Raw genomic sequence first — 281,707 nt, 5'->3', positions numbered from 1 at the left:
CAGCACAACACAAAGGACTTTTTGATTTCCTTATCGTCATGGTACTCTCTTCTCCAAAGCTGTTCTTTGAAATCTGCTTTAAGCTGTGGCGTCAATACTGAACTCGGAGGCCGGGAACTGAAATAACCGTTTGCTCTGGTTCAAAGGTGAAGGTTTTTTGGTATTTGGTGTTTGAGAACCATCAGATGAGAGAAACAGGGGTTGAACATTACCTGAAGTGCTTCAACACAACAAACTGGTGAAGTGCAGAATGATTTGCCTCTTTGTCAAACATACTTGTGGAAAATATTTTTTTTGGTATGTAAATATGAATATCAAAATATTTTCAGCCAAATTGCTTTTAGGTTTTTTTCTAACACAAAAGTGATTATGCAGAACTTACTTTTCCACAAAGATCTAGATCCTTAAACATTTACCTGAACTTTCTGAAGTCTTTCCTTAGACTAATTTATTTAATTCACCTTCATCTCAGTTACACATAGACATGGTGACATCTGTCCTAGGTCGGGCTGCAGTTCTGTTTGACTGTGCATCAGTGCACAACCCAAACGCACGTGAGGAGTTGGTAGAAACATTGGTATGGCTGTGGGCTGCTTAGTTCTTGTGACGAGTCTCAAATATCTTTGTTTTCTTTTAAGGTTTGTATTTAAATATTCTTCTTTGCTCTTATTTAAAAACACTAGACCGTCTTTTAAATGTCACCTGCAGCTAGATATGAATGTCTGTTCTCAATGAAAAACTGAATGCCTCAAAGTGACATATGTTGCTTTTGATCAAATGGGATATGTTTGTTTTAGCATGTGTAGTTTGCAGCCAGGAGTTAGAATTCAACACCTACCCTCAGCTTTCACTGCCTCTAAGATGTCCCTGCCAGTGCATTGAAATGGCCAGAGTATACCCCGCATCTCTGAGGAAGACAGTACAGCCTGTGCGAGTGTCCTTGAGGTAAAGACTGACCTTCAGAACTCTCATTACTTATCAGATGAGTACGTGGGTCCAACAGGTTAATTTTGAAAATGACCACATTTAATGTTCCATCCCACTGGTCCCATAAATGCATTCTTCCTGAGCACCATCAATGCATTTATATCCAAGATGAGCCTTCTGCTGTGCTGAACCCTAAGCAGGATTTAAAGGCTACATCTACTGTGTTCTTGAAAATCAAACAAAATAAAACCCTCTGGCAGAGTCCAAATATTCTTAAGAGCCTGAATCAACAGAGACCAAGAACCCCATTCTTGTTTCCTCTAGCACCTCAACTCCAGGCCCTGGTCACCCTGACTGTACCCCTGCACACCCACCTTTCCAACCCATGCTCCTTACTTCTCTCTTTTCTCACATCCCACATTTCCAGCCCAGCTCCCAAACTTCCTTGCAGCCACCCTGCCTTTCCATATATTTGGCAGTAACAGCCCCCAAGCAGGCAAGTGCTGCTGAGCACCTGGAGTGGGTTCATGTTGTGGGTGGAACCAGTTTGGAAGACCATGCTGGGATGCACCAGAAGCAGAGAGGACTTCACCCAGGGCTTGGATTTCTTTGCTGCTTGTGGCTATCACCTTATTGGGATCACAGCAGCACTTCCCATGATACCTTTGAACATGGAAATGTGGAAAAAGCCATCGTGCCCGAAGCTGCCGTGAGCCTTATTTCCAAACCTCTGCTAAGTCACGGTCCTGCTGTACAGCTTGCAGCAACAGAGCCCCCATGCAAACAGGTAGCGAAAGCTTGCAATGGCCTTAGTGTTCCCTGATGAGTTTCACTGATAGAGCAACACTACAGGGAGGGGCTATACCTCCATCTTTTTTGATTTTCAAAGTGAGGGAAAAAAACAACACTGAGCTCTGTGTTTGAAAATATTTTAGTGGGATTACAGTAGAAGGCTGAAGATACCAAAATGACCCACATTCGCAAGCTGAGCTGTGTCCTGAGGTACACAGGCTGTAAGGCCCTTTCGTTTCTGATTTTTATTTGCATTCAAAGTGAGGAGCAGCCATAGACAAGCTTGACTGGTAAAAGTTGTAAACTTGTGAGGGTGAAGCCTGGGAAGAAGCTCATGCTGCCTGGGTCAAACTGGGTGGGGCTGGGAGGGGGAGCTTTTAACCATTCTTGCCTCCTCAATACATTGCTTGCCAGAGGAACCTGGACATCACTCCCCATCACCAGTGCTCCAGGAGTCAGCTTGTCCCCCTGGTTCAAAGGCTGCTTTAACAAGTTGCTCAGGTGTATGGAGGTTTTAAAGACTCACCTTACCAAGTGATGTTGCTCAGGTGGTTGGAGTTAGGCATGTGCTAAATACCTTGCCCAAGCAGTGTCTCTCATCCTCTGTCTCTGGGTAGTTTGAGATGCTGATACTCTTTTTCTGGAGAGGAAGCTGAGAGGTTTCTAAGATGGATGTCTCAGCTGGGAGTCTTGTTTAGATGCAAGGACAGGTCTGGACTAGGCTGTTCCATGACTGTGAACTGGCTGGCTAATGTAAAGGACACAGGTGTGTTTTGATCTGCTCAACATGGTGCTGCCTTTTACGGAAGATAACAGGTCTACCTGCTGTGCTCACCTTTGAAAGCCAGCTCGAATGACTGTGCTAGCTTGAACTGAAACCAGTTTAACTTTAGCTTGGGGATGTGAAATTGGGAGTGGAGTGCTGGTGGAGAAAAAAAATCCTGTTAGAACACCTACAAATGTGTCTTTTTCAGGCTCTATGACTTTAAAAAAAAATCTTCTCCATGGTTTCTCCTGTACCTTCCAGAAACTTTATAAGCCTGCTCCTAAACTGCTGCCTGCTGAGGAGATGTTCAATAGTTACTGAAGAGCTCTGTAAGTGCTTTATGTCACTTGAATATCTGTCTATGTACCTTGAAATGAATGCTCCATTGGTAGTTTGATGTGAAATGTGAATACTCTCTAACGTCGTTGGTTTTAATTCTCTGCTTCTCGGTGCCTCAGCAGTATTCCACTCTTCTTCTAGCCTATGTATTTGCCTCTGAGCTGCTACTGATCTCTTTTATGCTTCCTATGTTCTTTCATATTAATCTAGTGAGAGCAGGATCATAAAACACATCAGTGTCAGGAAAGCCCTGGAACTGGGAGGGAGACAGGAATGATACAATATTCTGTGATCAGGTAATCCAGTTAAAGAGAGTCTGTCTTCTTCCCTGCAGCTTTTGCTACCTCCCTGCATGCTTTCAGATGGTAGCTGGCTCCCATCCCTGTCCTGGTGGGTTACAAGTCGGTCAACTGTAAGCTTATCAACCTTTCCTTCTCCATCTGGACCCAGGGAAATACGTGGCAAGCCCAAGTGTTTGCCCAGCACAGCTCTGCAAACATCAAGTGTGGTGTATTTCTTCCTGGCTTTTCTTAATATATTCCTTTCTTGTGCACAGAATTAAAAACTTCTCCATCAGTGAACTCGCACCCGAGCTTTCTGGGAAGCTGGGAATCAGTGGAGTGAGGCTGCTGGCATGAAGGAGCCTGGTAAGACTGGCTGGCATGTGCAGCCACTGCGGGACATATGGTGTTCGGATAAGGGTGAGACGTGTCCACTGATGAAAGAGTCAATAGCTGCAGCACCTGAAAACAGAAGGAGGAATGGGCTCTGTTCACTTCTGCCAGGCTTCCTTGCTGCTCAGCACCTTTACAGGACAGCAACAAAACCCTGCTCTCTGCTGCAGCAGGGCAGGGACACTGAGAGTGGATGATTCTTCTCCACAGGGGCGCATGGAAATGAGAGGTAGGCTGTAAGTCGGTGCACAGGCTTGACCTGCTGCTCTCCCTTACCTGACCTACTTGTTTCCCGGTCTTTGGTGTCTGCTTGTAAGTGAACAGCCAGCTCACCATCTCTTGGTGCTCTCCTCCAGTCAGCATCTAATCCAAGTAACTGCCTGTGACTTGCCACTTCTACAGCTCCACTTTCTTCTTTGTAGGAGTTGCTGTTATTGGGGGAGGATGAGCTCTGTAGAACCAGAAAGGGCACCTGAGCCCCCCGAACCTGCTGCAAGCCCAGCTATCTTCACCACCTCTGCAGCTCCCCTAGAGAGAGTGCTAAACCTGCACGTATGCCAGATACGTAGCATGGGGGACATCACCATGTGTGTGCAAGGCCAGGTCTGGCAAGCCCCCATTGACTGGGATGTGCCCATCTCCACATTGCCCGTGTTCCCAACTTCCCTCTCGCTCCTGCTCTGCTGCAGCCAGCTTGCTGGGAGATGCTGAAGGGTCCAGGATCAAAATAAGAGTATGGGATAGAGCCTGCAGAATGAGTCTGTCTAGGAAAACCAAACCACAAAGTAGCCCTATGCTGGCATGCTTTCATTGCTTTTCCCTCCTGTCTGCCCCTTAACTAGCGCCTCAGACTCATTTCTCATCTTCACTGAATATCAGAGTGATTCAGCCTCAAGGCTGCAATTTATGCCTCCCCATGACTGTTTCTGAGTTGAAAAAATAATTCAATCCAGTGAAGCTAATCATCATTCATGACAGTAAGGCCCCTCTGCATATATTTTCCTTTATGAGGGAGCTATAAAGAGAGTATTCGTTACATTTCTACTTCTTCTGTATAGTCCTTTAATGTATCTAAAGTGATGTAAAGTAGCCCAGACCAGTCCAAACATGTCTATAATATTTTATAGATGTGATTTTTGGGGGGGGGGGGGGGGGGAGTAACTTCCCGGCAGTGGAGTGACTTGAATAGCAGATGTCTTTACACAAAATATTCTTTGTTTGCCAAGTTAGACATGAGGCCTGGTTTCATTTCTCCTAATTCCACAGATGCTTGCTTGGAGAAAGCACCATCCACACGACTGTTAGCCTGTTATACTGAGTGAGAAAGTATCACCTTCGGCACAGGCTAAACATGATTACTGAATGGGTACCAGCAGAACATCAGCTTAACTTGTCAGTTCTCAGTAAATTTGTAGCACTTAATTAGTCTTAGAACTCATTTGAGGAATCACCACCTCTTGTATTCCTTCTAGTCGGAAATTCTGATGTCCTGGAAACCTTCCCTACCTCTTTCCCCTGTCCAAAACTAGACAATTTACAACTTTTTCAGCTGAAATACAGAGCTGAGATAAACTTCAGGAAGCAAAACTATCAAAAAGCATACTCAGTTTTCACACGTCAGCTTAAAAAAAAAAAAAAAAAAAAGGAGCATAAAATCCTGATACTACTAGCTTGCTTTTGAACATCAGACTTTCAGAAATAAGCTTGAATTTTAATTCTGACATCAGGAGATAACGAAGAATCTCTCTTAGTTTCAAGTATTTTATCTCGCCCACTTCCCCAACAGCAATCACAAGTCTATGACTCACATACTATACCAATAGTGCAAATTAAAAGAAAACCTTGTTCCTACTGCCATGTGGCCAAATAAACTCCTACAGCTTTCCAGTCACAAGAGACCTGAGTAAATCTTCCTTCTGGAGTGAAATGCTGTGGACTGTGTTATGCAGTTTGAACTACAGTATCATAACTTAAGTTTTGCAAAAGAAATTGGGCAGCGAAGCTGCTATAGAATCATGTACCTGGAGTCTGTGACATGGTGCCATGAGAGAAATGATGAGTCAACCAGATAAAACAGCAATTAATAGAAGATTTTTAAGAAGATCTTCAGGAGCAGATGGTAATCGGTAGTGTTAAAAGGAGAGGTCAGTAGTGAAGTTTCCCAAATATCAGCCATATTTCAGCTTTTCATGCATGAAATGAAAATTAGAAAAAAATACGCAAGATGCAGAGGATGCTAATCCGCTTTGCTAAAGATACAAAGTGGTGAAGTATCGGAGGAGACCATTGGGATGCCATATAGAAGGAACTGGATCGTCTTGAAGGCCATGAGCAATAAAAATCGGATAATATTTTGTATCACAAATGCCAAGTTGTGTCCTGGATTGGTAACAGAAAGGTCTCTTGTTGGCTCAAAGGTAGCTGGGTAGAAACAGATGAGAAAAGCCTAGTCGAACACAGTGTGAAAGTGCTCAGTGGGGCAGAGAATTGCTATTAGGGGTACCCAGGGGAATGTAGGGGCCATTACAGGAATCAAGTTCTGAAGAGTTTGGCTTCATTACACTAGCAAAATGAAGGCTGGGAAGCGGGGATATAGTTGCTCTTTACACGTACACTGAGGGTAAACACCAGGAAGGATGAAAGCTGTTTAAGCTGATGCTTAATTAAAGTGCTTAATAATGACATGGGAAAAAAATTACATTCCATGGTTTTGGTTTGGAAATTAAAATTTACTACTGGTCAGGAAAATTGATAGTAGCTCCCACTAAGAGTTAGAAACCAGCACTATGAACCTTGGAGTCATTCAAGGTGGGAAATAGATAACGTACAATGCCAATTGCCTTGTTGACAGAATAAGCAGATGGCGATTCCCCATGTGGCTCATTTTTGTGCTCAGAGTAGGTTTACAAGAGATGATTGAAGGGAATCACACATTTTTTCCCCCCAGCAATTATTGCACTAGTGCACTTACCACTAGAGAGTCTCTGTGTTTATTCAGCAAAAAAGAAAATACTACAGATGCTTATCTGATACGGACAAGTAGATCTGCTGAAGGCAGAGCAGCTCTCTCCAGATCATGCGAACTCAAAATTTGGCCCATTCTCTTTGGGAAGAGAAGATTGCCCTTGTCATTTATTATTAACTACTAATCTTTGCGATCCTAAGAAAGATGTTCCCGGCTCAGCACAGGCATCCAGATACCACTGAGGCCATCATTAGGCTTGTGACAAAATTTTAAAGACTTGTCGATTCTTACAAAAGCAGATGTGGCTTCATGCCTCCTCTTGTTTGCTGGGAGTTAGGAAGATGCTGTAAGACAGACCAGTCCATGTCTCGCTCTATGAATCTGGTTTGCTGTGACAGAATTTTGCATGCAGAGAAAAGGGTAACCAGATTAGGTTCGGGTTGTGATGGATAGATAGAAATGAGTGCAAAAAACCCAGAAGTTTCTTCCGCCATAACTACATAGAGGGGAAAAAAATCCACTGGAATTAATTTCTTAGTTTTTACTCTAATAAACTTGTCAGGAAGCAGATAATTTATGAGAGATGTAACTTGTCATTCACATTGAACATGCATTTGCTTTATCCATGTTCAGACTGTGAGTTGTAGTAAAAGGAAAGAGGGAGCAGATGGTCATAGACAGCACTACCTCTGCTTGCTCCGACCTGATATCCTGGTAGCTCTCGTAAGCTGATGCCATGCTGCCCAGCTACTCTCACCATGGGGCTGGGCAGGGATTTGACTTTCCTCATGTGGAGATCAATGCAGTAGAGAAATTTATTATTTCAGACACAGGGCAGCAATAAATTCCTAGAAGTCTGGAGCTAGAAGTCAAAGTATTTCTTATCTTAAATGTCCTGCAGAAGTTGTAAAACCATCCTAGTTTATGACCTATCCTTTGCTCATGTGTGCACTTTATGTGTCTGTACCATATTTACCACCCTCATCTTTGACAGGGGTTTGAAAGCAACATCTGCAGGTAAGGTCTTACCGGACTTGCACAGGCAGCATGATGGCAATTGAAAAGGCATGTCTCTAGGGGGGAAGATAGCCCTGCAGACCTTTTGTGTCAGAGCCACTAGAAATTTTCTGTTAAGTGTTAAAGAGCTTGAAGTCCTTTGCAACTCTGCAGAAGTGTTTTAAGTTCTGGTGAAGCCCTGTCTTGAAATATCTGCTGGGGAAAAGAGTTACTATTTCACATCAGAAGTCCTGATTTTGAGGCTGTTTTTGCAGAAAATATGGTTATATTTCATAAGGAAAAAGGAAAATTACTATCAATTTTCCATTAAATTCTGTAATTCTACTGATGCATTTTTACAAAGCTATCTGTACCACCCCAGCAGTGGGACCATAATATTTCAAAAAAACCCAGGATGAAAGGGTAAATTTTCTACCTAGAAATCCTTAATTGCTTGAAAAGGAAACAACCTATAGTTTTTTCTCAAGTATAATTTCCAGCTGAGGGGCTAAATTCACCAAGAGAATTGAGAAATTGCCACCAGTACTTTGGTGTTATAGAAATTTGTTTACTTGGCCCAGAGGTGCCTGCGTTTCACTCGGGTACAAAACTGTCTGCGCTCCGTAACCACTGAGTTCATTGAGGCATGACTCCTGCTTAAGAGTTAAAAAGATTATCAGAAAAAGAGTGCCCATCTCTTCTTCCTAGCAAAGCTTTACCTTGCAGTTACCAAATTGGCTGTCCTGCAACAAACAGATGACCTTTTTTTTTTAAAGCCAGATACGATAGGTCTTCTACTAGTCCAGGGATTACTATGTCCACCCCGACAACAGTATTCTGTCTGCAGTGGAACAAAGACATGGATCTGTCTATTTTGGGGCTTAACTGGAGATACTTCACGTATTCGAACTGCAGAAGAGCGTTACCAAAGTCTACTAGGCAGTGGACACTGATTGCCCCCATCTCCTGCAAACATCAGGAGGAGAGGAGGATGCTCTTCTCACTTGGGATGGGGTCCTGTGCGTGTACCCAATGCACAGGATTAGCAGCGGATCGTTTAACACATGGCTGTTCTTGGCACAGTTCAATTTCCAAAGCAATTTCTCGGAGTGCAGGAGGTGAAGGATGGCACCACCTTTGCTGATTGTCCCTTGCTGAGCCGTAAATTGATACTGATTGTGAACAAAAAAGGTCTCCAGTAACAGCTTGGCAAAGTGGCAGCAGCCATAAATACATAGGAAAGAAAGGAGCCATCTCCTAACAAGCTGGTTGTCTCCAGAGGAAAGTTGCAGCGCTTTTTATTAGACATTTTTAGATAATTAAAAAGAGGTGATATTATTCCGCTGGTTATTTGTGTCTATGAGCTTAGTTCACACGGAAAGAATCAGCAGTGTCACCCAATATTCCCTCATACAATCACTATTTTATCTTAAATTTTGAATAGAGGATATTTTTTCTTAGAGCCTCTGTTTTTATGGTGATAACTGCAGAACACAGATGACTGCATTTAAAAAGATCCATGGGAAAGCTTCAGAATGGAACTCAGCTGCAGCCTGCAGGCTTGGAAAAGCAAATGAAGAGTCTAACCTATAGTACCAAGATTTTTATATCTTGCATGTTTCGAAAGGTTGGGATGCCAGGAGCAGGGGAACACCCAAACCTGGTGTTGTACCTGTATTTTCTGCTGTGGTGATCTATGGAGCCAGGGATTAATAGTGAAAACGGGTACAATTTTGCCTTTCCATTTTTTGCCGTTTCAAATATCTGCCAAAGAAAATATGGCTAACGTTCTCCCAATGGCTGCAGGGGCCATGGGCTGTTTTTTCCTGCTTACCTGCAGCCTGGTTTGCTGGAGTGAATGTAGAAGACACAAAATCCGAAGGGAAGAGTCAGTGCGAGTGTTTGGTGGGGAAGGGCCACGTGTAGGTCACGTGTTTCTAAACGCGGTGGCTGCCACGGCTGTTAATGCATTTCCTCCTTGTCTTTTTGGTTTTACTATCACATATGGGGCCATCTGGTTCCTCTGTGGGACTCCCAAGGCTTTTTGGCGAGCACGCATGTGAAGATGTCTGGGGTTTTTCCTCTTCGAGCCTTTCCACTACATCTTATTTCTAGAAACCCTGCTTAAACAGGAGTTTTCACAGACAGCTGCAGTCTCTACCCGTAACACAAACCTCCTCGCTGTCACCAGCACTGACGCAGTAGGGCAGCGTTGAGAAAAAAATTCCTCCTTCAGCTACAAGGCTGGTGGCACCTGAAGAAAGCGAATGCCCTTTGCACGGCGGTTCAGGCGCTGTGGCAGGGGGTGCAAGGCAGATGCTTGTGGTCCCCTCAGCCTCTGAAGTGAGCATGTGGCACGGTGGCTGAAGGAAGAAGGAAATTTTAAATATGCCAAAAGCACAGATTCATTCCTTTCAGGTCTTGAGGGGTTAGAAGCCCTTGAATTGTCTTGAATGCTATTTTTTTTTTTTCCTGAGTTGTATCAGATCAGAACCTGCTTATGGAGCTGCTGGGCCTTCTGGGAAGATGAATGTGACCTATAGAATCACATTTATCACGGTGTCTCTTGTAAGAAGCACAGCCTGCTTTCAGGGTAGCTGGGTGGCTTATGGAGATGCAGAACTGGAACAGTTCAGCAATCAGCAGCTTGGTGCAAAGGCCTTCGTGAAGGAGATGAAGCAATGACTAAAACCAGAATAAATTTACTTTACAAGGAAAGATTAATCATTGTACAAGAGGAGGATTGCTTCAAGTGTAAGCAAGGAGATTGTGCTACAAGTAATAAAGTTAGCCAGAGAATAAGCACCAAAAGAACTAAGTACTAGCGGATACATTTCAAACAAGTTTTATCTGGCTTTAAAATACTCCTTTTTGAGAGGTAGGGCCAGACGTGTATGAAGGCTGAGCAGTCTCAAGGGATGGATTCCACGCTGGGGGACACTGCCTCTGGTTATCATTTCAAATTTTCCAATTTCAGAACATTGAAAACTTTCCATCGCTGTCAAATCTGTTTAACTGTAACGGAAATTTATTCTTGTCGAACAAAACTGCTTTCTTATAAATAGCGAGGATTGGGCACAGCTTGTGGTTATAGATGTATATCACAAAAATATTCATGTCTGGAAGCCTCAGCTGTCAGATGAAGGACTGTATGGGACTAGGGCCTGAGCTTCCCCCTTGCCTTTGACATTGGTTGCAGGGCATTATCTCAGAGGCTTGGTTTCAAAGGCTGTACAGTGATAATGTCCCTCAAAGAGCTTATAACCTAGAGGTCAGAAAAAGGCATCCACAGATGAGACAAATGGCTTGGGGTGACATAAGCTGTAGCATGAAATCTAAGATGATGTGGAAACACTTCACCAGTAAATGTCCAGGGTCTTGCTGCTCTGCCCTCCTGGCCACTGTCAGGCTGCAGTTCATCCCATGCTCGCAGGAGCCGGGGGGGTTGAGAAGGGATTTCAGGTGGCGCAAAGCAGTGACCGTGATTTTTGAGACTGTGGTATGCCAGCAACGCCCTGCTGCACAGGGAGGATGAACTGGTGCTGTTATGAAGCCAGAAGTTTCTGCTTGTGGCACAGAATGAGAGAGGCCAGGAGGGATGGAAAACGGATAGCTGACATTTTTTGCATATCACCTTAATTTCTATGCCACTTAAAAGGCTTAAAGGTTTAATTATGAATATTGGCAGTGAAGAGGGTGGGATAAAAGGCTGACTGAATTTTGGAGCAGCATGTAGGAAAAAAGGGCAAGACTTTTCAGAGGGACCTTTTTTTAAATAAAAACTCTGTACTTGAGAAACCTATACTTCACTAACATTAGTTTATATCTGGCATTTAGTTTTGGTTTAATAACAGGCATAGAAGGAAACTGAAAATATCTGAATGTTTTATCGGAGCTTTTTTCTAAAGGAGATGTTTCATCTAGGAAATATAGATTTTTAAGAGAGCAAGTATAAGTACAAAAGAGGAGAGAAAATCAAATTGATAAAAACAAATCAAGAGGGGGTCTGGAAGAGAGAAGACCTAAAGTAACGGGAAAGAAGTCTTCACAAGCAGAACTTAAATTAGATTTTAACATGGATTTTCATTTATGCACAATATGCCTTAAATTTTGTTACATTTCTGAGGAAAATAGCTCATAGTTCTGTTGATTTTAAGGTGATACACAGACTGTGATTTCAGACTGCTAGCATTAGTAAGAATTGTCTAGAATGACTACTAATTGGTGAAGCTGGGGCAAATTCTGCTCTCAGGCCAGCCTCTCTGCTGTTTGCTGCATGGGTAGGCTTCTTTTCCGACATCTCTCCTGCTGCGAGTTCACAGGAGATGCCCTACTGGTAGGTGGGCATCCCCAGGCCTGAAGACGGGCAGGCAGGCCAGCGGCAGCGGCTGCTCCTGGCCTTTGCTCCCACCAACTCCGGATAAAGATCCTAGGGAAATGGGACAGTTGCTAGTTTTCAATCAAGTTAGTAGGTCAAATTAAAAAGAGAGCTCTCATCGCAGCTGGCTGAGTGCCTCGTCTTCACTACAAATTCACTTATGCCTGGATTACAAATTTTCTTTTCCCCCCTCCTATGAGGATTTAGTCTCTGTTACAAAATCAGGGTATAAAAAAATTTCATGTCACCATAACAGGTACAATAATATTTTGGATGAATTCAAATCCTTGCAATTATTATTCCAACTCAAGCTAAATTAAATTTAATTATGAAACAGCAGCTTCTGGAGTAACGTAAATGTCACTTCAGGCTTTGATGAATCCGGATTAGTGGTTTTGGTTAGAAAGAGACATAATGAAGCCATGGCTGCTTGGAAAAATTCTAAATATTTGCTACACCCTGCTTAAAGGGAAATTATTCTGATCCACAGCTTTTACTATGTTTTAATAACCTCTGTAAACCTCTCTGATTTACTCTTTTAAAAGATTCATTCTTCAGCATTTAAGTTGAAAGCATTTTATGACGGAATATTTTACCAGGTCCTATGGACTTCATATGCCACTTGTGCATCTGCCTTTTCTGTGCACCAGGAGGAGGAATGTGAAAGATACTGACCTACTTTAGAACAAACAAAAACAGATTTAGTAAATAATTAAAAAATAAATCCTTCTCTTTCAGAATAATCCTTGCAGAACAATAGAGCAATATTTCAAGCTTTAAAACTATACATTTTAATTTCACTGTATTTTTCATTCAGAAAAATTCTGGAAAAATGAAGACTTTGCATTCAGTGGAGAAATTGTGCAGTGTCTTGAAGATACTATTAACGCTATTAAGAAATTGGTAAGTAAAAGCTAATATTTAGCTTCAAATACATGGGAGTTTGTCGGCAACCATGAAAGTAATCTTTTACGCTTGTGCTATTAGAAGTGTTCTCTTGGGTGAATTCTATTCTACCTTGAGAGAGAGCTAGGCAGTTTGGAGCACAGCTGTGGGTGCTTGCATGCACTTTGCTGCCTGCAGAATTTTGGCTGCCACAGAACAAAGCAACCCGGCCAGGCTGGATCACACGGCTGATCCAAGCCTGAGCTCACCTGCTGATGGTTTAAGGGGGGAGCAGTAGATGCCATCTGTACTAGAGACTGGTGAAACCTGGGGCATGCACAGACTTCCATTGAAGTAAAAAGAGGAAGGGTCTTAGGCTCAGCAGAGTAAATTGGGACTCAGGGTTGAAGTTTTGTTCGCAACTCTGTTGTGTCTTCATAGTTTGCTTTTGTGCATGAGGTGTAAGCTCTGAACCTACAGTGACTTAGTAGGAGCATCAGAAAAATCACCTGAAGGCAAAGGTCTACTTGTGTAGAGTTTTTTGCGTGATAAGGGCTTTAACACTGTCAGTGCAAGTGAGAAAAATAATGCTTCCCTCCCAGGGCTGCTGTGAGGATACACCCACTAATGTCAGTGTGTTCTGCAGGTGATACAGAGTTCAGTAGGTAGGTGGTTTGCCCTACGATTAGGTGCAAAGGGATTTTTTCTAAGTTTGTCTTTCCTTGAAACAACTGCATTGTGTGTGATAATAAGAGACCTTACAGCAATCATGAGCTGAGGATGGCCGTGCATAGGTAGCTGACTTTGCTGTAAGACCTCTGAAGCCGTTAAAGCCAGAATGGCTTCAAACAGAAAGTATTTTAAAAGTAGCTCCATAAAGTATTTGTCTAGGTAGGTGTAAATCTTGTAAAACTGCCTCCTTCAGTAGGCCTCTAAATCATCCATTTCAGACTAGGTCTGCATTAGTCCATCAGAGGAGTGTTTTATGTAATGTGCTGAAACCATAAAGCTGTTTTCTTTTGCACTGCTTCAGCTAATTGAGGATGTAACTCATACGAAATTAAAACCTTCTACACATTTATTTTACACCTATAATATTTCATCTTCCCAAGGAAATGAGAGTAATTTATATGTGTGCATATAGAATTGCTCTGTAGACAGTAAAAAATCAACAGTATCTTTTCTTCCCACAGTGTCTCAGCTGGTGATTGTAACCACTAGCAAAACTGAAGGAGAAAGATAGGATTGGTTTGATGCATAAGCTGTGATGCCAAAGTCAACATCCATTTAAGAACAGATTTCCTTTCCCAGACATTCGGGGCTTCATCAACACATCAACGATACTCAGTCATACAGATTTAGGGATTCAGTTCTTTGAGGGCTTCTCCCACATCAGCTCAGTCTGTTTTCTCTTGCTCCACCATCACTCTCCAAGTGACCCTTCCCGTACCATTAACCAGGAACCAGAAGATGACTTTCTAGTGTGTCCCAAGGCCGGCTAGAGTCCCCCTTCTTCAGTATAGCTTTAGGCCATGGGGAATTAGGCTCTTCTGTTGCTTAAATAATACCCTACATGCACAACGGCTGGCAGCTAAGACCTTCCCTGCTAGCACAGCATTTGTAGCAGAGATGAGGGTAATGGCTTCCTGAAGGTTGTTAATTCAGAAGCCAACAGTTCCTGGAGGTAACATAGGTTTGGTCAGCTACCTGTAAAACAAATTGCTTGTTATTTTGAAGAGTGAAAGAAAGGGTGAAAAACAGAAAGTATGAGCAAGGGAAATGATGTATCTAGGCATGGAAAATATCCAGTATCAACTAAATAAAAAAGTATGAAATAATGATTTTGTAAGGAAGAAGTGCTTTTTCGTCTGTTGTTGTATACATTTGGTTCTCACATGTGGATTTTTTAATTGTTAGGAAGAAAAGCAAAGGCATACTCTTGAATGCCTAGAAGAGGAGACTATAAAAACCAGCAATCTACGCTTCAGAGTGCAGAATTTTCCAGGAGAGATTATTGCAGAGATGACAGGTAGTACTGACTTTTCTGAGAAAAGAAGATAATTTTATTTTCTATGCATTTAAATTATTTGAAGTATTCTATAAAACAAATCTTACTGCTTTCAATAACAACTTTCTAATGAAAGAAGATTAGTGTTTGCTGATGTGAGATGTTGTGAGAGACTGTTCTTGCACATAAGACTGTAAATGAGAGAGATCTTCACCGAAGACCATGCACAAGTGCTAGAAGAATGTCTGAAGAGCGGCAGCGTTCAGTTTTGATCCCAGCCCTGCCACAGCCTTAATCTGGTACTTGAGATGGAGCACTTGAGTGCTCTATGCTGTAAGTTGCCTCTTAGTGAAGCAGGGGTAATAATGCTTATCTGAGGTGACATTACTTTCAGGTGGGTTCATCTGACCAAATGCTTATCAACTGTCTCTTTTAGACAGTGAAGAGAAAGAGGTGCTTCTGGGCATGATTCATCTCACCTTAGAATTAGATGTTTAAAGCAAATCAGAAGAATCATGAACTTAAAGTGCCTCTTTCTCTCCACTGGCTATGAAGAGAGCCTAAAGCCTTAGTTCAAATGTGGGTATCTAGATGAAAATAAAGTTTAAGCTCTATATCTTTTTTTTTCTCAGGTATGGCTTCAAGATGACCAACCCATATTCTGCTACTGCCCTTCTATTTGCAGTGTAGTCACAAAGCATGGTGGTCAGGGAGCTGAGCTAGGTGAATGTTAGGATTTCTTCTTTTGGGAGAAGGAAGGGAGTTGGAGATCTTTAACCAGCTAACCATGAGGCTGCATGATTGCTAGTGCTGGCACAGGGGCAAGGATGGCAACGTGGCAGGGTGGCCAGGGAGAGAAGAACTGCTCCTTTTGGAGTACTACGGAGCTAGAGCAACTTTAGGTTCGTCATGAAGCAGCAGCCAGAGATTTTTGTTGTTGTTGTTGCTGTTTGTTTTTCCCCAGCTGCATTCACTGTTTGTTGATTACTTGCTTATAGCAAGTTTCCTCCCTCACCTTCTCTCTGCCTATAGCACGTGGTTGCTGTGCAGTTTGTCGGTTGTTTATACTAGCTGCTCCCATTCCTCACTGCCGAAGTGTTCTGTGCGTGGGTGGATGTACACTGACGTGCCTGTTATCTCAGAAGCTAGCAAGATGCGGTAGTACAACGCCCCTGCTCAGAGGAGCTTTATCCACAGTGCCTCTTCCTGCAGACTCTTTGCTTTCACACAGCAGTGGCTCTTCTGGGAGAAATGCTATTGAATTTCAAGCAAGGTGATCCTGCTCCTTGTCCGTGGCTGCCAGAGCTGGTTGTGCAGAAGATTTTTGGGGGGGAAGGAAGTAATTTTTATCAGTTCATTATATGTCTAGGGAATTTCTTATACATGTAGTATGAAAAAGAGCAGTTGTTCTGTGCGAGCACAGCAGGCTTTGTCTCATTGATAAATGCAGATGACTCAGGGAAAACATGATAAGACTAAATTACTGAAATAAAGTACGTGATTTTAGGGACGTTGGTGTCAGAATCACAGCTGTTCCTGAGGGTACTTACAGTAGTGAATTAAAGATTATGGATCAATTCCTTAATGCATTATCTCATATATATATATATATATTTGTAGCTAAGACATTTCTGCATGTTTTATATTAATTTTTTAGCTCTTGTTACTGCTGCACGTGAATCTAGTGCTGCTAAAATAAATCAGCTGCAGTCTGCACTGAAAAGCACTGCTGCTGAGATTGAATTACTGGAAGAGAAGCAAACCCTTTGTGAAAGACTGTGGTATGTATTCATTTGAACAAGGAAAACCATACTGGAGAGATGATTAAGGAGAACTGAAATGTTATCAAAACACAGTGAGTAGTGCTTGGCCCTCTCCCCTGCAGCTAGCCGCAAACGTTCCTAGGCAACTCTCTGCTGCAGCAGCAAGCCTGATTTTCAAGATCTTGTTTCTTGAACAGCAGAGCCTGCCTGCTGCTGCCTGCCCTCTGTAGCCCTGAGGAGCTCGCTGAGGGAGAACTGTCTGCAGCTTTGCTTCTCACACTGGCGGGGAGAGTTTTCTCTTTCGCCAATTAATGTTAAGGATGTATTACCGATGAAAACCGTATTTTTCGGTTAAAACAAGAACTGTGGAAGGAACTCTGAATCAGTAACTGTGCTAGACATCCATCTTCCTTTTCAAGAGTTACCCCAAGAGGATACAGAGACTTGAGAGATACTTGTTTTCTCCCTGATAGATTTCAGGTTACTGTCACCTTCTGCCATGCCTCTAAAGCTGTTCAAAAATAAATCACAATGCATTTTCTTAGGGGAAGCCTGCTTTCTTTGTTCTTTCAGTGCTTGCAAGCAGCCCTTCCATTTTTAATGAAACTTGTGGAAAATAATCACATCAGTAAAGCAAAACTTTTAAGAAGTTATAATACAAATAACTGAAAGCTGTTTCATTGGAATGTAAGGTCTTAGATGGTCTTCATCACAGGTACCGCTGCCTGTCAGCCTGTCACGCTTCATAATATGTATAGTGCTATAGTAGTCTGCGTTGCTAACATATGGATAGGCAAGTATTCATTTCAATGAACGTCTGAACCAAGTCTTTGATCTGAATGAATGGGAGGAAATATCATTTTCATCTATTATTTATTTTTTTCCAGTGAGGAGCAAGAATACTTGCGGGCACAGTATCAAGAAAGAGTAGACTTGCTGAATGAAAGGATGGCAACGAAAGCTAACACAAATGTTCTCTTAATTGAAACTTGTGATAAAACAAGAGATATAGAAAGAGAAATAATTAGGTTGAAGGCAGCTTTAGCAGAACTGAACTAAAAAATAGGTGAAAAAAATGAGTAAACTTGAGAAAGAGAAAGAAGAATGTGATAAAAAGGTAAAGGCTGTGAAATGTATTTCACAGTTTTACAGGTCATTACATAGTGCCAAAACTGAAATAACCTGAGAAATTATTCCAGATGTTGTATTTTGCTCCCTCCTGTGGAGCTAACATTCGTCTGCGCAGAGCACAAACAGCAAAGTGACGCTCTTGACATTGGGTGCACTCCTGCTGTTTTGACTTCTGTATACACGTGCTTATGTGTGTGTGGTGTGTATACACAGATATATACATATACACACACACACAAACATGTGCACATCAAAATTGCATGGTACAGGGAATTTGTTGTCTAGCAGCACGTCTCAGAATGCCGTGTCTGTATTGGTGCTGCTTACTGACTGTGGGACAAATAATCATGTACTGGGAATTCAACCCCTCCAGGCAAACTGCTTAAAATGAAGGTACCTATGTTTTCCAATAAGCTCTGAGACAAGGTTTTGCTTTATTTTTTATATTCTGCCCTACTTTCAGTTGTGTGTATTTGATATCCTTTCTGAACGATACCATAAAAACAGATGAGATGTATAATCAGGTTCCCACACTGGAATAAAATCAAATGAAATTTTGACAGATCAGGTCCTAATTTGCATGTTATATTAAATAATTATTGTTTATTTTTCGTATAGAATTTGGTCACTTGGTACATAGCTGTGGCTTTTGCAGAAAATTATTTTCTTCCAGTGTAGATTTTGTGCTCATTTAATTTTGGAAGGCTTCAGGTGTTTTAATGCAAATTATTAAACCATGCACAGTACATTGCTTAATTAATTGTATTACTTTAAATGTAGAAGAGAGAAATGAAAAAAACTCTTGATACTCAGGAGGCAAAAACTTCCAAGAAAAAGCATGAATTTGAAAACTTGACTACAAAATTTTTCAACATACAGCATCTGATAAATCTGAATTCAACAGTAAGTTCTATACAAAATGGTTTTGGTTCACTAGTACAGAGGTCAATATTCTATTCCATAATTCAATTCCAAAATTCAATTTCATAATTGGTCAAAGTGAGGGGAATTCATAGAGAAGTGTAGTCCCTACCTTTTAAGAAGAATAATAAGCTTGCATAATATCAGATGGACTGACATTATTAACTGTTAGTTACTCAGTCATAAAACCACTTTCAAAAATAGAAGGTCCATATAGACTATTTTTACCAGTTTAATAAAACAGTTGGCTGCTCTGTGCTGGTCAGTCTATTTGTCAGCACATTTTTACAGAGAAAATTAAAATAAGTCAGTGAGAGGATGCCTTGGATCCCAGTCCCGCACAGGCCTCTGCTGGAGCTACTTGGGGGACTAGCTGAAAAAGCGAAATGATAATCAACAGACATTTGGTGGATGCAAACTATGATATAGGGTGAAGAAATAGCAGGAAATTTAGAAAAGAAGACTCTGTTCAGATACTGTGAAAGAGTTTGTACTGGAAAAGCGTTGTAGGAACTAAAATAAGCACAGGGACTCTTATGCTGAGCTGCCTGGGAATGCATGCAGCAGTGTAAGTCACTCCACACTGGTAGATGCGACAGTTTTAGGGAGGCTCAGGATCTGGAAAGTCAAAGCTAATAAGGCTAAAAGACAACTGGGCTTTCTCTGTCTGTCGACTGTCTAATACTGGCTTCCAGTTCAACCCTGCCTTATCTAGAACTACTTTTCTCTTTTTGCAGGGCTAACTTATCAAAGAAAAGGAAGGAAAGATCAGTGTCTTTATCTTTGCTTTTATGATTTTTTGCAGTCTTAACACAAACTATGCGCGTTCAGTTGAACATCTGCCGAGTTACCTCAGCGCTACTGAAAACAACCGTACTGCAGAACTAATACTTGTGTAATGAGCTGAGCCAAACTGAGATGTAAAACATAGTTTTCTGCCTTGGTCTTGCCAATTTCTGCTAGAAGCACTGCTGCCTTCCCAGTAAAAGTCCATTTTGTCTGAAGAAGTACCACGTTAGCAAAATTTCCAGAATTGTACCCGAGTTTGCTCTGCACTGAGGTTCCCGTAAGTGACAGATTTCGTAGGTTAGTTTTTTAAAGTTTCTTTTCATTACCAACCTGCATTGATTATTTTGTTTTAACTGTTTCAGTGATTAAATACAATAAATGCAGCCTTAACTACTGCTTCCCCAGTATTCTTTCTTTGCAGGCTGTAGTAATTTTGACTGTGAAATCTCAGAGTGGCTAGAAAATAGTAGAGTCTCATGCAGATATTATGAAATCCTAAAAAAAAAGACCAGTGGTGGTAAAAGGATTCATTATCTGCTGTTCTGGAAATTTCGTATGTTTTTTTATAGGCTGCATTTAATGAGCAAATTCTCATAGCAAAACTGAAAGAAAAAAGCAAGCAACTGGAAAAGACCCTGGAATTTAAAAATACAGATATGCTGGCACTCTCAGAAAAGAAGTAAGAATTATTAGACCGTTTGATGTGATCTTTTTCCTAAACCTGTATCAGTATTTTCTGAGGGAATTTTACCCAATATTTAAGAAGAACAAGCCAAATTCTATAAAGTATGTGAATTATGCAATGAGAATCTTTCTGTTGGCTTCAGTGGGCATACAGTAAAGACTTGGAGAGCAGCTGCAGTTAATATAAATTAGCTGTCAGGGAACAAATATACACAAACAGTGCCCTTTGGACTAGAGTTATACTTTTCTTCTAACAGTATGCATGGGAGGAAAGCCAGTCGTTACTCTCTGCATATGCTAGCATTGTCCTGTCAGCTGGAATACTTATATTTGTTATGGCACAGAGATTTCTTCTTCTGTACGTTACCTGAGATGCAAAGCATCACAAATTGTGTGAATAAGCAAAATAATCCAAATATCATTCTATGGGCTTGTCTGTGTTACACCCATGGAACTCGATGTGGAGATCCTCAATTTAACATTATCCAGGCTAGCTCCATGGCTGCTGCTCTTCTGACTCTGCCATAGGCCCTTCTGAAGGGTTGTATGACCAAAGTGATGGGGAAAAATAGCTGAGACTCTTCCTGGTGATTCAAACTTCTTGTCTGAACCCATTTCCCTCTACCAGCTGAGCTAAGAATACTCACAAAGATATGAGTTCTTGGAAACTTCGGTAAAATTATTGCTCTGAACTCTACTATTTTTCTTGATGGCAGAACTAATTCATTAACGTCTTCGTGAAATGAATGTTGCCATTAATTAACAATGTAATTACTGTAAAAAATGAGCTGCAGTCAGCATCCGGCCGTGGCCCTTGATCCTGTAGGCAGTTATAAATTACTTACCTTTACTTTACTGAATATTAACTTCAGTAGGAATATTCATGCTAGGGAAGTTGACCACACTTACATTTCGAGGGTCCAAGTAGTTATGATCTGGTGATGGCCACAGACCTGTGGGATATGGGGAATTTCGTAGCCTTAGTGTAACAGAAGCATTGTCTTTCTGTTCTTTTTGTGCTGTATTTTTATAGCTGCTCAGTGTTGTGAATGTCTTTATTTCAGAGGGTTTAACTTTCATAACTCATTCTACTGTTCATTGTAACAGATGAGTTAGGCAGTTGATTTAAAGCAAGGATCTGGTCAATGTATTTTTTCCTTCATAATGTTTGGCACATGCTCTCATAGTCATTATGGATTTCTGCTTCCATATTTGCTTGCTATAAAACTACTACGATGCTGGGGCTTTCTCTTCCTCTTTTTTCTTTTTGATGTCTTCTCCTTTGTATCAGATTTCATTCTTCAAACACTTCTTTAGGTAGGTTCATGATTGTTGATGACTCCTGGTTTGTATAGAAGACAGAAAAAGGAAGTGAGTATCCCTTGTTATGACTGTGTCCTGTAAAACATACAAACACACAATGTCCATCAGAAGCAAGAAGGATAAATCTAGGCTCAAATTTTCTCATTTTAACCTGTAGACTTGTTGCTGGTAGGACTTACCTACCTGAAAGCCTGTCTGTTTTCTCCTTGTGTACTATTTCTATCAGTTTGTCTATAGAAATATTGCCTCTCCCCACCAGCCTTCCTTGGCTTGTATTTTAAGATCTTGCAGTAGAAAGCCTACTAGTTCTGTATGTCCTTCTTTACGTGTTTTATTCTCATCAGATATATTACAGGGAAGTAACAAATAAGAATATCTGCATGGAACAGAGCTCAAATGCATGCAGCCATTCACATAGTTTATGTTTACATGAAGGGCCTGAGAATAAGAATATATAATTTCTAATAGTTGTTAAAATAATTTTTTGTTAATATGCTCCTAAATATGTCTACATTGGCTTTCTTTAACAGAATTCAGCTTGATTCTGAGTTATTGCTTTTACAATCAAGAATTGCCCAAGAAAATGAGGATTTCGATAAGGAATTTGAAAAGGTAGGAGAGGTATTTTTATTCTGGCTCAGAGTATTTACTATGCCTTGTCTGGTTGAAACACTCAATGAGAACAGGCTTGCACGAAGTGTGACGTGAGGTGCTTTAGGTGCTTTGATTTGCCTGTGCCTCTGTGCTTGATGAGCATGAGCAGGGAAAACGTCCACAAACATCTGCATGACGTGTGGTCTCTACAGTCAACTCTACTTGGGCTTTGAAGGTCGTGCTGGAAGTAGGGGCAAGATCTGCTCTTCAGCTGAGGCCATGGGCTGATGTTCAAAGACTTAAGTGGCACTGAGAGATGGGGTGGGATTCAGGATGTGGCCTTGTGAGCTGGGATGCAAGGGAACAGAGGGTCATGAGGCTAGGATGTCGACCTGGGAGGGGGTGTATGTGCAGTAAGAGAATGGGGCAGGCAGGTGTATGTAGGGGGAATGTGGGAAGATTAGTTAACAAGGATGAGGTCGGGCTCCTAGTCTGGAAAGCTGAGTGTTGAGTTTTCATAGTCGTTCTTGCTGTCTTGCTCCATGCTTTTTTACACTATTATTAACTTTTTATTTCATGTGGAGAAAAGATAACTAGTGGTAGCAGTCTGTTTGCTGAACCTGTGAAGGAACACCTAATGCCTGAGATTATTGTTATTATGTAGACTACACACATCTAGCAGGGGGTGGTTTCCTAGTTATATATACCTCTTCACCAGAGGCGTACATACCAAAGAAGATGTTGGTCTATTATAAATTCTGCCACACTGATTTTAGGCAGCACGAGGTGGGAGCCACATTCTCCCCATCTCCTACTTCTCTCCTCCTTGATATTGCATGCCCACCATCCCAGTGTTCCTTCATCATCAAGCCTTCCCCATTCCCACTCTATCACTCTTTGTAATCCATACAGTGGAAGTCACTACCTCCAGCTGGAGCAAGGTGCCATGTGTGAGGGAGCAGCACACAGCTTGCAGGCTGTTTCAGAGTGGTTGGTTGGAATGAGGCCATGGAAATGAAGATCCAGAACCATGACTCTGATGTGATATCCATATATGTTAATTACATACATGCTGTGAATCTGGATTAATTATAAAGTTTCTTCTCTGAGATTTTTTGATGAAAGGCACTAGTGCAGTATAGAATGTTCTTGTAAGGTAAAACAGAGACAGAAATATTAACTTAACATCTGTGGTCCTTATTTCTAGACTAAAGAAGATCTACGCAATGCTAAATGCCTGAACAAAAAACTTCAATTAGAAATTAAAGCTGTGCGCCAAAAGTATGAACGAGCACTGGAAGAAGAACAGCACTGGGCTATAAAAAGAGATGAGATGGTGGCAAAGTAGGTTTTACCTGTCAGCTTTTAAATACAGATTTTTTTGAGTTTGTGATTTTATGACTAAGGGCTTTATTTGCTACATAGTGAGATTATGTTTCTGACAAAGTATCTCAAGTTTCCTTTTTCTTCTGCTAGACTGGGGAAATTATCTGTTTTGTTGGATGAAAAGCTTGAATTTCTGGCAAATCATATAAAGGAAAACAAAAGCCTAGAGAAGGAAATTGAAAATCTTGTAGACACCCTACAGTATGTAATTTTTCAGTATTGGGAATAATGGTCTCGGTACCGTTCACTCAGGAGTTCAGTTGGTTTAAGAGATTCTGAAATGTAATTTTCAATAGGGAAGTTAAACGGGTTTGTAAGCTATACCACTAGGCTGGTATGAAACTCCATACAATGAAGAGATTAGCTGCCAGTTACCCTAATTTAATATGCTGTTTCTTATCACCAAGAAATTAACATACAGATAATGAAGGATACTGAAACAGTGCAGAATGTAAAACTTCACAAACTGTTCTGACTGTGAACTCCAGATTGTGATACCAGGTCTTGGACCAAGTCACTACGTCTTTACAGAGGTATCTGAGAAAATCTCTTTTTACTCGGCTAAGTCTATCTAAGCAGAGGTTTGCCCTGTATACAGAAGTTCTCTGAAAAACAAATCTTTGGGTTGTGTAGTCTAAGCAGAACAGACGACCTGTGCCCTGTGCAGTGGGGTACGGCTGGAGGAGCGTGGCCAGAGCACTGCAGCTCCCTGTTAGCCTGCAGTTGGTGGGAGAGGTTTGGGATTTTGCTGCCGTAGGAGAAGCAGGCCCGTGTGTACTGACCCCAGATATCCTGGTTTGGACCCAGTTCACTTATTTGCTGGAGAATCAGGAGAGCAAGGCCTCGTGTTGTACACTAATAATGAAATTCTGTCATGTAAGAAGGGTAATCCTGACAAAAGGGAGAGCTTTCATTTTTATCTCTGCTGGAGTGTCATCCTTTGCAAGAGAAAGTAAAAATGTTCACCCAGTTAATCTTACATCCCCCAAACCTAGCAGAGCCAAATATTTGCCCACACTCTGTGTTTTGAGGGAGACCCATTGTCCTGGTTCTGTGCAACGTTTTCACAGCGTGGCACCGAAGGGACTGTGCTCCCAGAGTCTTCCTGTTCTCTAAATCCTCCCGAGGAATGTTTGCTTGTTATGGAGTTGCCCTACTTCTGGATATAATTACAACTAAAAAGTAAGAAAATAGTTGCTCACCTCTCTTTGAATATGGAATAAGAAAACACACAGTACATTTATTCTGCTTTGTGGGAAAAGAAGTAGATTTCTATCTTGATAGGATCAGTGTCTGCGTTTTTCCTGACAAAGGAGACATTGTCGTCATGTACACGTGGGATGCAAAAATTAAGGCCAAGAGGTAGCCACACACTGCTAAAAAGGAGGTAGCTACGCTCTGCTAAAGGTAGGAGAACTTGTAATGAAGTGCAATGGAGTCTACAGTATAAAACTAAGTTAACAAGATAATGAGGTGAAATAATCATCACACAGTATCCTGACGCTAATTGGATATCTGCACTAACAATAGTAAAGGAAAGGGTTGTGAGAGCTTTCTCACAGAGTCAATCAGCTCTTAATTTCAGATTTTTAAAGCAGACTACATGGAAATGTACAAAATGCATCGCAGCTCTGACCTCTTAGAAAACCTGATTAAAAAATCGCCTTTCCCCAGTCCTTGTCCCTGAACTTTCCCTAGGTATTTATTCATCTTATTCTGTGAATTTTCACTGACTTCACAACATCCCTCTGCATCAAACTCAAAATAGTTTAATTTCAGTGTACATCACACAGACCTCCCAGACACTTAAACAAGGCCACGAAACTGGAAATCAGAATTAAGCTCCCTTGTTAATTTTCATTTTATCTAAAAGTAATATGCAATGTATTCAGAATCTCACCATTCATCTTACAAGATTGACTGACCTTTTTTTTTTTTTTTAATAAGCAACTTCAAACAAAGTCTGTCAGGTTTCATTCAAACAGGGCAATCTTCAATTGATTAAACCCTCTGAACTGGGAAACCCACCAGCTTGACAACAGTGGACATAGTTTGGAAAGCATGGAATAGAAGTAGTATGATTTTTTGGGGGGTATCTAAGAATGATTTGGGACACATTCCACTACTATTAAAATGTCTTACAGTACTGGCTTGATACATTTAGCTTTACATTTGGAACAAGAAAACCTTTGGAAAAAAGCCTCATACTACCTCTTTGTAAATTCCCATGGGGTTTGGATTGGGTGCTTCCTACCACCTTTGTGACCTGAAGGAGTGAGAATCACTGGTTTCATACTACCAACCTTTTTTTATTGTATTGAACTCTCTTAGCATGTGTTGAATACATACAAAGTTTGTGTATTTTAATATTTACCCCACATGATACACTAGAAAATACATAATAAGAAATTCAAATAACTTGATTTGGCCATCTGGGCGAGTAAGTTCTACTTTGGAAAACACTCTTTCATAGTAGTTGCTACTAATACATTGGAGTAATTTTTCATTTTGGAACATCTGTTCTTGTGGTTTGCATTTGTTTATTGTTTCTGGCTTGAAAAAAAGAACTCCTGGATTTGCCTTGGTTCCTAACAAGAGCCTCTTAATTTTAAACTGACTTTTCCAACCTGAGAAACAACAACGTGTTGACACACAGCTATGGCTGAATACTGTAATATGTGTAGGTTTTTGAGACGTGACCCGCAGGCACCATACTCTTTGTCTCCAGCTACCATAAGTGCTTCGCATGTTGGTTTGTGGGAAGGAGATTTTGAAAAACTGTACCCAAAATTTTGACATAGAGCAAGCATTCTCCAAATCTTCAGCGTTATTTCTGAAAGTTTGTCTTTCCCCCCCCACCAGAAATATCAAGCAGAGGAATGCTGAAGAGCTGGCATCTCTGAAGCAACATTTGAAGACAGAAAATAAGACGAGGTAAGATAAACTAAACTAGATAGCATGCATTGTATCTTTAAAACAAAGCAGCAAATTAATGAATTACTGCATCTTGTTGCTGCTATTACGTCAGAGATATAAAACCAAAGCCTTACTAGAAATGTAAATATTTAGTGATATAATGGTGAATAAAAAGGCATCTCCTCAAGTATATCCGTGGTTTCATTTGAGTACCGTGGCCAAGAGGTGAGAACCACTGAACTTGTCGTATGAGTGGCTTTTAATCATGATGACACTAAATGTTCTACTTTATTTTATGAGCTATTTGAGATTTTCCCAGGATATGGATACATAAGTAAACTGTAAAACTGTTGGAGGATAAATTTATTTATTTTAATTAATTTCAATTATCGTTCATTGGTAGCTGATCCTGCATCTTTGAGGCCAATAATAGCTTTGCCATTGAATTCAGTGAGGAAAAAGTGTCTCAGTTCCCTGTAGTATCAAGCACCTACAGCTCAAGATAGGAAGTATGGGAGCTTTGTGTGCTGAGCACTTTTCAAAATCAGGTCCTCAGGATGGTGGAATCTGGAGTTCCAGCTGTCATATAGACAAATCCTTTGGCAGAGTCAGTAAGAATCATATATCCTTGCATTTTCAGGTATTTCATCTTTCTTTCTTGGACTTACATATTCTTCATTAGTTAACCGGTGTCTTCTGCTGAATCTGTCTTTTCAGGAAACTTTACAGAGAGCTGTTAGGAGGATGTTACACAAAGGTCACAGAAAGATTAAGGGTTATTTTATTTATATTCAGAACATCTGCCATGAAGTAGTTTGCATCACTCTTTACATACACATGCATGTCTACCCACAGTGGTGTGAGGTACCTACAGAAAAACTTTGAGTTGGGTAAATCAAAGTGAATGATTGTAGCTGGAGTTAGAGTGACATAAAGCTTTCCTGCTACTTTTGAGTTTCTCAGCAACGGCCAGGCTTTAACTGAAGCTCTTGGATGTCTGTTCATACTGTTTGTCTAAACTCAGTTATGTGGGTCTGGTGCTTGAGCTGCTATCATTCCACACCAATATGGAGGTACCTACTTGTCAAAGCAGTCAGACCAATGTATTTGGTCGGCTTTTGTTTTTGTTGTTCCATGAATGCCTCCTTGTATGCGAGATCTCTGATGGGGTTTTTACCTCCTCCTTATTAGTGGCAAGAAAAAAATGTGGTTTCAGGGAAGTGCCAAGCACCATACAGTTAGTAGTATACTCCCCAGAATAAACCCATTGTCTGCTCAGCTACTTCACACTAGCTCTGCAGCTCTGACTTCTCATTTCATTATTCTGTCATGTGAGGTGCAAAGAGATCTGAAGATTTCTTTGTCGTCTAGTCCAGTCTGGTTCTCTCCTGAATATTACATCATAATTTTGTCTTCAAAAAATAATCACGCTCAATCCAAAAAGCCATTGTTGCTTACCCCCTCCTTACTCTCATTGAGATGTCATTCTAAAATCTTGTTCTTCTGATGACTGAGAATAGTTTTCTCTGACTTCCAGCCTGCATTTTCACATTGACAGCTAGTACCTTTTTGGTTTTGTACCAGTGTTGTCTTTTATCCTTTTGATAGTTTACAAACCCTAGAGTTTTATGAATATGAAAGCTTGTCTATTCCAACTTTTCCAATTTGCTAAGCCAAATTAATCATATTATTTGGTCCAGACAAATTCTAATTTTAGGCATGCAGCAGAGGCAATTAAGTGAGACCTTAAGACTCCTTCTCCAGGTTCAGTACAAACAGAGAGGCACTCTAAAAGGTTTATATGTCTTTCATCAATCTCTCCTACATTTTGTCAAGATCCTAGCCTTCTGTCTGAACCACTTTGACTGTAGTCCCAAAGTTGCAGGGTACATGTCTGAGTCTTCTGGTCACTTAAATAAGGCTTGCAATGCCTCTGATAATGTTGTCTTCCTTCTCTGTTTTTCTCCCAGTCCCAATTTATTTCTGCTTATGTGTCTGTCACTAGAGTAATGCTTCAGTGGAAGCTACTGTACTTAGCAAAGCAGAGAAAACTCTTTTTCTCAGAGGAGGAGAATATAAATGGAAAAGTTAATGTAAGAATAGAAACTGGCAAAAAAAGTCATGCTGAACTACTTGCGGAGGTGTGTGAAACATCAGGTATTATAACCCATGACATCCAGCATTACAATATGTTCGTGCTGTACGTAATCAGAGTAAACTGATACCTAAGTAAGTAACCTCCAAGGGCCAATGCTTCATAAGCTATTAAACATGATATCAGGTCTAAAGATCTAAATATCTCCCTTCTTGGAGACATTGAAAAGCCATTTGGACATGGTCCTGAGCAACTTGCCCTAAGTGGCTCTGCTTGAGCAGGGGGTGGGACAAGATGACCTCCAGAGGTCCCTTCCAACCGCAGCCATTCTGTGGTCTGACTTTAACTCCTATTAATAACAGTTTTAAAGCAATTCTTTATCTTACCAGTTGTGTTTTAAATGCAGATTTCTCTCATTTTACTCTAATTGCTTATTTCCGAGTGGTCCAGTTAGACAGTAAATATTTCAGAAATCACTGACCTTCATTTTGCTTTCTGTTATGAGATTGAAGACCTTGAGAAAGAGCTTTTTCAGTCTGAAAACCAAGTCAAAGCCCTGAGTGAAGAAGCAAGTAAGAGGGAAAATGATTACAGGAATTATAATGAGGATTTTACTAGCAAAATAAAATGTCTGGAGGTAAGTTTTATTGTTCTTTTTCTTAACTTTGGGAAGATTTCTGATGAATGAATTGGCAATGGTTATTGCACCTCATTGCAGCTACGCTCACTGGAGATATGCTCAAATGTGACCTATCTGTCAGTAATTTTTTCAAGAAAGTTCTCTACTTTTCAGGTTGGTGCTTTTGGGTTTTTTTTGTGCTCAAAAGCACTTAAGACCCTCAGATTAAGACACTGGAATCGGTACACAACCATATATGTATAGGTACATATATATATTCATGTACATGTGGGCATCTATGTCAAAAGAATGCAGTAAAGGTGTTTTGCAGAAGGGATGCCTCCCATTTTAAAGTAAAAAGAGGTACAGGACCAGATTCAGTCCTGAAAGGCGTCCAGTTTAGCTTTGTAGTGAGGATCTCAATGTGTAATCTGTTAACGTAGAATCTGTTTCATCATTTTTGGGTAAACAGGCCAACATTTGTGGAAATATGACAGCTTGATTTTAGACACTGGACAAATTCTCCTCTGAATTATTGTTGTTGTAAATGAATCGGAGTGACTGATGGTGTAGAAGACATAACCCAAGGCTACTTAGTATCAGTGTTCTTTAAAACACTGATGAGTTTTCTTTCCCAAAGAAAATAGGACATTGAAATGCAGAATATGAACTACGCAAAGCTTTAAAAGGTTTCAAGCAGTTCTTCGATCTTTGGTATATACTTTATCCTCAGGGAAACTGTCTGACTCTTGATCAACAGTCTGATTTGAGATAGGATAAATCAGGTGCCAGGAGCGCAGGAAATATCCTCTTTGTATGTCTGACCTTAGAAAGGCAGATTTACAGAAGGCCTTGAGGATCTTCCTCATTTTTCTGGTGGAGAGATTATGCTCCCATATCAGGCGAGACAGTTGCAGTCATGTAACTGCTCAAGCTACCCTAAAAATCAGGGCTGAGACTGTCACTGATAAGTAAACAGCTGTGCTGGATTCATTCTCATACTCTTTCTCGCAGTTGAGATATGCAGAACATACAAAAGAGATGCTAAATATACCTTGACTCTCTCTCTGTCTTTTCTTTAATATGATTATTTCTAAAAGACTTTTCCCTAATCTAATATAGTGCTGATGAAACTGTTGTCAGAGGGTTCCCCTTCCTTTGTGGCCTGGACAGAGCCAGGTTGAAAAAGTAATTGTGACTGTTTATTTTCATTCAGTGACACACTCTAACATTTTCTCCTTTTTTAACTGTTTTCCTGCTTTCCTTTCATTTCCTTCCATTTTGATGAAACAATTGATGTTGCTTATTTTTCTTCCCAATTTTGCTTTTGGAGCTTTCAGCATTTTCTTGCACTTGCTCTCCACTATTTTCATCTGCAAAATGATTCTGTCTGAAAGCTCTCATGGAGGTGGTCTGTGTTAGGGGAACAAATTCCTTTGTAAGAGTCATGTCAGGTCAGGTTCATTCTGCTCTGCCTGGAGCATCACAGTGACGCGTGATATACAAGTAGTCCATAGAAATGAGACTTGGATCATCTTTCTTTCTCTGCCTTCTTCACATACCTGTTTCTGCCAAGGGAGCCATTTTGTCTGTTCTGCTCCTTATTTTCCAGTTTTTTCATTCTTTTTTACCCATTTTTCTGCTAAAGTCCTTAAAAAAAAAAAAAAAACAAACAACCACTCATGGGCATGTCCAAACATCTGTACTTTGAGGTTTTCTGATATTTCTCGTCTTCAGTCACAGGTGTGGAGATGACTTACCTGACTTCAGAGTCTCAGAGGGACAAAAACATGTAGTGCAGCATTTGGTATTAATGCCCTGTTAAGAAGTGAAATCAGAGTCCTGGTGTTACTCCACATCCAGAGTCCCATTTCATTTCTTTATATGACTTGATTTCCTGGGTATCATCTTGTCTCTCTCTTAATATTGTTCTTCAAGCCTCCCGGTCTATACAGGCTGTTCCTGCTCTCCCATTCTTTGTTTTTACCTGTTGCAGCAAAAGAGGAGACGTATTTTTCCACTGAGAAGTCATTTAACTCATGGCTTGTGTTTCTTTGGCCCTAACCAAGACGAGATTCCACTATGCTGACAGATGCACATACATAGAATTAGATTTTTTTTTTCTTTTAAAACAAAGGTCAGATTTTTTTTTAAAGCTAAGGAATGAGACAGGGAAATATTAAAATGTACAGATTTGTGATAGTATTTAGGTGATGATCTTCTTGTGTTTAACAGTTCTTTTTCCCCACAGATGTAACAGAGTACAAAGATTCCCAGGTTGGTAAGTCTCTGCAGCTCTGTTATACGGGGTTGTAGAGCTCACATTGAGAAGCATTGTAGTTACATTTGTATCAAACAAATATTAGTATGATTGAAAAAATATGCTTAGGGCTGGGCATGGAGCAACAACATGAGACAGGTCAAGCCACAGAATGACACACTGATAGGAAAGGACATGGAATAACATGAAAGCACTCCGTATTTGTGATAAGATGAAGGAATATTTAAGTTTGTTTTGCTTCACTGATGGGCCAGCAGAATCAAATGCCCAGTGTACTAATGCCAGCATCAGAAAAGGAACATCTCAGGCAAGGATAGGGAAGAAACCAGTTAGCAAGCATACCTAGAGAACTCAGATGCCTTCACATCATCTGAGTCTAATGAAACTCACCTTTGGGTAGTTAAGTGGCTGAAGCCATTTCAGAGCTATTCCTGATTATATTTAGGTGCATGTCAAGAATAGGTGAGTGAAGCTCAAATCAACTTCAGTTCCCAAAATAGCTGTATTGGGTTAGACACAATGTTGTTCCTCCCAGGATTCTGTCTTCTGCAGTGATCAATAGTCCTGCTTGGAGATGTAATGTAAGAACAGTCAAATATAGAATGAACCTTCCATGACAAATGAAATGTCAGGAACTTCTTTGGATGGAGATAGTATCTGCATTTAATAGGTTTGATGGAATTTTGTGCTATACTGGATCTTCAGTGCAATATTCTCCTAACACTGATGTATTCTTTTAGCTCACATATACATTTATCCTCCATAACAACCTCTAACATGTAATTTACATAATAAGGACATTAATTTTTTTTATTTAAACCTGCTGTCTCAAAAGTTTATTTGCATCTTGCAGTTCTTGTGTTTCTTATGAGAAACGGTGAATGACTGTTGTCTTGTCATCTTCTCCAGCAAAGGTGTGCAATTTTTACACACCTTTATCATATGTACTTTCAGTTGTCTCTTTTCTAGGCTGAAGAATCCCAGGTATAAAAACGGTTGGAAAAATCATCCTAGGTAATAGTTACCCATGCTTTACTAACAAAATAGAATAACGGTCTCCACTAGTTTGTGGGAGGTCTGCTCTCAGACTGGAATTAATCTCTTTTTTCCTTAATGACTCGGGGGATAGGACAGAGCGAATGCTTATGGTATCTGCAGACAACAAACACGATAATAGCGGGAGTGCACCCTCTGCAGGGCAGAACTAGATTTCAGAATTCTTTTAGCAAGTTGGAGAAATAATTTCGGGGGAAAAAAGGTGCATAATAATAATAATAATAATAATAATAACAACAATAAAAGATATTTTTGTGTTTGGGTAGAAGCAGTTGTCTGTACAAATCCATCATGACAGAGATATTTAGGCAGTGGTAAACAGAACTAAAGCTGAAAAGTCGAACATAATTCAAAAAAGATTTATAGTGATGAAACAGGCAACTGTCAAACCAGTCTGTATAAAAAGGGAGATAGCCTGGCAAGGCTGACCATATGTGTTCTCTAGCTCATTTTGGTAGGACACAGCCGGAGTATGGTGCCTGTTATTGATCACCTCATTTAAAGGAGGATGTGGCTTATTTTGTGATCCACAGAATCACAGAATCACAGAATGGTAGCGGTTGGAAGGGACCTCTGTGGGTCATCTAGTCTAACCCTCCTGCCGAAGCAGGGTCACCTACAGCAGGCTGCACAGGACCTTGTCCAGGCGGGTCTTCAATATCTCCAGAGAAGGAGACTCCACAACCTCCCTGGGCAGCCTGTTCCAGTGCTCCGTCACCCTCAGAGGGAAGAAGTTCTTCCTCATGTTCAGACGGAACTTCCTATGCTTCATTTTGTGCCCATTGCCCCTTGCCCTGTCACTGGGCACCACTGAAAAGAGTTTGGCCCCATCCTCCTGACACCCACCCTTCAGATATTTATAAACATTTATAAGGTCCCCTCTCAGCCTTCTCTTCTTCAGGCTGAACAAGCCCAGCTCCCTCAGCCTCTCCTCGTAGGAGAGATGCTCCAGTCCCCTCATCATCCTCGTAGCCGTCCACTGTACTCTCTCCAGTAGCTCTGGAAAGATGATCAAAAAAAGGTTGAAGAAATATGCAGTTTTTCCATTTAAAATAGGTAAATCTAAGAGAGGACATAGTAGCAACTACCAAATAAATAAAAGTCCATAGCAACATGATTAGCTTTTCTCCTTGTCCACTTGTTGAGACAAATAACAGGAAACAGAATAGATTTAACTCAAGAAAAAGTTGGGCCCTAAGAAAGCATTGACAGCACGAGTAGTAAAACCCTAGGATCAGTTGTCTGAGACATGGTGTCTCTACTACTAGGGTTTTTAAGGGCAAATCAAACATCTGTCATGGATACTTAGGTCTAATTGATTCTGCTGTAGAGCAGAGAGATGGACTAAGATGACCTCTTGGGATCACTTCCAATATTCTTTTTTCTGTTTGTCTGTTTTTTTTCCTCTGGATATGCTGAATTGTTAATGGATTAAATGCTGCTTAGATAAACTATTGATTAATATTTAGTTTTATTAAAGAATGACATCAAAACTTCAACTGAAAATCTACTTAAAAAAGAAGAAGAATTAAACACAAGCAGAATTACCTTGGAAGAAGCCCAGAGAGAAGCAGAAGAGAAGTACAACAAATATGAAGAACTGAGGAAATCATTTTCAGGTGAGTATGAAGTAGCCCCTCTACGTAGCGGGGCTTTCTCTTGCTGTTTCCAAAAACAGTGTGCCATAGCCCTTTGTCTGCCAATGCCTCAAGTGAACGATGAAACACGTATAAATTGCGCTCATTGCGCAATTGGAATCTACAGACAGGGCCATAACACAAATATAAAGCATTTTTTAAAAAATGCCAGAACAGTTAAACAAGCTACTTGCTGACAAAAACCTAGTTTTATTTATAACAGCCTAACTCTAACGTTCAGTCACTACACTGTCTAAAAACCCGTTCTCTGCTTTGTAGAAAAGAAAGATGAAGAGGTACGAGTCAAAAGAGCTATTCAGCAGTCAATCGAAACTACTGGGAAGCTCAAGGAGGACACGGTAATATCTTAAAACTTTGCTGTGCTACTTCTGCAAAGCTTCCACCAGCAGCTTTGTTTCCTCCCAGCAATAACCAGGCACCCGTGGAGACTGGGACTGGGGGAGGCAGGCTGGGGCTGAGGACGTGCCTTCCTCTCTGTGGCTGTGCTCCCAGCTGGGGGATGCCTCAGACCTCAGCTCAGCCTGTAACCCACAATTTACATCAAGCTGCCCTTGTGCTTGGTTTTGCGTTCCTTAGGCGCGTGAGCAAACCAAAAAGAAGCTGGTGAACTAAGGACGTCTGTGAACCTGCTTCTGTTCAGATGATTGCTACTGCTTGACCAAGAATTTCTACCACTCATATTTGAAAAATCTTTTTGTATCCTCACCCCTTTACCTGTATTTCTCATTTCTGACTTCAGGCATTCCATCAGCACCAGTGTTAGGAGAGAGAAACTTGTATAGCTGGGGGGGGGGCAGTTGCAGTGGCTCAAAATGGCTGAGATATGGGGCACCTTCTGCTCCCAGCCCATGTCCCCACAGAGCTCGCACAGTGACTCTGCCTGTCTGTCACCCTGCAGCTGGTGAGCCTGAGCACGGCAGCCGCAGTGCGTGTCAGCCCTGCTGTGCCTGCACTGGCCGTTCCTACAGTGCATGTACAACCAGTCCCAGTATGTACTGGGGCCATATTCTCTGGTTTGCTGGGCATTAAGCAGCCAGCCAGAGCTTGCTTCAGCTGGGCTGTACATCCCAGGCAAGCAGTCAGATTGCTTTTGCTTTCTGTTTCTATGCCAGAACAAAACATTTAGGGGGAAGAGGAACACAGTCACACCTTCTGCTGTTAACAGGAAGAATTAAGGTGTCTTTAGTTACTGAGAAGCGTAAGACGAGCTCCATAAACTACATAAAGGGCTGCTACGAGGCTGGTCAGATAACTGCAGGATTCACGCCCGAGTGGTCTGGTAATGGGCAAATCTCTCTGATGAGCTCCACAGAAATTGTCCCTGTTCGGAGACGGGAGAACTGTTTCTCTACCTGTGTCAGAACAGGAATAGCACAGCACAACGGCTGTGGACACTTGAGCCTCCAGTGACAGAGAAGCGATGCCCCTGTCACTGGGCGAGCCTGCAGCAGGAAGGTCGCTTCGCGTCAGAGCTGGTGCCTTTCTTGCAGTCAATGAGCAATCGCTTCTCCGCTCTGTATCTCTTCCTCCTCGTTGGTAAGAGGTCACAGATACTCCTCTCTGATGGTACTTTGACATTTTTAAATGAAAGGTGCCATGTAACAAGAACTCGTTATTCAATTACACAAATCCTTTATATGTATCAGTTAGCAGCAAAAATTTTATTCTTATTAACAGCTGGAGCTGAGGAACAAATTGCAGATTAAGCGTGATGCTGCAATCGACCAGTTGAAAAATCATACGGAGAGTATGAAGCTGCTAGAACGAGACATCTACGAGATCAACAGGAAACCTGACATTGTGAACACCCAGAACTGCAGATTCAAATTAGTGAGTATATTGAAGCTCGACCGTATGCCTTTTCAGCATGAAGTGCTCTGTTCATCCTTCATTTCAGAGAACCAGCTGTGGAAGATGATGGAACATAAACAGGACAGGGTGAACCTGGCCTTTTAAATTAACCTGTGGGGCTGTGTTTACGTTGGAAGGAAACAAGGAGAAATATCCAAGGGCAAGGCACCTCCCTGAGGCATAATCAATATTTTGTGTAACAACTGCTGTGTTCAGTCAGGGGATTGTAGGGAAAGGCCTTGAGGGTTGGACTAGATGACCCACAGAGATCCCTTCCAACCCCTACCATTCTGTGATTCTGCCTTCCTGCCACATGAAGAGGGCTGACGTGAATGTGAGACGTGCAACAGGCCTGCGCGATTTGGAATATGTGGTTCTGAAAATATTCCTTACACCTTTCAGTCCCTGGGCTATCAGTGTGGTAGAACCTCCTTCCCTGTAAAACACACAAAGGATCCTAAAAGGGGTCTTCTTGCCAGCTGTGACCAGGCTGCCGGCCCGACCCACCTTCGTGGGCTGAACTTCTGAGCCGATCTGAACCCTGTGCGCTGCTGGCTGCCTGCAAGCGCAGAGCTCTGCTGCGGCAAGGGCGGCTGCCTGAGCCGGCGTCTGCTAGCACTGCGGGTGCTGAGTGCCAGCTACTCCGCAGCTCTGTCTGATGACACCCGTGTGGAAACAAAGGCTTCCCTCGGGAGGAAAGCTCTTGGTTACACTGCAGACATCCCTCTCCTTAGGTTCAGCTCGCTAACAGAAGCTGAGCTTTGGTTTTCCCGCTGCGTGTATCGCACCAGGGAAAGCTGTTCATTGTGCCCAGCCTGGGCTGCCTGACACGTTCCAGCCAGAGCTGGGACAGCACGAGCGCGGTACTGGTGGAGCTGGTCCAGCCCGAATGAGCCCGTCCTATTTTGGGGGAGCAAGTGAGGAAGAGTTCCCCTGTTTGTGCACGACCTGCGCTGCTCCAGCTGTTCCCGGTGTCCTCGTGCGTTTTATTTGGTAGCACGGACATCGCTGGCTTGTGTTGATTTTGGCAACTATTAACGATTTGTTCTATGAGATGAAATGGATACTGTTGTTGAAAGAAAGTATGTCCAGAGGAATACATTCACCTTTGTGTTTCCATGAGCTAAAACAGCTTATTCTTCCTCGTCTCTCTAGAAACAGTGAACCTGTTTGGAAGTTGTTTAGGAAATTGTGGCAAGTATTCAGTTGTAATTATTCTTCTCACAGTGCAATGTGTGGATAAAAGAAGATATTTTTGCAATGGATTCTGAAGCAGAAAACCACAAGTCAGCAACAGGCAAAATCCTGAACGACCTAACAGCGCTTCATGGTAACGTGTCAAGAACTATTGCAAAACAAAAAAGGCAACATTTTTTAAGAATATCTTTCAGTCTTTACGCCTTTTTTTTGGCACAGCAATCTACCACATTTTAACTGTGAACTCTGTTGTAGATCTTCTTCTGAAGGGATGGTCAGAGGAGAGCTTTATTCAAAAGGTGAATTTCAGTTTTCTGTTGTACTGGTTTGCATAAATTTGTTTCACTTACCATGTCAAAAATAAATTTGCATTTTGCAAATAAGGCACTATAATCTTTGAAGTCATACAGGGGCAAAGTATTAAACCTGCATTTTCCAGCATTGTATAAAAGTCCTGGCTATAAAAATAATTTTTCCTGATATTGTGCTTTTTCCTGTCTTACATTCAAGACTTTCTTAAACCTGTACCTGATAACATTCTTGCTGTTCTACATTCAGCTCATCGGCCTTGTAATATTTTTCCAGTTGGAGATGGCCTTCATTTCGAACAGGAATTAAAACAATCTATGATGTAAGAAAGTTTTGCACCAGTTGTTTCATCAGAAAGGCAAACTTTGCTTTTTATATGCAAGGATTGGGTAGTTAAGAAAAAACTTCCAGCAGAGCCACAGGCCTGGTGGCCGGTCAAGCTTTGGGAAAACAAGATAAACAAAAGAAGTTTCTGAACATTTCGTGAGGGTTGAGTTGTTTTTCGTTTTAAGAAAAAATAAATTCTACTCTGTGTCATTACAGGAATTTCTGGAGAAGGAGCAGGAAGTCCTGAACGCAGTGACAGCTCTAACAACAAAAATTCAACGACGAGAGGAAAAGATTGGCGTTATTAACAGCAGGCTACAAAACAAGCTGGAAGGACTGACTTCTCTGTTTGACAAGAAGTTTAGAATAGATCACCACTGTAAGACACACTAAACTTTCTTTTCCACCCTTTTAGATTTTTTTTTTTATAAAACATGTAAATTTGTAGCTGTTTGTAGTGCAGCCATGTTCTGTCTGATCACTCTGCTGCAGACTGAGACCTGGTGGTACATTTATTTGAAGAACTTGGCATGCTTTATAACACAGCCTGGATATTATAAATTTCCACTTTCTGTAGGCTTGTGATAATAATGGTGAGGGGGCTGTAAAATAGCTTGAGCATCACTGATCTTTCCAGAACTGTATGTTTGCTTTTCCACAAAGGATAAATAAAACTAACAGACCCCCAGCTCCCGCAGCTTGTGGGTGTGGTGTTGTCACCGTAGGACTATGTGGTTAAGTAATGTTTATGTTCTCTAGAATTTTATGTGTGGGGAATTTGTGCTGCTGTTTCCATTTAAATGAACAATATTCTGTACTCTTGTCTTGGGGAGGGGGTGATGTCACACAGCGGCCCTAGGTGCATAGGAGCCAGATCACTTGCTTCAGGTCCTCTTTTTAACTCTAATCCTGTAGCTTTCGGCTTTATCTGTTGGTTCATAGAGGTCTTATTTGTAACGAGTCACAGGTCACCGTGTGACTATTGGCTTGTTACAGAACATAGTTCTCAGTCAAACTAAAGCGGAAAGGCTCTGGCATTCAGGCTGCTTCCAAATTTTTGGGTCTGGGTAACGTGACAGAAAGCCAGGGAGAGGAATGACGACTTTACAGAGGAAGGGGATGTCCCTGGAGGGCAGGCAGGCAGAGAGGGGCAGGCTGGTGACTGTGCAGCAGAGAAGAATCTCACGCCAGTGTTATTTTCTGTGTGAAATGTGTGGGACAGGTTTCTGCACAAGGAGCTTTCACAAAAACATTGTTTGGTTGTTCCAAACTGCACATATTTATCCAGCTGTGTCTGCCTAACTCTTTGGCTGGCACTACTTTTTTTTTTTTTTTTTTTAATGCTAGTGAGAAAAAGTGATAAAAAGAGTTTATTATTTTGTAGTTTCCATTCCAGGTTTTGCTGAGGGTTGAAGCCCTGGACCCCAGCAGGCAGGTCGGTGTTAGACTACGCCATGCAAGGCACACTGCCATCCTGTAAGCTCTGCTTGTAACCACGTCCCTCTTTCTCCAGCCTTGAAAATTAACATGATTCTCTAGACCTATCGACAGATGTACTCATTACTGCAGCTAATGTTACCTGGGAGTTGTTCCTTTTCTTTTTAAAAACAATATTTAGGCCAACTTTTAAACCCCGTACATGTCCACACATTGCAATGCAAATGGCTGCACTGGCTGCCCACACGCCTCCTGGGCCTGTGCTGATGCAACAGCTGCGCAAACGTAGACACAAAACTGTGTTTAGGACATTTTAAAGAAAAATACGCCTATCACTCTGTCAGCCATGGAAATGGTATTTTCACAATTGAGTTTTAAAACCATACTTTTAGAACTGTCCTCTAAATTCGTGTGCATGCAAATTGCTTTTTATACGTAGCAGTTTAGACGGAATTTGTTGGATTTCCCCAAGGAGATCAAATGCTTCCTCGATCCCTAAATAAAGCCTTACTTCTGTATGCAAGACCGAGTTTGTATGCACGCTGTTTTTAGAAGCAGTAAACCTGTCAAACGGCATTTCACAGAAAAAAGCTGTCAGGAAAGGCGTGTCAGATGTCACAAAATCAAACCTTCTACAGAGAAAGAGGAGAGCGACATCACGAGGCAGCCTGGCTGAGGCGATGCCCCTCAACACCCCTGAGCTGCTGGCAGGCTCTGTCCTTACCGACATTGATGGGTAATAGGATAAAAAAAGTATTACCGTCACACTTAAATATTGAAATATCCACTGTTATTAGCACTGCTACCGCCAAAGATCCATACAGTGGGAAGAGTTGAAGTTGAGATCTTCCCCTTACTCTTCTCTTTTCATTTAGACCTTCAGCACCCCCTGCACCTTCTTCCAGACCCTCTGCAGCGCAAAGTTCCAGGTGGCAAACACAGAGGATGATACACGCTTTGGGTACCTTCCCGTACAGCCCAGAGAGCAGACTCCAGCCTGTCAGCGGGTCTTGGGCCTCACAAGTTTTAGCAGTTGTTATCAAGCTGCTCGCATAAAAATTTTCAGGATGTGGAGCAGAGATAACGTTACCTCTTTATGGAGATAAGGAATCTCCAGTTCTTTTATTAAATCTGTGCTGGTTTTGTACTTCAGTCATTGCAGCTGTTTCTGTCATCACAGTGGTGATCCTGCAGAGACCTTTCCCTCCTCAGCTGCCCGCTGCTGCGGTGCGGGTGCAGCCACGGCCCTGCAGCAGGGGACGTGAGCTGCGGGCACCACCGGCACACGGCACTCCCACAGCACGAAGCTAAGGGCTCTGTGAGGAAAGACGCTTCGCTGGCTTACCTGCAGCCAGGGGTTTTCTGACCAGTACCAGGAAGAGAAAATTTTTAATCTGATTGTAGACGGAAATTGATAGTCAAGGTGTAAGAAAATGGATTTAGTGGGAAGGATACGACTGTTTAATCACCTCCGGAAAAAGGTCTCCATCCATGAAGTACTCAGAGCATAAACTGTATGGAGAACACTTCCTCTCCTACCTAGCAGTCAGACTAAAGCATCATATGGAAGCATGCTCAAAATTTTATTTTTTGATGGAAAGAAGACAAAAGTCTGTTTCCAGTGGCAGGGGATAGAAGCTAGAGAATGTGACGAGAAAACCCAACTCTAGGGTATATTTGAGCTCTATGTGTTTTATTGAAAGTCTACTGAAACGCAGGCTCTATTGTTTTATTCAAACAACACCTAAAATATTGTATTAGGAAATAAACATATACAAGCAAACCGCTGTACTGGAATCTGGCACAAGCTTTTTATGCAGATTCACAGTGATCAATCAACACAAAGACGTTCCCTTTGACCTATACCAGATGATACTTCACAAAGAATACAAAGTGCAGCTTTTTAATACTGTACAGTCTCACTCAGTACATAACTAACTTCTTTTAAAACAGAAGTTTCCAAAGCGTAACAAGCACTAGAATTGCTCGGCCCAGGCTCCTTTCAGTGTCCATTGCCACCTTCTGAGAGTATGCGCGACGGCTCGGTGTACTTCGCTGTCAGCAGGTAGAAGAGGGCAGGTGCCGGTACCAAGGCAAGCAGTGGCAGGTCCTGCTCAAGCTTATCCAGTTTGGAAATGGAGATGATTCCATAGGCATGAAGCAACCAGTGGCTGAACAGGACAACAAGTCTTTTCTTCCTGACGAGAAGATCCTTGAAAGTCTTGCAAAACAAACACAACACCCTGTTAGCACCCAGCCCGTTACCTAGCACCCGATGTTTGAGATGTCACAGGTCGGGCACAGAGACTGCACGAGGCCTCCAGGGCTGGAGCCCTCCCTGCACGTAACGCGCTTTCTCAGCGCACTGCAAGAGGAAAGTCTCACAGGAGCTTTCTCCAGTCAGGAGGAGAAGTCATAAAGGACCAGGCTTAAACGCAGAACACGCGGCTGAGAAAAGGCAAGAGACAAAGTGGTCTCTGCTCATTCAAGTATTTTATATTACGAGTTTTAACACAGAGAACACGTTTACATACCTCCACTTCAGAAGCAGACATGTACACAGCCAGTGTCACCAAAGACAGTACCAGTATGATGTAAGGGAAGGCATAGTCTGGAGGCAAACATTGAACGTGTTAGCAGGAAAAAGAACGCATGATACACACGGAGATTGTTGTTGCACACACATCCACGGGTGTGAAGTAAACTACTACAGCCTGCCTCTCATCCTCACACCAAACACATACAGCTGCGAGGGTCAGCTACGCACAACTACTCAACACTTCAGTCTCAGGTTTTCTGATATTTCTAGGTGGAGTTACTTAAATCACTACCCGACAAAGGCAGATAACAAGAAAAGCAGCCAGGTTGAGCGGGGATTTGGTGGCACCATATGACAAGTACGTCCCCACCATATGACAAGTACGCTGGGAGCTAAACAAAAATAGCTGATCTCCCCAAACTTAAACGTCAACCCAGCTCTGAAATCAGACAAAATCAGCCTTAGCAGAAAGTGGAATCAGCTCCCTCTGAAGCAGTTTCCTCTCATACCCCCTCCATTCACTTTCTGGGCACAGGACAGCCTCAGGCAGCACAGACAGAGGTGAAGCCGTGTTGGTTAGGACAGGGCTACTAACGAGGAACCTTTTCAGATAAGGCTACTCACAATAACCTTAAACGATATCCTTATTCTCAAAGCAAACGAAGCGTCATGCCCCTTCCTTCCCTCCCTCCCTCCCAGAAGCCACTTCTTAGCACGTGTTTGTAGATATGTTTATTAGTTAATGATATGTTTATTAGTTTATTTTATGTTATTTATATCAGGAGACAACTCACAGAGCAGGCCTCCTCCAACGGCCTGAAGCACGGTGAGGACAGGGAAGAAGTACAGTGCTGCGTAAATGCTTTTAAACCGGTCAGACTTTCCTAAACCACAGGCAATCTTCTTGACCAGCAGAGGCCGAAGTAGCATCATTAACACAAGACAGAAGGCATAATATATAAACACAATGGTGTACCTGGAAAAAAAAAAAAGAAAAATTCCTTAAAACTTGCAGTTCTTTTTCTCCTGCAGACTCAACTCAGAACCAGGGAACGTGAGGCTAGAGTCAGCCAAGTCTAAAGAATTGACAGTCAAAGGACCTAAACACAGAACGATGGGCTCGCTTTTCCTAGGGGAAACAGTCAAAATGTAGCAAAGGGGGAAAGGAAAAAAAAGTCTTACACTTCATAGCTAAATAGCCTGGACTATGCCACCTTCTTTGCTGACTCCGAAAGCCATCAGGTGTTGCAAAGCATTTCCTGCATAAAGCAGCTCAGTGCCTGAGACTTCAGTGGATTGACACTCACTGCTCCGTGTCGTATCTGAACGCTTTTTGAGAAAAGGCATGGACAGAAACAGGCTTGTGTAAGAGGGAGGGACAGACAGGAGCACAAAAGCCCTCGCACTCACAGGGGATAGACTGCTTCATGAGTGCAGTGCACTGTGGTGACGTAGTCGGGGCTCGGGTTGTAGAGCATCGTGTACCAGTCCGAGAGCTTCTTCACCTTGCAGGAGCGGATGTACAGAGAGCCGACAGGGTCACTGACGAGCAGCGTAACAACGGCCGCGACGCTGCACTCCAACGAGGCAGTGATGTGCTGCAGCAATGCGCTGGAACTGTGGAAGGAGAAAGAAATTTACTACTATTTTGCCAACTCTATAGGAAACCCAACCACCGACTGAGAAGTGGAGGTCCACGCACTGCAGAACCTTCTGCAGAGTTAATATTCACCGTGACCCAAGGTTAGGACAGCTCCGCTTGACTGAAAAGTATTTGGAGGTGAATGTGAAAACTCATTTACAATCTCAGATCATTTAGTGTGCAAAATGTGACTGAATGACATTCCAGGGGAGGGCGGGGGTTAACAGAGAGCATCTGCCACTCAGCTTATTGCCGCCCTGCTCTAACAGCGACACGTCTTAAAGGAAAGCTTGCTGTAGCAGCGGCACCCTGTCAGGTGAGGGACAACAACACTCAATGCTGCAGCTTCACAGAAAGGAGCAGCGAGGAGCAGACACCGCACGTCTCAGAAGGGATAACATTGTTACATTTAAGCAAAATTTTCACAGCTGCAAGTTCTTGTTAAAGATGGTATATATTCATACGTTAAACTCTGTTTGTCCTCTATGTTTTCAGTGTTTGGTGCACTCCAGAGTCATCACTTCTTAAAAGTTCCAGCCCAGCACCTAACAGCTACACACAGCTGTGGTTTTAAACCTCTTTTTTACAGGTTGACGCTCCCTGCTGACGTAAAGGTTACACCAGGTGTGCTGCCTGGACCAAAACCCAGCATACACATTCCTACAGAGAAAACTCAAACCCATCCTCCCGCTGCAAGCACACAGCAGCACTGATCTGCGGGTGGTAGGTTTGGCCCAGGAGAGGGGGGATGGCACGTTCTCACCCACTACGGGGAAACCCAGCCCAGCCCCAACTGCCAGACGGACTGGGCACCGCCACATTAAAGAGACACAGACCACGCCCTGAGGGCAGGGACTGGCAAGAAGGACCTGCAGGGCTCGTACCTTTGTAAATAAACCCCCCTCAAGCTGCCCAAAGCTCACGTGCTACCGTATCAGCTCAACCAACAGCACAGACCACTGCACAGCTCAGTTCAGCATCTTACACTGATCACTCGTGGACACGAGATCCCCATTTTTAAATAACTTATCTGAAGAAGGGGCACACAAACCTCTTTTTTCCTGAATACCATTCAATAAAGAACCAGTGTAAAACCAGGGGCAGCATGGCCATGAAGCCGAGGTACAGCCAGTCATAGCGGTCCGGAGATCCCACGCATTCCCGGCAGATTTTGTTGTCATCGGTTCTTTGGCCTCTAGGGCACACCTACGAAGAGCAGAGACTGTATTGACAAAGCAGCCAAGTACAAACAACAAATCCTCGTGGTTCTGGACAAACAGTTTGAAGTAGTACTGGGGCAAGAAATCTATCAGATTTTTAAAGAGACAAAACATTAGCCGCAGCGATTTCTCAGCTCACACTGGCCTTGCTCTCTCTGGCTCTTGTTTCTTAATACAAAAAAGGTGAAGCACGTTTAAAAGGCTTCATGCAAGACTCCCTTCTCCTCTCCCGCTGTCACACCACCTCCCTTCCAGCGCTAAGCTCTCCCGCCAGGCTGCTCACCACCGCTGCCCCAGAGCTGCTCGCTCATCATTAGTCCACCCTCCCCGGACCTTCGGTAACATCAGTGGGCAGAGAGATTTCAGCCCAGCTCTCCGCATCATCCCGTTCTCTTCCCGCTTCCGCAGCCCCTCGGCTTGGCTCCGGTTCAGCACCGGGCCTTCAGCACCTCCTTCAGTGAACGTGCCACCGAGCAGCTCCCGCTTTCGGTAAGGGAGCTCCGCCCGCCCCTCGCGGCCCCGCCTCCACCCGCTCCCGGGGCGCCTCGGGCCGGGCCGCCGTGCCGCCGGCACCGGGACCCGCATCGGCCCCCGGCGTGCTGCGGCAGGCCCGGCCCGGGAGGGAGCGGGGTCGTGCCCCTCCCCTCCCCGCCCCGCGCTCACCCCGCAGTCTCCATAGGTCTCCACGGAGCCGTTGACGGCCAGGACGGTCCTGCCGCAGTACAGGCCGAGGCAGGCGGGCTGGATGTCCACAGCTGCGGGGGGGGGGGGAGAGCGTAGACCGCGTTACCGCGCCGCCTGGCAACCCCCCAGCCCGGTACCGCCGGGCCCGGCGCCCCTCGCCCGGCCAGGCCAGACCCGGCGCGCCCCGGCCCGGCCCGGCCCGTCCTACCAGAGCGGAACATCCCTGTAACCCGTCAACGAACTCTCCTCCTCCACCCAGCTACTTCCGGAGACGCCACTTCCGCTTCCGACGCGAGGCCAAGCTCCACCCCACGGAGGAATGCTCTCGCGTAAGGGGCGGGGTTTCCCTGCCCGTGGGCGCGGCCACACGCGGGGGCGGGATTTCTCCGCCTCGGGGGCGTGGCCTCGGGCGGGGGGGGCTTGTACCGCGGGGTCCGCAATGGCGGCGGCGGAGGGTGGCGGCGGGGTGGGGGAGCGGCGGTTGCCGCCTCACTCGCCGTCGGGCCTGGTGTTGCGGACAGTGGAGATGCACACGGGCGGCGAGCCGCTGCGCATCGTCCCGCGGCTGGAGGCGGTGGAGGAGGCGGCGGCGGCGGGGCTGTCGCTGCTGTCGCTGCGGAGGGAGGTGTCGGCGGCGCAGGACCACGTGCGGCGGGCGCTGGTGCACGAGCCGCGGGGCCACGCCGGGATGTACGGGGCGGTGGTAGTGCGGGGCGGGCCCGCCGCCGCCGGAGCCCACCTGGCCGCCATCTTCCTGCACGGCACCGGCTGCAGCGCCATGTGCGGCCATGCCGTCCTGGCCCTCGGCCGCTTCGCCCTCGACTACGGGCTGGTGGCGGCACCCAGCCCGCCCGAGGCCGCCGTCCGCCTGCGCTGCCCCTGCGGCCCCGTCACCGCCTTCGTCCCCTGGGACGGCCGCCGCAGTGGCAACCCTGTCCGCTTCCACAGCGTGCCCGCCTTCGCCGCCGCCACCGGTGGGGATCGGGCCCGCCGCCAGGAGGGGAGGGCTTGGTGGTGGTCGGGGGATAGAAACCCACTGAGGGGCGTCTGGAAAACCCCCCCCAACTCCAGTGTCCCCCTGGGGTGGGGCGAGGCCGTCGGGAACGGTGTAAGGTGCCATGCACCACCGTGCCGTGGGGGCATGTGAGTTGTCATCACTGACCCCCCCTTGCCTGTGGCCAGGTTCCCTCGCTCCGCGTGCGAGCCCACCACTCAGCAGGGCTTCCCCCCCCTCACTACCCCCGCCGTTTCTCTGCCCAGACTTGGCCATCGACGTCCCTGGTCATGGGAAGATGGTGGTCGACATCGGCTACGGTGGCACTTACTACGCCTTCCTGAGCGCCGAGCAGCTGGGCCTCGACGTGTGCTGTTCGAAGACCAGAGACCTCGTCAGCGCGGCGAGCGCGGTGACGGAAGCGGTGAAGAAACAGGTACGGCGGAGCACTGCGGTCCCCAGCGTGTCCCCTTCGGGGTGACTGCACCACCCTGAGCCCCTTTATTCCCCCGAGGCGCTCGAGATGGGAGCGAGCCCCGTCCTTCCAGCCCCGTGTTGAACTTCAGAGTCCTCCTCCAGCCTCACAAGGGCGTGAGGAGGAGCTCACCGTCCTGCTGCGACCGTCTCTGTTAGTGGAGCAGCCACGGTGGGAACACGGCGGTGTGGCCTCGTCCCCTCCCTCTGGTCCCTCGAGGAAGCTGCGCTGAGCGTGCGGCCGCCTGCCGTGGTGAATCTCTTTCTGCTGTTCCCAGTTCACGCTTCATCACCCTGAAAGTGAAGACCTGGCTTTCCTCTACGGCACCATACTGACGGATGGGAAAGACGCCTTTAGCGAGGAGCCCACCACCAACATCTGCGTGTTTGCAGACGAACAGGTACGGAAAAGGGCTCTTCTCAAGCGCGCAAGGCAGCGCCTTTTTCCCTTCTGCACAGACGAGAGATGCTTCTGCCTCTCGTTTTAGGCAGTGAGCGTTGCTTCTGCTGCAGTGATGTCTCTGGAGAGCCGAGTGTCACTTGACACGTGCAGTTTCAGCTCCTAGTGACAGAAATACTTCTGCACGTCTCAGATGGCAGCATTTTAAAAAGGTTCATACCCATGCCCCATCGCTAGGAATTTCACGGGAGTTCAGGGGGAGTGGGATCCCCGCAAACGCAGTGCATGTTCTTAATCCAGTCCTAATCCAGGGAACAGCTGCTGGGGATCAGCAGAGCGGGAGAGAGAAGAGGAGGTGTAAACTTTCATCCCTGCCTGCCATGGAGAAGGTGTCACATAAATAGCAGGGGAAGTTTCGGCTGGGCTTCCAGCGGCCAGGGGTGCGGAGCGTTGGGACAGATCTCCTCGGAGGCTGGCCAGCGCTGTGCTTTCGGAGGCTGTAAAAACCAGGCTGGCCAGCAGCTCTCTCGGGTAGCGTAAGGAGAGCTGATCCTACCTTGACGCGTGAGAGCGGGGAAGGTGGCCTCTGCCCCTCTCGGTCCTTTTGCTATGATGCTGGGAAGCTTTCAGGCACTCCCTAAACAGCCTCAATATTAATCATATCCCTCAGCCCTACTGGTTTGCGGAAGCTGACCGCAATCCAAAAGTGCCTGCTTATTTTGCCTTCACGTTTGTGATGTATCCAGGTTCTGTACAAACCCCTGGGCTAGGCGGATTTCCCCTAAGCACAGTATAAAGGCGGCAAAGAGAACTGAGGGGAGCATTATTGTTTCCTGCTGAAACCCAAAATGCTGCAGCTGGTTCATCTTCTGAATGCAGGTCGACCGAAGTCCGACGGGTTCGGGTGTGACGGCCCGCATCGCCTTGCAGTACCATAAGGGACTCATCCAGCTGGATCAGACCAGAACCTTTCGGAGCAGCACCACAGGCTCGTTGTTCACTGGGAAGGCGGTGAAGGCAAGTGGCTTGTGCTGGACTTTCCCTCGGTCCTGAGGACTGCTTGGAAAAGTGCCTTGGCTCGGTGGAGAAGCAGAAAAGACTTTCTGTGCCTGGGGAAGGGTGTGTGGAAGGAGGGAGGTGCCTGAGGGTCCTGCCTTCCCACAAGCCTCACACTTCAGGATTTTTTGTTTGGGATGCAGCCAACAGTAAGACCTTGTTCTGGTGCGTGGCTTCACTGCAAGTGCTCTTTCAACCATCAGGAAAGGTCTGGGGGGAGAAATACCTCCAGTGCTGATGTAGATAAGTCAATCTGGTCCGCTCTTGGTGGCAGCTGAGGGTGGATTCCTGCTTTAGTCCCCTCTTCCCTGCTCGAAGGCTGAGCGTGGTGTTTGGAGCTGTAGAAGCTGGGTCTGTGCCTCCGGATTCCCAGGCCCAGCCCTGGCCCTGTGGCATCTGGCAGCACGTGGCTGCGAAGGTTTGGACATAGAATCAATTGTAGAATGGTTTGGGTCAGAAGGGACCTTTTACATCACCCAGTCCCACCCCCCTGCCATGGGCAGGGACCCTTTCCACCAGAGTAGGGTGCTCAAAGCCCCGTCCAGCCTGGCCTTGAACACTGACAGGGAAGGGGCAGCCACAGCTTCTCTGGGCAACCTGGGCCAGGGCCTCACCACCCTCAGAGTCAAGAATTTCTTCCTTAGATCTAATCCCAGTCTACCCTCTTTCAGTTTAAAGCCATTACCTTTTGTCCTGTCACGCCATGCCCTTGTGAAAAGCCCCTCTCCAGCTCTCTCGCAGGCCCCTTCAGGCACTGGCAGGCTTCTCTAAGGTCTCCCCAGAGCCTTCTCTTCTCTGGGCTGAACAGCCCCAACTCTCCCAGCCTTTCCTCACAGCAGAGGTGCTCCAGCCCTTGGATCATTGCTGTGGCCTCCTCTGGCCCAGCTCCAACAAATCCAGGTCTGTCCTGTGCTGAGGGCTCCAGAGCTGGACGCAGGACTCCCGGGGCCATCTTGCCAGAGTGGGGCAGAGGGACATGCCCCAGGGAGCTCTCGGTCCCTGGGTGCAAGTGGCCACCAGCTTGTCGGCCTCCTCTGAGTCTGTGGTGGTGTGAGGGCTCGTGAGCTCAGGGCAGGGGCAGCAGCCGTGCAGGTGTGGCGAGGTGGTGAAGGGGCTGCTGCACGGTTTGGGATGTGCCTGGGCAGGGCAGAGCGCTCGGTGAGGGGTGTCTCTGCCGAAGTGACGGGTAGCACTGGCATTTGGTGGGGTTGGGAGAGCAGAGAACCTCATGTCGCCTCTGTCCTGATCCCAATCCCTCTGCAGGAAGCCAAGTTTGGGGACTACAATGCTGTCATCGTGGAAGTCTCAGGAGAAGCCTTCTACACCGGTACAGCCACCTTCACTGTCGAAGAGGAGGACCCGCTGAAATATGGCTTCTTGTTCAAGTGATCCGAGCCCCTGGGCCACGGCAAAGTCTCACTGATGGTGCCGCGCTTCCCCTGCCCATGCATTCCTCTTCTGCTGCTCCACACGGCTCACTGCGATACGCCAGAGCAACAGGACCAGCCTTTCGTTGTGCGCCGTGTTTCAGAATGATGGGCTGTGTTCCCCTGTTGTGATTAGCATATTGGGTGCGTTGTGATTAGCATATATAGGCTGCTCTGAGAAGCCATAATATTTTTCCTCTTTTTTTTTAAATAATTTTTCACAGAAAATGGAGCTGATCTTGGAGATCAGTCTTCAAATTTACGTGCCTTCTCTACATCCGCAAACTACTAATTTTAAAGCCAGATTCCTATTAAATGCCAGCTGCAAACACTGCCTTTCTCCTCTTGTTTTGACTGCCGGAGCTCATTTCCAGGCTCTGCCGAGTGTGTCGCGGCTGTTGGCTTTGGCTTGCCTGCTCTTCCTCGATGGTTAACATTCAACAGGAGCAGCTGTGTTCGGAGGTCTGAGCCATTATGACCTTTGATTGCAAAATTATTTACCAGCGATTTTGCCTCAGCCCGGAGGCAGCTTGCGCAGCAGAGTGCTGTCCACGTGTGTCCGTCGAGGGCGGGGGGGGGTTGCTGGTGGAAAAACCAAACCGAGCCCCGGGCTGTAGGCAGACATTTGCAGCGGTGGAAGCAGAGCTTCAGACCCCTTGGGGCCTGTAGTTTTCACTCTGTCTCTGGATGAAGCGGTGTTCATTTATCAAAGACACTGGTGGGAGCGCGCCTTGTTAAAACGAGACATGAAAGGGGGGATGGATCCTCTCCTGATAGCTCCTGGAGCAGAAGGGAGCAAGTCACAACGGAGAGCTTGGAAGAGGCTGGTGTGGAAAAGCCTGAGAGGAATTTGTTCTGTCAAATTGAGAATTATAACTCTGGAACAGGAAGAAACAATAATCCCCACGTTCAGAGAGCGGCTGTGCTGCCGGTGGAGGTTTTCTAGGCTGGTGCCTGGGGCTGTTGCTCCCAGCTGTCCTGTAACCCTGGATAAATCCCGTACAGCCTCTGGTGCGGGGCAGCAAGGACTGGCACACATGTCTTCCATGCCCGCAGGAGCAAACTCCTCCGCGTGTTCCTTGCTGCTGGGCATCTCCCCTGTGATCAGCCCCCCAGCCCGGCGCCTGGGGAGGAGCTGGGGCAGCAAGCCCAGCGCAGGAAAGTGGGACGCTCTTCAGCCATTAATTGGACGCAGCCTTCGTTATCTACTCACTATCCCCCATCCTGAAGAAATTTTTCGCGTAGGCGCAGGTGGCCTCAGCGTGGCTGGGAGGGGGGGGACACAGGGTCCTGCTGCCTGTGCAGGGGTCCCCGGCCTGACCCCTCAACCCCGGAGCTTGTGAGACCGCAGCCCGGAGAGCAGAGGGGGTGGTCCGGGCCTCTGCCCAAGCACCGAGGGTGGGGAGCTGGCCCCTGCTCCTTGGTGAGGGGAGAGGGGCTGTGAGGGGAGAGGGGCTATTGGGGGAGAGGGGCCCAGAAAGGAGAGAGCCATGAGGGGAGAGGGGCTGGGAAAGGAGAGATCTGTGAGGGCAGAGGGGCTGGGAGAGGAGAGGGCTGTGAGGGGAGAAGGGCCATGACGGGAGAGAGGCTGTGAGGGGAGAGGGACCCTGAGGGGAGAGGGGCTGTGAGGGGAGAGGGACCCTGAGGGGAGAGGGGCTGTGAGGGGAGAGGGACCCTGAGGGTAGAGTGACCCTGCGGGGAGAGCGCCGTGAGGGGAGAGCGACTGCGGGGCCCGCTCCCCGACTCGGACGGCGATGACGCCGGTGTGGCTGGGGGGGCTGTCCCCGTCCCCAGCCCGGCCGTCACGGCGGGGTCTCCCTGCCCCGCGGTTCGGGCGCGCCGGGGCGGGCCGGGCCGGTTCCCCGGGTAACGGGCGGCCGGGCGACGTCAGCGGCTGGCGGGGCCGGCGCGGGCGGCCGGGCGGGCGGGGAGCGCTCCGCAGCCTTGGCGGCGGGGGCCGGGGCGTGAGGCTGCGCATGGAGCCGGCGGCGGCCGCGCCGGGCAACCTCTCCCGCGGCGGCGGCGGCGGCGGCGGCGGCAACGAGAGCGGCGGGGCGGCGGCGGCAGGAGCGGGCTGGGCGGCGGGGTGGGCGGCGGCGGCGCTGGGCTCGCAGGCGCTGGCGCTGCTGCTGATCTTCGCCCTCTCGTCGCTGGGTAACGGGGCGGTGGTGCTGGTGATCGCCCGGCACCGGCAGCTCCGCACGGTCACCAACGCCTTCGTCCTGTCGCTGTCTCTGTCGGAGCTGCTGGGCGCCCTGCTCTGCCTGCCCCTCGCCTTCCTCGGCCTGCTCGGCCGCCCGCCCGGCGCCCGGCTCTTCGGGCAGCGCCTCTGCTTAGCCAGCGCCGCTCTCCACGCCGGGCTGGGCATCGCCGCCACCCTCACCATGGCCCTGCTCTCCTTCGACCGCTACTGCGCCATCGTCCGCCAGCCCCGCCACAAGATGGGCCGCCGCCGCGCCGCCCGGCTCCTGGCCGCCGTCTGGCTGGCCGCCCTGGCCCTGGCCGGGCCCTGGTACGGGCTGGCGGGCGAGGGGCGGCGAGAGGCCCGGCCCGGGGCCTACCGCTGCGTCTACGTGCTGCCCTGGGGCTCCTCCCGGCTGGGGCCACCCTACGGCGCGGCCCTCATCGTGCTCTGCTACCTCCTGCCCTTCGCCCTCATGTGCTTCTGCCACTACAACATCTGCCGGGCGGTGCGGCTGGCCGAGAGCCGCGTGCGGCCCCTCACCACCTACGGGCACCTGCTGCGGGCCTATGGGGAGATGCGCACGGCCACCACCGTCCTCATCATGATCGTCTCCATCATCTGCTGCTGGGGGCCCTACTGCATCCTGGGGCTGGCCGCCGCCGCTGGCCGCCTGCCCTTCTCGCCCACCATGGACACTGTGGCCAGCGGGATGGCCTGGGCCAACGGCGCCATCAACCCCCTCATCTACGCCGCCCGCAACCCTAACATCTCCGTGCTGCTGCGGCGCAGCCGTGAGGGCGGCTACAGGACTAGGAACAACGTGGCAGCTTACCTCTCGGCCCCGGGCCGCCGGCCGGAGCCCCGGAACCAGGCTGACCGCATGCAGGAGCGCTATGTCAACCGTCAGGGTGGCCCCCTGGGCAGCACCGTGTCCTCCTCCAGCCCGGCGAGCGGGGGAGAAGTGGCCATGTGGGCCTGCAAGAACCCTGCCGTCCTCTTCTGTCGGGATGGACAGCCGGACACCATCTCTGAGGCCGCCTTGCAGGCCAAAGCAGACACTGTTGACACCAGCCTCTGAAAGGATCAGAGTCCGGGACAGAGGCATTGGGTCCTGGAGCTGTCTTCCCGAGGAAATGCGGGGAGCCCCGGCACTCGGAGCCCTTTGCAGCTGGACTACCAGGAAATCAGAGAGACAGGACTGCGTGAGCCACAGTGTGGTTTCTTCTCCATCGTGTGAGCTCTGATTTGGCAACCCAGTGTGTGAGCAGCGAGAGCCCCACAGGGAAAGGAAGCCCCCCTTGCCTTTCAGCAGGCCTGATGCGCTGATGGTAGCCACCGAGCCCAGCCAGCACAAGAGCTTGACTGCAAGAACAAAACAGTGTTTGCTCCAGTCCTGCAAAAAGTGCCACAGCGAAGCTGAGACAGACACAAAAATACAGCCCAAACCGCCTGACTGTGTGAGCTGTTTGTTAAGTGCCAAAAAAGCAATTGAAAGCTGAGCACTGGCAGCTGGAGGACACTCTGAAAACACCACACTGTGAAAACCGCATAATGGCAGGAAAGTGTTGCTTTAACCCATTATGTGTGGTAGTGCTGATAGTCAGAAAGTCATAGACTGTAGGACGGGCTGAAAAAGCAATCTATTAAGATGATATGTTTTTCTCCCAAACACCCACGCATAACAGAACAGTAATTGCTGTGACAGGGAAGAGGTATGATACCGGGAGGGAGGGAAAGGAAGATGGAAGAAACCTCATTTGTCAGAATTTTACAGTTACAGTCAGCTTAAAATGCTATGAATATGAGAAATGAGAGTTTTTCAGAGAGGCTGAGGAAAAGGGTGTGGGTGTAGACTATGGTGTCGCTGAGTTTGTGCACAAGGTGTGCGTTTTCTTTCCGAGCTCATCCAAAGTGTCTCGCATCTCCAAGAGCTGAACCATGTTTTGAGGAGACTTGCGATAGAGGTGCGTATCTGAAGAGAGGCACAGCAATACCATGTGCTCTTTGTGTGCTCTTAAGCATGTGAAAATGTGTATATGCAGAGAACAGATATTGCTGTACTGATGGCAGCAATCTGCTGCTGGAGTTTAATATTTAATAACTATCTCTGTTTGCCATTGAAAAAAAAAGGGGAATAACACAGTGGAAGTGCGATTGCACGGCATAAATTCATATGAATTTATCAGTGTAATTTTTTTGTCCAAGGTCCTAAAGCCTTAAATTAGTACTTTGAACCAGAAACTAAGACTGAGCCTTCCTGTGTCTTTGCCAGAGTTCAATGTGAAAGACCAGCAGTGTTTTTCTTGTACAGGCTTTAAAAATACGATGTTACTGTTTTACCGGCTTTTTCAACTATTTGTGACCCAAGTGAACATCCTACCATTATTTTGTAAGTGAGACAAGAAATAAATTGTCTTTTATGCAGGAGATTGAAGTGTCTCAGCCTGGCATCATTCTCAGTCCAGCCTTGAGAAGGGAACTCCTGTAAAAAATTGCCAGATGCATGATAGTAGAGAGACCAAATTGTTTGTGAAATGTTAATGCAGCCGTTTTCCATGCTGTAAGCATTAGTATAATCTCCTTCTGTGATGCTCCTGAAGTCCACGAGGAAAGGATTTGACCCTTGACTACTTCTCAGCACTGGTACTTTGCCCTGCACGTCCTGGATTTTGCAAGTTGAGTAGCGTATTCATACTGTTTCACAGAGAATCTGTGCAGAAAACCCACAGCTTTTCACAGAAGCTGCTTGACAGCAAGTGAACACTAATGGCTTGTTAAAAGGGTAGGACAGGAATTTCTTGCATACCTGCCCTTCCGCAGCAAGGAATGGTTCCTGTAAAGCGAAAGAGGTAGTTGTGAATGTTGAGATTAGGTTCAACTCTCACCTAGGTAGCTGGCAGGTAGTAACAAGGAACTTGGTGCGGGCTAATTTGCTATACAGAGCGCTCTGGGGTTTGAAACAGCTTCAGGAGCTTTTGCCCGAGTCCCAGTAGTCATTGACTTTTATATACCTATAGAAAAATTCAGCTGCCATCCAGGAGATAGACAGCAAAGAAAACCCGTGGGGTTCTGCCTTCCCAGAAGGGATGTTACTCTGTGGGTTGTAGCCATGGTCCTTGGAGTGAGTTGCTGTGCTCTGTAATGCCATGGGGAGGACAGAAGCAGGGAGAACTGTCCAAGCTCAGTACTCATCCGCCATGTGTAGTGCAGACAGCGGGCAGAGTAGTTCATGTAGTTTGTGTATTGCAGCACCCGAACTCCGCTCCCCTGCCCGCGGAACAGCAAGCGTGTTTGGCACACATCCTTACTGCGGCCCGAAGTCCCTGCTGTCGGAGAAAGGCTGTCCCTGTCTGTAGCCTGGCCCCTCTGCAGCTCTGAAGCAGAGCCTGTGCTTTGAGCAGAAGTGATCATTGCCTTTAGCACCGCACAGATTTACAAGGGTGTTTTTTTTTTTTGTGCTTTTTGCATGCAGAAAGAGCTTTGTCTGCCAATTGGAACAAACCTGGTCAGAGTAGGTGAACTAAGGGATAGTTATTGGGTGAAGAAAATGAGGAAGGTGAAGGTCCAGCGCTGCTGTGCCTGACTCATGGCGTGCCCTTCAGTGCTGTGGCTGCGTTTGGCTAAAAGCCCCTGAAAAGGGTGGTCCTGCTCCCTTCGGTGCTCAGCCCTGGCCACCTTCCCAGTCCCCTCTGTCCCCACCAGCCCAACTGGCTCTCGCTAACCAGCCCAGGCACTGAAATCAACAGAAAACCATTGATGCCCCTGTTTGCGTGCTGGTTTAGTTTTGTACTGATTTGATGCTCCGACCAGTGTATCGCAGGCCAGGTAAGCGTCTTTGTGGCCGTTTCTTCTAGCAAGGGCAGAACTGGGGACACTAGGGGTGAGGTCAGCCATGAGCATCACGGGAGCTGCGCCAGGAGTGAACTGACATGGCTTTCTAGGAAGGTGGGAGTGAAGCTGGAACAACACAGATTCCAGCATATATTTAACAAGCACTGGCCAGTCCCTCTGCGTCAGTTTTGTATGCGGAGAGCTGAACGAGGGCAGCTGGCTGCAGTCTTTGAGCTGTCACAAGTTAGCACATTTCTGTTAAACACCAACTTGGGCTGTAGCAAGGGGAGATTCTTGACCAGATCCTTTTTGATGTGCTGCAGCGCCAGCAGAGAGCCAACCTGTGTTTTAAAGCTGTGCCTGTCCTGTACTCATAATTGGAGAATCATTTAGGTTGGAAAAGACCTTTAAGATCACCAAGTCCAACCACAAACCTAACACTGCCAACTCCACCACTAAACCATGTCCCTGAGTGCCCAGTCTGCATGACTTTTAAATACCTCCAGGGATGGTGACTCAACCGCTACCCTGGGCAGCCTGCTCCAATGCTTAATAGCCTTTTCGATGAAGACATTTTTCCTAATATCTAATCTAAACCTACCCTGGTGCAATTTGAGGCCATTTCCTCTCATCCTATCACTCTCACTCGTTACTTGGAAAGAGATTGCCCCCCACCTCGCCACAACCTCCTTTCAGGTGGTTCTGGAGAGTGATAAGGTCTCTCCTCAGCCTCCCATTCTCCGGGCTAAACCACCCCAGCTCCCTCAGCCACTCCTTGTATCACAGCACTGTTGAGCGAGTCACGTACATGGGTCTCTACAGCCACATTTTTAGAAATGTGTTTTAAAAAATACAACCAAAGGGTGAAGTGTCTTAGATAAACCACAAACAGCAGAGAGAGACACCCACAAACACACGCCAAAGGCTGCAGGCTGCCTGCCGTAACGGCACTTGAAATGCTGCTCTTTTCCAGCTGTGCTGAAGGTTGCTGCCTCTCACCAACAGCGCAGGGTGGGCGAGAAGGCCTTGGCTGTGCTAGCACACAAGCCAGCGCGTTGGTCTGTCCTTGTACCTGACGATAGCTCCATGTGTTCATCCAGGAGAAGGAGACCTGAGGTTTACCTCACCGTTTTACCCTAGCTCTGAAAACTCTGCCCATGGTCGTAGCTGCTTGTTCCTGGGTAAGAAAACATTGCAGGAGGTGGCTCCTGGCCAAGCCTCTGTGGGGACATCAGCTGCACACCTCTTACATGCTGCCGTGCTGGTGTCACCCCACTTAGAGATCCCCTTTCTTTGGGCTGAAGAACTCAGAAATCAACAAGACACCGAGGTTTTAGACACTGCAAAAGTAGTTTGGAGGCTCTGACCCTCCAGCCATAGCTCTGTAATACTCCTTTCCTTCTTCCTCCCGTAAGACGAGCCTGGATGGGAGGTGAGCTGCAATCTCATTTGCACAAGGGCGCTGTGAGGGATGTTGGAACACCCTTTAGCAGCCCAATTAAAAAATCATGAGTGATTCAGTGCAGGGTGTTGGGTGTAAGAAGGAGAGCAGTTCACGTGATTTGGAAGACCAGTCCAGCCCTGGATACCAGTGACAATGTTAGTCAAAGCCAAATCTAAAACTTAGTCCTTGGGCTCTTTAGTCGCTTGTCGACTTTCCAGCCTCCTTACCCTCAGTTGAAGAGTGCGACACTATTTGGCAATGATATGAATGCCACTGATCTATCTTCGAAGGGAAACATTAAGTCTTGATGAATGAAAAGCACTTCGAAAGGTATTGTTACAACTGAAGTCAGTGACAGTTTTGTTGTTGATTTCATCACCAGATTAGTTCATTTTCCACTCTTTTCCTAATCTGCAGATGAAGTCTTGGTTCAAAGCAAATGCTTTGTGCATAACTCACAAACCACAAACAATTAGCACTCTATAAGTGATAGACGATGGACTGTAATAGCTGATAATAATGACCAGAACAGTTCATGTGGATGAGATCCACCACCCTCGCTTCCCTTTCAGCACTGGTGTTGGCTTGCACATCCAGTAGATGCCAGCAGAGGTCTGAGCAGCCAGCACCGCCTTTCTGCTAATGATCCCAAGAAGAGCTTCCTTCTGTTAATGAGATCAACCACTCTGCCTTCAGGACAGCTGCGTCCCCCCAGAATAAAACATTCAGAGCAAGGGTTGCAACAAATGCAGTGCAAACCCTACGTGTACCTCTCTGAAACCTGATTTCAAAGCCAGATTCAATCGTCATCCTTAAACTCAGCACCTGCTGCTCTTTGGAGAGTTTGTCATAGAGGCTGAAATGAATAATTTGGAAAGCACATCAGAAAAGTGGCATTTTGTACAACGCTGGCAAATATCTGTGCTGCACGCTCATCAGAGCTGCAAAAGCTGCAGCCCAGATGCCTGGTGAGATCAGTCCCGGTGCTGGCAGGGTGCTCAGCTCAGCGGCAGAGCTGCCTCTTCCCTCTAGCTGCATGTGTATTTTTACATGGTGACTCTAGTAACAAATGTGTGCACCTCTAGCTCTGGTTGCAAAGCATCACACAGGCACGAGGTCGTAACAAAGCACCAGAATATTAACGTGGTCCCAAATCCCGCAGGAGTTGTCACCGGCAATGGGATCCAGGCTTGGCTGACCCCCAAGGCCAGCTGTGCTGCTTTGCTGCTGCAAGCCATGAGCGTGCCAGGAGCAGTGGGGTGAGTCCCAGTGGCTTCGCTGGGGCTGGATGTGGGAGGACGAGGCACTATCCATACCACGGCCAGCCCTCTCGCTGTTCCCAGTTTGCCAAGGAGCAGTGGGTCGCTAATGCCGTGCTGCTGGAGTCCTGAAGCCTCTGCATTCACCCCCGCTGAAGTGCTCGGGGAACAGCTCTGCTCTTCTAGGTGTTTTTTTCCTAGGAAATCAGCGCTGTGAGAAGCGGGAGGAAAAGTGACATGGAGAGACAGACTGCAAATCCTTCTCAGTGGCGTAAAATGGATGAGTCACTGGGGAAATCAAACCAAAAGTAGCACAAACCCCGGGGCACAGCACCAAGGCCTGCATTAATCTGGCTGGGGAGTGACGGATGATCTGCTCAACGAGAAGACCCTGGGGAGGCTGTGACTGAAACCAGAGGAGACTTAGCAAGGAGGCTCAAAGGCAAAGGGCATGCCGACGCAGCATGGTGTGTGCTGGCGGTCAGATCCTGGGCTGGGTTCTCTTGCAAAGACCCCTCCTCGCCAGGCAGCGGTGCCAAAAGCAGGGCGGGTGGTGACACCCTCCAGCATTTCTGTCCCGGGGAGGTGGCAGCCCTGCCCTGCTCCTGTCTCCAGCTCTGTGGGCATCGCCACTCTGCGCTCAGCTCCACGCACCTCAGGGGTGGGTTTCTGGCTGAGCCTCTTCCAGCGCAATCTGTCATAGCCACAACCGAAGAACAGTCGGGTGCTTGCTGCGGGGACCGTTGCTCTCATCTTGCCACTCCAGCCGGACGGGTTGTGCTGGTACTTGCTGCTCAGGCAGCTATCAAGCCCCGGAGCCTTGCTCGGGCTGTTTGTACGGGGTGAAGCGGCACGCCAGCGTGCCCACAGGCTGCTGGGGTGATCATGAATGATGAGCTGGATCCAGCTATGATTCCACAGAGGGAGTGAATTCACTCTGAGATGAGCCATTTGTTATTTGTGCTATTTCTTGTCTCGCTGGCACCGAGCTCCTCCAGGTTCGGCTGCTTTCGAAAAGGCAAGCACTGGCAGAAGCCCACAAAACTGATTGGGGAGCAATTTCCAAATACTTGAGATCCTTGATTTTATGCACGTATTTTCCTTGCCTTTATAAACTACTTTCAACCTTACCTCTTCCATAAATAGTCAGCTCAGAAACTAATAAAAAAGGGAGCATCCAAAGAGATTAATGAACTGAAAAAAGGACTGCACCTTTTCTCAGGGGTTTTTATTGTTGTGTACATTGAAAAGTTAAAGGTGTTTGCAAACCTCAGGGCTTCACACACGTGGGTGCTTTCCCTTCAGGTATGGGGACACCTGCTCCTCCTTGCCCCCACCGTGAGGAGCAGCAGAAATGAGGAGTGGAGATGACTTTGGGAAGGTCACTTAGGAAAATGACACTCATCAGCTCCCAGGGTGGAGACTGGGGGTGGAAATATTCAGCACTGCCCTTCCACATGTAGAGGAACATCCCTCTTTCTCCCTGAGGCCAGAGCAATTCTGACTGAAGGCAGCAGGAATCTCTCCAGCTGCTTCTGCCGGCAGTACTGATGTGCAGGCTTAAACACTTCACTTGATGCTCGGGGACTTGACCAGAGGACTTCACTGAAGTGTGCACACTTGGAGCAGGTGGAAATGGTCCCCAGGTTGCGCACAAGGGCGCTGGGCTGGCTCCTAGGTGAAGCTGACAGCTAGCCCTGAGCTAGCCCATCCCACCACGGCGGAGGGCAGCTGGGGAGATGCCAGTGCCTGCAGCTGGTGAGGAACAAAACCCCCTGGATGGATCCTAGAAATTAAAAACCCTCAGAGTCACAGGCATGGACAAAGCAAGATAAATTTCTCTTAAATTATTCACCCAGCAATTCCCTCACAACCACATAAATCCAATTTGCTTACCCGACCTAGCAACATACTCTGAACTAATCTCAGCACCAGGGAAAAAAAAATGCTCTGAGTCCAGGTCATTTGTTTCTCCAGTGAAATCTAATGTGCTCGTCCCTGACCTGCGCCTGTGGCTGCTGTGCTCAGTCTGGTGCATTTTACAGAACATTTGGTAATATACCATCCCTGAGGTCACGTCAAGTTTTGAATACAACATCTGAATTGTGGATTCTTTCCAGAAAATGTAACTCAAATGGTGATCTCTCCCTGCTATTAAATTGGAAAGATTTGCTGTAGAAACTAGGTCTTGCCTGAGTGCTTCACACTCTGGTTTCACAGCGAAAAGGGTCTCAGGCAGAGATTGGGAGCTGGGCAAAGCACAAGACTAGGGCTTCCTCACTTTTGCTTGAGCACAGGGAATGCTCTGTACAGAGCTTGGCAAGGTAAATCCATGTGGACATACACAAGTGCAAATTCAAGCAGATGGAAAAGCTCCCAGTACCCGGCAGCGCCCAAAGCCCAGGTAAAGCCACGGGCACCATCCCAGCCCGGCTTTGCTTACGGAAGCGTCCTGGGAAGCCGAAGGGGTGGCTTAGGCAGCAGGAGCAGAGTTATGCTTGGCTGTCCTGTGTCCTCCAGACTTGCTGTCGTGGCACCCAGGATAATTCTGGCTTAGGGCAGCTCTGCTTGCTGTTGCTCCAATACACCGTGCGTGTGTCCCGTCCCTCCTGCAGAGCCACGGCTGAACTGAGAGCAGGGGCACGTGAGCAAACGCTGGAATACGGGCCAGTACAGAAAGTAGTGGAAAAATGACAATTCAAGGACTTTCCTTCACAGAGCTGCCTTGGGAACTGGGAAACTTCACTTTAATGTGGAGTTCATGCAACATAACAACAGAGTGCAAGGAAAGCTGGGGGTTAGCATGAGACAGGCTTCCAACACGGACCCTAGCGCTGGGACAAATCCGGGGGGGGGACTGGAGTGGAGTGGGGCACTCCACGATTATGGAGGTAAGTTCAGATGACCCATGAAAGCATTCTGAATTAGTTTATCTTACACATACATACGTTTGTGTTGCCTGTGTGCGCGTGCACAGAGTGCACCAACCTGAAGCTCAGGCAGTGCCCAAAGTCGCAACGAAGCCACGTGTTGTGACCTCTGGCTATTTGACTTGAATCATGAGGGATGAAACTAAAATTATCCCTCCTCAGCTACCTTGAGGGAAACTTCAGTATAAAATTCAGCGTTTTGACTGTTCCACAGCCAGAGAACATTGAACTTTACAGACCACAGTAGAGATCTGGCAGAGGAAAGCAAGAGGCAGGATTGATTTTATACTCCAGACAGCTCAAAACGGGTGAAGTCCAGAAAGTCCCAGCAGATGGTGGTGCTGCCTTGCCTGAGGCTTTGCCCTGCCTTGCTCCCTGGCTCGCCTGTACACTCTCATCAAGCCTGGTTTAAGGCTAAAAATAATAGCAAATGCTCAGAGGTTTCAAGTCGAGCACCTCTATTAAAACAGAGAACTCTTCACATGCGTGTCTTACAGGACCCTGAGCAAGGCCAGGGAGAGAGCTCACGGGAGAGATGTCTGCGGGATTTACTGCAGGAGAGGGGATGGGGACGGGGATGGTGCTGGCTCACAGCCTCCTGCCTGCACCCGTCAGCCTTTGTGTCAGCTTGGCCTCTTCATTCTCCCCGAGAAGCACAGCTCGAAGAGCATGTTCACCCCACAGCACAGGCGGGTACAGAAACACCCAGGTGCTTTTATGGGGTTTTATTGTTACGCTGGTCTCCACACTGAGAGATGAACCTGTTCCTGGGGTGCTCCAGCAGTGCCATGCCTGCACAGGGGCCACAGAAATGGTGATCAGGCTGTGCAAGATGGTGACATTGGCAAAGTGCAATTTTACCCCAGAACATCTGCTTGAGCTGTGACACAGGCACCGGCACCGGGGACAGAGCCAGGTCCAGCCGCAACACGGGTGGGAGCAGGACTGGCAACGTCCCCGCTTTGCTCACTGTTTGCCGATGTCTCCAGGAGGGACATCAAAGCCAGACAGACCCATCAGTCCCATTGTACCCTCCCTCAGGAGTAAATAAGTATTTCTGGGCATGAAGTCCAGCAAACTGCTGCCGGGCCGGCACCCTGTGACCCTTTGCCAGCGGCACCGAAGCGGCAGTGCTGTCAGCGGGGCTGGGCGCCTGCCATCCTCCCGTCGAGCCGTGGCTGCCCTATTGCTGAGCTGAGTTTTGCACGCAACGCAGTGTCTGCTCCAGGCCATTGCCCCAGCCTCTTGACTCACTTTTTCCAAGCTGGGGAGTGGTGCCAAGGATAACAGGTTGAGTGCGGGAGATGACACCCGACACTTCTCGCTCCAACGGGACTCCCAGTCACCCCAGCCTTCGGCAACGGGGAAAGCTAGAGCGGAGCGGAGCCAAGGCTGGCTCAGCAGGTTTGGTGCTGCCAACCCCGGTGGCCCCATGGGACAATTCCTTCAGGCAGCTTCCCTGGCACCGGTGGATCTGGGCAGGTTCGGCCCATCCAGCACACCCTCCTCATGGCTTTAACTGGAGGAAGCAGCCAGGATTTGGGGCACAGAAGCCCTTTTTCAGGTGAAAATCCAGATAGCCAGGCCATTGGTAGACATGAACTCCTGGTGACACGGCCTCACACAGCAGAGCCGTGCCCATTCAGCACAGTGACCGCCCTAGTCCCCTTTCCTCTGGGACGACAAAAGTCTTATCTCAAATTTATGTTCTCAAGCCATATATGCTCCTGTTTCAGCACTGAAGAAGGGTTTGTGGGCAGGGAAGCTTGAACATTATTAGGATTTTTTCACTTCAAGTATCTCAGATGAATAAAAAACTACGCCCTGTCTTTGCTCACATCTCCCACTGCCACCCTGTCCCTGTCCTGGGGACTGTCCTGTGTCACACAGTGACGTGGCATACTGAACCTGCAATCTGCCATCAACCGGAATTTCAGGTCCTCGTCGGGTTGTAGGGTTTGGCTGGTTTGTTCACATCCATTTCTGGACGCACCCCAGAGCACCCCTGTGCTGGGGACACCGGGATTTACGAGGGGAAGAGCAGCTGAAGCCTTTCCCCTTTCACTTGGGGGATGCATGGCATCACCAGCCCACCCGACTGCTGGACACCACGATGGTAGCCGTGCTCTTCACCACCACCCCACGCTCCCTGCCAGCCCAAATCTGACCAACGCTGGCTCAGAAATACGCTCCGTGGAAGGGAACACCAGCCATGGGATATAAATAAGAGAAAGCTGCTGTGTCTGCCAGCCCTGACACTGGGTGGGATCGCACCGAAGGAAGCCCCAGCAAGCCCAGGGATGTGTTAGACGCCCGATCTGTGCTGGCTTAGTGCTGGCTTACTGGTTATACTGGGGAACGCGCTGATCAAACGGGGAAGTGTATGGGTCTGAGCACAATGCAGGCACTCCCGTCACTACAGACAGCACGGTCTGGGGGTATTGGGTGCCGCAAAGGTCACTCAGTGCAAAGAGCATTGGAAAAAGAAGAAAAATAACACAGAGCCTGGATGGGACAGTGTGCATGAAAGGCAATGGTGAGCGTGAATAGGCCAAGAGGGATTTGGCCTACTGGCAAGAAAACATCTCTGGTGTGTCTGGATCGGCTTGCTGGAAGCACGCTGGCCAGCCCAGACAGCACCGGCTTGGCTCCGTCAGCTGCAGACAGGGAGACGATCCAATCCCGCGACGCAAAGCCGGCGGCTGCCTCAGTGCGGGCTCCTCGAAAAGCTGGTCCCCGAGGTGGGAGCCGGCATTAGCAACAACGCGGCAGGGAGAAATGAACGGGGTCTCGAGCCGGGAAGCGTTTCAGAGCCCGTGAGCGAGCGACCGTGAGGATGCTGCGAGCCAGAAGGGTGGAAAAGCCCCTGACCACCTAATACCCAGCGCACGGGGGAGCGGTGAAGCGGGGTTAGCAGCCAAACCAGGCAACGACTGCAAATACACCTGAAAAAGAGCACCCTGCGGGGGATCTCTTCTTCAACCACTGTCTCTATTCCCAAATATCCCATTTTTTTTGCCCCCAGTGACCCTGGGGAGATGCTGCTGATTTGAAAAATAACTTGTGGCTCTGCCATGTACACTCACCGAAATCATTTTTCTTTATTGCATATTGCCATCTTAGAAAATGTACAGTCTCATAACATTACACAGCATTTCCCACTAGCTAAGACTACTAACATCCTTGCACCTAACAGACTACCTTGGTCACTATGAAGCTAATAAGGTCCAAGACATATACTTCAGTTTACAAATTACTATGGATTTTTTTTTTTCCTTTTTGGCATTATTAACAAAAAAATCATCTTTAAAATACACACCCAAGAAAAAAGAGTGGCTACTTACACCAGCACCAATCTAAAAGTAGTTTTCGACAATGGCACATGGAATTACCTGCACACAGCCTTTGTATTTATTTAAAGAGATATACTTTTTTTTCTATTTTTTTTTTCTGGAAAGAAAACAAAGAAATGGCAAACTCAGCCCAATAACGAGGCTGTTGTAAAACAACCATAAAAAAACCAAACAGGTTTGGAAGGGCAAGAGGAAATCTGTCAGGAAAGGTCCTGATGTGGCACGGGGGTCACAGAGGCAGGAGCCAGAGTGGGTGCTGGCGGCTGAGCCCCGCACCCAGGGATCCCGGGAGGCGATCGCCCTCTCTGACTCTCACCACCTTTCGAATTAAACACGTGTGACCAACCATTCCTTAAACCATCAGAGGCCAGACTTTTTTCTTTTTAACCTTTTTTTTTTTCTTCTTGATTTTTATATTTGAAATTCCCCCCAAAGTCCATTCCCTCAATTGTATCAGCCCCATTTTGTCAGCCATAAATAAAAAATATAAATAGAGGCACTTTAGTTAAGGAATAGTATTATCATTACCTTTTGTCTTTATTTCCCCCTCCTTCTTAAAGCAAAGTGCTTAACTCCACCTTTGAACAAAATCTGCAGGTTTTGCAGCTGCGTGGATATGAGGTGCTGGACTTCTTTTTGCGCTTACTTGCTTTATTTATTACTGCTTTAAATGCTACTCAGAAAGTCTTTTCTTTTTTTTTCTTCTTTTTTTTTTTTTAATCTACAGTGCGTCAAAAGTTGCAACAAAGAAAAGAACAAAATGGTAAAACCACAGCTCTTGACAACTCTGGTTAGAAAGGGATTTCACAGCTTTCACTCAGCACGCAGACCCCGCGGCCTTCAGGTGCTTAGAACCGTAATTTTTTATACAAATTAGTTTAAACAGCACTTTTGCTATACAGTGCATATAGTTAACTGACATCCCATACCCCACCAGTAATACCAATTATCTGACAAAGGAAAAAAAACAAAACCGTATTTCAAATAGTGTTAATATCTAGTGCAACAGGGACAAACTCATCTCTCCACAGGAAAAAGAACAAACAAACAAACAAAAAAAAGGATCATAAAAGTATTGGTGGTATAAAAAGATTTTGTCTTCTTAAAAAACACACCACAAATAAATAAAGGTAAAAAGTAACAGTCCTCTATATACTCAGCATAATTTAAGAATAGAAATGTTAATATGTTAATGGTGGTTACTTTTTATTCTCCAATTCTTAATTTTCTAAACCTTTAAATTATTACTCCCTGAGAGCTTTGAATTTTTTTTTGTTTTGTTTTGTTTTTTTGTTTTTTTTTGGACTGACATTTGACAGGTAGTTCTGCTTACAAATTTGCAACGACAACGAACAGCAAACCAGTCGAAAAAGAACCTGGCTGAGAGACGAACGCTTCTTGGCATCGCTGCTTCTGTGTGTCCGGTAAAGGAAAGAGGAAAGAAGGTGGGTGAGAGCCGGCGGGTTTTGCACCAGCCCCTTTGTATATCAGAGACCTTCGGTCCTGGCCCACCTTTACAGAGGATACAGTTTGTCCCATTGAACAGAAAGCAAGAAGAAAAATTACAACGCAAAAGTTTATGCTCTTTGTCTCCTCCGAGAACCGACCTTTCCCACCGTCCTGGGCCAGAAAACATTGTAAAAGTATAAATACATCTGGGTGGCGTTAGAGCGATAAGCACTTTGGGGTAAACCTTTTCCTTTAGCAAGGTGATGGTAAGAGGAAGAAGAGCGTTTCTCAAGGATGACGGGAAGAGCATCGCGGCGCCGAGCTCGGGAACCAGCGCGAAAGCACGGATCTGCGAGTTTTTGGGAATAATCACAACAACGAGAGAAAAAAAGCAAACACAACCAACGGATTAAAGTTCACTCAACTTTTTTTTTTTTTTTCTTTTCTTCTTTAAACCGCTTGGCTTGTGCGCAAGGAGTCCCCCGCCAACGGCCCGGGAGGGGTCCCAGCAGGAGAGCGGCGGGGAGCGCCTTCCCATTGCCTTTGGGGACCACGGGGACTGCCAGCGTCTCCAGGTTGGGTCCCCTCTTGCTCCGTAGACGCAGCTTTGTGCTTGTGCATGGGGAGAACTACTTTTCGGAAGGGAGGAGGCGGCGCTGGCACCCGTCAAGGTGGGCTGCCCACGCACCTCCACCCGCGCCCCCGACCCGACTATATACACAGTCTACACACACACACACTCGCCCACGGGGAGAAAGAGCGTGCCGCTGTTACGCTTTGAGTCGCAAGGCAGTATAATGGGACTGAAAAAAAGACCACTAGCCACTTCAAACAGCCTAATCCGTGTTTTTTTGCTGGGTTTTTGTTGTTATTGTTTGTTATTCAGAAGTTGAGCTTGGTGACGGGCCTCTCGCGGCCGCTGTCGGCCAGCTGGTTGGCGATGCGCTTGCGGTTGCGCTTCAGCTTGGAGAGGTCCTTGTCGAAGACTTCGCCCGAGCGCAGGGCTGAGACGAGGTCGTCGAACTCGCCGCCTTCCTCCCCGCTCTGCTTCGCCTTCCTCAACTTGCGCTCCCGCTCCCGCTGCTCCTTCAGCTACGTGGCATGGGGCGGGGGGGGGGGAAAGGAGACATCTCACTCTCATGAAGGTGGTTGTGGGGTGCCCAACACACACGTGGTGACCCCCAAACCCATGAAACAAGAGCTGTTTCCCGCCCTGGTGCTTAACACGTGAGAGCTGGTCAGAGTTATTGATACACCCCATGGGCTGAGGTCCACAGCCCCATGGCTGCTGCTGGTGGCTCACAGCAGCTCACAGGCAGCATCAGCTCTGCTGTATGTTTTAGCTTCAAGATCTCATCAGCCCAAGGTCGTTAGTTAATTAAGCAATCAATAGTGAAAAGCCAGTGGGTCTAAGAGGACAGAAGCTCCTTGCCCAGTGTTCAGTGCTCCCCGTGCCACCATGGGGACAGCACGGCACGGTTGCCATCCTTGGGTGCCCCAGGGGTGCTGCTCGACTCGCTGGTGCCCACTCACCTGTGCCTCCATGCGTGCCCAGCGCTCTACCTCCTCCTTCCTCCTCCTCATGTTCTCGTTCTCCTGCTTGGCCTTGGTCACAGCTTGAAGGAACTGGTCAAAGATGCCAAAGAACTCGTCAGGCTGCATTTTGTCTGTGTCTTCGCCAAAGTACTTCACAGCCTTGGAAAACTGGGAGAGAGAAGACAGGGGTCCGTCAGTCTCGGAGACACCCACCGTGCCAGTAAACCCCCCATGGGAAGTCTTTGACCTGATGGAGTGGAGAGAAACACTTCCAGCAGCCGCGGCGGAGAGCACGGCTTTGCTTTATCAAGCCTTGACTTAAAGATGAAATAAATCATATGATGTTTTACCTGCTGCCCTGTAAGAGCTGACCTGGATCGCTCCCCAGCCCCCTCTCTCCTCTCGCCTTTGGCTCTATTGAGCCTCCCTCCGCCCGAGCTCGACTTTATTAACTAAGCAGCAGTAAAAACAAGGAAGGAAAATATTGTGGGACTGAAGACTGAAGACATAAATCGAATAGTAAACACGGCAGGGGAAGGGAAACTCGCACTTTTAAGTTTTCCTTTGAAGTATTTTTGGGGTATTATTTATCATTGCCACATGCTCCGCCATTGAAACCAAATGTGTGTTGGTGAAATTTCTAAAAGACATTTCTGCCCGGGCTCAGGCACAGCCCTGGGTAGGGAAATAGGGAGTTTTCCGTCCTTTTGTACTATTTGCACACCATTAACGTAAGGGAGTCAAATGAGGCTGTAGCAAAGGTCAGGACAGGACATCCACAATCTGCCCACGCGTCCTGGTCCCCAAGGAGGCCACGAGTCGTCCTTGGGACTGACATCCTTTGTTCTCCCTTCCAGTTCGAAGGAGACTCTTTGTGCACCGCAAGTTTGGTAAAATTGTGATGGCACGTTCTGGAGATAAGCACGCTGAGAAGAAAAAGAAAATCAAAGCACCAACAGATTTATTAGATGCTTTGATTTTGCTGGGTAGACCAAGAGGAACATTTTTAAAGCCTGCCTGTATGATTTAGTTTTATTTGCAGGGGTGCCCCAGGCTCTTCAAAAGACATTTAGGGCATTTTTATTTCTTTGTTTACTTAAGAGACTTAGCACTTCAAGATGCAGGGAGGAATTTGAGAGGTGCCACTACATAAGTCAAAATAATTGAGGTTATTCTTGTTGATTTTCATCAAGATTTTAAGTTCTCTGCCATGTTACAGGAGATTCTATTGGCGGTGGGAAATGCTGAAAATGTTATCCTTGCGGATATAAAGTTTATAAAACAACGATGTTTCTGCTTTCCTAAGAGAAAGCAGTAACACAACCTGAATCTGGATGTGCGTTTAAAAAGCGAAGAGCTAGTGCACTTTGCACAGTCCATCCTATCCAATGACCATCGGAACAGCTGCACATTGCTTCAGAGTGGACTTCAATGTGGACCATGACCAGACCTTCTCCTCCAGATCCAGCCAAGTCAGCAGAAGATCATACAGTTTGCAGCACCTTTGTCACCATCTCTGCAGTCCTAACGCACTGCAGGGCAGATCTGCCAGGTTACTGTCAGAAATTTAAAGGGCGGCCTGTGTTAGCCATGGCCTCAGGAAGGCAACGGTCAATCGTAATGTTCAAGCATGGATGGATGGTCTGAAGGACAGTGCCAGGTGGACATTGGTACCACCAGGGAAAAGGAGGTGGTGACACTTTGTAACTTCTGTCTTTGGAGAGATAGCGAATGTGGTGGGACAAGGATGGGACCTCTAAAATGGCCTGTGCTGGACCATATCCCTGCATTTCAACTAAGATGAAGGCCAGGCCAGGGAGGAGATACTGGAGAACTGTTCTTGGAGGAAATGGAAACCAGCTTTGTGCCCCTCTGTGAAAGAGTGGAAGGAAAAGGTGCTCGGGAATCACAGATGTCAGTCAACAGCCACCTCTTTGCTGTGATTTAAACCAACGTGGCAGGGAGAAAAGGACAACATGGCATGAGGTCATTGCATGTGGCTGCAAAGCACTCACAACAGCACTACTGTGGGGAAGGCAAGTCTTTCAAGTAGCTTCTCTAACCAGGTCTGAAGCTGGCCTCAATTCATGTCACTAAGCTCCTCTCCCTCTTCTCTGGAGAGAAGAGCTGGGCAGGTCTCAGACCAAAGTTATGCATCAGATGTTATTCTGCCCTATAGAAGTGGGGTCACTCGGGCAGCCTGGGTTGTCTCTGATATCAGCCTCTGCGTTACCTCATGTCCAGCCTGAAGACCTGGTTGCGTATTTTCCTCCTCTGCCACCAACACCAGACAGAACAGACTGCTTTCCTGCCATCTTCAGCCCCAGCTGCCATATTCCTAACTCTAAAGCCACAAAAACTGGCATATTTCCATTTTAAGACACGGGAAGCAAAGCAAGCCCTTTAGGCTTGAGTGAAAGCTCTTCACCAAAACTCAGATCCTCATAAATGACCTATCATCTCCTCTCCTGATGGCACAGCTCTCCCATGGCTAGCTCCTGCCTTGCACTTGCAAAAGATAGACAGGTATCTCACAGCTTTCTACAGCATCTCTTGCATCCCAGAAGCAGTCTGCTGGCCTGACCTGTGACCCCCTGGCATGTTGGGTTGTGGAACAGGAAAAAGGCCCTGGGGACAGACAGGGATGCACCCTCTCACCCACTCCAAATAAACCATAAAGAGCAGCCCAGCACCTTTCTCGTGTCAGGATCTCAGCAGGACACTCACATGATCTCATGGGGGAGGTACCTGAGCTGTTAACACACAGCCTGTGCTCTGGCAAGGCCAGGACCATCGCTCCCCTGCTGGCTGGAGGAAAGGCTGAAATGCTACCCAGATCTCAAGGATGTTGGTGACCTTACCAGCTCTTTTGCTTCCATCAGAAGATCTTCAACATCTGAGAAGCTGAAGCTGGCTAATGTGATGAACTGGCTGACGACAGACACAAACTTGTCGCCTGGTTGCTGAACCTGAGACTTCTGGAAGTCCAGCTCCTTTGAGTAAAAAAAAAAAAAGGTAAATCTGGTCAGGGACACAAATACCATCGGCCTCCGGTAGAGGCCGTTGGGTGTGTGCCTGCATCAGTGCCATGGGTACTGGCTGCACCACCACCGCTGCTCCCTCTTGCCACGTGTGAGACCACGGATCACCCCGTTTTACAATATCATGCCTGCAGCACACTTTTAAGGCTAAATCCTGAAGGAGAGACCATGGAAGCAGCATAATTTAGCAAGACAGCGAGTCCTTTGGGATACCTCCACCATTCCATCACCACTCCAGCCGGGCTGCAGAAACGCTCCCCAGCCCGAGCCCCAGCTCTCTGCGGTTTTACAGCCCTTGGCGCATCACAGGTCCTCCATGGGCATCATCACTAAACTTACTCAGCCTCCCTTGGCGTATTAGATATAAACCACGCACGTGCCTAACCTCATCGGGTAACTTCGGTGCCAACACAGCCCTGAGAGGACAGGCGCACGTGCAGGGCAGGAAGGAAAGACAAACAAATCTCCGGGTGTGAGATAACAGCAGCTCGGCTGGGAGCTCCCTTGCCTGCCTCCCTAAGGAGGGATGCCGTGGTGCTTGGAACCAGGCTGGTGTCTATGTGATTTAAATAATACTCACAGTCTCCACCGCTCTCAGGCCGCTCCTCAGAGTGTTTATTTCTTTCTCCAGCTCCGTCATGCTGTTGGAAATGGCAGGATGTTAATTTTCAGCCTTCCCCAGAAAATTCTACAGCTTTCCAACCAACTCGACCGTGTTTTTCCACTGTTTGCAGACCAGCATGTTCTGAGCAGCAGATTGGGCTAACAGCCTCTAAGCTAGGGTAGTCACCCATCTCAAAGTGGCTGCAGTTGCTTGCTTTAAAGCAAAGCACTTCTCTGTGTTTTTAATCAAGGGGACTGTGCAGGCTTAGCAAACTCAGCAGCCTCCAGATTGCTCCAAGCAAACGGAGAGCTCTGTCGGGCACAGATTTCTCTTCTTCTCTCAAGGGCCAGCAGAAGATAGGGTTGTTGCCCCACTGCACAGAGGACAATTTTTCAGGGAACTATGGTTAGGTGAATGCCATGCAAAGCATCCTTCCCAGCAGCAAGGTTTTCATGGAGGGAGACAACCCAAATATAGAGAAATAAAAATAAACCATCATGTCTGGCGCTGACTGTGTTTAGACAAGGCTCAAGCCCCTGATGAGCACTGAGTTCAAGTGCTTACGGGTTTCTACCACTACATCTGAGTGGAAGCTCTCTCACAAAGACTCGATGACCACAGGCTTGACGTCTTTCCAGGGGTGTCTGTCCTAGGGCTGGGGTCCCTGGAAACGCTGACGTCAGGTCATGGGGCAAGCGTTCCTGGCAGGTTTCGTCTGGGAAAATGCAGTTTTGGGAGCCCAGTGCTCCAGCAGTTCATTACTAGCGGTGGGATTGACAGAGGCAGCAACTTTGCTTCACAGCTGCAGGGCTGGGGGGAATTTAGGGTTTTCCAGAGCTTCAGAAACTTTTTGGTTTCACTCTAGATTGGACCAAACCCAAATATTACATATGGTGTCCAGTTTAGAGCAAAATGATAAAGTTGGGGGGTGGAGGGGGAAACCTCTGAGCAAACGTTTTCTTTCCCATACACGTGTCTGTACAACAGCTGCAGATATACGAGCTTGGGAAAGCAGGAGCCTGCACCGGCGAGGGAGCGTGCCCTGCTCAAGCGTGTCCTTAGCCGATGCCTACGAGCGCAGCCGCCACACACTCCTCCTCGCACGCCAAGATTTGTCCTGTCGCTTTGTTTAGTCCCTATGGCTGACAATTATTTGACGTTTTCAACACGAGGATGCTTGCTTTGCACATTACAGATCTTCCGCGGGGAAGCCACTATTGCTGCAACTTTGGAACTTGAATGACCCTTGAGCTGCCATAAACTCTGTGCATATTTGCCATCCCCTCCCTAAAAAGGTGCGGTCTCAGGCCCTTTCCATGTCCATGGCTAACACGAACGCGTGCTGACTGCAGAGACGTGTGATCTTTGCTGTTTAGGTCCCCGAAGCTGCAAAGCCCGTAAGCTCCCGCTGAACTTTAAAACTGAAACAGAGCCTTATTGATTTCAGAGGGACTTCAGCACATACTTGAGGGCTTTGCAGCTCAACAGCAGATTCCTCCTGCACTTAAAAGTTCAGCGTGTGTTTAAGGGCTTTGCTGAACGGGGGCCTCCGTTAGCAAAGAGACGGCAGCAGCCTGCTCCAAACAGGTCACCGGGCAGGGATTAAAAGCTCGTTGTAAACACCAGAAGCTCCATGTTGGTGGTGGAACGAGAGGCCAGGCAGGACCCGGAGGCGTGTGACCCCCTCGCACCGCTGCCTGGTCCTGCCCGCGCTGCAGGCAAAGCCTCCCCGCCACACGCAGATAAACAGCTGCCCTTTATCTGCAGCCACACCACAACCGCTTCCTCCTGGATTACTTAACGTACCATTAGAAATTAATTAAATGCTTCTGCGGTGAGATAACAACAGGAAACGGCTGCTTCAAGCAGCTCTCCTCCCTCGCGGTCGGAGGCTCCCAGCCCTTTGCTGCGAGGGCTGAGATTTAAAGCCACCAGGTGATGTTTGTTTTTGCGTCCTGGGCAGCCCTCAGGCCAGCGTGGCCACAGCACAGGGCCCAGCCCGGCGGCCAGCATCCAGCCGGGATCACGAGCTGGGAAGGACAACACGGAAAAGCAAGGGGAGAGGCGCTCCCGGCACTCCCTAGGCACCAGGTAAACCCCTGCTTACTTGACTTTGGCTGCCTGCGGGATGTCTCGCAGCTCCTCGTGCAGGCGGAGGACTTTGGGGTATTTCTTTTCAACAACAGTGATGAGATAATGCAGAAGGGTGATGTTCCTAGGAGAGAGGAGCAGCGAGGTCAGTGTGGTGGTACCACGGGGAGCTGACAGCTCAGAATCACAGAATCACAGAATCACAGAATAGTAGAGGTTGGAAGGGACCTCTGTGGGTCATCTAGTCCAACCCTCCTGCCGAAGCAGGGTCACCTACAGCAAGCTGCACAGGACCTTGTCCAGGCAGGTCTTGAATATCTCCAGAGAAGGAGACTCCACAACCTCCCTGGGCAGCCTGTTCCAGTGCTCCGTCACCCTCAGAGGGAAGAAGTTCTTCCTCATATTCAGACGGAACTTCCTGTGCCTCAGTTTGTGCCCATTGCCCCTTGTCCTGTCACTGGGCACCACTGAAAAGAGCTTGGCCCCATCCTCCTGACACCCACCCTTCAGATATTTATAAGCATTTATAAGGTCCCCTCACAGTCTTCTCTTCTTCAGGCTGAACAAGCCCAGTTCCCTCAACCTCTCCTCGTAGGGGAGATGTTCCAGTCCCAGCGCAGTTGAAAACTCTGGTTAAATCCCAACCCTGGTAATGAACTATTTTGGGATTTCTGCAAGGATGCTGCTCGCTGCCTGTCTGGGGACATGGGATGGGTCTGTCTCATGCACAGCCACAGTGTAGAGCAGCCTGGTCCCTGCAAGCAAGGGCCACCCACAGGAGGGACTCAGGGGAGGTGATCTGAGCATCACCACTTCTGTCCTCCGTTGTCTTTACTGATGGATGAGACCAGGCAGGTTTGAGACCTGACCCAGCTTCTCTCGCTCTGTGCACGGAGCTCGGTGGAGGAGAGTGAATCAGGTGATGGCTGCGGAAGCTTGGCGGGGGCTGCAGAGGGGGTTCCCATGGAGAGCAACCTGTGGGACCCCTCCTGCGGCCACTGCACCACAGCACAATGGCTCTTGGCTTCTCAAAGGGGGACAAAAGCATTTGGAGGATGATCCTCCCAATCAGCCTTGGCTGCCATCTAGCCAGCCCAGGAAGGAAAGCCCCCATCGATTCCTGTGCTGATCTGCACCTCAGCTTCCCTTTAAATCTGTCCTGCTCCAAAAATGGATGCTTGCATCATCGGATGTGACAGACGGGGCAGCAGGAGGGAGGGGACCATTCCCACCTACCCATGTCCCAAAAGGCAACACTAACGATCCCTCCATTCCCCCAGCATCCCAGGGCCCATGGACACTACCAAGGACGAGAGCAGGGGCTGCTCACTTGTCAATGCTGGACTTGGTGTCTGCGATCTTGTTGAGGCTGGAGATCTTAAACCCGAAGGCGTTGCCCCTCTGGCCTTTGTTCATGTAGTTCCCGAAGGCCAGGACCACTTCCAGCAGCTGCTGGAGGCTGCTGCTCTGCAGCACTGCCTTGGAGCCGGCACGGATGGCTGGAAGCAGAGAGGTGCGGGACGTTACCCCCTGCCCTGACAGCACACCGGGCCCTTGCAGCAACCCCATGGCCAAAGACTGGCCACCAGCTCCCTCCCTTCCCTGCATCACTGCAACCTCCACAGAGGGATGATGCTCTTCCTACGAACACTCCCTGTGCCAGCACAGAGCCCCTGAGCGACCTTAGGCAGGTCCGGTCACTTGCCTTCCACCTTGGGTTTGACTTCTGCAACTCTCTCTGCAAACTTCTTCTTGAAGTAGAGGGACTGCAGCCTTTGCTGATAATGGTTTATCCTGGACAAAAAAAAAAAAGAGGTGCAGGTTGAGCGTTGCTTGCTCCAGGCGGAGCTCAGTTGCTCTGCTGCTCCCAGCTGTGTTTAAACGGTGATTAAAAAATAGTGATCACATTTCTCCCTGAAAGTATGCTGGGATGGGAAAAAATAACAGCTGTCCTGGGGTGGATCCAGGTGGGCTCCCAAACACATGCTTAAGCCTATCCCTAACTCAGCAGGTTCAACAAGTGCCTTTTTACACCCTATTGCTATGAACAAACAGCTCATTTACGACCACTCCTTAACCAAGACGCTGATGAGGTCTGCGCTCCAAACAGCTTTGTGATGAGCTGCGGCTGGACACAGACACACCAACTACCAACACTAACAAAACTGGACCTTCAGATCCCCAGAATGATGGCCGGGGCTGGAAAGCCACCAACACAGCCCAATCCAGCCCTTCCAAGGGAAAGTCAGGGACTGCTCTGCTCATGTCAGTTGTATTTAGGCTAAACAAGATCTCACTTGTACGCAAATGGCAGTCTGATTTAAGTCATTTGGACCAAGCACTCACGGGAGACGTGCTCACAGACAAGGCCATGGGCTACGCTGCCGATCTGCTAATCAGAGGTGACAAAGACATCACACTCGGTTACAGACCACAGGGCAAATTAAAAAGCCATGCTGAAAATCAAAGAAAGTATTTGCATCGGCACGTCGTGCTTTCCAAAAGATGAAGGCACAGCAGCAACACTTGGGTGAGAGACTGCGAAGAAAGGTGACCTGCGATAGGGAAACTAATTCTGAGCATCTTCCAGGCCCAAGGGCTCAGGTCTGAACTTCACAGCTCCATCCTGCCTGTCTTTGACACTCAGCAACGACACGGTGCGTCGCCCCGGTGTTCACCGGCGCGTTTCTCAGGGAGGGCAGGAGCGTTTCTATTTCTGATCTCCCAGTACGATCTCAGATTAGAAAACTCACTGACTTTGCAAGCAACTTGCTTGAAGTTCAGCTAATAAATTCAAAGAGCTCAATACTCAGTTGGATTTAAATAAGGAGCTTCAAGATTTCAAACCAGCACCTCTAGAGGATGTGCATGCAAAAGATAAGGTTATTCATCCCTGAAGACTTCTGAGCCTTAAATGATTGCTACCAGGAGCAGGAAGAAATGACATTTCCTTTCCATCTCATATATTCTCAGAAGCCCTAGGGACGAGTGAGGTGAGGAGTAGGACTCATCTACACAGCAGGGCAAAATTTACATACATCAGTCTTGAGTATTCATCAGGATATCGCAGAATCACAGAATCACAGAATAGTAGGGGTTGGAAGGGACCTCTGTGGGTCATCTAGTCCAACCCTCCTGCTGAAGCAGGGTCAAAGGAGCATCGTGTTATCTTTCAGACAGCACTTCCCACCTGGGCCACAGTGCAGATGATGCAGTATTTCAGAGAGTTGTGCCAGACTGAGCTTTTCTCCGCCAAATGAGAGGGGAAATGTGTTGGGACATCCTCTGGGAAGCCAGCATCTCTCTCCAGAGGATCTGTCTCCTCATCCCTCTCCTGGTCCATCTAGCTGCTGCTTGTCTGGGATGCAGAACCCTGATTTTAGGAGCACAGCATCACAAGTGATCCTTCTGGGTGGCAGCACCTTGCTTTGGCCCACTCATTTCTTGACATGAAAAACAGCAAGCAGGGCGTATTTCCCAAACAGGCTCCATGAAACAGCCAGCTCGCAACTAGCCTGTGCAGGCACTGGCCAAAACACACGTCTCCTGGGCCACCAACCTGCTCATTTCGAAGAGAAACCGGTCAGCCTTGGCCATGCGGTCCAGCTCGTGCTTATGCTCTTCCAGGAGGTCAATGTCACCCTTTTCAGGAACAAACTTCAGGAGCTAAACAAGGGAAAGCACACTTGTGGACATGATGACCATGCACAGTTTTTCAGGAGCAAAACGGTGACTTACTTGCTTGAATTTACTCCCTTTTCAGCATGTATATACAGTGACCAGGCACCCGTGAAATAAGTGTTATCGCTGTCCCCGTGACCTTCCTCCCATTACTCCATCACGTTAGTATCTCTTCCTTCTGCCCTGCCACCACTCTGGTTTTACAACAGATGTACTATGTCTGCTCCAAGGAGGTTTCGACACCAACTCTGCCAGAGGAGATCTGAGGGACTCTCATTTGCGGCAACTCTGCCTACTTGCAGATGGAGATTGTGTGCAGTGAATCCTCCCATATCTCTGCTGAAAATGCCATTACCAGCTCAGCTTTAAGGACAGGTGAATAGAACGCTTCCAAAGGGATTCAGGGGGGGTGAAAAATGGGATTCCCTTTTTGAGGACTGCACAAACGCTGAACGAGCTTTCAAAAATAACCCCCACTGAGTATGAACTTCAAGCCACAGCCACAAAATGGGCAACTGGCCCAGCCTCAGGGTCCCAGGGCAGACCCGGGCACAGGCACGGCACATAGAGGCCATGCTGCTCCCACTGCCAATGCTCTGACCGAGCTGCTTTCCTGATGCTCCAGCCCACTTGGGTGCTTTCTCAACATACTGTTGGTAAATAATATGGGACCGTGACACACTTCTCAAAGCCGTGGTTTGGTCCCGAGCGCCCTGCACAGCGTGGTCTCAGCATGAGGAAACCACGGAGGAGAACAAGGCACGTTGCCCACCTGCTCCAGCATGTCTTTTGGGAGGTCCTCCTGCTCATCCATTGTCAAAATGGCTCGTTTGATCTCCTCATTCGAGAGTTTCAGCCTGGGAGGTGGAGGGGGAAGGAGAGTTATTCCCAGCCCAGCAATCACGCAGGGTTGAGGAGCATTTCCTACACACCCACGCGACACGAACAGCTTAAATCCTGGCCAGCAGCAGCATCACAGTTAACACAATACAGCGTGTTACGAAGAAGGATGTGTGAGAAATGCGGTAGGACCGTGCTCTGCCAAGGCAAACACAGAGCAGCCCTGGCCCTGCTGTGAACAGGGGTCGAACCCCACCGGCCAATTCCCTCTCCCCACACTGCAGCTGCCATCCCCTATTTTATAGTACATTTTATAAGTTTTGTAAGTGCTGTGTCATACATGTATTAAAAATAAATGACTTCTATATGTAACTCTAGCCTGTAGCAAGGCTGCTGCTGCGATGCCAGCATCCCCGAAGGCCACGGGGCCAGCGAGGGTCCCGCTCCCCATCGGCAGCACAGCCCAGCCTGGGCTCAGGAGCGCAGCTCAGCACTGCTCCTGAGCCCACTGCCACAACCTCGAAGGAAAAGTTGCCCAATTTCTGCTGCTTTTCTTGGATTTGAACATTGTCTCCCCCACCCCTCCCAGCTGCCTTTGGCTGGAGTCTCTCTCTAGGAAGAAAGAGAAAGAAATCCAAATTTGGGAAATCCAAAATTTTCTCAGCATCCCAGGAAACCCATCAGTGGCGTTTTTGGGGGAAGTGGGGATTCAATGTGCTTCAAACTGTAACAGGATGGAAACCAGCCCCCCCTCCACTTCACATAACGGGAACTGAAGATGTAGCCTCAAATTGGAGCAGACATCGATTAGAGTTTAAGATGTCTGCAGCACTCCCCTCAACTTCTCCCTGCAAGGACTTTGATTGCAAAACCACACATATTTCTCTTCACATTTTTGCACTGCAGTTGATTAAATAATATAAATGCAAAAGAGAGAAACCCCAGAAATTCTTGCAATTCTGTCTGCCAACATCCTATGCCCTGCCCAGCTTGCAGTGATGGTTAAAGCCATTGCAGTTAAAAAAAAAAAAATCCCCTGTACTTGCATGCACAGAAAAGTTACACGGTTGAAAAGACCTGTTTGTGGGCTTTAAGGAAACCCATAGCCCCAGTCTCGGCAATCAGCGCTGCCAAGGGATGCTGAAACACTGGATGTGGCTGAAAGGAATGAGCTGAAACCAGAAACACACCCTACGGTACAATGTGAGACCTTGGAAGTCAACCTGATCAGCAGATCAAGAAGAAGATCGGGACCTGACTTGATCACTTTAAGTAATTAAACAAGGAGGGAATTTTTCATCCTGGCATCTCTTCAGGGAGCAGACTGAGACCGTGGAGCTGGCTGTTTGGAGATGAAACTAAAGCAGGAAGGGTGCTAGTCTCCAAGACCAAGGGCTTGGTTAAGCTTGAAACCTTTTGACCAAGACTGGAAGTGAAGGATTACCTTTATCGAGGCAGGTGGATCTTACAGACCTGGCAAATAAATACTTGTTCCTTATGAGCTCATGTTTCTCTTCCCTTACCCAGTTCTCTCTCACCTGCTGCTTGAGGAAGTCCCCCAGGAGAGGGCTTGTGAAAGAGGAGAGAGTTACAATCTCACCTCAGCCAGGGGAAGAAGCTCAAAGGTTGCGCTGAGCAGTGCCCAGGACAATTGCTAGGGTCGCCCCACAAGGAGCAAGCCCAGGATCCATGGAAAATGTCCCCTCTGATGCTCGCATTGACGAGCAGCCACGTCCTGGGGACACCCTACCTGTCCCATACGAGGGCAGTGCCCAGGATGGACGCGACCTAAGGTGGGATATGAAGATGCAGGAGGACTCCTTTTACATCCAAGCAGCAACCCGAGAGCTCACACCGATGACAAATGTCGCATTGGTCCCCAACCCAGTGAAAAGCAGGCACCGGCTGGGTTTGGGCATTTAGGGGATCCCTGGGAGGCAAGAATGCTGCTGGGAGAAGGGGGCTGGTAGGCAGCCACCCCTCACCCAAAGCCAGAGCGAACACCTAAAGCGCGCGCTTTCCACCGTGATCATCTCCAGGAGGGTGGTAAAAGATGAGAGTGACTTTTTCAAGCCCTGCTCATTAAAAGCAAAGTCAATAATCTATTTAAGAAAAGAGAGGCTGAAAAAAATCTTTTCTCAGGAATCATCAAAACCCAGTGCCAAGAACAAGAGCCTGCCCCGACATCGGCAGAGAGCAAGCGCAGGGCGCCAGAAGAAAACAGCTTCTCAGACAATTTGATGGGAAAGGGGCCAGTGAAAGCTAGAAGCTTATCTATAACCACAATAATTATCATTGCTGGCAGCAGCGAATGCGAGCCGTCTGAGAGGAACGGGGTCACAGGACTTGCTGTCACAGGGATTTAAAGCCAGCAGCCCGCCGATGCGAAGTGACAGCTCGCCAGGCTGACGAGCGCGGGGCTGATTTGCGGGGCTTTTGTGGAATCCCGCAGACGGCGTAATAAGTGTGAAGGGGAAAAACAAATTCCGCCGGGGAAGGGACGCGCCTTCTTGAAAAGCCACCTTCATTTGAGAAAAATGCTCCACGTCGCCTCGCCGGAGAGAGGAATCAAACGAGCCATTCACCGCCAGCCCAGGCGGAAAGTGATGGAGCGAGGGCTTGATCTGCACCTTGCAGAAAGCAGCACTAAAAATACACACGCGTACACAAGGAGCAAAAGCAAGGACGTGGTGGGTTCACGAAGGAAAACCAAATAATGTGCTAACATCGGCAAAGCATTCTCCAAAGAAACAAGGACAAAAAAGCAAGTGTTAAAAAATAGTCTTGTGCTGCATTACAAGCCGGAGGAAAATCCAGTGATCTCACTGCGCAGTAATTTCTTCCAAAGCAAGGGAAGCAGGCAAAAAAATAAATCTACAGAGAGAGATAAAGTATCTCGCTGGCTGTAATCTTTCCACGCTGCAAGCCAGACAATGCCTGGTGAGCTTACATTTGTACATATCTGGGCTAAATCAGGGACCAAGCTTGCAGGTCCTTTCGCATGCGAAAGTCTGCTCGTCTCTGTGGCGGCTGCATGAGCGAGGCAGGAGAGCAGCAGCCCGGCTGCAGCGAGCCACCCTGCGAGACCAGTCCCTTTGCAACACCGGGACCAGGGACCTGCTGCTCTGCCCAGCTTAGGGATGGGCAGCTGGGGCGGCCAGAGGCGAAAGGGTTTGCCCAGGGTCACACGGAGTCTGCTGGAGATGCAGCGGCTGGACTGGAGCCCACCAGGAGGATGCTTGGGCTTCAGCCCGACACTGCTCTTCCTTTTAACCACTTGGCATCATGAGTAAATCGCCCAAGGGGATTTTGGGGGGGTAAGCTCGATGGTGGTCCCTTGCCCATTTCTGCAAGGGATGGAGCAGACTTGGTCCCTCCACCCGTGCATCCCCGGGATGAACCCCAAAGCACCTCCAAAGCAGCAGCTGGCACAAGCCACTGCTCCCCCAGAGCCGCTCATCCCCGCGGGCCCTGATGCTGTGGGACGTGCCTGGGAAAAGCCGTACGAGAGTCCTGGGGACCACGCTGCAGGGCAGGTCTGATCCCCCTTCTCCCCTAGGAAAGGACCCAAAGGGGAGGACAGACAGGCAGCAGCCTCTGTCACGCCCTTCCTTTGGGATTAGTTACTGGCGACTCATTTCCAGCCATCACTTTCTTGGAAGAGAAAGGTTTGCTGGTGAGATGAAATCAAGACCTTTATTTAGCAAGACACAGAAGATGCCTTTGAAGTGAAGTGTTTGGGTAGCTCCCTTTTCCATTGCAGGGGCTATTTGTGTGCTTAGCTTTCAATCATACACTTAAACCTCTGGCTCCATTACACCTAAACCCACTCTGACCGTGCTCAGCCTAAGTACAGGGGGGAGCAGCCCAGCCAGTGCCCTGAGCCCCATCGCTTTACTTGCTAATAGCTGACTGCCACAGATCTACTCATTTGCCTGCTGCTTTAAACTCCACTTTCATCGTCATCCTTTTTATTTGGACTGCTAGAAAGTACGAAAATCCCCAGAAGCAACCCAGAGCAGAGACAGCCACAAACACAGCTATTTTACCACCAAATGCTGCGGCACATGGCTCGCTGCACCCATTGCTCCCGCTGCCCACGGGGCTGAGGACCACCTCTGTGAGAGACTGGAGAAGCACTGGGGACTGCCAGTTACCCACCCAGAGGGGTTTTTTTGCAGACATCGGCCTCTGCACGCTTTCTAGGGAAGGAAACCAGCCGGGCTGCCGACCCAGAGTCCAGGAAAACACAGAAATTGGGTGCTGCAGCTGCAAGCCCACCCTGCCAGCAATGCTGCTCCAGCCCAGCTGGACCCGAGTGGCACAAAAGCTTCTGCGCTTCCAGGCAGCAGAGCGAATATTTCTGAATGGAACTATATTTTACTGCTGTTGGATTATTTCTTTTCTGGGTGAGTCAGAAATAAGTGGCATTTTCTGCAGCAGTTTGTTTGGTTTTTTTTTCCAAGTAGCTGCGCTGATGGTTGATCCTTTCAGAGCGCTGCAGCCTGGCTTCTCCCTTCTCAGAAGTCAGTCTTATTGGTGTAGTTTATCTTGCCAAAAAAGGCCCTTTTTATCCTCTTGGCAGCAGTCTGGGGATTGGATTAAATGGCTGGTAGCAGTGCTGAGCCCGCCTGCCAAGGCTGTCACCCCAGCGGGGCTGGGCAGCTGGAAGCTGGGGACATCCCCATCCCGAAATCCAGATGCAGCACAGGACACCCGCGCGGGCAGCCAGGCCCTGGCCGAATTATGCTGCCGCTCCCCCACCCCGCGACACCCAGTGCTCTCCCCAGCCTAACCGAGACTCTCTTCAGCTGCCATCAAAGAGCAAACAAAAGCCAGGCTGAGGAAGATAAGACGTGAAATCAACCCCCCTCCCATCCCCTGTACAGACTCACCGGGTACCCCAGCCCCTCTGGGACTCCCCAGGGACACCGAATCGCCACGTACCCAGTTAACCTCATCCCCCCGCTCCGTGCCAGCCCGCCATGAACGGTGTAAGGCTATAGCTGGGTTCAGGTGTCACCGGCTCTCCCCCCACGCTGGCTCCCATCATTAACCCCCCTCCCCAGGATGAGGAGCACCCGCCAGCCCCGGGCAGGTATCAGGCAATCCCCCACTCGCCAGAGGGTGAGCAGGCATTAACCATACCTGGACAGGAGGATATTGTAATTCTGAGCTCTCTGGCTGTCTATGACCGAAAGCTCCTTGACTTTATGCCGGGAACTCAAGGTGCCATCGATAACATCTTCCTTCTACAAAAAACACAAGGGGGGAAAAACAAAAAAGCAAGCCTGAAGAAAAGTCGTGGAGAAGCAAAGACAGTTAGTACTCTCAGCACATCGCAGCGTGACACGCAGCGGGCCCCCATTAATCAGAAGTGTCACCACGGGTTACGGGTAAAACCCATCGCCTGTAACTTAAACACAGTAAGTCATTTCATAAACCAGAGCTGGCTTTGAAGCCACTGGTTAGAAACGTAAATATTTTCTCAGACAGGGAAGATTTAAGAATCTACAAACACACAGGCGCTGCTGAATAAATAAAGCTGAGCTTTCTTAGCATACATATTTGTGATACTTCATTAAATCCTCGCATGAAGTATTTCATTGCAGGCTGCTGCAGACACTCAGCATCACTCTTGTTCTTCAGCCCTGCTCCAAACATCTGCAGTCGCCCTTCACGCATCAGTCCTCCCGAGCAAGTGAGCCAACACAAGCTACCAGACTTGCAAACGCAAACTGCAGCGGTTGCTGCTCTTTCAGGGAAATTCTCCCAAAATAAGGGATTTCACAGTAGGAATCGGTGTGGCATGAGCACCTACAGCTCCTAAGCAGCTTAAGCATATTACATTCAAAAAAATAACAATATACCACATTGCGGCTGCAGGCAAATAGGCAGATCAACATAACGGCAATTTCGCAGTGCTGCCCAAGGGGTTCACGTTGCCCCTGGTTTTAATTTACCATACTGCATGTTTCAGTGAGGTTAATCAATTAAAAGCCAGCTATTCAATCCTTCTGGAAGGAACACAGCCTGGAGCGGCAAGGTCCCACGCGCTACAGATCCACACTAGGAAACCTGGCACACAGCCACTGCACGGGTGGAGAGGGAGCACAGAAATTCCCTTTTTTTTTACTCTTTTTCGTGTTTGAATAAAAAAAAGAGCAGCTATAAGAAGCGGGAAGCTGCCGGGACAGGTGGTGTGAAGGCAGTGGCAGGTGAAGGAAGGTGAGCCCCAAGTCACCTACCACCAGCTGCCCCTCTTGCGTGCCTTGCCTGCTCTGACTGCGATGAAACAGAGAGCTTCAACCCATACGTATGAGTTGATGTATTTCCATCTTTTGAAAAGTGAAAATGCTCAGGGGTAGGAGCTTCTCTGTGCCAAACTGCATCTGAAAATTCCATCCCTGGGCTTAGACGTTGGCTTCGACGTCCGACCAGACAGCAGAGAGGGCAGTTTGGTACTGACCAGCCTCGCCAGTGCCAGCTTTCAAGCTGTTCCTCGTGGTGATCTTTGTACCTCTCTGATCCAAGCCCCCCTTGGCCGCACGCTAACCCCCCGCAGCACCGCACTGCACGTCCCCCGTGTCCCCAGCCCCACGCTCGCCCTGCCCTCGCCGCTCGCAGGCGCCGGGCTCCTGCAGATGCTCGCTTACCTGTCTGGAGTTACCGTTCACAAAGAAGTCCTACGGCCAGAGCAGAAGCATGGAAAAAGGCAGTAAAAACACATGCAGTTCAGTGTTCTCAGTGAAACCAAAAGGAGTCAAAGCACAGCCAAGGGGAGGGTGCAGCACGGGGGGCTCGGCAGCACGGGGAGGCACTCGGGGTCTGCCAGCGCCGAAATAGGGGGGATGCACATGAAAACGTGGGGAGGATTAAACGGAGGTGCAGGAAGGGGAGGGTTGGCAGGAGAGGGAGAGGTGGCTGCATCGATGGATCAGGCCAAGGTGTTGCTGCAGGAGGAGGGGACATGGGACGAGGTGGGAGGATGCTGGCCAAGCCCTGCCACTGCTCTGCATGAAAGTCGGCGAGCGCTGGCCCAAGGGCCATTGCGGGGAGGAAAAATTGCTAGCTTTTGCGAATCCGAGAGACTGAAATGCCAGTGCGATTGCCAGGAAAAACAGGGCTTTCAAGTGGAAATAACAAGAGGCTCATCCCAGAGCAAATCTGGCCGCAGCAAAACTTTACCATTTGCCACGGCAACATGTTTCTCCTTGACTTCTCCTCCGACAGGGACAACCCCCTTTCTCCAGGGCTCGGTAGCCTGGCCAAATGCCACCCCGATGCCCCACCAGCGCCGCGCTCCTCCAAAAACCTGGCTGTCCTGCCAGGCTCCCCGCACCAGGCTGGCAGCACGCGCAGCAAAGCTGGCACCACACACGTGTGCACACACACACACTTTCCCTGGGTGGCATCTTTTTTTTTTTCTAGACTCAACAGACCATCCTGCACCTCCGTGATGAGGAAGGAGATTTCAAAGTTGCAAAAATGGTTCAGTTTCTAGGGGTTTTTTTTCTAAAAAAAGAAGGCAGGCAGTAAGCAGAGGGGGTAGATGGGTCCAAATGCAGCTGGTTTACAAGAGTGCTTCCCTCCAACCCCTCCGTGCTGACATGAGCAGGGACATCCACATCTAGACCGGGTTGCTCAGAGCCCCGTCCAACCTGGCCTTGAATGTTTCCAGGGATGGGGCCTCCACTACCTCTCTGGGCAACCCGTTCCAGTGTTTCACCACCTTTATGGTAAAAAATTTCTTCCTTATATCTAGTCTAAATCCACCCTCCCTTAGTTTAAAGCCATTACTCCTTGTCCCATCGCAACAAGTCCTGCTGAAAATATTTTCCCCATCTTTCCTATAGGCTCCCTTCATTTACTGAAAGGCTGCTCTAAGGTCTCCCCGCAGCCTTCTCTTCCCCAGGCTGAACAGCCCCAACTCTCTCAGCCTTTCCTCACAGCAGAGGGGTTCCAGCCCTTGGAACATCTTTATGGCCTTCTCTGGCCCCACTCCAACAGCTCCATGTCCTTCTTGTGCTGAGGGCTCCAGAGCTGGACGCAGGACTCCTGGTGGGGTCTGTCCAGAGCGGAGCAGAGGGGCAGAAGACCCTCCCTTGCCCTGCTGCCCACACTGCTCGGGGTGTAGCCCAGGCCACGGCTGGCCTTCTGGGCTGCAAGCGCACATTGGTGGCTCATGTCCAGCTTTTCATCCCCCAGTGCCCCCAAGTCCTTCTCGGCAGGGCTGCTCTCAAGCCCTTCATCCCCCAGCCTGTGCTGACAGCGGGGGTTGCCCCAACCCAGATGCAGGACCTTGCACTGTGCCTTGTTGAACCTCATGAGGTTCACACAGGCCCACTGCTCGAGCTTGTCCAGGTCCCTCTGGATGGCACTGTGTCCTTCTGGTGTGTCAACATGCCTGCTTTGAGCTGGTCATGCCCAAACACAGCCCCATCACTGCTGCCTTTTTAAAGGAAACCTTGTTTACGCAGGTTTTCCCCTGACCAGCTGCCGAGGCTGGATCAGCCCAGGACCCACACGTGGCTCTGGGCAGGAGGATGGGAAAGAGCTTCATTAGATGCCACCGAACACCCGAGGCTGCGGGACCAGCACCCGGCGGGGCCTGAGCTGTGCCATCCACAAGCCCCGTGGCTAAAACCCAACGCATCAGGCTTTCCCTGAGCCCACAGAAATGCTGCAGCCATGAAGCAGAACACGACGTGCCAGAAGGCAAAGAAACGTCAGCCTAGAAAAGGAGCGACCGAGCCTTTCTTTGGCAGAGGGATGGGTGCCCATGGGGTGCAGGGTGGGCCCTGGTGCGGCGCTGGGCCAAGCGGTTCCCTGAGGCAGCGTCGCACCCGTCCGTGTAGAAACACGTGTGGAAGAGCTCCCCAGGAGCAGAGCTCCGGCAATGCCACCACACTGGGGGCTTTGCAAGGCAAGGGGGACCTGCAGACCCTGCATAAGGACACCCAAGCTGCCACTGCTGTATTTCAGGCAGGTTAAATGAAAAACTGTACGATTTAGCTGGACGTGAGGCTGCTGCAAAGGCAGAATTAACTCCGTGGATCAGTCAAGGTTGTAAAGGATCGGTGTTGTATCAAGCAACCTCTTCCCAGCAGGCTCCTTCATGGGACAGGCACAAAGCACACATACAAGGTTGCACTAGGGGAGGTTTAGATTGGATATTAGGAAAAATTTCTTCACCGAAAGGGTTCTCAAGCATTGGAACAGGCTGCTCAGGGAAGTGGTGGAGTCACCATCCCTGGAGGTAATTAAAAGACGTGTAGATATGGCGCTTAGGGACATGGTTTAGTGATGGACTTGGCAGAGTTAGGTTTACGGTTGGACTCGATGATCTTAAAGGTCTTTTCCAACCTAAATGATTCTATGATTCTTGTTTATTTAACTAGTCCTTAATTGGGAAGCCCTCCTTCCGTCCCAATGCTCAGACCTGCCCCACGATGCTCAGGCTTGCCCCACACTGCTGGAGAGGAGAAGGACGTGGTGGTCCTCCTGCAGTCTCCTGCTCCAGGGGAGGGAGGGCTCCCCACGCATTCAGGCAGAAAAAAGGCTCATTACAAAAACTCTCCCTCTCTGCCTCAAAGCAGCCTCATGTCTGCCCCTTTCCCTCGCGTGAACCGCGATTAGCCTCTGCTGCAGGATGGTGGTGTAAGAAGAAGTAGCTTTAAATCTGCTGTCACCGTCCCCACCAACATTCCCCCCTCCCGTTGCCCCTGGCCCCTGCGCAGGTCACTCTCGCTTGCACGGAGGAGCTGGAGGCTTTTCTTCTTTCATCCTTTTTTGGCAGATGAATTCTCTCCCAGCTCACTGCTAAGCCCCTGGTTCAACAACATGTATATTTTCCACTTGGCCCCGGCTCTTTCACGTTACTCACCACTGTGGGACCTGTCAGGACTGCACTGGCTGTGTCACTGCCACTTATCAGCATCACTCCCAGCCTCTTCCCCTTGCAGGCTCTCAAAACATCTCCAGCGGAGATGCAGAACCCTGCGTAGCACATCTAAGCCCCCATGGCCCTAGACTTGCTTTTCTCCATCACCGCATGCACGTCCTTAAGCAGCTACCCCCAGTCCTGCTGCATCCTCACGCCACAGCCTGAAACACAGAGCTCCTGGTGGTTTTTCTGTTATATCTTGCAAGATTGGTAAATGCTGGTATTATGCACCAGCTGAGCCCTTCTCTGCGGACAGGGACATCTGCAGAGCCTCGGCAGGGAGTACAGGGCGGATACGGGCTCTGGTGACAACTCAGGGCAGGGATGCTCCCAGGCTGAGCCCCAGGAAGCCCAGAGGGTTCCTGTCCTCCCCGCGGAGAAAGGGCCTTTCCCGAGAGCTGCAGAGCTCCCCTTGCAGCCTGCGTTTGCATCCCAGCCTGTGACGTGGGAAAAGCGTTTAAAGAGATGCTTAAAATTTAGTACATCATTAAGTCTCGGCTCTGTGCACTACTTAGGGATTCCCAGGCACGGTAGCAATAAAAATAACCAAGTCCCATCAACAGCAGCCCCGCAACAGCTACTCGTGGCGGGGCTGAGAGCTCTCTGCACCACACACACCTCTGCATGCTGCCTTTGAACCTTGCTGGGACCTTGTCCACGGCGATGTATCACCCGGCCAAGCAGTTGCGGAGCCCCGGTTTGCTCAGGCCATGGGCAGAAAGGCAGTCCCCAACGTCCCACACTGTGTCTGAGGATCACCAAGGAAGTGACTTTCAGCCAAGGGCTTAAGACAGGGAGCAGCAAGGAGAAATCCTTGCTCCTCCCCTGCTTGCTCACGACAGAAACCACCTTTCGCTAGAGCTCGAAAACAGTGGGAGTTATTAAGGCACTAGTTCATCCTCCTTCCCCGCAGGGACAGGCCATTGGCATGGAGCGACCCAAGCCCCACACCGAGCGCGAAGTGCCCCATGGTGCGTGTATTACCCCAAGGAGCGTGTCTAACCCTGCACGCACAGAAGCTCTCTGCAGAGCCCTGCTGCCAGCCATGCCAGGGCACGCAGCCAGGCACCCCCTCCCCACGCTGGGACTGCGAGCTGGGGCACCCTGGGGACTCACAGGTGAGAAATCACACGCCCTTCGGTCCAGGCAGATATGTCCCACCACTCGACTCACACAAAACTGTGCTACGGTGAAGTCTGGGTGAGCCACAAGGACCTTGTGCACCATGCTCCCAAGGGTGTCTCCAGCCCCAGCAGCATCTCACGGGTGGGATTTCACCTCCCCTTTCCCAATCTCCCTTCTGCATCTTCTGCCAGTCCCATCCCAGTCCCTGGCTCCCACGTTCAGCTCCCTTTTGGTCCTCATCTCATCTGGGGCGAAAGCCCATGTCACAGGTCTCCTTGCAGCATCTCCCTCTTCTTGCTGGCCCTGAACCTAACCAGCTGCTTCACTCAGCAGGACCTCGGCCAAGCCAAATTATTTTTAAATTCCTGCCTGGCAATAATCCACAGCACACCAGGTGATTCATGGACTCAGACAGGCAAGCCAGAGGGCACACCGTCCTGCTGACACACCAGGTTTCCATTCTTGCTGCCCTTCCATTTCCATCTCGTCTTCAGATGTGCCCTTCAGGAGGCATGAGTCAAGCTCCAAAAATGCCAGGGTAAAAACCAGGGTCACCTATTCCCGAAACACACTTGGGGCAGCACATACCTCTGGTGGGTTACTCTTGATATTTGCCCTGCTCTAATCCACCCTGATCTTTCCCTCAATTAGCCTCCAGAAGAGATTAAACCCTCACGTTGCCTAAGGAGCTTATGCGTCAGGTCCACTCCTTCCCGGCACTGTCCCTCCGCCCGAGCCTGGCAAGGGCAGCACAAGCTGCTCTCTCCTCCCAGAAATTCAGCCAGACGTTCAGCACGTGACCACGACTTTTTCAGCCTCTCTCCTTGCTTTTTCTCCTGCCTTCTTGAAAAACTCATTGCTTTTGCCCATCGTGGTCCTGCCTGTCTAATTTTCTTTGTGTGCTTTGATGGCTTCCAAACTGGGGCCATATTGCTTGAGCAGCAGATTAAAAAGCAGAGACTTTTGCTTGCAGTGTCGTTATTTTGGTTTGGGATTTGCTTTTTTGTTCAAAGCTCGCATTTTGCTCTGGACTCACTACAAAAACAAAAGAAGAGATCCACCCATGGTAGATGTGGGCAAAACTTAGCCCTTCTTGGCTAGAGAGGGACAGAAATTTTCCACCCAATACGAAGACACGAAGCAGTGGCTGTTACAAGCGATCCAAAAATGTTACCCAACCATGGCCACATCTGGGGGATATTTAAACACATTCCCAGTCGCTTTTTTTTGTTGTTGTGTTTTTGGTGATCCCTCTTCACGACACACGCGGTCAGGTGCGTGGGCACACCGAGCCGTGAACGGCCGCTTCAACGCAACGGCACCAGCATGCGGGTGAGAGGACAAAGCGGATGGAGCCGATCTGGCAAACACGGCATCGGTATGAAATAATGACGGGAGATGTGTTTCGAGACCACAAGTGAAACCGCACAACCTCGTAACGGCAGCGCCTTGCCCAGATGCCCATGCATGCCCCGGGCCAGCCGTCACCTGCTGTCTTTGGTAGGCAGAGAACGTCCTTTCCAGGTCTTCGAGGTCCAGGATTTTGAACACTTTTGTATCATCTATGTCGGCCCACACGGTGCCTGCCAGCTTGTTCTGCAAGACAGTGGGAGGATTGCAGGTTAGGGGTCCCCTGTCCACCTGTCCCTGTGGCACTGGGTGGCCGTCTGGCACCTCTGGTTTCACTGCCTGAATTATTGCCCGGCTTACCTCTGGCAGCTTGGACCAGTTGAAAGACTTGAGGGCGTTCGTGGGCTGTGGGATGCTTTTCTTCTTGAGGGCGAAGCCCAGAGGTGCTCCGGGGGGGGGCATCACCCCATCCAGGGGTGGAGGGCCAGGGGGTGGGGGGGGACCACCCGGAGGGGGCGGTGGCAGGGGAGGTGGCGGGGGACATCCCCCTGGGGGGGGGGGGGGTGGAGGGGGAAGGAGGGATCCGGGAGCTGGAGAAGGTAAAGGGCCACCAGGAGCTCCTGGTGGCAATGGAGGTCCTCCGGGGCCAGCAGCACAGATTGCCCTCTGGGAGAGAAAGAGAGGAGAGACTGGTCACACAGAACGGGGTGACACCACCCAAAAATACCCCCAGGCAGATTTTTTTAACCAGCATAGGAAGCACCCAAAGGCTTCAGCACTCCTGCCCGAGGTCTGATGCAGCCAGGGACAAAATCACTCCACCACCAGGGACAGACATCTTGGTGGCCCTCGCAACAAGGACCTTTCTCAGCCCCCTGTGCAACTCAGCCTCAAGAAATCACCCCATGGTGTTCGCAGGGGGTTTGGATGGGGCCAGAGAGGGGAGCAGGTTCGGGGCCTCACCCTGCTCGTCTTGTGAAGCTGCGCCGTGAGATCTGCCACCTGCTGCTTGACCTGCTTGTGTTCGCTGGACTCCTTCTCCAGCTTCTCCTTCATCTTGTTCAGCGTCTGCATCATTTCTTCCTTCTCCTGGGCCTTGGCATCGCACTCCCGCTCCTTCTTCTCCAGCTTCTGCTGAAGTTCACTGTGCTCTGAAACAGCACCATGAGACAGACCACTTTTGGGTGACAAACACTCCCTTTTGGCAAATGGCAGCGCATGGCGACTAACCCCCACGCTGCCCTGCGGAGAAGCTGTGCAGTTAAGAAAAGGGAGTGTGTGCCTGTGTTGGTTTCGGCTGCCGCCGGCAACAAGAGCGCCACGCGGCCGCCCCTCCCCCCACCGCGGTGCGGAGGAGAATGGAAGGAAACGGGCAGAAACTGGCGGGTCGGGATAGGGCAGTTTAACAGAACAGCAAACAGAGGGAACAGCAACAACAACGGTACAGATAAGGAGAAAATAAGACACAAACTCGCATAACAGACCTGCTCTCTGGGCCAGGACCGGCGCTCCCGAGCCACGAGCGAGTAACCGCCGCACAGCTCCCCCCATCGGCACCCCGTGTGACAGTAACCGCCGCACCGCCCCCCCCATCGGAACCCCGGGTGACCTCACAGGGTATGGAACACCGGGCTCTGTTTGGCCGGGTGGGGTCAGCCCCCACCCCCCGGCTGTGCCTCTTGCTGGAGTCCGGTGAAAATTAACCCTGTCCTGGCCAAACCCAGGACAGTGCCATGCCTTAACGCCCCAGCCAGGGCTTCCCCATGATAAAACAAACATCTGCTTTGCCCATTTCCCTGGTGAGCCCCACAGTGTGATACTACCTCAGCCACTCCTTAGAGCTTGTGGAGTCCATCCAGCTAAATACATGTATACATTATCTATTTAGCTTACCATGCATGCTAAGATTAAAGTTAGCGCCGTATGTCTCTCCATCACTCACCTTTCCGCATTTTTTCTGCTTGCTCTTTCCATTGTTTCACTTCATTTTCATGGACTAACCTGACAGGAGAAGACAAGTAGCGTGATAAGACAATCCTGCCGCAGTAAACAAGTGGCCATCACCAGCAAGAAACGCTATTGACCAAGCCTGGGCAGTGGGATTTAAGGCTACCAAACTGGTATTTCCAACACCTCTGCTCTGCTTCCCCCCGAGCAGGGTTTTCCAGGCTGGGATGCAGTGCTGCCTCACCAGCTCCAGGGACGCTGGCTTCACAGAATCACAGAATCACAGAATGGTAGGAGTTGGAAGGGACCTCTGTGGGTCATCTAGTCCAACCCTCCTGCCGAAGCAGGGTCACCTACAGCAGGCTGCACAGGACCTTGTCCAGGCAGGTCTTGAATATCTCCAGAGAAGGAGACTCCACAACCTCCCTGGGCAGCCTGTTCCAGCTGAGGAGCAGAAACATCACCATGTGACAGTAAGTGATGAACAAGGAACAATGACAGCAGCAGTCGGGGGAAACAGCTCACCGAGGACACAGAGCTTGAACTTAACACAGCTGCACGCTGTGCTCAAGAGGTCGAGGCGATGCCAGGCTGGCAGGGACAGCCCCCAGCCCAGCCTCTCTCGCCTGCCGGAGCCAGAGGCAGTGCAGTCGTGGTGGCCCGTGCCAGTGCCACTCGGGGAAACCCTGGGAAACGCGGGTGAGCACTTACATTCAGACGACGTTTTTAATATTGAAGTTTTCCAGGGGAGTGGCGTTGGGGTCCTGCCCTTTGTCACTCTGGATGACGATCTGCTGCACGATCCTGTCGAGCAGCAGCCAGTACTGGACAGTGTTGCCGCTTCTTTTATCTGGAGGGGAAGAAGGGGAGAGATGGAGGAGAGCAGCAGGAAGGTCGAAGCCGCCCCTGGGGAGGAGATGTGGGCTTGCCAAGGCCCCGGCAGCCACGGATTTCCTCGCCTGCCCCGGGACTCACAAGGCATTTGCAGACAGTGGTGCAGGATAGACATAAAGTGCGGGTACGCTTCGGTGTGTGTCAGCCTCTTCCTCGTCAGCTCAAACATCTGAGTCGCACTTTTGGTGTCGATGTGGACCTGCGGACAGGAGGAAAGTGAGCTCAGGCCATCGGACCAGCAACGGCACCGCCTGTTTCTTGAGTCCCGGCTCCAAACCCCAGGAGCCATCCCCACCTCACGCCTGATGGACAGCCAAGCCCCACTGCCCTGCAAGGGGAAAACAGTGCTGGTTGGCAGCCTGAGGAGAGGAGCGAGGTACCAGGCTGTAGGACGGATGTTGCAACAGAGCAGGGTGACAGGAGACAGATTTCCAACCTCCAAATTTTATCCAAAAGACCACATTTCATCCCAGGCGACACAGGTGCCTTTAAAAGTTCCAGTGCTCCGTCACCCTCAGAGCGAAGAAGTTCTTCCCCATGTTCAGACGGAACTTCCTGTGCCTCAGTTTGTGCCCATTGCCCCTTGTCCTGTCACTGGGGACCACTGAAAAGAGCTTGGCTCCATCCTCCTGACACCCACCCTTCAGATATTTATAAGCATTTATTAGGTCCCCTCGCAGCCTTCTCTTCTTCAGGCTGAACAAGCCCAGCTCCCTCAGCCTCTCCTCGTAGGGGACATGTTCCAGTCCCCTCATCATCCTTGTAGCCCTCCGCTGGACTCTCTCCAGTAGCTCTTCATCTTTTTGAAGTGGGGAGCCCAGAACTGGACACAGTACTCCAGATGGGGCCTCACCAGGGCAGTGTAGAGGAGAAGGAGAACCTCCCTCGTCCTGCTGGCCACACTCTTCTTGATGCACCCCAGGATTCCATTGGCTTTCTTGGCAGCCAGGGCACACTGCTGGCTCATGGTTAACCCGTCGTCCACCAGGACACCCAGGTCCCTCTCCGCAGAGCTGCACTCCAGCAGGTCCGTCCCAAGCCTGTACTGGTGCATGAGGTTGTTCCTCCCCAGGTGCAGGACCCTGCGTTTGCCTTTGTTGAACCTCATCAGGTTCCTCTCTGCCCAGCTTTCCAGCCTATCCAGGTCACGCTGAATGGCAGCACAGCCTTCTGGTGTATCTACCACACCTCCCAGTTTGGTGTCATCAGCAAACTTGCTGAGGGTACATTCTAACTCTTCATCCAGGTCGTTGATGAAGAAGTTCAACAAGACTGGGCCCAGTACTGACCCCTGGGGGACATCACTTGTTACCAGCCTCCAACTAGACTCAGCGCCGCTGATGACAACCCTCTGAGTTCTGCCATTCAGCCAGTTCTCTATCCACTTCACCGACCACTCATCCAGCCCACACTTCCTCAGCTTCCCTAGGAGGATATCATGGGAGACTGTGTCGAAAGCCTTGCTGAAGTCAAGGTAGACAACATCCACGGCTCTCCCTTCGTCTACCCAGCCAGTCATGTCATCGTAGAAAGCTATTAGATTGGTCAGGCATGATTTCCCCTTGGTGAATCCATGCTGACTACTCCTGATAACCTTCTTTTCTTCCACTTGCTTCATGATGGCCTCCAGGATAAGCTGCTCCATAACCTTTCCCGGGATGGAGGTGAGGCTGACCGGCCTGTAGTTCCCTGGGTCCTCCTTCTTGCCCTTTTTGAAGATTGGAGTGACATTGGCCTTTCTCCAGTCCTCGGGCACCTCTCCTGTCCTCCAGGACCTCTCAAAGATGATGGAGAGTGGCTCAGCAATGACATCCGCCAGCTCTCTCAGCACTCGTGGGTGCATTCCATCGGGGCCCGTGGATTTGTGGACATCCAGATCACTTAAGCGATCCCTCACACAGTCCTCCTTGACCAAGGGAAAGTCGTCCTCTTTGTAGGCTTCTTCGCTTACCTCCGGGGCCTGGGATTCCTGAGGGCCAGTCTTAGCACTGAAGACTGAAGCAAAGAAGGCATTCAGTAGCTCTGCCTTCTCCGCATCCTCCGTCACCAGGACACACGCCTCATTCAGCAGCGGCCCCACATTGTCACTAGCCTTCCTTTTGCTGCTAATGTAGTTGAAGAAGCCCTTCTTGTTGTTTTTGACATCCCTTGCCAGCTTCAATTCCAGGTGAGCCTTGGCCTTCCTCGTCGCATCCCTGCATGCTCTCACCACGTTTCTGTACTCTTCCCAAGTGGCCTGCCCCTCTTTCCACATTCCATGGACCTTTCTCTTCTGCCTGATCTCTGCTAGAAGCTCCTTGTTTAACCATGCAGGTCTCCTGCCTCCTTTGCTCGATTTCTTTCTCAGGGGGATGCATTGCTCCTGTGCATGGAAGAAGTGTTGTTTAAAGAGCGACCAGCACTCATGGACCCCCCTGCCTTCGAGAGCCCTGGCCCACGGGATTCCTCCCAGTAGCTCCTTGAACAGGGCAAAGTCAGCCCTCCTGAGGTCCAGGGTTTTGATCCTGCTTATCGCCCTGCTTCCTCCACGCAGGATCCTGAACTCGACCATTTCATGGTCACTGCAGCCGAGTCTACCTCCGACCTTCACATCCTCCACCAGTCCCTCCTTGTTTGTTAACACAAGGTCCAGCAGCACGCCTTTCCTTGTTGGTTGCTCCACCACTTGCATCAGAAAGTTATCATCGATGCTCTGTAGGAACCTCCTGGATTGCGCCTGCCTAGCTGTATGGTCTTCCCAGCTGATGTCAGGGTGGTTGAAGTCCCCCATGAGAACCAGGGCCTGTGACTGTGAGGCTGCTTGCAGCTGCCTGTAGAAGGCCTCATCAACCTCCTCCTCCTGGTCAGGTGGCCTGTAGTACACACCCACCGTAATGTCACCCTTATGAGCCTGTCCCTTAATTCTAACCCACAAGCTTTCAACTTGTTCCTCATTTGCCCCCAGGCCAAGCTCAATGCATTCCACTTGCTCCCTCACATATAGAGCAACTCCCCCACCTCTCCTTGTTGGTCTGTCTTTCCTAAAGAGTCTGTAGCCATCTATGACAGCATGCCAGTCATGCGAGTTGTCCCACCACGTTTCTGTGATGGCGACCAAGTCGTAGCCGTCCTGCTGTATAATGGCTTCCAGCTCCTCCTGTCTATTGCCCATGCGACGTGCATTGGTGTAAACACACTTGAGCTGGGCTGTCAATCTCACCTCTGGCCTTGGTATGCCAAGCCGGGGCTCGTCCCTAGTGAGCTGGGCGATGTCCCCTTCCCCCTTCGAACCTAGTTTAAAGCCCTCTCAATGAGCCCCGCCAGCTCGTGGCCAAGAATTCTTTTTCCCCTTTGAGATAGCTGAGTTCCACTTGTCGCCAGCAGGCCCGGTGCTGTGTACACCTCCCCATGATCAAAGAAGCCAAAATTTGACCGATGGCACCAGTCTCTGAGCCACCTGTTAACCAGGTGAGTTTTCCTGCCCCTTTCAGTGCTGTTCCCTGCCACTGATGGGATGGAGGAAAAGACCACCTGCGCCCCTGATCCCTCAACCAGTCGCCCCAGTGCCCTGAAGTCCCTTTTGATGGCCTTGGGACTTCTTTCTGTGATCTCGTCTCCGCCAACCTGCATTACCAAGACGGGGTAGTAATCAGTAGGCCGCACCAGACCAGGGAGTTCCTTAGCAACATCCCTAACCCGGGCCCCAGGGAGGCAGCAGACTTCCCTGTGGGATGGGTCCGGTCGGCAGATCGGGCCCTCTGTTCCCCTCAGAAGGGAATCACCTATGACAATGACCCTCCTTTTTTTCTTAGTTGAGGCAGTTGTAATACGTGGGGCTGTCTGACTCGTTCTAGGCAACCCCCCTGGATGGAGCCTCACCTTCACCCACATCCTCTGTGGCCAGTCCCTCACATTCCAGAGCCCTGTATCTGTTGCTTAAGGGCAACTGGGCAGGTGAGGGAGGCCGGGGGGAGATTCGCTTGCCACCCCGAGCAGGGACCCGTTTCCATTCCCGCCCATCTCTTAGGCCCCCTCTTTCTGCTCGGTGGCAAGAGGGCAGGGGGTTCTCTGCTTTCTGTGGAGCCGCCTCCTGCTGCCTCGGCCTCAGGGAGGGCAGGGTGCTGCCCCACCAGTCGATCTCCCTCTCACACTCCCGGATGCTCCTCAGCCTCTCCACTTCCTCCTTCAGCTCTGCCACCAGGCTGAGCAGGTCATTCACCTGCTCACACCGAACACAGCCGTTGTCTCTGCTGTCCGCCGGTACGAGCGCCAGGCCTCAGGCCCTCCCTGCAGCCAGAGACCTGGACACCGGCATTCTTGCGTGGGGCCTCCGTCTGGGTCCCCACACTCCTTCGAGCAACAGCTTTACCACGGGTGGTAACCATGGCTAGAATATCTCCTGGAAGAGCGATGCCCACTACTTGAGTTGCCAGGAGGGGCGGCTGTACCCTGCCAGTCGCCTTCCCCGCTCGCCCTGCCTGCGCGAACTGCCGCGCAAACTGCCGCGCCGCTCCCGGGCTGCTGCGCCGCCTCTGTTCGCCCGCGCTCCTGGTCGCTCGCGCTCCCTGGGAGCTGCTCTGATCCGTGAGGGGGTTTGGCCGCTGTCACACTCGACTCCGCCCCCGCTGAGTCAGAGCTGCCGCTCGTTGGCACCTCCCGCTTTCCCGCTCGGGGGGGGGCTGGGGTCTCCTCTCTCTCTCTCTCTCTCTCTCTCTCTCGGCGCTTTTTGCCGCCTCGCCGCTGCGGTTTTGCCACCGGAGAAAGGGTCCCTCGGCGCGAGCCTCTGCTCCAGAACCCTTCACCTTCAGTAGCTTCGCCGAAACACACCACAAATAAATAAAGGTAAAAAGTAACAGTCCTCTATGTACTCAGCATAATTTAAGAATAGAAATGTTAATATGTTAATGGTGGTTACTTTTTATTCTCCAATTCTTAATTTTCTAAACCTTTAAATTATTACTCCCTGAGAGCTTTGAATTATTTTTTTTTTGTTTGTTTGGTTTTTTTTTTTTGGACTGACATTTGACAGGTAGTTCTGCTTACAAATTTGCAACGACAACGAACAGCAAACCAGTCGAAAAAGAACCTGGCTGAGAGACAAATGCTTCTTGGCATCGCTGCTTCTGTGTGTCCGGTAAAGGAAAGAGGAAAGAAGGTGGGTGAGAGCCGGCGGGTTTTGCACCAGCCCCTTTGTATATCAGAGACCTTCGGTCCTGGCCCACCTTTACAGAGGATACAGTTTGTCCCATTGAACAGAAAGCAAGAAGAAAAATTACAACGCAAAAGTTTATGCTCTTTGTCTCCTCCGAGAACCGACCTTTCCCACCGTCCTGGGCCAGAAAACATTGTAAAAGTATAAATACATCTGGGTGGCGTTAGAGCGATAAGCACTTTGGGGTAAACCTTTTCCTTTAGCAAGGTGATGGTAAGAGGAAGAAGAGCGTTTCTCAAGGATGACGGGAAGAGCATCGCGGCGCCGAGCTCGGGAACCAGCGCGAAAGCACGGATCTGCGAGTTTTTGGGAATAATCACAACAACGAGAGAAAAAAAGCAAACACAACCAACGGATTAAAGTTCAGTCAACTTTTTTTTTTTTTTTTTCTTTTCTTCTTTAAACCGCTCGGCTTGTGCGCAAGGAGTCCCCCGCCAACGGCCCGGGAGGGGTCCCAGCAGGAGAGCGGCGGGGAGCGCCTTCCCATTGCCTTTGGGGACCACGGGGACTGCCAGCGTCTCCAGACTGGGTCCCCTCTTGCTCCGTAGACGCAGCTTTGTGCTTGTGCATGGGGAGAACTACTTTTCGGAAGGGAGGAGGCGGCGCTGGCACCCGTCAAGGTGGGCTGCCCACGCACCTCCACCCGCGCCCCCGACCCGACTATATACACAGTCTACACACACACACACTCGCCCACGGGGAGAAAGAGCGTGCCGCTGTTACGCTTTGAGTCGCAAGGCAGTATAATGGGACTGAAAAAAAGACCACTAGCCACTTCAAACAGCCTAATCCGTGTTTTTTTGTTGGGTTTTTGTTGTTATTGTTTGTTATTCAGAAGTTGAGCTTGGTGACGGGCCTCTTGGCCGCTGTCGGCCAGCTGGTTGGCGATGCGCTTGCGGTTGCGCTTCAGCTTGGAGAGGTCCTTGTCGAAGACTTCGCCCGAGGGCAGGGCTGAGACAGGTCATCGAACTCGCCGCCTTCCTCCCTGCTCTGCTTCGCCTTCCTCGACTTGCGCTCCTGCTCCCGCTGCTCCTTCAGCTATGTGGCATGGGGGGGGGGGGGGAAGGAGACATCTCACTCTCATGAAGGTGGTTGTGGGGTGCCCAACACACACGTGGTGACCCCCAAACCCATGAAACAAGAGCTGTTTCCCGCCCTGGTGCTTAACACGTGAGAGCTGGTCAGAGTTATTGATACACCCCATGGGCTGAGGTCCACAGCCCCATGGCTGCTGCTGGTGGCTCACAGCAGCTCACAGGCAGCATCAGCTCTGCTGTATGTTTTAGCTTCAAGATCTCATCAGCCCAAGGTCGTTAGTTAATTAAGCAATCAATAGTGAAAAGCCAGTGGGTCTAAGAGGACAGAAGCTCCTTGCCCAGTGTTCAGTGCTCCCCGTGCCACCATGGGGACAGCACGGCACGGTTGCCATCCTTGGGTGCCCCAGGGGTGCTGCTCGACTCGCTGGTGCCCACTCACCTGTGCCTCCATGCGTGCCCGGCGCTCCTTCTCCTCCTTCCTCCTCCTCATGTTCTCGTTCTCCTGCTTGGCCTCGGTCACAGCTTGAAGGAACTGGTCAAAGATGCCAAAGAACTCGTCAGGCTGCATTTTGTCTGTGTCTTCGCCAAAGTACTTCACAGCCTTGGAAAACTGGGAGAGAGAAGACAGGGGTCCGTCAGTCTCGGAGACACCCACCGTGCCAGTAAACCCCCCATGGGAAGTCTTTGACCTGATGGAGTGGAGAGAAACACTTCCAGCAGCCACGGCGGAGAGCACGGCTTTGCTTTATCAAGCCTTGACTTAAAGATGAAATAAATCATATGATGTTTTACCTGCTGCCCTGTAAGAGCTGACCTGGATCGCTCCCCAGCCCCCTCTCTCCTCTCGCCTTTGGCTCTATTGAGCCTCCCTCCGCCCGAGCTCGACTTTATTAACTAAGCAGCAGTAAAAACAAGGAAGGAAAATATTGTGGGACTGAAGACTGAAGACATAAATCGAATAGTAAACACGGCAGGGGAAGGGAAACTCGCACTTTTAAGTTTTCCTTTGAAGTATTTTTGGGGTATTATTTATCATTGCCACATGCTCCGCCATTGAAACCAAATGTGTGTTGGTGAAATTTCTAAAAGACATTTCTGCCCGGGCTCAGGCACAGCCCTGGGTAGGGAAATAGGGAGTTTTCCGTCCTTTCGTACTATTTGCACACCATTAACGTAAGGGAGTCAAATGAGGCTGTAGCAAAGGTCAGGACAGGACATCCACAATCTGCCCACGCGTCCTGGTCCCCAAGGAGGCCACGAGTCGTCCTTGGGACTGACATCCTTTGTTCTCACTTCCAGTTCGAAGGAGACTCTTTGTGCACCGCAAGTTTGGTAAAATTGTGATGGCGCGTTCTGGAGATAAGCACGCTGAGAAGAAAAACAAAATCAAAGCACCAACAGATTTATTAGTTGCTTTGATTTTGCTGGGTAGACCAAGAGGAACATTTTTAAAGCCTGCCTGTATGATTTAGTTTTATTTGCAGGGGTGCCCCAGGCTCTTCAAAAGACATTTAGGGCATTTTTATTTCTTTGTTTACTTAAGAGACTTAGCACTTCAAGATGCAGGGAGGAATTTGAGAGGTGCCACTACATAAGTCAAAATAATTGAGGTTATTCTTGTTGATTTTCATCAAGATTTTAAGTTCTCTGCCATGTTACAGGAGATTCTATTGGCGGTGGGAAATGCTGAAAATGTTATCCTTGCGGATATAAAGTTTATAAAACAACGATGTTTCTGCTTTCCTAAGAGAAAGCAGTAACACAATCTGAATCCAGATGTGCGTTTAAAAAGCGAAGAGCTAGTGCACTTTGCACAGTCCATCCTATCCAATGACCATCAGAACAGCTGCACATTGCTTCAGAGTGGACTTCGATGTGGACCATGACCAGACCTTCTCCTCCAGATCCAGCCAAGTCAGCAGAAGATCATACAGTTTGCAGCACCTTTGTCACCATCTCTGCAGTCCTAACTCACTGCAGGGCAGATCTGCCAGGTTACTGTCAAAAATTTAAAGGGCAGCCTGTGTTAGCCATGGCCTCAGGAAGGCAACGGTCAATCGTAATGTTCAAGCATGGGTGGATGGTCTGAAGGACAGTGCCAGTTGGACATTGGTACCACCAGGGAAAAGGAGGTGGTGACACTTTGTAACTTCTGTCTTTGGAGAGATAGCGAATGTGGTGGGACAAGGATGGGACCTCGAAAATGGCCTGTGCTGGACCATATCCCTGCATTTCAACTAAGATGAAGGCCAGGCCAGGGAGGAGATACTGGAGAACTGTTCTTGGAGGAAATGGAAACCAGCTTTGTGCCCCTCTGTGAAAGAGTGGAAGGAAAAGGTGCTCGGGAATCACAGATGTCAGTCAACAGCCACCTCTTTGCTGTGATTTAAACCAACGTGGCAGGGAGAAAAGGACAACATGGCATGAGGGCATTGCATGTGGCTGCAAAGCACTCACAACAGCACTACTGTGGGGAAGGTGAGTCTTTCAAGTAGCTTCTCTAACCAGGTCTGAAGCTGGCCTCAATTCATGTCACTAAGCTCCTCTCCCTCTTCTCTGGAGAGAAGAGCTGGGCAGGTCTCAGACCAAAGTTATGCATCAGATGTTATTCTGCCCTATAGAAGTGGGGTCACTCGGGCAGCCTGGGTTGTCTCTGATATCAGCCTCTGCGTTACCTCATGTCCAGCCTGAAGACCTGGTTGCGTATTTTCCTCCTCTGCCACCAACACCAGACAGAACAGACTGCTTTCCTGCCATCTTCAGCCCCAGCTGCCATATTCCTAACTCTAAAGCCACAAAAACTGGCATATTTCCATTTTAAGACACGGGAAGCAAAGCAAGCCCTTTAGGCTTGAGTGAAAGCTCTTCACCAAAACTCAGATCCTCATAAATGACCTATCATCTCCTCTCCTGATGGCACAGCTCTCCCATGGCTAGCTCCTGCCTTGCACTTGCAAAAGATAGACAGGTATCTCACAGCTTTCTACAGCATCTCTTGCATCCCAGAAGCAGTCTGCTGGCCTGACCTGTGACCCCCTGGCATGTTGGGTTGTGGAACAGGAAAAAGGCCCTGGGGACAGACAGGGATGCACCCTCTCACCCACTCCAAATAAACCATAAAGAGCAGCCTAGCACCTTTCTCGTGTCAGGATCTCAGCAGGACACTCACATGATCTCATGGGGGAGGTACCTGAGCTGTTAACACACAGCCTGTGCTCTGGCAAGGCCAGGACCATCGCTCCCCTGCTGGCTGGAGGAAAGGCTGAAATGCTACCCAGATCTCAAGGATGTTGGTGACCTTACCAGCTCTTTTGCTTCCATCAGAAGATCTTCAACATCTGAGAAGCTGAAGCTGGCTAATGTGATGAACTGGCTGACGACAGACACAAACTTGTCGCCTGGTTGCTGAACCTGAGACTTCTGGAAGTCCAGCTCCTTTGAGTAAAAAAAAAAAAGGTAAATCTGGTCAGGGACACAAATACCATCGGCCTCCGGTAGAGGCCGTTGGGTGTGTGCCTGCATCAGTGCCATGGGTACTGGCTGCACCACCACCGCTGCTCCCTCTTGCCACGTGTGAGACCACGGATCACCCCGTTTTACAATATCATGCCTGCAGCACACTTTTAAGGCTAAATCCTGAAGGAGAGACCATGGAAGCAGCATAATTTAGCAAGACAGCGAGTCCTTTGGGATACCTCCACCATTCCATCACCACTCCAGCCGGGCTGCAGAAACGCTCCCCAGCCCGAGCCCCAGCCCTCTGCGGTTTTACAGCCCTTGGCGCATCACAGGTCCTCCATGGGCATCATCACTAAACTTACTCAGCCTCCCTTGGCGTATTAGATATAAACCACGCACGTGCCTAACCTCATCGGGTAACTTCGGTGCCAACACAGCCCTGAGAGGACAGGCGCACGTGCAGGGCAGGAAGGAAAGACAAACAAATCTCCAGGATGTGAGATAACAGCAGCTCGGCTGGGAGCTCCCTTGCCTGCCTCCCTAAGGAGGGATGCCGTGGTGCTCGGAACCAGGCTGGTGTCTATGTGATTTAAATAATACTCACAGTCTCCACCGCTCTCAGGCCGCTCCTCAGAGTGTTTATTTCTTTCTCCAGCTCCGTCATGCTGTTGGAAATGGCAGGATGTTAATTTTCAGCCTTCCCCAGAAAATTCTACAGCTTTCCAACCAACTCGACCGTGTTTTTCCACTGTTTGCAGACCAGCATGTTCTGAGCAGCAAATTGGGCTGACAGCCTCTAAGCTAGGGTAGTCACCCATCTCAAAGTGGCTGCAGTTGCTTGCTTTAAAGCAAAGCACTTCTCTGTGTTTTTAATCAAGGGGACTGTGCAGGCTTAGCAAACTCAGCAGCCTCCAGATTGCTCCAAGCAAACGGAGAGCTCTGTCGGGCACAGATTTCTCTTCTTCTCTCAAGGGCCAGCAGAAGATAGGGTTGTTGCCCCACTGCACAGAGGACAATTTTTCAGGGAACTATGGTTAGGTGAATGCCATGCAAAGCATCCTTCCCAGCAGCAAGGTTTTCATGGAGGGAGACAACCCAAATATAGAGAAATAAAAATAAACCATCATGTCTGGCGCTGACTGTGTTTAGACAAGGCTCAAGCCCCTGATGAGCATTGAGTTCAAGTGCTTACGGGTTTCTACCACTACATCTGAGTGGAAGCTCTCTCACAAAGACTCGATGACCACAGGCTTGACGTCTTTCCAGGGGTGTCTGTCCTAGGGCTGGGGTCCCTGGACACGCTGACGTCAGGTCATGGGGCAAGCGTTCCTGGCAGGTTTCGTCTGGGAAAATGCAGTTTTGGGAGCCCAGTGCTCCAGCAGTTCATTACTAGCGGTGGGATTGACAGAGGCAGCAATTTTGTTTCGCAGCTGCAGGGCTGGGGGGAATTTAGGGTTTTCCAGAGCTTCAGAAACTTTTTGGTTTCACTCTAGATTGGACCAAACCCAAATATTACATATGGTGTCCAGTTTAGAGCAAAATGATAAAGTTGGGGGGTGGGGGGGGAAACCTCTGAGCAAACATTTTCTTTCCCATACACGTGTCTGTACAACAGCTGCAGATATACGAGCTTGGGAAAGCAGGAGCCTGCACCGGCGAGGGAGCGTGCCCTGCTCAAGCGTGTCCTTAGCCGATGCCTACGAGCGCAGCCGCCACACACTCCTCCTCGCACGCCAAGATTTGTCCTGTCGCTTTGTTTAGTCCCTATGGCTGACAATTATTTGACGTTTTCAACACGAGGATGCTTGCTTTGCACATTACAGATCTTCCGCGGGGAAGCCACTATTGCTGCAACTTTGGAACTTGAATGACCCTTGAGCTGCCATAAACTCTGTGCATATTTGCCATCCCCTCCCTAAAAAGGTGCGGTCTCAGGCCCTTTCCATGTCCATGGCTAACACGAACGCGTGCTGACTGCAGAGACGTGTGATCTTTGCTGTTTAGGTCCCCGAAGCTGCAAAGCCCGTAAGCTCCCGCTGAACTTTAAAACTGAAACAGAGCCTTATTGATTTCGGCGAAGCTACTGAAGGTGAAGGGTTCTGGAACAGAGGCTCGCGCCGAGGGACCCTTTCTCCGGTGGCAAAACCGCAGCGGCGAGGCGGCAAAAAGCGCCGAGAGAGAGAGAGAGAGAGAGAGAGGAGACCCCAGCCCCCCCCCCCCCGAGCGGGAAAGAGGGAGGTGCCAACGAGCGGCAGCTCTGACTCAGCGGGGGCGGAGTCGAGTGTGACAGCGGCCAAACCCCCTCACGGATCAGAGCAGCTCCCAGGGAGCGCGAGCGACCAGGAGCGCGGGCGAACAGAGGCGGCGCAGCAGCCCGGGAGCGGCGCGGCAGTTTGCGCGGCAGTTCGCGCAGGCAGGGCGAGCGGGGAAGGCGTCTGGCAGGGTACAGCCGCCCCTCCTGGCAACTCAAGTAGTGGGCATCGCTCTTCCAGGAGATATTCTAGCCATGGTTACCACCCGTGGTAAAGCTGTTGCTCGAAGGAGTGTGGGGACCCAGACGGAGGCCCCACGCAAAAACGCGGGTGTCCAGGTCTCTGGCTGCAGGGAGGGCCTGAGCCAGGCGCTCGTACCGGCGGACAGCAGAGACAACGGCTGTGTTCGGTGTGAGCAGGTGAATGACCTGCTCAGCCTGGTGGCAGAGCTGAAGGAGGAAGTGGAGAGGCTGAGGAGCATCCGGGAGTGTGAGAGGGAGATCGACTGGTGGGGCAGCACCCTGCCCTCCCTGAGGCAGAGGCAGCAGGAGGCGGCTCCACAGAAAGCAGAGAACCCCCTGCCCTCTTGCCACCGAGCAGAAAGAGGGGGCCTAAGAGATGGGGAGGAATGGAAACGGGTCCCTGCTCGGGGTGGCAAGCGAATCTCCCCCCGGCCTCCCTCACCTGCCCAGTTGCCCTTAAGCAACAGGTATGGGGCTCTGGAATGTGAGGGACTGGCCACAGAGGATGTGGGTGAAGGTGAGGCTCCATCCAGGGGGTTGCCTAGAACGAGTCAGACAGCCCCACGTATTACAACTGCCTCAACTAAGAAAAAAGGAGGGTCATTGTCATAGGTGATTCCCTTCTGAGGGGAACAGAGGGCCCGATCTGCCGACCGGACCCATCCCACAGGGAAGTCTGCTGCCTCCCTGGGGCCCGGGTTAGGGATGTTGCTAAGGAACTCCCTGGTCTGGTGCGGCCTACTGATTACTACCCCGTCTTGGTAATGCAGGTTGGCGGGGACGAGATCGCAGAAAGAAGTCCCAAGGCCATCAAAAGGGACTTCAGGGCACTGGGGCGACTGGTTGAGGGATCAGGGGCGCAGGTGGTCTTTTCCTCCATCCCATCAGTGGCAGGGAACAGCACTGAAAGGGGCAGGAAAACTCACCTGGTTAACAGGTGGCTCAGAGACTGGTGCCATCAGTCAAATTTTGGCTTCTTTGATCATGGGGAGGTGTACACAGCACCGGGCCTGCTGGCGACAGGTGGAACTCAGCTATCTCAAAGGGGAAAAGAATTCTTGGCCACGAGCTGGCGGGGCTCATTGAGAGGGCTTTAAACTAGGTTCGAAGGGGGAAGGGGACATCGCCCAGCTCACTAGGGACGAGCCCCGGCTTGGCATACCAAGGCCAGAGGTGAGATTGACAGCCCAGCTCAAGTGTGTTTACACCAATGCACGTCGCATGGGCAATAGACAGGAGGAGCTGGAAGCCATTATACAGCAGGACGGCTACGACTTTGTCGCCATCACAGAAACGTGGTGGGACAACTCGCATGACTGGCATGCTGTCATAGATGGCTACAGACTCTTTAGGAAAGACAGACCAACAAGGAGAGGTGGGGGAGTTGCTCTATATGTGAGGGAGCAAGTGGAATGCATTGAGCTTGGCCTGGGGGCAAATGAGGAACAAGTTGAAAGCTTGTGGGTTAGAATTAAGGGACAGGCTCATAAGGGTGACATTACGGTGGGTGTGTACTACAGGCCACCTGACCAGGAGGAGGAGGTTGATGAGGCCTTCTACAGGCAGCTGCAAGCAGCCTCACAGTCACAGGCCCTGGTTCTCATGGGGGACTTCAACCACCCTGACATCAGCTGGGAAGACCATACAGCTAGGCAGGTGCAATCCAGGAGGTTCCTACAGAGCATTGATGATAACTTTCTGATGCAAGTGGTGGAGCAACCAACAAGGAAAGGCGCGCTGCTGGACCTTGTGTTAACAAACAAGGAGGGACTGGTGGAGGATGTGAAGGTTGGAGGTAGACTCGGCTGCAGTGACCACGAAATGGTCGAGTTCAGGATCCTGCGTGGTAGAAGCAGGGTGATAAGCAGGATCAAAACCCTGGACCTCAGGAGGGCTGACTTTGCCCTGTTCAAGGAGCTACTGGGAGGAATCCCGTGGGCCAGGGCTCTCGAAGGCAGGGGGGTCCATGAGTGCTGGTCGCTCTTTAAACAACACTTCTTCCATGCACAGGAGCAATGCATCCCCCTGAGAAAGAAATCGAGCAAAGGAGGCAGGAGACCTGCATGGTTAAACAAGGAGCTTCTAGCAGAGATCAGGCAGAAGAGAAAGGTCCATGGAATGTGGAAAGAGGGGCAGGCCACTTGGGAAGAGTACAGAAACGTGGTGAGAGCATGCAGGGATGCGACGAGGAAGGCCAAGGCTCACCTGGAATTGAAGCTGGCAAGGGATGTCAAAAACAACAAGAAGGGCTTCTTCAACTACATCAGCAGCAAAAGGAAGGCTAGGGACAATGTGGGGCCGCTGCTGAATGAGGCGGGTGTCCTGGTGACGGAGGATGCGGAGAAGGCAGAGCTACTGAATGCCTTCTTTGCTTCAGTCTTCAGTGCTAAGACTGGCCCTCAGGAATCCCAGGCCCCGGAGGTAAGAGAAGAAGCCTACAAAGAGGATGACTTTCCCTTGGTCGAGGAGGACTGTGTGAGGGATCGCTTAAGCGATCTGGACGTCCACAAATCCATGGGCCCCGATGGAATTCACCCACGAGTGCTGAGAGAGCTGGCGGATGTCATTGCTGAGCCACTCTCCATCATCTTTGAGAGGTCCTGGAGGACAGGAGAGGTGCCCGAGGACTGGAGAAAGGCCAATGTCACTCCAATCTTCAAAAAGGGCAAGAAGGAGGACCCAGGGAACTACAGGCCGGTCAGCCTCACCTCCATCCCGGGAAAGGTGATGGAGCAGCTTATCCTGGAGGCCATCGTCAAGCAAGTGGAAGAAAAGAAGGTTATCAGGAGTAGTCAGCATGGATTCACCAAGGGGAAATCATGCCTGACCAATCTGATAGCTTTCTACGATGACATGACTGGCTGGGTAGACGAAGGGAGAGCCGTGGATGTTGTCTACCTTGACTTCAGCAAGGCTTTCGACACAGTCTCCCATGATATCCTCCTAGGGAAGCTGAGGAAGTGTGGGCTGGATGAGTGGTCGGTGAAGTGGATAGAGAACTGGCTGAATGGCAGAACTCAGAGGGTTGTCATCAGCGGCTCTGAGTCTAGTTGGAGGCTGGTAACAAGTGATGTCCCCCAGGGGTCAGTACTGGGCCCAGTCTTGTTGAACTTCTTCATCAACGACCTGGATGAAGAGTTAGAATGTACCCTCAGCAAGTTTGCTGATGACACCAAACTGGGAGGTGTGGTAGATACACCAGAAGGCTGTGCTGCCATTAAGCGTGACCTGGATAGGCTGGAAAGCTGGGCAGAGAGGAACCTGATGAGGTTCAACACAGGCAAACGCAGGGTCCTGCACCTGGGGAGGAACAACCTCATGCACCAGTACAGGCTTGGGACGGACCTGCTGGAGTGCAGCTCTGCGGAGAGGGACCTGGGTGTCCTGGTGGACGACGGGTTAACCATGAGCCAGCAGTGTGCCCTGGCTGCCAAGAAAGCCAATGGAATCCTGGGGTGCATCAAGAAGAGTGTGGCCAGCAGGACGAGGGAGGTTCTCCTTCCCCTCTACACTGCCCTAGTGAGGCCCCATCTGGAGTACTGTGTCCAGTTCTGGGCTCCCCACTTCAAAAAGATGAAGAGCTACTGGAGAGAGTCCAGCGGAGGGCTACAAGGATGATGAGGGGACTGGAACATGTGCCCTACGAGGAGAGGCTGAGAGAGCTGGGCTCGTTCAGCCTGAAGAAGAGAAGGCTGCGAGGGGACCTAATAAATGCTTATAAATATCTGAAGGGTGGGTGTCAGGAGGATGGGGCCAAGCTCTTTTCAGTGGTGCCCAGTGACAGGACAAGGGGCAATGGGCACAAACTGAGGCACAGGAAGTTCCGTCTGAACATGAGGAAGAGCTTCTTCCCTGGAACAGGCTGCCCAGGGAGGTTGTGGAGTCTCCTTCTCTGGAGATATTCAAGACCCGCCTGAACAAGGTCCTTTGCAGCCTGCTGTAGCTGACCCTGCTTCAGCAGGAGGGTTGGACTAGATGACCCACAGAGGTCCCTTCCAACCCCTACTATTCTGTGATTCTGTGATTTCAGAGGGACTTCAGCACATACTTGAGGGCTTTGCAGCTCAACAGCAGATTCCTCCTGCACTTAAAAGTTCAGCGTGTGTTTAAGGGCTTTGCTGAACGGGGGTCTCCGTTAGTAAAGAGATGGCAGCAGCCTGCTCCAAACAGGTCACCGGGCAGGGATTAAAAGCTCGTTGTAAACAGCAGAAGCTCCATGTTGGTGGTGGAACGAGGGGTCAGGCAGGACCCGGAGGTGTGTGACCCCCTCGCACCGCTGCCTGGTCCTGCCCGCGCTGCAGGCAAAGCCTCCCCGCCACACGCAGATAAACAGCTGCCCTTTATCTGCAGCCACACCACAACCGCTTCCTCCTGGATTACTTAACGTACCATTAGAAATTAATTAAATGCTTCTGCGGTGAGATAACAACAGGAAACGGCTGCTTCAAGCAGCTCTCCTCCCTCGCGGTCGGAGGCTCCCAGCCCTTTGCTGCGAGGGCTGAGATTTAAAGCCACCAGGTGATGTTTGTTTTTGCGTCCCGGGCAGCCCTCAGGCCAGCGTGGCCACAGCACAGGGCCCAGCCCGGCGGCCAGCATCCAGCCGGGATCACGAGCTGGGAAGGACAACACGGAAAAGCAAGGGGAGAGGCGCTCCCGGCACTCCCTAGGCACCAGGTAAACCCCTGCTTACTTGACTTTGGCTGCCTGCGGGATGTCTCGCAGCTCCTCGTGCAGGCGGAGGACTTTGGGGTATTTCTTTTCAACAACAGTGATGAGATAATGCAGAAGGGTGATGTTCCTAGGAGAGAGGAGCAGCGAGGTCAGTGTGGTGGTACCACGGGGAGCTGACAGCTCACTTGAAAACTCTGGTTAAATCCCAACCCTGGTAATGAACTATTTTGGGATTTCTGCAAGGATGCTGCTCGCTGCTCGCTGCCTGTCTGGGGACATGGGATGCGTCTCTCTCATGCACAGCCACAGCGTAGAGCAGCCTGGTCCCTGCAAGCAAGGGCCACCCACAGGAGGGACTCAGGGGAGGTGATCTGAGCATCACCACTGCTGTCCTCCGTTGTCTTTACTGATGGATGAGACCAGGCAGGTTTGAGACCTGACCCAGCTTCTCTCGCTCTGTGCACGGAGCTCGGTGGAGGAGAGTGAATCAGGTGATGGCTGCGGAAGCTTGGCGGGGGCTGCAGAGGGGGTTCCCATGGAGAGCAACCTGTGGGACCCCTCCTGCGGCCACTGCACCACAGCACAATGGCTCTTGGCTTCTCAAAGGGGGACAAAAGCATTTGGAGGATGATCCTCCCAATCAGCCTTGGCTGCCATCTAGCCAGCCCAGGAAGGAAAGCCCCCATCGATTCCTGTGCTGATCTGCACCTCAGCTTCCCTTTAAATCTGTCCTGCTCCAAAAATGGATGCTTGCATCATCGGATGTGACAGACGGGGCAGCAGGAGGGAGGGGACCATTCCCACCTACCCATGTCCCAAAAGGCAACACTAACGATCCCTCCATTCCCCCAGCATCCCAGGGCCCATGGACACTACCAAGGACGAGAGCAGGGGCTGCTCACTTGTCAATGCTGGACTTGGTGTCTGCGATCTTGTTGAGGCTGGAGATCTTAAACCCGAAGGCGTTGCCCCTCTGGCCTTTGTTCATGTAGTTCCCGAAGGCCAGGACCACTTCCAGCAGCTGCTGGAGGCTGCTGCTCTGCAGCACTGCCTTGGAGCCGGCACGGATGGCTGGAAGCAGAGAGGTGCGGGACGTTACCCCCTGCCCTGACAGCACACCGGGCCCTTGCAGCAACCCCATGGCCAAAGACTGGCCACCAGCTCCCTCCCTTCCCTGCATCACTGCAACCTCCACAGAGGGATGATGCTCTTCCTACGAACACTCCCTGTGCCAGCACAGAGCCCCTGAGCGACCTTAGGCAGGTCCGGTCACTTGCCTTCCACCTTGGGTTTGACTTCTGCAACTCTCTCTGCAAACTTCTTCTTGAAGTAGAGGGACTGCAGCCTTTGCTGATAATGGTTTATCCTGGACAAAAAAAAAAAGAGGTGCAGGTTGAGCGTTGCTTGCTCCAGGCGGAGCTCAGTTGCTCTGCTGCTCCCAGCTGTGTTTAAACGGTGATTAAAAAATAGTGATCACATTTCTCCCTGAAAGTATGCTGGGATTGGAAAAAATAACAGCTGTCCTGGGGTGGATCCAGGTGGGCTCCCAAACACATGCTTAAGCCTATCCCTAACTCAGCAGGTTCAACAAGTGCCTTTTTACACCCTATTGCTATGAACAAACAGCTCATTTACGACCACTCCTTAACCAAGACGCTGATGAGGTCTGCGCTCCCAACAGCTTTGTGATGAGCTGCGGCTGGACACAGACACACCAACTACCAACACTAACAAAACTGGACCTTCAGATCCCCAGAATGATGGCCGGGGCTGGAAAGCCACCAACACAGCCCAATCCAGCCCTTCCAAGGGCAAGTCAGGGACTGCTCTGCTCATGTCAGTTATATTTAGGCTAAACGAGATCTCACTTGTACGCAAATGGCAGTCTGATTTAAGTCATTTGGACCAAGCACTCACGGGAGACGTGCTCACAGACAAGGCCATGGGCTACGCTGCCGATCTGCTAATCAGAGGTGACAAAGACATCACACTCGGTTACAGACCACAGGGCAAATTAAAAAGCCATGCTGAAAATCAAAGAAAGTATTTGCATCGGCACGTTGTGCTTTCCAAAAGATGAAGGCACAGGAGCAACACTTGGGCGAGAGACTGCGAAGAAAGGTGACCTGCGATAGGGAAACTAATTCTGAGCATCTTCCAGGCCCGAGGGCTCAGGTCTGAACTTCACAGCTCCATCCTGCCTGTCTTTGACACTCAGCAACGACACGGTGCGTCGCCCCGGTGTTCACCGGCGCGTTTCTCAGGGAGGGCAGGAGCGTTTCTATTTCTGATCTCCCAGTACGATCTCAGATTAGAAAACTCACTGACTATGCAAGCAACTTGCTTGAAGTTCAGCTAATAAATTCAAAGAGCTCAATACTCAGTTGGATTTAAATAAGGAGCTTCAAGATTTCAAACCAGCACCTCTAGAGGATGTGCATGCAAAAGATAAGGTTATTCATCCCTGAAGACTTCTGAGCCTTAAATGATTGCTACCAGGAGCAGGAAGAAATGACATTTCCTTTCCATCTCATATATTCTCAGAAGCCCTAGGGACGAGTGAGGTGAGGAGTGGGACTCATCTACACAGTAGGGCAAAATTTACATACATCAGTCTTGAGTATTCATCAGGATATGTTCGTGTGAAGAGGAAAGGAGCATCGTGTTATCTTTCAGACAGCACTTCCCACCTGGGCCACAGTGCAGATGATGCAGTATTTCAGAGAGTTATGCCAGACTGAGCTTTTCTCCGCCAAATGAGAGGGGAAATGTGTTGGGACATCCCCTGGGAAGCCAGCATCTCTCTCCAGAGGATCTGTCTCCCCATCCCTCTCCTGGTCCATCTAGCTGCTGCTTGTCTGGGATGCAGAACCCTGATTTTAGGAGCACAGCATCACAAGTGATCCTTCTGGGTGGCAGCACCTTGCTTTGGCCCACTCATTTCTTGATATGAAAAACAGCAAGCAGGGCGTATTTCCCAAACAGGCTCCATGAAACAGCCAGCTCGCAACTAGCCTGTGCAGGCACTGGCCGAAACACACGTCTCCTGGGCCACCAACCTGCTCATTTCGAAGAGAAACCGGTCAGCCTTGGCCATGCGGTCCAGCTCATGCTTATGTTCTTCCAGGAGGTCAATGTCACCCTTTTCAGGAACAAACTTCAGGAGCTAAACAAGGGAAAGCACACTTGTGGACATGATGACCATGCACAGTTTTTCAGGAGCAAAACGGTGACTTACTTGCTTGAATTTACTCCCTTTTCAGCATGTATAAACCGTGACCAGGCACCCGTGAAATAAGTGTTATCGCTGTCCCCGTGACCTTCCTCCCATTACTCCATCACGTTAGTATCTCTTCCTTCTGCCCTGCCACCACTCTGGTTTTACAACAGATGTACTACGTCTGCTCCAAGGAGGTTTCGACACCAACTCTGCCAGAGGAGGTCTGAGGGACTCTCATTTGCGGCAACTCTGCCTACTTGCAGATGGAGATTGTGTGCAGTGAATCCTCCCATATCTCTGCTGAAAATGCCATTACCAGCTCAGCTTTAAGGACAGGTGAATAGAACGCTTCCAAAGGGATTCAGGGGGGGTGGAAAATGGGATTCCCTTTTTGAGGACTGCACAAACGCTGAACGAGCTTTCAAAAATAACCCCCACTGAGTATGAACTTCAAGCCACAGCCACAAAATGGGCAACTGGCCCAGCCTCAGGGTCCCAGGGCAGACCCGGGCACAGGCACGGCACATAGAGGCCATGCTGCTCCCACTGCCAATGCTCTGACCGAGCTGCTTTCCTGATGCTCCAGCCCACTTGGGTGCTTTTTCAACATACTGTTGGTAAATAATATGGGACCATGACACACTTCTCAAAGCCGTGGTTTGGTCCGGAATGCCCTGCACAGCGTGGTCTCAGCATGAGGAAACCACAGAGGAGAACAAGGCACGTTGCCCACCTGCTCCAGCATGTCTTTTGGGAGGTCCTCCTGCTCGTCCATCGTCAAAATGGCTCGTTTGATCTCCTCATTCGAGAGTTTCAGCCTGGGAGGTGGAGGGGGAAGGAGAGTTATTCCCAGCCCAGCAATCACGCAGGATTGAGGAGCATTTCCTACACACCCACGCGACACGAACAGCTTAAATCCTGGCCAGCAGCAGCATCACAGTTAACACAATACAGCGTGTTACGAAGAAGGATGTGTGAGAAACGCGGTAGGACCGTGCTCTGCCAAGGCAAACACAGAGCAGCCCTGGCCTTGCTGTGAACAGGGGGTCGAACCCCACCGGCCAATTCCCTCTCCCCACACTGCAGCTGCCATCCCCTATTTTATAGTACATTTTATAAGTTTTGTAAGTGCTGTGTTATACATGTATTAAAAATAAATGACTTCTATATGTAACTCTAGCCTGTAGCAAGGCTGCTGCTGCGATGCCAGCATCCCCGAAGGCCACGGGGCCAGCGAGGGTCCCGCTCCCCATCGGCAGCACAGCCCAGCCCGGGCTCAGGAGCGCAGCTCAGCACTGCTCCTGAGCCCACTGCCACAACCTCGAAGGAAAAGTTGCCCAATTTCTGCTGCTTTTCTTGGATTTGAACATTGTCTCCCCCACCCCTCCCAGCTGCCTTTGGCTGGAGTCTCTCTCTAGGAAGAAAGAGAAAGAAATCCAAATTTGGGAAATCCAAAATTTTCTCAGCATCCCAGGAAACCCATCAGTGGCGTTTTTGGGGGAAGTGGGGATTCAATGTGCTTCAAACTGTAACAGGATGGAAACCAGCCCCCCCTCCACTTCACATAACGGGAACTGAAGATGTAGCCTCAAATTGGAGCAGACATCGATTAGAGTTTAAGATGTCTGCAGCACTCCCCTCAACTTCTCCCTGCAAGGACTTTGATTGCAAAACCACACATATTTCTCTTCACATTTTTGCACTGCAGTTGATTAAATAATATAAATGCAAAAGAGAGAAACCCCAGAAACTCTTGCAATTCTGTCTGCCAACATCCTATGCCCTGCCCAGCTTGCAGTGATGGTTAAAGCCATTGCAGTTAAAAAAAAAAAAATCCCCTGTACTTGCATGCACAGAAAAGTTACACGGTTGAAAAGACCTGTTTGTGGGCTTTAAGGAAACCCATAGCCCCAGTCTCGGCAATCAGCGCTGCCAAGGGATGCTGAAACACTGGATGTGGCTGAAAGGAATGAGCTGAAACCAGAAACACACCCTACGGTACAATGTGAGACCTTGGAAGTCAACCTGATCAGCAGATCAAGAAGAAGATCGGGACCTGACTTGATCACTTTAAGTAATTAAACAAGGAGGGAATTTTTCATCCTGGCATCTCTTCAGGGAGCAGACTGAGACCGTGGAGCTGGCTGTTTGGAGATGAAACTAAAGCAGGAAGGGTGCTAGTCTCCAAGACCAAGGGCTTGGTTAAGCTTGAAACTTTTTGACCAAGACTGGAAGTGAAGGATTACCTTTATCGAGGCAGGTGGATCTTACAGACCTGGCAAATAAATACTTGTTCCTTATGAGCTCATGTTTCTCTTCCCTTACCCAGTTCTCTCTCACCTGCTGCTTGAGGAAGTCCCCCAGGAGAGGGCTTGTGAAAGAGGAGAGAGTTACAGTCTCACCTCAGCCAGGGGAAGAAGCTCAAAGGTTGCGCTGAGCAGTGCCCAGGACAATTGCTAGGGTCGCCCCACAAGGAGCAAGCCCAGGATCCATGGAAAATGTCCCCTCTGATGCTCGCATTGACGAGCAGCCACGTCCTGGGGACACCCTACCTGTCCTATACGAGGGCAGTGCCCAGGATGGACGCGACCTAAGGTGGGATATGAAGATGCAGGAGGACTCCTTTTACATCCAAGCAGCAACCCGAGAGCTCACACCGACGACAAATGTCGCATTGGTCCCCAACCCAGTGAAAAGCAGGCACCGGCTGGGTTTGGGCATTTAGGGGATCCCTGGGAGGCAAGAATGCTGCTGGGAGAAGGGGGCTGGTAGGCAGCCACCCCTCACCCAAAGCCAGAGCGAACACCTAAAGCGCGCGCTTTCCACCGTGATCATCTCCAGGAGGGTGGTAAAAGATGAGAGTGACTTTTTCAAGCCCTGCTCATTAAAAGCAAAGTCATTTCATTTGAGAAAAATGCTCCACGTTGCCTCACCGGAGAGAGGAATCAAACGAGCCATTCACCGCCAGCCCAGGTGGAAAGTGATGGAGCGAGGGCTTGATCTGCACCTTGCAGAAAGCAGCACTAAAAATACACATGCGTACACAAGGAGCAAAAGCAAGGACGTGGTGGGTTCACGAAGGAAAACCAAATAATGTGCTAACATCGGCAAAGCATTCTCCAAAGAAACAAGGACAAAAAAGCAAGTGTTAAAAAATAGTCTTGTGCTGCATTACAAGCCGGAGGAAAATCCAGTGATCTCACTGCGCAGTAATTTCTCCCAAAGCAAGGGAAGCAGGCAAAAAAATAAATCTACAGAGAGAGATAAAGTATCTCGCTGGCTGTAATCTTTCCACGCTGCAAGCCAGACAATGCCTGGTGAGCTTACATTTGTACATATCTGGGCTAAATCAGGGACCAAGCTTGCAGGTCCTTTCGCATGCGAAAGTCTGCTCGTCCCTGTGGCGGCTGCATGAGCGAGGCAGGAGAGCAGCAGCCCGGCTGCAGCGAGCCACCCTGCGAGACCAGTCCCTTTGCAACACCGGGACCAGGGACCTGCTGCTCTGCCCAGCTTAGGGATGGGCAGCTGGGGCGGCCAGAGGCGAAAGGGTTTGCCCAGGGTCACACGGAGTCCGCTGGAGATGCAGCGGCTGGACTGGAGCCCACCAGGAGGATGCTTGGGCTTCAGCCCGACACTGCTCTTCCTTTTAACCACTTGGCATCATGAGTAAATCGCCCAAGGGGATTTTGGGGGGGTAAGCTCGATGGTGGTCCCTTGCCCATTTCTGCAAGGGATGGAGCAGACTTGGTCCCTCCACCCGTGCATCCCCGGGATGAACCCCAAAGCACCTCCAAAGCAGCAGCTGGCACAAGCCACTGCTCCCCCAGAGCCGCTCATCCCCGCGGGCCCTGATGCTGTGGGACGTGCCTGGGAAAAGCCGTACGAGAGTCCTGGGGACCACGCTGCAGGGCAGGTCTGATCCCCCTTCTCCCCTAGGAAAGGACCCAAAGGGGAGGACAGACAGGCAGCAGCCTCTGTCACGCCCTTCCTTTGGGATTAGTTACTGGCGACTCATTTCCAGCCATCACTTTCTTGGAAGAGAAAGGTTTGCTGGTGAGATGAAATCAAGACCTTTATTTAGCAAGACACAGAAGATGCCTTTGAAGTGAAGTGTTTGGGTAGCTCCCTTTTCCATTGCAGGGGCTATTTGTGTGCTTAGCTTTCAATCATACACTTAAACCTCTGGCTCCATTACACCTAAACCCACTCTGACTGTGCTCAGCCTAAGTACAGGGGGGAGCAGCCCAGCCAGTGCCCTGAGCCCCATCGCTTTACTTGCTAATAGCTGACTGCCACAGATCTACTCATTTGCCTGCTGCTTTAAACTCCACTTTCATCGTCATCCTTTTTATTTGGACTGCTAGAAAGTACGAAAATCCCCAGAAGCAACCCAGAGCAGAGACAGCCACAAACACAGCTATTTTACCACCAAACGCTGCGGCACATGGCTCGCTGCACCCATTGCTCCCGCTGCCTACGGGGCTGAGGACCACCTCTGTGAGAGACTGGAGAAGCACTGGGGACTGCCAGTTACCCACCCAGAGGGGTTTTTTTGCAGACATCGGCCTCTGCACGCTTTCTAGGGAAGGAAACCAGCCGGGCTGCCGACGCAGAGTCCGGGAAAACACAGAAATTGGGTGCTGCAGCTGCAAGCCCAACTTGCCAGCGATGCTGCTCCAGCCCAGCTGGACCTGAGTGGCACAAAAGCTTCTGTGCTTCCAGGCAGCAGAGCGAATATTTCTGAATGGAACTATATTTTACTGCTGTTGGATTATTTCTTTTCTGGGTGAGTCAGAAATAAGTGGCATTTTCTGCAGCTGTTTGTTTGGTTTTTTTTTCCAAGTAGCTGCGCTGATGGTTGATCCTTTCAGAGCGCTGCAGCCTGGCTTCTCCCTTCTCAGAAGTCAGTCTTATTGGTGTAGTTTATCTTGCCAAAAAAGGCCCTTTTTATCCTCTTGGCAGCAGTCTGGGGATTGGATTAAATGGCTGGTAGCAGTGCTGAGCCCGCCTGCCAAGGCTGTCACCCCAGCGGGGCTGGGCAGCTGGAAGCTGGGGACATCCCCATCCCGAAATCCAGATGCAGCACAGGACACCCGCGCGGGCAGCCAGGCCCTGGCCGAATTATGCTGCCGCTCCCCCACCCCGCGACACCCAGTGCTCTCCCCAGCCTAACCGAGACTCTCTTCAGCTGCCACCAAAGAGCAAACAAAAGCCAGGCTGAGGAAGATAAGAGGTGAAATCAACCCCCCTCCCATCCCCTGTACAGACTCACCGGGTACCCCAGCCCCTCTGGGACTCCCCAGGGACACCGAATCGCCACGTACCCAGTTAACCTCATCCCCCCGCTCCGTGCCAGCCCGCCATGAACGGTGTAAGGCTATAGCTGGGTTCAGGTGTCACCGGCTCTCCCCCCACGCTGGCTCCCATCATTAACCCCCCTCCCCAGGATGAGGAGCACCCGCCAGCCCCGGGCAGGTATCAGGCAACCCCCCACTCGCCAGAGGGTGAGCAGGCATTAACCATACCTGGACAGGAGGATATTGTAATTCTGAGCTCTCTGGCTGTCTATGACCGAAAGCTCCTTGACTTTATGCCGGGAACTCAAGGTGCCATCGATAACATCTTCCTTCTACAAAAAACACAAGGGGGAAAAAACAAAAAAGCAAGCCTGAAGAAAAGTCGTGGAGAAGCAAAGACAGTTAGTACTCTCAGCACATCGCAGCGTGACACGCAGCGGGCCCCCATTAATCAGAAGTGTCACCATGGGTTACGGGTAAAACCCATCGCCTGTAACTTAAACACAGTAAGTCATTTCATAAACCAGAGCTGGCTTTGAAGCCACTGGTTAGAAACGTAAATATTTTCTCAGACAGGGAAGATTTAAGAATCTACAAACACACAGGCGCTGCTGAATAAATAAAGCTGAGCTTTCTTAGCATACATATTTGTGATACTTCATTAAATCCTCGCATGAAGTATTTCATTGCAGGCTGCTGCAGACACTCAGCATCACTCTTGTTCTTCAGCCCTGCTCCAAACATCTGCAGTCGCCCTTCACGCATCAGTCCTCCCGAGCAAGTGAGCCAACACAAGCTACCAGACTTGCAAACGCAAACTGCAGCGGTTGCTGCTCTTTCAGGGAAATTCTCCCAAAATAAGGGATTTCACAGTAGGAATCGGTGTGGCATGAGCACCTACAGCTCCTAAGCAGCTTAAGCATATTACATTCAAAAAAATAACAATATACCACATTGCGGCTGCAGGCAAATAGGCAGATCAACATAACGGCAATTTCGCAGTGCTGCCCAAGGGGTTCACGTTGCCCCTGGTTTTAATTTACCATACTGCATGTTTCAGTGAGGTTAATCAATTAAAAGCCAGCTATTCAATCCTTCTGGATGGAACACAGCTTGGAGCGGCAAGGTCCCACGCGCTATAGATCCACACTAGGAAACCTGGCACACAGCCACTGCACGGGTGGAGAGGGAGCACAGAAATTCCCATTTTTTTTACTCTTTTTCGTGTTTGAATAAAAAAAAAGAGCAGCTATAAGAAGCGGGAAGCTGCCGGGACAGGTGGTGTGGAGTGAAGGCAGTGGCAGGTGAAGGAAGGTGAGCCCCAAGTCACCTACCACCAGCTGCCCCTCTTGCGTGCCTTGCCTGCTCTGACTGCGATGAAACAGAGAGCTTCAACCCATACGTATGAGTTGATTTATTTCCATCTTTTGAAAAGTGAAAATGCTCAGGGGTAGGAGCTTCTCTGTGCCAAACTGCATCTGAAAATTCCACCCCTGGGCTTAGACGTTGGCTTCGACGTCCGACCAGACAGCAGAGAGGGCAGTTTGGTACTGACCAGCCTCGCCAGTGCCAGCTTTCAAGCTGTTCCTCGTGGTGATCTTCGTACCTCTCTGATCCAAGCCCCCCTTGGCCGCACGCTAACCCCCCGCAGCACCGCACTGCACGTCCCCCGTATCCCCAGCCCCACGCTCGCCCTGCCCTCGCCGCTCGCAGGCGCCGGGCTCCTGCAGATGCTCGCTTACCTGTCTGGAGTTACTTTTTACAAAGAAGTCCTACGGCCAGAGCAGAAGCATGGGAAAAAGGCAGTAAAAACACATGCAGTTCAGTGTTCTCAGTGAAACCAAAAGGAGTCAAAGCACAGCCAAGGGGAGGGTGCAGCACGGGGGGCTCGGCAGCACGGGGAGGCACTCGGGGTCTGCCAGCGCCGAAATAGGGGGGATGCACATGAAAACGTGGGGAGGATTAAACGGAGGTGCAGGAAGGGGAGGGTTGGCAGGAGAGGGAGAGGTGGCTGCATCGATGGATCAGGCCAAGGTGTTGCTGCAGGAGGAGGGGACATGGGACGAGGTGGGAGGACGCTGGCCAAGCCCTGCCACTGCTCTGCATGAAAGTCGGCGAGCGCTGGCCCAAGGGCCATGCCGGGGAGGAAAAATTGCTAGCTTTTGCGAATCCAAGAGACTGAAATGCCAGTGCGATTGCCAGGAAAAACAGGGCTTTCAAGTGGAAATAACAAGAGGCTCATCCCAGAGCAAATCTGGCCGCAGCAAAACTTTACCATTTGCCACGGCAACATGTTTCTCCTTGACTTCTCCTCCGACAGGGACAACCCCCCTTCTCCAGGGCTCGGTAGCCTGGCCAAATGCCACCCCGATGCCCCACCAGCGCCGCGCTCCTCCAAAAACCTGGCTGTCCTGCCGGGCTCCCCGCACCAGGCTGGCAGCACGTGCAGCAAAGCTGGCACCACACACGTGTGCACACACACACACTTTCCCTGGGTGGCATCTTTTTTTTTTTCTAGACTCAACAGACCATCCTGCACCTCCGTGATGGGGAAGGAGACTTCAAAGTTGCAAAAATGGTTCAGTTTCTAGGGGTTTTTTTTCTAAAAAAAGAAGGCAGGCAGTAAGCGGAGGGGGTAGATGGGTCCAAATGCAGCTGGTTTACAAGAGTGCTTCCCTCCAACCCCTCCGTGCTGACATGAGCAGGGACATCCACATCTAGACCGGGTTGCTCAGAGCCCCGTCCAACCTGGCCTTGAATGTTTCCAGGGATGGGGCCTCCACTACCTCTCTGGGCAACCCGTTCCAGTGTTTCACCACCTTTATGGTAAAAAATTTCTTCCTTATATCTAGTCTAAATCCACCCTCCCTTAGTTTAAAGCCATTACTCCTTGTCCCATCGCAACAAGTCCTGCTGAAAATATTTTCCCCATCTTTCCTATAGGCTCCCTTCATTTACTGAAAGGCTGCTCTAAGGTCTCCCCGCAGCCTTCTCTTCCCCAGGCTGAACAGCCCCAACTCTCTCAGCCTTTCCTCACAGCAGAGGGGTTCCAGCCCTTGGAACATCTTTATGGCCTTCTCTGGCCCCACTCCAACAGCTCCATGTCCTTCTTGTGCTGAGGGCTCCAGAGCTGGACGCAGGACTCCTGGTGGGGTCTGTCCAGAGCGGAGCAGAGGGGCAGAAGACCCTCCCTTGCCCTGCTGCCCACACTGCTGGGGGTGTAGCCCAGGCCACGGCTGGCCTTCTGGGCTGCGAGCGCACATTGGTGGCTCATGTCCAGCTTTTCATCCCCCAGTGCCCCCAAGTCCTTCTCGGCAGGGCTGCTCTCAAGCCCTTCATCCCCCAGCCTGTGCTGATAGCGGGGGTTGCCCCAACCCAGATGCAGGACCTTGCACTGTGCCTTGTTGAACCTCATGAGGTTCACACAGGCCCACTGCTCGAGCTTGTCCAGGTCCCTCTGGATGGCACTGTGTCCTTCTGGTGTGTCAACATGCCTGCTTTGAGCTGGTCATGCCCAAACACAGCCCCATCACTGCTGCCTTTTTAAAGGAAACCTTGTTTACGCAGGTTTTCCCCTGACCAGCTGCCGAGGCTGGATCAGCCCAGGACCCACACGTGGCTCTGGGCAGGAGGATGCGAAAGAGCTTCATTAGATGCCACCGAACACCCGAGGCTGCGGGACCAGCACCCGGCGGGGCCTGAGCTGTGCCATCCACAAGCCTCGTGGCTAAAACCCAACGCATCAGGCTTTCCCTGAGCCCACAGAAATGCTGCAGCCATGAAGCAGAACACGACGTGCCAGAAGGCAAAGAAACGTCAGCCTAGAAAAGGAGCGACCGAGCCTTTCTTTGGCAGAGGGATGGGTGCCCATGGGGTGCAGGGTGGGCCCTGGTGCGGCGCTGGGCCAAGCGGTTCCCTGAGGCAGCGTCGCACCCGTCCGTGTAGAAACACGTGTGGAAGAGCTCCCCAGGAGCAGAGCTCCGGCAATGCCACCACACTGGGGGCTTTGCAAGGCAAGGGGGACCTGCAGACCCTGCATAAGGACACCCAAGCTGCCACTGCTGTATTTCAGGCAGGTTAAATGAAAAACTGTACGATTTAGCTGGACGTGAGGCTGCTGCAAAGGCAGAATTAACTCCGTGGATCAGTCAAGGTTGTAAAGGATCGGTGTTGTATCAAGCAGCCTCTTCCCAGCAGGCTCCTTCATGGGACAGGCACAAAGCACACATACAAGGTTGCACTAGGGGAGGTTTAGATTGGATATTAGGAAAAATTTCTTCACCGAAAGGGTTCTCAAGCATTGGAACAGGCTGCTCAGGGAAGTGGTGGAGTCACCATCCCTGGAGGTAATTAAAAGACGTGTAGATATGGCGCTTAGGGACATGGTTTAGTGATGGACTTGGCAGAGTTAGGTTTACGGTTGGACTCGATGATCTTAAAGGTCTTTTCCAACCTAAATGATTCTATGATTCTTGTTTATTTAACTAGTCCTTAATTGGGAAGCCCTCCTTCCGTCCCAATGCTCAGACCTGCCCCACGATGCTCAGGCTTGCCCCACGCTGCTGGAGAGGAGAAGGACGTGGTGGTCCTCCTGCAGTCTCCTGCTCCAGGGGAGGGAGGGCTCCCCACGCATTCAGGCAGAAAAAAGGCTCATTACAAAAACTCTCCCTCTCTGCCTCAAAGCAGCCTCATGTCTGCCCCTTTCCCTCGCGTGAACCGCGATTAGCCTCTGCTGCAGGATGGTGGTGTAAGAAGAAGTAGCTTTAAATCTGCTGTCACCGTCCCCACCAACATTCCCCCCTCCCGTTGCCCCTGGCCCTGCGCAGGTCACTCTCGCTTGCACGGAGGAGCTGGAGGCTTTTCTTCTTTCATCCTTTTTTGGCAGATGAATTCTCTCCCAGCTCACTGCTAAGCCCCTGGTTCAACAACATGTGTTTTTTCCACTTGGCCCCGGCTCTTTCACATCACTCACCACTGTGGGACCTGTCAGGACTGCACTGGCTGTGTCACTGCCACTTATCAGCATCACTCCCAGCCTCTTCCCCTTGCAGGCTCTCAAAACATCTCCAGTGGAGATGCAGAACCCTGCGTAGCACATCTAAGCCCCCATGGCCCTAGACTTGCTTTTCTCCATCACCGCATGCACGTCCTTAAGCAGCTACCCCCAGTCCTGCTGCATCCTCACGCCACAGCCTGAAACACAGAGCTCCTGGCGGTTTTTCTGTTATATCTTGCAAGACTGGTAAATGCTGGTATTATGCACCAGCTGAGCCCTTCTCTGCAGACAGGGACATCTGCAGAGCCTCGGCAGGGAGTACAGGGCGGATACGGGCTCTGGTGACAGCTCAGGGCAGGGATGCTCCCAGGCTGAGCCCCAGGAAGCCCAGAGGGTTCCTGTCCTCCCCGCGGAGAAAGGGCCTTTCCCGAGAGCTGCAGAGCTCCCCTTGCAGCCTGCGTTTGCATCCCAGCCTGTGACGTGGGAAAAGCGTTTAAAGAGATGCTTAAAATTTAGTACATCATTAAGTCTCAGCTCTGTGCACTACTTAGGGATTCCCAGGCACGGTAGCAATAAAAATAACCAAGTCCCATCAACAGCAGCCCCGCAACAGCTACTCGTGGCGGGGCTGAGAGCTCTCTGCACCACACACACCTCTGCATGCTGCCTTTGAACCTTGCTGGGACCTTGTCCACGGCGATGTATCACCCGGCCAAGCAGTTGCGGAGCCCTGGTTTGCTCAGGCCATGGGCAGAAAGGCAGTCCCCAACGTCCCACACTGTGTCTGAGGATCACCAAGGAAGTGACTTTCAGCCAAGGGCTTAAGACAGGGAGCAGCAAGGAGAAATCCTTGCTCCTCCCCTGCTTGCTCACGACAGAAACCACCTTTCGCTAGAGCTCGAAAACAGTGGGAGTTATTAAGGCACTAGTTCATCCTCCTTCCCCGCAGGGACAGGCCATTGGCATGGAGTGACCCAAGCCCCACACCGAGCGCGAAGTGCCCCATGGTGCGTGTATTACCCCAAGGAGCGTGTCTAACCCTGCACGCACAGAAGCTCTCTGCAGAGCCGTGCTGCCAGCCATGCCGGGGCACGCAGCCAGGCACCCCCTCCCCACGCTGGGACTGCGAGCTGGGGCACCCTGGGGACTCACAGGTGAGCAATCACACGCCCTTCGGTCCAGGCAGATATGTCCCACCACTCAACTCACACAAAACTGTGCTACGGTGAAGTCTGGGTGAGCCACAAGGACCTTGTGCACCATGCTCCCAAGGGTGCCTCCAGCCCCAGCAGCATCTCACGGGTGGGATTTCACCTCCCCTTTAGCAATCTCCCTTCTGCTTCTTCTGCCAGTCCCATCCCGGTCCCTGGCTCCCACGTTCAGCTCCCTTTTGGTCCTCATCTCATCTGGGGCGAAAGCCCATGTCACAGGTCTCCTTGCAGCATCTCCCTCTTCTTGCTGGCCCTGAACCTAACCAGCTGCTTCACTCAGCAGGACCTCGGCCAAGCCAAATTATTTTTAAATTCCTGCCTGGCAATAATCCACAGCACACCAGGTGATTCATGGACTCAGACAGGCAAGCCAGAGGGCACACCGTCCTGCCGACACACCAGGTTTCCATTCTTGCTGCCCTTCCATTTCCATCTCGTCTTCAGATGTGCCCTTCAGGAGGCATGAGTCAAGCTCCAAAAATGCCAGGGTAAAACCCAGGGTCACCTATTCCCGAAACACACTTGGGGCAGCACATACCTCTGGTGGGTACTCTTGATATTTGCCCTGCTCTAATCCACCCTGATCTTTCCCTCAATTAGCCTCAAGAAGAGATTAAACCCTCACGTTGCCTAAGGAGCTTATGCGTCAGGTCCACTCCTTCCCGGCACTGTCCCTCCGCCCGAGCCTGGCAAGGGCAGCACAAGCTGCTCTCTCCTCCCAGAAATTCAGCCAGACGTTCAGCACGTGACCACGACTTTTTCAGCCTCTCTCCTTGCTTTTTCTCCTGCTTTCTTGAAAAACTCATTGCTTTTGCCCATCGTGGTCCTGCCTGTCCAATTTTCTTTGTGTGCTTTGATGGCTTCCAAACTGGGGCCATATTGCTTGAGCAGCAGATTAAAAAGCAGAGACTTTTGCTTGCAGTGTCGTTATTTTGGTTTGGGATTTGCTTTTTTGTTCAAAGCTCGCATTTTGCTCTGGACTCACTACAAAAACAAAAGAAGAGATCCACCCATGGTAGAGGTGGGCAAAACTTAGCCCTTCTTGGCTAGAGAGGGACAGAAATTTTCTACCCAATACGGAGACACGAAGCAGTGGCTGTTACAAGTGATCCAAAAATGTTACCCAACCATGGCCACATCTGGGGGATATTTAAACACATTCCCAGTCGCTTTTTTTTGTTGTTGTGTTTTTGGTGATTCCTCTTCACGACACACGCGGTCAGGTGCGTGGGCACACCGAGCCGTGAACGGCCGCTTCAACGCAACGGCACCAGCATGCGGGTGAGAGGACAAAGCGGATGGAGCCGATCTGGCAAACACGGCATCGGTATGAAATAATGACGGGAGATGTGTTTCGAGACCACAAGTGAAACCGCACAACCTCGTAACAGCAGCGCCTTTCCCAGATGCCCATGCATGCCCCGGGCCAGCCGTTACCTGCTGTCTTTGGTAGGCAGAGAACGTCCTTTCCAGGTCTTCGAGGTCCAGGATTTTGAACACTTTTGTATCATCTATGTCGGCCCACACGGTGCCTGCCAGCTTGTTCTGCAAGACAGTGGGAGGATTGCAGGTTAGGGGTCCCCTGTCCACCTGTCCCTGTGGCACTGGGTGGCCGTCTGGCACCTCTGGTTTCACTGCCTGAATTATTGCCCGGCTTACCTCTGGCAGCTTGGACCAGTTGAAAGACTTGAGGGCGTTCGTGGGCTGTGGGATGCTTTTCTTCTTGAGGGCGAAGCCCAGAGGTGCTCCAGGGGGGGGCATCGCCCCATCCAGGGGTGGAGGTCCAGGGGGTGGGGGGGGACCACCCGGAGGGGGTGGTGGCGGGGGAGGTGGCGGGGGACATCCCCCTGGGGGGGGGGGTGGTGGTCGTGGAGGGGGAAGGAGGGATCCGGGAGCTGGAGAAGGTAAAGGGCCACCAGGAGCTCCTGGTGGCAATGGAGGTCCTCCGGGGCCAGCAGCACAGATTGCCCTCTGGGAGAGAAAGAGAGGAGAGACTGGTCACACAGAACGGGGTGACACCACCCAAAAATACCCCCAGGCAGATTTTTTTAACCAGCATAGGAAGCACCCAAAGGCTTCAGCACTCCTGCCCGAGGTCTGATGCAGCCAGGGACAAAATCACTCCACCACCAGGGACAGACATCTTGGTGGCCCTCGCAACAAGGACCTTTCTCAGCCCCCTGTGCAACTCAGCCTCAAGAAATCACCCCATGGTGTTCGCAGGGGGTTTGGATGGGGCCAGAGAGGGGAGCAGGTTCGGGGCCTCACCCTGCTCGTCTTGTGAAGCTGCGCCGTGAGATCTGCCACCTGCTGCTTGACCTGCTTGTGTTCGCTGGACTCCTTCTCCAGCTTCTCCTTCATCTTGTTCAGCGTCTGCATCATTTCTTCCTTCTCCTGGGCCTTGGCATCGCACTCCCGCTCCTTCTTCTCCAGCTTCTGCCGAAGCTCACTGTGCTCTGAAACAGCACCATGAGACCACTTTTGGGTGACAAACACTCCCTTTTGGCAAATGGCAGCGCATGGCGACTAACCCCCACGCTGCCCTGCGGAGAAGCTGTGCAGTTAAGAAAAGGGAGTGTGTGCCTGTGTTGGTTTCAGCTGCTGCCGGCAACAAGAGCGCCACGCGGCCGCCCCTCCCCCCACCGCGGTGCGGAGGAGAATGGAAGGAAACGGGCAGAAACTGGCGGGTCGGGATAGGGCAGTTTAACAGAACAGCAAACAGAGGGAACAGCAACAACAACGGTACAGATAAGGAGAAAATAAGACACAAACTCGCATAACAGACCTGCTCTCTGGGCCAGGACCGGCGCTCCCGAGCCACGAGCGAGTAACCGCCGCACCGCTCCCCCCATCGGCACCCCGTGTGACAGTGACTGCCGCACCGCTCCCCCCTCGGCACCCCGTGTGACAGTAACCGCCGCACCGCTCCCCCATCGGAACCCCGGGTGACGTCACAGGGTATGGAACACCGGGCTCTGTTTGGCCGGGTGGGGTCAGCCCCCATCCCCCCGGCTGTGCCTCTTGCTGGAGTCCGGTGAAAATTAACCCTGTCCTGGCCAAACCCAGGACAGTGCCATGCCTTAACGCCCCAGCCAGGGCTTCCCCATGATAAAACAAACATCTGCTTTGCCCATTTCCCTGGTGAGCCCCACAGTGTGATACTACCTCAGCCACTCCTTAGAGCTTGTGGAGTCCATCCAGCTAAATACATGTATACATTATCTATTTAGCTTACCATGCATGCTAAGATTAAAGTTAGCGCCGTATGTCTCTCCATCACTCACCTTTCCGCATTTTTTCTGCTTGCTCTTTCCATTGTTTCACTTCATTTTCATGGACTAACCTGACAGGAGAAGACAAGTAGCGTGATAAGACAATCCTGCCGCAGTAAACAAGTGGCCATCACCAGCAAGAAACGCTATTGACCAAGCCTGGGCAGTGGGATTTAAGGCTACCAAACTGGTATTTCCAACACCTCTGCTCTGCTTCCCCCCCGAGCAGGGTTTTCCAGGCTGGGATGCGGTGCTGCCTCACCAGCTCCAGGGACGCTGGCTTCACAGAATCACAGAATCACAGAATGGTAGGGGTTGGAAGGGACCTCTGTGGGTCATCTAGTCCAACCCTCCTGCCGAAGCAGGGTCACCTACAGCAGGCTGCACAGGACCTTGTCCAGGCAGGTCTTCAATATCTCCAGAGAAGGAGACTCCACAACCTCCCTGGGCAGCCTGTTCCAGCTGAGGAGCAGAAACATCACCATGTGACAGTAAGTGATGAACAAGGAACAATGACAGCAGCAGTCGGGGGAAACAGCTCACCGAGGACACAGAGCTTGAACTTAACACAGCTGCACGCTGTGCTCAAGAGGTCGAGGCGATGCCAGGCTGGCAGGGACAGCCCCCAGCCCAGCCTCTCTCGCCTGCCGGAGCCAGAGGCAGTGCAGTCGTGGTGGCCCGTGCCAGTGCCACTCGGGGAAACCCTGGGAAACGCGGGTGAGCACTTACATTCGGACGACGTTTTTAATATTGAAGTTTTCCAGGGGAGTGGCGTTGGGGTCCTGCCCTTTGTCACTCTGGATGACGATCTGCTGCACGATCCTGTCGAGCAGCAGCCAGTACTGGACAGTGTTGCCACTTCTTTTATCTGGAGGGGAAGAAGGGGAGAGATGGAGGAGAGCAGCAGGAAGGTCGAAGCCGCCCCTGGGGAGGAGATGTGGGCTTGCCAAGGCCCCGGCAGCCACGGATTTCCTCGCCTGCCCCGGGACTCACAAGGCATTTGCAGACAGTGGTGCAGGATAGACATAAAGTGCGGGTACGCTTCGGTGTGTGTCAGCCTCTTCCTCGTCAGCTCAAACATCTGAGTCGCACTTTTGGTGTCGATGTGGACCTGCGGACAGGAGCAAAGTGAGCTCAGGCCATCGGACCAGCAACGGCACCGCCTGTTTCTTGAGTCCCGGCTCCAAACCCCAGGAGCCATCCCCACCTCACGCCTGATGGACAGCCAAGCCCCACTGCCCTGCAAGGGGAAAACAGTGCTGGTCGGCAGCCTGAGGAGAGGAGCGAGGTACCAGGCTGTAGGACGGAGGTTGCAACAGAGCAGGGCGACAGGAGACAGATTTCCAACCTCCAAATTTTATCCAAAAGACCACATTTCATCCCAGGCGACACGGGTGCCTTTAAAAGCAACCATGACACCAACTGCCAGCATCTGCATCAGCAATGCTGATACTCACCAGCTCAAATCTTTTGGCAAATTCCAGCTCATCCTCATTTCTAAGCATTTCAAAAAAATCTAAGTGCCTGAGGAAAGAAAGGGGGAAAAAAACCAGACTGTTAAAAGCAGATATGAATGCAACAATGAACAAATTGCAGGCAGCCAGCCTGGCAGCGGCCCAGAGATGAGCGGGACGTGAAACATCAACTGGATCTTCAGTCTCGAGCTCCCAGTCATTACAGCCTGTCCAACAAGCCTTTTGGGATGAGAAGAGGAGGAGGAGGGCTGGCAGCATCCCCCAGGACCCTGATGATCACATCCTTCCCGGCTCAACCCTACATTAGAGCACAGCAAAACAACGTCGGGGTTTTTCCCTCCCTCTCTGGCGACAGCAAAGAATTTCCTCAAGAGGGGCGAGTCTAGACCCACATGCTTTCTCTGAAGGCCAAGTCCAGAAACCAGAAAGCAAGGGCGCAAGGCATGGGCAAAAATAACCAGTGGGATGGTGGTCACTACTCACCGGTCAAGGGTGAGTAGTCACCTTTGTCACTACTCACCTTTTTCAGGTGAAAATCCAGATAGCCAGGCCATTGGTGGACATGAACTCCTGGTGACACGGCCTCACACAGCAGAGCCGTGCCCGTCCAGCACAGCGACCACCCTAGTCCCCTTTCCTGTGGGATGACAAAAGTTTTATCTCAAATTTATGGTCTCAAGCCATAGATGCTCCTGTTTCAGCACTGAAGAAGGGTTTGTGGGCAGGGAAGCTTGAACATTATTAGGATTTTTTCACTTCAAGTATCTCAGATGAATAAAAAGCTACGTCCTCTCTTTGCTCACATCTCCCACTGCCACCGTGTCCTGGGGACTGTCCTGTGTCACACAGTGACGTGGCATACTGAACCTGCAATCTGCCATCAACCGGAATTTCAGGTCCTCGTCGGGTTGTAGGGTTTGGCCGGTTTGTTCACATCCATTTCTGGACGCACCCCAGAGCACCCCTGTGCTGGGGACACCGGGATTTACGAGGGGAAGAGCAGCTGAAGCCTTTCCCCTTTCACTTGGGGGATGCATGGCATCACCAGCCCACCTGACTGCTGGGCACCACGATGGTAGCCGTGCTCTTCACCACCACCCCACGCTCCCTGCCAGCCCAAATCTGACCAACGCTGGCTCAGAAATATGCTCCGTGGAAGGGAACACCAGCCATGGGATATAAATAAGAGAAAGCTGCCGTGTCTGCCAGCCCCGACACTGGGTGGGATCGCACCGAAGGAAGCCCCAGCAAGCCCAGGGATGTGTTAGACGCCCGATTGTTGGCGTGGGTTACGGATCCGTTGTAACGATGTGACCCCAATATGAGTATGATCGTTCAACCTTTATTAGTCAGCAGAACAAGGTTTATATAGCAAAACTATTACAGCATCTGAATGGTTAAACCCCCAATCCATATATAGGCAAAACTACTGCAACTCGTTGTGATAGGTGCAGAGCTGCATCTCGAAGTGAAAACAGTACTGTGGCAGGAAACAACAACGTGGCAGAAAGAAAGTGACAGTGTGGCAGGAAACGGTGACGTTCCCCCTGCTCCAGTGTCCCGAGCTCATCGCTCTGCCTTCCCAGCAGGGTTCCGTGTCAGCCACTCCCAAGGCTCACTTCTGGATCGGAACCTGGGTTGCTCAACGCACCAAACTATGTCCCCTCTCGTCCAGTCAGGACTCCACAATTCCCCCTTCTTGTTTTTGAGCAAGCCAGGTTTGCTTCGTCATCTTGGAGAGAGCCTTTTTAAGACAGCTAAAGGAAATACATATTATAATTCCAACAGCAAGTCACACGATACATATGCGCAAGATTTCTATAATTAAACCGTTAAGCCAAGCAGGCAGATTACCAAAGAGCGAGGTGAGAAATCCATCAAAAAATCCCTGGTTTTGTTGTATTTGATTGGCGTGCTGTTCAAGCCATTGTAATTGCTTGTGGATGGATTTACTATGATCGGACAAGTTCATACAGTACATGCCTTCGAAATCCTCACAACCATGTCCCTGGGCCAGCAGCGAAAAATCAATTGGCGCTCTATTTTGCAATACTGCATGTCGTAGACTACTCTGATCTTCTAGCAGGGATTGAAAGACTTTTGTGGTAACACTGGCTTGCTTCTCTGCCCAGCGTTCCGTGTTCGCCAATCTACTTCTGTAGCAGTGTTCTGTGTTCGCTACTTTCAAGGTCTATCTCCATTACCAAGCCTGGGTTGCTCAACAGCACCAAACCATGTCCCCTCTCGTCCAGCCAGGACTCCACAATTCCCCCTTTTTGTTTTTGAGCAAGCCAGATGTAGTTGATGAGGTTGTTGATGATGATGAGAGCTGACATAATTTTGGTCTTCAGCTTGCCACCACTCCTTCAGAGGCCCACACAAACTACAATACTAACAGATATAAGAACACAAATGCTAATTGAAGACATAGAGATGTGAAGTGCATACCACAACCCGCTGGATATAAAGAAAGATTAAATTAACTTGAGAATGATACGTACTGATGCTAAATCTGTTACCTAGCATATGGGTGTAGATTGATTTACTTGCATTCAATTTTCTTGCTGGATTTACTTGTATCCAATTTTCTTCCTGTGTGGATGGTGGGACTAAAGTACCGCTTGACCACAACATATCATTATTGTCAATGGGAGGGGATGCATCTCACCGCGTCAGGCATCGAAATAGCAGTGTATCAATAGTATGAGCTCAGTAAATTTGCACTTGGGTTACAGGTATAATTATCACATATACAAACATCCATAACATTTTGTATTGGCTATCGATATTAATTACTTAAGTTAAGATCAATGTATCTAGAACTATGACTCATTAACTATATAGGATAAAATTAATGTACATAAAAGCATAAAGCTGCAAACATCACCACATCTATTCCCTGCTGCATCAAATGCTTCCGAAGTTTTGATAAATCAGTCCAAATACAACAATCTAAAGTCAAAAACCAGAAATAGTCAATACCTGCAGAACTTACCAAACCAAAAGACACAAAACAGTTACTTAGTCCAGACAAATCCGTTAGATCACAGAAACCAAATAAATCCATCAGATCACAGAAATACAAGCACTGTAACATAAAATCACACGTTCATGGTCGCGACCACACACACACACACATAGGCACACCAAGTTTTCAGCATAAATCCAAATATTGCAAAGACAGGACTTACAATAATATTCAACATTTAACAGACAAATTCCCAAGCTTCAGTTTCAGGAAGATTACTCTCTTTTCAATTTTGGATTAGAAAGGACGCTTTCCTTTCTCGTCAGGGATATAGCTCAATGCTGTGAAGCTTTTACTATGACTAACAAATAGGCAACAAGAAACAATACTGGAAGAATGCCTTTGCCTTATTAATGGTTCACGCTCAGAACTTTTTGGTCCAGTGATCAGAGGTTCTCCCCGAGAATCCCTCGGTGCCCGCTGGAGGTCCTGCAATCCCTCGGACCATTGAAGTTCAAGAGCAGCGTCCTACCTGGGTACCCAAAATCTATTACTAGAAAGCAGCAAAATAATTAACTTCCTAACACTTAATGTTGGAGTTCTAGAAAGCAGGCATTCTTTACTGCAGTACTGAACGCACAGGGAATAGTTCTACCCAAATGTGTGTACCGAAAAGATACTCTTACTAGATATTTATGCCATGTTAACATACATAATCATTACATTTCTGCAAAGTACTTATCATTCTCCATTTCTCCCCCTTTTTTTTTTTTTTTTGTATTAATGTCTGTCGTACATGCATATTGGCACCTCTAGGCAGTTGTCAGGAGCCCTCAGGTGAAGGTTTATACTTTTCCTCACGGTGTCTGCTAGTTGACCTTTGCTCTTGTGCAGACGCAGTTCTAAAATCACGTATACCGTGTTCTCCAAGATTGCTTCGTTATACAAAAGCTGTTGTGGGAGATAACTGCCAAATATGCAAGGAATGTATTAATTGGTGTGGGTGGTGCACCCACTGCAGTCATCAGAGTACTTGCGTTTGCTGCAATTTTTTCAGTGTTCCCTGTGTAATAGGATCATCCAGAGTGGATCTCTTCTGCTTCCATGTCAGAGGTTGCTCCCTGAGAGTGAGCGTGGTCACCTCTGGCATCGGATTCTGCGTTACGTTCTTTCAGCTCATGATATAGCTTCACATATTTTGCCGGTAACCATCGAGGGCCTGTTGAAAGAAGAACACACGCATACCCTCTTCCCCACGTTATTAGTTCTACAGGACTTGTCCATTGTGATTCCCCAAATTCTTTATACCATACTTTTGGTCGAACCACAAATGGAGGGACCATCCCGAATTGAGGGTCAGCTGCTGTTGTAAATAATTGATCATCAGAACAATTTTAAAAATTAAGTACATTAACTGTTCCTGTGGGGTAACACTGCCCATAGGATTCCCCCTGTTTTGTTTATTTAGCATAGCTTTGAGGGTCCCGTGGACACTTTCGACAATGGCTTGTGCAGTAGAAGAATGTTGTATACCTGTAACATGTTGTATACTCCAGTCCTGTAGGAAAACAGAAATTGTCCGTGAAACGTTCCTTTTCTCCTGTATGTGCCGTGGCTACCAGAAATCCTGAGAAAGTATCCAGATTAACATGTACACAACGCAGTCGACCAAATGTTGATATATGTGTAACATCACTTTGCCACAACTCATCAGCTCGTAAACCACGAGGGTTCACTCCTGCACACGATGGTACGGGTGTAATACATTGACAGTCAGGGCATACATGAACATTTTCTGTGGCTTGCCCCTGGGGCAAAGCAAATTGTTTATGCAAGGAAGAGGCATTTTGATGAAAGAAGTCATGAGATCATCGGGCTTGCTTGAAACTGTGTGGCAGTACTGCTGCCATTGTCAATTGATCTGCTACAACTTTTTCTTCAGTTATTGGTTTTAGTAGAGTAGTATGTAACTATATATGCATTATAAAATACACACGTACATGATTTTCTACTTTCACAGAGTCACAGAATCACAGAATCACAGAATAGTAGGGGTTGAAAGGGACCTCTGTGGGTCATCTAGTCCAACCCTCCTGCCGAAGCAGGGTCACCTACAGCAAGCTGCACAGGAGCTTGTCCAGGCGGGTCTTGAATATCTCCAGAGAAGGAGACTCCACAACCTCCCTGGGCAGCCTGTTCCAGTGCTCCATCACCCTCAGAGGGAAGAAGTTCTTCCTCATGTTCAGACGGAACTTCCTGTGCCTCAGTTTGTGCCCATTGCCCCTTGTCCTGTCACTGGACACTACTGAAAAGAGCTTGGCCCCATCCTCCTGACACCCACCCCTCAGATATTTATAAGCATTTATTAGGTCCCCTCGCAGCCTTCTCTTCTTCAGGCTGAACAAGCCCAGCTCCCTCAACCTCTCCTCATAGGGGACATGTTCCAGTCCCCTCATCATCTTCGTAGCCCTCTGCTGGACTCTCTCCAGTAGATCTTAATCTTTCTTGAACTGGGGAGCCCAGAACTGGACACAGTACTCTAGATGAGGCCTCACCAGGGCAGTGCAGAGGGGAAGGAGAACCTCCCTCGTCCTGCTGGCCACACTCTTCTTGATGCACCCCAGGATTCCACTGGTTTTCTTGGCAGCCAGGGCACACTGCTGGCTCATGGTTAACCTGTCGTCCACCAGGACGCCCAGGTCCCTCTCCGCAGAGCTGCTCTCCAGCAGGTCCGTCCCAAGCCTGTACTGGTGCATGAGGTTGTTCCTCCCCAGGTGCAGGACCCTGCATTTGCCTTTGTTGAACCTCATCAGGTTCCTCTCTGCCCAGCTTTCCAGTCTATCCAGGTCACGCTGAATGGCAGCACAGCCTTCCGGTGTGTCTACCACACCTCCCAGTTTGGTGTCATCAGCAAACTTGCTGAGGGTACATTCTAACTCCTCATCCAGGTTGTTGATGAAGAAGTTCAACAAGACTGGGCCCAGTACTGACCCCTGGGGGACACCACTTGTTACCAGCCTCCAACTAGACTCAGCGCCGCTGATGACAACCCTCTGAGTTCTGCCATTCAGCCAGTTCTCTATCCACTTCACCGACCACTCATCCAGCCCACACTTCCTCAGCTTCCCTAGGAGGATATCATGGGAGACTGTGTCGAAAGCCTTGCTGAAATGAAGGTAGACAACATCCACGGCTCTCCCTTCGTCTACCCAGCCAGTCATGTCATCGTAGAAAGCTATCAGATTGGTCAGGCATGATTTCCCCTTGGTGAATCCATGCTGACTACTCCTGATAACCTTCTTTTCTTCCACTTGCTTCATGATGGCCTCCAGGATAAGCTACTCCATCACCTTTCCTGGGATGGAGGTGAGGCTGACTGGCCTGTAGTTCCCTGGGTCCTCTTTCTTGCCCTTTTTGAAGATTGGAGTGACATTGGCCTTTCTCCAGTCCTCGGGCACCTCTCCTGTCCTCCAGGACCTCTCAAAGATGATGGAGAGTGGCTCAGCAATGACATCCGCCAGCTCTCTCAGCACTCGTGGGTGCATTCCATCGGGGCCCGTGGATTTGTGGACGTCCAGATCGCTTAAGCGATCCCTCACACAGTCCTCCTTGACCAAGCGAAAGTCGTCCTCTTTGTAGGCTTCTTCGCTTACCTCTGGGGCCTGGGATTCCTGAGGGCCAGTCTTAGCACTGAAGACTGAAGCAAAGAAGGCATTCAGTAGCTCTGCCTTCTCCGCATCCTCCGTCACCAGGACACACGCCTCATTCAGCAGCGGCCCCACATTGTCCCTAGCCTTCCTTTTGCTGCTAATGTAGTTGAAGAAGCCCTTCTTGTTGTTTTTGACATCCCTTGCCAGCTTCAATTCCAGGTGAGCCTTGGCCTTCCTCGTCGCATCCCTGCATGCTCTCACCACGTTTCTGTACTCTTCCCAAGTGGCCTGCCCCTCTTTCCACATTCCATGGACCTTTCTCTTCTGCCTGATCTCTGCTAGAAGCTCCTTGTTTAACCATGCAGGTCTCCTGCCTCCTTTGCTCGATTTCTTTCTCAGGGGGATGCATTGCTCCTGTGCATGGAAGAAGTGTTGTTTAAAGAGCGACCAGCACTCATGGACCCCCCTGCCTTCGAGAGCCCTGGCCCACGGGATTCCTCCCAGTAGCTCCTTGAACAGGGCAAAGTCAGCCCTCCTGAGGTCCAGGGTTTTGATCCTGCTTATCGCCCTGCTTCCTCCACGCAGGATCCTGAACTCGACCATTTCATGGTCACTGCAGCCGAGTCTACCTCCGACCTTCACATCCTCCACCAGTCCCTCCTTGTTTGTTAACACAAGGTCCAGCAGCGCGCCTTTCCTTGTTGGTTCCTCCACCACTTGCATCAGAAAGTTATCATCGATGCTCTGTAGGAACCTCCTGGATTGCGCCTGCCTAGCTGTATGGTCTTCCCAGCTGATGTCAGGGTGGTTGAAGTCCCCCATGAGAACCAGGGCCTGTGACTGTGAGGCTGCTTGCAGCTGCCTGTAGAAGGCCTCATCAACCTCCTCCTCCTGGTCAGGTGGCCTGTAGTACACACCCACCGTAATGTCACCCTTATGAGCCTGTCCCTTAATTCTAACCCACAAGCTTTCAACTTGTTCCTCATTTGCCCCCAGGCCAAGCTCAGTGCATTCCACTTGCTCCCTCACATATAGAGCAACTCCCCCACCTCTCCTTGTTGGTCTGTCTTTCCTAAAGAGTCTGTAGCCATCTATGACAGCATGCCAGTCATGCGAGTTGTCCCACCATGTTTCTGTGATGGCGACCAAGTCGTAGCCGTCCTGCTGTATAATGGCTTCCAGCTCCTCCTGTTTATTGCCCATGCGACGTGCATTGGTGTCAACATACTTGAGCTGGGCTGTCAATCTCACCTCTGGCCTTGGTATGCCAAGCCGGGGCTCGTCCCTAGTGAGCTGGGCGATGTCCCCTTCCCCCTTCGAACCTAGTTTAAAGCCCTCTCAATGAGCCCCGCCAGCTCGTGGCCAAGAATTCTTTTTCCCCTTTGAGATAGCTGAGTTCCACTTGTCGCCAGCAGGCCCGGTGCTGTGTATACCTCCCCATGATCAAAGAAGCCAAAATTTGACCGATGGCACCAGTCTCTGAGCCACCTGTTAACCAGGTGAGTTTTCCTGCCCATTTCAGTGCTGTTCCCTGCCACTGATGGGATGGAGGAAAAGACCACCTGCGCCCCTGATCCCTCAACCAATCGCCCCAGTGCCCTGAAGTCCCCTTTGATGGCCTTGGGACTTCTTTCTGCGATCTCGTCCCCGCCAACCTGCATTACCAAGACGGGGTAGTAATCAGAAGGCCACACCAGACCAGGGAGTTTCTTAGCAACATCCCTAACCCGGGCCCCAGGGAGGAAGCAGACTTCCCTGTGGGATGGGTCCGGTCGGCAATTTCAATAGCAATTGCATCTGCAATGCGTTGAACAATATTCACAACATATGCAGAATCTGTGACAACATTGAGTGGTTCAGTCAAAAATAATTCAAAGACGTGCAAGGCCGCTGATAGCATAAAATTTGTGTGGATCCTTCAACGACTAAAATAGATGATTGCTAATCTGATGAATTTGTTTGTTTCCGAAACACTGTTCATGCTCCTTTAATAGGAACAGAAACACATCGGTTTTTTGGCTGCAATGAAATTTGAGAGAGGGAATGTAACAGCTTATGTTGTGGAAGGGTATAATGTATGTTATTTAAATAATCAGCTAGAGCGGCTTGCAGTGATAAGGATTCACTGTTTAATGCCACAAAGTCATCTTTAGCCAGCAGCAGGCAAATAGTATCAACTTGCTGACAGTGATTCCAACCTTGTGCTATTAAGGACACTATGATGTGTACCTTTGAAGTCAATGTTTTCATGGGCGTATGAGACAAAAAGATTCATTCCAGAGTCTTCAACTTCTGCGTGTTAACACACCACTGATCGAAAAGAGGGTAAGGCTGTAAAACAAAACCTTCATAAATGATATACAAATTTGTTGGCAATTCAACATTAATTCTGAAGGTAAAGGCAATTGCAATTCTATCTGAAATCTTTTGTAAAACAGTTTTTGCTTTTGTCATTGATCTTCAGGAAAATAATAAATCTGAGTCCCTTTTAACAAAGTAAATAGAGGGGACAAATCTTCAGCTGTAAAGTCAATATTTTCACCTTTCAGCAGAGTGAATAACATCATCTAGGTAGACCATCTGAACCTTTGAAAGATAATAAAGTCCAGCTGTTTGTTCACAAGGAATCCTACTGCAGTAATTGAATTGTATACATTTTTTTGTAACCAAGTCCTTGAATGTCAGAAAGATGGTTCTCTCTGCGCCGCTTCTGGGCTGGCCGGAACGGGCCGGCGCGCTGGGATCGAGGGAAGAGTGGGGGGAAAAAAACGGGGGGGGGTGGGGGGGGAACCGTGCCGCTGGTTGCCCCGGGGGGAGCCATGTGCTCCACCAGGTGTAAGGTTTGCTGACCCGTGCGATGCGGTGACTGCTGGCGCGACGGCTGTACAGCGTCTGAGGGACTGTGCAGTTTTATGTTGGAATTCACCTCGTGTTGATCTCAGGTCGGGTATGCCAATTGCTGTCGAGAGACCCTGTCGTGCACTTTCGGGATGCCGGATTTTTACACCCCACTTCCCATTTCTCTGCATTCAAAGGATCGTCATGTTTTGGCAGATTTACTTCCCGCATTTCTCATGTTTGGTAGGAATTTTGTCGTATGTAGGGTTAAATTTCAACAGACTGCTGCTCTGTCCTTGCTTTTGAGATAACAGTGGAGGAGTAGCAGCTGCTTCTGAGATAGTCTCTGTAAGTTTTAGAGCATTTAAAGCTGTATGCACTGATTTCCAAGTAATGATTTCCTCAGGGATTTTAAACTGCAAGACTTTGTTCTTTCAAACTTCACTGTAAAAAATTCTTTAATGGAGCCTTCGCTCCTTTTCTCAGTGACTGTCCCATTCTCCAGCGAGCCGGGGGGGGGGGGAAACAGACCTGATTCCTGCTCAGGGTCTGTTGGACCCAGCCCCTGCTCACGGCTTTCTTCAGGTGGTAACTTAGTGGCCACTCCTCCGGCCAAACACCTGTACTTACGATTGTCATCCATTAACCTGTTCCACAGGACAGGCTAAGGCTTGTGTACCTCTGATAATGGTGGCAACGTTCCACTGTCCATCTAGGATGGCATCTCTTATAACACCGCTCCAGCGGGTAGGTGTGATCCGTGCCAGAGGCCCAGCTAAACATCTCGGAGAGGAAGCCTCATTTTCCCGGTGGGCGGGGCTGGTAACGATTGACATATGCTGGAACTGCAAGCTCATGTCTTGAAGACTCTGCAAAACTGCCTGCAAAAGATCGCACGCTTTTTTTCCTTGCAATTCGTTCTGGCCGCCATCAGAGGGCGTCGGGACTGGAGACGCCTCGCTGGAATGTGGCAGGGGTGGATAGAGAGGAGGGGCCCATGTTGCAGGCCGCGCCCCGGGAGGGGCCGATGTCGTAAGCCGCACCCCTTCTCCCTCCCCCTCTGGGGCTGGTACTAGCCGCTCCTCCCCTCTTCCGAAAGGCAGCCGCGCTTCCGCGCCCGACTCCTCCCCGTTCCCCGGGGGCGGTCATACTGCCGCGTCTGGCTCGCATTTCGAGTTGATGTCTCTGGCAGCAACTTCCGGTGGGCCACCCCCCTCTGCGCCGAGACCGGAACCGCACTCTGCACTCGCTCGAATCTCGGCAATTGTGTTACAAGTGATCCCAGTCATCCCTCTAACGGCAAGTAGCCCGAAAACCTGTGATAATGTCCCAGGCTTAGGCGCGTGATCTTTCCCAGGCTCCGGAGCAAGCATCTGAGCTGCAGCACACGCCACCTCTCGTTCAGCTTTCATGGCTTTTAAGGTGTGTAATACTGTTCGCCAGAGCTCGCAGACGGCTTTTATCTCCTTTTCCTCCTTGTCCTCCCCCGTTATTGTCCTTTCCCACATCGTCTCTCCTAACTCTTGCCATTCCGAGACGGAAAACAGTAGCGGGGTATCCACAAAGTGACCCCATCATTGCCCCAGTTTAATCAACTTCATGAGCTGCTTTGCTGTTGCGTCTATTCCTCTCTTAGAGAGAATACCGACGAGCAACGTTGCCGCAGCCCCTGTCTCCGTGCTCGCGACCACGGCCTCCACGTTAAAATTTAGCTGTGCCAGGCAGCCCCAGTGTGGCTCGAAAATTCCTGGGAGTCGGCCGTCCGTGTCTGCCCTGCACGTTCGCACCCAGGCAGCACCCTCCCAGCCGTTGTTCCCACGCCCCCCGTCTAGCTGCTCACCGCAGACTGAGGGACTCCTGCAGGGAAACAGTCCACCCTCTGCTACCAAATGTTGGCGTGGGTTACGGATCCGTTGTAACGATGTGACCCCAATATGATTATGATCGTTCAACCTTTATTAGTCAGCAAAACAAGGTTTATATAGCAAAACTATTACAGCATCTGAATGGTTAAACCCCCAATCCATATATAGACAAAACTACTGCAACTTGTTGTGATTGGTGCAGAGCTGCATCTCGAAGTGAAAACAGTACTGTGGCAGGAAACAACAACATGGCAGGAAGAAAGAGACAGTGTGGCAGGAAAAGGTGACGTTCCCCCTGCTCCAGTGTCCCGAGCTCATCGCTCTGCCTTCCCAGCAGGGTTCCGTGTCAGCCGCTCCCAAGGCTCACTTCCGCATCGGAACCTGGGTTGCTCAACGCACCAAACTATGTCCCCTCTCGTCCAGCCAGGACTCCACACCCGATCTGTGCTGGCTTAGTGCTGGCTTACTGGTTATACTGGGGAAAGTGCTGATCAAACGGGGAAGTGTATGGGTCTGAGCACAATGCAGGCACTCCCGTCACTACAGACAGCTCGGTCTGGGGGTATTGGGTGCCGCAAAGGTCACTCAGTGCAAAGAGCATTGGAAAAAGAAGAAAAATAACACAGAGCCTGGATGGGACAGTGTGCATGAAAGGCAATGGTGAGCGTGAATAGGCCAAGAGGGATTTGGCCTACTGGCAAGAAAACATCTCTGGTGTGTCTGGATCGGCTTGCTGGAAGCACGCTGGCCAGCCCAGACAGCACCGGCTTGGCTCCGTCAGCTGCAGACAGGGAGACGATCCAATCCCGCGACGCAAAGCCGGCGGCTGCCTCAGTGCGGGCTCCTCGAAAAGCTGGTCCCCGAGGTGGGAGCCGGCATTAGCAACAACGTGGCAGGGAGAAATGAACGGGGTCTCGAGCCGGGAAGCGTTTCAGAGCCCGCGAGCGAGCGACCGTGAGGATGCTGCGAGCCAGAAGGGTGGAAAAGCCCCTGACCACCTAATACCCAGCGCACGGGGGAGCGGTGAAGCGGGGTTAGCAGCCAAACCAGGCAACGACTGCAAATACACCTGAAAAAGAGCACCCTGCGGGGGATCTCTTCTTCAACCACTGTCTCTATTCCCAAATATCCCATTTTTTTTGCCCCCAGTGACCCTGGGGAGATGCTGCTGATTTGAAAAATAACTTGTGGCTCTGCCATGTACACTCACCGAAATCATTTTTCTTTATTGCATATTGCCATCTTAGAAAATGTACAGTCTCATAACATTACACAGCATTTCCCACTAGCTAAGACTACTAACATCCTTGCACCTAACAGACTACCTTGGTCACTATGAAGCTAATAAGGTCCAAGACATATACTTCAGTTTACAAATTATTATGGATTTTTTTTTTTCCTTTTTGGCATTATTAACAAAAAAATCATCTTTAAAATACACACCCAAGAAAAAAGAGTGGCTACTTACACCAGCACCAATCTAAAAGTAGTTTTCGACAATGGCACATGGAATTACCTGCACACAGCCTTTGTATTTATTTAAAGAGATATACTTTTTTTTCTATTTTTTTTTTCTGGAAAGAAAACAAAGAAATGGCAAACTCAGCCCAATAACGAGGCTGTTGTAAAACAACCATAAAAAAACCAAACAGGTTTGGAAGGGCAAGAGGAAATCTGTCAGGAAAGGTCCTGATGTGGCACGGGGGTCACAGAGGCAGGAGCCAGAGTGGGTGCTGGCGGCTGAGCCCCGCACCCAGGGATCCCGGGAGGCGATCGCCCTCTCTGACTCCCACCGCCTTTCGAATTAAACATGTGTGACCAACCATTCCTTAAACCATCAGAGGCCAGACTTTTTTCTTTTTAACCTTTTTTTTTTTCTTCTTGATTTTTATATTTGAAATTCCCCCCAAAGTCCATTCCCTCAATTGTATCAGCCCCATTTTTTCAGCCATAAATAAAAAATATAAATAGAGGCACTTTAGTTAAGGAATAGTATTATCATTACCTTTTGTCTTTATTTCCCCCTCCTTCTTAAAGCAAAGTGCTTAACTCCACCTTTGAACAAAATCTGCAGGTTTTGCAGCTGCGTGGATATGAGGTGCTGGACTTCTTTTTGCGCTTACTTGCTTTATTTATTACTGCTTTAAATGCTACTCAGAAAGTCTTTTCTTTTTTTTTCTTCTTTTTTTTTTTTTAATCTACAGTGCGTCAAAAGTTGCAACAAAGAAAAGAACAAAATGGTAAAACCACAGCTCTTGACAACTCTGGTTAGAAAGGGATTTCACAGCTTTCACTCAGCACGCAGACCCCGCGGCCTTCAGGTGCTTAGAACCGTAATTTTTTATACAAATTAGTTTAAACAGCACTTTTGCTATACAGTGCATATAGTTAACTGACATCCCATACCCCACCAGTAATACCAATTATCTGACAAAGGAAAAAAAACAAAACCGTATTTCAAATAGTGTTAATATCTAGTGCAACAGGGACAAACTCATCTCTCCACAGGAAAAAGAACAAACAAACGAAAAAAAAAAAAGCATCATAAAAGTATTGGTGGTATAAAAAGGTTTTGTCTTCTTAAAAAACACACCACAAATAAATAAAGGTAAAAAGTAACAGTCCTCTATATACTCAGCATAATTTAAGAATAGAAATGTTAATATGTTAATGGTGGTTACTTTTTATTCTCCAATTCTTAATTTTCTAAACCTTTAAATTATTACTCCCTGAGAGCTTTGAAGTTTTTTTTTGTTTTGTTTTGTTTTTTTGTTTTTTTTTGGACTGACATTTGACAGGTAGTTCTGCTTACAAATTTGCAACGACAACGAACAGCAAACCAGTCGAAAAAGAACCTGGCTGAGAGACAAATGCTTCTTGGCATCGCTGCTTCTGTGTGTCCGGTAAAGGAAAGAGGAAAGAAGGTGGGTGAGAGCCGGCGGGTTTTGCACCAGCCCCTTTGTATATCAGAGACCTTTGGTCCTGGCCCACCTTTACAGAGGATACAGTTTGTCCCATTGAACAGAAAGCAAGAAGAAAAATTACAACGCAAAAGTTTATGCTCTTTGTCTCCTCCAAGAACCGACCTTTCCCACCGTCCTGGGCCAGAAAACATTGTAAAAGTATAAATACATCTGGGTGGCGTTAGAGCGATAAGCACTTTGGGGTAAACCTTTTCCTTTAGCAAGGTGATGGTAAGAGGAAGAAGAGCGTTTCTCAAGGATGACGGGAAGAGCATCGCGGCGCCGAGCTCGGGAACCAGCGCGAAAGCACGGATCTGCGAGTTTTTGGGAATAATCACAACAACGAGAGAAAAAAAGCAAACACAACCAACGGATTAAAGTTCAGTCAACTTTTTTTTTTTTTTTTCTTTTCTTCTTTAAACCGCTCGGCTTGTGCGCAAGGAGTCCCCCGCCAACGGCCCGGGAGGGGTCCCAGCAGGAGAGCGGCGGGGAGCGCCTTCCCATTGCCTTTGGGGACCACGGGGACTGCCAGCGTCTCCGGGTTGGGTCCCCTCTTGCTCCGTAGACGCAGCTTTGTGCTTGTGCATGGGGAGAACTACTTTTCGGAAGGGAGGAGGCGGCGCTGGCACCCGTCAAGGTGGGCTGCCCACGCACCTCCACCCGCGCCCCCGACCCGACTATATACACAGTCTACACACACACACACTCGCCCACAGGGAGAAAGAGCGTGCCGCTGTTACGCTTTGAGTCGCAAGGCAGTATAATGGGACTGAAAAAAAGACCACTAGCCACTTCAAACAGCCTAATCCGTGTTTTTTTGCTGGGTTTTTGTTGTTATTGTTTGTTATTCAGAAGTTGAGCTTGGTGACGGGCCTCTCGCGGCCGCTGTCGGCCAGCTGGTTGGCGATGCGCTTGCGGTTGCGCTTCAGCTTGGAGAGGTCCTTGTCGAAGACTTCGCCCGAGCGCAGGGCTGAGACGAGGTCGTCGAACTCGCCGCCTTCCTCCCCGCTCTGCTTCGCCTTCCTCAACTTGCGCTCCCGCTCCCGCTGCTCCTTCAGCTACGTGGCATGGGGCGGGGGGGGGGGAAAGGAGACATCTCACTCTCATGAAGGTGGTTGTGGGGTGCCCAACACACACGTGGTGACCCCCAAACCCATGAAACAAGAGCTGTTTCCCGCCCTGGTGCTTAACACGTGAGAGCTGGTCAGAGTTATTGATACACCCCATGGGCTGAGGTCCACAGCCCCATGGCTGCTGCTGGTGGCTCACAGCAGCTCACAGGCAGCATCAGCTCTGCTGTATGTTTTAGCTTCAAGATCTCATCAGCCCAAGGTCGTTAGTTAATTAAGCAATCAATAGTGAAAAGCCAGTGGGTCTAAGAGGACAGAAGCTCCTTGCCCAGTGTTCAGTGCTCCCCGTGCCACCATGGGGACAGCACGGCACGGTTGCCATCCTTGGGTGCCCCAGGGGTGCTGCTCGACTTGCTGGTGCCCACTCACCTGTGCCTCCATGCGTGCCCGGCGCTCCACCTCCTCCTTCCTCCTCCTCATGTTCTCGTTCTCCTGCTTGGCCTCGGTCACAGCTTGAAGGAACTGGTCAAAGATGCCAAAGAACTCGTCAGGCTGCATTTTGTCTGTGTCTTCGCCAAAGTACTTCACAGCCTTGGAAAACTGGGAGAGAGAAGACAGGGGTCCGTCAGTCTCGGAGACACCCACCGTGCCAGTAAACCCTCCATGGGAAGTCTTTGACCTGATGGAGTGGAGAGAAACACTTCCAGCAGCCACGGCGGAGAGCACGGCTTTGCTTTATCAAGCCTTGACTTAAAGATGAAATAAATCATATGATGTTTTACCTGCTGCCCTGTAAGAGCTGACCTGGATCGCTCCCCAGCCCCCTCTCTCCTCTCGCCTTTGGCTCTATTGAGCCTCCCTCCGCCCGAGCTCGACTTTATTAACTAAGCAGCAGTAAAAACAAGGAAGGAAAATATTGTGGGACTGAAGACTGAAGACATAAATCGAATAGTAAACACGGCAGGGGAAGGGAAACTCGCACTTTTAAGTTTTCCTTTGAAGTATTTTTGGGGTATTATTTATCATTGCCACATGCTCCGCCATTGAAACCAAATGTGTGTTGGTGAAATTTCTAAAAGACATTTCTGCCCGGGCTCAGGCACAGCCCTGGGTAGGGAAATAGGGAGTTTTCCGTCCTTTCGTACTATTTGCACACCATTAACGTAAGGGAGTCAAATGAGGCTGTAGCAAAGGTCAGGACAGGACATCCACAATCTGCCCACGCGTCCTGGTCCCCAAGGAGGCCACGAGTCGTCCTTGGGACTGACATCCTTTGTTCTCACTTCCAGTTCGAAGGAGACTCTTTGTGCACCGCAAGTTTGGTAAAATTGTGATGGCGCGTTCTGGAGATAAGCACGCTGAGAAGAAAAACAAAATCAAAGCACCAACAGATTTATTAGTTGCTTTGATTTTGCTGGGTAGACCAAGAGGAACATTTTTAAAGCCTGCCTGTATGATTTAGTTTTATTTGCAGGGGTGCCCCAGGCTCTTCAAAAGACATTTAGGGCATTTTTATTTCTTTGTTTACTTAAGAGACTTAGCACTTCAAGATGCAGGGAGGAATTTGAGAGGTGCCACTACATAAGTCAAAATAATTGAGGTTATTCTTGTTGATTTTCATCAAGATTTTAAGTTCTCTGCCATGTTACAGGAGATTCTATTGGCGGTGGGAAATGCTGAAAATGTTATCCTTGCGGATATAAAGTTTATAAAACAACGATGTTTCTGCTTTCCTAAGACAAAGCAGTAACACAATCTGAATCTGGATGTGCGTTTAAAAAGCGAAGAGCTAGTGCACTTTGCACAGTCCATCCTATCCAATGACCATCGGAACAGCTGCACATTGCTTCAGAGTGGACTTCGATGTGGACCATGACCAGACCTTCTCCTCCAGATCCAGCCAAGTCAGCAGAAGATCATACAGTTTGCAGCACCTTTGTCACCATCTCTGCAGTCCTAATGCACTGCAGGGCAGATCTGCCAGGTTACTGTCAAAAATTTAAAGGGCGGCCTGTGTTAGCCATGGCCTCAGGAAGGCAACGGTCAATCGTAATGTCCAAGCATGGATGGATGGTCTGAAGGACAGTGCCAGGTGGACAGTGGTACCACCAGGGAAAAGGAGGTGGTGACACTTTGTAACTTCTGTCTTTGGAGAGATAGCGAATGTGGTGGGACAAGGATGGGACCTCTAAAATGGCCTGTGCTGGACCATATCCCTGCATTTCAACTAAGATGAAGGCCAGGCCAGGGAGGAGATACTGGAGAACTGTTCTTGGAGGAAATGGAAACCAGCTTTGTGCCCCTCTGTGAAAGAGTGGAAGGAAAAGGTGCTCGGGAATCACAGATGTCAGTCAACAGCCACCTCTTTGCTGTGATTTAAACCAACGTGGTAGGGAGAAAAGGACAACATGGCATGAGGTCATTGCATGTGGCTGCAAAGCACTCATGACAGCACTACTGTGGGGAAGGTGAGTCTTTCAAGTAGCTTCTCTAACCAGGTCTGAAGCTGGCCTCAATTCATGTCACTAAGCTCCTCTCCCTCTTCTCTGGAGAGAAGAGCTGGGCAGGTCTCAGACCAAAGTTATGCATCAGATGTTATTCTGCCCTATAGAAGTGGGGTCACTCGGGCAGCCTGGGTTGTCTCTGATATCAGCCTCTGCGTTACCTCATGTCCAGCCTGAAGACCTGGTTGCGTATTTTCCTCCTCTGCCACCAACACCAGACAGAACAGACTGCTTTCCTGCCATCTTCAGCCCCAGCTGCCATATTCCTAACTCTAAAGCCACAAAAACTGGCATATTTCCATTTTAAGACACGGGAAGCAAAGCAAGCCCTTTAGGCTTGAGTGAAAGCTCTTCACCAAAACTCAGATCCTCATAAATGACCTATCATCTCCTCTCCTGATGGCACAGCTCTCCCATGGCTAGCTCCTGCCTTGCACTTGCAAAAGATAGACAGGTATCTCACAGCTTTCTACAGCATCTCTTGCATCCCAGAAGCAGTCTGCTGGCCTGACCTGTGACCCCCTGGCATGTTGGGTTGTGGAACAGGAAAAAGGCCCTGGGGACAGACAGGGATGCACCCTCTCACCCACTCCAAATAAACCATAAAGAGCAGCCTAGCACCTTTCTCGTGTCAGGATCTCAGCAGGACACTCACATGATCTCATGGGGGAGGTACCTGAGCTGTTAACACACAGCCTGTGCTCTGGCAAGGCCAGGACCATCGCTCCCCTGCTGGCTGGAGGAAAGGCTGAAATGCTACCCAGATCTCAAGGATGTTGGTGACCTTACCAGCTCTTTTGCTTCCATCAGAAGATCTTCAACATCTGAGAAGCTGAAGCTGGCTAATGTGATGAACTGGCTGACGACAGACACAAACTTGTCGCCTGGTTGCTGAACCTGAGACTTCTGGAAGTCCAGCTCCTTTGAGTAAAAAAAAAAAAAGGTAAATCTGGTCAGGGACACAAATACCATCGGCCTCCGGTAGAGGCCGTTGGGTGTGTGCCTGCATCAGTGCCATGGGTACTGGCTGCACCACCACCGCTGCTCCCTCTTGCCACGTGTGAGACCACAGATCACCCCGTTTTACAATATCATGCCTGCAGCACACTTTTAAGGCTAAATCCTGAAGGAGAGACCATGGAAGCAGCATAATTTAGCAAGACAGCGAGTCCTTTGGGATACCTCCACCATTCCATCACCACTCCAGCCGGGCTGCAGAAACGCTCCCCAGCCCGAGCCCCAGCCCTCTGCGGTTTTACAGCCCTTGGCGCATCACAGGTCCTCCATGGGCATCATCACTAAACTTACTCAGCCTCCCTTGGCGTATTAGATGTAAACCACGCACGTGCCTAACCTCATCGGGTAACTTTGGTGCCAACACAGCCCTGAGAGGACAGGCGCACGTGCAGGGCAGGAAGGAAAGACAAACAAATCTCCAGGTGTGAGATAACAGCAGCTCGGCTGGGAGCTCCCTTGCCTGCCTCCCTAAGGAGGGATGCCGTGGTGCTTGGAACCAGGCTGGTGTCTATGTGATTTAAATAATACTCACAGTCTCCACCGCTCTCAGGCCGCTCCTCAGAGTGTTTATTTCTTTCTCCAGCTCCGTCATGCTGTTGGAAATGGCAGGATGTTAATTTTCAGCCTTCCCCAGAAAATTCTACAGCTTTCCAACCAACTCGACCGTGTTTTTCCACTGTTTGCAGACCAGCATGTTCTGAGCAGCAAATTGGGCTGACAGCCTCTAAGCTAGGGTAGTCACCCATCTCAAAGTGGCTGCAGTTGCTTGCTTTAAAGCAAAGCACTTCTCTGTGTTTTTAATCAAGGGGACTGTGCAGGCTTAGCAAACTCAGCAGCCTCCAGATTGCTCCAAGCAAACGGAGAGCTCTGTCGGGCACAGATTTCTCTTCTTCTCTCAAGGGCCAGCAGAAGATAGGGTTGTTGCCCCACTGCACAGAGGACAATTTTTCAGGGAACTATGGTTAGGTGAATGCCATGCAAAGCATCCTTCCCAGCAGCAAGGTTTTCATGGAGGGAGACAACCCAAATATAGAGAAATAAAAATAAACCATCATGTCTGGCGCTGACTGTGTTTAGACAAGGCTCAAGCCCCTGATGAGCATTGAGTTCAAGTGCTTACGGGTTTCTACCACTACATCTGAGTGGAAGCTCTCTCACAAAGACTCGATGACCACAGGCTTGACGTCTTTCCAGGGGTGTCTGTCCTAGGGCTGAGGTCCCTGGAAATGCTGACGTCAGGTCATGGGGCAAGCGTTCCTGGCAGGTTTCGTCTGGGAAAATGCAGTTTTGGGAGCCCAGTGCTCCAGCAGTTCATTACTAGCGGTGGGATTGACAGAGGCAGCAATTTTGCTTCACAGCTGCAGGGCTGGGGGGAATTTAGGGTTTTCCAGAGCTTCAGAAACTTTTTGGTTTCACTCTAGATTGGACCAAACCCAAATATTACATATGGTGTCCAGTTTAGAGCAAAATGATAAAGTTGGGGGGTGGGGGGGGAAACCTCTGAGCAAACATTTTCTTTCCCATACACGTGTCTGTACAACAGCTGCAGATATACGAGCTTGGGAAAGCAGGAGCCTGCACCGGCGAGGGAGCGTGCCCTGCTCAAGCGTGTCCTTAGCCGATGCCTACGAGCGCAGCCGCCACACACTCCTCCTCGCACGCCAAGATTTGTCCTGTCGCTTTGTTTAGTCCCTATGGCTGACAATTATTTGACGTTTTCAACACGAGGATGCTTGCTTTGCACATTACAGATCTTCCGCGGGGAAGCCACTATTGCTGCAACTTTGGAACTTGAATGACCCTTGAGCTGCCATAAACTCTGTGCATATTTGCCATCCCCTCCCTAAAAAGGTGCGGTCTCAGGCCCTTTCCATGTCCATGGCTAACACGAACGCGTGCTGACTGCAGAGACGTGTGATCTTTGCTGTTTAGGTCCCCGAAGCTGCAAAGCCCGTAAGCTCCCGCTGAACTTTAAAACTGAAACAGAGCCTTATTGATTTCAGAGGGACTTCAGCACATACTTGAGGGCTTTGCAGCGCAACAGCAGATTCCTCCTGCACTTAAAAGTTCAGCGTGTGTTTAAGGGCTTTGCTGAATGGGGGCCTCCGTTAGCAAAGAGACGGCAGCAGCCTGCTCCAAACAGGTCACCGGGCAGGGATTAAAAGCTTGTTGTAAACACCAGAAGCTCCATGTTGGTGGTAGAACGAGGGGCCAGGCAGGACCCGGAGGCGTGTGACCCCCTCGCACCGCTGCCTGGTCCTGCCCGCGCTGCAGGCAAAGCCTCCCCGCCACACGCAGATAAACAGCTGCCCTTTATCTGCAGCCACACCACAACCGCTTCCTCCTGGATTACTTAACGTACCATTAGAAATTAATTAAATGCTTCTGCGGTGAGATAACAACAGGAAACGGCTGCTTCAAGCAGCTCTCCTCCCTCGCGGTCGGAGGCTCCCAGCCCTTTGCTGCGAGGGCTGAGATTTAAAGCCACCAGGTGATGTTTGTTTTTGCGTCCCGGGCAGCCCTCAGGACAGCGTGGCCACAGCACAGGGCCCAGCCCGGCGGCCAGCATCCAGCCGGGATCACGAGCTGGGAAGGACAACACGGAAAAGCAAGGGGAGAGGCGCTCCTGGCACTCCCTAGGCACCAGGTAAACCCCTGCTTACTTGACTTTGGCTGCCTGCGGGATGTCTCGCAGCTCCTCGTGCAGGCGGAGGACTTTGGGGTATTTCTTTTCAACAACAGTGATGAGATAATGCAGAAGGGTGATGTTCCTAGGAGAGAGGAGCAGCGAGGTCAGTGTGGTGGTACCACGGGGAGCTGACAGCTCAGAATCACAGAATCACAGAATCACAGAATAGTAGGGGTTGGAAGGGACCTCTGTGGGTCATCTAGTCCAACCCTCCTGCCGAAGCAGGGTCACCTACAGCAAGCTGCACAGGACCTTGTCCAGGCAGGTCTTGAATATCTCCAGAGAAGGAGACTCCACAACCTCCCTGGGCAGCCTGTTCCAGTGCTCCGTCACCCTCAGAGGGAAGAAGTTCTTCCTCATGTTCAGACGGAACTTCCTGTGCCTCAGTTTGTGCCCATTGCCCCTTGTCCTGTCACTGGGCACCACTGAAAAGAGCTTGGCCCCATCCTCCTGACACCCACCCTTCAGATATTTATAAGCATTTATAAGGTCCCCTCACAGTCTTCTCTTCTTCAGGCTGAACAAGCCCAGTTCCCTCAACCTCTCCTCGTAGGGGAGATGTTCCAGTCCCAGCGCAGTTGAAAACTCTGGTTAAATCCCAACCCTGGTAATGAACTATTTTGGGATTTCTGCAAGGATGCTGCTCGCTGCCTGTCTGGGGACATGGGATGGGTCTGTCTCATGCACAGCCACAGTGTAGAGCAGCCTGGTCCCTGCAAGCAAGGGCCACCCACAGGAGGGACTCAGGGGAGGTGATCTGAGCATCACCACTTCTGTCCTCCGTTGTCTTTACTGATGGATGAGACCAGGCAGGTTTGAGACCTGACCCAGCTTCTCTCGCTCTGTGCACGGAGCTCGGTGGAGGAGAGTGAATCAGGTGATGGCTGCGGAAGCTTGGCGGGGGCTGCAGAGGGGGTTCCCATGGAGAGCAACCTGTGGGACCCCTCCTGCGGCCACTGCACCACAGCACAATGGCTCTTGGCTTCTCAAAGGGGGACAAAAGCATTTGGAGGATGATCCTCCCAATCAGCCTTGGCTGCCATCTAGCCAGCCCAGGAAGGAAAGCCCCCATCGATTCCTGTGCTGATCTGCACCTCAGCTTCCCTTTAAATCTGTCCTGCTCCAAAAATGGATGCTTGCATCATCGGATGTGACAGACAGGGCAGCAGGAGGGAGGGGACCATTCCCACCTACCCATGTCCCAAAAGGCAACACTAACGATCCCTCCATTCCCCCAGCATCCCAGGGCCCATGGACACTACCAAGGACGAGAGCAGGGGCTGCTCACTTGTCAATGCTGGACTTGGTGTCTGCGATCTTGTTGAGGCTGGAGATCTTAAACCCGAAGGCGTTGCCCCTCTGGCCTTTGTTCATGTAGTTCCCGAAGGCCAGGACCACTTCCAGCAGCTGCTGGAGGCTGCTGCTCTGCAGCACTGCCTTGGAGCCGGCACGGATGGCTGGAAGCAGAGAGGTGCGGGACGTTACCCCCTGCCCTGACAGCACACCGGGCCCTTGCAGCAACCCCATGGCCAAAGACTGGCCACCAGCTCCCTCCCTTCCCTGCATCACTGCAACCTCCACAGAGGGATGATGCTCTTCCTACGAACACTCCCTGTGCCAGCACAGAGCCCCTGAGCGACCTTAGGCAGGTCCGGTCACTTGCCTTCCACCTTGGGTTTGACTTCTGCAACTCTCTCTGCAAACTTCTTCTTGAAGTAGAGGGACTGCAGCCTTTGCTGATAATGGTTTATCCTGGACAAAAAAAAAAAAGAGGTGCAGGTTGAGCGTTGCTTGCTCCAGGCGGAGCTCAGTTGCTCTGCTGCTCCCAGCTGTGTTTAAACGGTGATTAAAAAATAGTGATCACATTTCTCCCTGAAAGTATGCTGGGATGGGAAAAAATAACAGCTGTCCTGGGGTGGATCCAGGTGGGCTCCCAAACACATGCTTAAGCCTATCCCTAACTCAGCAGGTTCAACAAGTGCCTTTTTACACCCTATTGCTATGAACAAACAGCTCATTTACGACCACTCCTTAACCAAGATGCTGATGAGGTCTGCGCTCCAAACAGCTTTGTGATGAGCTGCGGCTGGACACAGACACACCAACTACCAACACTAACAAAACTGGACCTTCAGATCCCCAGAATGATGGCCGGGGCTGGAAAGCCACCAACACAGCCCAATCCAGCCCTTCCAAGGGCAAGACAGGGACTGCTCTGCTCATGTCAGTTGTATTTAGGCTAAACAAGATCTCACTTGTACGCAAATGGCAGTCTGATTTAAGTCATTTGGACCAAGCACTCACGGGAGACGTGCTCACAGACAAGGCCATGGGCTACGCTGCCGATCTGCTAATCAGAGGTGACAAAGACATCACACTCGGTTACAGACCACAGGGCAAATTAAAAAGCCATGCTGAAAATCAAAGAAAGTATTTGCATCGGCACGTCGTGCTTTCCAAAAGATGAAGGCACAGCAGCAACACTTGGGCGAGAGACTGCGAAGAAAGGTGACCTGCGATAGGGAAACTAATTCTGAGCATCTTCCAGGCCCAAGGGCTCAGGTCTGAACTTCACAGCTCCATCCTGCCTGTCTTTGACACTCAGCAACGACACGGTGCGTCGCCCCGGTGTTCACCGGCGCGTTTCTCAGGGAGGGCAGGAGCGTTTCTATTTCTGATCTCCCAGTACGATCTCAGATTAGAAAACTCACTGACTTTGCAAGCAACTTGCTTGAAGTTCAGCTAATAAATTCAAAGAGCTCAATACTCAGTTGGATTTAAATAAGGAGCTTCAAGATTTCAAACCAGCACCTCTAGAGGATGTGCATGCAAAAGATAAGGTTATTCATCCCTGAAGACTTCTGAGCCTTAAATGATTGCTACCAGGAGCAGGAAGAAATGACATTTCCTTTCCATCTCATATATTCTCAGAAGCCCTAGGGACGAGTGAGGTGAGGAGTGGGACTCATCTACACAGCAGGGCAAAATTTACATACATCAGTCTTGAGTATTCATCAGGATATCACAGAATCACAGAATCACAGAATAGTAGGGGTTGGAAGGGACCTCTGTGGGTCATCTAGTCCAACCCTCCTGCTGAAGCAGGGTCAAAGGAGCATCGTGTTATCTTTCAGACAGCACTTCCCACCTGGGCCACAGTGCAGATGATGCAGTATTTCAGAGAGTTGTGCCAGACTGAGCTTTTCTCCGCCAAATGAGAGGGGAAATGTGTTGGGACATCCCCTGGGAAGACAGCATCTCTCTCCAGAGGATCTGTCTCCTCATCCCTCTCCTGGTCCATCTAGCTGCTGCTTGTCTGGGATGCAGAACCCTGATTTTAGGAGCACAGCATCACGAGTGATCCTTCTGGGTGGCAGCACCTTGCTTTGGCCCACTCATTTCTTGACATGAAAAACAGCAAGCAGGGCGTATTTCCCAAACAGGCTCCATGAAACAGCCAGCTCGCAACTAGCCTGTGCAGGCACTGGCCAAAACACACGTCTCCTGGGCCACCAACCTGCTCATTTCGAAGAGAAACCGGTCAGCCTTGGCCATGCGGTCCAGCTCGTGCTTATGCTCTTCCAGGAGGTCAATGTCACCCTTTTCAGGAACAAACTTCAGGAGCTAAACAAGGGAAAGCACACTTGTGGACATGATGACCATGCACAGTTTTTCAGGAGCAAAACGGTGACTCGCTTGCTTGAATTTACTCCCTTTTCAGCATGTATATACAGTGACCAGGCACCCGTGAAATAAGTGTTATCGCTGTCCCCGTGACCTTCCTCCCATTACTCCATCACGTTAGTATCTCTTCCTTCTGCCCTGCCACCGCTCTGGTTTTACAACAGATGTACTATGTCTGCTCCAAGGAGGTTTCGACACCAACTCTGCCAGAGGAGATCTGAGGGACTCTCATTTGCGGCAACTCTGCCTACTTGCAGATGGAGATTGTGTGCAGTGAATCCTCCCATATCTCTGCTGAAAATGCCACTACCAGCTCAGCTTTAAGGACAGGTGAATAGAATGCTTCCAAAGGGATTCAGGGGGGGTGGAAAATGGGATTCCCTTTTTGAGGACTGCACAAACGCTGAACGAGCTTTCAAAAATAACCCCCACTGAGTATGAACTTCAAGCCACAGCCACAAAATGGGCAACTGGCCCAGCCTCAGGGTCCCAGGGCAGACCCGGGCACAGGCACGGCACGTAGAGGCCATGCTGCTCCCACTGCCGATGCTCTGACCGAGCTGCTTTCCTGATGCTCCAGCCCACTTGGGTGCTTTTTCAACATACTGTTGGTAAATAATATGGGACCGTGACACACTTCTCAAAGCCGTGGTTTGGTCCCGAGCGCCCTGCACAGCGTGGTCTCAGCATGAGGAAACCACGGAGGAGAACAAGGAACGTTGCCCACCTGCTCCAGCATGTCTTTTGGGAGGTCCTCCTGCTCATCCATCGTCAAAATGGCTCGTTTGATCTCCTCATTCGAGAGTTTCAGCCTGGGAGGTGGAGGGGGAAGGAGAGTTATTCCCAGCCCAGCAATCACGCAGGGTTGAGGAGCATTTCCTACACACCCACGCGACACGAACAGCTTAAATCCTGGCCAGCAGCAGCATCACAGTTAACACAATACAGCGTGTTACGAAGAAGGATGTGTGAGAAACGCGGTAGGACCGTGCTCTGCCAAGGCAAACACAGAGCAGCCCTGGCCCTGCTGTGAAGAGGGGTCGAACCCCACCGGCCAATTCCCTCTCCCCACACTGCAGCTGCCGTCCCCTATTTTATAGTACATTTTATAAGTTTTGTAAGTGCTGTGTTATACATGTATTAAAAATAAATGACTTCTATATGTAACTCTAGCCTGTAGCAAGGCTGCTGCTGCGATGCCAGCATCCCCGAAGGCCACGGGGCCAGCGAGGGTCCCGCTCCCCATCGGCAGCACAGCCCAGCCCGGGCTCAGGAGCGCAGCTCAGCACTGCTCCTGAGCCCACTGCCACAACCTCGAAGGAAAAGTTGCCCAATTTCTGCTGCTTTTCTTGGATTTGAACATTGTCTCCCCCACCCCTCCCAGCTGCCTTTGGCTGGAGTCTCTCTCTAGGAAGAAAGAGAAAGAAATCCAAATTTGGGAAATCCAAAATTTTCTCAGCATCCCAGGAAACCCATCAGTGGCGTTTTTGGGGGAAGTGGGGATTCAATGTGCTTCAAACTGTAACAGGATGGAAACCAGCCCCCCCTCCACTTCACATAACGGGAACTGAAGATGTAGCCTCAAATTGGAGCAGACATCGATTAGAGTTTAAGATGTCTGCAGCACTCCCCTCAACTTCTCCCTGCAAGGACTTTGATTGCAAAACCACACATATTTCTCTTCACATTTTTGCACTGCAGTTGATTAAATAATATAAATGCAAAAGAGAGAAACCCCAGAAACTCTTGCAATTCTGTCTGCCAACATCCTATGCCCTGCCCAGCTTGCAGTGATGGTTAAAGCCATTGCAGTTAAAAAAAAAAAAATCCCCTGTACTTGCATGCACAGAAAAGTTACACGGTTGAAAAGACCTGTTTGTGGGCTTTAAGGAAACCCATAGCCCCAGTCTCGGCAATCAGCGCTGCCAAGGGATGCTGAAACACTGGATGTGGCTGAAAGGAATGAGTTGAAACCAGAAACACACCCTACGGTACAATGTGAGACCTTGGAAGTCAACCTGATCAGCAGATCAAGAAGAAGATCGGGACCTGACTTGATCACTTTAAGTAATTAAACAAGGAGGGAATTTTTCATCCTGGCATCTCTTCAGGGAGCAGACTGAGACCGTGGAGCTGGCTGTTTGGAGATGAAACTAAAGCAGGAAGGGTGCTAGTCTCCAAGACCAAGGGCTTGGTTAAGCTTGAAACTTTTTGACCAAGACTGGAAGTGAAGGATTACCTTTATCGAGGCAGGTGGATCTTACAGACCTGGCAAATAAATACTTGTTCCTTATGAGCTCATGTTTCTCTTCCCTTACCCAGTTCTCTCTCACCTGCTGCTTGAGGAAGTCCCCCAGGAGAGGGCTTGTGAAAGAGGAGAGAGTTACAGTCTCACCTCAGCCAGGGGAAGAAGCTCAAAGGTTGCGCTGAGCAGTGCCCAGGACAATTGCTAGGGTCGCCCCACAAGGAGCAAGCCCAGGATCCATGGAAAATGTCCCCTCTGATGCTCGCATTGACGAGCAGCCACGTCCTGGGGACACCCTACCTGTCCTATACGAGGGCAGTGCCCAGGATGGACGCGACCTAAGGTGGGATATGAAGATGCAGGAGGACTCCTTTTACATCCAAGCAGCAACCCGAGAGCTCACACCGACGACAAATGTCGCATTGGTCCCCAACCCAGTGAAAAGCAGGCACCGGCTGGGTTTGGGCATTTAGGGGATCCCTGGGAGGCAAGAATGCTGCTGGGAGAAGGGGGCTGGTAGGCAGCCACCCCTCACCCAAAGCCAGAGCGAACACCTAAAGCGCGCGCTTTCCACCGTGATCATCTCCAGGAGGGTGGTAAAAGATGAGAGTGACTTTTTCAAGCCCTGCTCATTAAAAGCAAAGTCAATAATCTATTTAAGAAAAGAGAGGCTGAAAAAAATCTTTTCTCAGGAATCATCAAAACCCAGTGCCAAGAACAAGAGCCTGCCCCGACATCGGCAGAGAGCAAGCGCAGGGCGCCAGAAGAAAACAGCTTCTCAGACAATTTGATGGGAAAGGGGCCAGTGAAAGCTAGAAGCTTATCTATAACCACAATAATTATCATTGCTGGCAGCAGCTGTCGAATGCGAGCCGTCTGAGAGGAACGGGGTCACAGGACTTGCTGTCACAGGGATTTAAAGCCAGCAGCCCGCCGATGCGAAGTGACAGCTCGCCAGCCTGATGAGCGCGGGGCTGATTTGCGGGGCTTTTGTAGAATCCCGCAGACGGCGTAATAAGTGTTAAGGGGAAAAACAAATTCCGCCGGGGAAGGGACGCGCCCTCTTGAAAAGCCACCTTCATTTGAGAAAAATGCTCCACGTCGCCTCGCCGGAGAGAGGAATCAAACGAGCCATTCACCGCCAGCCCAGGCGGAAAGTGATGGAGCGAGGGCTTGATCTGCACCTTGCAGAAAGCAGCACTAAAAATACACACGCGTACACAAGGAGCAAAAGCAAGGACGTGGTGGGTTCACGAAGGAAAACCAAATAATGTGCTAACATCGGCAAAGCATTCTCCAAAGAAACAAGGACAAAAAAGCAAGTGTTAAAAAATAGTCTTGTGCTGCATTACAAGCCGGAGGAAAATCCAGTGATCTCACTGCGCAGTAATTTCTCCCAAAGCAAGGGAAGCAGGCAAAAAAATAAATCTACAGAGAGAGATAAAGTATCTCGCTGGCTGTAATCTTTCCACGCTGCAAGCCAGACAATGCCTGGTGAGCTTACATTTGTACATATCTGGGCTAAATCAGGGACCAAGCTTGCAGGTCCTTTCGCATGCGAAAGTCTGCTCGTCTCTGTGGCGGCTGCATGAGCGAGGCAGGAGAGCAGCAGCCCGGCTGCAGCGAGCCACCCTGCGAGACCAGTCCCTTTGCAACACCGGGACCAGGGACCTGCTGCTCTGCCCAGCTTAGGGATGGGCAGCTGGGGTGGCCAGAGGCGAAAGGGTTTGCCCAGGGTCACACGGAGTCTGCTGGAGATGCAGCGGCTGGACTGGAGCCCACCAGGAGGATGCTTGGGCTTCAGCCCGACACTGCTCTTCCTTTTAACCACTTGGCATCATGAGTAAATCGCCCAAGGGGATTTTGGGGGGGTAAGCTCGATGGTGGTCCCTTGCCCATTTCTGCAAGGGATGGAGCAGACTTGGTCCCTCCACCCATGCATCCCCGGGATGAACCCCAAAGCACCTCCAAAGCAGCAGCTGGCACAAGCCACTGCTCCCCCAGAGCCGCTCATCCCCGCGGGCCCTGATGCTGTGGGACGTGCCTGGGAAAAGCCGTACGAGAGTCCTGGGGACCACGCTGCAGGGCAGGTCTGATCCCCCTTCTCCCCTAGGAAAGGACCCAAAGGGGAGGACAGACAGGCAGCAGCCTCTGTCACGCCCTTCCTTTGGGATTAGTTACTGGCGACTCATTTCCAGCCATCACTTTCTTGGAAGAGAAAGGTTTGCTGGTGAGATGAAATCAAGACCTTTATTTAGCAAGACACAGAAGATGCCTTTGAAGTGAAGTGTTTGGGTAGCTCCCTTTTCCATTGCAGGGGCTATTTGTGTGCTTAGCTTTCAATCATACACTTAAACCTCTGGCTCCATTACACCTAAACCCACTCTGACTGTGCTCAGCCTAAGTACAGGGGGGAGCAGCCCAGCCAGTGCCCTGAGCCCCATCGCTTTACTTGCTAATAGCTGACTGCCACAGATCTACTCATTTGCCTGCTGCTTTAAACTCCACTTTCATCGTCATCCTTTTTATTTGGACTGCTAGAAAGTACGAAAATCCCCAGAAGCAACCCAGAGCAGAGACAGCCACAAACACAGCTATTTTACCACCAAACGCTGCGGCACATGGCTCGCTGCACCCATTGCTCCCGCTGCCCACGGGGCTGAGGACCACCTCTGTGAGAGACTGGAGAAGCACTGGGGACTGCCAGTTACCCACCCAGAGGGTTTTTTTTGCAGACATCGGCCTCTGCACGCTTTCTAGGGAAGGAAACCAGCCGGGCTGCCGACCCAGAGTCCAGGAAAACACAGAAATTGGGTGCTGCAGCTGCAAGCCCACCCTGCCAGCAATGCTGCTCCAGCCCAGCTGGACCCGAGTGGCACAAAAGCTTCTGCGCTTCCAGGCAGCAGAGCGAATATTTCTGAATGGAACTATATTTTACTGCTGTTGGATTATTTCTTTTCTGGGTGAGTCAGAAATAAGTGGCATTTCCTGCAGTTTGGGTTTTTTTCCAAGTAGCTGCGCTGATGGTTGATCCTTTCAGAGCGCTGCAGCCTGGCTTCTCCCTTCTCAGAAGTCAGTCTTATTGGTGTAGTTTATCTTGCCAAAAAAGGCCCTTTTTATCCTCTTGGCAGCAGTCTGGGGATTGGATTAAATGGCTGGTAGCAGTGCTGAGCCCGCCTGCCAAGGCTGTCACCCCAGCGGGGCTGGGCAGCTGGAAGCTGGGGACATCCCCATCCCGAAATCCAGATGCAGCACAGGACACCCGCGCGGGCAGCCAGGCCCTGGCCGAATTATGCTGCCGCTCCCCCACCCCGCGACACCCAGTGCTCTCCCCAGCCTAACCGAGACTCTCTTCAGCTGCCACCAAAGAGCAAACAAAAGCCAGGCTGAGGAAGATAAGACATGAAATCAACCCCCCTCCCATCCCCTGTACAGACTCACCGGGTACCCCAGCCCCTCTGGGACTCCCCAGGGACACCGAATCGCCACGTACCCAGTTAACCTCATCCCCCCGCTCCGTGCCAGCCCGCCATGAACGGTGTAAGGCTATAGCTGGGTTCAGGTGTCACCGGCTCTCCCCCCACGCTGGCTCCCATCATTAACCCCCCTCCCCAGGATGAGGAGCACCCGCCAGCCCCGGGCAGGTATCAGGCAACCCCCCACTCGCCAGAGGGTGAGCAGGCATTAACCATACCTGGACAGGAGGATATTGCAATTCTGAGCTCTCTGGCCGTCTATGACCGAAAGCTCCTTGACTTTATGCCGGGAACTCAAGGTGTCATCGATAGCATCTTCCTTCTACAAAAAACACAAGGGGGAAAAAACAAAAAAGCAAGCCTGAAGAAAAGTCGTGGAGAAGCAAAGACAGTTAGTACTCTCAGCACATCGCAGCGTGACACGCAGCGGGCCCCCATTAATCAGAAGTGTCACCACGGGTTACGGGTAAAACCCATCGCCTGTAACTTAAACACAGTAAGTCGTTTCATAAACCAGAGCTGGCTTTGAAGCCACTGGTTAGAAACGTAAATATTTTCTCAGACAGGGAAGATTTAAGAATCTACAAACACACAGGCGCTGCTGAATAAATAAAGCTGAGCTTTCTTAGCATACATATTTGTGATACTTCATTAAATCCTCGCATGAAGTATTTCATTGCAGGCTGCTGCAGACACTCAGCATCACTCTTGTTCTTCAGCCCTGCTCCAAACATCTGCAGTTGCCCTTCACGCATCAGTCCTCCCGAGCAAGTGAGCCAACACAAGCTACCAGACTTGCAAACGCAAACTGCAGCGGTTGCTGCTCTTTCAGGGAAATTCTCCCAAAATAAGGGATTTCAAAGTAGGCATCGGTGTGGCATGAGCACCTACAGCTCCTAAGCAGCTTAAGCATATTACATTCAAAAAAATAACAATATACCACATTGCGGCTGCAGGCAAATAGGCAGATCAACATAACGGCAATTTCGCAGTGCTGCCCAAGGGGTTCACGTTGCCCCTGGTTTTAATTTACCATACTGCATGTTTCAGTGAGGTTAATCAATTAAAAGCCAGCTATTCAATCCTTCTGGAAGGAACACAGCCTGGAGCGGCAAGGTCCCACGCGCTACAGATCCACACTAGGAAACCTGGCACACAGCCACTGCACAGGTGGAGAGGGAGCACAGAAATTCCCTTTTTTTTTACTCTTTTTCGTGTTTGAATAAAAAAAAGAGCAGCTATAAGAAGCGGGAAGGTGCTGGGACAGGTGGTGTGGAGTGAAGGCAGTGGCAGGTGAAGGAAGGTGAGCCCCAAGTCACCTACCACCAGCTGCCCCTCTTGCGTGCCTTGCCTGCTCTGACTGCGATGAAACAGAGAGCTTCAACCCATACGTATGAGTTGATTTATTTCCATCTTTTGAAAAGTGAAAATGCTCAGGGGTAGGAGCTTCTCTGTGCCAAACTGCATCTGAAAATTCCACCCCTGGGCTTAGACGTTGGCTTCGACGTCCGACCAGACAGCAGAGAGGGCAGTTTGGTACTGACCAGCCTCGCCAGTGCCAGCTTTCAAGCTGTTCCTCGTGGTGATCTTTGTACCTCTCTGATCCAAGCCCCCCTTGGCCGCACGCTAACCCCCCGCAGCACCGCACTGCACGTCCCCCATGTCCCCAGCCCCATGCTCGCCCTGCCCTCGCTGCTCGCAGGCGCCGGGCTCCTGCAGATGCTCGCTTACCTGTCTGGAGTTACCGTTCACAAAGAAGTCCTACGGCCAGAGCAGAAGCATGGAAAAAGGCAGTAAAAACACATGCAGTTCAGTGTTCTCAGTGAAACCAAAAGGAGTCAAAGCACAGCCAAGGGGAGGGTGCAGCACGGGGGGCTCGGCAGCACGGGGAGGCACTCGGGGTCTGCCAGCGCCGAAATAGGGGGGATGCACATGAAAACGTGGGGAGGATTAAACGGAGGTGCAGGAAGGGGAGGGTTGGCAGGAGAGGGAGAGGTGGCTGCATCGATGGATCAGGCCAAGGTGTTGCTGCAGGAGGAGGGGACATGGGACGAGGTGGGAGGACGCTGGCCAAGCCCTGCCACTGCTCTGCATGAAAGTCGGCGAGCGCTGGCCCAAGGGCCATGCCGGGGAGGAAAAATTGCTAGCTTTTGCGAATCCGAGAGACTGAAATGCCAGTGCGATTGCCAGGAAAAACAGGGCTTTCAAGTGGAAATAACAAGAGGCTCATCCCGGAGCAAATCTGGCCGCAGCAAAACTTTACCATTTGCCACGGCAACATGTTTCTCCTTGACTTCTCCTCCGACAGGGACAACCCCCCTTCTCCAGGGCTCGGTAGCCTGGCCAAATGCCACCCCGATGCCCCACCAGCGCCGCGCTCCTCCAAAAACCTGGCTGTCCTGCCAGGCTCCCCGCACCAGGCTGGCAGCACGTGCAGCAAAGCTGGCACCACACACGTGTGCACACACACACACTTTCCCTGGGTGGCATCTTTTTTTTTTTCTAGACTCAACAGACCATCCTGCACCTCCGTGATGGGGAAGGAGACTTCAAAGTTGCAAAAATGGTTCAGTTTCTAGGGGTTTTTTTTCTAAAAAAAGAAGGCAGGCAGTAAGCGGAGGGGGTAGATGGGTCCAAATGCAGCTGGTTTACAAGAGTGCTTCCCTCCAACCCCTCTGTGCTGACATGAGCAGGGACATCCACATCTAGACCGGGTTGCTCAGAGCCCCGTCCAACCTGGCCTTGAATGTTTCCAGGGATGGGGCCTCCACTACCTCTCTGGGCAACCCGTTCCAGTGTTTCACCACATTTATGGTAAAAAATTTCTTCCTTATATCTAGTCTAAATCCACCCTCCCTTAGTTTAAAGCCATTACTCCTTGTCCCATCGCAACAAGCCCTGCTGAAAATATTTTCCCCATCTTTCCTATAGGCTCCCTTCATTTACTGAAAGGCTGCTCTAAGGTCTCCCCGCAGCCTTCTCTTCCCCAGGCTGAACAGCCCCAACTCTCTCAGCCTTTCCTCACAGCAGAGGGGTTCCAGCCCTTGGAACATCTTTATGGCCTTCTCTGGCCCCACTCCAACAGCTCCATGTCCTTCTTGTGCTGAGGGCTCCAGAGCTGGACGCAGGACTCCTGGTGGGGTCTGTCCAGAGCGGAGCAGACGGGCAGAAGACCCTCCCTTGCCCTGCTGCCCACACTGCTCGGGGTGTAGCCCAGGCCACGGCTGGCCTTCTGGGCTGCGAGCGCACATTGGTGGCTCATGTCCAGCTTTTCATTCCCCAGTGCCCCCAAGTCCTTCTCGGCAGGGCTGCTCTCAAGCCCTTCATCCCCCAGCCTGTGCTGATAGCGGGGGTTGCCCCAACCCAGATGCAGGACCTTGCACTGTGCCTTGTTGAACCTCATGAGGTTCACACAGGCCCACTGCTCGAGCTTGTCCAGGTCCCTCTGGATGGCACTGTGTCCTTCTGGTGTGTCAACATGCCTGCTTTGAGCTGGTCATGCCCAAACACAGCCCCATCACTGCTGCCTTTTTAAAGGAAACCTTGTTTACGCAGGTTTTCCCCTGACCAGCTGCCGAGGCTGGATCAGCCCAGGACCCACACGTGGCTCTGGGCAGGAGGATGGGAAAGAGCTTCATTAGATGCCACCGAACACCCGAGGCTGCGGGACCAGCACCCGGCGGGGCCTGAGCTGTGCCATCCACAAGCCCCGTGGCTAAAACCCAACGCATCAGGCTTTCCCTGAGCCCACAGAAATGCTGCAGCCATGAAGCAGAACACGACGTGCCAGAAGGCAAAGAAACGTCAGCCTAGAAAAGGAGCGACCGAGCCTTTCTTTGGCAGAGGGATGGGTGCCCATGGGGTGCAGGGTGGGCCCTGGTGCGGCGCTGGGCCGAGCGGTTCCCTGAGGCAGCGTCGCACCCATCCGTGTAGAAACACGTGTGGAAGAGCTCCCCAGGAGCAGAGCTCCGGCAATGCCACCACACTGGGGGCTTTGCAAGGCAAGGGGGACCTGCAGACCCTGCATAAGGACACCCAAGCTGCCACTGCTGTATTTCAGGCAGGTTAAATGAAAAACTGTACGATTTAGCTGGACGTGAGGCTGCTGCAAAGGCAGAATTAACTCCGTGGATCAGTCAAGGTTGTAAAGGATCGGTGTTGTATCAAGCAACCTCTTCCCAGCAGGCTCCTTCATGGGACAGGCATAAAGCACACCTACAAGGTTGCACTAGGGGAGGTTTAGATTGGATATTAGGAAAAATTTCTTCACCGAAAGGGTTCTCAAGCATTAGAACAGGCTGCTCGGGGAAGTGGTGGAGTCACCATCCCTGGAGGTAATTAAAAGACGTGTAGATATGGCGCTTAGGGACATGGTTTAGTGATGGACTTGGCAGAGTTAGGTTTACGGTTGGACTCGATGATCTTAAAGGTCTTTTCCAACCTAAATGATTCTATGATTCTTGTTTATTTAACTAGTCCTTAATTGGGAAGCCCTCCTTCCGTCCCAATGCTCAGACCTGCCCCACGATGCTCAGGCTTGCCCCACGCTGCTGGAGAGGAGAAGGACGTGGTGGTCCTCCTGCAGTCTCCTGCTCCAGGGGAGGGAGGGCTCCCCACGCATTCAGGCAGAAAAAAGGCTCATTACAAAAACTCTCCCTCTCTGCCTCAAAGCAGCCTCATGTCTGCCCCTTTCCCTCGCGTGAACCGCGATTAGCCTCTGCTGCAGGATGGTGGTGTAAGAAGAAGTAGCTTTAAATCTGCTGTCACCGTCCCCACCAACATTCCCCCCTCCCGTTGCCCCTGGCCCCTGCGCAGGTCACTCTCGCTTGCACGGAGGAGCTGGAGGCTTTTCTTCTTTCATCCTTTTTTGGCAGATGAATTCTCTCCCAGCTCACTGCTAAGCCCCTGGTTCAACAACATGTATATTTTCCACTTGGCCCCGGCTCTTTCACATTACTCACCACTGTGGGACCTGTCAGGACTGCACTGGCTGTGTCACTGCCACTTATCAGCATCACTCCCAGCCTCTTCCCCTTGCAGGCTCTCAAAACATCTCCAGCGGAGACGCAGAACCCTGCGTAGCACATCTAAGCCCCCATGGCCCTAGACTTGCTTTTCTCCATCACCGCATGCACGTCCTTAAGCAGCTACCCCCAGTCCTGCTGCATCCTCACGCCACAGCCTGAAACACAGAGCTCCTGGTGGTTTTTCTGTTATATCTTGCAAGATTGGTAAATGCTGGTATTATGCACCAGCTGAGCCCTTCTCTGCGGACAGGGACATCTGCAGAGCCTCGGCAGGGAGTACAGGGCGGATACGGGCTCTGGTGACAACTCAGGGCAGGGATGCTCCCAGGCTGAGCCCCAGGAAGCCCAGAGGGTTCCTGTCCTCCCCGCGGAGAAAGGGCCTTTCCCGAGAGCTGCAGAGCTCCCCTTGCAGCCTGCGTTTGCATCCCAGCCTGTGACGTGGGAAAAGCGTTTAAAGAGATGCTTAAAATTTAGTACATCATTAAGTCTCGGCTCTGTGCACTACTTAGGGATTCCCAGGCACGGTAGCAATAAAAATAACCAAGTCCCATCAACAGCAGCCCCGCAACAGCTACTCGTGGCGGGGCTGAGAGCTCTCTGCACCACACACACCTCTGCATGCTGCCTTTGAACCTTGCTGGGACCTTGTCCACGGCGATGTATCACCCGGCCAAGCAGTTGCGGAGCCCCGGTTTGCTCAGGCCATGGGCAGAAAGGCAGTCCCCAACGTCCCACACTGTGTCTGAGGATCACCAAGGAAGTGACTTTCAGCCAAGGGCTTAAGACAGGGAGCAGCAAGGAGAAATCCTTGCTCCTCCCCTGCTTGCTCACGACAGAAACCACCTTTCGCTAGAGCTCGAAAACAGTGGGAGTTATTAAGGCACTAGTTCATCCTCCTTCCCCGCAGGGACAGGCCATTGGCATGGAGCGACCCAAGCCCCACACCGAGCGCGAAGTGCCCCATGGTGCGTGTATTACCCCAAGGAGCGTGTCTAACCCTGCGCGCACAGAAGCTCTCTGCAGAGCCCTGCTGCCAGCCATGCCAGGGCACGCAGCCAGGCACCCCCTCCCCACGCTGGGACTGCGAGCTGGGGCACCCTGGGGACTCACAGGTGAGCAATCACACGCCCTTCGGTCCAGGCAGATATGTCCCACCACTCGACTCACACAAAACTGTGCTACGGTGAAGTCTGGGTGAGCCACAAGGACCTTGTGCACCATGCTCCCAAGGGTGTCTCCAGCCCCAGCAGCATCTCACGGGTGGGATTTCACCTCCCCTTTCCCAATCTCCCTTCTGCATCTTCTGCCAGTCCCATCCCAGTCCCTGGCTCCCACGTTCAGCTCCCTTTTGGTCCTCATCTCATCTGGGGCGAAAGCCCATGTCACAGGTCTCCTTGCAGCATCTCCCTCTTCTTGCTGGCCCTGAACCTAACCAGCTGCTTCATTCAGCAGGACCTCGGCCAAGCCAAATTATTTTTAAATTCCTGCCTGGCAATAATCCACAGCACACCAGGTGATTCATGGACTCAGACAGGCAAGCCAGAGGGCACACCGTCCTGCCGACACACCAGGTTTCCATTCTTGCTGCCCTTCCATTTCCATCTCGTCTTCAGATGTGCCCTTCAGGAGGCATGAGTCAAGCTCCAAAAATGCCAGGGTAAAAACCAGGGTCACCTATTCCCGAAACACACTTGGGGCAGCACATACCTCTGGTGGGTTACTCTTGATATTTGCCCTGCTCTAATCCACCCTGATCTTTCCCTCAATTAGCCTCCAGAAGAGATTAAACCCTCACGTTGCCTAAGGAGCTTATGCGTCAGGTCCTTCCCGGCACTGTCCCTCCGCCCGAGCCTGGCAAGGGCAGCACAAGCTGCTCTCTCCTCCCAGAAATTCAGCCAGACGTTCAGCACGTGACCACGACTTTTTCAGCCTCTCTCCTTGCTTTTTCTCCTGCCTTCTTGAAAAACTCATTGCTTTTGCCCATCGTGGTCCTGCCTGTCTAATTTTCTTTGTGTGCTTTGATGGCTTCCAAACTGGGGCCATATTGCTTGAGCAGCAGATTAAAAAGCAGAGACTTTTGCTTGAACTGTCGTTATTTTGGTTTGGGATTTGCTTTTTTGTTCAAAGCTCGCATTTTGCTCTGGACTCACTACAAAAACAAAAGAAGAGATCCACCCATGGTAGATGTGGGCAAAACTTAGCCCTTCTTGGCTAGAGAGGGACAGAAATTTTCCACCCAATACGAAGACACGAAGCAGTGGCTGTTACAAGTGATCCAAAAATGTTACCCAACCGTGGCCACATCTGGGGGATATTTAAACACATTCCCAGTCGCTTTTTTTTGTTGTTGTGTTTTTGGTGATTCCTCTTCACGACACACGCGGTCAGGTGCGTGGGCACACCGAGCCGTGAACGGCCGCTTCAACGCAACGGCACCAGCATGCGGGTGAGAGGACAAAGCGGATGGAGCCGATCTGGCAAACACGGCATCGGTATGAAATAATGACGGGAGATGTGTTTCGAGACCACAAGTGAAACCGCACAACCTCGTAACAGCAGCGCCTTGCCCAGATGCCCATGCATGCCCCGGGCCAGCCGTCACCTGCTGTCTTTGGTAGGCAGAGAACGTCCTTTCCAGGTCTTCGAGGTCCAGGATTTTGAACACTTTTGTATCATCTATGTCGGCCCACACGGTGCCTGCCAGCTTGTTCTGCAAGACAGTGGGAGGATTGCAGGTTAGGGGTCCCCTGTCCACCTGTCCCTGTGGCACTGGGTGGCCGTCTGGCACCTCTGGTTTCACTGCCTGAATTATTGCCCGGCTTACCTCTGGCAGCTTGGACCAGTTGAAAGACTTGAGGGCGTTCGTGGGCTGTGGGATGCTTTTCTTCTTGAGGGCGAAGCCCAGAGGTGCTCCGGGGGGGGGCATCACCCCATCCAGGGGTGGAGGGCCAGGGGGTGGGGGGGGACCACCCGGAGGGGGTGGTGGCAGGGGAGGTGGCGGGGGACATCCCCCTGGGGGGGGGGGGGGTGGTGGTGGAGGGGGAAGGAGGGATCCGGGAGCTGGAGAAGGTAAAGGGCCACCAGGAGCTCCTGGTGGCAATGGAGGTCCTCCGGGGCCAGCAGCACAGATTGCCCTCTGGGAGAGAAAGAGAGGAGAGACTGGTCACACAGAACGGGGTGACACCACCCAAAAATACCCCCAGGCAGATTTTTTTAACCAGCATAGGAAGCACCCAAAGGCTTCAGCACTCCTGCCCGAGGTCTGATGCAGCCAGGGACAAAATCACTCCACCACCAGGGACAGACATCTTGGTGGCCCTCGCAACAAGGACCTTTCTCAGCCCCCTGTGCAACTCAGCCTCAAGAAATCACCCCATGGTGTTCGCAGGGGGTTTGGATGGGGCCAGAGAGGGGAGCAGGTTCGGGGCCTCACCCTGCTCGTCTTGTGAAGCTGCGCCGTGAGATCTGCCACCTGCTGCTTGACCTGCTTGTGTTCGCTGGACTCCTTCTCCAGCTTCTCCTTCATCTTGTTCAGCGTCTGCATCATTTCTTCCTTCTCCTGGGCCTTGGCATCGCACTCCCGCTCCTTCTTCTCCAGCTTCTGCTGAAGCTCACTGTGCTCTGAAACAGCACCATGAGACAGACCACTTTTGGGTGACAAACACTCCCTTTTGGCAAATGGCAGCGCATGGCGACTAACCCCCACGCTGCCCTGCGGAGAAGCTGTGCAGTTAAGAAAAGGGAGTGTTGTTGTGCCTGTGTTGGTTTCAGCTGCCGCCGGCAACAAGAGCGCCACGCGGCCGCCCCTCCCCCCACCGCGGTGCGGAGGAGAATGGAAGGAAACGGGCAGAAACTGGCGGGTCGGGATAGGGCAGTTTAACAGAACAGCAAACAGAGGGAACAGCAACAACAACGGTACAGATAAGGAGAAAATAAGACACAAACTCGCATAACAGACCTGCTCTCTCGGCCAGGACCGGCGCTCCCGAGCCACGAGCGAGTAACCGCCGCACCGCTCCCCCCATCGGCACCCCGTGTGACAGTGACTGCCGCACCGCTCCCCCCTCGGCACCCCGTGTGACAGTGACTGCCGCACCGCTCCCCCCTCGGCACCCCGTGTGACAGTAACCGCCGCACCGCCCCCCCCATCGGAACCCCGGGTGACGTCACAGGGTATGGAACACCGGGCTCTGTTTGGCCGGGTGGGGTCAGCCCCCACCCCCCCGGCTGTGCCTCTTGCTGGAGTCCGGTGAAAATTAACCCTGTCCTGGCCAAACCCAGGACAGTGCCATGCCTTAACGCCCCAGCCAGGGCTTCCCCATGATAAAACAAACATCTGCTTTGCCCATTTCCCTGGTGAGCCCCACAGTGTGATACTACCTCAGCCACTCCTTAGAGCTTGTGGAGTCCATCCAGCTAAATACATGTATACATTATCTATTTAGCTTACCATGCATGCTAAGATTAAAGTTAGTGCCGTATGTCTCTCCATCACTCACCTTTCCGCATTTTTTCTGCTTGCTCTTTCCATTGTTTCACTTCATTTTCATTGACTAACCTGACAGGAGAAGACAAGTAGCGTGATAAGACAATCCTGCCGCAGTAAACAAGTGGCCATCACCAGCAAGAAACGCTATTGACCAAGCCTGGGCAGTGGGATTTAAGGCTACCAAACTGGTATTTCCAACACCTCTGCTCTGCTTCCCCCCGAGCAGGGTTTTCCAGGCTGGGATGCAGTGCTGCCTCACCAGCTCCAGGGACGCTGGCTTCACAGAATCACAGAATCACAGAATGGTAGGGGTTGGAAGGGACCTCTGTGGGTCATCTAGTCCAACCCTCCTGCCGAAGCAGGGTCACCTACAGCAGGCTGCACAGGACCTTGTCCAGGCAGGTCTTCAATATCTCCAGAGAAGGAGACTCCACAACCTCCCTGGGCAGCCTGTTCCAGCTGAGGAGCAGAAACATCACCATGTGACAGTAAGTGATGAACAAGGAACAATGACAGCAGCAGTCGGGGGAAACAGCTCACCGAGGACACAGAGCTTGAACTTAACACAGCTGCACGCTGTGCTCAAGAGGTCGAGGCGATGCCAGGCTGGCAGGGACAGCCCCCAGCCCAGCCTCTCTCGCCTGCCGGAGCCAGAGGCAGTGCAGTCGTGGTGGCCCGTGCCAGTGCCACTCGGGGAAACCCTGGGAAACGCGGGTGAGCACTTACATTCGGACGACGTTTTTAATATTGAAGTTTTCCAGGGGAGTGGCGTCGGGGTCCTGCCCTTTGTCACTCTGGATGACGATCTGCTGCACGATCCTGTCGAGCAGCAGCCAGTACTGGACAGTGTTGCCACTTCTTTTATCTGGAGGGGAAGAAGGGGAGAGATGGAGGAGAGCAGCAGGAAGGTCGAAGCCGCCCCTGGGGAGGAGATGTGGGCTTGCCAAGGCCCCGGCAGCCACGGATTTCCTCGCCTGCCCCGGGACTCACAAGGCATTTGCAGACAGTGGTGCAGGATAGACATAAAGTGCGGGTACGCTTCGGTGTGTGTCAGCCTCTTCCTCGTCAGCTCAAACATCTGAGTCGCACTTTTGGTGTCGATGTGGACCTGCGGACAGGAGGAAAGTGAGCTCAGGCCATCGGACCAGCAACGGCACCGCCTGTTTCTTGAGTCCCGGCTCCAAACCCCAGGAGCCATCCCCACCTCACGCCTGATGGACAGCCAAGCCCCACTGCCCTGCAAGGGGAAAACAGTGCTGGTCGGCAGCCTGAGGAGAGGAGCGAGGCACCAGGCTGTAGGACAGAGGTTGCAACAGAGCAGGGCGACAGGAGACAGATTTCCAACCTCCAAATTTTATCCAAAAGACCACATTTCATCCCAGGCGACACAGGTGCCTTTAAAAGCAACCATGACACCAACTGCCAGCATCTGCATCAGCAACACTGATACTCACCAGCTCAAATCTTTTGGCAAATTCCAGCTCATCCTCATTTCTAAGCATTTCAAAAAAATCTAAGTGCCTGATGAAAGAAAGGGGGGAAAAAAACCAGACTGTTAAAAGCAGATATGAATGCAACAATGAACAAATTGCAGGCAGCCAGCCTGGCAGCGGCCCAGAGATGAGCGGGACGTGAAACATCAACTGGATCTTCAGTCTCGAGCTCCCAGTCATTACAGCCTGTCCAACAAGCCTTTTGGGATGAGAAGAGGAGGAGGAGGGCTGGCAGCATCCCCCAGGACCCTGATGATCACATCCTTCCCGGCTCAACCCTACATTAGAGCACAGCAAAACCACGTCGGGGTTTTTCCCTCCCTCTCTGGCGACAGCAAAGAATTTCCTCAAGAGGGGCGAGTCTAGACCCACATGCTTTCTCTGAAGGCCAAGTCCAGAAACCAGAAAGCAAGGGTGCAAGGCATGGGCAAAAATAACCAGTGGGCTGGTGGTCACTACTCACCGGTCAAGGGTTGAATTTTCATGCTCTCTTAGTTTATCAATGACTGGCTGGATCCCGAGCATGAGAAATTCATATCTCAGATGGAGTCTGAAATCCAGGCTTTCCTGCAAGGGACAGTTGTGGGGTCAACACAGCAAGGAGCACATGCTCAAAAAGCTTACTGAAATAAGCTCACCCCAAACCCACCCTCCCCAAGAGCCCCGGCGCTCACCACGCCTGCCCCCTGGCTCAGGACTGCGTTGATGAAGGACATGATGGCTGTCTTGAGGCTCACTTCATCCCGATACCGCCCTGTGCTCTTGTCCAAGTCATTGATCAGCGTCTGCCAAACACACAACGTCAGTTAAATGCCCAGCGACAGCACCAACACTGCACAAACAGCCAGGGGAACGCACGCAGGAGCTCCTACAGCATCCTCGTGATGCTCCTACAGCACCCACTGGTGATGGATCATCAGCTGCTGCCTGCTGTTACGCAGCCCACCTCAGCACCCGTTTTGGCTAACATCAGCCCATCCAGATGTGCTACAGCCTTGCAGAGCTGTGATCCCAGCCACCCTGCACAACCAAGCATTTTTTTTCATCGGGATGCTGCCTTAAATAACTGGTTCCTCACTCTTTGCTCAGCTGCAGACCTCATCAGACATGGTTCTGCGGTAATTCCCCAAGCACCTAAGTTGCAAACGGCCATAATATATCATTTGCAAGTGGCAGTTAGATATCCAGGAGCAGGAAAGGACAAGAACGCTGAATTTTGGGAGCTGAGGGCTGAGACAAGATGCACCTACCTGAAAACGAGTCCGTTCGCTGGCGTATTTCTGGTAGTGCAGCATCGCCTCCAGTACCTTTTTGTGGCCCCCGGGAACCAGGCACACAGCGCCCATGATTTCCAGCACTGCCACCTTCGTCTTAATATTCTCCGTGCTCAGACTCTGAGCGATTACGTTAATACTCTCTGAATGGGCCAGGACGTGAGCCCGGCCCAGGGAGTTGTTCATTAGTGCTTTTATACATCCAATGAGCGAGGTATGTATTCGAGACTCTGCCGTCTCATAGTCCATGCTTTTGAGAAAGTTCAGAATACACGACAAGCCATCCAGGTCGATGAACCGGGTTACAAACCTGTCAGAAAGAGCCTTTTTAGCTTTAAAATCAAACACTGAAGGACCCTTTTAATCTCAAACAGGGCTGATTTGGCTGTTGTTGCAAACCCAGAACCTTCTTATCTATTTTTTCCTGAACTTTGGATAGCAGAAAGCCTGCAGGCTTAGAGCACAGGGACGAGGTTGCAAAAATCTTAGCAATTTAATCAGTGCCCGGTAGCAGAGGCAACCAGGCATCATCAGCACAAGGTTGTCCAGAGCTAGGATACTTGGAAGAGGACCAGCTAACCCAGCCACCAGTGCAAGCCCCAGGATGGACGGTAGGAGTTCGCAGCCACGCTGCTTCAAAACCTTCCCAGTCCCCAACCTGAGTCTTAAATCCCACTCACTTGGGACCAGTTTTGCACAGGACTGGAAGAAGCTCCCAAGCCCCGCAGATGCCTCCTCGTCAATCGCAGACACCCCAACGTCAGCCAAGCCCACGTCCACGACGCCTGCCAGACTTTCTGCCTCCTGCCACCTCCCCTGCCTCACCACCCACATCCCTCTCCTCTCTTAGGCACGGCTCACCAATTTTAAGGGGTTTCTAATTTTTATGATGACTTATAACGCCACTGAACAGAAAGCAGACAGCAAACACACGGCTTTGCCCCAGGCAGCTTCACAAGAGCAGGCAGACACAACACCGCCCGCTGCTCAGGCGTTTCAGGACCTCCCTGACCGATGCCATCCAGGCTGGGTGCATTCTGGTTTGGCCAAAGGGACGGGCTCGGAAAGCAAACGAGCCAAGAACATCCCGGCACTGGGATGATTTTAATTTGAAACAAGCCATGCTGATGCGCAGCAACAAAAGGGGTAATTGCAGGCTTGGGGAAAACTGATTTCTCTGCTTCAAAGCCTGCTCTTCTTCCAGCCAAGGTCAATAGGAAATCCGATGTTCACTGCCCTGGGAGCAAAAGCAGGTCGAACACGTAAAATTTTCTACGGAGCCTGCTGGATCCTTGTGACTCGCAGTGAGACAGACTTGCAAACCACTCTTAAGGACTTAGTAAAGTTTCGTGGCTGGGTATCAGCCCTGCTCCCAGGGCACAGTGGGGAGCCGGCACCCAAGAGGTCCAGGTTTCACAGAAATCAGGTGCCAGCACCCAAGAGGTCCAGGTTTCACAGAAATCAGATGCTCAGCCTCAATCCTGGGAATTTTTTACCAAGTACCATTGCCAGAACCATTGCAAAAGAGAAATGGAAGAGGGGAATGTATTTGCAAGCAACAGCAAATTTGTTTTTTCCGTAACTAGACCAGGTCATGCATTACTTAATGAAACATTTTCCCATCAGAAAATGTTGACCTGAGGCATCTTAAAGGTTTTGCAGATGTATGCAGGCAGACTCCAGAGAAACTGAATTTTGGAAAAAACTACAGACATTCAGAAAGAGTCCCACCCGTTCTTTATCCTCCCCATCAAAACCTCCTAGCAACATTTTTTTTTTTGCATTTCATAAAAGCGTGAATATTCATGTGATTTTGTTCCTTTAAAAAGTGCAAGAGAAGTTGAAGTTGAAACAAAAGGCCTGGTTGACCAACAAAAATTTGATTTTCTTCTTTTTTTAATTAAATCTGAAAGGTATTTTTACATTCTGTTCCAATGAGAACAGAAGTAAATTTGAAAAAACCAGAAGTTGGCTGATTTGGCTGAACAGATGTGAAGGTCCTGGTGGCCCTCGGCCACCAAAAGGACTGAGGAAAAGGAACAAAATGACAAGAGGCGAATCGAAAAAAGCAAGCGCTCTTTCAGGGTCCCTGCCTCCCTCATCCTGTGCAGCCCCCATTTATATTTGAGTTTAACCCCCCGCTCTGCCAGAGAACTCAAATCCAAAGCCATGACCACGGCAATCAAGCCAGCAAACAGAAGGGAATTGCCTCATTGGTTTCGTCCTCAGTGCAGTCTTCAAACTTTCGATTGTTTTATTTCTCTCCTCCTCGTCTTCTTTTTCCAAGGCGATCAGTGATTTTCTCTGTGACCGGAGAAAGGCAGATGTGAGAGGGGAGGCCTCCCTGGAAAGCTCATGTCCGAGGAGTGGGACCCCAGTGCCCTCTTCCCCAAACTGGTCCTTGGCCCCCCGCAAGCCCTGGCAAGACACTTGGCTTCACTGCCTTGAGACAACTGGGACAGCTTGATCACCACCCTAAGAGGACACACTTAGCATTGTCCTGCATGATCATTAAGTTCCAGAGTTAACGCCCTGCAGGAAGCAGTGGTGTCACCCCAAATTGTTGACCTGCAGCTCATCCAGACTAGCCCATGTTGGAAGGGGCTCTGAACTGCCCAGTCTTGCAGCAAATAAACTGTATTTCCTACAGAAAACAGTGCTATTTCTATCTCACTCGGCACGATGTCGACAAGAAAGTATTTAATATTATAATAACATAATATTATTTAATAATATTTAATTATAATTAATATTTATTAATATAACAGTCGGTAATTATTATTAATATTATCATTTAACAATTAATTGTTATTCTTAAAATATTAAATATTTAAATTAAAGTATTTAATAAAATTACATATAAGCTCATCCCTTGTGGGACAGACAACCTGCAGTGGCGTGTTTCGCCATGCCTGCCTGGCACAGAAGGGTGTCAGGAGCGAGGCAGTAGCAGGCATCTATGAAAAAGTACAAGCACTATGGGCTTCCACGGCAGCTCAGTGCCCCACCAGCACTGCACAATCAAACGGGGTCTTTAAAAACTTCATACTTTATACTGAAAGCTGCTATTTGCCATCTGTCTCCCAGCCTCCCAGCCCAGGGCAAGATGAAATGCCCTTCCTGCCATAGAAAATGCCTCTGTTCCCCAGCTGCATCTGTTGGTCTAATGGAGGGTATCCTTAAATCCATACATAAGGGGTTTCTGAACGGCTGGGACAAATTGCAAGCTACTGCCAACTCCAAATCATTGAGAGGTTTGCAGACCCGAAAGGCTGAAAACAGCCGGGTCACAACTTTGTGGCTATGTCACTCGTCGCCCTCTTGGGCACAATGTTGGCCATGCCGGAGGCTGTCACCGCTGCGCTGCTGCCCCATACGGACCAAAGCCTTGGGAAATACTTACAGCAGCCATTGAGTTCAGCTGGTCGATATAAAACTCCGGCCAGCTGGTGGCTCCTTTATTTTCTTCCTGGTCCTGGAGGGTGGTGGGGGGAAGTGAAACAAAGACAGCAAATTAGTAGAAATACTGTCAACATCCCCTGACTTTCATGACCAACCACCTCTGAAGAACCCTTGAGCTTTTGCATTACTTTATATCAATATAAGCGTGACTTCCTACATTCTGAGCTCACCACCAACAGCTCCAGCTGTGGGAACATTATCTGATTTATTGAGCTAGCATATTTTATATACGATCTATGTTACACCATGTGACCAAAGTCTGCCCCAGTGATACTGCATCGGTCCTGTGGTTATCATCTCTGGAGAAACCACACTGAAATGTTACATCCAGATTTCTCTTGTACCGACTCTGCAGTGCCCTTGAAGTTTTGGCTGCACAGCCTTGATGAATGTGCTTTGGGGGAAAAAGCAGAGTCCCTCAGAAGTAATCACGAGCAAGTAAATGTGACACGAACTAGGCTCTACTCTTGGAGCAGGACCATGACTTACCAACACCCTAACAGAGACTCCAGGCGCAACAGACAACTCCTCTGGGGGCTTCGTTAGTTGTTAGGAGAGAATATGCACCTGGCAATGTCTCCCGTTAAAGGATGTCACCCCTGGGCCCATGATCTATGACAATGAATGATGCACAGCCTCATTTCGTCATCCCGGTCTACAATGCCCTGCATCTGGTGGGACTCACAAGGAGTTTTCAGGTTCTACTATCTTCTTGTAGGACATGACTGAAGGACCTCCTAAAAACTTCTACCAAAAGAAGAAAAAGGATTCACTGCAGAAATGCCACATAGGCCTAGGCTGCAGAGTCAACCAACACTACACAAATCCCAGGCATCTTCCCTCATGAACCATCTTCAGTTCACAGCCTGACTTGCTGCACAGCTTTGTCCCCTCCCTAACTTGAAGAGATGTTTGCAAAGGTCATCCTACACCGCAGTTGCCTGTGACAGTGGGAGCTGGACAACCTCCTCTCCTGCCCCCACGTCTGTGCACGCAGACGGCTACCAACCCTCCAGCTGATTTCAGCAAGCCCAAGGAACAGAGTCCCAAATATTTACTGCAGTTCAAGAGGCATACGTGAGAAATGCCTGTGCATCCAAATTTCCTAAGCTGCAGCTTGCCAAGATGAGAACACGGAGCCAGCGATAGGTAATTTGGACGGGACCCAGTTCCCCCACGGGCAGTGCAGCCCGACCCCGCAGACCTGACCCTTTGCTGCACCTGGCTCCGGGATGGGGACAAAAGAAGTTCGGGAGCAACAAGGAACCTTGCAACCCCTTGGGCATCTCCTGCGACACACTGAGGGCCAAGGGAAGCTGCTCATCCACCCTTATGGCCACCTCCAGCCCTCTTCGAGCAGCCGTGGTCCAGCCTGGCAGTAACCCGATCGCCCCGAGCAGCTCTCCGTGCCAGCTGCCCAGGCACATGGCTAGGAAACACATCCCTTGGGCAGGCTGCCCGCTGACGAACACGCATCCATGAGCCTCACTTTTGTTTTATCTTCTGTAGATCTGATCAAGTTTAAAGCAAATAAAATAACTTTCCTGAGCAAGCAGACTGCATTCAGCCCTCCTTGCCCTCTGCTTTAATACTTTGGGTTGTTCTCCCCTCTTTCTCCTGCCAAGAGCTGAGGGTTTGAATGAAACACTTCTTTCACCTGCCCTCCACGTTTCATTTTTTTTTTTCACCCAAGTGGGAATCAACAGAGAGCAAGAATTTTTCTGGGATGTTGGAAAAACAACAAAAAAATCTGCCCTACCCATGCTAGTGCCAAACCTAATAAACCTGAAGGTGGTCCCACTGCCTGCCTCTGCGTGGATGGAGACCCATTCATAGCCATGGTCTGACAATTACTTTTTGCTGGCAACAAATAAAACCTTCCCCACCCTGTCCAAATAGTGCTTAAAAAATGAAGCGCTCATCTGCTGGCTGAGTGTGCAACACCCAGCCTGATGGGAAGAAACAGGGATGCCTTTGGTCTTCTCGCAGCCAGGAAAACCGGAATGCACTGGCTTCTCTCTACTTGCCACTCTCCCAAAAACCTGCCTCCAGCAAAGGCAAGAGGATACAGGGGCAGAGGTGGGACCTCAGACCTCTTGCTGTTCACTGGCAAATGGACTCGGTGAAGCAATCCTCTCCAAATAACCCGGGGACTGTCCAGCTGCCCATCCTGCCGCATTTCTGGCCGTGTCTGGACCCACGTCCAGGGACTGTCACCTGCCAGCATCGAGCTTGGCCACCCGAAGCCATGGCCAGGGGGAGGTTTCCACCATGGTGGGGGAAACCCAAAGCCATCCCAGGGGCTGTGGTTGGTCAGAGCTTCCCACCGCTGGATTGTGCACAGAAGCACCTGCCATGCCTGCAGGAATCCCAGCAGCCGACGTGTCTGCTTACACACAGCCTGCTTGTTGGAAATATGCTCAGGAACATGGAGTGTCAGGGGGCTCGAGAAACAGAGGTGTACGTCAAATGGAGTCATTTATGAGTCAAATGGAAAGGCACAAATTATATCACCATCTCTCGCAGGGCTGAAGGAAGGTCTTCTGCTTCTCCTGAGTCAGGTGGGAAAGGTAAACCACCACATTTTGCAAAGTATTGGTCAGCTTGGGGGAAACACAAATCATTTCTGCAACATGTGGGTTAGAGCCATCAGTTTAGTTGGCATGGTGTTGTTGGGCGGATGGTTGGACCTGATGATCTTAGAGGTCTTTTCCAACCTATGATTCTATGATTCTATGATTTAATCCAGGTGGGACCACCAGCCCCTGGGAGCAAGGTGGGAGCAGGATACGGGGGAAATCCCCATGGTCAGCCACCATGGGGACCTGGGGATGTGAGGGCAGGCTGCACTCGATGGCAGGTTCGATCTGCAGAGCGTCGCTTCCATTACTCTCCTGCAACCAAAGGGCAGTTTCTTGGTGCTAGCCCTATCCAGTGCAGCCCATCCGTCCTGCTGGATGACCCCACGGTCCCTCAGCAGTGCCAAGCCAGGGCCAAGCAGCTCAGGCCACCTTCCTGCTCAGTGATGATCCCGTCTGACACAGGCCACCAGGTCTTTCTGGTTTCTCAGCTCACGTCGCAGGACTTCCTAAAAGACACTCCCATCTGCTCCTCTGTGCAAAAGCACAGCCCTCCCTGGTACACACAGCCGTACACAGCACGCCGTCTGTACGCACCAGAAACACGTACATGTGGCGATGGCACTGAAAAAGAAGGGAGGGATGCCGGGAAGCTGCAAGCCCCGTGCATGTCAGTCAACCCACCCCTCCGAGCCACCCCATGCTCTGCTCACAAACCCTGCGAAGCCTGCAGGCAGAGACTGTGATTTTCCTGGCTTTCCTGCCTTGCTTTAGGGGCTGGCGTGCAAACGGTGCCCCATGGGACAGCAGAGCAGGGGCACCCATGTGTGCCTGGAACATGGCCCAGAAAGGGATCAGCTCCTGTCACACACCTCCTGGAGACGTCACTGGAGGTCCTCCCCATCACCCCAGGGTACCATCACTACTGGAGAGAGTCCAGCGGAGGGCTAAGAGGATGATGAGGGGACTGGAACATCTCCCCTACAAGGAGAGGCTGAGGGATCTGGGCTTGTTCAGCCTGAAGAAGAGAAGGCTGAGAGGGGACCTTATAAATGCTTATAAATATCTGCAGGGTGGGTGTCAGGAGGATGGGGCCAGACTCTTTTCAGTGGTGCCCAGCGCAATGGGCAAAAACTGAAGCACAGGAAGTTCCGTCTGAACATGAGGAAGAACTTCTTCCCTCTGAGGGTGAAGGAGCCCTGGAACAGGCTGCCCAGGGAGGTTGTGGAGTCTCCTTCTCTGGAGATATTCAAAACCCGCATGGACGAGGTCCTGTGCAGCCTGCTGTAGGTGACCCTGCTTCAGCAGGGGGTTGGACCAGATGACCCACAGAGGTCCCTTCCAACCCCAAACATTCTGTGATTCTGTGATCAGCACTTCTTATGAGGAGCATCCCTCTCTCACCAGTGATCCCAGCAGCAACACCAGCTAGGAAAGGTGGTGAGGTCCCCACCACAGCACAGCACCAGGAGGTGTCCAGATGCATCCCAGTCAGCAGATTTGGGCCGGGAGCGAGACCCGTCCCGAGGAATTGGGTGGGAAGACAGCGGGGCTGGCTCATCCCATAACCCAGGGCCTTTCTGCACGGCGCAAACACCTGCAAGGCAGGCAGGGATCTGGACCTGCTGCCCGTTTAAGGCTGAAAGGAAGCGGTGGAGCAAGAAAATAAAGGTCTCTAGGGGGCAGAGGGGAGGCTGAACAACAAAATTGGCTAAACTGCTCATTTATAATTAACATGCTGCATTATAAATATTTCCCTTTGCTTGGCTCCCTCGGGCTCTTGCATTTCCTCCCTGAAACCCCCAATTTAGAAAGCGCTCTCAATTAAGTGCAGCAGAACCTCATTAATTCAGATGAGCAGCTGGGCAGGCTCATCGGAAAGCAGCTTCCCAGGAAGAGGGGGACTGCACAATAAAGCAGGCAAAGATCAGGGCACGGGCTTTCCCCGCCTCGCTGCAGGACATTGCTCAGTGGTAATTACTGTGGCTAACGGTCTACAGCACACTGATAAGTGTCCTTTAGTGCATTCGGTGGGGGTAAAGAAATCACCCAACAAAGCGAGGAGCCCTGAGGGAAGGGACTCACAAGGCTTTGCTCTGAGGCAGGAGGAGGGAGGAACCTCTCCAGGCACCGTGGGTTGAAAGGGTGAATTTGTAAACTGGTTTCCCAGCACCCAAAGTGGGTTTTGGGGAGGCGAGTTTTGCAGCCTGCCTTTGACGAGGGATGCCCAGACGCGGAGTGCCACCAACGTCAGCTCTCAAGGATGCTCCACCGCATCCCGCCTGGCTGGCACAAGGGACACAAACATCTCCCACTTTCTTCTTCTCTGGGCTGTGTTTAGGTCTTTGTTGTGTTCGGTCTCTTCTCAAGCACAGAAGTGAGGGCTGATCTGAACCTTGCTGACAGCCCAGTGCCACGCTGCGGCTTACTACGAGCGGCACTTTCAGGGGCAGGCTGATGGCTGTCAGGACACAGTGCAGGGACAGGTATCCCTTCTCACCTTAACATTTGCATCAACATCCCTTGCTGTGTCTGGAAAAGGCCCTGATGTGCCACCACACGCGTGCTCTTTTGCAAAAATTAGGAAACACTAAAGCTGTGCAGCCAAGGGACATCTTTGCCTCATCCCCTGCTTGGTTCCCACCCACCGCCCCTGACACTTACTTCTTCCTTCCAGGGATGTGGCAAAAGCACTGTGTTCCCCACCACTCCTTGTCACTCCGTAACGGTGGAGCAAGGGAAAGCTGGCAGCAGCTGGCAGCCCACCACATTTCAGACACCCCCTCTCCTTTCCTGCCATGGATGATCCACCTGGATGCTGTTTGCAAGGTCGAAAAAGAAGCAGACAGTGGCACAGATGGGTTTCAAAGTCGATGGGTCTGCAGCCTGCATGGGAGGTTTAAAACCAGCACAGCTCCATTGGCACAGCCAAGCCTTTGCCAGGCATATGCCCGGGGAGGATTTGGTCCACCGTAACCCTCCAGGTCTTCCCTATCCCCCCAGCCGCTCAGCTCCCCCAGGTATCCCTGCCACAAAATCTCAATGAAGCAATGAACACCGTTTCCCTGTGCTCTGCCAAAGGCTCACAGAGCGCTGCTCGCAAAGGGCTGTCATTCCATCAGATTCTCCCTGAGCTGGCATCTTGGGGTCCAAACCGTCCCATCCCAGACCAGTCCGGTTTTCTGTGTGCTAACACTTCCTATACCCTCTCCTCTACAAATACACACAAGCCCTCGTACGCTTTTCCCAGGGTTTAAAAATTATGCTCCCCATAAGAAAATATAGCATGACCAGATGCCTTTTGTAGTCAGCTGGTTCATTGTTTGAAAAGCTTCGCTTTAAAATCCAAAAAGATTGCTAACAGATGCATTTTTTGGCCAGAGAGGGAGAAAAACCTCGCTTAAACAAAAGTGTGTCGTGATTGGAACTAAAAAGGGAATTACCTTTAAAGATAAAAACTATAAACATTTCCTATTGAAAAATACCCCCAGCCATGCAAACAGCCCGTCTCTCTCAGTCAGACCATGAAAATGACACCGGAGATGATATTTCAACCTGCTGCTGCAATAACCGCAGGTATAGCTGGATGCTCAGGGGCCATGAAACGCTTCTCGTCCATCCCAGGTGACCCAGGAGCACAGCAGAACACCCAGCTATTTTTTCCCTCTTCCCCTTGCATGCCATCTTTGTCTGGTTTGCTCTTAGCTCTGCTACTGCAGAAAAAAAAAAAAAAAAAAAAAAAAAATCAAACCTGATGTTTTTTAAATGAAGGAAAGAGCAACACAAGCCTCGCGAACGAGCTGCAGGACTGAACAGGACACGTGGAAGAGCGAGCTGGAAAGCGAAGCTCTCTGGAGGGAGTGGGTGGAAGGCGCAGTTAGAGAGGAAAGAGGCTGTCTGGGTGGGAAATACAGTATTATTGGAGAGCCATCATTCATTTCCCTATTTATCACATTTTTTCCCCATTCTCCCCTGCAAAAGCACCACCGCTGCCTTCTCCTAATGAGAGAGAATTTATCTCTGATGCCTGAGGAAATTTAGATGTTTTGCTTGCAGGGGACAGCTTAACACTGCTGAGAGTGACACACCGAGCGATGCCAGCGGGTTTTCAGCACAAGCTTAAGGAGGGCAGCATCGCTTGGAATCCCTGCAGGTCATTTTTCCCCTACCCCGGCTTTACAGATGCTCAGAGAGCTCAGCCGAAGCGAAAGGGAGGGGGGCAGAGCCAGACCCTGCATCCGCGTGAGCTGGTTTTTGCTACCGATCCCTTCCACCTGGTTATTTCTGCTGAGCTTCTGCCTGAACAGCCCTGTGCCCACCCATATTTTGAGGCTCATAAAAACCATCCGGCGAGCTGCTGTAATAGCTTGACGTTTCGTACATCGGCTGGCAGGAGCCAAACCTCCTGCAATTCAGAGGTTCTGCCGACTAAGCGCAAAGTGTTAATTATTAACTCCCTTCGGAGCGTGGCCTCCTGAGAAAGGCCATCCGGAGCCACCCTCTTCCACCGAAGCAAACTCGCAGCCAAAGGAACGGTAAAGCTGGAAACCCTCCCGCTTCCTCCCCGCGCTTCCGAGCAACATCCTCTCCTGGAGAGCAGGGCCAGCGGGGAGCGAAATATTTCGGGATGAGGTATGAAAGGAGTCACAATCCAGAAATACCACTTCTAAAAGCAGATTTCGCCCCACTGTTCGTGCATCTCTACCTTCGCATTTCCCTGCTTTATCAGGGCCATAGAGGGGGCTGACGACTTCAAAGCAGGTCTCTCCAATAATCTTTATATCTCCCTCCCGACTCGAGCGCTGCACGGCTGCTGGATTTAATGCAGACTTCAGTTCCCCCTCAGGCTGCTGCTGACAGACTTGTCAGCTCCCGTCACGAGATGATTTTTATCCCTCTGACCCCCCAGAGCATCACTGGGTGATGCAGGTGAGACGGGACCATGAGGAGTTCAGCCAGTGCAACCCCCTGTTCTGTGCAGGGTCAGGGCTGGGATCACACCCGGCGTCTCCACGGTCAGAGAATCAGGGAGGACAAAACCTCCGCCTTGCTAAGCGGGGACTGTGGGCTGGCATAAAAATAGCTGCTTGCGGGGCAGAAAAAACGGGATACAGAGCTGCAGGCCAGGGGAAAATATTCCAGGGAAGGAAATATGATGGTTTTCCCTTATTTCCTCTTGACGAGCACTTCCGCTGCCAGATGCTGCCAGGTCCCTTGCCCACACAACCCAACACAACCAATGTCTCATTTTGGTCACCTTTTACCAAATCTTGCCTATCATGGGAACACGAATCATACAGCGACTGGGATGCACTCTGCAGAGCTGAGTACGGCTGGTGGTGCCGACGGCAAAGCCGAAGTGCCAGACATGGCACATGGCAGCAGGGAAAGCGCTGGAAGGACAGATACTCAGATGCTTTCTGTGCTGCACACACCTTTGCTGTTGATGGAGGCAAGGGAAGTGCCCTGTCTACAGCCACAGCGCGAGGTATTTTGCAGTCCGACAAAGCTGATTTTCAAGAAAAACCCCCAGGAGAAGGCTGGGCAGCGTTTCTGTCCTGCCTCGCGCTGCTCTTTCGAGGGGGAGCTTGTTGCAACTCGCCTCCAACTGGACTTTCAGACTCAAAGTCTGGCCAAAGCTATTTGCCTCTTAGCAGCTTGTTTCCAACATCAGCCAAAATTGGCAGCAGAGGTAAGAGGAAAAACTGCTCAGACAATTTTGGACCCTTGGTAAGTCAGGCAGCTGCCTGCAACTGATGTCCACCTTTGCAATCCCCCTGGGACCCACCACGTGAAACTGGGTGTCACCAGCACCTCCAGCAACAACTTGCTATTAAACACAGCCAGGCCAGAGCATTTGGGTGCACTGTGGACCTCCCAAATCACCATCGCTCAGACTACAGCCGAGGTGGCGAGGTAGGACCCCTGCCCTGTCTCCAGCTCCGCTGCTCCAGCCAAAACCCTGCCATTACCCTCAGCTGCAGAAGTCTAGCCCCTCCCCTCGATGCTGGGCTACCCTGTGGGTGATTTGTCCTCATGAAAACATGGGTACACAAGTAAGACTCATGACAAGCCGCTGGGACAGCCACTGATTTTTCTGCTGCCCACCCGTCTTCATCACAGCAGCAGGACTGCCTAGAGCCTGCTGTGTATAGAGACGTGTTCTCCAGCCCACGTGATTCCTCGTTTCCTCCACTGCTGAAGTCTCCACTGATGTGGTCTTTCTCATTTTTAATTAAAAAGAAGGAGAAAATCATTTGTCTCCACCAGAACATCTCCTTCAGAGCAAGCAGTGGTGCGTACTCTCTCTGCAGCTCACCGAGATGGCATTGTGAGTAGGGAAGGAGCAGCTGAGAGCAGCCAGAGGGACGAGGACCAGAACACAACAGCAGCCAGGATCCAGCCCTCGGATGGGCACCTGCTCTGGGGATTTCTCAGGATGCCACTGGGCCCTTCTGCAGCTCCTTCCTTCAACATCCCCCGAGGGCAGGCAGCTTCTCAGCACGGTTTTTAAAAAAACATGAGCACAAGGAGGTGCTGGAATGGGAAAGAGGCACCATCAGCCCCATCTAAACCCTGCTCCGGGAGATCAGATAGCATGTAATCTCCACTCACAGTAATAACTACATGGCTTTGCTTGATTTAAGTCTCTGTTGTCTCCCCTTATCCAGACACACCGGAGCACGGCTCTGCTTATCCGACAGGCAGTGACGAGCGAGCAGCCCCTGCCCGTTCTCTTGTTGATTCAGACCAGTGCCTGTAATTTGTCAACATCTCTTCTCCCCTACGATTTAAATCTCGGCCATGGCAGGGCTCTGTCTAACAATAATACAGGGATTGCAGGGGTATTTATGAGAGGCTTAAAACTTAATACTACATGAGCAAGGTAAGCCTGCTCTTGGCCTAAAACGCGGCTGGAAAATCTGGTGCTATTGCTACAGCAGGAGAAAAGAGGCATTAAGGGCAGCGAGCGCCCTTCGAGTGGGGCCAGGCAACTGCCAGCGCTGCCGAGCCGACTCCTGCAGCCAGGTCACAGGGTGCAGCAGTGAATTTGGGAACTGGGGGCATTTCCCTCGCAGGCCTCGGCATCCTTCCATCTGCTTGTGAGACTGAGGATTTTTGCCCCGTTTCTCCCCGTAGTGTTACGTCCTGCAGGATCTCTGCTTTGGCCAAGGCTGGGAGGGAAAACGAGTCCCAGCACAGATTGCTGGGAGTAACTCCTCTGCCAGCACACAGGGGCAAAAATCTTCAGTTTACCGGGGGGGAAAAAAAGGTGATTTTGGCCACGTCTCAGGCGGCCAGCCCACGGTACCCCATGCCACTCAGGCTGCAGGGCCCAGGAGCAAAGGCAAACGAACCAAGTGAGAAACACGGTGAGGCAGTCTGCTCCATCCCGGACAGACCGTAAGAGCTGGCACCAGCATCGCTGCATGCTGCAACCGCAAACCTGCCCACAGGCACCGCAAGCTTCGGCCACCCGGGCACTGACTTACTGCCAGAAATACCAATGAGCCTCAGTTCTTGATCTAAGTCTAAACGGTGACACAACTGAGCTCAGACATCAGCGTATCTCGGCATTAGGAAGATGTCTGTGTGCATTTTGAGCCTGAGAAACACGCTGCAAGGGCAACATCGCAGAGCGGACACGTCGCGCTGGGAGCTCGGCAGACAGATCAGTGACTCGCATCAACCCTATCCCTGACCAGTGGTATCTCGGTTCCACCTGTGAACCTGAAGCCCTTCATGGCCCCAGGGGTGACACAGCTTCACCCAAAGCAACCTCTGCACCCTCGCAGGCTGTGCTGCGGGGGCACCGCTTCCCCAGTGATGTTTTCCATTTGTCCCATCCCCTGGGAAGAGACGGTTGGAGGACAAAAATGATGCTGAAGCCTGTTTCATGTCAGCAAACTGGAAACCCAAGGGAGGGGGAGGCTGTCATCGGGCCCCCAGATGTCAGCAGAGTGGGGCCATGAGAAATAGTGACCAGAGCAGCCCCTTGCAGCCACAGCGCCAGCTTCAGTGGCCACGGAGCCCCACGGGCACCCACTCGCACTGGCAGGGACCCCCGTGGGGTAGGGGACACCCACGCGGGGTGTGGGGACACCTCCTCCAGCCCAAAAGGACTCAGGAGGAAGAGCTATGCATTTTGGAGACTGAAGACCTCGCTGGTAACCCTTGGCTTCCCCAGGACCACCATGAGGAACAGATCCATTTCTGCAACATCCCGAAAACCATTCAGCACCCCAAAAGCTGTGTCCTCCCCACCCTCCATGGGAGGGAAGGGGTTCAGCCCCCAACCGCAGCGCAGACGGATCTCTTACCTTCTTCTTGCTGCAGTAGATCTGCCACTTCTTCTCCGCCGGCAGCGCGAACATGGCCTCTCTGTGCTTGTCCGTGAGGTCGAGTTCATCCTGGAAACGGGGAAAAAACCCACAAAACACGCAATATGAGTACACAAACGGGTGATGGCATGGCGCAACCCCCCAGACAAATGGTGTAAATCAACATGGGGCCACACCACAGCGCAGCAGTGCTCCCGGAGCATCGCCCCGTGACTATCGATTTGTCAGAGCAATGATGCTAGTTTCCATCCTCCTGCTCCTGACCTCCCCCCGACTCCCAGGCTGCAGCCGGCTGCCGGGAGGACAGCGCTGCAAACCTCCCCGCCTCGTTCCTCCCGGACATTGCCTTCAGTGCTCTTAAAGGTGGCAAGCGTTTTAGAAAGGACACCTATGAAGCCGTTACAGCTGCTCGCACAGAGGGTTGAGAGCTCCAGGTGACACACCTCGTCTAAGATGCATACAAACAACTCAGATAGGACCTTTCCTCTTTAACGCCCCAGATGACTGCTTCACCACTGATCACCCCAAGCGGTCAAGCCCATTCCATCGTCAACACCATCATATCATTGAAAACTGGGGTGGATTTTTTGGCTTTTGGTTTGTTTTCCTATAACTGAAAGCAGAAAGTGCTTTTGCTAGTATCTACGGTTCATAAAGAGGTACATCCTCTCCATCAAAACTGGACTATGAATTGTCTGGCAGAGATAAAGCTGCTTACTGACTGAGATCTTTATTGGTTTATCTGATCTGATTTTAAAAGACACATCCATTTTCAACTTGGAGGCTCGGTTAGCAGCGTGCCCTCCGCAGGGATGCCCGAGTATTATCAAAGCCCTGTCGTTTCCTGGCGCTAGATGTAGGTCAAAGCTTTTATCAGAGAACTAACTAAATAAAACATTCAGGCAGGGCTGTGAGGCTCATTGCTAAAGCCAACATTGATCTTACAACCATGGATCTCTCTTAAAATCACCACCACTGATGACAGCCCTTGTGCTGGAGGGGTGTTGGTGCAGCAGTGGGAGCACTGGAGATGCTGCAGAAGGTTGCACGAGAGCCCTGCCATGGCCTCCAGCCAACTCATCCCACCCAGTCAGTGGATTTAATTAAGATGATCCCCATTAAAAGTTACATACTTAATTCCATCAACTAAAAAAGGCAAAAAAAAAAAAGGAAAGAAATCACATAGAGACCGATTAAAGTTTCCCTGCTCGAATAATAACCGTTATCAACTAAAGCTGGTAGCCCCTGGTACCCCAATCAAAGGTAAAACCGCCATTTGGTGAAGGCTGAGCAAGATGCCTATGGGGAAAGATGGGTCCCTGCATCAGCAAGCCCACAGGTCACCAAGAAATTCAGCTGATCTAATTCAAGCTCATATTGCACCCAGTAGCCAAGGAAAGGAGCCTTCAGCTGTCTTGTAACCCAAACCCAAGGTTCCTCCAGCACAACACACAGCGATGGAGGGCTGCTGGCAGTCCTGAACATCTCGGAAAGGCTTATACCTCCACTTGGGGTATTGGTTTCACTTCTCGATGAAATTACTCCTCAAAAGGAAAGGTGTCACGGAGTGACATATGCATGGAGAAGCTTTGCCTCTGCCTTGACTTCCTCCCCCTACCCCGCCATATCGACTGACTCTTCAAACCACCGTGCTGCACAGAGCTGACGTTGGTGGAACCCTGGAAGCAGACTTGCAAGACACCCTTACAACAGAAATAAACGTGCTGCCACAACAGAGACTTCGCAAAAAGTGAGGACTGAGAAAGCCTGAGCCCTGTCTGAGACACCCCTCCTCCTCCTCCACCCAGGGGGGAGAACCTGGCTTAGGGATTCCTCCAACAAGCGCTGCTTTGAAACCTCCCCAAGTCCTTACAGTTTGGGAGATCAGTGATTCATAGCCAGCAACCGATCTCCTTCCCAGCCTTGGGCAAGTCTCGCCACCCTTCCGTGACTCAAAACAGAAATTGCACTCAATGTCCTTCACCGTTGTCACTCAGGCTGCGAGCCGGTCAGACACCCAAGCTCCTTCTTCAGCCCCAATTCAGCAGGTCTGAAGGCAGCCGACAGGACACCTGACACAGGCACGTGGCTGAAATTCAGCGCGTCGGCAAAGGGCATTTGGGCATGTGGGAGAGGACGAGGGTCTCCTGATGGTAAATATTTACCTCTGCCGGGAGGGTTTGAGCGAGTGCAGGAAAGTGCTTCCACTGCGACCCTGCTTCCCTGCCACGTGAATCTGGGACCCAGGCATGAAAGCGCCAGCCACACACATCTGTACTTAGGTTCTTAGAAAAATATTTATTGAAACTTTCAAAACACCCATACCCTAAAAACCCAACTTGTGCAAATGCAAAGATTTATAAACCAAGAAAAAAAAATCTAAACTGAGCTGACGCCTAAGCGGGAGCAAGAAGGGATAAAGCACAAGAACATAGTAGGTACTGGTACATGACAACGTGCAAACACATCCAAAAAAGGTGCAGAAATGCTTCTGAGCCCCACACAGCTCCTTTGACTGTGTCCTGGCTCTAACATGTTCAGTCACCGCAGCCCTGCATCACTCAGCAACACCTACCTAATGATATCTTGCAGAGTGCTTGGGAGAGGTGTTTAAATAAATACTGTGTGGCACCCAGTGAATACAAAAATCCTCCTAATCAAACAGTGACTAACGACTGTTATTCCGAGTCGAGTCGTAACAGCAACTTAACTGTGAAGAGTCAGGTCTTTGCTCATTTTATGTGTACGAGGATTCCTGCACTCACCTCCAGCCCTTCGCTTACACTCACTGATGGCTATCTCAGTACTCCTTGGGCCCAAGCAGGCTGCTCAGAAACTGCCCTTCAAACTCAAAAAGATCAAGAGAGGACAGGAATATCAGCTGTTTTCTGGGGGTTCACAGACCACCGTACAAATGCAGCTGTGTCCAAGCCTTTTGCAATTGCACAGCAGAGTCGTAGCGTAGCAGAGAACCCGTGAACAACCTCAAACCCATATGTGCCTTCAATTAATAATCACAAGCTCGATAATTAGGTGATTCTAACTGGCAATTAATTTTATAGGCCATTTGCAAGCTGTGCACTCCCGCTACAGCATGCGAGGCTGGCGGCTGTTGAGGAGGGAGAAGATAACCGGTGGGTCGGTGTCCATCACCCCCGCAGCCCTCACCCCTCGCTTCAGCCTCACCTTTCACAGCTCTGCCCCTTCCACCTGGCTGCCTCTCATGGCAGAATCTGCCAACTTCGCTATTTTAAATATTTTTTTGGAATCAGGTCAAAGGCACGTAAAATAACAGCCTCATTTTGCTACCAAAAGGAAGTTTCTGCCCAGAGTGTTTTTACTGGAAAGAGATACGCTACTCTTAAATATTTATTCCGTACAGTTGAACTATTCACCTTTAGATCAGGAAACATGTTTCCACATTAAATCTCCACTTCAATATGATTTAAAAAAACCCTCATACAGGAGACTTGATTCTCAGCGTGTATTTGCTATTTCTAGGAGCTAAAATACTTCCGTGCAGCTCGTTTTGCTGATGGCTCTCCGCTCAAATCAAGCAAACCTCCCCCTCCCTCTGAGTATGGTATGAGTGCCAGTGAAGGCGATCCCACACCATTCTCCTAAAACTGCCTTAGAAATACATGGCTCAGCTCAGCACGCTGTGAGCACAATCCCATGGGCCAACCAAGTTTTTATCCAGGACTTTATACCTTTTTCTTGGAGGACACATTGCAACACTCAGGGGAAGATGTTCCCATGGTCTGTATCTCCCCGAGCTGGCAATCGAGCAGTATGAGGAGCCCAGGCCACTGGAGGTCTTCTGGTCCAACTATCAAGCAGGGCCACCTAGAGCCATTGCCCAGGACCATGTCCAGATGGCTTTTGAATAGCTCCAAAGAGGGAGACTCCATTACCCCTCTGGTCTGCAGCCACCATAGTCTCCAACCATCTCCTGAAGGCAAAGTCAGATCAAGTAGAAAAGCGAGACACTGCCACTGGAAGAAATATTTGACCCTTCCAGCACAAAGGGCATTAAGTCCAGCTCCAGACTCATAGTGTGGTCCTTGGTGCAAGTTCCTGCCCCTGCCACTTCACCCATGCCATGGTGGATGTTTCAATGAGCACCTTCTACCATAGGCTGAGCCACAGCTTTTAATGGGGGCAACAGCAGGAAGCCAGCAGGATCCTGCACATCTCTTGACTTCAGAACTGACCTCCAGAATGGGCTCTCGGAGCTGGGCGAGCCTGGGCACTGCCCACCCACGGCCGCAACGCCCCAGCACAACCATCATAGGTTCTTCCCCTACATCCCACCAAACATTCTGCAAGAAGTAGCTGGGGAGCAGAGATTAAGTAAGGGACAATTCCCTATGCAGAAGTCTGCACCCCCAAAATATCTTCAGAGGTTGCAGGAAACCCACAGAGGTCCCTTCCAACCCCGAACATTCTGTCATTCTGTGAAAAAAGATGAAAAACTTTTAAGTCTTATGCATCGTTCTGGCTGACCAATTGCGTAACCATAATACATAGAGGAGATCAGGGAAAATAAGGAGGTTATCTTATCCATTGCCATAAATGAAATAAAAATTAATTAAAATTCACTGGCTTGTTCTGGTTTTATATATACTTACATATGTGTGCATATATATACACACACACACACACAGAGAACGACAACACCGGATCAATAAATGACCAACATCATAAAGCGCAATTGAATTTACTCCTGGTGGATGCAGGCACAGAGTTCAGGTACTGTGAGTGACACTACAGCACATACAGTCAAGATGTCCTGCATCCTCAAATAAAGCACGAGAGATCCAAGATTGTTCAAAAAAAGAAAAAACACGGAAAGAAACAAGCAGGAACTCTTTGGCAACATTTGGCATTAACTGGTACAGCATGGGAATTGAAAAAAAAAAAAAAAGGCTTGTTGAAGTCTGCATCAGCTTCCTTTCTCAGGGGTCGTATCGCTTTTTCACTCTCTTCCAGGCATTCTTCTCCAAGTTCACCAGTTTGATTTATCCCAGAACGCCGCAGTGTCAAGGAAAGTGATAATCAGCATTTTTCCCGCCGTACCTCATCTAATTGCCTTCCGCTGCGTGAAGGCGCTGCCCGCACGGCCAGCTGGGCAGCCCTGCCTGCCACCACCAGCCCTGCCTGTGACCACCATCCCTGCCTGCGACCACCAGCCCTGCCTGCCACTGTCAGCCCTGCCTGCGACCACCAGCCCTGCCTGCCACTGTCAGCCCTGCCTGCCACCAGCAGCCCTGCCTGCGACCACCAGCCCTGCCTGTGACCGCCATTCCTGCCTGCGACCCGCACCGGCGCGTGATAAACCTCCACCTCCGAATCCATCTTACTTAGCTCGTTATTCTCCTTTCTTCGCGAAGCAGCAGACTGATCAGTCGGTGGCCGTTCCAGTGCAAACAACAACTGCCGTGAAACGCGTCCCGCACCGCGGCAGGAGCTCCTCTCTCTGCAATGTTTCTTTAGACGAAGACAATTCTCAACGTATGCAGATTTATCTTAGAGAGTTTTTCTTTAAATAGGAAGGCAGTGAATTAAAGTCTTTTATTTTCAGTATTAGTAATAAAAATAGCTCCTCCCTAGCACACATCTTTTCAGCCATAGTACCCGGAGACCTTAGAAATAACCCCTCAGACAAACCGATCCCAGCCAATATTATCACTGTATATTTTTAATTTACCTGTGACAACCTGCAGCTGAGATTACAGAACATGAACAAAAATCGGCTATTCATGTTTCTTAATGAATAGGCATAACAGATAGAAGGGTTTTATTAATTTTGCCTTTATCATGTAACGAATTTTTTGAATAAAGGAAATTGCTTACAGCAAGGGAATGAGCAGCAGCAACAAGAAATAACATGTAAGCACTTCAAAGTGCTTATACCAAGTCAATCTCCTCCCACATTGAATTTTTAGTCCCAGACTGGAAAAGACCCCAATCCACCCTGCTCTGCAGTTTTCAGTTGTTGACCTGAACGCCTTGGACAGATGTAAATAAAATATGTATTCCTTTCTTCTTCTGTAGGAAGGATTATGGCCATCAATAGCTGATTTAGCTCCTCAATCAACTCGCGCTGCAGCTGGTTCATGTTCCCATCAGTTCAAACGCCTAACCGAGGCAGACACCATGTAATTCTTAAATGTTATTGAAGTCATTATTTTAACAGGCTAACGGTTTTAAAGGTGTTCATATTCCAATACTAGTGTATTTTAAAATAAAAGTATCCACTCATGTTCTTCAATCTTTTTTGCTGCAATATATATCTATAACTGCATATATTTATTTATTTATTGAGCTCGGCCTTCTGTGATTTTTTTCAATGGCATCATCTGGAAAACCTTGCTCCCATTTTAATTAAGACAGGGTACTTTTCTAGGCTGAGTTATTGATCTGCACAATTTTATCCCGACGAGCATGCTCAGATCTAGCAGCCCCGCAGGTGGATCCCCAGCACACATTTTCCACACAATTGTACCTAAACCCTGAAAACGACAAAATGAGATGTATTTGCCCATTATTTACTACTGTGATAGCCAAAATGGATTAAATCCAATCAACCACAGCTGGGCATGGCTGCCCTTTGGTGGGTGCACCTCCTACCATAATAAAGCACAGAGCTGGCAAATAAATAAGTAGAAGGTTTCAGATGTGTATTTCCCACCTATTTACGGACTGAAAGCAGCTGCTCCCTTTTCAACCAGTTTTTAGATATCACCTCTGCTGCTGGCATCCCTGAGAGCTACTGCAGTTGGAAGTCAAGCCAACAGGTCAAATGTGGCTTCAGATGTCCCCTGCCTGATCGAGATGCTCATGTAGGAAAGCTGTGCGTGGTTGATCTGGTGCTAAACCTCTCCAATGTTTTCCCAGGCAACACCCTGGGTAGGGCTTCAAAAAGGGGCTGGATGGGAATTAGTGGCAGCAAAGCCCCACGCCAACTCGATCCTGAAAGCTTCCCAAGATTTACCGCTCTGTGCATGGAACCCTAAAGATGTGGCTGAGGGGAGCAGAAGCCAGCTACAGCCTGATGCTGTTGGCAATGTAAGATGGAAATAGACTCCTTCCATACCCACAGCTTGGGTGGGACAAGTCGTCCTCATTTCCCCACAACCCTGGCTTAGTCACAACTGGCATCCTGAAGTCATTTTTAAGAACTTCATCAGGGGCAAAGCTGAGCATCACCCTGCCAGGGGGCAATTTCTGACCAAGGTTTGACATCCAGCAAGATGCCTAATGCAAGCAGGCATCAGATGGGCTTATAGAGGTTAGGTGTTGTTGGGGCAGGGAAGCTGATCCCCGTAAATAACAGTATTGGCTTGAACACTGGAGTTAATGGGAATTAGGACGACCGGGCGCTCAGGCAGGATCCTGCCTGCGGGGCTGCAGAAAGCCTCGGCTGCCAAAAGCCAGCCTCGGTGATGCTCGCACGCCAGAGAACGCCCAGACTCTGCCAGCATCAGATACCACAGCTTTCCTTTGCATCTGCCAATGGATATGAGGCAGGCACAGGCTATTCCCAGCAGGAACGCTTCCTGCTGAGGTTCGTGATGAAGCACAACCCACGTGCTGCTCGATCCCGCCCGTAACTCCAGCAACACCACCCAACTACCGAGCAATCAGGAAGGAGAAGACCATTGCTGGAGCAGATGCCCCATCCAGTGAGGCTGGTACCCTCTGTGGTGACCTGTGCCAGAAACACCTGGAGCTGGTGCAGGCCAAAGACCTAAATGGCCCAGTTAAGGTCACCGAGATGTCACCAAATGAGCTGCCCAGGCATCTCCCAGGGATGTGGCCTCCTCTTTTACGAAGCGCAAAGTGGAAAGCATTTAGCAGGTAGACCACATAATTTCTCCACTTCAGCTGTACTTCTCCTGGAAACAAAGGGGTTTCTTATGTGCCCTCTGCCTTCAGCTGGGGTTCACACTGTGCTATAACATGCCTCCTTTGTAAAGCTACGGGTCAGAAACAGCGTGGTTTTCGGGCAAGCCCTCGCGCTAGTTTGTAGCTGTACCAGATATTGCAATTACACGAATGCTTCAGCTGAAATATAGTGTTCCTCGGTGGATTGCTTCATTCAGGTTTCTGGAAAGTGTGTAGGCAGAAAAACCTTATTTTCTCGCTGAGTAGGTGTGCGACTGCTGTATCAGATGCTTACCTATCAAAACATATGTTTAAGAGATTATCTGTGAGGGTGTAACGCCACAAGGTGACAAAAACAAGCGCTGTGAGCGGCGGGCTGGGACGACTGCGTGGCACGCCCACGCTGTTCGCATTGAGCGAGCAGAACCTGGGCAGCCTGGAACCCACAGGGTTCCCCACAGAATGAATTTAAGAGCAGACATTATCGAATCACTCGGTTTTCTTCCTTGAAAGTGATTCATAAGCTCAAGGGAGCTTGGTCTTGGGAGGCAGTGGTGGGACAGGGTCAGGAGCCCCGTGCTGCACCTCTGACCCCGGATAGACTCTGCAGAAAGGGGTGTTTTGCCCAGGACACAAGGGCTACTGCAATCGTATTTTTCCTGGGTACCAACTGCATGCTTTTCTTTGCAGGTAGAGGGGAAAATGGCTTTGGCCACCGTTCACTGGTTCCCAAAATCCTGAAGTCCTTAATGCTGCAAAGACCAGGCAGCAAAACCGACAGCTGACCTGCAAGCATGAAATGTAAAGCTTGGCTTTGCAGCTGATCCCTCAGCTGTTACTTAAAAGCTGTGTTGTTTTGCAAGGCCCAAAACCTCATACTTTCTCCTTATTGGATTAGAAACTGGGGGAAAAGCACATTACTTAAGTTCCTAAGTAAAAATGGATATCACTAGCAATGAGTTCCCAGCCCGGCGCTGCTATTAACACGTAACAGCGCTCACACCGACCACACCATCTCCTCCTCCTCCTCGCACTGAGGTTGTCCTCCACTCCCTGCTAGAGTCGCATATAAAACAGCAATCGTCCCGGCACGCCGAGAGGGCGGGAAGGCACGGGTCTGCACAAAGTAATGCGTGGAGCATCTGACCCAGCACCCCACATCGTGAGCCACAGACCGATCGCCCAGCGTGAAGCATTTCAAAGGTGACACAGAATTAATCTCTGTGATGGGGGATGCTATCTCCTAACAGATATAAGAGTTATATATAACTTATATATATATATAAGCTACTCCAAAGAGCAGCTCTGATGAATCACAGAATCACAGAATCACAGAATCACAGAATGGTAGGGGTTGGAAGGGACCTCTGTGGGTCATCTAGTCCAACCCTCCTGCCGAAGCAGGGTCACCCAGAGCAGGCTGCACAGGACCGTGTCCAGGCGGGTCTTGAATATCTCCAGAGAAGGAGACTCCACAGCCTCCCTGGGCAGCCTGGGCCAGGGCTCCATCACCCTCAGAGGGAAGAAGTTCTTCCTCATGTTCAGACGGAAAATGAAATGCATTAACTGCCTCAAGTACAGCAAAAACAAATGCTGTGATAAATCCTGTAAGCTGCCAGAGACTGATTTTTGTTCCCTAGGCTCCTGAGTTTCCACTACTTCATAAAGCATCAGGGAGGGATGGAGCAGCCTTCCACGGCACGGGAGGGGAAGGTATAAAGCCCAGCACTTCGGAGACCATGTGTGAACATCTCCCCTCCAGCAGATCCCAGTGAAGGCAGTCACTAACAGCGTGCAACGTCAGCGAGCAAGGGTCTGTACCCGTCCTGAGCCCGGGAGCTGGGGACACCACACAGCCACCAGCCACCTGCTTCCCGGCGTCACCTCCCCAGGTCTCCAAGAGCTGCTGGCTGCTGGAGTCTGGACGCAGGGACCTGGGGAAGGTTACCTGCTCTGGTTTCATGGGCTGAAAGCGGGCTGCTGCACGTCACAGGCGGGAGGCAGGGCTAGATGGAGGCTGCTCTAATTTCTTCTGCATTGCTGAAGACAAGTCTGAGAAGCCCCATTGGGACCAGTAACTGGAATTTTCCCAAAGATTGGGTATTTGGGAGGACAAGCCTCGAGGCGAGGCCGGGGCAGCATCTCCTCTGAGCCCTTTCCTCCGCTGGCAGGGATGCAGGCTGGGAGCGAGATGCGGGACCAGGGAAAGGTGGCACCTTCTGCTCCAGGGGCAAGCAAAGCCATGCCAGACCCAGCACCTCTTCCGAACATCCAGGCGGTCTGAGGAGTCGCTGAACCATCGCCCTCGTACTGCTGGGACAGAGATGCTGCTGTGACCTGCCCCACTGGGAAGAGGTCCTAGGTCATGCCGGGGCTCCCGCTGCCCTCTCCAGACTGAGCCGTTCAATCCCCCCCGTGCCTCCACCCCCCTGCCCGGTGCACATCCCGCGGGGCCGATGCACACCACCACACACAGAGCGTTTCATTGCAAACCGCAGAGTGACAAGGAGTGTTAAGCAGATATAAAGGACATCAGTCATTTACCCATCTGGTGGAAAGTCTAGCTGCTGGCAGAAAATAGAGAGGATTGTTACAGCAAGATCTACCATATGGTGCCATTATGTGGAGCTTTGCAAGTGCTTTCTCTGAGCGTGCAAGCAAGATTTCAGCCTTTGAAGAAAAACCGTATTGTTAGCCTGGATATGCAGGAGCCTCTTGAAAGAAGCCATGGCAGATGGCACAGCTTTGTTCCCCCAGTTCACAGGCAGCTCCTGCAGCCCCAGATATTCCCCCTTGCCGGGGCTGAGCAGCTCCATGGCACAGCGATCCTCCTGATGTGTCCTATGGGAGGACCGATGCCTCTGGAAACTCCTTAAATCCGATGGACGTTGCCTGGTGGGTCCCATGTCGCTGCATGAGCCCCAGGAAGCAAACACCACCGACCCGAGCTGGTGGGGTGCACCAGTGTTGATGCAAGGAGAGCAGCACGAAATCATAAAGCCTTATCCCAGCTGAGGGGGCTGCAAATTAGTAATTCTTCCTGAAATACCCTGCTTTTGTCTGCACCTCCCTGCCAGCACCTGCTCCTCTCTGGGTGGCTGAGGCTGGCCGGAGCCCCGGCAGGACAGCGGACAAAGAAAAGCCTTTCAGATGGGGCCGGTGCCCGATTGAGCGACATCCCAACAATACCCTGACGAAAACCCATTCAGCCCAGGCAGGGGGAAAGGAAGGGAAAGGCAAAAGGTCCCTCCGGGAGGAAGCGGTGATCAGTCACTGACCACAGCAACAACATCTGCATCTGCCCTGAGCCAGGGAAAAGCCATCGCCTGCTCCGTTTCGTTGGCTGGGACAGGGCGCATCGTCCCTGCAGCCCGGGATGAAAAGCGGGCATTTCTTACAGCCTCATTGCTCCTGTTTGTGCCCAGGAAGAAAAAAAACCAATCCCCTGTTTCCCTCTTGCTCTTCCTGAGACACACGTGTATGGTCACAGAATAAAACCCCAACTATTTAACCATTCTATTGAACTACTCTGGTTAAAATCCAAAGTGCCCATATAATGCACAGCAGGCCACAAAACACACTCCGGGACAGCAGATCGAGCCTTTAGCTGACCTTGGAGTCAGCTGCTCCAAGTCCCTCTGCAGCTCAGGCTCTTGTCCTCTGCCTCTGGCACAGGACGGTCACCGATTTCTTACAACATGGATGTTTCCCGACTCAGATGAACAGGCACACTTAAAAAAACCCAAAGCCCAGAGAATATTTTGTGGGATGGCTCCAAAAAGAAATGATGTAGGCAGGAGGGTGGGATCTGCGGAGCAGGGACCCTGCTGGATCTTTGGTCTCTGTCAGAGGATTGTCCATCCCGCTGACCAAACCCATCACTGTGACATCCCCAAAGGCCTGAAATCTTCCACTCCTGCCACTCCGAGTCCCTAACGGGAACCAACGGGGCAGAAAAACCACTATTAAGCTGCAAGAGAAGAGTTGGCCAAGGACCAACCCGAGCTGGCAAAGTCTCCAGATCCCTTCCAACCCCTCTGACTTCCCTCAACCCAATCGACCGAGACAACCGAGGACTTTGGAGGAAGCCCTGGTCCCACAGAGCGAGCACAAGCCTTCCTGCCCCGGACGGTCGAGCTGGATGGGCCTGGTGGCATCGGGCTCCCACAGGCGTAAAAATCAGCCCCAAGCCTCTGAGTGCTTTCTCTGTCTCCCTTCCAAATGTTACACAGTGGGTTTATACAGAAACAGTGGGACGCTTTCCAAACCATTTAACTAATGCTGAAACTTAATACCCGACACCAACAGGTTACTGAGAGCAAGAAGGAGCTGTTGTAATGGAGGGGGGGATTTGCATCTTCACTCCCCCCAGATGGGAACCTCCCCTCTCGCACCCACGGGGTAGAGCTCAGCTTCCCTCCCACCCGGTGCTGGCTCGGGTCAAGATCTGCCTGATGGGATTTTTGGGGAGCCAGCTGCGTGCACAAGAGCACGGTGGGCACCTGCTGTGCCCCCTCCCTGTATGACTTCAGTCCCTAGGGAGCCAGCACAGCTCCTGCTGCTGGCGTGCCCTGGAGCAGCAGCTGCCTCCAAGCCTTATTCACACCCCTGGCTTGGGGAAAAAACCCCAAATCTTGGCAGCATGGAGCAGGGATGGAGAGCAGCAGAGCCACACCAGGGCATGCCCCGGGGCTGGCCGGTCCCTGCCTCGCTGCACACACAGTGGTCCCCTGCGGCACAGCCTCCTCACAACGCATCGGCTGGATTTGGGGGAGATGCTTTGAGAACCCCAGGCTGAGGAAAGCACTGCAGGCGTGCAGGTTGGATAGGGCTCCAGCGCAGGAGCCTCTGCAGATGCCTTCTTCAGCCTGGCCGAGCCGCAGCACAACAAGCCCTTATATCACCTTTGGCTAGGGCACGGGGAGAGTTTTCCACAGGAAAGAATTTCCCCAGGAAAATCTGATTTGGCCAAGTTATCAGTGCAGAAAAATGTGAAACAGAGACGTTTGCTCCACCTGAACAAATCAAATTTGACTGGCAGCGTTTCGCTTCTTTGCAAGCAGAGGTCCTGCTGCAGGGACTTCTCATCCCCATCGTGCTGCGCAGCGTGTCCCGGTCTGCCTTGTTATCCCGCCCATGGAGAAGGACATCTGGGCAAAACTGGCTCTCGTAACACAACCTGGAGCTGTCCTCCACCAAGTGGAGTGGCTCACCAAAACTAGGCTTCCTGGCATCTAACGGGACACGCCATACCATGAGGTGTGACCGACCAGCATCACGACTCCCAGCTCCCTCTACGCATCAAAGCACCCTATTTCACTGCTGAATCAACTCAAAGTGGAGCATCCTGGGTCCGCCCAACAAACCACACCAAAACATTTTCGCTTAGAGGAAATTAAAGGTTTTTTTGGCTGTCAATTTTTTTTTTTATCCACTTTTTTCAGAGTTTTGGTACTAATGGATAAAGAAACAATATTCTGACTCTCAAAATCTCAATTTAGCCCACATCCAAAGATTTCTAGGAAGCAGAGTGCCCAGCAAGTACAGTCACTTTGTGCCTACGGGGGACAACCTGCTTTACTGGCTCGGACACTCCGGCGTCACCCCAGAGGTGCACAAAGCCAGACCAGCCCCCAAGCCCTGCTCTAAGAAATCAACGCTTTCTAACAAGAAAGAGAAAACACCCCAAACTGGGAGGACTTCAGGGAGGAGCTGAGCTTAAGGTTCAGTGCAGAACTGCTCCCAGCAGCAGCCCCTGATGCTCCCTTGACATCAAAGCTTGCCTGAAAACTCAAAAATCAAGCCTGGGGACGACTAGAAAGAGGGAAAAAAATAAAGGGGGGGGGGGGGGGGGGGGAGAAAAAAAAAAAGAAAAAGCATCCTACTTACCACCAGCTCGGTGAACATGACGTCCAGCTCCTCCACCGGTGGCATGGGCAGCGCGGGCTCCATGGTCTGCAGCGTGAAGCTGCTGTCATTGCGCAGCCGGTACGTGATCTCAGGGTGGTCGCTGCTGCGAAAGCAGCAGAAGATGAAGGAGATCCCTCGACTGCTCCTCTTCCTTGGGGCCATGGCCAGAAATCCTCTGCGTTCTTCCCTCCTGGGCACTAGATCCTGAGGGGAAGAGAAGAGAGGAGGCTCGAGCAGCCGCCCTGCAGCGTGGTGCTCCCATCCCACTGAGGGGAGGAGGAATCAAAGCCACCCACGCGCTCGGCGTGGAGGGGAAGAGCAGAGACGGTTTAAGTGCCAAATATTTCTACTCAGATTTGACATTTACGGTCCTGGCAACCTTGACAACCGCGCGAATTAAAAAGATGCATTTGCTTTGCCTTGTGCTGGAGCCAGCAGTTGCAGGGTGATGCACTGCTGTCCCCGTGGGGAGAGGGGTTCTGGACCCCCACCACTGCTGCAAATCTCAGCAAGTCCCCACCGAATTCCCTGTGCAGTGGCAGCCAGGCCAGCCCCCATCTCAGTCTGACCAGGGGTATGGCAAATTTGGGAGACTGCTGCCAGGAACAGCTGGATGAGCTCAGGGCCACCAGGTACGTGGTCCCCAGCACGGGTGACTCGGTGCTTGAAGACCTCACATGGCTCAGGATGCCCCAAGCCACAGACAGCAGCAGAGCTGAGAAAATATCCTATATTCTCCTCCCAGCTCTTAAACACGTCCTTAAACATCCACCGGCAATCACCGGTTGGGCAGCTCTTTTTCATGGAAAGTTTTACTTGGCTTTAGTTAGATAAACCCTACTTGAAATTCCAGTAAATATTTACAAGACGCGATTTCAGCTGATAAAAATCACACGGTGTCGGCAGCTCAGACTTTCCTACGCAATGCTTACGTGGGCATCACTCACGCCGGCAGACGCTTGGGTTTGGCTGATTTCTGAAACTCAGGTTGGGAGCACAGCTCAGGGCAGCAGACATGCGTCTTGCCCAACCAATAATGGCAAGGACCACGCAAATACTGCCCCAAAATGTGGACTGTCAAGTCAACAATACAAGAGGAGGGCCACCTACGAGGAATGAGGACGGCAGAGAAACACCCTAATGAGAAAAATCAACCAGCAAAGTAGAGAATTTTTAAAAAGCCTAAATATTTGTCTTATAAAGCCACACACCCCCACATTTTATCTCGGCGAAACAAGACGCTGAGATGTTAAGAGACAGAACAAACAGCCAAGTTTAATGCAGAAGGTTGAAATATGGATGACTCAGGTTTATTAACAAAGCTATGAAGAGACTTGGGAAAAAAGGTCAGCATTTGGAGAGGAGTGTCTGATCTCCCTGGAGCCAGCCATTCCCCTCCGACTACAGATTTATACACCCAAATAAACAGCCACCATGTCCCATGGAGAGCCAGTGCTGGAGGAAGGTTGGGGGTAGACCTGGCGTCAGACTCTGCATCACCGCTTGCATGACAAATATTGCTCTCCCAAAATAGGGACCTTGCAGAAAATTCAGGCTCTGCTCATAACACTGGAGGATCTAACCCTTGAAATTGTTTTTGACTGAAGATTTTTAGCACATGGTGTAATCATCTGCTGAACCACGAATTATGGGAAATAGCTATCGGGTCTTCACATGGGATAATCCCAGGCTGTGCAACTGCTCTGTGCCTGGTGCAGAGGGTCCCCCCTTCCTGAAGAGCCCCAAATCTCATTTCACATTTAGCATCTTGGATTTAGACAAATGCAGCCACTGGAGGAATTTCAGCTGCCATGAAATCTCTCTCATTGCGGCTCCCCAGCAACCAGCACCGCAGCAAATCCATTAGCAGCCTGCTGGCATCCCTTTGGTGTTAGGAGGGGTTTGGGACCGGCTGGGGAGTTCCATTCCTAAAGAAGGGAGGGAAATAAAAAACCAAAGGCACACAGACCACTGTCCCCTCCAACAGGGAGGAAAATGCTGCAGGTCTGGGTTTGGAAGAGCCACGAGGAGCAGGGCGCAGAGGGAGACGCTGGTGGCTGCCCGGTCCTTCATGCCTGGTACAGGAGCTTGTACCCGACCAGCACGTCCTCAGGTGTGCAAAGTTTGGTCGCTTAGTCATTCCCAGTCCATGGGTATGGCCACCCCGTGCCCAGAGCAGGGCCTGATCCTGATCCTGCAGGTCGTCCGGAGCAAATGGACCCATTCTCCTCTTCCATGGGCCATTTTCCATCCCCTTTTCAACACCATGTCAGCCTTGTCCTTAAAACCTGCTGCTACATACAAGCTCTGACTTGGGCTTGCGAAAATGTACAGAAAGCTCTTACCAGAACAACACCTGCTCTTAAGAGATACACGCTCATCACAATGTTTTACGAGGAGTTTGAATGACAGCCCAAAAGGCAAGATTTTATTTTGGGTTTGCAAGCAGACAGTCATGTAGCAACCAAGACAAGGTATTTTTGAGCTGCTTCCAGCTTTGGAGCTATTTGGCTTCCTCATTTTCACCTACAAACAATTAAAAAAAAAAAACCACCCTACAGTGCAGGCTGAGTGGGCTGTAGGTTATTAGCAACCAAAGCTAAAAAGGGTTAGGGAGAGAACATGTTAGCTAGCAGGCAAATAGCATCAAATCTTCAGAAGGCTGATGAATATTCATTGACGTGATGGATCAAAATCAAAACACATCTCCCCGGCAGGTCATGGGGAGCTGCAGACAGCGCAGATTGCATCGTCAGAACAGTCCAGCTACGCAGCCTTCTCCTTCCCTGCACATCCTACAGAAATTGGTTATTCACCAAGGAAAACTGACAGCCCCTGGCAGCCTGGAGGCTTGCATTAAGGAGAGCAGAAGGGACCAGCTCCACACAACATCACATGTTAAGTGTCCTGCTCCCTCCTCCCATTTACACCTTTGAGCACTAATTAGATCAATAAATAGAAGTCAGACTGTGATCTCATGGTGCCTCCTGGCCTTTACTATTGAGAGGGCCAGAATAAATTAAGATTAATTGCCCCAGTATGTACAAAGCCAGGGAAGCCAAGGATGGGCAGGGTCACTGGGGGAACTTCTAGCCCAACTCCAAATCCCAAGGCAGGACTGATGGGGCTGAATCACTTCCAGATAACTCTGCTTTCACCGAAACAAGGGTGGGAATGTGTGTGTGATGGGCTCAGCCTGGAAGCCCAGGGAGAAGACGACGAGGAGAAGTAGCTCAGCCCACGTGAGCCACCAGAACCAGCCTGGGTCCCCATGCAGGACAGAGGCCACGGGCTGCAGCTCAGCAATGCACAGAGAGACAAGTTTCGTTGTTTTTCCCAGCCCTAAAAAAAACGCATCCAGCCTACATCGCCCTGAGCAGTGCTTAAATGAAATCGGTCATTAAGAGAAAATTGGACCCCAGCGTCACTTCCGCCTTTGCTTTAAGGAAAGGAGTGCAGCAATTACCGCTTGCATATTCAACAGCCTCCTCAGCAAGCTAAATTAGCCCGCGTGGAGCAACGTGCTGCCAAAGCCTGTCTGTGACCGATGCCCCAGCAAGCTGGTTTAAAGCCAGCCCCAGTATGGCAGCGTTGCGGTCTGCAGCCTAAAAATACCCAGCCAGGGTACAAACGCATGCAAAGGAGCGTGCACGCTCCCCTTCACACCCACCTCCAAACCCGCCCAGAAGCTAGGAGCTAAATCCTCAAATATGAATATTAGCCTGTTGTTTTTCTGGCTCCAATCCCATCCCCTCCCACAACAAGGATTCAAGATCCTGAGCGAGCTCTTTCTCAACAGGGAGCTTTATTTCAGTGCATTGCACAAGAGGAGAGTATTTTTGTGCAAGTACAGTGACGCTCACTGACCGTCTCTGCCGAGCCCTGACCGATTTCGGCATCTTGGGCCACACCAAGCTTTGCCTCCCCTCACCCCGCAGAGTTTCGGCGCAGCCTGAGATGCTCCCGACCGACGGAAATTTTCTGACTCTCTTCCATCGCTGCAAAGTGACCTCCTTGGTTGGCAGTGGCTGGGAGGTGTTTGGCCTCGACAGTTTTGGAAAGCACCACCACCCCCACCGACTGCTAGAGCTGGGTGTCCTGGACCACTTTTTACAGCATGTACAAGACAGAAATCTGGCATCCCACGTGTTGCACCCTATGCCTGTCCCATCGCACCCCTGAGCAATGGTCCACCCTCCCTCAGTACTTCTCCCCAAGCATGTAACCCTCAGCGCACGGCGCAGTGCTGGGGAGCACAGCAAACCCACTAATAACTTGGCACCATATTTTTAAACAAACAATTAGAGATTATTTTCCTCCCACGATAAGTCACATCCAGACCGCCACAGCAATAAAAGCTAGATGCTCCCACGGCATTTTTCAGACCAAGCTGGACATTTGGGGCACCCCCTGAGAAACAGCAAAGCCTTCCCTGGACACGTTTTGATTTTTCACCTTGTGGACCCAAGACAGCCAGCACCTTCTTGGCTCTGCTTGCTAACCTGGCTGCTTCTCGGGTTCGGTCCTGACTGCGAGCCTCAGAAACGTGTGCACAGTGCTCTGCCCATCCAACCAGGCAGCAGCATTTGGGCTCATCCCTCTCAAGAGCGAGAAGTGCTGCTCTGTTTCATGTTTGCACCAAAACCCATGCAAAGAAACTCTTTTTAAGGAGGGGGATCCAAGCATTATTTAATATGAAAAATAAAATCTTGGAAATTTAGCCCTTGTGGGGATGAAAAGCACAGAAACAGGATTGCCTTCCCCTAAGCAGCAGCCACCTTCCCTCCAATGCAGAAGCCCAAAGGACCTGAGTCCATCACCAGCACCTCCAGCACAGACCCCGTGCTGAGCACAGCGCTGGCATCCCCGGCACAGCCATTCCCATTAAAAGCAACCGGGACGAGTTTTTGGCCACAAGCTCCCATGCTGATTTCTAAAAACCCCCTTCTCCAGTGTAAAGCTGTTTTCTCACATAGGCTGCACAGGAAGGGAATGTTTGTGTTTGGTGAAAGTCCATGCGTATCAGCAGGAGGGAAAAAAAGCCAAAGCACCCAGCTAGAAGGCTTTAAACTGTTTGATGACTGCCTTTTCCCTCTCCATCCACCTGTGAAACAGCAGCCGCGAAAGGGGATGGGGACGGGGCCCTTCCTGCAATGCCCCAGGAAGATCAGCTGCCAGGAGAGGCCTGACTCATCGCTAAATCACAAGAGCCGTAATTCTCAGCGTAAGCAAATCTCAAAGACTTGGGTTTCATGGATTTATAAATACATCTGCCAAATCCTGAATTACCCCAGACCCTCCTCCCCCTTCCCAGAAATCCTGTTATACTCCATGAACCCAGCAAAGAGGGTTTTGCATCTCCAAACCTTGCTCGGGCTGCCCGGTACCCAAACGATGTTGGCAGGAGCTGGCTGCAGTTGCAGGCTCTCAGCTCACTCTTGGAAATCCCCATCTGCCAGCACCATCAAAAACCCAGCGCTTGCCTAAAATGTGTCACCACCTCTTTGTATTCTTTGCTTTTATTGTGGCATTCGTCACAACCTGAAGTGGACATCTGGGCCTGTTCTCTCGCAATGGGCATTTTATGCTGCTCAAGGGCAGACGAGCTTCGGGGGCTTGATGGTGAAATTCAGCAAGAAAAGTCAAACCAGTTTCTTCACAGAGCTAGTAAACAATTACACGTTCATCGGTGGGGAAAAGCCCAGTTGCACAGATTTGTAACGCACCAGCAAAAGCCTTCCTTTTTCCATCAAAACAAAAATTACACCTACTGAAAGCAATAAAAGTGCTGGGAGAGACTTTTTTTGCACGCGTCTGCACAGAGCTCTCCTGTCGAGAGGTGTTAACGATGCTTACCCATGCTGCCCAGGAAAAAGAGCAACCACCTCCATTGCACTGAGAGAACATCACGGCTCGGCTTGGAAGTCGCCTCTCCAGGACATGGAGACAAGCTTGGGTCCAGGGAGACGCCGAGGGCTTGCAGCATCCATGCTCCATGGCAGGAGCTGCCCTGGCAATCCCCACACAGCCATTTACCCCCGCAGTGGCTGCAGAGACCGGCACAGCTCAGTGCACAGATGAATGCGACCAGGGAGAATGCTGCTGGAGCAAAACTTTGTTTAGCTTCTGAGGATTAAAAACCAAACCTTGCTGGAAGTTTCCCAGTCAGCTAGACGGCGAGCGGCGCAGTAACACCGAAGGAGGTCAAGAGTTCTCCACTAAAAGGGTAAACTTAATCGGTGACGAGCTGAGCACTGGCACCAGATCCTCTAAACCGCTACAGACCGCTTCTTAGGGGAGCTCCAGCAGATCAGCTCGGGCAAATGCCATTTATTTCAGGAACAAGGACAACAAGTGTGGATCCACAGACAAGACCCAGCTTGGGAACCCATATTAATACACACATATATATATATATTTCTTAATACTCACTAGTGTGCTAAATGACCCAATTCTACAAATGCACACCTGCCTTTTCTCCAGCAGTCGGGCAGACTTGTGGTCCTTCTTTTGCAGAAGCAAATCAAAAAGCGGAGTGGGTTGGTGGTGGGAGGAAGAAAGTTTTCAAGTGACATAATCCTCCTTTAAATGCCCTGAATGATTTGCATCCTGAAATCCAGGCACAACACTTGTCGGAGGTGAGTTAGGCCCAAGAGACTTCCCAGGAAGGCGGAGGGAGGCGGAGGTGGTGGGGGGCTCTCTGGGAAGGATGCTGGAGCATCCCCCTGCCCTCCCTGTGCCCTGGCCCGGTTTCAAAAGGCAGGCACAGAAAAAGCCAGCAGAAAGGAAAGGTGACGCAAGGGGCCGTCCCTCCCGGTGCTCCCCTCACCCCGCTCTTGTGCCGGGCGGCAGCTGCTGGGGCTGCATTGTGGTGGGGCTCAAAGGGGCAGAGAGGGCCCTTTCAGAGCCGAGGTCACGCGCGGCGAGGGATTAGCCCTGACCCGGGGCTCTCCTGAAAGCCCGCAGCCTTGCAAAGAAGACCCTCACAAAACTTGTTCTTTGCCATTCAAACTCAACCTCTCAGGGAGCCTTTGTGGGTGTCCAGGCTGGGTGATGCCAGCCCTTGGCCGGGCAGTCCTTGAGGCCAAAAACAGCAAAGTGAGGGAGGCAAGATTTGCTGGGCACCTCAGGGGGCTGCTACAGCCCCACCGAGCATTCCAGGGCAAGCATCCTCCTCCATCCCAGCTCCATCCCCATCACCTAAGCACAAGCACGAGCCAACATCCAGCCCCGCTCCATTTCCATTGCTGGTTTTGGCCCCAACGGGGGGTGAAAACACTCATGCAAAGCACAGAACACCTCCAGGAGGCAGATAGCACCGAGCTGTGCAGCCCACCCCAGCGTAGCACAAGTTACATATAATTAGCCAGGAAGAGCAGCTTCGGTGATCAGAAACCTCCCGACATGACGAGTGCCGGGACCACCTCCCAGGCCAGCTGCTGGAAGGAGACCTCCCCTCTCAATATTTCCCTCTCCATCGGAAAGGATGTGCATTTAATTCACTTCATTTCCAAGATCACTCCCAGCTCTGAACACTCCCTTTGATGATGCAAAGCTTCTGTCAATAAAAACTCAACAGCCTGGCAAGCAGGGAGAGAGGAGCTGTGTTTCCCGCTGGAGGAGGAGATTTGTTTGCCAATTAGCCTTTTCCTGGAGAACTACAGTTCAATAAAAACCTTCTTTTATTTTAATTCCCCCTTTTTTCCTTCCTCCCCCCAGCCTCAAGCCCTGCTCCTCCCATGAATATTTGGGCTGTGACTTTGACTTATCGTATGCAAAGCCTCACTGCTGAGCTTTCCATTTCACTGCTCCCCATTTCAGCCGTAATCCCCGGGGTGAGACAGGCTCTCCGAGTGTAAAACTGAGGGGGAAGGCATGCAGATTTTTCCTCTCTTAAAGCCTTAATTAATTTGGCTTTGCAAACCGGAGTTTCCAAGTTGCTCAGCAGCAGATGCTTCTAGTCCATCAGCACAACATCATCTGCCGTGGGGCCATCATCAGGGCAAGACAAGGAGGAGCTACCGGCCGAGTCCCGACGGGCTAGTTTTGGGTTGTGTTTGCAGATTTTTACGATTATCCATGCTTAAGGTAAGGCTACTGGAACCACTGGTGTTCACGTAGCTTATGGTGTGTAGCAAGCTGGATTTTCTTGCTCTTTCAAAACAGAAACTGCATGGAGGCTGCTGTAAACAGGAGTCCTTCCTAACAGGGACCCTGACGGGTAGATATCATTAAACTTCACGATATCATTAAACTTGTAGTCCACAAAGTGCCCAAAGCAAAAAGACCACATTCGTCAGATCTCTCAGCTGGCCTACCCATCTGCAATGCTGATTTCGCTTTAAAGATTTTAAAATCCTGATGCTAATCTAGAGTGATTTTTCCCCCTAAACTATGAACTTGGCATTGAGAATTCCTTGATAAATAAATCTGATGGCAGAAATGGCCCATCGGCCACTTTCCTTCCAGTACGGCACTAATACCTCCCCGCGCTTCAGCCCGCGAACGCTGGAAAACACTCTATGTGAGCTCGCATCAGGCACAACACGACCCCACGAGCTCCAACGCGGCCTGGGAAAAAGCAGCAATTTTTATTACATTACACTAAAAGACTGTTTGCATTTAAACATAATAAAAAAAAGCAGGCGAGCACAGCAGGCGAGACTAATTGGAAGGCTTGATTATATTTTTTTTATGTAGATGCAATACGATGTAGCTTATGACAGAAGCTCTGCTTTGGCCAGGATGGAGCGGCAGGAGAGCGGGACTTGGCTTTCCCAGGAGAGCTGCTCAAACCCACCACCTGCAATCTGGAGAACCTGCCTTAATGGAGGCATGTTGTTTTAATTGCCTAACTACCCTGCCTTGTACCGATGGCAGGGAGCAAGGAAGGGCTCGCCCCGAAGTCAGCCAACCCATCGCTGCTGGGGACAGACCGAAGGAAGGTCCCTCTTCCCCAGCAGCAGCATCCAGAGGGGAACATCCATCCGGTGGAGATCCCAAGGGGATGCATTTAAAAATCAATAGAGACTATTTTAATGCTTAATCCAGGAAAGTATCAGCATCAGCAGCATCAATACAAACCAAATTTAAACACACTGAGTACATGTACAGGATTTTTACTTTTTCTTTTGTGCATTGATTTAACCTAATCTGGTTTTCCACAGACACTCTGAAGTCCAAACAGAGCATCCGTAGCATCCCTCATGCTTCAGGCATCCTGCCTACCACCATTCTCTATATGCTGCTTAAAAAATGAGCCTCTCCACCCCACTGGGGCAGATGTTCCAGTGAGAAAACCCTCCTTGAAGGTGCAATATCACATCAACAGCAGCCACCTCCCCGAGAGGACTACGTACAGAAGTGGATTTCTCTTCTTTGCAGGTTTGCACACTGCATCCGTCGCAAATTGCAATACAAGCTTCCCATCCCTGTAGACATTTCTAGAATGAACTCCCTTTTCATTAAAAAAGAAAAAACAAACAGCCTCACAATTGCAAAGAACTGCTTGAAAAAGTGACCCAAGGGGATCCTGAGAGGCGCAGGCACCCTGAGAGAAGATAACTTGTTTGAAGTTTTTAATTTAATCTCATCTGCTGCAGGAGGGCAGTCGGGTCGTTTGTGTATTTGGGACCAGCCAGACTCCAGACGCACCCACAAGCACAGACGTACCTTCCCAGTGGCCACTGCAGGCATGGCACGGGCTCAGGAAAGCCACAATGTCACCCACTTCTGGTGGGGTACAGCACCGCGCTCCACCCTCTTCCATCTGCCAGCTCCCTCCCGTGCGCCCATTGCGATCTCTGCAGAGGCGCTCCATGGTTCAACACCATCACTTCGCTCGCCATCCTGTGTCTTCAAACCATTCCCCGATGCTTCTGGCCCTTTCCAAGGTCACAGCTCCTTGCAGGTGACTCCTTGCTCGGGGTTGGAGTCCACCACTCTGGCCAGCCAAGTGAAAGTACTTCCCCCCATCAACACCAGCCTGGTTTACTCACAATCAAAGCAATGGAGAACTTCACCTCTTTGAGGATTCCTGAGTCCTGGTGGTGGCAGGGTCTTGCAGAGGTCTTCACATCTGCCACCTGGGCAAGTCTTCAGGACACCACTGATGATCAGCACCTCCATAACATTCCTTCAAAGCTCACCTCCTTTCCTGGCTTCAGGGCAATGTATTTGACCGCCACCAGGTCTGCCCAGGTCTCCAGGGAAAAAGGGCATCTCCAACAAGCCAGAACACCCTCCACCCCCCCCATTCCTTTAGCAGCTTTGAAGCTGAAACAGCTCTGGCAGCGGAGGTCATCACTGAGCTTCTTGCCGAGAGGAGCCACTCAGGACTGCAGCTTTCCGTTAACCAGCTCACCGGATCTTTCAACATGGCCCAGACAACACCACTGATAACAAGCAGGGCCCAGCAGGTCTAACCAAGCTTGAAACCCAGTGAGCTGAGCCTCATTCCTCAATTTGTTCTTCCTCATGCCCATGCTACGAGGGTCACAAGCCGGCCAAGCAAAGCTTCAAGTGGAGCGAGTGACGTTCACTGGGCTCCTGAAGCAGCTAAGCAGAGCCCTGACAACACAAAACAAAGCCAAGCAGTGGGGATGGCACTTTCTGGCTCAGAGGCCGCAACGATGTCAGAGCATCTCTGCTCAGACACCCAAAGGTATCGTTGCCCTACGCTTTGCTACAAGATGGAGGTCACCACAAGAAGGGGCTAGATAAGGCTGTTTTTCGCTTAGCTCTTAGCACAAGCACACCCACCTCAAACCCTCCCTACACCGGAACAAGAACATCCACAACCTTCAACATCCAGAACCTCCATCTCAAAGCCCTCCCTACAATGGAGAGCCTGCAGGTTTGCCACCTAGGCACTGCCCTAAACCTTGAAGAACATTTTCCTCCGTGTATATTTTCCTCAGTAGCCCGTTGCTCCAAATTAACTGCAATTTGGATGCCTTAAACACACGCTAATGAAATAATTCAAAGAGAGAGCAACCCTGAGATCATCCACAATCTCGTGACCGTCCACAAGGGAAGGAAATTAAATGGCTTTTGGATAACAAAACTTTGCAGCATTTTCCAGCACAAGACCTGTAACATTGCAGCGAAAGCTTGAAGAATTTAGGTACCTGAAAACTCCAGATTCACTCCACTGCTGCCAGAGATGCCACAGGAAGAGAACACATCCCAAAATAACTGCCTCTACAGACAAAGACTTTCAAAACCCCATTAATGCAGGTTTTTAGAGCTGGCAAGAGCTCCTCGTCCCTATCAACTGCAACACGAGCCGTGAGAGCAGGAGGAGGGGAGAGAAAGCATCTCCCGGGCAATCGCAGGCATTTTTCGCCCAGCTGAGTGCCTCGTGGGGAGAGCAACCCATGCGTCAACAGGAGCACTTGAAGCATGCCAGCGCTTTATAAATTCACTTTCAGTAGATTTACCAACACGTCATACGGAAAAGGAATGCGTGCTATGCAAATCCAGCCCCAGACTGCTCCCTGCCTAATCTAGCTTTAGATTCAAATGCTTATTACCATGGCGTCTAATCGGGCAATGCGTAATAGTCAGGTTTAGTTTGGGCTCCCAGTACTTCAGCTGCACTTTTGCTAAGGCACCAAATGGAGGAATTAAAAAAAAAAAAAAGAAACAGAGAGAAAAAAATCAACACTGTAAAGAATTCAAGCTCTGGTGGGAAGCAGAGAACAAAAACCAGGCGTGGAAAAAAGTATTGACACCTACCAGTAAAAGCCAGGCAGATACGCAAACATTTGGCAGCTCACCAAGAACACAACGAACGCTGAGTTCTGTTCGCACCCCACCGTATCCCTGCAGGGAAGCAGGTGGCTGGTATTTCAGTGTCTCTCCCTTTTCCCCCATGAGACACAAGGTAATGCAGGAGTCTCACATGCCCACATAGGATCCATTTACCAGCAGCTACCTCCCAGCAGCACCCAGCACAGCTGGTCACACCACGACCTCCAGACTACCTTATGGATGCTCTGGGCACCCACACCAGGACCTCCAGAGCCTGGGTAACACGTGGCAACCAGGAGCTGTTTGCTGCTTTGGGGAAGAAGGGGTTCCGGGGAGGAAGGGGTTCCCTTACTGCATCAGGGTCTGCAGCAGGACATGGGGACCACAGGAACATCATTCCTGGAGGTCACCACCTCCCTGTTTGCTGGCACCAGCCACACAGCAAGGCTCATGCCACGGCCAAGGTCATCTCTGCCATTACCTGCACTGGACAAGGTGATTCATTTCACTTCTAAACTTGTCAGATACAGTCGGTCTGTCCAAGCCATACGTCACCCCTGGTACCTCCAGGATACAACCCAGATGCCAAGCTCTTACCTCCACCATGCAGCTACAACTCAGCCACTGGGCACCAGCAACAACCCAGAAACAACCCAGGGGCAGGGACAAAGGACCCACCACTCAGGTTTGACAGGTTCTCCTCTCCATCTGCTGCTCATCTGCCACACAAAGCTTTCCTGTGATGGAAAATGGTGAGGTCTTCAGCACCATCATCCAGTTCCCACCTTCAGGATGCCGAATCCCAGAAGCTTGTCCTGCCCTGCCTCTGCAACACCGAGTGGCACTGAGAACTGCAACCAGCTCCAACAAAGGGTCAAGATACACAAACATTGCTACCAGCCTCTGAAGACCCTACAAGACCTGACCCTGCTACACCACAGAAACTACACTCGGTGGGGTAAGCAGCACTAGGAACACCAACACCAACAAAGAGGAGATTTCCCTCTGTGAACCTAAGCAATGTAAGCCACTTTATATTCAGGCTGCAGGATGAACTCAGGTTTATTAGACATCAGAGAATTCACACAGGCAAACATCCCCCCCGCAACACCTACGTGTCTGTGCAGAGTCCTGCAGCGTGGGCTCTCTGGTGTCTCGTAATGTGGTAAATCCAACTAAAGCACTCTTTATGGCTTGGATGTTCATAACATTTACGTGTATTCCCTAGTGTCTAGTACAGACTGAGCTTTCATTGCATCCCTTCCCTCAATAAAAAACCCTCCACAACACCCTTCTAACCTGATGCCTGTTTTGACAAAAATCACAACAGCTCCACATATTTCTGATGAAAATCAATCTGGAAGAGAGACAAAATCAGCCAGTGATTGCCAGTGATGGGGGGAGGAGGAGCACAGGGACAGACCAACTTTAAAGCTTCCTTTCATTAGGAAACCGAGCTAAAATCATAGGTTAACTTTCAGTGATGCACATTATTGCTGAGGAGAGTGAGGCGGCTGACATTCTGCCTCTCAGGCACACATGCTCTATGCTTCATCATTTACTGAATGAATATTCAAATGCTTTGAAAGGAGAAGGAAAACAAATCCAAAGAAACCAAAGGCTGCAGCTCGCCGTGTTCTCCTAAGCCTGTTCAAAGACTCAGCCAGATTTACCAGCGCCTGCGCTGCTGCCCGGCTGCGTGGGCAGCTGGCCGGGCTCTCCCTCTGTCTCTGCACCTCCCCAGCTCACGGCACTGCCTGGAGCTGGGCTGGGGGACTTTTTTTTTCTCACTCCTGTAGCCAAAACAACAGCAGGGATGGTTAAATGAGGTGGAAAGTCCCCCTTTCCCACACAGCCCAGCCCATGGCGCAGAGGGAAGACAGCTTTTTGAGACTCCTCACTTGAGGACATGGATGGAGATGCTAGTGGAGAAGTCCTTTCCAGCACCAAAAAAGCCACAAGAATAGTATTTACCTGGCCACCAGAACTGAACACCCCAGCAACGTCATACTCATTTGTGAGCCAAAACAGCAGGAGTTCACGTTCCCGTATTTACAGCCACTACTGCTTCTGGAGCTCCGTCTACGACAGTCTCTGGGACAGGGTCATTCCCAGTGATGACTGTGCAGTGGTCCCAGTGAAGAGGTCCTTCATCCCACCATGGCACACGGGCTCATGGATAGTTCACACGCATGTATTTCCAAGGGCAAAAATATTTCAAATCCTCAGAAGCTGCATTTCTGGAGCTGTGGATAACACACATGCGAAGAGCATGGTTTGCTTATGATAACCCAGGATGGCAACCCACTTGAGATGTAAAAATAGCTTAATGAATAAGTATATTTAGATTCATAACCCCACAGCAGCTTTATTTATAGGGATGCCAATCACTTTTACACAGATATAAAATTGGCTGGCAGAATGCCTTAGACTATATCCAGAGCCCCATCTGTAACAAATCTAAGCCGTGATATCTCTGCATACGTTTGGCCAAACAATAACGCTAATGCCAGCCATCTTGACATTAAATGTGCAGATGGGCTGGGGGGGTGGGGGGTCTCACCAAGCCTGCCACATGGCCAAAGATGGATGAATTTTGCTATTACCTACTATAAACTGGTCGGGGAAAGGACCAGATGAAGGAAAACCAGTCACCGTCTGGGCTGTGTGGATGCTAATATCAACGCAGTGCTGCCCGGAGAGCAAGCCAGCATCCAGCTGGCTACAGGTGAACCTCTTTCAAAACCTTTCATCACTGAAATGAGGAGCTATAAGCAAGGAAAAAAGATCCACTGGAGCTCTGCAGAACCTTTAAAAGGCGGTGGGATTAGGCTAGGGCTTTTGTTTATAGTATTTTCGATGCATCGCTCAAGACACAAAGCTGGGACAGAGGAAGACGCAGAAGAAATTAACTGAAAACCATCGCTTCTTTCTCGATCTCAAAGCAGATAAGGATTTCTAGCAAGATTTCTCCTCTCCCACCTACCCCATGTTGTCGGGGTGGGTCTGGGGGCTTTCTGTTGCTGCCACTCCAGCTCAAGCAGGGACCACCTGCAGAACTGGAAAGTCACATATAATTCACAAAAACAAAGAAAAAACTGCTCTTCATCCCAGTGGAGCTTCTGGGGTCTGGTTGTCTCAGAAAAGGGGCAAAACAGGGATGGTTCCACATCAAATACAGACTATGGGCAAATGCATCTCACCCATGAAAGCTGCAGCAGTCTGGCAAATGCCAAGGTGGAAAAGGTTACTCTGGATTATTACTTTGAATAGCTCTGGGAACAAACCCAGCATTAATTTTCAACACTTATTCAGCAAATGATTTGAATAAGCTGAGGGAGGCTTGGGCACACACACTGACAGCATTATTTGGTGGATTTTTGCCTCTGCTCCTCAGATATTTTCTGAGAAAACAACTCCCAGCAAACGCACTTGCCTTCCAGTTCAATGCATGGATTCAGCTGACCTTGCCTTGGGGACAAGGTAACTTCTCAAGATCTCTTCCAGCCCAATTTTAATACCATTTTACACCACAAACTGTTTAAACGCTGGCATTTGCTCTGATCCATCTCTGGAAATAAATACGTCTAAAAGAGTAACTGATGGAAAGAAAAATCAGAAACCCAACAGCAGTTCCCTCTCTCAAGGACAAAGCAAAGGAAAACAACCACGCGAGCTACGACATCCTCAACCCAAATGTTTTCCAAAACATTTCCAAATGTTTTCCAAAGCCTCAAGCTGAAGCTTTCACAGCCAGGCTGCGACTCCACCAAAGCCTCGGGCTACGGTTGTAGCCCACGCCCTATTTGAGTGCGGCATCGTGGTGCATGGCAGCACGTACCACTGAGATGGCTGGCGATGACTTTTCAGTGACAGTCCTGCAAAAAAACACCCAAGACCCTCGTTCAGGAACCACAGCAGAAAACTGCCTTGGCTTACTCAATGGGGCATCTTCCAACGTTACAGAGCTCGATTGCTACGTGGGCTTTCAGGAAGCGAGTCAGTGAATGTGCACAGCTAGATGCCCTCACCTTCACAGCAGGGTTTTGAGTTTATCCCACGCACCTTAGGAAATCACTCCTCTGCCTCTAATTGTTTGGCATTACAGAAAATAATAAAATAAAAAATAAAAAACCCCAAAACAATAACATAAAAATTAAAAAAAATTAAAAATACATTTAAAAAAAACTAATGGAGACTAAAGAGAGAAAAACATACATTTTCTACATTTAAGCAAAAAATGCTGAAGTTCTGTCAAAACACCAACAAACGTGGACATCTATGGTTATTACGTGGCCAAAACTGAGACAGTTGGGTCGGAGATGCTGGTTTGAGCAGCTGATCCCAACAGCAGCAGCCAAAGGGCAAGCAGCGAGGTCTCAGCAGTGCTCAGTTGCAAGAACTGACCGCTTTGGGGACCGTGAGGCTAGCACACAGTATCTTCTTGTCCCCAGCGTCCTCACCCAGCTGTTGACACACCAGCTTCCACCCACGCCAGCAGCATCATCAGAATGGCAGAGCCTGTAAAGCAGAGTCTCAGAGGTCCTTCAAAGTCCAAAGCTGACCTCCATCTCTTTCAACTTGCTTCTGGACACAATCAAAATCCGACGGAGCCCTTCTATCAACTGTAAGTGGGCTTCTGATTAGACCTTTTGTAGAGTTGAAAAAAGAGGCTTGCTTGAGGATGATAAAGTCTAGAGACTACAATATATTTTCCAGCTGATCCAGCAAACCTAAAAAGCACTCCCTTGATCTCAGACTGCCACGATCAAAGCCCTTATCCCATTCAGAGCCCTTCTGAAATTTTAGCTTCCAAATGTGCAAGTTATTTTTAAAATCTAAACCAGGCCAAGCCTTTCATTTGGAGTTTTACGAGGAAAACGGGGTGTGCTCCTTCCAAACCTTCTCCCCTGCCACGTCTGGAAGAGACTGGTAGGCACATGGTGGAGGGCGAGAACAGGGAAGCGGCCCCGTGCCTGGGGGCACCTCAGCGGCACTTGGTGGCCATGGTCTGCTTGCAACGGGGGGACACAGCCCGTTCCCCCAGAGTGGCTACAGTGTGGGGGAATATTCTCCATCCTTGACCAAGGTGAAGTTTTTTTGAAGAGCAAACATCTTTTGCATACCTGTCCTTCAGATCTGTGCCTGCCTTTGGCATCCTCCGTCACAGGGGTGCATTATTTTGGGGACCAAGAAGAGGAAACAGCTTGAAATACTTTCATTTTCTACAGGAATTAAATAAAACTAAGTGCTATGAAATATTTCATTTACTACGTAGCAAGGCACACAAGCGCACAAAGAATATCCAGTTCTGCACCAAGGGACAAGCAGAGAAATTAGGTATTCCTTGGGGAGAAAAAAAAAAAAAAAGAAAATCATTCTCCAGGCTCTCGGAGGACTGTTTCAGGTGGCTGAAAGGAAAGTAGAAACACACAGCCCTGCAAAAGCATAGGGTAGCCAAAGGGGCATCAGCTCTTCCTTAAGTGGGATGCTCAAAGAGAGGTGATGGAAGACGAACTGGCTCATCCCAGACCCACCGGCGCCGCGTGGTGAGCACCAAACCTCCTGCCAGCACAGGAGAGGGGACCCTTGGTCAGTCCCTATAGCTGAGGCTTGCAGCAGCCAGACTGGAAGCAGTCAAGGGACGGGCAGTCTGGAGCAATAAGGAGCTTGGGGAGAACTTGAAGGGCTTTTTGAAAGCAGGTGGTCACCAAGCTGCACCTCCTGTGTCCCAAGGTGGACTTCTAACAGGCAGACATTCTTCAAAGAGAGATGGGGCAGGAGGTGACTCCCGCCATAGAAAGAAGAAAAGAGCAACATGGAGCATTCACATGCTCCAAAGCTATTTAAAAGCCAAATGTAGCTCCCTAGTGAATGCTTCAATTAACTCAGCAGCTTCTAAAGCACCGGCCAAACAAGCCACGTCTCTCCTTTTTCTCCCAGCATCTGCCTCCATGATGCTGCCCACCTCCCTTCCCCTCCATGCTTTCACCCTTCTGAACTCCCAGCAGCTGCTCCTCCTCCTCCCCTCCTCTCCCTCTTCCAAAACAAGTAGATCTGCGAAAGGCTGAGTGAAGCCGGCAGGCACGTGCCGGGAAGATGGGTATTAGAGACCCGCCATCCCTCCAGCAGCCCTCGCTGTGGCTGGAGGGGCCGTACTGGGAAGGAGCAATGGCTGTGCTGCACATCACACATCTCCAGCGCTTTGGGAGGCATCAACCGAAGCTCCACCAGCTTTCCAGATGGGTAAACGTCAAGGAATAAATCAGGTCGACAGCCTTCCTTAAGAACATTTCCATTAAATCAGACTTTTCCCACCCCCACGCACACTGGAGCAGAAAGAGCGAGGGCCACCAGTAAACCCGGTGCCAACTGTGACAGCGGCCATGTCAGTCCCAGAGGGACAGAGGATTTGCCAGCATCTCCCCAAAATGTTGCTTGGGAGCTGGGTGAGGTGGATGAGACGTGGGAAATCCACCTGGCTTCAGCTCTGCCGCGGCACAGAGTCCAACGTGTGCCCCAATGCAGTGGGTCGTCTTTAATCTCCCCCAAAAAATGCAGAGAGGAGATGGACTTCAACATCTACTGAAGACACCAAAGCTCCGCAGACCCCAATGGCCCTACCTTGCACTCGCCCGGGCCCCTTCCCTCTAATGATCTTCACCCGGCCAAGGAGAGCAAAGCCCCGCTGCACATTGGTAATCCCCGAGAAGGGCTAAAACAAAGTCACTGGCCTCGAAAATTTATGATCCCCATCACAGAGGAGAGCAGAGGAGCTGATGGCCATGGCTGCTTCTGGATTTAAAAGGATATAAACCCATGATGGAAGCAGCGTACACCCCGAACCTTCACCCCCAGAGTTTGCACGCCTGACATGATATATGAGGCAGCGAGGGCAGCTGGCGAGCCAGCATCCCAGCACCCAACCCCTACCAATCCCCACCACCCCAGCTCGGGAAGAAAGGGAAACCAAGGGAAAAAAGGCAGATTGTCCGGCCCCATGCTGCCATCAGCACAGCGGCCGCCCTCAGCTGCTCTCGGTAATAAATATTGAAGGGAAAATATCATGCGACTCATTTAGGCGCCAAGCACGAACCAGGGGCGGGTTCAGCACCACATGTGCCTCCTTGCGAGGCACTCCAGGCGTCCCATCCTCGTCTGCAGTGTTGTTCAGTATCTTTCTCATCTCCCATGTTAAAGAGATGGGAAATATGTGCATCATTGGTCCCCCTTCTCAAACCAAACATGCAAATACAGGCTGAAAAACACCCAATTTCCAATCTTTGCAAATTTCTTTCCAGGCAGGGCTGTGATTTTTATAAGGGATACCGCCGGGTTAAGGAGTCAAAAGCATAACCATACAAGCAAAAGCCCTTTATTCCTGTAAAATTTTTTTTCTTTTTTTCCCCTCCTGAAATGACTGGGAGTAACACAGTTCTTGCCAGTTTAGGGGGGTATACACGAAGGCTTGGCTGAAAGCAACCTCATTAGACTGGCTGGGTCGTTAAGCGCCAGTCCAAGCACTCAGTCCTCTGATCACCGCACAACAGGCTGGGAAGCAAAGGCAGCTCACAACTAAACCCGTGACAATCAGGAAAAATCCTTACAACCCGCCCCCCCCCAAGCAGAATCCACCAACACCATCCCCACCCTCCTTTTTTTTTTTTATTATTTACTTACATAAGCAGCATGACAGATTACTTGGAGGAAATCAGATGCTTAATGATTAAGCGACACTTAGGCAGCACTCTGGAAGATAAATACGCCCTTTGGAAACTCTGCAACAAAAACAGAAGGTACAAACAGACAGTAACTAATTATTCTGATTAAATCTTGGAAGACCTGAAATACCCGACTGCAGCAGAACAAAGCCGGTGTGCGCCGGCGCTGCTCGCAAAAATAAGTCACACCCTTTTTCAAAAGAATTCACCCAAACAAACCTAAGTGCTTCTGTACTGTTTTTGTTTGCCTGTTTCTTAAGGTCTAGGTTGATAGGAAACCTCTGCCGTATCCCGAAGGAATCCCATTGCCTTCAGCTAAAATTAGACTTCAAGGAAAGCAGGCGAAGGCAGGTGTCTCCAACCTGCACCGGCACGGCGAGGCTCCCACCGCGTGCTTGAGGAGTGGTGCGTCGGGGCTTTTTCCTCCCCTCCCATCGAAACAAAAAAAAGAGGGTTTTTTAACTAGAAGAAATTAAGGAAAATAAATAGATAAGGCATCCTCCTAGGGGGAAAGGAGGGGACAGCAGGTCTACCCCTCTGCCAGACTCGGACCCAAGCGGGGACTGGGATGCAGGGAGGGGAGGATGCATCTGAGCCACAGGGACAGGATGGGATGCGATGGGATGCTCAACCCAGCAGTGAGAGGAACCAGCAAAGCCCACCAGCAGCTCGCCCGCCATCGTGGATGCAGAGTAAGGCACCTGATATATCATGGTCCATAACACCAGTGCCAGGAACCTACATTACAGCAGACAGCATGCAGAGCAAGACAAGGGGATGTGCTCAGTAGACATTCCTCTGCTCTTCTTCCCTCAGAGGAAAACCGTTTTCCTCCTCCTCTTCTCTATGCCCTCCCCCACCACACTGAATGCCAGTGGAGCTCAGGGGAATATTTAATCTCAAACCTCAGTAATCAATCAGTTCACCCTCACGCATGAGAAAGAGTCACAGCAGTAAGCACCAAATCCTATTTCTACCCAGCAATACAACGTTTTAATTACATACATAAAATTCCCCTTTTAACATAAATCCTGAACAGATCCAGGCAGGCCCCAGGTGGTGGGTGGGGAAGGACACGGTGCTGGGGAAGATCATGGGGACAGAGGGGAGGAAAAGGAGGAGAAATCATCCTGGCAATTATTTAAAATGACAACTTTATACAGCCGCTCCAGTTTGCCATTGGCACGACGATGCTTTGACCTTGCGTTTGTCGTCCCAGACAATGGGCAGCAGTGTGGCGAGCAGCAAGCCCACATCCACCCCACCACCAGAAGACGCATCAGTCTCATACCAACACGTCAGCAAACGTACAGGAAAACGGGGACAGAAAACGCACAACGGACACACGTGGAAAGGCTTGGGCCAGGCTGTGACACAAATAACAGCAACCGAGCCTTGCCACCGGTGCTGCAACACTTATCGCAAAAACCTTTAGGATCAGAGGGAGCCTTTCTAGCTGGGTTTGGGCAAGTTTGGGATAGTTCCCTGTAAACACTTGGTTTTTTCCACGTGCAGGAATGGCCAGGTGAGCAGGACCATCACAGGGCTGCCAGTGCAACAGGTAGGCAGCTGCGAGCAACATCCCTCCTTTGCTCAACCCGACCAGTCCCGTGTGGCATAGCTCACAAACAGCTATGTTAAAGTATATACATTTTTTTTTTTAAATATAAACACATGCACAGACGTTTCTCATATATAGGAACAAAAGAGGGGACACCCTGCTGAATCCCCGTGTGCAGCTCAGCTGCTCTCTGCAGCGATGAAGGAAATGAGAAGCAGAGGCCAGGCACACAGCCGCTCGCCATGGCGTGGTTTGGCTCTGGGAACGTTTCTGGCTTCCCCAGCATGAGCTCTGACCTCCAAGAGCTGCGGAACGATCTCGGAGCCGCTCCAAAGGAGAAGCGGAGGGGTCTCTGGGTGCTCAGCTGGAATGGAGAGCCGGGTTCTGGGTGCCCATGGGGACAGCTGACCCCAGTCCATGCCCCATCAGCTCAGAATTCCCCAACACACCCATCGTACCCCAAGAACAAGACAGAAACCACCTCCCCCACACAACAACAGCCTTAATCCCTCAGCGCAAACAAAACACCCCAAACCCACGGCATGCGGCAGAAAGCAAGGTCCCCTCCCAGGGCTTGAACCCACCCATGACCACTGCTCCAGCCCCAGCAGACCACGATACTCAGACAAAGCACGGGAAACAAGCTGGGGATTGGGGATCTCAGGGTTATCTTTGACTTCTCTATGTGTAGCAGAGCTGAGTTTTTGAACCCTCTTTTTTCAGGCAGATCCCACAGCAGGCTTCTTAAACACATGTGCATTGCTTTCAATAGATGTGCACACCTTGGCTCTCAAAAGCAATTTTTGGAAGGGGAGGTGGCATGGCACAACAGGAATTCTTCAGTTCCTCTCAAGAGGAAAGGCCACGCGGAGATCTGCAAGGGAAATCCACCTGCAACTGAGATTTCCACACCATGATCTCCTTCCAAAGGCCAATGCTCCCTCCTGCCCTTTAACTTTTGGCTTCAGTTTCCCCCAGACCCATAACATCAGGAATTGCTTGGCACAAGGGACAAACTCCTCAGGCTCCACACGCATACCTAGAGAAAATACTGCACTTACACCCTCCCTAACCTCTTTAGCCCACGTTGGGAGATGCACAATAAAGATGGACCGTGCCCCATCAGCTGCCCACAGCATGTTCCTGGAGGATCTGGCTGTATCATAGAATCACAGAATGCTTTGGGTTGGAAGGGACATTTAGAGGTCATCTAGCCCAATCCCCCTGCAGTAAGCAGGGACATCCACATCTAGACCAGGTTACTCAGAGCCCCGTCCAACCCGGCCTTGAATGTTTCCAGGGATGGGGCCTCCACTACCTCTCTGGGCAATCCGTCCTCGTCTTCCCCCAAAGGGCAGGGCTTCGCAGTGCAATTCAGGACAGAGACACCCAGCACAGTATCTAGAGCAAATGAAACCTCCCAGGCACAGCAGCAAGCATGGATTTATTGATTCATGGAAAACGTCCTTATGAATTACTTCATTCAGATCAAGGGGACAAGACAAAACAAGGGCTATCCTCAGCACCAAGAGGCTGCAGCGCTGTCATTTCAGTCCCATATTCCAGAAGAGGCCCCTCTTTTGGAGAAGACACTTCTAATAGGGCTTCACAGGGCTGGCGGAGAACAATACAGAGGCCAGTGTGGATCTGGGCCACGTCTCACCCTGTCCCCACCTCCCTGCCCCACAGCAGGCAGTGCCAATGGATGATTTATGCAAGCAAGTAGGTAAACATGCTGCTTGGCATCAGCTTCACATCTGCAGAAGCTCCATCCACATCTGCTTGTTGGCTTGCACAGGGCTGCAGCCACCAGGCAGGGTGGGACAGGGAGGCTGCTGCCACCGACAGCATCCCATGCACTGTCCCCAGCCATCCCTCCAGGGTCTGCTCCCCATGGGGCAGGGAGGTGGGACTGCCTGCCTGCCTGGCGAGATGTGGCAGAGACCCACACTGACCTCTTCTGCGTTGTCCTCCTCCAGCCCCATGAAGCCATATTACAAATATCTGCTCTGAAAGACTGATTTCTCCTGGAGCATGGGACTCCCAAGTGTTGCAGCTCGTTCATCTTACCTGCTTCTCCTGATACTGATGGCTTAACGTTCTTTCATCAAGCTCAGACTCCCTCCCAGGGCCACTTGTGGTCTGGACCCAGGATGCCAAGACAAGGCTAAGGCCATTTTCTGCCAGTGTTTGTTCTAGTCGTTAAATGCAGCTCAAAAATAAATAAATATTCAGATGTACCTGGGCCTTGTTCTAGCAGCTGGCTTCGGCTTCCAGACACGGGGTGTTTGCTGGACTGAGGAGCCGCTGGATGCCCACCACTAGCCCCCTGACAAAGCCATATACACTTGCATTTTGTAGCTTCTGGATGAAAAGGTGAGAGGAGCACTCACATTCCCTAGCACAAAGCACTTCCCCAGCTTTCCCGCACTCTCGCCAGTCAAACCCGCCCCGTCAACACTGAGGGCATGGCCAGGCGCTGCCCTTGACCATGGGGTCAGCAGCAGCCCCGCTCCCAAAGTGCCTTCGGCAGCAGCAGGCACAGCTGATCACAGTTCCAACCGCTCTCCACAGCTCCAAATCACCTCCCGGGATCACTTCCCAGCACCCCCATCTCCAGGTCATCTCCTATTTTTTAAAAATCGGTGCTAATTTGAGACCTACTTTAAAAAAAACCATCAGCAAAGATGCTGAGTCACGTTGGATGGCTCCAGGATGGTACCTGCGGAGGTCTTCCAGGAACGCCTCTGCCTCATGCAAACTCCCCCGCTGCTAGCATTAAAACCGCAACTCTCTCTGCAGATTAATAACGGGTACCGCATCTCTGGCAGCGATCTGAGGCGGGGACTCCCAGCAGCGACGAGTTAACTTCTCAGGGCACGCAGGCACACACAGCTGTGTTTGCGGTCCCCATCGCTTGCAGTCACCCACGCCTCGCCACACTGCCTTGCCCGTCCCCCAAAACGCACCCTAGCCCCCCGGCACCGATGAGTATTTTGATAAACAAACGTGTCTCGTCTCATCTATTGACTGCACTCGCCACGGAGGGGTTGCCGTTCCCACGTGCGCTGGCTTTGCAGAATCAAATGCTAATGGGTTTCGCATCCCCGGTGTGACACCGTCCCCCATCTCCTCCCATCTCCTCCCAGCCCCAGGGCACGGCTACCAGCTCCGCAGCATCCTTCTGGCTCGGGGACTGGGAAACCCCACCCTGGATAGACCACCTGCCTCCACCCTGCGACTAGGGGGTGGTGAGGAGAAAACAGCTCCTTTACATGGTGAGAATTAAAAAAATAATAATAATAAAAAAAAACCTCAATGGATTTACAGAATCACAGAATCACAGAATCACAGAATAGTAGGGGTTGGAAGGGACCTCTGTGGGTCATCTAGTCCAACCCCCCCGCCGAAGCAGGGTCACCTACAGCAGGCTGCACAGGACCTTGTCCAGGCGGGTCTTGAATATCTCCAGAGAAGGAGACTCCACAACCTCCCTGGGCAGCCTGTTCCAGTGCTCCGTCACCCTCAGAGGGAAGAAGTTCCTCCTCATGTTCAGACGGAACTTCCTGTGCCTCAGTTTGTGCCCATTGCCCCTTGTCCTGTCACTGGGCACCACTGAAAAGAGCTTGGCCCCATCCTCCTGACACCCACCCTTCAGATATTTGTAGGCATTTATAAGGTCCCCTCGCAGCCTTCTCTTCTTCAGGCTGAACAAGCCCAGTTCCCTCAACCTCTCCTCGTAGGGGAGATGCTCCAGTCCCCTCACCATCCTTGTAGCCCTCCGCTGGACTCTCTCCAGTAGCTCTTCATCCTTCTTGAACTGGGGAGCCCAGAACTGGACACAGTACTCCAGATGAGGCCTCACCAGGGCAGTGTAGAGGGGAAGGAGAACCTCCCTTGTCCTGCTGGCCACACTCTTCTTTTATATTCTTTTATATTATATCATATTTTATATTATATCAATTCTTCTTATTTATATCACCGCAGCAGCCTGGAATGCCTGAAATCATTCCTTTGCAGCAGATGGGCTGTGCACAGCACCAGGGAGGATCCCACATCAGTGCAGGTGATCAAGATGGAGGGCACCGGCCACCGCCTGCAGCTCTCAAGGACACGATAAATAACACCACAGAGCCCAGAGCGGGTAGGACTGCAGGCTCCATCAGCCCTTCCCAGCCTGGGCAAGAAGGAGAGTGAGCTGGCATGCGTGTTTTGTGCAGGTCCTCACTCTCCTGGCTGCCGGGTCCAAGTGCTTTCTGGCTGCACCATTTCAGAAATCACCCTCGTCATATCTTCAAGGCCAGGCACAGCAGGGTTTGGGGACAACCGCTCTAAAACGCGCTCTGCGCTCTCGCCGTGGCTGGTACCCAGCCGAGACGGGTGAGTTCGTGAGCATCCCTGAGCACGGCGCGCTTCCCTTCGGCTCCTGCCCCTGCACTCCCGAAGCAAGGCAGAAGAGACGCAAATACACCTGTAAAGTCGGTGCCACGCAGGAATATGCAGCCAGCAAGCACCCGCTTCTTCTCTTGCTGGAAATCATTTCAAATGGCGAAGAGGAAAAGCAGAGCGTGGGGCTGGAGCCAACACCAGCAAACGCTGTGGGGATGAAGGGGCAGAGGGCTGAGGACATGCCACCACCCGCTGCGGTTTTCCCCCCTGCCCGGGGACCTTCTTCCCACCATACGAGTGCTGCTCTGCTCCCGAGACACCGGGACAGCACAAGCCGCCCTGCCCTTGGAAAGCAGATCTCTGCTTTTCGCAGCCAACAAACTCAGGCATCACCACTGAAGCCAAGGAGTTGATCTTTCAAGGGTAAAGCTGACTCTCCCTGGCTTTTATCTAAAATTTGCCTCCCCTCTCCATCTGTAAGCCAAATCAGGGATAAAGCAGGTCAGTGGCTCATTCTTTTAGGTACCATGATGAGATAAATATATATTTTTTTTAAATTAAAGGGAACCCCATTCATTTAAAAACTTCAATCAGCTTAATTATCCATCTCCAGGAGTTTGTTTTGTTTTGGTTTTTTTTTTTTTTAAATAGCAGAAGCAATCAGTCATCCCACGGAGGGCAAACACCCATTTCCCCAGGAAGCCCCCACCTCCAGCCACAGCTGCAGCCATCCGGGCTCCTCCCGGCACGCCGGGGCGGAGAAGCGGGAGCACACGGCGGGCCAGCACGGCACACCACACTGCCAGACGCACGTGGATAAGAGGGTTAAACCCAGCGGCTCAAGGATAAGCTGGTCACATACTGCAGATAAGCAAAGGGCGAATAGCGGTTTGCCAGCCCACAGCAAATACCAGCACAAGTCACTCGCATGGCGGTCACCGGGTATTTAACTCAGAAGTTGCTGATGCTGGAGACCCTGAAGCCACATTTCTTTAAAGCTCCCCTGATGAACTGCTTTCTTGGCTATTTTGAAGCCTGCAATAGCGAAGGCTGAAAAGGTAAAGCGACTTTTGGCTTAGAGGCTGGCACCCAGCAGAAGATGCAGCAGCGCTTTCTACCTGTTGTGACTTTTTTGGTCTTTCGAGGACTCTCGTGGGGACAAACACAGCAGAATCCAAGATGCTGGCACACAAAATAAACTTCAGGAGATAAGGCAACCAGAGACCCACGCAGCAGCTCCGCAGAGCACCAACGCAGACAGACCGGGGTGCCGACAGGCAGTCCCCAACACGACACGGCCACAACTTGCTGATCTTAATCCCAGGCACATATATGCCCAGGTGGTACCTTTGGACTAACACACTGAATTTCCCCACTGGCATTTAATTTCCTTTTTATCTTCCAAGACTAAAACTTCTTCCAATTGCTGCTCAAGCTGATCAACAGCTTTTAATTCCTTTGCATCCGGAAATACTGAACTGCCGCCGCTGGGAATTCTGCAAAGATGGAGAGTGCCCTTTTCTCAGTCCTGAAGCCACCAGCCATGGCCAGGTAGCTGCAGCACAGCCACTAAACTTTAAAACCTGTCAGACGATGGAAAGCTTACGGCTACACTGCAAGAGCGAATGTTTCCAAAATCTGCATTGCCTGAAAACTCAGAGCTAGGGATCTCGACGCAGCTGCCTATCGAGCATCCCGCACCTCAGCCGTGGCCCAGACACAGGATAGCAGGAGAGAGCAACGAGGGTCTTGGCCATGGGATGCCCCATCCCGCTCTCCTCCTGGCTCCATCCGGAGGCAGCCAGCTGCGTCTTGCGTTAGCGCGTTTTGCATAATCAAAATTGGAGTTAGCCTCCGTAACCACATCTTGAAAGGGTATATTTAACTCAACTAGAAGACAAAGCAGATCAGATCCACCGCAGATTAAATTAGCTGAGCCTCCTTGCGCCAGGAGTTCCCGTCTGCCATCGACCACGCCTTGCATGGATTTATTCCTCCCAGCTCCACAATTTGGCTCATCCACAGCAGCTACGTCCTTGCACAAGCACAACGTCGTGATCCCACCACCAACACCCCACGACCCACTGTCAGCAGAGCACGCGCTCCTGGCTCGGAGCCGGGGCAGCAGCGGTCGGCGGCAGCCAGGAGGGCTGGGACAGGAAAAATGGGATCCTTCCCAACAAAGGGAGCACAGCTCACCTGGTGTTTTCTTTCCCTTCATTCCCTTGAGATCCCTCTCCCCACCCTTTGGCCACGACAGAGAAGCCAGGCATTCAGGGGAGAAGATATTAGACTCTGCACTGCTTGTCTGTAGTTACTTTACAAATAAAAGTGACCAGAATGAATGTTTGTACCCTAAAAGAAATCCCAGCGCCCTTCCCCCACCTACACCTCCCAAAGCAGAGCACATCTCAGCTGCTCTGCAGTCTTATCTTGATGCAGAAACAGCCTGGGACAGAGATATGAGGGTTCCCTGAAGGCATGGTTTATTAAAGGCATCTTTATTTAGTCAGTTCTCTTCAAAAACACCACACTGAAGTGCCGTTCCCGGACCAGTTTTCATCGCAGCGGCATCAAACACCATGCAGGCAGGGTCCCCCAGCCCGACAACGCAATGTCCCCCCTCCGGAAAGACGCAGGGTTTTGCCAGGCTGAAAAGCAACCCAGGTCCGGGGGGATACACCCACGCCAAGGGACTTTGGGGGACCCATAGCTGAGAGTCACCAGGAGCTCCCGAACGCGCTGTGGTCTCACCCTTGGGATGTTACAGAGACAGGGACCGGGGCATTAACGAAGTCCACGGGACGCTCCCTCTTTATCCAGCAGTTCTGGCTCCAACCCAGCACCAGGCACGCTACCACGGAGCTTTGCACACTAGCAGCCAAATATACCTAATCCCAGATTTCAAGAACCAGAGCTACAAAAGCACTGCACAAAGAGTCAGCGGTTCGCACGCATCCCGGGGAACCTCCCCGCGACCAACGCCTCTCTATTTATCCAACACGCGATCTTTACACGTTCAGCTGTTTCCATCCCACCCCGCTATTAATGGATGCAGGAGGCAGTTGGGTAATGCGTTCGACAAAAATCTCATTTAGAGATCAAGACAAGCTTAATTGGTTTCCAGCCAGACCTGCACAAAGATGGGTTACTCCACAAATACAGTTGCTAATCTGCCCATTATACTGCCTAAGCTCCCATCGACAAAGCAAAAGAAAATAAAGAAAAGATGCACAAAAGGAATGCAGTATTTTGAGCATGTTCCTTCCAGCGAGTAACACAACAGCAGCGACGAATTCTGCAAGAACAAGAGCTTTGCTTTTCTTTGAAGGAAAAGGATAACCAAGCAGTAAACAAAACAACAATAAAAAGACCTAACCTAGATCAAATCTGCATTTTCCACAGGCAATTCCCATCCATTTCGGGTTCTTGAAGTGCATTTCCAGCGGCTATTGTTTTTGCAGACAGGCAATAGCAGGGGAAAAGCTTATGCGGCTGAGGAGACGTCATGTCACAAGTGACGGAGTAGAAAGGATGGAGAACCTCGTGATTAAAAAGCACAGGACTGAAACCCTGGAGAGCTGAATTCACTTCCTAACTGGGCTGTAAAAAAAAAAAATTTAAAACTGCGAGTTTCCTGTGTGATCACATCCTAGATGATTTATTCAGAAACCTGGTGTTGAAAAGCAAGGGAGGGGGAGGAAGCAGGAGGAGGAAGGGGAAGACGCGGTCCTGTGGGCTTTTACTAGGCTTGGGGTTAGACCAGCACTGCCAAACCATTAACATCCATCTGCACGGGCACTGCGTGACCCGGAGCTGGCGCTGGGAAAGCACCGAGCATCCCGCGAGCGCTGGTAAGGGACCACCTGCACGTCTGCCCAGATGTGCGGCACGGGCTCACCGACACCACATCCCCAACAGCAGCAGCCAGCGAGCTTTTGTAACGCGGAACTCCGAACAGAAACAAAACCATGTGCAAAACGGAAAGGTTAGGGATAATTTCCCCTCCTGGAGCTACGCAAGAATTTAGAAACAAGAACACAGAGCTGTCCTCCAAACGCAGCATATTATAAATTCGATGGCAGTGCAATTCCAGGGCTGCAGAGCCAGCTGCAGCAGTGGCACAGGCAGAGAGGCGATGAAAGGGCTGTTTGGTTACAACCTTCTTCCCTTGTGCAACAGCCCGGGACTCCCAGCTCCAGCGTAGGAGGTCTGTTTGTTTTCCCGAATCCAAGCCAACTCAGCTCGGCTGGAAGCGCTGCACCCGAGGGAGAGCGGAGCTGTGGTCCTCCGGCGGGACAGAGCCAAAAGCAAGGCCAGGGGTCGTGTGTTTTGGACCATCACAGCAACGTACCTCCAGCTCCAGAGCATCTTTGCCAGAGCCTTTTGCAGCAGGTGGGTTCGCTACAGGGCGGAGTGTTTTCACAAGCCCTTCCTCAACCATGATGGGTGCTTGCAAATCCAAGGCTTGGTGTGAGCAAAGGGCAGCCCTGTAGCTGGTCTTGGACAAGGGCTGCCTGGCATGGAAATATGGGGCTGGTGCTGTCCCAAAACGCTGCCGTGGGAACCCCAGAGTGAGCAGAGTCAAACTTTTACTTTCAGCAGCGAGAGAAGCTGTAATTAGCAGTGCTGAGTACAGCCCAGAGGCTGGATACAGACAGCCCCGTGACGTTATCTGACAAGGCGACTGTTGGATGTGTTTTGCTTGGCTTTTTTCCCCCCTCTGGAAAAACAAGCACCCATTTTTCATGGGTCTTTCTCCCTCCTCCCCACATTATTCAAAGAGGCGTTTTCCCAGAGCACGAACATGCATCTCGGGACGCACCGTAACAGCCCATTGCCATAGCTGGAGCTCAGCCCTCAGCGTCCCCAGGGATGGGTCCCTCCTTAATTGCTCCAACACCCCACGGCATATCGTGGACCCCAGACCCCAAAGACAGAGTCTCACCCCTGACTCCCACCAAAATGAAAGACGTAGTCCAAAGCACAAGGCAAAGGGAAGAAAACGTGGACATGAGGCAACCAAGCCACAGCCGTGAGACACATCATCACCACTGTCCTGCACGTCTCTCGCCTCGTTCAGCCTTATCCTCGGTGCCAAGCCAACAGAGCTTCCTCTGATGCAACTACCAGAGTTCCTTTGGAAATCCATCTGCTGAGTATTTTGAGGTTAAAGTCCCTCTTTACTCTCTCATGCTGAAAGCTGTCACGCTATAGGATGGCTTGAAAAGCCAGGGAGATACTGTATTTTACGGATGTAAGCAAAGTCCTGGTGTGCCAGCTAAGGAAACGGCACAATTTCATGACTACGTAACTGAAATCACAGCACATTGCACGTCACTGCAGTTTGAACACAACTATGACCCCCACTGCGTCACTTATGAAATGGAAAATTTTGTTGAACCTAATGAATTAAATACAAAACTAAATGTGAGAAAACGATGAACATAAAGATTCATTTCCAGCTCCATAACCAAAAGCAAACTGATTGCAGGGATTACAATATTTAGCACGCTCCAAAAATTTTCCTCGACTTCTTTTTACTCTGTGTGATAGGTTGAGATATCTCATGGCTCCGAAGCCACCAGCTATTTCACACACAGCTTGCCAGGCAGCAGTCTCCACAGAAGACAAAAGGATGGATGGATCAGAGCTGTCCCCAAAAAGCTTCCAGCCTCTTTGCAGCACGCCTCCGAAATGCCAGGGCGAGGGGGCAGCATGCGGGCTGAGGTCTCAAAACCAACCTCTTGTACTCAGAGAGCTTTGGTAAGCAAATGGCTTACGTAAAATATCTGTCAGGATACCCACTTGAAGAGCCAGCTCTTGTAAACAAGGTTGCTCAGGAGCCACCGGGGATTAGCGCAGTTCAAACAGTCCTTGGTGCGACTTACCGGAGCGCCCAGGAACAGATTTGCAAGTTCAGCTTTTCTCCTGCCCGACGCTTGCCTGGCACTGCTGAGCAACACCCAGACTCCCGACAGCCTTAACCCTGCCAACCCCTGCACATGGAGCCTGAGAAACAGGGATGGCAGAAGCCCCGTGCCTGACCACAGGAACCCGACAGCAGAAGAAAACCCAAGGCAGCATCGCCGCGGGGCTGCTCTCCTGCCCTGCAGCCGGAGGAGCTCCAACACCAGGGTGCCCACGAGCAAGCTGGGCGAGGGTCCCTCGGCAGAAGAACGGCAGCTGAAAGCTACGCGTGGGATATGCAAGGAGAACGGTGCCAAGAGAAACAGGGCAGCAGAAAATCACCAGGCGTCCAAAAGGCTGAGCCTGGTATCAAGGCAGAGCACAGCCTCCCTTCCCCGCACTGGGCACACAGCCGCAGCCAAGACACTCCTTGGGGGCAGAGGGGGGGAAACCTCAGCAAATGAAGCATCCTTTGCACGTGATTTCTGTGAGAGCCGGGCACGGCGAGGGTATCCACCTTCTCAGGCGCATCTCCCCCGTCCTCAGCTCTGGCGAGAAGGTGCTGCGGTTTCCAGGAGCGGCAGCGTGAAGGAACGGGAGCACGAAGGGTGCCTGGCAGCCGCGGGAGAGAAAGCTTTACACAAACAGATTTACAGTCGCTTACATCCACACAAGCATCCTTCAAGGAAACAGCTGCACCGGACCTCAGCTACCGCAGACTCTCCCGGGTGGCACGCAAGAGCTCACAGCTCCTCTAAGCACTGCTCTCTTAGAAGATGCTGATGCCGAGCAAGGAACAGGGACACATTAAAAAAAAATTAAAAAAAAAAAAAAATCTCACGACCAGGTGAAAGTCAGATGGACGTGGGGCTCCAGAGAGCTGCCTCGGAAAGGTCTGCACAGAAGAAACACTCAGAAGCAGCAGTGGGGCAGACCCACCACAGCCTAAGCCAAATGTCATGCAACACATCTGAGCCAGAAAACATCCCGGCTGCGCTGCCTCCATGACAGTGCCACAGCAAGCCATTCGTCTTGCTCGTTTGGGGTGGGGGAAATGGTCTCTGGACTGTTCCTCCACCCTTCTCCTCCCTGCTGGAGCTGGGAGCAAGATTTGCTGCTAGCAGGAGCAGGCACCGAGCTGCTGGGACATCACTGAGCAGCACAAAACGCCATGGCTTTTCCCACCACCCTAGAATCATAGAATCATAGAATGGTTTGGGTTGGAAGGGACCTTAAAGATCATCTGGTTCCAACGCCCCTGCCATGAGTAGGGACATCATCCACCAGACCAGGGTGCTCAGAGCTCCATCCAACCTGGCCTTGAACACTTCCTTGAACACCCTGACATGCTGTGCTCTCCCTCTTACACCCCAGAACTGAGCGACTGCAGGTCCCACCCCAAAACGATGCCCCTCTGCATCCCCCATTCTCACGCTCCGGTTTTTTTTGATTTTTAGGACAAGTACCGTCCTCACCTCCTGGCCCAAGCAGTGCAGAGCACAGCCCCAGCTCCCCTGCCCTGCAGCCCCGGGGTACAGGAGGTTTTGTTCCTGTCCAAAAACGGTGCGTGCACTTCCCTGCTTGTTGACAGTCTGCCCTCAAACGCTCAGCCCTAACATCTCTGAGGATGCTCCGCTTGCTAGCAGGGCCTCCACCAGGCAGGCAAGCTGATCCTCACTCCTGTGAAGCACTGAAGGAACCAACACCCCGCAGAGCCTTCCCCAAAAGCTGCCAAGCTCCGTAGCTATGTTTTGCATACTGGTACAGAGCCCAGCTGCTGGTGTGTCATGCAAAAACCAGCAAGTTAGTCTCTGAATGGCACAATTCTGAATTACCTTCCTCCTGCCATAGTGCCCCGGGGCAGGATCCGCCAGCAGCCCAGCCCCCACCACCACGGGGAGACAGGCATGAAAACCCCACGTGAAGGATGAGCAGCAGGGAGCAACAAACACCTGGAGATCCCATCGCAGTTTTCCTCCACTCTCCTGACAACGGGCACAGGTCAGATGAATTAATTGGGTCCTTCCCCTCTCTTTATCTCACCGGTGTCTGGCTGCTGCCGCATTGCTTTGAGCTTCGGTGCAGCTGCTTTCCACCCAGGGCCCGTGCAAGAAGGGATGAGGAGCCTCAGCGCAAAACTCCTGGCAACAGCCCACATCCAGAGGCTGGGAACTGGGTCACCGGGTTCAGCTTCTGAAAACCGTCCCTTCAGGAGGGGTGGTCGAAGGAGGAACAGTCGCCTTCGCCACTGAGACCAGAGCTGGACACTTCTGCTGCTCCTCCGCCGTACCCTTCACACGTCATTTCATTCACCCTCTTGTAAAAACACCCGCACGCTGACGGAGCAGCCTGGAGAGGGACAGCCCTGACTTCCAGGCGGTGAAGCTGTGTGCTCGGGGAAGACATGATTCAGGTAAGCGGCACGTAGCTGAAAGCGCAATCGCTATGCAATGCTCACCCGGAGGAATGCAGAAGGCGAAACATGAAGCCACTTGTCTGGCAAGGCGAACAACCCTTCAATCATCTGCCAGGCCCCGCAAGCGCTGGGAAGCTGGGTGCTCGGGGTTGAGAAAGACGATGATGCCTCCAACCAGCAATGCACCTCTTACTAACTGCGCTGCGGACGTGCTGCTGTATTTTCTCAGTGCTGAGTCCAGAAGAGTTCAGCGAGAGAGCTCCAAAATCACGTAAAAGAAAAATCCAAACAGCACTGAAGCAACTGGCAGCTCCTTCGGGAAGGGACGAGGCATGAAGACCAACCCCGCTCCAGTGGCTTGACACGTTAGCACCAGTCTGCACTGCCGTGATGACAGCGGGCACACGCCGCGCTGGGTGAGAACATGTCCCATCCACCAGCACTGCCCCTCCAGTCGGTCAAGGCACTGTCGTGAGTACGAAGAGTCTCGAGGCAACTCAGTCCACGAGGAGTAACACATTGAGTAGTCTACTGAGTCACGATAACAATGACTCATCAATGACTGTCACTAGGTTGGGCCACCCCATCCATTTGGCTGATTTAGGAAGAGGCCAGAAGCGACCTCCTCATCCAGGCGCTCGAAGCAGCACAAACCTCTTCCACTTCGCAAATTCACAGCAAACTCCCCCAAAGGGCTACGGGTGAATGCAGGAGAGAGCAAGAACAGGACGCGACGATCGGAAATTCACAAAGAGTGCACAGAGGGTGCTCCAGACCTGGGCGCAGTGTGGGATGGGCTGCCCTTGGGAAAGACCCCATCCAACTTCACCATGAGGAAAACACAGGCCAGATGTTCAGACAACTGCACGCGTTAATTTGGTTAATTTGCAGTAATTCAGGTGGCTGGTGCTCAGGCCACACCAATCATGAAACAAAGCACCGTCAGCTCAGATCATGAAACTCTCCAGTGAAGTAACCACGTCTTCATGGCACGGCAGGCCACTTCTCTCATCTCCACCTCCTTTGGTTTTCTTCTCAGTGGCCACAAAGATTTGACAGCTTTATGACTCACTGAGCTGAGATTTTCTACGCTACCCCAGAACTCCTGGTTCTTACGACACGCTACGAGGACAGGAGATACCAAGTGCCAGTAACCTCCTGAGAGGACAGGAAGGTAAGAAGGCACCAGCACAGCTTTCCTCCCAACCCAGCTCAGGCTGAAGAAGCAGCAGGCAGAAAGAACCAAACGCAAACAGCAAATCACAACCAGAGCCTTGCAAGGGGCTGAGGACCCTCTATTTTTTGCATTAAACACAAAGTTGGAAGTACGCCATTGAAGATGAGGGAGCTAACACAGCACGCAGAAAAGCTTCTGTTAGCATATTTCACTACTTTCCAACCCTCTGCTAGTTGCTTTTCTCATCCCCTAGTATGGTAAGCACAGGGTAAGTAAATCTATACGGCTTAGCATCTAGATTAACCAACAGAGAAGTCAGGATCAGACATTCAGTATTTCCTCCCCAGTTTACAGCCCCTTGTTCAGACCAACTCTTTTTTCAGCACAGCACTGACGTCTGTCGTGGTGCGGGAGTGAAAAGGACACATACGATTATCTTAAAAGGGGCGGAAAAAAAATCAATATGGACATGATTTGAATTTTACAGCATTCGGCTGCCACGACTTGCAAATAAACAGCTGTCCCTGCAGGTCCATGCAAGCTTAGCAGCACAGCAGTAAAACGTAGGATTTTTTTCTTCCCCTTTTAAAAGAGTTTTACGTATATAAAAAAGTGTATTAAAAAAAAAAAAAAATCACAGGCTGAAGAACTGCAGTTAGGTCACGCTCAATTCCAGCAGAACAAGCGCATCCTGCTTCAAATGGCCTCACCAGTCACTCCACGGCAGTGGCAGCTTTCTGAAGCCAAGTTAAGATACTTAATTATCAGCATCAAGTCTGAAACCAAAGCGTCCAACAAAATCCTCATTTGTGAGCGAAGCCTGCAGAAATCTCGTTGAGCAAGGCTTTGGCAATCTCCAAAGCTGACAGCTGGATGCCCTGGCTTATCGACTGCGAGAGCACGCACGAAAAAAAGCTCCGAATGCTTGCAGTGCCGAGCAAGCCTTCAAGGCAGCCCTGCCGGCCTCTTAAAAAGGCTCATATAAATAGGCAAGCTTCATTTATTAATACTTCAGAGATAGCAGTGTCTGTGTAGGAGTGGCTCAGTGCGTATCTGCGCACGGTAGGCAGAAGAAGACCACCCGCCCTGGGTGGTGTGGCTCCCACCATCCCCAGCCAGTTTTCAACCAGTTCGGGTTATAAACTCAGCAGGTAAATTTGCTACCTATGTGTGGTGGGCTGCCGTAAGCACATCAGCCAAAGACCTTCAGGCATCAAGCCAGTGCCGATGGTTGATGCACGCAGACTGCAAAGCAGGAATAAGGAGTGAGAGGGGACGCGGACCTTGCCGGCTGGAAAACTGTGTTTGCAACGAGCCCGGCTGCCCGACAGCTCCCTGCCTGCCCTGTGCTGGGCTCCTCAGCCGTGGCAATGACAGCGCGGGAGAAGATGGGGCAATAACAGCGGAAAGAGACCAAAACAAAGGACAGAAGCGAAGGGAGATCAACATGATCCAGCTAGACCTGCTGTCCCCAGCTCCTGCCCATCCTCGGCGGGAGGACTCGTCTGGGACCAGAGGAGCCGGCCTGCCATGGCCATCCCTTTCCTGCTCCCCCTGATGCAAACAAAGGGTCAGATAAGGAGCCAGCTCAGGTCAAGACCAGTTTGACTCCGTTTCAGGCCCAGGGGAGCGGATTCGGGCGCTGATGTTACACCTCACCCATCCTGTTTGCCTCCCCGGGGCAGAGGCCGGGACACAGAGCAGTGTTGCACGCCTGGCTGGCTGGACCCAAAAACCCCGGGGCCGTGGCACCACCGGCAGAGCCACACACCGGCCCGGAGCCAGCCGGAGTCAGGAAACGCCGGTGCTTCCTGCTGCCCCGGTGTCACACGTCGAGCGGTCAGAGACCGTGGACTTTGGCTTTTGCTTCCTGCTCCTGACGGAGCAGGGGCAGGTCCCGGCGTACAGCCACGGGGAGAGCAAGGCGAGTCACTCATTAATTGAGGAACAGCAAGGTGGATGCCCAGCCCCCCGGGCTCAGGGGGGCAACGCACGCTGAAGCGAACCCCAGCGCCCATGGAACAAGGTCCAGACGCCACAGGAGCCATTTACTCCTGGTGGGACTAAAGGAGGGGCAGGCAGGGACTGCCGATGGCTTTGGCATACGTTGTTTTCAGCGAGGGAGGATAACGAGGTTGCATCACGGTTCACCATGGTGGCCTTAATACGCACGACCACTCGATTTTGTATGCAGTACCAGAATCGACCTCTAGAGAGGGGGGGGAAATAAAAAAAGAAAAAGCCTTGTTCTGCCATTCGTCTAGGTGCAGGCAGGAGAAGCCGGCTGGTTGTACAACGCCGAGTGTCTGCAGCGCTCGGGACTGGCCAAAACCACCGGAGCAGCCCGTGCCCACAGGCTCCCCTCACCCCGGCACCTGGCAAAGGGGGCTCGGCTGCCCCCCGTTACCTCCCACCCACTTCCGATCTCCGCGGGGAGCTCCTCGCCCCCGGTTCGGCAGCACGCAGCCCCCTCAGTTCAAGTGGCTTTCGTCAGGAGGAGAATTATCACCTGGTTTTACCTTAAATTAACCTTGACCACTGAAAGATGCAGAAAGCCCGTTTCACACAGGCACCGACGCACGCAAGAGGCAGTGCGGACCCCAAGGATGAAACCCCACCATTAATACCGTGCCAAGCAAGCCAAGCTCGGGCAGGATCCGACCCGAGCCACCACACCGCAGCTGGTGCCAACCCCCGAGGCTCGCAGGCAGCAAGGGCATCGTCCTTCCTCCCCGCAGACCTCCCGAATTCCCAGCCCGGTGCAGCCGGTGACAGCCCCGACGTCCCCGGCTGGCAGCTCTCCGGCTGGTGCCCCAGCCACAAACCCGCTCGTCCCCCGACGCACCCACAGACGCGCCGAAGCCACCCCGGCTCCCGCCGCCGAGCGCCGGGCTGGACCAGAACACGCCCGCGGCAAGGTGTTCTCCACCAGCGCCGGTGACTCGGCACACGCAGACCATCAGCCAGCCCCAAACCGCTGTTCTCGGCGGGGAATCCCCACCCACCCCCCCAAAAAACCCGCTTTGCTCCGCCGGGGGAACACCCCCCCGTGGGGCTCTGCGGGTGAAGCAAGGGGTCGCAGCCCACCCCCGCGGGGCCCAAGCCCGGCTCGGGAGCTGCCGCAGGGGCGGGAGCCGGGGCCGGAGCAGCCCTCGCAGGCGTTGCCATGGCGAAGGCAAGCGCAGCAGCATCCCGCATCCCACGCCCGCGGGTGGGCGCCCCCACCCCCCCGCCCGGCGCCCGCGGGGGCGGGCACCGCCCGGGCAAAGCGCCGGGGCCCCGCTCCCCTGCAGGCCCCGCGGGACCGCAGACCCGGGGTGGTGGCGGGGCCCCGCTCCCCGCCCGAGGGGGACAACCCACCCCCCCACCCCGGCACGGCCAGCGCCCCCGGGGCGCGGCAGAAAGGCAACACCCCCCCCCCCCCCCCCCCAAAAATGAAGCCCTGAGGGGAAAGCGGAGAGGGGAGGCGAGCGGCGGGGCCGCTGCCCGGGCGCGGCGGACTCACGCCCCCCCCTCCCCCCGCGGGCGCGGAACCCCCCGTACCTGCCGGCGCTGCGCGGCGCGGAGCCCGCCCGGCCCCTGCCCACAATGGGCCGCAGCCGTCCCGCCCCGCCCGGCCAAGCCCCGCCCCTCCCGTCCAGGCCCCGCCCCGCGCGATGACGTCACCCCCACCTCCCACGCCGCCGCCGCCGCCGCCGGGAGTTGTAGTGAGTCGGCGCCGGGGCGCAGAGCCCCCGCTGCGGGTCGCTCCGCAGAGGAGCCCCCGGCGTCCCGGCTGCCTGGCGGCGTGACCCGCCGGCCGGCTCGGGCCGCAGAAGCCCGGTCACCCGGGGGCTCCCCGTGAGGCGGGGCGGCGGGCGGATCCGCGGCCGGCTTTCCGCGGGGATCGCCTCGCCTCGCCGCGCGGTGCGCGCCCGTGCGGGAGGAGCATTGCTTGGTGCAAATCACAACCCCAGATCGGACTAATGGCGTGTAGCATGTCTCCTTAATTAAACGCTGGGGTTTTTTTGTGGATAAGAGGCCGAGCTGTTCGTGTCTCGTACGAACGTTTTCTTCCGGCGCGGGGAGGTCTGGCGGGCTGGGAGGGATTGACGGGGATTGTTTCCCACGCGGAGCCCGCACGAGTTGATGCAGAGACGGAGGAAGGGCCAATGACGGGGAACTAACGAAAGGGCGTCCTTAGGGGAGCTGATACCAAAGCGTGGAACGAAATGTGACGTGAGAAAACCGGGATAGGTTGCTCACAGCCGTCTGGACTCCTAGGTGGCCTTCTCTACGAGGCAGAAGGACAGAGACGTATGTACGTACGTATAGAGTCTGGGCAGATGCTAGAAAGGCTGAGCACCTACAGGCCTGGCGCTTTCGCCGCCCATCTGAGCCCCACCAGAGGACTTTGATCTGCAGAATAGAATTCGGGTTGGAGACAGAGCATCTCAACACATCCTATACGGTTTCAGCCCCAAACCCCCACGCTTCACACCAAAATCCGTGTTCCAAGCAAACGGTCTATACCGTCCCTGAAGGAAAACGCAACAGAGGCTCAGGAATGGTTATGCCTATTAGAAAAATTCATTAAGGCATCGGCTGCGCTTTTCTTGTTTTTAAAGCAAGACGGTATATTTATCTCAACAAAGCCACACTTCCATAAAATGGATTTTCCCCTTCTTCTCGCCATGCCCAGTCCTTTTCGTAACTCTTCCAGTCTCCTGTAGCAATGAGCTCTGCAGGACAGGGAAAAAAACTATTTCACTTTATTGGTTATGAATTTCAAAGTCATCCCAGTTCCCTGGTACTGGGCTGGTTCACCTCCAAGCTTTTGCAAATGGCTCTTCATAGCCCAGCCTTTGGCAAACAAGCACCAGCCCTTGAGCTGCCATCCTGAGAATGAATCCTTGCAGCAGGGAATCCACCCTGCACCTCCCTGCAAACTGGTCAATCCTCTGAAAACAGAAATCACCCCTGCTGAAACCATCGACACCTTCCTATAGACGTGCTCGTCTTGACAAGGGCTTAACCGTTCCCCAGAAGCACGAGAAGATGCAAACTGCCGGCGACTCCCCAAAACCCGTCTCTGTGTCCCTGCCAGCCCACAGCAAGAGATGCGTTACTGTAACTCCTAATGTGATGCGATGAGGTGTCCCATCTGGGTCATGGTGGGGCTTGGGAGGTTCCCAGTGCTGGGACCCTGCTTTGCAGAGGGACACATTGGAGGCTGCGTCTTAAGCTGAAGCACCAGAAAAAGCACTCGCAGATCATACGGGTGAAAGGAAGAATTACAAATTGCCACAACCAGCTGGTTTTTGCACAGGAGTACTGCAGGGACCCAAGGTGCCAATAGCAGCGTACTCATCGTCGTGTGCAGGTGCTCTCTTAACGTTACCTTGGTGTTGGGGCAAAGGGAGGCAGCAATCACAGAGGCAGTTTTGGGGTAAAAGATGTCAAGGGCGGGTTACTGAGAGTGGTACTGTGAAACTGGTGAGACATGAGGATAAGCATATCTGTACTGGGGAAGAGCCAGCATAGCTTTTGGCAAAAGGAATTATAGCTCACAAGATCTACCACAGTCCTTGGATGGAGCCAACGATTCGGTGGACAACTGAGATCTAATGGATATAATAGATATGGATTTCCTAAAGGCTTTCATAAAACCCTTCATCAAAAGCTCTTGAGGAGAGTAAGGAGCCATGAAAAATTAAGTGGTTTAAAGACAGAAACCACACAGGCCAGACAGGGATGGTCAGTCTCCGCAGTGGAGGGATGCCCAGGGGAGTTTGGTGGCGATCTGCGTAGGGGTCTGTGCTGCTCAGCATCTTCATCAACAATGTGGAAGTGGGGGCAGGTGGGGAGGTGGTGATGGTTGCTGGTGACACTGAGCTGCTCAGAAAGGCCAACAGCAGCAAACCGCAGAAGGACCTCAGGACACCCAGTGGTAAAATGACAGATGAAATTCAGTGGAGATAAATGAGCCTTTAGGGGAAGCACTCCTAACATCATGCCCACAGTGATGGGCTCTGAACTGACTGTCAACCCGCAGGAAAAGGATCCTGGGTTATTAAAAGACATTTGATGAAAGCGTTAACTCATTGCTGAGCAGCAGTCAAGAAAGCAAATAAATGAGTAGGGGTTAATGAGGAGAGGAAAAACTACTGTGCAAATTCCTGGTTTCCTCTCCTCTTGAATACTGTGAGCAGTTCTGGTCTCTGTTCTCCACCAAAGAACTAATTATCAAAGATCTGGAGCACTTTTCACCTAGGTGACTGGCTAGGCTAGGACTATTCAATACAGAATTTCTATACAAGCCTCAAGCTCAGGAAGTCCTGGAGCTGCAGCCTGATGAAGGCTTGGAGAGTTTACGGGAAAATATCCCTGCACACTTCTCATACCCTTGGCTTATCATGCACCGTCGTCTACGAGAAAGAAAGGATGCTGGCCGGGATGGTCCCCATGTCCAACCCGGCACAGCTTTTCTTATGTTCTTGCATTCCTCTTTTTTGCTGCCCAAAATGTCCTCCCAGGACTCCCTTTCCCATTCCCCTCCTCAAGGACATTTGTTAACCGGGTAGTGATGGTTTGATCTGGAAGCTCCCAGCCTGGGCAAGCAGCTGCGTGATGGTTGGCATCTGGAAGTGCATCGTCCCCGTTGAAACGGCTCAGCCATTTTCTTGTAATTGCCTCCTCGGAGCTTGTTTGGAGGCTGCTTATCAAATCCCATTGTGTTGCTTTCCTGCTTGTTTTTCCAACAGCTGCCTATTAAATTAAGCTCCTATATTCAGACAGGAAAGCCCAATAACCAGCTGCCCAGAGCCTCTCTGGCTAAGTAGGACACATGCAATAGTCATCCCCTAAGGCCGATGAGCGTCCAGCCCTGAGAAGGGGAGAACATGGGTACCAAGGCTGCCTGGAGAATAATCCCTATAATGCCTTGTAATAGGAGGTTTTTGATAGGGTTCGTTCATTGGATGCAAAACTAAACCAGGACTTTCTCCAAGCTGAGGGAAAGAAAATGCATTTCTTGTTCTAAATCTGTAAGAATATACTTGGCATTGTTCATTGTCAGCTGCTCGCTAGACCCTGTAAATGTTCTCTGAGCTCAATCCATGTGAGATCAATACTGTCTTACCCCTGGGGGAGAGTTTTTATGTGTCTGCTCCAGAGAAACATAAAAGGACACTCTTGATTCAGCTGAGAGTAGTGGAAAATAGAACCCATCCCCATACAAAAATTAAATAAAATTGATTTTGAAAGAAAAAAGCCCTCTCTTCTTGAGGTTGTAGTCTTTCATGTTGCACAGATGATCTGCTCAGCAGAAAAATGGGCCGTAGCTTTTATTTAATTGTTGTTTTGGTCGAAGCCGAAGACTTGCGCCAAATGAACAAAGCCACACTCTGAGCTGCTACCACCATCCTGCTCCACTGGAGCCCATGGGAAGATTTCCATCGGCTGCAATCAGGGCCGGTTTTATCTCAAAGGTAGGAGACAGCGTTATGCTTTTTGCTCTTCCTTTGATATGAGGCTTTCAGAGTGTGGGGAGGACCTTTTGCGGCTCTGTATCTGAGCTGGGAGGTTCTGCTTGAAAACAAACCGCACCCTAAGCCAGCATTATCTCTAACAGCGCCGAGCTCGATCTCGCCCCAGGATTCACATCAGCTCCCGGCAGCTGGCAGGGGGAGGCGAAGCTTCGGCGTAATGTTTCATAGCCTCGAAAGGGGAAATAAATGCATTCCCAAGGCGGGACTCAGCCGTGCCTGTGTTGGCTGGGAGCATTAGCAGAGACTCAGTGGATTTAGGCTCTGATTTTGCAAAGTCCTTAAGCTTGTCAGGAATTTGTAATTTGCTTGTAAGCAAATTCCCGTTCGCTTCAATGGCATTTAATCACATGCACATAAATGCTTTATGGCGTGCGAGGGAGTTGTACCTTGGTGGAGGTGGGAATATTTATCCCAAGAAGCCGACTTCTTTTCCAACGTGTTCAGAGAAGGGTAAAATGTAAGAAATAATTAGGGAGTAGATTGTGAGACTTCTTGCAAACAGCTGCTGCCTCTAGTTGAGGTCTTCCTCCAGACCTGCCTTATCCAATCCCACTCCCTGCTGGGAGATGCTGGGAGATGCTGGGAGAGCGCAGCCTCTGCTGGCCGCTTCCCCTGCACAAACTGCCGTGCCCTGTGGGGAACGGATGACTCGGATGAGTGGCAGTGAGATATAAAGCACTTACAGGCGTCCTGGGCGTGTAGGAAGCCATTAATAATCTTAGTGCCTTGGCCAGGGTCTTTCACCCTACTCCTCTCTGTGGCTCCTGCGTTTGCCTTCCTCCCCTCTTGTCTGCTTTCTGCAGCTGCCAGAAGCACCTCGTGCTTCCCTTGCCATCCATCCTCCCGGCTGTCTCCAGCAAGATGCTGCGCGTGTGGCCGTGCCCTGGTTTGGATCATCCTGCTTGTGCCTGGCCTGTCTTCTGCAAGCTCCTGCCATGCAGCTCCCAACTGCTCGTGAAGCCAAGGGTGAACCCTCCTCCCCGCATCCTCCTGCCGGTGCCAGGCTTTGCTCGCAGCCTTGTGCTGGGTCTGGGGGAAAATGTGCTGCTCGGGGTGTGTTGAAGGCACCGTCTCTTCCTCCCTATACTCCTCAACCCTGCTAGAAAACAAGCCATTCCTGATTCGGGATCTGTAACTTTGCCCATGTCTTTTTTCTCCCCCCATTCCTGGAGATGACTTTTCTTGCACTGAATTTCTGTCGAAGGAACCAGACAACCCCCCCTCACCGTGTTTCAAAGTAGATGGAGCAAATTCTCAGCGGATGAAAGTTCCGTACCCTGTTATCTTCCTCACATCCAGGGTTCTTTATCTCCTGAGAGCAGGGAAAGAGGTAAGGTGAGGGGTGGTGGCCAAGGAATAGGTGAAGTCGGAGGAAGAGGAAGGGGTGGGAGAGGGGTGTAAATCAGTGCCTCTCTCTCAAGCTCAGAGACTGCTGCAGATTTACACCAGCTGTTGCTCGGGCTGTCAGAGAAGGGTTTGACAGAGACGCATGCATGCACAGCCTACAGGGAGAGCTGCTTTTATTTGTTCACATCTAGCAGGGGCTGAATTTATTGCCCTTGCAGAGGGGCCAGCAAAAAGCCAGGGCATCACTTAAATCCCATTTAAAACCTCCAATTAAAGCTTCGCAGGAAGTGCAAATGGGGAGGTGGAAGTGGCCTGGCCAGATGCTGGCTCCGTTGCTTGGAGGAGTGGGCTACAAACCCACCTCACCGTGACGGCCAGGTAGCCAACCGAGACTGTTGCCTTATCAGTAGAGCATCCTTTGCTCCAGAGCTGTAGCAGAGACAGAGCCAGGAAGTGCCAAGTCGCCTTAGGCTCATGCTGAGCCTCCATCCTCTTAATGGAGCATAAAACAGTTAACCCCCAGGTCACCAGGTGGGCCCCAGCCCAACTCCGCCATCCGTTAGGGAGAGGAGCTTATCCGATGGGAATTAGGAGCCCTCATCAAGGGCCTAGCTGCATTTGAAATATCTTAATCCTCCTGATTTTCGATATGATTCAGCCTTCTAAGCACCTATCTTACTTTTGCAAGATGCCGAAGCCAATTCTTGGCAGTGTTTGTCCCTAGTGACTCAGCCAAGGTGACACATGGAGCCTGTGGTCGACCTGGGAACTGCTCCCAGATACCCGGAGTCCTGGCCGAGCGCATTAAATCACAAGACCATCTCTGTCTTGCTCGCTATTTTGGTCACCCTGATTTGTCCTGCATCATTAAATTTTTACAGCGCCTGACTCCAGATGACTTGAAGTTTGTGCCTTCTGTCTCCACTAAGTGCAGAGCTAAGAGGTTTTGTTCTTCCCAGCACAAGGGCTGGAATGTGAAGACTCAGCGACCAGCACAGGCAGGAGAATTTCTCTCATCCCTGACAGCTGTGTTGCTGGACATACGTGCTCCCAGTATGTTTCAAAGCATCAGTGTGGCTTTTTCAGGTCGTTGTACTGGATTTCTTTCTAATAAGCAGAATTCAGGACAGATCTGACACAAGACTTGAACAATGGTGTTACAGTCAGCAAAGCAGCGGGTCCTGTTGCATCCCTGTCGAGAGATCTCAGGGCAGGCGTCCTGCGTGGATGGAGAGAGCACAGGACCTCTCCAGCCTCCCTTCTCCATCCCTGGGCACTCCTGGAGTAACACCAGCACCCTGAGATCGTTCTCTTGACTGGGTATATATTTGCTTATGGGTTTTTGCTGGAGAGCTTCCAGTTGCTTCACAGTTGCAGTTTCTCTTCTGGGAGGGCTTCTGCAGGTTCGCATGCCCTTTTCCATGGTACCCAGATGCTGCTCCACCTCAGGGTTTCTGCAGTGCTGTGGCTTCATCAGCTCATCAGAGCCACTGTACTGAGAGTAGTGTTTGCAAAGGGGGAGGAGAGGTATTGCAGCTACCTCTGTCTGCTCTGGGCTGCACCCACAGGAATAGCCCTGCTGGAAAGTTTTCATGGGGCTGAACACCTCAGGAAAGCTTTTCTGTTTCCTCTGTTCAGCCTTTTCCCTGTTTGCCCAAGCACACAAACCTCTCCTCCTCCTCCTCTGTCCGCCTTGCAATAATTTCAGGTCCATGCACAAGGCTCTGCACAATATCCTGGCAGGACTGATGTCCTCAGTATCTGAAAGCTGTCCATGGCTGGTCCTGCTCGGAGGTCTCCAACTCACATTGCAGTCTTGGGAAAGCACCACCTCCCCGGTACAAAATGAGCTCCTGGGAGAGCAGGGGTGAGTGGATCTGCCATGTGGTGGAGGCCTGGGGGTGGTAGGAGACGCAGCGGTGACAGCAGCATCCTTGCATCACCTGCCCTGGTGAGGTGGATGGACCCCAGCTATACCCTCCCTGCCCCAAAGGGTGACACAAGGGTGTTGCCACGCTGGCAGAGAGGGAAGCCACGGTCACACCAACAGCAAGGGAGACCTCCCCAGTTGCAACCTCCTTAGTCACAGCTGGATTGCTAACCCCATTCTTACATTTTCCATGGGGGTGGCATGAGTAAGAGCTGACTGCTGGGGCTGGTTGCCTCCAGAAGCCCTTAAGGAAAGAAATGATGACAGGACTGTCAGGCTGTTTAAGTTTCGGGCCAAATCAGGGAAGCCAAACAGTTGTGCTGGGAGCGGGATGCTGACTCAGGCACAGGACAGAGCCAGCCCAGGGGGGCCGGGATGGAGAGGGATGTCCCGAGCATCCTCCAAGGCAGTGTCACTAAGAGGGGATGGGCATGCATAGCTCAGCCCTTCCCACCATCTCTGAAACACCTCAGTCCCTCCAGAGTTTATATCTGGGGCACGGACTTGTCTTGGAGAAGAGCCCCCAGCTCTTGCAGCAAGCCTGGTCTGTTCATGGCTCTCCCCGTTTTGACCCATGGTGAGCCAAGGTTCCTGGGAGCGTTGTTACATCGGCCAGATGCCTGGTTTATGTATAAGGGACAACAGAAGTGATGAGCACAGATCGCAGGTTTTGGGGCTCAGACACACGCCCAGTCTCACCCGTCTCCTGCAGCTCCGAGCCGTGGGTATCGCAGCAGCCCCGGGCTCCTGGCTCCAGCCTCCCCGCAGCTGCCCGGGCAATTCCAGTGCAGGAGGTGGGAGATGGCGGCTCCCCAGTCAGGGTCTGACCCCAGACCCCGGAGCGATTCCCCTCCCTGTGCAGACCTGGGAAGGGGAGGAAGGGGGAGGGAGAACTTTCCCACTTGGGCTGAGAGGATGGGAACGAAACCTCGCTCCCCTGGCACCGGCTGCCGAGGCGGTGGGAACGTGAGCTCAGCCCGTAGGCGACTTAATGGGCTTTTAAAAAAACCCTTTGTATCAGATGCATTCTTCTTCCCAAAGCTTGCTGGCTCCACTCCAAGGGGAAACCTTTGATTCTGCAAATACACCACAATTATCATCCCGAGGAGTCTCAGCTATCAGCCCCCCCCCCAAAAAAAAAAGATCAGCAGGATTGCGGAGAGGTGCTTAAATAATTTCATCCTAAGAAAGCCTTGGGCTGTAACAGCTTCCCTGTTGCTCGGAAAAAGCAACCCCTCTCCCAACAGCTTGGCTCCATTTTTCTTTCAGTGATACCGTCGCTGGTGAAGGCAGGGCAGGCAGTGCTGCAGAAACCAGGCCACCAGGGTTCCCGGTGATTTCATCAGTCCTGAGACCCAGGCTTGCTGTGATTTATGAGCTCACAAGAATCTTGCCATGGAGTTATCTCCCCCTCCTGGCTTTTTATCGCTGTGCAGATAGGGATTCAGCGATAGAGCTCTTCTGGGTACCGTAGCAAGCTCGATCTGTTTTACAGTTGCAAATATTTTTCTCCAACATTACACAGGTCCATGTGCGCAGGCTGCTCTTGCCAGCGTCACTGCCACCCAACACCGAGAAGCTGAGCTTGGCCTGGAGGAGCCCAAAACCAAAGGCTTGCCAAGCACAGCACCCACTCCCAGACTCCTAACCCTTGCTCATGACTCCCCTGAGCTCTCCCCGTCTCCTCAAGGTAGGTTTTATTACTTTTAAATTGCTGGCTTTTTTTTTTCCCCCCCGATGTATTTTTATTTTCTTCAGATTATGCAAATCCTGTCCTTCTGCAGTGCTCTCCAGTCCAAGGATGGGATTTTTGAAGGGGATTTAGGGGAGTTAGGTGCTCCACTTCCAGCAGGAGCCCAGCGCTTCTCTCGTTGTCGACATCCCGCTTTAAAGCAGGTCATCAGCATTTTTCTGCAGCTGCTTTTCTTAGCAGCCTAAATGAAGCTTTCAAGTTACGACTCCTTGATGTGAGGCCAGATTCAGAGGCTGTCTGTTCCTTTGTGTATCCTCAACTTGTCCGGGGTTGTTTTGTTTTATTTTGGGATGGCTTCTTGCTTCTGGGGCTGGCTGCAAAGATGCGCATTTAGCAGCCCCCTCCTGCCACATTCTCCTGCTTGCCGGTGATGGCATAAGCTCGCAGCCCTGCCGGATCCAGCCCCTGCAACTGCTTTTCTTCAAGGGCAAAGGATTTTGCAAGCAGGAATTTGCCCTGGCCACGGGATCACCCTCCCTTTGCCACTGCAGGAGCCCCGGGGAAAGGTGTGCTTTGCTCCAGCCAAGCAGCCAGGGCCGGTGTGTTTCCCAAGCTGTAGTCACAGCCCTCGTGGCCCCGGGACACAGATGGAATTTCTTCCGCAAGGAAATTAATTATATGGGGAAGGCCGATCCTCTTTGGTGACACACAGCTCTTGCCACAAGGTTCCAGCAGAGGCTGAAAAGGGGGCTGAAACCATGTGGCGTACCTTTCTGCTCCCCTGTCCTGTCTCCGTGTGCTTGCCCCGGCCATGTGCCACTTGCTTGGCCATGCTGGTGTGGCCAACCCAGCCAGTTCCCCAGGCCAGCCCAAGAAGAAGGTGATGGGAGCGCAGGAGGCCGAGCGAGCTTTGACACCAGGAGAAATGTGGACCCACAGCATAGGGACCAACACAACTCACCCCAAGTATCTGTAAGCAAGCAACAGGCTGACTCCTATCCTTTATCAACACCATTGCCGCTTAGGATGCTCCGGGCATGACTCAACGCTCATTATCTTCATTGTGCTGGAGATTAGGTTGCAGTCTTTCCAGATAAAAGCTTTATTAGCTCTGTATTAATCTTTCTACATTATTTATTTACACTAAGTCCAGAACACTCAAAGCTTTCACTGGGACGGTAAGATCAGTTCAGCAGACAACATTTTATGCTGTGTTTTTTACACTAGCAAAGATCCTGTGTAGAAGGAGCTATCCCAGGCCAAACGTGCTCTTGCCAATGAGGTCTCTTTTGCTCAAGGAAGTTGCCCATGTTATGGACGCCCCACCAGATGCTAACAGTGAGGGAAGGTCATGTCCTAGGGCTTCAGCACAGGCAATGGGCTATGGTGTCCCTTTACCTGTTGTGCTGGGCAGATGGCTCTGCCAGGGCTGCTCCTGGCCAAGGGTCAACCAGCACCCATGCCACAGCTCACCGAGAGGTCTTTATTGGGCTCCCATGACCCATCTGCCTCCAACTATCCATCCTGCTCTGGCAAAGGCCAGCACCAACCCTCTTTTGGCTGGGACAAGCTGGCACTCTCCCCCATGTCTCACAGAATCACAGAATGGTAGGGGTTGGAAGGGACCTCTGTGGGTCATCCAGTCCAACCCTCCTGCCGAAGCAGGGTCACCTACAGCAGGCTGCACAGGACCTTGTCCAGGCGGGTCTTGAATATCTCCAGAGAAGGAGACTCCACAACCTCCCTGGGCAGCCTGTTCCAGGGCTCCGTCACCCTCAGAGGGAAGAAGTTCTTCCTCATGTTCAGACGGAACTTCCTGTGCTTCAGTTTGTGCCCATTGCCCCTTGTCCTGTCGCTGGGCACCACTGAAAAGAGTCTGGCCCCATCCTCCTGACACCCACCCTTCAGATATTTGTAAGGATATATTAGGTCTCCTGAAGCAAGACTTGAAAAAGAAATTAGACTCCACTAATTACTGATTTAATGACAATTGCATGGGCTCCTGGCTTTGGCCGTGCTCATCAGAAAAGACGGCATGTGGGCCACTCCAAACCCGTGGCAGGCCGGTGTACCAACCCCGGGTACAAGGGCTGGTTTGAGTTGGCCTCAGGAAGGGCTGCCCGGGAGGTCTTGCTGTATGCGCTGGCAAAATTACCCAGCCCAGATTTTCTTCGGACTTGGTGTCACTGCAAAGGATGACTGTGGCGGATGACAGCAGATGAGTCTCCATTCACCTTTGCCCTGTCCTTGATGACCTCGGCATGAAAACCAGGAGCTGACAACCCGAACCTCTGGACAAGCAGCAAATCTCTGTGATGCAAGGCTCTTTTTCTAGCACGGGATACTTGACTCCCTCCATTCTTTTCTAAGTGATCCTCTTTGCAAGCAGAGGTGCCAACCATGCTATTAGCACACCTCCAAGTCTGGATTATAGGGACCAACGTGAGGCTAACTCTTTTTTTTGGCTTACACTCTCCCTATCAGCTCTTGGTGTCCGCTGCTCCTGGCACTGACCACTGTCCTGCATGACACCCGACATGCTCCTGTGGGAGGATGCTCCAGGAACGTCCTACCACCCACCTGAGTTCAGTAAATACAGAAGCAGAGCTGGAGACGGGTGCTTCATGCATGTACTTAATAGCCCCAAGTGGCCCCGTTCTCCCCCGTTCGCTCCTGGAAGAGGGATTCCCACCTGGGGAGCGAATGCTTGCGATGTACCCACGGCACAGGCTCTGCGACTCCCCCAACAAACCTGGCAGATGCTGTGGGCTAGCTTTGATGTGTATTTCTTTGCTATTCTGAACACCCTGTCCTGGAAGGGCAGGGGTTGGAGGCTGTATATAAAAGCTGCTGTTGTTTTTATTGAACTATCATCCATCTGCTTCAAACAAAGATGCCCTGAGCGATTCTGCTAGCGGGAAGCGGAGGTGAAGAAGCTCCTTTGGATATGCTCTGAAATCGTCTCTGCATCCAGGGCTCCTTTTAGAGATGTTTAACATCATCCATCTTTCAAGCCTCTCAAAGCACTGCCACGTCTCTGGGGTTTGGTATAAACACTCGGCTTCAGAGGCGGTGAGGGCAGTGCGGTTACGAGACGTCCTGGGTCAGAAGTGGTGCAACGTTGTAGCTGTGTGGAAATGCCTCGGCAGAGAAACAGGGGGATCTGGGAGACGCACCTCTCCGTTCCTGGCCCAGCCCAAGGGCAGCCTGCCAGCCCCGGAGCTGCGGCAGCAACACTGCCCGCTGCTCTGGGAGCACCGGGGCAAAGCTCCAACGGAGCTACAAAAGACACCGTGCTTGTTTGTCTTTGCTTGCTGTCTGTACTCCATATCAACCAGAGCTGTCTGGAAGTAAGCTCTGGATAATATTTAGTGGACTGTCCCTCTTCAAAAACCCAGCCTCAGCTTTCTGAAGCTGCCAGCAATGTACTGCCATGATACTGCCTCTGGCTGAAGCTCTAGTCAGCCAAGAAGGGACAAGTTAGCTGATACCTCCTTTTGAACCACAGGAGGGGAGTCTCCATCCCTTTCCCCACCTGCAGTCCACCCGCCTGTATCCCACCCTGGACTCTGCTGCCCAACAGCTGGCTGCCACCACCCAGCCCAGCTCCATCTGCTCCTCTCTCCCACACCCATCCCTTTGCTATCGGGACATCCCTTCCCTGGGCGCAGATGTCTGGGGAGGCTGCACATTAGCACGAAGAGGGTCCTGGTCCCCCTTAAGCCTCCTGCAGCCATGGCTCCTGGGACTCAGACTGCAACTAGATGACTTGCCCGAGACCAAAGAGTGGATCAGTGTCAGAGGAGGGATGTGGACGTCCCTCCCGCGCTGTGCCTCTGACCCGGCCTCATTCTCTTCGAAAACCGCACAAACCGGACATTCAACTTACCCCGTCTTTGCACAAGACTGTCCACGGCTGGGGCTGCCAGGGAGTTATCAGATGCTCTTGTGGCTCTGCAGAGGAGCTGGGAGTCTAAGGGAAGGGTTACAGACTGCATTTCGGCCCTGGGGAGCTCCATTGGACAAACTGCTGTATAATCACTGCACAATCCAGCCTGCAGAACAACACTGTAATATTTTTCTCTTATCATCGTGCAGCTTTGGAGGCTCTTATTTGATCTCCTTTATCCATGTGAATGTGTCCAAGAACGCAGCAGCCTCTGCCTGCAGAATGGCTCCTATTGTTCCTTTTGTTCAGGAGCCTGGGCTGTTCCTCAGCCTCCTCTCTCCCTTCCTGCAAAGAGACAAACTCTGCATGCTCAAAAAGTGCCTTTACAGCTTGATCTTAAATATGAGCACAGCCATGGAAAAGGCAGAGGGCCTTTTTTCCTGAATTTTACATCCACATTTTCTGTGACCCAGGCAGGAGCATGGTGAAAGGTACCCTGAGCTCACACGGTGGATTCGCTGCTTTAACTTCAACCAGGACCTACTCACCCATGCCCACTGCAAGCTGCTCTGCACTGCTGCTGACAATAGGCAGCATTGGGCTGGGCGGTTTGGCTGAGCTATCTGTTCCTCCTGAAGTGCTGACCCTTTTTGTTTGAATAAATCCACAATAACACAGTAAATCGGCTTGGAAGAGAAACAAGGAATCCGAGGGATGTGAGAAATACAGCTCTGCATTTCAATTTTTTTTCCTGCTTTTTCTGATACAAAAGCTTTTACATGCCTTCATGCTGAAAACAGCCTGGAATCAACCTCGATTTTAAAAGTATTTAACTTAGAGTCTTTTTTTGTGAGCACGGAACTGAGCTCAGTGCTTTTCGAAACCAGGCCTCCAGCTTTGCAAAAAGGTCTCTCCGGTTTCTAGATCAGCCCTTTCCACTTCTCGTTTCAGACAGGTGTGCAGCAGTTTATCCTAATGCGATCTGCATAATATTTACACCCTGTTGAGTGCACAGTTTCAAAACAAACCTCAAACAAACCTCAGCTCCCTCTGAGAGCCCATCTTCCCTTAATCCTCCTCACGGAGAACCTGTAGGAAGATGTCAAATTATACAAATGAGAACTTTGGCACGGCTGGGTTAGAGTAGGCTGAATTAGTCATCAAAGTTACAGCTGGACGTTGTTAATCTGTTGGTAACTTCCAAGCAGATTCTTTTTATTTTCTGTTTACAAAATTAAGAGAGCGAGATTATTGGTCAGGCCTTGAGGCGCGGTGCATCACCGGCGGTGGTAAGACAAAGATGACGCGGAGCTTGCTCGCACACGGTGAAGGTGTGCTCCTTCATTAAGCCTGAGTCATCACTTCCATTAGGAGCCGGACTGAAGGACGGCGCGGAAGGGCCAGTGCCTGCCGAAAGCCCTGATCCTGCACTTTGTGATGCTCCGGCTGTGGCACGCGCAGCTGGCGAGACGGGTTGGGAATCGCTGGGTCAAGCCTGGATGCCTGCTTCGACTTTCCCATCTGCCTCGCGGGGAGTTGCTCTTTGGACTGAGCTTGTCTGGGCTGGAAGCCGAAGATTTTATTATTTTCTTTTTTAGGTCTTGTTAGTTTTTTGTACTGAATTAAGCAGGGGGAATCACTTTACTGCTGTTCGAGTCTCATGGATATGCAGTGCTGTTAATCTCAGACTTCACAAATTGTAAATTAAGCCTCCCCAAATCATGATTTTTTTTTTTTTTAAATAACAGAAGTTGGCTTTCTTCATTGGGGTTTTGTGCTTTCAGAACACTCCTTGGCTTTTTTCCTTGCATATGGAGCAGCAGAAACAACCCCCTCTGCAAAAGTTAAAACCTGTGAAACAATTGCCTGACTCCAGAAACAGGAATTTAGAAAAACACCAACTTCTGAAATACACAAATTAAACCTTTGGACAGGGGCAGTATAGGTAGGAGCAACCATTTCAGTGTCCAGGAGCCAAGCTCTTCCTGACCCGATCTCGTTGCTCTTAGCAGAGGACTCTTTGAGACTGCCATTGCTGGGCACCCACTTATTTGATCGACGGGCTGAGGAGGAAAAAAAAGCCCTAAAAAGCAGCTGATTTGCAATGTGGCCTCTTCTCTGCCTCATGGCAAAGCCCCTTCCTGCAGTGAAGAAAGCAGCAAAACCCTCCCGGCCCGGCATTTCTAATTTCAAGCAATGTCAGGGTGAACCGTCTCCCAAAGTAAAGTGGTTTGCATGTTGGCCACTCAGTTTTTCACGCGCTTGCCTGCCAGCAAGCGACAGACAGTGCTGCATTCCCAAACTGGTCACTGGAATGGGAGCACTGAGGCAAGCAAAACACTTCAGCAGAGGGACGAAGGAGCAAATAACCACCAGCCGGCCAAGCCCCAAGCGTCTCTTTACTCTGCTCAGCTCACAAAGCAAGAGCAGAGAACAAACTGCCTTCCTGTCCCTCCTACCTCCCTGAATCCCATCTCATTAAGGAAAGAAAGGGTCAATATTGGTGGTGTTGAAATAAAGCATGAGGACCGAAACGCCTCCTGCGCCTGGTACAGGGCGCTGAAAGAGCCAAGTGTGAGCCAACATTTTCCAGAGCCTCTGTCAGCTTGGGTGATGGCTTTGGCTTGCCAGTGTGCAAGGAAGGAGCCTGATTTCAGGAAGCAATTTGCAATCAGGCCTTTAGGAGGCTCAGGGAAAAAAACCAAACCACCTGTGAGTGGGTCATATCTTGGCCTCCCCAGACGGAGGTTTGAAAAGTGTCTGGCAGTTTGGGAAATTCAAGAGGTGGTGGACAACCCCCACCAGGAGGGTGCTGAGGAAATTTGAGGCTCACCACACCAGGGAGTCCGTGCCGAGGCCTCCCCAGCTCGGCCCAAGGCACCCACTTCCCTCCTCGCAGCATCTGTTTGGCGACCCGTCCGTGCAGCAAAGCCCCCATCCAGGCCTATGTCCTCAGCACGAGTGCATCTTCTCAAATGCTGTGTGAGGAGATGAAGTGTCCCACCCCACCGCTTTAGCCACCCGCCTCATCTCTCTGCAGCTGTCTGCCAGCTCAGCTCTCTCCGGCACATCATAGCTTCTTGCTTCATCTCCATGGCCCAGCAGATGCTCTCCTGGCCAAGCATGGATTTGGTCAGTGGTAACCATCTTGCGCCACTTTCATTCCACCGCCTTCCTGTCTTCTCCTGTGCTTCCCCTCACGCTTCCCAGTAACATCTCGTCACCCTCTTTGAGACCTGCCCATGGATCATCTGCAGAGATGGCTGCGGAGACCACAGCCTGTAGCAGCACCCAAGGTATTGAGGTGGTACCCTCACGGAGAGTAGACTCTTCTGTGTCCTTGTGCTTTTCTGTCTGTCCATCTCCATCCACCACTCATCTCTGCTCTTAAACCCCTCTGCACCCTGGGTGGAAGGAGATGCCCCTTTGGTCTGTATGCACTCATCGTCGTGTACGATGCTGTCCTGGGTCCCAAGCGAAGCCTGTCAGGCTCTGTGCAATGTAGACCTCAAGGATGACTTAAAATGCTGGAGCACCAGGCTGGCATGTTTGTGCTGGGCATTCACTGGAGCTTGCTTTGTCCTATGGCTGGTCAAGGACTTCCTGCTCAAAGGCATCTGTGAGGGAAATGCCTGATGGGATGGTGCCAGTTTTGCTGACCTTTTCCCATTCCTTATCTTAACCTGAAAATAAAACTTTTTTTTTCCCCCATTTGGTCTTTCCAGGCTTCACGGTTTCAGTTTGGCCAGTTGCTTTCAGCTGCCGTGAGTTTGACGTTAGTCTGTGTCCATCTGAGTTGCTCTTTGTTTGAGTGCGTTGTGAGAGAAAATTTCACCCCTAAGCCTGGGCGAAAAACAGGGACAAAAGCCCCTTGGGACCAGCATTGCAGCGAACAGCCTGTATGCTGCAAACTGAGCAGGGCTAGAACTTCTAAACATGCCCAGAACTTCGTGACAAATACTGCTCTGTGAAAAACAGGAATATTTTCCATTTTCTTGCCCTGATTTGGTATGAAATGAAGCATTTAAAGAACATGACTTTTCCCTAGTAATGGAAAATTTTATTTTTGGCCAGCCTCCCACTTGCAACCTTTGATCTGTTTTAGAAGGAAACTTTTTTTTCTATATGTCCAGTGAAAATAGACATAATTGGTATACCCCCCCAAATACTCCTTTCTTGTGTAGTAACAATGCAAGACATTTACCTTGGCCCACCAGCTACAACGGTGCCCCATGGGACGCTGACTTAAGCCCTGGTGATGAGTTACAGTGCATAACACTTCCCAAATACAATCACTGCAATTTATGACCGCTGACATGACAAAGATTTTGTTTGGTAGTGAGGAGTGATGGCTGATGTCCCTCTAAATGCTTATCATTTCTGGCTGCTTAATTGAATCCCGTTAACAGATGCAACAAAACCGAGAAGCATTTCTCCTGCTACCAGTCCTCATTGGACAGGCAAAGCCCGGTGTTGGCTGTATTTCCGTGTTTTCAGGTATTTGCTTTTGAAGTAGGGATGCAGAAATGATCTTCCTAAAAGAAATAAAAGATCATATAATTCAGATATTCGATGTTAGGACACCCTGGCAGGAGAACAGCCTCCTGTGATGAGTGGTAAGAGGGGACCCTCGGAGAGTTGCTGTGGTTTTCCACCGGGGATTGATGTGTCCCTTGTTTAGCTTGGACTTAAGTTCAACCTGAAGCCTCGCCCTCCTCTCAGGAATTTTGAAGCTCTTTGGACCAGCTGAGCAAAAAGCAGATGATTGCGACAGCAAGGGCGTCCAGCCCTGGCCTGCGAGTCGTTTTGGGAGCTGCTCCAGCGGATGGGGTGGAGGAAGCCAGGCAGTTCTGGCAGAGTTGCAGACAGCTGGGAGCTGTGCAGGAGATCCCGCTCCCTTTGGGTGGCCTGAGCACTGCAGGAGGACAGCTTTTGCTCAGCACCCAAGATGGCAACAAACCCAAGCCCGCTGCAGGCAGGTGGAGGGAGAAAGCTCATTAATTCAGAGCTGCTGAGTGCAAGAAAAGGCTAAAATACATGAGATGTTTTTTAACAGGGTTCATCCATAGCAGCAATGTACACCTGTGGCCCAGAGTGACTTTTGGGATACGCATACAGCGGGTCCTTTTGCAGCAGCCGAGCCAGGCTAGTCCAACTTCATGCACCAGGGTGTTATCTTTTTCTCGGGAAAGCCATGGAACTGGGTAGAATTTAAATTATACCCCAGAGAAGTTGGCTTGCTTTTCTAACAGAGGTCGTAATGAAGGAGTCGGGATTCCAGTTATAGCTCAGGACAGCAGATGTAGCTGGTTTTACAGATGATAAAAATACAGCCTTGTCTCAGGAATGCTGCAGAAGTAAAGCACACATGTGGGTTTTTTTTTTTTTTCAGAGCAGTTCTTTAACTCTGGCTGTACTGTACAACAGTTGTTCCCACTGGGAAATCAATATTTACAGAGTAAGCAGTGATGAGACGTGGGCTGGGTGCCATCCAAGCACGTAGCAGGACCTGCTCTGTCGAATGCCTGCACCTCAGACTGTGGAAAATGTTACTATTCTCTCTTTTGGGATAGGAGTAGTTTTTCATTACCAATGATGAATACTATTTTGTTTTTACTCTGCTCTGTATGCTTTTCAAGGCCTGCTTGTAAGGAAGGAGGCAATCACTGAAATACAGGAAGCTACACTATATACTCTCCTATGTCATGAACGACTCACCTCTTCTGATCAGAATTCAAGGCCTGGTGCACAGAATTAGCCACCCCCTCAAATAAAAGCAATTAATTGCAGAAAGCAATCAGAACTGACACTTCAAATATGCTAAACTTCCAGCACCACTTGAGTTCCTGCTTGATCTCATCTGTAGATCAGGGACCTCCTCAGGGCTCCTGCAACTCCACTGCTTCCAGAGACCTTCACCTTGGGGACAAACACTGCCCTGCAAGGAGCCCGTCGCTGCTGGGTGAGGCTCAGCTGGGATGAACACAAACCCAGCTGTGTGGGCTCGGTGCCTTGCTGGCCTGCAAGGCGTTGCCGATGGAGGAATGCCGTGCCGGCAGAGCAGCGCTGCCGTTCTCACTTTACCTGGATGCTATGATGAGTCTACGTCCTCCTGTTTTGCGACAACACTCCTGAAGCTGGCTGTGTAATACTGCCTAGCACTGTATTGCCTCCTGTTTGCAGGAGCAGCTCACAGCTGTAAGAAAAACTTATGTTCTGTCTCTAATCTCTATTTACACAGGATGGTGATAAAGAAATTCCTCAGCAATCACTTAATCTCTCTTTGGGCTGACACCACCATCTTTGCTCAGCCCAGCTCCAAAGCAACACGTACAAACACAGCACAGTGCCTTGTGGACTAGGGAAGGACCATCACGTGAAAACAAGCTCTGTACCAAAGTCTTTTGCTGAACGTGATGAGTGAGCAGCCCTGTGAGCTGGAAATGTCCCCCGAAACAGGCGGGATGATGCTGAGAGGAAGGGCAGCCCCATCTTCTGGAAGCTGATCTGTGTCAAGCTCTTGCCCAGTTTTGGCATGTGATTTGAAGCAAGAAGCCTGCTTTTGGATGGGTTTCTGCTGTAAATTCTGCTGGTTGTCCACAGCAGCGAGGCACCGCTAGCAGACATGCTGTCCCCGCCACGAGCTGACCTACTCGTGTAAGTAGACTATGAGCAAGCTCTGCGTGAACTCACCGCCTGGCCCTAAAGGATTGGAAAAACAGGAAACTCTTTCAAAGGTGTCTAAGGATTTGATGTTGACGTTTGAATTTCCCTTTCATATCACTGCAACATTTTTGTCCAGGCACTTTATCCCTGCACTGCGAAGCTGTCATTTATTTCTAGTCAGAGATTTTGTGCTTTTGAAAATAAAGCCAAAGAGGACAAAAAGTATTCCAAGACACTTTAGCGCATTAGATGAGTGTTTATTATGGGAAGCTGAGCCTTTCCAGCCCTTGGGGAGGAGCATATCTTGTGTACAAACAATTTAACAAAAAGATAAAGCTGTTCGGCCCACTGAGACTTTTGGTGCTATACAGTTTGAGGAAAAAACAGAACATACTCATCAGTGGAAACAGAATTATAACACAGTGACAGTAACCTCGGAGGAAGTGAAGGGGACTGAGAACAATGCAGACTGCATGGCCATGCAGCTGGGAAAGCGGCACCCTGGCTCGGCCAGGCCCAGAAGCAAGCAGATGAGCTGAGAAAAGATGGCAGGGCTATTGTGGGGTCTCCTCTGGTGACATTTCTCACCTGGGAAATGGGTTCCGTTTGCCTGCAGCTTGTGATCACAGAGGCTGCGGGCACAGGAGCGGGCAGAGAGTGTCTTGTCCTCTTCCCGGGAGTTGCTGGGAGCCAGCTCCCAGAGCAGCAACTGACAGCAACGGTTATTTAAAAATGCACCCCTGATGCTGCAGCCGGAGCTGGCCACATTTTTCTGCCAGCAAAATGTGCAGTGGGAGGAACTGTGGCAAAAAAAATCCACCAAGAATCTATGAATGTAATCGCTTAGGTGAAACTCCATCTCGCTTGTAACCCAACTCAGCAAATGTTAATACCCTGTCCCTACATTCGCACTCCCATCAGAGCCATTTTCCCCAGACAATGGCCTTCTTTGCCCCGATAAACACAGAAAGTAGGCATTTCCTCAGAGGAAGTTAATGTGGATTTTTAGACAAAAAAAAAAATCGGAAGAGTGGGAAACAAAATCTTTTCAGTAACCTGGGAAAGTATTATCAGACAAGACCTTTTCTGCTAAAGGGAAATGCTTTCCCTGGGCCATTGAGACGCTAGGGACCAACACCTTACTCTAACATTATCTTTGAATGAAGAAAATTAGATGGCCTCACATTTAATTTTACCAGTACATGTGGCTTGGTCATTGAAGTACTGACTTGATTTTAAAAGAGTGATTCATGCATTTAGCTTTTGGTTCATTTCTGTCTTAGTTTTGGAGCCATAATAAATCTCACTTTGGAGGTGTGGAATGATTAATTTCTCAACCATATTTTTGCTTTGAAGTGTCTATTGGCTGTTAATAAAATAAGCCCTTTTAAGTCTCTTCAAAGCAACAAAACACAAACACATGCAGAAGCTTTGGGCCAAAGGAGGGAGCTGAAAATTCATCTGGTGGTGAGAATTTAGCTGAAATTAGGAGGGGGGCTCCTATCTCAGCACCCTAGGGCAAAGCGCTGCATTTGTTCAGCCAAAACTGCTGCATGCGGAGGCAATGGGAAAGTTGGGACTGGGTCTTGGGAGCTCCTGATTTAGAGGATGGAGTCTAGGGGAATAAATGAACATTACATTTTGTTAGAAAACCACTGGTATTTTCACAGCACAGATTTAATAAAGCTAATTTATGTCTGAATGAAAGTTAAATACCTTCCAGTCCTGCACTTAGCATTTGCTTAGTGGCATATGCTGTAAGATCTATGTCCAGCCCACAGCTGGTTTAACGATGTGTGCAGAAAGACTCATGCCTCTGAGACATGGAGAAATAAGCGGCAATCAGGGGAGCAAATTCCCGGCTGGCCTAGCTGGGCAGCCCCCTCTGAAGCCACCAGTTCGGACTGGCTGGGAATGAGCTTCAGACACTCAGAGGGTTAGATTCTTTATAAAGGGCAGAGTAAGAACGGAAAGCTGAACTCAGGTGCTGAAGCTCTGGGCCATTGCAGTTGTGCAAACGTCCCCCCATCCTCAGGGAAGGATTTCTCCAGGAAAACAGCGGTGCACAGCAACCTCCATCCCAGGTCGGCAGCTGCACTGGCAGAATGACACAGAAGGGGAAAGAAGGGGAAAAAAAAAATCAAAGCAAGCTGGAATAAAGTCAGGGGTATCCTATCAAAAGTGTTCTCTCTGCAAGATGTAATTCTCAAAAAAAAAAAATCATACTTTTGCTACAATATTACCCATTTACATTAGGGAAAGCCAGAATTAGCTTTTTTATTTCAGTCACTTAGCTCTAAATCAGACCGTGCCACTGAACATGACGTATTTCAGTTTTAGAAGTGTTTGAGATTATCTGTCAGTATTTCCCCACAATGCATTTGACCTACATGAGCTACCTTCCAGAGTTCAAGCCCCTTCTTAGTGGCAGGACACTTTGGAAGGCTACCTGCCCTAAAAACATTGCACTGCTGATATTGTGTGATGCGGTACGGGAACTGCCTGACTTTTGGTGTATGGTGGGAAGGGAGGTTTGGCCTGAGAAGCCAGCTCATCATAGAGAAGAGGAAGGTGATGCTCTTGGACTACAATTCCTATGACTCAGTGTGAAATTGGGGGTGGGGGAAGAAGAGATTCAGGCTGCAAAAAAGTGTTTCCATGTGAGGAGAACCTTTCTACTAAATACATGAAGCAAGGGAATCCATCACTATAAAAGCAGAAGGAAAAATCTGAATTTTTCTTCTACAGAATTTTAGGGTTTCAGGTGAAAATAAGTGCTGGAATGTCCCAGGATGTCAGTATGAATTTTGCTAACCTTCAAGGCCAGACTTTGCAGATGGATGGTCTTCTTTCTGCACCCAAGAAATACCCACTTGCTCTGTCGCCTTCCATGGGACTGCCAACTGCCAGCACAAGCGAGAGCCCTTCCTTGGTCTTCGCATTCAGCAAGGCCCCAGTCTGGGCAAACCCTGGGTTCCCAATCAAAGCATGTCAGATTTACACTGGCATGAAGGACAGTGACAGAGGACAGGTGAGCTCAACAAGCTGCTAATGCAATATGGCTTAGGCTACAGCTTTCTACCTTTGTATCATTGGACCCTTGTAGGGGAAGGTTGGCTCACGCGTGGGGAAGGCTGACTTTCACCAGCTCTCCTGCTAACAGCCAGGGCACCCTGGGCGTGTTTTGTCTCACCTGATGTTTCAGCACAGACAAGAGCCTAAATAAACCCACAGAAGCTTTCTCATTTGCAACAATGAGAGCATGGACCAGAGCAGTGCCAGCAGCAGTAGCCACGAACCATAGCAGATGCTGAGCACCACTGCTAAAATTAACCAAAATGCCAGTGACAAGCAACTGTATAAGATCCTCACACCCACCCTGCTGTATAGATGTGCCCTCTATGTCCTCTTTCTGCTCTCAACTTACGCATTTTCTCCAGCTAAGAGTCACCAGGGGATGGGTCCTAACGTAGGTGATCCAAGAAGCCCCATGGCTGAGCTAACCAGAGACCCTCACCCACATCTTACACTCAGGCACTGGTGAACAGCTCTGAAATCACTCAGCAGTGAACGACCCTCCATATTAGCTACTGTGAGTATTTAGACACAGCAAAGCAACAGCAAAGTGCATCGTGTGTAAAGTGCATAGCTACTGGAGAGAGTCCAGCGGAGGGCTACAAGGATGGTGAGGGGACTGGAGCATCTCCACTACGAGGAGAGGTTGAGGGAACTGGGCTTGTTCAGCCTGAAGAAGAGAAGGCTGCGAGGGGACCTAATAAATGCCTACAAATATCTGAAGGGTGGGTGTCAGGAGGATGGGGCCAAGCTCTTTTCAGTGGTGCCCAGTGACAGGACAAGGGGCAATGGGCACAAACTGAGGCACAGGAAGTTCCGTCTGAACATGAGGAGGAACTTCTTCCCTCTGAGGGTGACGGAGCACTGGAACAGGCTGCCCAGGGAGGTTGTGGAGTCTCCTTCTCTGGAGATATTCAAGACCCGCCTGGACAAGGTCCTGTGCAGCCTGCTGTAGGTGACCCTGCTTCGGCGGGGGGGTTGGACTAGATGACCCACAGACGTCCCTTCCAACCCCTACTATTCTGTGATTCTGTGATTCTGTGTTGCAGGACCAGCTCAGACCTGTAGCTGGGGAGGCAGGAGAAATGATAGGGACGTTATTTATCAGGGACTGAGCCAAAAAAACCCATCCTCCAGGCCGAAGTGTTTCATCTCTTTCACTGCTAAAGAGAAGCTGCTGCTAGTGACGGGATGGGCAACTCAATAAAATATACGCTATGAAGCCAAAGGTCCTCATTACAGAGAAACCTGACTGCCCTGTTGCAGAGGGAGGCCGAAATGAACATTACCTGTGCTGCTACAGGACCAGTCTCCTTTCCTCAAGCGGTCTCCAGCACCACTTCAGCCTCCTGCCCGCCTGGCAGGGAGGACGCAGGTGGATTCCTCCCCTGCCTTCGCAGACCCCCAAGCCAAGTGAGGAAGAGGAGTGTGCAGGGAAGAGGCCATCAGCAGTGTGCAGCAGCTTCTCACAGCCATAAAACTCAGTAATTACAACCATTTATTAATGTTTGTTGTTTTCAGTTTTTTGGGTTGTGTTTGGGATTTTTTTGACAATAAGACCTGTGGCATTTTCAGTGTCGGAGAGCCAGATTTGTCTTTTCAGCTCTCAGTCCTGCCTAGATCATTCTCGAAAAGGTGCCTCCACACCTTCTCTTTCCCCTGTTATGGTGTGTGATTTTAAGGGTTTTAATGGGTGACATCCATTCTCTCCTCCCAGCCTGTGCTCAGGAGCTGGGAGAGCAGCTGACCCCCCAGATTTAACCTGGAAGCAGGCAGGGTTGTGCAACAGGGTGAGCTGTGGCGTATTGCCAGCGGGTTAGCTGCCAGCACCGTTCCCAAAATCATGTCCAAGCCTATCTGGAAGACTCATCTGTATGGCTGGAGTCAACTCACAGCTGCCAGCATCTGTGATGTATCCTGCCCCAGATTCATCCTGCCAACAATTCAGAGGGCTGCTGCAGGATGGAAATCAAAAGGGACTTCAGCAAATCAAGTCTCCTTCACGCCTGGACTGCCTCTGTCTTCCTCTGCTCCATGGCCAGCTTGTCAAAGCCTTACCCTATGTAAGAAATATTGAAATAAGATTGTAACAATTTTAATAATACATAATAATACACAATAATAATATTGTAATAACTCTATTGTATGATGAACTATATTGAAACAATGCAGGGTCATAACACTTGCACATCAGTTTCCATTAACTGTTACACGAAACATGCATGATTTCAGGAAGCATGTTGTTTGGAAATAGCAACGTTTCCACCATTCCCTACCAGTATTTTGTGTACATGTCATTTTAATCTGCTTGGCAAGCACAGACTGTGACTGATGTGGCTAAGAGACTTTATCCATTTCATTGCATGCCCTGTTTTTAGATCTGTGCTTTCTGTGATCTGCTTCAGCTTGCCAAACATCTCTTGCAGCTTGTAACTCATCTCAGAGCAGTCAAAGCATGTGAGTAGGGACTGCAGGTATCACAGCCTTTTCTGGAGGAAGGTCTAACCCTGGCGGAAATAAACTAACTTACTGCCGCCTGGCATGAGACTTTCCCACCATTTCTGACCCCACCAAAGCCTATTCTCCTGTCCCGAGGCTGAAGGCAGGAATCAAGATGATAAGAGCATGTGGAAAAGGAGCTGCACAAGCTCTAGCATCAGAATGAAGTTGCTACTAATGAGTTTATGAAGTGACTCTACAAAACACAGTTTCGGTCAAAACCTGCTCCCCATCATGCCTCTCGCTCTCACCCACAACTTGCCACACTCATTGGGAAAGCTTCAGCAGTGTCATCAGCCACTGATTTCAATAGTCTCCTGCAAAAATACAAAGATATATTCTCCTCTGAGGTGATGCTTTGGCCAGAACTTAACCCTGAGGAGATGCCAGTGACCACAGGCAGCAGGTGCTGTGGACAACTCGGTATAGCCCCATGGGCGGTATTGCTGTATTGTACTTGCACAGAGAGGAATTCGAGCCACAGCGGTTGCACTCAGGCCAGGATTCAGCTTTGCCATCCTGCCAATGTCTGGAGACCTTGGTCTGGTTCAGATTTGTTCTTGGGAGCTGCCATTCGCACCTCCAGTGGGGCTGGCTCAGTGGTGGCCAAAAGCCCCCGGCAGCACACATGTGCTTTACTCCTTCCTTGTGCTGGGGCGGTCAGGCCTTTCATGCCATTGCTGCTGTGTCCTGTTACGGCACTCCACGCTCGACACAGGCATGTTTCACTCTACCCCGTCCTTTGCAATGGATTAATGGATTAACCCCTGATCTTTGCAGTGACCTAACTTGTAGTCTGATTGATGGCTCTACTTGTTTTCTTGCATTTTGCACCACCAACACAAGAGAAGGGATCACCATACAAAAGAAACAGCTGCTAGAGAGGAGGAAAGAAATTCAGCAAGTATTTTATGGGCAATTCCCATCCTTTGTTCCACGGTAATTGGTGATTGTGATTTGGGGTAGCCAAACATTGGGAAATGGCTGTTTCTCTCTTTTCCCCAGCTCATGTTGCTTTAACAAGAGTAGGGACCAACTACAGACAGTGGAAGATTGATGTTTTGAAGAGGGCAAGAATGTCTTCAGTCATTCACTTGTTATGCTTCTTCAGGACCACAGTGGAATCCATAAATCTCTGGCTCCAGCTAGAGGCCATTCGTGGCTATGTTTCTAACATGAAGAGCTCTTATTGTAAAGTGCTGCTATGCTGTATTAAGGTGCGTGGTGCAATATACCAAATGTATGAAAGAGAACGAGAAGAGCAGAGACCATTGAGACTTTCACACGCTGTCCATTCCAGATAGCAGCACTTTCCTCCTTGTCCATCAAGCAGCAAGATGGGATGTTGTTCCCTTCCCTCCATCTACGTTATCAAGTCAGTGAGCCTTGAAATGTGTTAACCCTACTTGACATTCTGAAATGAGACCTCTGTTTGACTGAACTGTTGCCCTGGTAGTTAAGCACAAAGTCTGGCTGCCCCGTTAAAGGTGAAGCCCTGTGAGAGCAGTGCCTGCCTTCCCCAGCTGTGCAGGAATCAGGTAGGACCTGACTCCTGGGCAAGACTTATGGTATTGCCCAAGCCTCACTGCACGTAGCAAGCAGGGTGCTCCAGCCAAAGACCAGCATCACTAAGGAGGCGTGATGGCTGGCCAGTTCAGCCCCATTTCTATCCTCTGGTGGGCGAAGCCAGTGCCTGGGCAAGGGGATGTGCTGAGGGATGCTGACACAAGAGGATACACTGTGATGAGTGGTGGGAGTACAAAGGGATGTGACAGAGAGCCCGTTGGGCAGAAACTCATCCCCACAGGGTGTTACCATGGCCAGAAGCCAGCCCAGCTGGGACATGCACAGTACGCTCAGACACAAAAGGAGGGAGGCTGCGTTTCCCCAGGAGCTCACATGGAGAGACCAGAGAGACCAGAAGCAGAACAAGTTGTCCATGTTAGTGCTGAGAGCTGAGTCAAGTCCTCAAGTACAAGGGAGGTGATTCAACATTTTTGGAGGACTGAGACCTCAGGGCAGTACCTATGAACCTTGCCCCCAACAGTGCGATGCAATCAGCCGGTGACAGGTGTGGGTGGCCAAGGCTGGAAGTGTAGACAAGATGCACGAGAATTATCAAGAGAATTAGGCCTGTGAAAAATCAAAGACCAGGGCAAAAAGCCCTGACGGGTTGTAACTGACAAAGTCATGGAGGGGGACCAAACCATCTTGCTGGAGACTCCTGCTCAACACTTGTGGTTTGGGGAATTTTCAGGGGACAGCGTGGGTGTTTGGAAGCCCAGAGGGAACACCAGTCCAGGTGAAGTATGAAAGTGGCGTGGGAAATCTGACATAAAGGAGAATATCTTCTGGGGTCTTAAACAAAGGAAAGTTTGCGCAGCAGTTCGCGCGGGCAGGATGAGCGGGGAAGGCGACTGGCAGGGTACAGCCGCCCCTCCTGGCAACTCAAGTAGTGGGCATCGCTCTTCCAGGAGATATTCTAGCCATGGTTACCACCCGTGGTAAAGCTGTTGCTCGAAGGAGTGTGGGGACCCAGACGGAGGCCCCACGCAAGAATGCCGGTGTCCAGGTCTCTGGCTGCAGGGAGGGCCTGAGGCCTGGCGCTCGTACCGGCGGACAGCAGAGACAACGGCTGTGTTCGGTGTGAGCAGGTGAATGACCTGCTCAGCCTGGTGGCAGAGCTGAAGGAGGAAGTGGAGAGGCTGAGGAGCATCCGGGAGTGTGAGAGGGAGATCGACTGGTGGAGCCGCACCCTGCCCTCCCTGAGGCAGAGGCAGCAGGAGGCGGCTCCACAGAAAGCAGAGAACCCCCTGCCCTCTTGCCACCGAGCAGAAAGAGGGGGCCTAAGAGATGGGGGGGAATGGAAACAGGTCCCTGCTCGGGGTGGCAAGCGAATCTCCCCCCGGCCTCCCTCACCTGCCCAGTTACCCTTAAGCAACAGGTATGGGGCTCTGGAATGTGAGGGACTGGCCACAGAGGATGTGGGTGAAGGTGAGGCTCCATCCAGGGGGTTGCCTAGAACGAGTCAGACAGCCCCAAGAATTACGACTGCCTCAACTAAGAAAAAAAGGAGGGTCATTGTCATAGGTGATTCCTTTCTGAGGGGAACAGAGGGCCCGATCTGCCGACCGGACCCATCCCACAGGGAAGTCTGCTGCCTCCCTGGGGCCCGGGTTAGGGATGTTGCTAAGAAACTCCCTGGTCTGGTGCGGCCTACTGATTACTACCCCCTCTTGGTAATGCAGGTTGGCGGGGACGAGGTAGCAGAAAGAAGTCCCAAGGCCATCAAAAGGGACTTCAGGGCACTGGGGCGACTGGTTGAGGGATCAGGGGCGCAGGTGGTCTTTTCCTCCATCCCATCAGTGGCAGGGAACAGCACTGAAAGGGGCAGGAAAACTCACCTGGTTAACAGGTGGCTCAGGGACTGGTGCCATCGGTCAAATTTTGGCTTCTTTGATCATGGGGAGGTGTACACAGCACCGGGCCTGCTGGCGACAAGTGGAACTCAGCTATCTCAAAGGGGAAAAAGAATTCTTGGCCACGAGCTGGCGGGGCTCATTGAGAGGGCTTTAAACTAGGTTCGAAGGGGGAAGGGGACATTGCCCAGCTCACTAGGGATGAGCCTAGGCTTGGAGTGCCAAGGCCGGGGGTGAGATTGACAGCCCAGCTCAAGTGTGTTTACACCAATGCACGTCGCATGGGCAATAAACAGGAGGAGCTGGAAGCCATTATACAGCAGGACGGCTACGACTTGGTCGCCATCACAGAAACATGGTGGGACAACTCGCATGACTGGCATGCTGTCATAGATGGCTACAGACTCTTTAGGAAAGACAGACCAACAAGGAGAGGTGGGGGAGTCGCTCTATATGTGAGGGAGCAAGTGGAATGCATTGAGCTTGGCCCAGGGGCAAATGAGGAACGAGTTGAAAGCTTGTGGGTTAGAATTAAGGGACAGGCTCATAAGGGTGACATTACGGTGGGTGTATACTACAGGCCACCTGACCAGGAGGAGGAGGTTGATGAGGCCTTCTACAGGCAGCTGCAAGCAGCCTCACAGTCACAGGCCCTGGTTCTCATGGGGGACTTCAGCCACCCTGACATCAGCTGGGAAGACCATACAGCTAGGCAGGCACAATCCAGGAGGTTCCTACAGAGCATCGATGATAACTTTCTGATGCAAGTGGTGGAGCAGCCAACAAGGAAAGGCGCGCTGCTGGACCTTGTGTTAACAAACAAGGAGGGACTGGTGGAGGATGTGAAGGTCGGAGGTAGACTCGGCTGCAGTGACCACGAAATGGTCGAGTTCAGGATCCTGCGTGGAGGAAGCAGGGCGATAAGCAGGAACAAAACCCTGGACCTCAGGAGGGCTGACTTTGCCCTCTTCAAGGAGCTACTGGGAGGAATCCCGTGGGCCAGGGCTCTCGAAGGCAAGGGGGTCCATGAGTGCTGGTCGCTCTTTAAACAACACTTCTTCCATGCACAGGAGCAATGCATTCCCCTGAGAAAGAAATTTAGCAAAGGAGGCAGGAGACCTGCATGGTTAAACAAGGAGCTTCTAGCGGAGATCAGGCAGAAGAGAAAGGTCCATGGAATGTGGAAAGAGGGACAGGCCACTTGGGAAGAGTACAGAAACGTGGTGAGAGCCTGCAGGGATGCGACGAGGAAGGCCAAGGCTCACCTGGAATTGAAGCTGGCAAGGGATGTCAAAAACAACAAGAAGGGCTTCTTCAACTACATCAGCAGCAAAAAGGAAGGCTAGGGACAACGTGGGGCCACTGCTGAATGAGGCGGGTGTCCTGGTGACGGAGGATGCGGAGAAGGCAGAGCTACTGAATGTCTTCTTTGCTTCAGTCTTCAGTGCTAAGACTGGCCCTCAGGAATCCCAGGCCCCGGAGGTAAGAGAAGAAGCCTTCTTTGCTTCAGTCTTCAGTGCTAAGACTGGCCCTCAGGAATCCCAGGCCCCGGAGGTAAGAGAAGCAGCCTACAAAGAGGACGACTTTCCCTTGGTCGAGGAGGACTGTGTGAGGGATCGCTTAAGTGATGTGGATGTCCACAAATCCATGGGCCCCGATGGAATGCACCCACGAGTGCTGAGGGAGCTGGCGGATGTCATTGCTGAGCCACTCTCCGTCATCTTTGAGAGGTCCTGGAGGACAGGAGAGGTGCCCGAGGACTGGAGAAAGGCCAATGTCACTCCAATCTTCAAAAAGGGCAAGAAGGAGGACCCAGGGAACTACAGGCCGGTCAGCCTCACCTCCATCCCAGGAAAGGTGATGGAGCAGCTTATCCTGGAGGCCATCATGAAGCAAGTGGAAGAAAAGAAGGTTATCAGGAGTAGTCAGCATGGATTCACCAAGGGGAAATCATGCCTGACCAATCTGATAGCTTTCTACGATGACATGACTGGCTGGGTAGACGAAGGGAGAGCCGTGGATGTTGTCTACCTTGATTTCAGCAAGGCTTTCGACACAGTCTCCCATGATATCCTCCTAGGGAAGCTGAGGAAGTGTGGGCTGGATGAGTGGTCGGTGAAGTGGATAGAGAACTGGCTGAATGGCAGAACTCAGAGGGTTGTCATCAGCGGCGCTGAGTCTAGTTGGAGGCTGGTGACAAGTGCTGTCCTCCAGGGGTCAGTACTGGGCCCAGTCTTGTTGAACTTCTTCATCAACGACCTGGATGAAGAGTTAGAATGTACCCTCAGCAAGTTTGCTGACGACACCAAACTGGGAGGTGTGGTAGATACACCGGAAGGCTGTGCTGCCATTCAGCGTGACCTGGACAGGCTGGAAAGCTGGGCAGAGAGGAACCTGATGAGGTTCAACACAGGCAAGTGCAGGGTCCTGCACCTGGGGAGGAACAACCCCATGCACCAGTACAGGCTTGGGGTGGACCTGCTGGAGAGCAGCTCTGCGGAGAGGGACCTGGGTGTCCTGGTGGACGACAGGTTAACCATGAGCCAGCAGTGTGCCCTGGCTGCCAAGAAAGCCAATGGAATCCTGGGATGCATCAAGAAGAGTGTGGCCAGCAGGACGAGGGAGGTTCTCCTTCCCCTCTACACTGCCCTAGTGAGGCCCCATCTGGAGTACTGTGTCCAGTTCTGGGCTCCCCAGTTCAAGAAAGATGAAGAGCTACTGGAGAGAGTCCAGCGGAGGGCTACGAGGATGGTGAGGGGACTGGAGCATCTCCCCTACGAGGAGAGGTTGAGGGAACTGGGCTTGTTCAGCCTGAAGAAGAGAAGGCTGAGAGGGGACCTTATAAATGCCTACAAATATCTGAAGGGTGGGTGTCAGGAGGATGGGGCCAAGCTCTTTTCAGTGGTGCCCAGTGACAGGACAAGGGGCAATGGGCACAAACTGAGGCACAGGAAGTTCCATCTGAACATCAGGAAGAACTTCTTCCCTCTGAGGGTGACGGAGCACTGGAACAGGCTGCCCAGGGAGGTTGTGGAGTCTCCTTCTCTGGAGATATTCAAGACCCGCCTGGACAAGATCCTGTGCAGCCTACTGTAGGTGACCCTGCTTCGGCAGGGGGGTTGGACTAGATGACCCACAGAGGTCCCTTCCAACCCCTACTATTCTGTGATTCTGTGATTCTGTGAAAAGAAACCCTGCCAGGGGAAACAAGCAGGCCATATGAGGAAAGGCTGAAAGAACTGGGTTTCTTCAGCCTTGAGAAAAGGAGGCTTAGGGGAGACCTCATCACCATGTTCCAGTATTTAAAGGGTGGCTACAAAGAAAATGGACACTTGCTTTTTACGAAGAGTCACATGAAAAAGATGGGGAGTGATGGGTACAAGTTACTTCTGGGGAGATTCTGATTGGACACAAGAAGAAAATTTTTCACAGTGAGAACAATCGGCCACTGGGATAATCTCCCCAGGGAAGTGGTGGATTCCCCAACATTGGACACTTTTAAGATTCAGCTGGACAGGGTGCTGAACCATCTCATCTAAACAGTGCTTTTGCCAAGAAAAATGGCAAAGAAATGATCCCTGAGGTCCCTTCCAACCTGGTATTCTATGATTTGATGATTCTATGAATGGTTTTCTTTTATATCCATCAATCTCCCTCTCCCAAAATGCAGCAGTTCCTTTAAGTCCACTTGAGTGCTAAGAAAAATCTACACCAACCCAGAAAGCCTGTAGGAGCTCTGCTGGCTGACTGGGATTGTCCCTCTTGCAGCAGGATCATGAGCAGTTTTTGCAGCAGAGTTCATGGGAGCTACTGCTGGGAGTAGCTGGGTTTTCCAGAGACACCCTCCAGCTGTAGTATGTATGGCCACTTGGCAGCAGAGCGGTTCCTTCCACGCACACGTGAACCCATCTGGCCTGTACCTTTAAAGCCCTTGTGTTCAAAATAGGTCTCCTACCCAACTTAGTTAACAGTGCAGTTTTCCACTTTGGGGACAGAAACTAATTTCAGAGTTAAAACAGTGGGAGTATCAAAGATGCCTTGACATATGCCTTGGGCAGGAGGGATGCCACAGGCTGTGATGTTTGCTGGCCTCTCCCATAAAGAGGCGGGACATGAAACAACATATAAATACAATCCACCTAAATATTGCAAACTGAGTGTGTGATAAACATCCAGACAGAAAGAGGCAGACAGCTCCCACATGCTTGCTCCAGCTACTCTAAGTGGTACATTTCCTGCTAAAGACAATGAAAAGCCAAAAAATTAAAATCCTAAGGACCCAGGAAAGATGAATATGATATCATGAGATGACTAAATGCTACCTGAAAAGTACAATCCTATCAGAGAGAAAGTAAAAGCCAGTAAAGCTGGCCTCGGCCTACCAAATGCTTAGGAAGATATCTGAGTTGCCCTTCTCCCCACCAAAAGTCAACAAAATGAAAACAGTCCTCTTGAGGGTGTCACCTAGCTGGAGTTTGCAGTAGTGGGAGGAGGGCAGCACCATTACTTGGTGGGGGATTGATACAGGTATTTACTCAGTGCATCCTTGAGGTGGTGCAGGAAGCACAGCGTGTTCTCCAGCAGCTGCTCACTTGTGCAGTTGCGCTCCAGCTCCACACAGATGCAGGAGTCTCTCACCGGCATCTCCACAGTACCCAGATCAAGGTGGAACACATGCCCAAGGAGAGGATACAGGGGCACAAGCAGGTGTAGACAGCATTGTTCTCATGACAACTCCAGCCTTCAAAGGTGCTGCATACACGATGGCTGGCTACAGCACCAGGAAGAAATTATGCAAGAAGAGCAACCTGAAAACAGGGAGAAAGTTGACACCAGCTCCTCCACCACCTTCCAATTGCTGGCCACGTTATGCACTGGACACTGAATGCACCTTTGAAAAACGACGCCCAAATTGCTATCATCGTAGAGATCTTCTTCACTTTCTTCCTCCTCCTACCCTTCAACCCCTCCTCCTCTTCCTGCTCCTCTTCCTCTTCCTACTCCATGACGTTCTGGAGCTATCCTCACTGCTGCTGACATCGTCACAGCTCCTTTTCTTGATTTGCCAGCAGAGCCCTAAGAGCAGGACCAGGACTAGAAGAAAGGCTCAGACCTCCCACTGCTGCAAAGCATCAAAAAGCAGGGCTCTCCCGACCATTCTGCTCTGGCTGCGTGTCCAGTGCTCCTGGGTCCCCTGATCCTACTGCTAAAATGGATGAGCCATCTTCTCTTGTGCACAGCTGCAGAGGGTGACGAGCCTTTCTGATTGCCCAAGTGTGGGAGCCTGGACAGGTGGGGGAGCCTTACTTGCAGAATCGTTTACACCAGAGCCCACCACATCAGCTCTTGTCCCAGATGCTCCCTGACTCTGTGGCAGCTCAGTGCTCAGCACCCTATGCCCATTCCTCTCCCATAAAGTGATGCACCAAAGTGATGCACAGACACTCGCAGACACAGTGTTTGCTTAAAAACGTGCCATTGATTGACCTTCGCATATTCTGTCCTCTTTCTCGCCTGTATGAGGTCGTCATCTGCCATCAGCTGTGAGCCCCGCAAACACACCTCTATGCATCAAGAGCTCCTTCAGCGGCCGTAGAGAAGCAGTCTTCTGAGCCTATCTCGCAGCTCCACAAACTCACCCAGTGCCTGGGCGTGGGCGTCCAGATCCTGCGCCAGGTTCTTGAAGAGGTTGAGTGGCTCCGCCGTGCGGAAGTCCGGGGGCAAGATGATCTCCTCGGGCACGTTCTCATTGCCAAAGAAGAAGTGGTCGAGCCATTTCTGCTCCAGGCAGGCATGCAGGTAGCCCATGATGTCCTCCAGCCGCAGCAGGCAATCCCTCCTGCGCCAGCCTGACACGGGTGTGGTGGTCAGGAGGTGCATCACAGCTGTCTTCAGGGTGTAGGTGGAAAGGCCCATGCCCACCAAGATGCGAGCACAGATCTGCAGGCACCTGAGGTGGAAGCTGTCCTTCGGGGCCTGCATGGCCACATGCCTGAAGAACTTTGCCTCCGCCACAGCATAGCTCCCTGACCACATCGTGCTTGGGCTGAAGGTGGCCTCTGGCTGCTCACAAAGATGTCCGTTTTGCCTTGCTGCACCCCAAACATCATCTCAATGCAGAGGCTTTGCTTGTTGTCTTTTGTCACTTTGAATTTGCAGGAGTGGCTGAGGGGCCAGCAGGAGGAGCGAGAGCAGGGGTTCAGTGGGGCTGTGAGGGAGCCTGCATCCAGCCCCGCTGCTGCCAGCGCTGTGCCCTGCCCAAGGCGCTCCCGCCAGTGCCTGGGCCCTGGGTGCAGGCTGAGAACTCACCCACGGAGCCCCACATTCCTGCCCCAGAATCTTATCTTTGAGCTAATTTTTCAACCACAGGTGCACAAAATATTTAGCTCAAAGATGTGACTCTAATCCATCAAGGTCGTTAAGGCTGCCTGTGGCCAACTGATTCCCAAACCCCAGTACAAGAAAGATGACGAGGTACTGGGAGGGAGTCCAGCGGAGGGCTATGAAGATGATGAGGGGACTGGAGCATCTCTCCTACAAGGAAAGGCCAACGGAGCTGGGCTTGTTGAGAGTGAAGAAGAGAAGGCGGAGAGGGGACCTTATAAATGCTTATAAATAGCTCATGGGTGGGTGTTAGGAGGATGGGGCCAGACTCTTTTCAGTGATGCCCAGCAACAGGACAAGGGGCAACGGGCACAAACTGAAGCATAGGAAGTTCTATCTGAAGACGAGGAAGAACTTCTTTACTTTGAGGGTGACCGAGTGAGGAGATTGACGACACGGACTCCGATATCCAAATCAAAGACCCTTTATTTATCAGAAAGCTGCTTATTATACCCTTGCAAAGCTGTCCATGCGCTCCAACCCAAATGCTTGTTGATTAACATACATTGTTCATGTGCCTATTCTAAACATTCAATTGGCTAGCTTAGCTGTGTATGATTTCTCCTTCGTTTGCTCTGGGTGTTCTGCCAAAGTCCTCTGTTGCAACTGGTAAAGTCCTTATTTTTCTCGTATTCAGAAACTCTCAACGACATCATGACCTTCGTTGATATAGAATGTTCCCACAACAGAGCCCAGGCTGTCCGGAGAGATTGTGGAGTCTCCTTCTCCAGAGACATTTGTAACCTATCTTGATGAGGTCCTGCGCAACTTGGTTGAGGTGAACCTGCTTTGCAAGAGCAGTTGGACTTGATGGTCCCCAGAGGTCTCTTCCAACCCTACCGTTTTGTCTTTCTGGGATCCTCGTGAGTCACTTCCAGCTCCGGGTATTCCATGATTCTGAGATTGCCAATGGCAGGCCGGTCATCATAAATCCCAAATGAAGCATCAGGCAAGCTCCTGTGATAGAAAATGAATTCTAGGCCAATCTCAACCAGTACAGCAGGACAGCTGTGGGACACAGAGTCGGGGTGGGGCCACAGGCCGGCGGGTGAGACTGTGATGTGCTCAGGTGCCCGTGACATCACAGGGGACGCATCATAATGGGGGCGGATAGATCAGGGCACCGGTCGGCAGCGCTGCCCCAGTACAGCCTAGGCAAGAGGTGAGTGCGCATGCGGGGGGAGGCTGGGCTGGGCGAGGGCCGGGGCAGGAACGCTGGGCCCCGTGGCTGGGTTCTCAGCCTGCGTCGAGGGCCGATCCACTGGCGGGAGCGCCTTGGGCAGGGCACAGCGCTGGCAGCAGCGGGGCTGGACGCAGGCCTTGCTGCCTCCCAGCTGCCTCAGCCCCTCTCCTACCTGTCCCCAGCTCCCTGCGGCTCCTGTCCCCACTCCCTCCCTCACAGCCCCACTGAACCCCTCCTCTCCCTCCTTCTGCAGGCCATGGCTTTCACAGGGTTCTTTGCCACGGTTTTGCAAATCCTCATCCAGTACCCACGGATGGTCGGGGATGAGCTGGATGAGGCCACGCGCAAGCGCATGCAGCAGCATGCGGAGCAGCTGAGCCGGGAGATGACTCGGCTGCTGCGGGACATTGAGCAGAAGCGCCAGGAGCAGAGGAGACTGGAGCGGAGGAGTCCACAGCAGAGCAGCTTTGCCTGGGGAGCCCTGCTCTTCGCTGCCTTGCAGCAGTGGCAGTTCTGGGTCATTGCTGGTGTCCTGCTCCTGCTCTGCGGGCTCTGCTGGTGGCTCAGGAGATGGAGCCATGAGCTGGACAGGAACAGCGACGAGGACAGCTCCAGCAGCGCCAGGGACTCGGTGGAGGAAGAGCCAGAGGAGGAAGGAGACAATGATGATGCAAATGACCTGGGAAGGTTTCTTGAGGAGCACATACAGTGGCCAGTTCAGAACCTGGCCTCAGAGTGCCATCAGGTGGAGGTACTGATGTCCAAATTCATCCTTGTCTTCAGACTGCTCTTGCGTAATAGTTTCTTCCCGGTGCCGCAGCCAGCCATCGGGGTGGGCAGCGCCTTCGAAGGTTGGAGCCCCCGTGAGACAGACATCACGTACCGCATGCTCGTGCCCCTGCAGTCCCCTCGGGGCTGCGCCTTCCACCTGGAGCTGGGCACGGTGGAGCAGATGCTGGCCAGGAACTTCCGCATCCACGTCGAGCCGGTGTGCACCTGCCAGAGGCAGCAGCTGCCAGGAGAGATGCTGTGCTTCCTGCACCAGTCTGAGGAGGAGCTGAGGAGGAATCAGGAGCCCAGCCTCCTACAATGCCTCTGCACCGGCTCCTACCTAGATGTGCACAAAACCGCCCGCTGGATCTATCAGCTAGTGAGAGCATCCTGGGTGGTTTTGCCTGAGTCATCTCATTGCCGTCTAACGATGCTGCCCCTCAGCCGCTCCTGCAAATTCAAGGTGACAAAAGACAACAAGCAAAGCCTCTGCATTGAGATGATGTTTGGGGTGCAGCAAGGCAAAACGGACATCTTTGTGAGCAGCCAGAGTACAGAGGCCACCTTCAGCCCAAGCACGATGTGGTCAGAGAGCTATGCTGTGGCGGAAGCAAAGTTCTTCAGGCACATGGCCACGCAGGCCCCGAAGGACAGCTTCCACCTCAGGTGCCTGCAGATCTGTGCTCGCATCTTGGTGGGCATGGGCTTTTCCACCTACAACCTGAAGACAGCTGTGATGCACCTCCTGACCACCACACCCGTGTCAGGCTGGCGCAGGAGGGATTGCCTGCTGCGGCTGGAGGACATCATGGGCTACCTGCATGCCTGCCTGGAGCAGAAATGGCTCGACCACTTCTTCTTTGGCAATGAGAACGTGCCCGAGGAGATCATCTTGCCCCCGGACTTCCGCACGGCGGAGCCACTCAACCTCTTCAAGAACCTGGCGCAGGATCTGGACGCCCACGCCCAGGCACTGGGTGAGTTTGTGGAGCTGCGAGATAGGCTCAGAAGACTGCTTCTCTACGGCCGCTGAAGGAGCTCTTGATGCATAGAGGTGTGTTTGCGGGGCTCACAGCTGATGGCAGATGACGACCTCATACAGGCGAGTAAAAGAGGACAGAATCCGCGACGCGGTCCATGGAATGTGGAAAGAGGGACAGGCCACTTGGGAAGAGTACAGAAACGTGGTGAGAGCCTGCAGGGATGCGACGAGGAAGGCCAAGGCTCACCTGGAATTGAAGCTGGCAAGGGATGTCAAAAACAACAAGAAGGGCTTCTTCAACTACATCAGCAGCAAAAGGAAGGCTAGGGACAATGCGGGGCCGCTGCTGAATGAGGCGGGTGTCCTGGTGACAGAGGATGCGGAGAAGGCAGAGCTACTGAATGTCTTCTTTGCTTCAGTCTTCAGTGCTAAGACTGGCCCTCAGGAATCTCAGGCCCCGGAGGTAAGAGAGGAAGCCTACAAAGAGGACGACTTTCCCTTGGTCGAGGAGGACTGTGTGAGGGATCGCTTAAGTGATCTGGATGTCCACAAATCCATGGGCCCCGATGGAATGCATCCACGAGTGCTGAGGGAGCTGGTGGATGTCATTGCTGAGCCACTCTCCGTCATCTTTGAGAGGTCCTGAAGGACAGGAGAGGTGCCCGAGGACTGGAGAAAGGCCAATGTCACGCCAGTCTTTAAAAAGGGCAAGAAGGAGGACCCAGGGAACTACAGGCCGGTCAGCCTCACCTCCATCCCAGGAAAGGTGATGGAGCAGCTTATCCTGGAGGCCATCATGAAGCAAGTGGAAGAAAAGAAGGTTATCAGGAGTAGTCAGCATGGATTCACCAAGGGGAAATCATGCCTGACCAATCTAATAGCTTTCTAAGATGACATGACTGGCTGGGTAGATGAAAGGAGAGCCGTAGATGTTGTCTACCTTGACTTCAACAAGGCTTTCGACACAGTCTCCCGTGATATCTTCCTAGGGAAGCTCAGGAAGTATGGGCTGGATGAGTGGTCGGTGGGGTGTATTGGGAACTGGCTGAATGGCAGAACTCAGAGGGGTTGTCATCAGCGGCGCTGAGTCTAGTTGGAGGCCGGTAACTAGTGGTGTCCCCCAGGGGTCAGTACTGGGCCCAGCCTTGTTCAACTTCTTCATCAACGACCTGGATGAAGAGTTAGAATGTACCCTCAGCAAGTTTGCTGATGACACCAAACTGGGAGGTGTGGTGGATACACCAGAAGGCTGTGCTGCCATTCAGCGTGACCTGGACAGGCTGGAAAGCTGGGCAGAGAGGAACCTGATGAGGTTCAACACAGGCAAGTGCAGGGTCCTGCACCTGGGGAGGAACAACCCCATGCATCAGTACAGGCTTGGGGTGGACCTGCTGGAGAGCAGCTCTGCGGAGAGGGACCTGGGTGTCCTGGTGGATGACAGGTTAACCATGAGCCAGCAGTGTGCCCTGGCTGCCAAGAAGGCCAATGGCATTCTGGGATGCATCAAGAGGAGTGTGGCCAGCAGGACGAGGGAGGTTCTCCTTCCCCTCTACACTGCCCTAGTGAGGCCCCATCTGGAGTACTGTGTCCAGTTCTGGGCTCCCCAGTTCAAGAAAGATGAAGAGCTACTGGAGAGAGTCCAGCGGAGGGCTACAAGGATGATGAGGGGACTGGAACATCTCCCCTACGAGGAGAGGGTGAGGGAACTGGGCTTGTTCAGCCTGAAGAAGAGAAGGCTGAGAGGGGACCTTATAAATGCTTACAAATATCTGAAGGGTGGGTGTCAGGAGGATGGGGCCAAGCTCTTTTCAGTGGTGTCCAGTGACAGGACAAGGGGCAATGGGCACAAACTGAAGCACAGGAAGTTCTGTCTGAATATGAGGAAGAATTTCTTCACTCTGAGTGTGACGGAGCACTGGAACAGGCTGCCCAGGGAGGCTGTGGAGTCTCCTTCTCTGGAGATATTCAAGACCCACCTGGACAAGGTCCTGTGCAGCCTGCTGTAGGTGACCCTGCTTCGGCGGAAGGGTTGGACTAGATGACCCACAGAGGTCCCTTCCAAACCCTACCATTCTGTGATTCTGTGACTCTTGGGAGCCACATGCAAACCAAGCCCTCGGAGCCCGACAGCATTGCTCTTGGGCGACCCAGCGAGGGGAGCACCACGCTGTCCGAGTGGAGAGTGCTTTGCACAGGGGACAAGTGCCACGGCTGCGGAGCAGTGCTCTGGGTACATCAGGCTCCTGGACAAGCGTCAGGCTCCTTCAGCATGCCCTCTCATGACCCACAAGCTGAGGTTCCCATCACCTTAACAGGGGAGACATAGTACATGCAGCAAGGTTAAAGAAATCTTTTCAGATATCTCCGATCCAACGCATGCACTTGTGCGGTCCATGCCATATTTCTGAGAAGCAGTGGCCTGACGGTAGCTGAGTGGCAGGAGAGATGCACTCTTACCTGTATTTCGGACACCTCCAGTGGAAATCCAATGACAATACATGGGCGAAGATTTACAAGTTCTTCAGTAACTGTCACATCAAAAGGACTGTCTGTCTATGTCCAAGTACTGGCAAAGCCCAGGCTTCTCCCCGTTTTCAGGAGGAGAAGTCACGGTGTTTTCAGTTACATGGTGCAGAACATGGCCAGTTCTCTCATGATGCGCAAAGCTACCAGAACGTTCCTTGCCTCAGGATGGATCTTTGGAAAAAGAAGTTCAAACTGAGATGAGATGCTATCTCTACACCTTTCACACCTGTGGCTTTCACCCTGTGGTCCAAGCTGTCGCTGAAAGAGTTTGCTTCGCATAATGTCACTGCGGTTACCATGCATCTTTCCTGGTTCAAAGAGGTGAAGCACATTATGGTTTTGGTATGGGAAGGCAAGAAGAGAAACATGTGATTTGAGAAAGACCTCCCATTTGAATTCTTTAATTTGAACACTTCCATGCTCTTCTTCTTTAGTGCTTTGCATCCCTCCAGCTCCAAAGAGCAAGCGCTGAGCTACAGTTCATGGCAGTTTGCTGATGTCTCCTCTTGAACCGGGGGCTGGTGTCTTGGGGCTTTGTTTCCCTTTTGCGTACCTTGGAGCTTTGGAACCAACGAAAATGCTGACCTAGCAGGTTCATCTCGTCAAGTCCTTTGGATCAAGGACTAGGCTGCGAATCTGAGGACAAAGAAGAATGACAGGCACTGACTGAGACCACAAAGACCATGCAATCTGCTTAGTCCTTTGCATCCCAAAGGATTGTTACTGCAAAGTCAGGCTTCACAGGGAACCAGGCCTCTTTCATCACATTAGCTGCTTCCCATTCCAAGAGGCTCCAGGTTTTCCAGGCTCTTTGGCAATTGCCTGTCATTTCCTCAGAGCTGCGTACCCTTCTGCAGTCTCTTTTCAGAGACAGCTGTCCTGGATTGAATTTTCTCTTTTTTGTATTCTGTGAAGATCACGAGCCACTGACAACTCTGGTCACAGCAGCATTATTCAAAACTTTTCTTGACCGGTCTGCTTTCTGACTCCCAGACGTTCACTGGCACCAAGAGACAGATGCTGCAGGGTCTCTGTCCCAGCTGTACAGTCTCTGGAGCCACCAGTGCCCCCCCAGCAGCTGCCTCTTGCCCAAGTGCCTGCTGCAGGACCTGCCTGGCAGCACTGGCAGCTTGCTGCCAGTTGCCACCTTTCCCTGAGTCCCTTGGCTGTCATGCTGCAGAGACGTGATTCCTCTCAAGACAGGAATTAGGACAGTCTGGGGCTAGGTCCTGGGAGTCCCAAGATGCCAAGGAGGGAGGGCTGTCAGGAGCAGGCTACGTAAGAAGGAAGGCAGAGAAATGAAAGGGCTGATCTGTGGGTGTGATGGGCGTGGGAAGGAGCGAGACCAGGACTCGGCGTAAGAAAACCCTGTCCCAGCACATCATGTCATGGGCGGGACATGCCCCCTGCCCTCCATTACCACCAGATCTCACTACGTGGGTTTTCCTGCAATGGACCGGGTAAATGACGGAGGTGCGACCTATCGGCATCGCTTCTCTTTGCCTGCTCCCACAGCTGCCTCATGGGTCTCTCCTCGCTTAGGAACAAAAAGCACTCAGTAACGGCCTCACCAGACCCCTGCCTCCATGATGGCCAGCGCGCTCACCAGCCCCCCAGTGCGTCGCTCCCCGCTGTCCATAGCCCAGGATCCCCCTCCAGCCCACACCAGGGCTGTAGGCCCCTGTCCCAGCGACCCTGCAGGTTCTCGGTTTCCAGCTTCCCCCAGCCTTGCCCGGCCTGGCCATGGGTCCCGAAGAGCCAGGCCCACCGGTGGCCCAACAGCCCGGCCCGTCCTCGGCCTGGCCCCCTCCCCACAGCCCTGCCTGGCCACCCCTGGCCACCACTCTGAGCTGCAGGCTGACTGCTCGCCTTCAGCTCCTCCTGCTTCCTCACGGGGAGCCCACTGGACCAGCTGCAGGCAGGACTGAACCTGCCGAGGGTCTCCAGGCTGGCCCCGCTCCCTGGGCATGGGGGTGGCACAGGCCTTGGTGCCAGCACACTCTGCTCCCGACTCCCGGGACCTGAGGGACCTGCCGGCCCTCGCTGCACCCCGGCACAAGTGCCCACAGAGCCGTGACACCCAGGTTCTGCTGCAAGTCCTTGCCAGGAAACTACACCC

The 281,707-nt window shown here is 50.8% G+C and overlaps 9 protein-coding genes and 2 long non-coding RNA genes across 15 annotated transcripts; 6 read left to right on the top strand and 5 right to left on the bottom strand.

The window, feature by feature from the left end:
- The first annotated feature begins 31,416 nt into the window (after nt 1-31,416).
- CCDC175 (coiled-coil domain containing 175) lies at nt 31,417-38,153 on the top strand. Its single transcript, XM_075427162.1, has 10 exons — nt 31,417-31,560; nt 31,678-31,694; nt 32,086-32,109; nt 32,202-32,227; nt 33,758-33,907; nt 34,205-34,284; nt 35,624-35,776; nt 37,025-37,127; nt 37,250-37,293; nt 37,847-38,153. Exons 1-10 carry the CDS (start codon nt 31,417-31,419, stop codon nt 38,021-38,023), a joined length of 918 nt encoding a protein of 305 aa, XP_075283277.1. The 3' UTR covers nt 38,024-38,153.
- Nucleotides 38,154-40,739: 2,586 nt separating this feature from the next.
- JKAMP (JNK1/MAPK8 associated membrane protein) lies at nt 40,740-45,439 on the bottom strand. Of its 2 annotated transcripts, XM_075426752.1 has the most exons (8): nt 45,361-45,439; nt 45,126-45,223; nt 44,802-44,966; nt 44,300-44,454; nt 43,017-43,223; nt 42,401-42,582; nt 41,602-41,678; nt 40,740-41,288 (listed from the first exon to the last, which is right to left on the bottom strand). In XM_075426752.1, exons 1-8 carry the CDS (start codon nt 45,371-45,373, stop codon nt 41,070-41,072), a joined length of 1,116 nt encoding a protein of 371 aa, XP_075282867.1. In that variant the 5' UTR covers nt 45,374-45,439; the 3' UTR covers nt 40,740-41,069. The 2 variants fall into 2 exon arrangements, with proteins under 2 accessions (XP_075282867.1, XP_075282866.1); XM_075426751.1 differs by lacking the exon at nt 44,802-44,966 and having other exon boundaries at nt 45,132-45,223.
- L3HYPDH (trans-L-3-hydroxyproline dehydratase) lies at nt 45,425-49,829 on the top strand. 3 transcript variants are annotated; one of them, XM_075426750.1, is made up of 5 exons: nt 45,425-45,481; nt 46,413-46,582; nt 46,899-47,021; nt 47,900-48,037; nt 49,340-49,829. In XM_075426750.1, exons 1-5 carry the CDS (start codon nt 45,472-45,474, stop codon nt 49,463-49,465), a joined length of 567 nt encoding a protein of 188 aa, XP_075282865.1. In that variant the 5' UTR covers nt 45,425-45,471; the 3' UTR covers nt 49,466-49,829. The 3 variants fall into 3 exon arrangements, with proteins under 3 accessions (XP_075282865.1, XP_075282863.1, XP_075282864.1); XM_075426748.1 differs by lacking the exon at nt 45,425-45,481 and adding an exon at nt 45,592-46,126; XM_075426749.1 differs by lacking the exon at nt 45,425-45,481 and adding an exon at nt 46,141-46,295.
- Nucleotides 49,830-51,473: 1,644 nt separating this feature from the next.
- Nucleotides 51,474-54,107, top strand: GPR135 (G protein-coupled receptor 135). Its single transcript, XM_075426408.1, has one exon. The coding sequence runs from the start codon at nt 51,480-51,482 to the stop codon at nt 52,764-52,766; it is 1,287 nt and encodes a 428-aa protein (XP_075282523.1). The 5' UTR covers nt 51,474-51,479; the 3' UTR covers nt 52,767-54,107.
- Nucleotides 54,108-66,784: 12,677 nt separating this feature from the next.
- On the bottom strand, nt 66,785-93,298 carry LOC104331476 (disheveled-associated activator of morphogenesis 1). Its single transcript, XM_075427160.1, is given in 17 exon segments — nt 66,785-67,046; nt 67,488-67,658; nt 70,352-70,483; nt 71,112-71,172; nt 73,243-73,350; nt 74,557-74,725; nt 74,932-75,020; nt 76,786-76,892; nt 77,680-77,764; nt 82,896-82,999; nt 84,404-84,433; nt 90,307-90,414; nt 90,529-90,834; nt 91,132-91,319; nt 92,111-92,169; nt 92,827-92,965; nt 93,091-93,298. Coding segments are annotated over 17 exon segments (2,274 nt in total). The 3' UTR covers nt 66,785-66,836.
- Nucleotides 93,299-97,712: 4,414 nt separating this feature from the next.
- LOC142361938 (uncharacterized) lies at nt 97,713-98,576 on the top strand. The gene is made up of 2 exons (XR_012764535.1): nt 97,713-97,830; nt 98,018-98,576. It is a non-coding gene; the product is annotated as an uncharacterized LOC142361938 (long non-coding RNA).
- A 455-nt stretch (nt 98,577-99,031) lies between these two features.
- LOC142362048 (disheveled-associated activator of morphogenesis 1-like) lies at nt 99,032-131,390 on the bottom strand. Its single transcript, XM_075427159.1, is given in 24 exon segments — nt 99,032-99,062; nt 99,064-99,160; nt 99,163-99,238; nt 99,677-99,847; nt 102,541-102,672; nt 103,301-103,361; nt 109,881-109,988; nt 110,764-110,932; nt 111,139-111,227; nt 112,921-113,027; nt 113,815-113,899; nt 118,607-118,710; nt 126,023-126,130; nt 126,245-126,556; nt 126,854-127,041; nt 127,870-127,928; nt 128,587-128,725; nt 128,851-128,968; nt 129,315-129,381; nt 129,552-129,733; nt 129,853-129,969; nt 130,136-130,274; nt 130,322-130,440; nt 131,331-131,390. Coding segments are annotated over 24 exon segments (2,838 nt in total).
- An 8,553-nt stretch (nt 131,391-139,943) lies between these two features.
- Nucleotides 139,944-144,010, top strand: LOC142361997 (uncharacterized). Its single transcript, XR_012764578.1, has 3 exons — nt 139,944-140,210; nt 142,858-142,974; nt 143,452-144,010. It is a non-coding gene; the product is annotated as an uncharacterized LOC142361997 (long non-coding RNA).
- On the bottom strand, nt 141,855-239,317 carry LOC104335301 (disheveled-associated activator of morphogenesis 1). 2 transcript variants are annotated; one of them, XM_075426741.1, is made up of 27 exons: nt 239,239-239,317; nt 220,202-220,299; nt 200,747-200,971; nt 186,947-187,036; nt 175,988-176,059; nt 174,794-174,888; nt 172,561-172,894; nt 171,985-172,095; nt 171,774-171,877; nt 171,272-171,338; nt 170,808-170,925; nt 170,544-170,682; nt 169,828-169,886; nt 168,762-168,949; nt 168,153-168,464; nt 167,931-168,038; nt 162,033-162,062; nt 160,520-160,623; nt 155,308-155,392; nt 154,414-154,520; nt 152,560-152,648; nt 152,185-152,353; nt 150,871-150,978; nt 148,740-148,800; nt 147,980-148,111; nt 145,116-145,286; nt 141,855-144,674 (listed from the first exon to the last, which is right to left on the bottom strand). In XM_075426741.1, the coding sequence occupies exons 3-27, from the start codon at nt 200,927-200,929 to the stop codon at nt 144,465-144,467; spliced, it is 3,246 nt and encodes a 1,081-aa protein (XP_075282856.1). In that variant the 5' UTR covers nt 200,930-200,971; nt 220,202-220,299; nt 239,239-239,317; the 3' UTR covers nt 141,855-144,464. The 2 variants fall into 2 exon arrangements, with proteins under 2 accessions (XP_075282856.1, XP_075282858.1); XM_075426743.1 differs by lacking the exon at nt 162,033-162,062.
- Nucleotides 239,318-273,325: 34,008 nt separating this feature from the next.
- Nucleotides 273,326-275,208, bottom strand: LOC104335300 (inositol 1,4,5-trisphosphate receptor-interacting protein-like 1). The gene is given in 3 exon segments (XM_009941022.2): nt 273,326-273,804; nt 273,807-273,907; nt 274,967-275,208. Coding segments are annotated over 3 exon segments (822 nt in total).
- Nucleotides 275,209-275,377: 169 nt separating this feature from the next.
- LOC104335299 (inositol 1,4,5-trisphosphate receptor-interacting protein-like 1) lies at nt 275,378-277,113 on the top strand. The gene has a single exon (XM_075426547.1). It carries the CDS (start codon nt 275,566-275,568, stop codon nt 277,111-277,113), a length of 1,548 nt encoding a protein of 515 aa, XP_075282662.1. The 5' UTR covers nt 275,378-275,565.
- The last annotated feature ends 4,594 nt before the right edge of the window (nt 277,114-281,707 follow it).

This window comes from Opisthocomus hoazin, chromosome 7, assembly GCF_030867145.1.
Source record: "Opisthocomus hoazin isolate bOpiHoa1 chromosome 7, bOpiHoa1.hap1, whole genome shotgun sequence".
Classification (NCBI taxonomy): domain Eukaryota; kingdom Metazoa; phylum Chordata; class Aves; order Opisthocomiformes; family Opisthocomidae; genus Opisthocomus; species Opisthocomus hoazin.
This window is presented reverse-complemented; position numbering and strand designations above follow the sequence as displayed.

What these genes read in the sequence shown, in the direction of transcription:
- GPR135 (XM_075426408.1), top strand. Translation starts at nt 51,480, where the DNA reads ATGGAGCCGGCGGCGGCCGCGCCGGGCAACCTCTCCCGCGGCGGCGGC.
- LOC104335299 (XM_075426547.1), top strand. Translation starts at nt 275,566, where the DNA reads ATGGCTTTCACAGGGTTCTTTGCCACGGTTTTGCAAATCCTCATCCAG.
- L3HYPDH (XM_075426748.1), top strand. Translation starts at nt 45,592, where the DNA reads ATGGCGGCGGCGGAGGGTGGCGGCGGGGTGGGGGAGCGGCGGTTGCCG. An exon ending in CGGAAGCGGTGAAGAAACAG is followed by an intron (nt 46,583 to 46,898) that starts GTACGGCGGAGC and finishes TGCTGTTCCCAG; the next exon opens with TTCACGCTTCATCACCCTGA. An exon ending in TCACTGGGAAGGCGGTGAAG is followed by an intron (nt 48,038 to 49,339) that starts GCAAGTGGCTTG and finishes ATCCCTCTGCAG; the next exon opens with GAAGCCAAGTTTGGGGACTA.
- CCDC175 (XM_075427162.1), top strand. Translation starts at nt 31,417, where the DNA reads ATGAAAGCACTCCGTATTTGTGATAAGATGAAGGAATATTTAAGTTTG. An exon ending in TGTGTTTCTTATGAGAAACG is followed by an intron (nt 32,110 to 32,201) that starts GTGAATGACTGT and finishes TCTCTTTTCTAG; the next exon opens with GCTGAAGAATCCCAGGTATA. An exon ending in AGGAGAGCTTTATTCAAAAG is followed by an intron (nt 37,294 to 37,846) that starts GTGAATTTCAGT and finishes GTGTCATTACAG; the next exon opens with GAATTTCTGGAGAAGGAGCA.
- LOC104335301 (XM_075426741.1), bottom strand. Translation starts at nt 200,929, where the DNA reads ATGGCCCCAAGGAAGAGGAGCAGTCGAGGGATCTCCTTCATCTTCTGC. An exon ending in AGCAGAAAAAATGCGGAAAG is followed by an intron (nt 168,950 to 169,827) that starts GTGAGTGATGGA and finishes GTGCTGTTTCAG; the next exon opens with AGCACAGTGAGCTTCAGCAG. An exon ending in AGCTTCACAAGACGAGCAGG is followed by an intron (nt 168,465 to 168,761) that starts GTGAGGCCCCGA and finishes TTTCTCTCCCAG; the next exon opens with AGGGCAATCTGTGCTGCTGG.
- JKAMP (XM_075426752.1), bottom strand. An exon ending in TGGTATTCAGGAAAAAAGAG is followed by an intron (nt 43,224 to 44,299) that starts GTTTGTGTGCCC and finishes CTCCTTCCACAG; the next exon opens with TTCCAGCGCATTGCTGCAGC. An exon ending in CGTTGGAGGAGGCCTGCTCT is followed by an intron (nt 41,679 to 42,400) that starts GTGAGTTGTCTC and finishes GTTTGCCTCCAG; the next exon opens with ACTATGCCTTCCCTTACATC.